We start from the raw sequence: 231,967 nt of genomic DNA, 5'->3' as shown, positions 1-231,967 counted from the left end.
CAGAATCTGAAGCAGACTCCAGGCTCTGAGCTGTCAGCACAGACCCCAATGTGTGGCTTGAACTCACGAACTGTGAGATCATGATCTGAGCTGAAGTCAGACGCTCAACCAACTGAGCCACCCAGGCACCCCTCCCTATAGTTTTTTAAAATCCAAATTGTCATAATAAATAGCTGCGTGGAGCTTACTTCTGCACTTTTTTGCACAAATAATAAGAACATTGCCCATCCCATTACTATATCACTATCATTCTTTGTATTACAGAATACTTCATGAAAATTTCATGTTAAGCTTTATTTTAGGAAATGCAATGTCCCTTAGGAATTATCCTTTCTGATAATCAAAACTATACAACTGATTTTAATTTCTTTTATAGCCTGGGAGGAAGCTCAGTTGAACCACAGCAATTATGTTGATCGAAGTAATTAAAATTTTTGTCTCCGTTTTTTTTTTCTTTCTGTTTTTCTTCTCCTATTCATAACCTGCCACCTTAGTGCATGGAATTTTGGTGCAAGTCACCTCAAATCCCAGTATTTATTTGAAGAATTGGTCCAGGATTGTGGACTAAGGTTCAGTACTTAATTGTGCCTCACATTAAATCAGGTTTTTCTATATTGGCACTTTGAGCTAGATCATTTGGAAGTGGGGGTCTGGTGGGGGGTTGCTCTGTGCATTGTAGGATATTTAGCAGCATCTTTGGCCCTCACCCACTAAATAGCAGCAGCTCTCCAGTTGGACAATCAAAATGTATTGAGACATTGCCAAATGTCCTCTTGGAGGGCAAAATTGCTCTCAACTGAAAACCACTGCCATTAAATCATCATGGGAAAAAACTGACCATGCCCCCCCGCCCCCCGCCCAACTCTTCCCAATAACTCTAAGAAGTACCAGAAATTCATCACTGTAGATGGTAGATGATAGATGGACAGACAGACAGACAGATAGATACATAGATTCATACTTTGCTCACTTACTTGAGATGAATCCAGGACACCTCTCCACTTGGTGTCACTCCCTAAAGCAGATCTGTTTCCATATAGATCTTCTAATTTTACAAGGAAAGAATTATTTTAAGTTTATTCATTTATTTTGAGAGAGAGAGAGAGTGAGAGAGTGTGCAGGAGGGTCAGAGAGAGAGAAAGACAAAATCCTAAGCAGGATCTGCACTGTCAGCATGGACCTTGATGCAGGGCTCAAACTCACAAATCGTGAGATCATGACCTGGCCTGAAACCAAGAATCAGACACTGCTTAACCCACTGAGCCACTCAGGCGCCCCCAAGGAAAGAATTTCCTTATCTATTATTTCATGTGAGCCCAACAATCCATTAAAAAGGAAATTATTATTACTCCAATTTTTAGATGAGGAAATTGAAGAGTGAAAATGATCAACTTCAGAGCTAAACTCTAAATTCAGTCCTACTCCCCTCTGTCCATGTATCTCCACTATCCCACCCTCATGGGAAGACATGAGGGATGGAGTGCCATAAGGCTAACGATGGTCTTACAAAGTGCCAACAATCTAAAATAGCGGTTAATCCAGTCAATACCGAGAAAACAGATTACCGCTTCCCAGATTACATTATACTTTAATTAAAACTCACAAATTTCCATTAGATCTAACATCCTGTTTACAGAGAATGCAGGGGATAGAAGAATGAGTTAGACACTGGTAGAAAATAACCAAATCCAGAAGTGGGAACATTCTATAGGACAACTGGTCTGAACTCTTTCAAAGTCAGTTCTTGAAAATAAACAATCAAAAAACAAAACCATGCAGGGAATGTTTTAGAATAAAACAGACTAACAAAACATAACAATCAAATGCAATGTGTGAACCTTGATTGGAATCCTGGTAATATATAAAAGGAATTCTTAGAATGAAGGGAATTTTGAGTTTGGACTGGATATAAGATTGTGGAATCAATCTTAGTGTTCTTAGATGTGATAACGGTATTGTTCTTAATCTGTTTTTTTTTTTTTTAAGGGTGGTTTTATTAAAACATGGGACAGGACTGGTAGGCAGAAAGAGCGGCCTGATTTTGTTCTTATTCTTTTTTTTTTAATTTTTTAAATGTTTATTTAGTTTTTGAGTGAGGGAGAGACAGAGTGTGAGCGAGGAAGGGGCAGAGAGAGAGGGAGACACAGAATCCGAAACAGGTCCAGGCTCTGAGCTGTCAGCACAGAGCCTGACACGGGGCTCAAACCCACAAACTGAGAGATCATGACCTGAGCCAAAGTCTGATGCTTAACCGACTGAGCCACCCAGGTGCCCCTGTTCTTATTCTTAAGAGATACTTGTGGAAAGTATTTTGGGATAAAGTACCATGATATCTGCAATTTTCGAATGGGTTGACAATAGCAAAACAAGATAGATGATAGATAAAGTAGATATGGTAAAATATTAACATTTAAAACATTTACATGGAAGAGGGGAAGGAATTTGTTGTACTATTCTTTCCATTTCTCTGAACATATGAAATATTTTCATAGTAGAAAGTTTAAAAAAAGGAAGTTGTGGGGCGCCTGGGTGGCTCAGTCGGTTGAGCATCCGACTTCAGCTCAGGTCATGATCTCACCACTTGTGGGTTCAAGTCCCATGTCGGGCTCTGTGCTGACAGCTCAGAGCCTGGAGCCTGCTTCAGATTCTGTATCTGCCTCTCTCTCTGCACCCGCCCCGCCCCCCTCCGCTTGCATATGTTCTCTCTCTCTCACTCAAAAATAAACAAAACCATTTAAAAAAAATTTTTTTTAGAAAGGAAGTTGAAGGGAAATTAACAAGTCTCATTAACGCACTGATTTTATTAATTTTTAATTTTTAATTTTTTTAACGCACTGATTTTAGAGTAGCCCACACATCACTTTGTGGGGGGTGTACATGGTTATGCTTCGAGGACCCCGTGACTCCCCCTATAGCTGTCAACAACATTCTTTGTACAGATGTGGCTCTACCTTTCTCTGGGGAGAAGTTCTGTAGCTCCCATCTGATTTTTTTCAAATGGGCCCCACCACTCCAGAAAGGCTGAGGCCTTGAGGCTTGTCTGGGGATTTGGGGTCCGGTGGCTGAAGATACGTGAGATTCTTGGACTTTGAGACATTTTCTGGCTACTTAAATCACGTGTTGTAAATGGCTGCCTAAAGTCACAGGACCTTAGAACCGAAAAGAGCCTTAGAAATGATCGAAGCTCTGAAATGGGCCTTGCCCAAGGTCAGGAATTAACTTCGTGGTAGAAAGAAAAGCAAAGTCCAGGTCTGATTCCCAGGTTTCCACTCTGCTTATTCAAAGAACCAGACTTTGTTCAATCACCTGACCTCTTCCAGTTTCTGCGTAGACTAGAAAAGCCATCAAACATACTTACGTAGGCCTTCCTGACCGCTTCCCCCCACCTCCTTATCTGATATCCCCTCCTACTATCCTACCCTGGCTCACTCCTTACCTGCCACATGGTCTCCTTGGGGTTCTGCTGACACAGGCAGCACTTGTGGCCTCAGGACCTTTACTCTGGTTGCTCTTTCTTGCAGCTCTTCCTCCAAATGTTTAATTGCCTAACTGCCTCACATTCTCCACGTATGCTCAAGTCTCTCCATGTGGCAAATCACCTGTTTAATAGTCCAGCCCCCACCCCACCACCCCCAACATCACTTGGCCCTACTGCTTATCTTTTTTCCATAGCACCTGTGTCCTAACACCTATTCAATTTTCTTATTTATTATGTTTTTTTGTTTATGGTCAGTTTTCCCCGTTAGAAAATAAGCTCCACAAGAGCAGAGATCTTTGTTTTATCTACTGATAAATCCCAAGTGCTTACAGCAGTGCCTGGTACACAGAAGCTATTCAATACTGGAAATGTTGGTTGAATGAATGAATGTTCTTTTGCTGCAACTCAGGATTTAATTTCAACTTAAAAGGGGCCACAAAAAGGCAAGAAGAAAAAAGGTAGGAAAGATGGAGGAGAGGCATTATACTGAATGTTTTCATTATTTAAAAGATGGGATGTAGGGGCTCCTGGGTGGCTCAGTCGGTTGAGCGCCGACTTCGGCTCGGGTCACGATCTCACGGTCCGTGAGTTCAAGCCCCGCATCGGGCCCCTGTGCTCACAGCCCGGAGCCCGTTTCAATTCTGTGTCTCCCTCTCTCTGACCTTCCCCCACTCATGCTCTGTCTCTCTCTGTCTCAAAAATAAATAAACGTTAAAAAAAAAAAAAAAAAAAAAAAAAGATGGGATGTAGGCTTTGGGGCATATGAACAGTAGCCCAGCACTGTCTTGCACAACGTCAGCCAGCACAGCTCTGTACGCAAAAGAGATTAGCAGCGTCTCTTCCGCCGGAGGGCTTACATGTTGCAATTCTCTTGTAATAAGTTCCTAAATATTTAATACTTGAATGACTTCCTAATAGGGTGTTGATTTACTACATCATAGGCATAATTAAGAGGCTTCAATTCAGGTCTGTTGGGATTAAATTTAAAGCCCGAAAGCTTAGCCTTCAGAGCCAAGCAAATCAGAAAACAGCACATGCATGATGCAGAGGAACATTTACACACAAGCTCAAACTTGCAGCTGTATTTCTAAGATCCCCATCTTTGCTTCGGGCCCAATGGGCTTCACTTCCTTCTGAGTCTGTGGGTGAAACCCAGATGAATCCAGAGTGTTACTCCCATAAGGATCTCGGTGGAGGGCCCCACAAACAGTCCCAGCAGTTTTAAGCCTTGGAAGGAGACCTTGATCTGGTATTTATGTAGACAGGTTCCCTCTCATCTTCCAGTACAGATGGATGTGGGTGTTCATTGCTAAATGAAACTGAGGCTCAACTTCAGAGGAAAAAGTATTTGCTTGTAGCACGTAAATGTTCCATATGTTTCGCTAGTAACTTTTTTTTCAAAATATTTTGAATGTTTATTTATTTTTGAGAGAGAGACAGAGACAGAGCATGGACGGGGGAGGGGCAGAGAGAGAGGGAGACACAGAATTCAAAGCAGGCTCCAAGCTCTGAGCTGTCAGCACAGAGCCCGACGTGGAGCTCAAACTCACGAGCCGTGAAATCACGACCTGAGCTGAAGTCGGATGCTCAACCGACTGAGCCACCCAGGTGCCCCTTGCTAGTAACTTTTCATTGCAAATATGCATGTCTATCTCACCATGACCTCAAGTTATAAGGGAGCAAGTGGACTGATTGGTAAGGGATATTGGAGAGCTCTGACAAAATGTGGACAAAATTGTTTCCCCATCCTCAGCATATTGTACACCAGGGTCTGTCAGACAGTTTTCCTGAATTACAAAATTCTTCTCTTCCCCGAGGATCCACCTCGTCCCTTTTCCTGATGCAAGCTTACCCGAATAGTTATTGGCCTCTTTTCATAGTGACAAACCATTGCCTCTGCTCACTTATTCCTGGCTTGTGAGACATAGGGAAAAGAGGTTTAGTGAGAATTTTCTTAAAAAAAAAAAAAAAAAAAATACCAGGGCACCTGCATGGCTCAGTGGGTTAAGCACCTGACTCTTAACTTCAGTTCAGGTCATGATCTCTCAGTTCGTGAGCTTAAGCCCCGCATTGGTCTCGGTGCTGATCTCACAGAGCCTGCTTGGGATTCTGTCTCTCCCTCTCTCTCTGCGTCTCCCCTGCTCATTCGCTCGCTCTCTCTCAAAATAAACTTAAAAATAATACGTTCTTTTCTGTGGTTGTTGTGGTCACCATTCATTGAAGAAGTATTTTGTGGTGCACCTGGGTGGCTCAGTTGGTTAAGCGACCAACGTCTGATTTTGGCTCGGATCATGATCCTGGGGTCATGGGATCAAGCCCCGAGTCAGGCTCCACGCTGAGTGTGGAGCCCACTTGGGATTCTCTCTCTCTCTCTCTCTCTCTCTCTCTCTCTCTCTCGCCCTCTGCCCCTTCCCCACTTGCACCCTCACTCTCTCTAAAATAAAATAAAATAAAATAAAATAAAATAAAATAAAATATTATTTCATGAGTGACTACTATGCATTTTAGAATGTGCCAAGCACTGAAGAAACAGTAGCACAGAACACCGCTCCCGTTCCTAGGTATTTACAGTTTAAGGTAGTAAAACTGAGAAATAAAAGAAACCAGGAAGTTGAGACACAGAAAGAGAGACGCAGCAAAGAAGGTGAGTACAGATGGTTGTGGAAACTTCCTAGGTACTAAGGAAGACTTTCAGTAAGAAGTAGCATAGCACAAATCTGTGAAATAGGAAGCGAGAACAAAGACAAACATCCATGATGGCACTGCCCAGGCGAGGCACTGTGAGAGCCATACACATGTCCTTTCCGGCACTTTTGAGTCATTTTAATATGGTGGCATTTATCCTAAAGGTAGAATCTGTCACCTGACCTTCTTCCACTTAAAATAAGAATATAAACATTTCCCCGATTTATTAAAAATTGGTCGTAAGCGTTATTTTAGTCGTATCAATATGCCATAGTCTCCTTATCCAGTCCCACATGGCTTATCATTTACGTTGCATGTTGTTTCCATTCATATTAATTCATTCATTCTGCGTCTGTTGAACTCTTGCCTTTCAAGAATGGGGCAATGTGCTGGGTTTGATGATACAAAAATGAGCAAGTCTGGGCCTCCAGGAACTCCAAAGGCAGAAGCAAAGTGACTTGGAAACAGACATCAACAATCAATATATAAGATGAGACAATTTTTTTTTTTAACGTTTATTTATTTTTGAGATAGAGAGAGACAGAGCATGAACAGGGGAGGAGCAGAGAGAGAGGGAGACACAGAATCTGAAACAGGCTCCCGGCTCTGAGCTGTCAGCACAGAGCCCGATGCGGGGCTCGAACCCACGGACCGTGAGATCATGACCTGAGCCGAAGTCGGACGCTTAACCGACCAAGCCACCCAGGCGCCCCAAGAGGAAAGAACTTACAAAGCAGCACAGACTGAGTGGCTCAACGAACAAAGATGTATTTTCTCATTCTTCCAGGGTCTGGAAGATGCAGGTCTGGTTTCTTCGGAGGTCTCTCTCCCTGACTCACAGGTGGTCTGTAACCTCTGACGGTCCTTCCTCTCTGGGCTTGCATCCCCGGTGTCTGTGCGTACAAATTTCTTCTTACAAGGACACCACCCCAGACTGGATTAGGGCCCACCATAACTGTCTCATCTTAACTCCTCTTAAATCACTACTTTAAAGGCCGATCTCCAAACACAGTGACATTCCAAGGCATTGGGGTCAGGGCCTCAACACGTAGATTCAATTCAGCCCAAAACATTTAGTGAGAGAAAAATGCTTCTTGAAGGAGATGACACTTAGCTGATTCTAGAAGGATAGTGAAGAATGGAAAATGAAATACACATATGTATAAAGGCCTAGAGACAAGAGAGAGAGGATGCAGCGCTTTTAGGGGAACCACAAGTATTTCAGCGTGATGAGGGCAAGGGGGAGAGAGACAAGGGGAGAACAGAGGCGTTATAATTCATTCTCAAGTGTAAACCTTTGTCCATACTTCTGATTATGTCACTGAGATCAGCCTCAGTGGAACGACTGGGCCAAAGCAGGGTTCTTCCCACACTCCCCTCGCTCTTTCCCTATGTGCTCCATGTTGACACTTAGCCAATCACGGAAGTCCCTGCAGGTGCTGGTTAAAAGTGGACTCCCAGGCCTCTTACTAGAGATCTGATACTTGTGTCAGGTCTCAGTCACTATCACTCTTCAGCAGCACTCTCTCTCCAGGGACCCAGGGATTTGCTTCCGTATCTAGTCACTTCTCTGCCTGCTTCCCTTTCAGGTTGCTCTCCTGTCTCCCCAGCCTTGCTCAGAAGACTTGGGTTCCCAGTTTGCCCGTTCACCTTCAGAGGAACAAGTCTGCACAATTCAAATGAAGTACAAACGAGGAATTAAACACTAGGGGTTGAATTTCTCCATGTCTTCTTTCTTGAGCTGGATTATCATTTGCTTGTCTTGTCTCCTTGTCTCACGAGAGCCTGGTGCTATCACTTAAAATAGAGAAAGATGATTGGTAATTCTTTTTGCTTCCTAGGCCTCTGTTTCCCTCTCTGTAAGACAGGGACCATTTTTTAGAGTCTGTGAATCCAACAAACATGCTAACATCTTTGCACAGTGCTTTCAAATGTATAAAAGGGGCACCTGGGTGGTGCAGTCAGTTAAGCCTCCAACTCTTGAACTCATCTCAGGTCATGATCTCACAGTTCGTGAGTTTGAGTCCCACGTTGGGCTATGGGCTGACAGTGCAGACCCTGCTTAGAGTTCTCTCTCCCCCACTCTCAGCCCTCCCCCACTCATGCGTGCATGCACCCTCTCACCCTCTCTCTCAAAATAAATAAACTTTTAAAAATTAAAAAAATAAAGTGTACAAAATACTTTTGACAAACAGGATGCTTTAAATACAGAAATACCCAGTAAATATTTACTGACACAAATAGCAGTGATGATTCTGCATGATGTGAAAAAAACCTACTTATTGTTAAAGTTCCCTCTAGTCATTAAGTTTGAGTCACTTCTTTTTGAGTTAGGTTTCTTTCTTTTTTTTTTTTCTATGTTTATTTATTTATTTTGAGAGAGAAAGAGAGCACGAGCTGGGACATGTGCAGAGAGAAAGACAGATAGAATCCCAAGTAGGCTCCAGGCTCAGTGCAGAACCCAATGTGAGGCTCGATCTCACGACCCTCAGATTGTGACTTGAAATGAAATCAAGAGTCAGACGCTCAACCAACTGAGTCACCCAGGCACCCTAAGATTTCTTAAATGACTATCAATCACTATGTGTTAGAATTAATTGTACCTCCTAAGTTTAATTCCTAAATATTGTCACAACCTGAGCAAAAGGTTCTAGGCACAGTTGCTAGTTTAAAAAAAAAAGAAAAAGGAGGAAGGGGCGTCTATGTTGAGTTAAGCGGTACTTTACTAGGGGAAGAATATCTCCCCAGGTGTTTGTTTCTACCTAAGTTGATCGGCATACATTCAACATTTTCATTACCCAGCCCTGTTTTTGTCCTTCTATTTTATTTTATGTGAAACTCCTATTTCAAAATGCAGCTTTTCTCAGAAGAGTGCCTGCCCATTCTCCTGTAGCCATCCTGAACGGAAGTCACTCGCAGGCACCTGCCGGAGGCCATCTGCAGGCGCACACTTGGGCATACAGTGCTCTGACCCCGCAGGTGCGCCCTCTTGTAAATACAAGCTCTCCTGGTCTGCTGCCACTACAAGGGTTCAGTTTCACTGTTGCTGTGAGTCTGACGCCAGTGCTAAGGACAGTGAACTTTTAAAAACAACCTCCTCTTTCTTCTCTAATCTGGGAGAAAAACAAAGCCCAAGTCAGGAACCAATCAAGTGAAAGAGAGTGTGGCTAAATCAAATAAACATTGAACTTCACTTTCTCTGACACCAGTGCCTAAAATCTCTTGAGGGGTGCAAGGATCTACGGGACGAGCTGTTTTGGAGAGCCTGGAGGAGGGCGCTATCACAGGGCACGAGGTATAACACCTAAGGGGGTGTGAAAAAATAAGGGGGGGGGGGGTGGTCCTCTTCGTATATTACTGCCTTCCTCCTGTCACCTAGGCCTGAACCTCATAAAGCCTAAGAGCCAGGCCATCAGCATTTATTCTCCCGTTAGAGCACTCCCAGGTGAGACTGGAAAATATCTGAGTTGGGAGAGATTTTTGAGATCTCAAGGGTAAAAGTTTCACTTCACTGATGGGAAAACAGGCCTGGAGGAGGAAGGAGGCTTTTGCCAAGGTGATAGGCCACTGTAGAACCCAAGGTCCTCCTGACATCACTCCCATGGTTCCCAAATTGTGTCTTGCCCTCGAAGCACTAGTCCCTCTCCTAGTTTTTCTGTTGCTATCAGAAGTCCTTTTTCTCCCAGTTAATGAGAGTGGAAACCTGAAAGTCCTTATTAACTACTCTTCTTTATCCCACATTTCCAGTGAATGACTCCCACTGGATCTTACTTTATTTTTTTTTACATTTATTAATTTTTGAGAGACAGAGACAGAGTGTGAGTGAGGGAGAGGCAGAGAGAGAGAGAGAGAGGGAGACACAGAATCCGAAGCAGGCTCCAGGCTCTGAGGTGTCAGCACAGAGCCCAACGTGGGGCTCGAACCCATGAACTGTGAGATCATGACCTGAGCCGAAGTCAAGTGCTTAACCGACTGAGCCACCCAGGTGCCCCTGGAACTTACTTTAAAATATCTTGCTCTCTCTCTCTCTCTCTCTTTTTTTTTGGTAAGCTCCATGCCAATGTGGGTCTTGAACTCACAACCCTGAGATTGAGAGTCACATGCTACCAACTGAGCCAGCCAGGCACCCCTAAAATACCTTGCTCTCTATTCCAGTTGCCATCAACCTTCTGCTTGCCTCCCTTGCCTCTGACCTCTCTAGTCCATCCAGTGGACAGATAACACATTGATAATAGCTGACACTTGTCATACACATACGTGCCATCATTGTTCTAAGGGCTCTGCATTTCCCTATCTCATTTATTCCTCATAAAATCCTAACAGCTGGATGCTTTTATTACCCCCATTTTATAGATGAGGAGATTGAAGTACAGTGCTGTCAAATAATATCCCTAAGATTAGGCTAGGGGGCACCTGGGTGACTCAGTCGGTTAAGTGACTCTTGATTTCAGCTCACATCATGATCTCCCAGTTTGTGAGTTCGAGCCCCGCCTGGGGCTCTGCCCTGACAGTGTGGGCTGTGCTTGGGATTCACTTTTTCTCCCTCTCTCTGTCTCTGCCCCCCACACACAAAAAACTTTTTTAAGTGTTTTAAGATTACACAGCTAGCAACTGGCAGAACTGGGATTTTTAAAACACCAGATTGGTGTCAAAGTCCAAATTCCTAACTGCTGTGCCTTATTGCTTTTTTCAGAAGCACTTACATTGCCATGTTACTCTTCTGCTCAAGAACCTTCAGGGGCTCCCCTGTGCCACTGTGGAAAGTCAGAGTCCTAATTTAGCATTGAAAGCACTAAATGGTTTGGCTCTCACTAGCCTTCAGGTAAATTAATTAACTTCTCTGGGTCTCAATTACCTGTTCTATAGGTTGAGGATGATCATAATAGTAACTGCATCACTGGGCTGTTCTGAGGATTGAGCAAGGTTACCAAGGTACAGCTCTTACCTCAGTGCCTAGCACAAAGTGACTCTTGATCAATGTTAGCTATCACTGAGTTACCTTTGGACCCTATTTCTCACAACTTCCTTATAGGCCCCGCTGACCAGGATGTTGCTGCAGATAAATTGTGCTTGTTGCTGAGCTGAGTGCTGGCGCAGCGTTTCCCTGGCTAGAAATTTTCCCCATTCCCATAAGCCCATCCTCGTCACCCTTCTTCAGCAGCCCCTCCCCCCATGCTAATCGGAGTTTCTGGAACACTTACTCCTACCATCCCCTTTTTCTCCACATCATTTATTTAATCACCGGTTAAACATTTATTGAGTACCTATCTAATAATAACGATAATTTCACTTGACATTAGCCTTTACAAAGGGCTTCTAGTCCCAACTCTGTCCTGTGAATCTCTACTGAAAGCCTCGGACGGACGCCAGTTCCCACTTCCGAGCGGCTTTTGTTTGAGTGTCAGTCCCAGGGACCGTGGGCAGCAGCGTGCAGATGCAGATCGGAACCCCATGTTCAGGAAGCTCACAGCCCTGTCCTCTCCGCACGTGGTGGCGATCCCGGGCAGCCGGTGGCAAGGCCCAGCAGAGCGCATGCTCAGCTTCAGGCTGGGCAGACATACTCGTCACCATTCGGTGCCTGTCCTGCGGCAGAGGCTCACACACACCATCGCAGAGGGGAGGCTGTCAGAAACAAAAGCAGCTCGCTCTCCAGCTGTCAGGACCTCTGCAGGAGATCCTTGATGTCAGCAGAGGCTGAAAGAGCAACGCTGAGAGAAACGTGGGCTGCTGCTGTCTTCCCAGAGATGGCAGGTGACCAGCCCTGGCCCGGACTGTCTTCTTCAAAGCACAGCTGTAGGCCACCTGGCCCCGTCTTCTGGTCCCCACTTAGTCTTCTGAGAGAGCTGACTGCCTTCTGATAACAAATTGCTACATTTGCTTGAACTTTTCCGTTAAATGAGGCCGATTTTGCTTTAACATGCCCTCTGCCTGCCTGCCACGGAGCAGCCCGAAGCCTTGGGCCGGGAAGGTGGGGTGGCGGGGTGGCGGGATGGTGTCTCCTCTCGGGCCAGGATTTGGGAAGTGCCCCAGGTGCGGCAGCACTGGGCAAACTGTCGGTCAAGGTGCACCCCTGCTGCAGAGAGGGTGGGATCACCGCTGGGTCTCCTCCGTGCCACAGTCCAGTCGCTGTATTGTCACGGCTATAATTCGCTGCAGATGGAAATCAGTTTCCTGGGCAAGCTGGCAATGGCTAACAATTTCACATAGCCGTTTACTCTGGCCCGGAAATATCACTCCTAGGAAACCATCCTAAAGACGCACAGAAATTCAAACATTAAAGTATGTATCTTATATATTTTATTTGGCAGATTTCTCTTGGATGTTCGCGAATATATTAGAATACCACAAAATGAAATTTAGATTTGCCAACTTTGACAAAACAAAACAAGTGAACTTGTGCTATTGGGCTGGTGGCATAAATAAACAGTGAGGAGCTATGTCAATGACGTCGAAACTCAGGAAAAGTATTCTCCCTTCTGAACTGCCAGCACCAAGGACAGGCTACTTTCAGTAACCGTGTGACAAATCCACTCAACTTGGTGGTTTAGTTTCCATTGAGAGGTGCCTTTCCATTGGGCTTGGGGAGTGCCTCCCTGCACCCTGGGGTCTGATGGCTGATCTGGCAATAGCAAGGAAAGTAAATTCATTCTGCAGGATGCAGGGACGCACTTCCCAGAGGCTGCCCCTCCTGAGAAGCTTAGTCTTTTGTTCTTACCCATTTATTCACTGCACAAGTTTTTTTTTAGTTTTTTTTTTAATTTTGATTCCAGCATAGTTAACAATGTTATATTAGTTTCAGGTGTACCTATTGTGATTCAACAATTCTGTACATTACTCAGCAATCATCACGATGAGTTACTCTTTAATCCCCACCATCTGTTTCGCTCATCCTCCACCCTCCCACCCCCTCCCCCTACTCCCCCCACCCTGCCTCTGGTAACCATCAGTTTGTTCTCTGTAGCTACAAGTCTGCTTTCTGGTTTCTATCTCTTTTTTCTTTACTCATTTGTTTCTTAAATTGCACATATAAGCAGGCTCATATGGTATTTGTCTTTTTCTGACTTATTTTGCTTAGCATTATATTCTTTAGCTCCATCCATATGGTTGCAAGGGCAAGATTTCATTCTTTTTGTGGTTAAATAATACTCCATTGTGTCTGTGTGTCTGTGTGTCTGTGTGTATATATATATACGTATATATATATATATATATATACACACACATATATGTATATATACATATACATATGCAGAATGAATATATATATATATATATATATATATAAGATGTGGTGTATATATATATATATATATAGATATAGATATAGATATATAAGATGTGGTATATATATATATATATATATATATATATGATGCGGTATATATATATATACCATTTATCTATTGATGGACACTTGGGCTGCTTCCATAATTTGGCTATTGTAAATAATGCTGCAATAAATACAGGGGTGCATGTATCCCTTTGAATTAGTGTTCTTGTATTTTTGGGGTAAATACCCAGTTCCCTGCACAAGTATTGACTGTTTGCTATGTGTGTGTCTTTTAAGTGTACCACATGACTTCATAAAGACTTAATGCAGGCCCAAAGCAGCCATATGGCATAGAGGAAAGGAAGTAGATTTTGAAGCTAGAAAGGACTCAGCTTCAGTCCTGGCTTAGCCACTTTCTAGCTGTGAACCCAGTTTCCTCAGTAAGATGGAGTCAATGCCACCACCATTTTGTTGTTATGAGAATTAGAAATGACAGCTGGAAGCCTCTTGGCAGAGTCCCTGGCACAGATTAGCCACTTCTACTCATTACTGAAGAGAAGGTTGTATGCATGCACTTTGACCTTTCCTCCTTTGGGAACAGCTGGTATGGAGTCCAGGTGATGAGACTGCTGGAGGCGGGTAAGGGGACCCAGCAAGTCCCTCTTCCTGTGGCTAATGGGGGAAGACAAGAAAAGTGCCTGCACACCCTTCGCATTCTTCAGGGCCCCTTGCAAGTCCCACCTCCCGGCACAATTAATGCCGCCTCCCTTCTCCACATCTTTCCTTCAGGTCTGTTTTAACACATTGTTCATGTCATGTATTACTGCAATTTTAAGTAGGCTTCACACCCAGTGTGGAGCCCAGTGTGGCACTTGAACTCATGACACTGAGATTAAAACCTGAGCTGAGATCGAGAGTTGGATGCTTAATTGACTGAGCCACCCAGGTACCTCAGTGTGATTTTTTTTTAATTTTGTTTAATGCTTATTCATTTTTGAGAGCATGAACAGGGGAGGAGGAGAGAGAGAGGGAGACACAGAATCTGAGGCAGGCTCCAGGTTCTGAGCTGTCAGCACAGAGCCCAATGAAGGGCTGGAACTCATGAACTGTGAGATCATGACCTGAGCCCAAGTCAGACACTTAACGACTGAGCCACCCAGGCCCCCTGTGATTTTTTTTTTTTAATATACATCTGTTTTTCTCCCATCCTCCTCTTTTTTAAGCTATAAACTTCCAACAAGGCAGTCTTTTTTTATCTTTCTTCCCCCACCCCAGGTGCCCAGCTCAGTGTCAGACACATTGTAGGCCCTTCAAAAACCACTTATTGCCTTGAAAGCATGTCCAGCAAGAGACAGTAACACAGCGGGTTCAGGGCTGGTGGTGAGGAGGACCAAAGTTTCCTACAAAAAAAGTGAAATGATGGGTCACACTTTCTTCCCTCTGGCCTCGCATTTCATCTTTATTTCTGCCAACCTTGTTCCAAACTTTGACATAAGCACTAACCTAAATCGTCTCCCTGATTTGGCTCTCTCTTTTATTCCAGATTAATCACCAAACAAGATCACCTTAATCAAGTTGCTCCACTCTGAAAAGGACAGGATGGTCCTTCTTTGCCCATAGAGATTTAAATTCAAATTCCTTACTCTTGCATGTGGGGCTCTTCACGATTTGATGATATGCACCTGTTCTAAGGTTCTTTCATATTCCCTGAACATACCTACCCTTTGGCCAAGGGCTTACTTGGTCTTGTCCAAATATGTCTGATAGATCTATTTATTCATGCTTGGGCTGTCCTATCCAGAAGGCTGTCTCCCTGTCTCCTTCCCAAGTGGTCCATCAAGGCCCCATTCCTTTCCCCACTCCGATTATCCCTGCCTCTCCAGCCAATTGTCTTTCCCTCCCATAAACTCCAACGTTGCATAAGTATTCCTTGTTATATGTGGCCTTTTATCATCAATTAGTTTTCTTATATTCACTCAGGTTTTATTTCTTCAGCTACTCTGTGAGCTCCTTAGAGGCTGTGCACATCACTGTATCTCCCTAGGCCTCTACCACAGGGCCTGCCTGGAGTAGATACTTGATCATTTCTTTTCTATTGATTTTGTAATCACCATGAGGTGTGAACTCCTTAATGTGGCCTACAGATCCTATACCAGTTATCCTTCTTTGGGCTCATTTGTGGCTCCTCTCCCTCCATACTTCATAGCTAACCACCCCCAGTATCGGTCAGTTCCTTAAACACTCCAGCCTAGACATCTCATGCCACTTCCTCTACACAAACACTCAGTTCCTCCTTTGTGTCTGGGTGACACTTACCCAACCTTTGAGTCTGAACCCAGGCATTGCTTCCTAGGCTCTGTTAGAAACTGCATGTTAGTCAGGTGGAGGCAGCCAAATGCAGTGTGTGTGTGTGTGTGTGTGTGTGTGTGTGTGCGTGTTTGGCAAGAGGAAATGAGAAACATCTACATCCATCCATCTGTGATCTCTCTCCAGCTTCTTCTTTTCCCCTAGTCCTTTCTGGGTGCCAGCCATCTGAAATTACTCACAGGACCTCTGAATAGTCCTCACTTTCTTCTGCCTCAGTGCCTTTGTACACACTTTTCATTCTGCCTGGATCCCATTTAATCCACCACTACCTTTCTTCACCTAGTTAACTCATATTCATCCTACAATGTCCAGCCTGGGAGTCTGTGAAATGGGACCAGTAGTAACAGTTTCTACTTCAGAGGGTTGTTGTGATGATTACATAAGTATATATAGTTCTTAGACTACTTCTTGGTATATAGTAAGTGCTTGATAATCACCACAGTTCATGTGATCAAGCCCCACATCGGGCTCTGCACTGATAACACAGAACCTGCTTGAGATTCTCTCTCCCTGCCCCTCCCCTGCTCACGGTCGCTCTCTCTCAAAATAAATAAACTTTTTTTTTTTTTTAAAGGATGTTTGTTCTTGTCTTTACCCATTTTCTAATTAGATTTTTTTTTTTTAAAAAAAGGATGTTTGGTTCTTGTCTTTACCCATTTTCTAATTGGATTTGGTTTTTTTTTTATGTTTTGAGAGTTATTTATATATTCTAGAAACTAGTTCTTTGTCAGATATGTGGCTTGTAAATATTGTCTCCCACTTTTTAGGTTGTGTTTTCATCCTCTTGACAGGGTCTTTTACAGAAGAAATTATTTTAATTTTGAGGAGGTCTAATTTATCCATTTTTTCCTTTTATAGCTTATGTACAGATTTAAAAGAATTTTTTTTAACGTTTACTTATTTTTGAGAGACAGAGAGAGAGAACAAGCGGGGAAGGGGCAAAGAGAGAGGAAGACACAGAATCTGAAGCAGGCTCCAGGCTCTGAGCTGTCAGCATAGAGCCTGATGCGGGGCTCAAACCCATGAACCATGAGATCATGACCCGAGCTGAAGTCAGACACTTAACCGACTGAGCCACCCAGGTGCCCCCAGATTTTTTAAATGTAGACATATGCTTTCATTTATCTTGGATAAAAACCTAGAAGTAATACTGCTGGGTCATATGGTAAATGTATATTTAACACTATTTTTAAAACTCTTGAACTGCTTTCCAAAGTGACTGTACCATTTCCCATTCCTACCAACAAAGTATACCATATGTATATCCTCCTTAGGAGGTCTGTTCATGGAGTGCCTGGGTGGCTCAGTTGGTTAAGCGTCCAACTCTTGATTTTGGCTCAGGTCACGATCTCACAGGCTCGTTAGATTGAGCCCCGCATTGGGCTCTGTGCTGACAGTGCAGAGCCTGCTTGGGATTTTCTCTCCCTCTTTCTCTCCCCCTCCCCTGCTCATGCTTTCTCTCTTGCAACATAAATAAACATTAAAACAAACAAACAATATAGTTCATATACAAAGGCTTAGGCTACATATGCCTGGGTCTATTTCTGGACTCTAGTCTGTTCCATGATCTACTAGATGGAACTATAGAAACATTTCATTTTCTATGGAACATATTTTTGTAGTGGTTAAATTTTTTAAATTATTTTTTTAGTGTTTTTATTTATTTTTGAGAGAGAGAGAGAGAGAGAGGGAGGGAGGGGAAGGGACAGAGAGAGAGGGGGGCAGAGGATCTGAAGCAGGCTCTCTACTAGCAGCACAGAGACTGATGCAAGGCTCAAACTCACAGACCTGAGCCACAGTCAGATGCTTAACTGACTGAGCCACCCAGGAGCCCCTGTAATAGTTAATTTTTAAATAATGTGCATCTAATACTTTTATTGTCAGTAAAAAAACACAAGGAGTTTGAAAGGAATATTATCTGCCTAAGTGTAAATACAAAACTAACATAATGGTTTGAATAATATATTGGGGAAATTTTCCAGCAAATAGAGCAAAAAGACCAAAAGGAAGAAAATAGGAGAGTATAGGTTAAAAATTAGAGTACGAGTTTGGAAGGTCTTGCATCCAAATTGCAGTGTTTCCAGAAAGAGAGAAAAGGAAAAAAGGAAAAAGCATCAGAAGCAATCAATGGTATAATTAAAAAACAGAATGAAGGAAGGCCAGATTGAAGGACTTGTAAGTGGCCAGTACCATTTTAGAGACCAAGAGATTTCACTGTTTCCAGGGAGGATAAAAAGTGGGTTACACACAAAGTTTAGGAACCAGAATGGCTTCTAATTTCTCACTAGAAACCCAAATACAATGAAGTCTTTAAAATTCTGAAGGATGTCATTTCCAATCTAGAATTCTACACCCAGCCACACTACCAATCAAGCATGAGAGTAGAAAACAATATTTTCAAGTAGGCAAAGTCCAATTTCTCCTATTGTGCATGCTTTCTCAAAAACCACTAAAAAATAAAGCAAATCAAGGAGAAAGATCTAAAACATGAGAGAGACAAAGAGGTTTCCCAGGAGGATGGTGAAGGGAAATCCCATAATAGCTGTGTACCAGATGTAGAGAGCAACCACTTCCATTTGGAGAAGTGTGACTCAAGAAACAAATACTATGAGAACTATTACCACCAAAATTCCCACTGACATTATACCCTCACTTAGATGTGAGGACAGGTTTATCTGTGTTGTCATGCCTTCAACATGTATTAAGAAAATTCCTGCTCATCTCTCTCTCTCTGCCTTGCTGCTAGAATTAGCTGAGAACATTAATTTCCCCAAAAAAATCCCATTTCTCAGGTGTTCTGCTTTGACCTACTCTTGAGAGCTGGACATAGGCCATGTAAGCTTGTAAGCAGAAAATACAAGCAACCCTCTCCCTCTGCCCCTATCTCTATAGGGTGTTCAGCACCTGGCCCATACTGTAGATCTCCCAGATGCTTAGACACAGGTGAGCCCTCATCGCTAGAGACTTACTTATAAACTTAAGCTCCTTACTCATATGGGTCCCACCCAATGCCCTGTACCCAACTCAGTATTTCTAATTTTGAACTCATAATCATGTTTTTTTCCTTCATTTTAAGCAGGCTCCACTTGCAATGTGGGGCTTGACCTCACAACCCTGAGATCAAGAGTCCCACGCCCTACCAAGTGAGCTAGCCAGGTGCCCCTAAACTCATAATCTTCTTAAAGAGTTTTCCAAATTACATAATCTTTAGACCCCCACAAATCCTGAATCTTTCTCTACTCATCACTTTGCCTTCCAACTTCTCCAGAAAAGTCTTCTTTTTTTTTTTTTTTACTTTTTTTACATTTTTATTTTATTTTTGAGAGAGAGAGAGAGAGAGTGCGAGCAGTGGAGGGCAGACAGAGAAGGAGACACAGAATCTGAGCTTTGGGCACAGAGCCTGACGTGGGGCTCAAACTCACAGCCTGTGAGATCAGGACATGAGTCTAAGTTGGGGGCTTAACCAACTGAGCCACCCCGGCGACCCCCTCCCCCCAGAAAAGGGTTTTGAAAACTCAGGGAAGGAATTCTTAGCCCAGTGACTCTATTTAGCTTGTTTTTCTGGGAAATCTCATCAAATACTGGCAAGAGTGCTCATTTCTTCCACAGCTGGCTTTGTGTTATTCAAATTCGAGTGATAGATTGTTTAGGGCTGTGTAACTTGGGGAGAAACTGTAAAGAAAAGTGGAAAGATTAACATAAATGTCAGTCCAATGCTTACCGAGGAGGATGGGGGTAGTCAGAAGAGGCAGAGATTGGAGATAGGCCCACATCTGGGCTTCAGATACTAGTGGGTAACAGGTGTTTTGTTTTATTATTTATGTTTAAACTGTGCATATACTTCGGTAAATGTGATGCATTTCATAATTTAAAAGGAGGCAGAGGTGCTTAAAGGACATTGTTTCCTTCCTTAAGGGTGGGAGCTGGAGACAGCAAGTGAATATGGGCAGAGTCACTGTCAATAGCAAGTTAAGTACAAAAGGTAACAATTATTTTCCAACATTCTTATAAATCTGTGACTGGTTAGAGAGGAAAGTGGTTACTTCAATAAAGTCCACTGACTGAGCAGAGACGGGGCAAAATCCAGCTGGCTTTCCAGCCCTTCCTGCCACAACAGCACCTTTCTGGTGTTGAGGGTCTTGTGGACAGGGAAACTGAAGGGACCCCATGAAAGACTGCATATTTTTTTTAAGTTTACTTATTTATCTTGAGAGACAGAAAGAGGGAGGACATGAGCGGGGGTAGCGGGGGGGGGGGGGGGCGGCGGTGGGCAGAGAGACAGGGAGAGAGAATCCCAAGCAGGCTCTGCACTGCCCCCACAATCTTGACACGGGACTTGAACCCACAAACCACAAGATCATAACCTGAGCAGAAGTCAAGAGTCAGAGGCTCAACCAACTGAGCCACCCAGGTGCCCCAGGACTGCATTTTTGCTGCCTCTATTTTTGCTAGGACACACAGCTCTATCTTACACATGTCTTAACGTATGTCCTCCTTGTAAAGGTGAAGGAGTTAATGATCTCTTTGGAGACTTGCAGCCCAATAGATAACATCTAAGGAGTGACTGGGTGGGCGGGTTGTCATGTGCATTTTCCAAACCTCTGACTTCCCAAGATCCCTGGCTCCAGGGCCTAAGTGACTTATGGAGGACACTTAAACACTCGTCTTTGTTTTAACCAGTTCCTGGATGCTTGAGAAGACACATACATGGGACCACAATCCTCAATAAAAACCCCTGACACCAAGCAAAGATGAGACTCACTCTCTTCTCCTTTCCTTTCCAAGTCTCCTGGACACTCTGTATCTGCTCTGTCTGCTTGGCTTCATTAACCTCTGTTCTCACTTCCTCCCTGTTCACATTTGATTTCTATCCTGTGCAAAGCCAAGGACTCTCTTGGCTGGTCCTGCAGGACCCCCTCTGGGTCCTCGGACCCAGCCAGGCTGCATCAGCCTGATCCTCAGTTTTGCATGTCTTGGAACATGTTTTGGATGCTCCCCTGCAGCTTTCTTGGCATGGAGAGAACACTTCTTAATGACCAGCCACTTGTGAACTCCCTGAGGACAGAGATCATCTTTTATCCATCTCCAAATTCTCAGTGCCTAGCAAAGTCCTACCTGCAACAACAGTTAACAGACTTTCCTGGCAACCTGGATACTCATGTGTTCCAAATAAAACATCCATTCCTGCTCTGGAGGAAGAGCTCCTTTCTGAGGACCTGGTGGCCTGTGAGAAATAAGCCCACTGACCCCATCAAAGAGGGACGCAGAGACTCGGAGCACAGTGAAGTGAGGCTTCACGTTCTTGCGAGAGCAGGTGTCTGATGGACAGGAACACTCGGGGCGGTTACAGCAGGCAATTTACCTCTTAGCTTGCAAATCCCTCCCCTGATTCCTCATTGGCTGAGTACGACAGAGGTTACAGCCTTACCCGAAGCCGGCCAAATAAAGAGGGGAAGAGAAATCTGGTAGTGATAAGGATTTGGGACTCCACTGGCAGGGGTGGGGGGAGTGTTGTACATATTTCCAGTAAGTTGTAAACCTATTGTTGACTAGACAGCACAGCTTTTCTTTGGTATTCCTGAAAATGAATCATCTCGCTTCTCACATGGCCTGACCCTCTGCTGAGGACAGAAATCACCCACCATACTACAAGCTCCTCATGCTCTCGTTCCCCCTGCCTGAGCCTGAATACTCAACCCTGGGGCAGTATCTTGCTCATAGTAAGGACTTGGGGTTCCAGAAACAGATGCAGAAACAGAGTAGCTCAGGCCACAGGCACACTTTCCCTACCCCTCACCCCCGGTCAGGTCACTTTGTGGTCTTTACCTTATCTGCACATATATAATCCTCTAGTCAAGCCTGCAGAGAAGTTCAAACCAGAAGTTTCCTAGAAAAAAGTCTTAGAGTGTCAGTCCTGCTCAGCTGTTAAAATGTGATGGGGAGCATTCGATTCCACTAAGCTAAATACACTTGTCAGTGTACCCTGCATTAGAGCGCTCCAGTCAGAGCTTCAGCTACCGGAACAAATCACGAGAACCAGACTCAGCCCTCGCAAGTTCAGGGCGAGTGATTTGACCATCAGGACCCTGCTCCTCACGTGCACTGATAAATGCTGACTGCCCTGGGGACAAGCAACTGGTTGCTGTGCCTGAAGGGACGCGGAAGCTGTGTAAGGCTCGGCCCACAGCCAGAAATAGTTTAGATTCCCAAAAGTTCTTGCCGTGTCCAAGCAGCTAGAACGCTTCCTTTTATCTATAGTCCATCAGAAACAGACTCAGAAGAGTTTAGAAGTGGAGTAACAAGACCAAGCCTAGAACAGAGTTCTCCTAATAGCCACATGTTCATTGTTCTCGCTATCACACTGTGCATCTTTGATCCCATGATCTGAGTATCCCACAGTGAAAGGCCTGCCACCCACCACGGCAAGGTTATGGGTCTTCTGTTGGCATTTATATAGAGTTACATCTTTGTAACTGCGAAAACCATATTAGCTCAGCTAGCCTGTTGAGTGGATAAATAGTGATCACTCCTTCCTGATTCTATCTTTATAATATGGCATGTTTACAGGATGGGAATTCTAATTTGCAATCTATTTCGCATTCATATATGTAAATGAGTTCCCCCAGCCCCGGAGGAAATACCATAAATTAATTAATGGAGCCTATAATAGCCAAATCCAGTTATGTGGAACATTAGTGATGAGGTTTTGGGGTGTTGGTGGGGGTTCAGAGCTGATGACCAGTTACGAATTCTTTGGTGCAAAAAGGTGATTTTATTAAAGCATGGGGACAGGACCCGTGGGCAGGAAGAGCTGCACTGGGGTTGTGCAGAATGATTGCTTATATATTGTGGAGTTGGGGGAGGTAAAGTCAAGAGGGAGTTTCTTAAAGTCATTTCCATATGCTAAAGTGGACTTACAGTTTACTGGAGGCCTAACTGTTGTCAAGTTAAGGTTGTTTTTCCCTCTAGCAAAGCATTATCATTAAGATAGTAGAGAGTTCCTGGAAATTAGGCTATTGATGAGATATGTGTAAACTGATGGAGACTATCAGTTTAACCATTTGTGTTCTGTCCTTTCCTTTGTTCTTAGGCAGCCAGGAGTGCCTGAGGAATGTCACACATATCCCACCTGTTGGGGGCGGGGGGGGGGGGGGGGGGGGGAGGGCGTTGTTCTAGCTCATGCTTGGCCCTCAGCTTGCCTTATGGTCCCTCATCCCTAGGACACCTACCATAAACTGAAGGGAGGGCTTGTTACTTTTTAGCGACTAGACTGACACACACTAGAGGCATGAATTCCTTTCCAGAACCAGGTGGGGTATATATGAATAAATGTTATCCATGTCCCAACTTAGGGAAAGAGATATTATGGGAATCGATGTCTGTTACTATAAATGACAAAGAGACTGCTCGCCCTATTTCTGCTCTACCCTTGGCTTATTCTGAAATACGGGTGTAGGGTTAAGTGGGGAATCACATAAAAGGTGGACTTCCCTTTAAGGGAGAGTGAGACAGAAGAAGAGTGGGCCTGATTGTTCATCTACTGAGAAAATATTGCTTGAATCTCTTCTATATTTTTTGTGAGGTTTTGCGTGAGGAGGTGATGGAACATCTAATAAGATCCAGGAGCCCATCCTTGGAAAAGAGCCTGATATGACTATTCAGCATGAAGAGCAGACACCTGGGAAAATGTCTGCTGCCATGTGATGGAAGTGACCTCATCTGGAAGCCCAGACACCTGCTGCCAGCCAAAGCTTTGCCATTCACTTTGGGCAAATCACTTCCCCTCTCTGGGTCTCAACATCCTTGGCTATGGAACTAGAGGTGGGGAAGAATTACAGGTGGCAAAGAAGGACCCCTCCCACACAGATAAGGACCTGACGGTCCCTCTGGAGTTTTTAGTCTACGGCTGTCCTGCTCTCCATAGAGACCATTTCAAAACTTCTCCACTTTGCTTGGGTCTCCAAATCCCTTCCGATTCTCCCCAGTCTTAGCAAACGCTCTGGCACCCTAGCGCACAAAGAAAAGACAAAAATAAAACAGAATTTTTATTGATGTGCAATATACCCTCACACATATTTATCCCAATTTTTCAGCCTATCCTTTCCAGTGGGCATGTAATTTCGCTCCTATTTCCCCCTTGTTTTTAAATTTTTATCAGCATACATACTTACTCCTCAGGAAAATTCCTAGCAAAATAACTGTTGGGTCAAAGATGTAGATAGAGGGGTGCTCACCTTTCTCAGCCTGTGTTCAGGTAGCTGCCTTGATCAAGTTTCCGGCCACAACCTTCTTGGAACCATAGTTGGAAAGTATTTGATGTGCCCAAGTCCCAGACTATGTGCCAAGTTTTCTTTGTTTTTGAAGATGTCAAGTTTCATCTTTTCCTGGAATCCTCATACAGGAAATTAGCAGAAAGTACAATGGAGCTGCCAGCCTGGTGCCATTTTGAAATAGCAAAGTCTTCTTTCTTCTGACTCTGTAAAAGGGCCTGAGCCCCTGCCATGTGACTGTCACCAGTGCTAATTTGCTCTCAAAGGGCTCAACCTCCTGTGTGCAGGGGCATGAAGTGGTGGGGAGGGCGGACATTGGGACAGGAACCCACACAGTTAGTGAGTGCCATGTAGACTGTGGGGAGTCATATTATAAAGTGCTCTGACAGCCCAGAGAGGAGAACAGGGGTAATTTAGGGTTTAGGAAGGTGGATTTGAGAGCCAAAGGACGGGGGAAAGACTTGGACAAAGGCCCGGAGATGTGGGAAGACATTGGGGTAAAGACCTTGTGGCCGTCGTGGATAGAATGTTAGAATGTGTGTGTGTGTGTGTGCATGCCTGCACAGGAAATGATGAAACGGATATGATTTACTATTGCGAAGGGTCTAAATGGTGTGAGGCTTTGAATGAGAAGCCACCAAGGTTAGTCCCTGTACTACAGGCACCTGGAAACTAAGGAAGGACTTTTAAAAATAATGCTTAGTCTGATCAGGGTGGTAAAGCCAGAAACAAAACCAGACTTTCTGTGAGGTTATACACTGGCCCCAGTGTTCTTCCCCTCCCCTCTTCTCCCTCCACCCTGGTGGTTAGGAGAAGGGAGCTGCCTGCTCTTGCCTCAACCTGACAAGTACGTTTTCAGAAGGCTGAAAAATATTCAACACATCTTCCCTTTTGATTCTGACAATATTTAACTACACTGAGTCTATTGAGTGGTGAGCCTCCAAATTCAACTTGTCTTGCAGGCCAGGGGTAATTATTTCAGGGGTCTGGTGCTCTAAGGGCAAAGGGGGTGAAGAGAGGAGGGTGAAGGCTCAGGGAACAGTTTCTGGAATGCGTCGGGTCCTGGCTTGAGTGCCCAGAGATGTCACAATGGAATCAGAGAATTGGTTTGCTAGAGGGAGGAAAGAGGCCCATCGGGCAGAGGACAATGGTTGGCGGGGGGCAGTTTAGGAAGTTTTCCTGGGGTGCAAAAATTGCTAGTTCCCGTTGTGGCTGCTCCTAATATAGCAATCCTCTCTCCCCTCTAATCTCGGTGTGGCTACCACAGCCTTCCAGCTGCTGTGTCCAAGTGGCCAATAGGAATTGCAGTTGAAATTAAGCACCAACAGAAAGACACGCCCCGCAACCCTGCATGTTTTGCTGAACACCGCAGTTTGGAATCCTTTTTCAGACAAGTTTTAATAAGCTGAGGCTCGTATTCAATCCTCCTCCACTTGAAAATTCTTCTGCTCGCTTGGAGAGCTAGTGCTGAAGCCTGAGGAAACCACTGGAAAGCATGTGCTGAGGGCTTCATCACACGGCTGGGCTGTCTTGCCTTCATGGAATGAAAGGAGCTCAGGACCCCAGAGAGCTCAGGACCTGGTCACTCCAATCATACTTTGAGATGGAGATGATGTGGACTGGAGCAGAGTTGGGGAATCCAGTCTACAGGTGCCCTTAAAGCACGGGGCAGCCCTGGGGGTCAGTTTGTTCTGGTCTGAAAGGGTCGCTGAAAGCCAATAAGCTGCAATTTTACTCCCCCCCCCCTTTTTTTTTCTCACAACACCAAGAAACTAGAAAAAACTGGGAGTCAATCCATATGCATTTCCATTTAACCCGCCAGCAATCTTCTGCCTAGCTTTACACAAGAAGCTATCTTCGTTGTAATCAGGAATGATAATTTTAGCAATGATTGGTAGCAAAGCCATGCTAATTATTTCAAAACAAAACCCACATTTTTCAGATTTTCCTCTTCTTATTCAGCAACCTCTTCTAAAAAGAATCATAAGAGTCGAATGACATTGGTTGGTTCTTTCTCATTTTCCAGGCCTCTGTTGGAGGGGCCCAGGAGGGATCAGCCGCGGGGCCTTTTCTGATCACTGGATAGCCCCTCCCTAGGTCAGCTGATCCAGCACTCTGGCTTTCTGTATCATCCCCTGCTGGTTACTCTTAAATAAATGCCTCTCTCCAGATCCAGACTTCCAAGTGCCATTGACATCCATCACCTCGTGCATGTCCAATAAGTAAGTCTGCCCTCCCCGATCACTTGCCCTCCCTTTCTCAAAGCTTCTCCTCTCTCTCATCTTCTTCATTGCCTCCATAAATCAGAACTCTGTATTTCCAGCTGTTCAGGCCTCAAGCCTTGAATTCATCCCACATTCCTCTTTCTCCTTCACTTCATATATAAACCATCAGTATATCTTACTTGCTCTATTTCCAAAATACATTCAGAATCCTTCTCACCTCCTCTTTCTATCATCCTAGAGCCAGGCATCATTATCCTGCTTCTGGAGTATGCCAAGAGCCTCAGAGCTCACTTCCTAAAGTCTATAGGGATCTTTTTGCAACTTGAGTCAGATCGGGTCAGACCACCTCACTGGTTCCGGCCCTGCCCTTCTCCCTCGGCCCAGCCAGCCTGCCCTTACCCCCTGGTTCTGGCCAGCTGCTCTGGCCTCTTCCTCAAACAAGGCAAACACTTTCCAGACTCAGCAGATATCTTTGGGGCGTGATCCTTTCACTTTCTTAAAGTCTTCACTGAAATATCACCTTACCAGAGAGGCCTCCTAGGGCTGTTCCTTTTAAAACAGCACCCACGCTCTCCAGTGTTCTCTAGTTCCTTATCCTGCTTTGTTTTTTTTTCATCACACGGATCACCCCTCGGCATTTTACCTGTTGGTTTGTTTGTTTATTGTTTGTCAGTTGCTTGCCCCCCCCCACCCCCACCCCTCAGGATATACACTCAGTGAGAGCAAGGTCTTTGCTGCTAAATCCCCAGAGCTTGGCACTTAGTAGGTGCTCAATAAGGGTGTTTTAAAAGGGGGACTGATAGGTTCTCAGGGTTCATTCAGTCCAAACATGTCAGTTGACACACGAAGATACCAAGGCCAGAGGACAACTGTCCAGAGGAGGCCACTTAGAAGATTAACGGCTCTGTTGAAACAAGGACCCAAGTGCCCTGACAACCAGCCAACTCTATTAAACTGAGGCCCGCAGCCAAGAGGCGTTCTTACGTTAACACCAACACACACATTTTGTCCGTGTGTATTATCCACTAGTTAACTTTACTGTGTAATACACTCTGATGTTCATATTCCATTCTAACTCAATTTCATTTTGTGAAAAAAGCTGACCACACTCCATGAAATTCATTAACTTCAGGAGCTATTCATGGGTTGTGACCCAGAGTTTGCAAATAATATGCTATGCTATAGGGGAAGGAAAAAACAAACAAACAAACTTTCTATACCTTTTTCCACTGTTATAGTACTAAAAGACATGGCTGATGCACAGACATATCTGTTTTAAAACGTTTAAAATGCCATAGGAAACAATCTACTGAAAGTAATTCCGTAGTAAAGGTAGCCATGAAAAGAAATAAAAGAAATCCCTAAGGTCTGGTTTCTTGGCTCTCCTATCTCATGTATATTAATCTCAAAATGTCATCTTGTTCCTGATTCCATCCCTGTCTCCCTGTTTACAGTTCTGAATTTCATGCTATGCCGTGTCATATTCATTTTCTTGGTTTTGTGTCTTGCTTTCTGCACCAGCTCATGCTTATAAATTGCTGCTTTGTACTTGCAGTCAGAACAGTGCATTCCAAAAGGAGGCAGGCAGAATGGTGAGGGTTTTCACATAGCTGACTTTGTTTTGACAGTGATGGTATCTGACAGAGTGGGAACTGATTTCAGCCCGACCAAGTCACATTGTACACACCAACTATTTATTCATAGCCACCGGGGGCGGGAGATACACAGGAGTGTGGGGGCAAGAGACTGAGAAGCTGATCAAGCTGAGGACAGGGAATATGCAGTTACGCAAGGCATACAGGTCAAGGTCATGTTAAAAATCAAGTATCTAAAATACTGGCTCCAGAATAATAACCCTCTGGTCTAAATTTATCCCCCCTCCTCCAGCTCTCACCGGACTGACAGCAGCCAGTGTCACTGCTCAGGAAAAAGGCAGAATGGGGTCCAAATGTGTGTCTAAAAGAAATCTCAAATGAAAGATGGAGAAGATTTGACCTGATTCCTTCACATGCTGTGAAAGCTGCTCCATGTCACGGGATATTATTTCAGGAGAACATGGTTAGATACATTTAAGACAAAGTCACCACCTTCATTATTATCACTGTCATCACCCACGTGGCAAGGAATTTTATCGGGAGTGTGCCACCGGGTCCAAGCCATTCAGACTCTTCTCACATTGTTGGGGAGAAAGACTGGGTGGCACCCGAGACCAGTGTCCTGGTTATTCTCCACATATCCCTCCTCCCCTTCTATTCCCTGCCCTGCTCTGTGCCCTCTGTTTCCTATAACTGTAACACTAATCTCCCAGTTCCTCTGGCTTCGTGTTGGGTTCAGCCAATGGGAGGCACTGGCAAACATTCCAGGTTGACGCATTGCTTCCCCACTCCATTCCATCCCACCCACTTGACTACAGTTCCAGCAGTGGTCATGTCCTCTGCGGCTCTGGAAGGGGAGGCCCTTCTCTCATGGCTGAAGCTCTCAAGGCCTCCTGGCACACCATTTGCTCCCCGGGCCCTTCAGGTCTGGTCCTAGTTTCTTGCCATTCTGTGTTGGTTCCTTAACTCTAGCCATACCTTTGTAAACAGTTCCTTCATGAAGCTCTTATTCTTTCCCTCCCTCCAGTTAAACACTTTTGAGTATGCACCTGCTGCCTGACGGGACCCTGAATGATGGACTTGCTCTCACATCCATGGATGCTCTAGGCCTTGCTCATGCCCTGCACCTCACAGAGGTCCAGGAAGGCAGAACAATTTGCTGCCCTGAAATCTGACCTCTAGCCCTGGCACAGGCCCATGGCTTTCCCCCTCTATCCATTTAGATCCCGCTTTTTTTGGATAACTGAATGCCAGCAGCTGGGACGTTGAAGGAATCTCTTGAATTTGTTACATGACGTTGGGCAGGATCGGGTAGGGCTGAAGCTCATGGTGGTAACTCCAGGTTTTTCAGGCCTACTTCCTTTCCAAGGGCTCAGGAGAGGTGGAAACATGCCAGTTCAAGCTAGCCCCCCAAGGGAAGTAGATTCTCAGGTCTGGGAAGAACGTTAAAGGTCATCTGGGCCAATCCACTCCCTCTGCAGCTGGGAAAGTAAGACCCAGGAAGAGGAGACTCCCTTGAGAGAGACAGCGTGAGAATCCAAATCTCCTGAACATGTCATCAAATCTCAGCGCTGGAAGGAGCATTAAAGGTTATACAGCCCTGCCACGATAAACAGCAAAGTTCACGGCTCTGCCATTTATAAGGCGGGGACTGCCAAAGCCACAGTGGCCCCTGGCAACCTCCAAACCTAACCTAACCAAGGATGGTCCAGACAGCGCACCAGGGTGTAATGTGGCGTGAGGAGACACCTGCCACCTCCCCTCTCCTAGCAGGGCAAGCTCCCTGCCAGCCTACGGAGCAGCCGCTCAGGGTGTGGGCAGCACAAACTTCCCTGCTTCGTGTGAGTCGGCCAGTGCTGGCTAGGTTCCCTACCCAGGCTCACTTCCAGGTCTACACCTAAACTAGGTTTCCCAGCCCCTGGGGCTTAGATGGGGTCATGTAACCAATCCTTACCAACAGAAACAAGTGAAAGGTATGGGTCACTGCCAGTCGGTGGTGGCAAAGAAAAAGCTTCACTTTCTCTTCTGTCCATGTGGCTGGAAGCGAAGGACTCCAAGACGGCAAAGTTGCCAGAGGGGTCCAGCCAAGATTGCCGTTGTCTCTGGGAGACAGCTGTGTGAGAGCCCTACCCCACCTGTGCCACCCACATCTTCCTACAATGAGGGGGACGCAATAAGCTTTTGTCGTGCTGAACACTGAGATGAGAGGTGGAGGAGGGTGACCAGCAGCTAGTGCCAACAGTCCCGGCTAATACAGAAATCGAGTAACTTTCCTGGTAACCCACACACCCCTCAGTCCCTCAGGCTTGATCTTTCAGAGACAACTTCGAGCCTCCCTGTCTGCCCCTTCATGGAAGTCTCATTCCACAGTGTCTCCTTCCCACCTCTCCTCTCTTCCCTTCCCCTCTCCCCTGCTGCTACCACCTGGATGGCTCAAATGGCCTTCTAGAGGGTGGCTTGCTTCTCTTGGAAGCACCCTTCCACGCTGCCGGAACCATTTCTTTATGGGGCCCTTGGACCCTCTTCAGTCCTCCAACAACACACCTAGTGTTGCCCTGAGAATTGCCTGGATCCCAACAGTCATCCCTGGGCCGCTTTTCTTAAAGCTGTTGGTGAATAGCAATATTCTCTTTGCAAATGCATGCAGAAATCTCCATTATGTCCTTTATTGTTTTAAAGGGACAATAATTTAAGAGCACTATTTACAAGTTTTTGATAACAACAACAATAATAGCAATGACAGAGATGATAACCCCGCCTTTTTTTTTCCATTGTAGAAACTTCCAGCCATTCACCCTATCAATCCCTTAAAATAGTCCTTCCTATCTCCACTCTTCCCTTTTGGGACATGACCTGGGTTTCTGTGTCTAATCTCTAAGATCCTAGGGTGGTACCCACATAGAGATTTTTTTTTTTTTTTTTCAATTGCTTCAGGCCATAGGGGAATTTTGTGCTGAGAAGACAATGCAATTTGTGCTTTTTCCCACCCTTCTGGAGGAAGAAACATTTCAGGGGGCACCACACCTAAACATCCTGGGCATTTCCAGCAAATCTCAGCAGATGATGAGATGTGGTGGGAAAAATATGGCAGTTGAAACCTATAATGCAGATTTTTTCCCCCAATCATTGTAGGTGTTCAATTAAGGTAGATTAACCTAGTCTTTTATTGGTTCCTCTTCACTTGCTCTTGAGTTGATCAAAGGGTAAAAAATCTTTAGTGAAATGATTGTATATGATTATTGGATGGTGACTTAGTGATGCTGGAGAGAGTGAATTATTGACTGATTGAGTGAATGGATATTATAATCCACTAGCCTCACGGTCATGTGAGGGCCGTGGAAAGCAGGCTTGCCAGAGTCAAGAGACCTGGGCCTCGGCCTTAGCCCTGTTATGAGCTCAACCGTGTGATCATGAGCAAGTCACTAATGCAGACTGATAGTTGGTTTTATCACTTGTAAAATAAGGAAGTCGGACTAGACCAGTGCTTCTCACACTTCTGTGTGGACACAGATCACCCGGGGATCTTGTTTTAAATGCAGGTCCTGACTCAGGAGGTCTGGGGTGAGGTCCAAGTTTCTTCATTTCTAACAAGCTCTTGGTGATGCTAGTTCTTCTGGTCTGGGAGCCACACTTTGAGAAGCAGAGGTTTCAACAGGAAAGGTCCCTTTCCTAATGTTCAATGGCTCTGTTTTTGACACATTAGAATAATCAGTTTATTTGCTATTCAGCAGCTGAACTCCTTATAAAAGATACATTTGTTTGACCCATTGGTTTCTTCCCATATAATTCAGAATGAAATCCAAATTTCGCCATATGGGCCTATACAGCCCAATACGATCTGATTCCCCCCCTCCGTTACTTTCCTAACCCCATTTCCTACCACGTCTTCCCCTTGTTTATAGATATATTCCTGCCAAGGTGGCCTCTTTGCTGTTCCAGGCATGCTCTAGACTCAGAGCCTTTGCATATGCTGTTCCCTCCACCTGAAATACCTGTTCCTTAGATATCTGTGTAATTTGGTCTTTGCTCAAATGTCTTACCAGAAAGAACTTCCCTGATCACCCTATAAAAATTGTTCCCCATGGGGTGCCTGGGTGGCTCAGTTGGTTAAGCATCTGACTTCGGCTCAGGTTATGATCTCATGGTTCATGAGATCAAGCCCCAGATCGGGCTCACTGCTGTCAGTGAGGAGCCTGCTTTGGATCCTCTGCCCCCCCACCCCCCGTCCCTCCCCTGCTTGCACACTCTCTCTCTCTCAAAAATAAGTTAACATTAAAAAAAAATTGTTCTCCACTACCACCCTATCACTCTTTAATTCCTCATTTAATTTTCATTCATAGCAAATATTGCCATCTGGCATCTTGCACATAAGTTTTGCAGTTAGTAATTGTTTTATTTATTGGTGTGTTTGCTTTAATAGTTGTGTGTTTATTAGACTCTATGTCTATTGTTTCTCTCCCCCACCAGAATGTAAGCTCCACAAGAGCAGGAATTTTATCTATTTTGTTCACTGCTTTCCCCTCAAGACCTGAACAGCACCCAACCATCGCTTGTTAAGCGAGTGAGTAAAGGAATAAATGAATAGAGAAAGTGAGATATGGATAGGCTATTAAAATTTTTTTAAGTTTATTTATTATGAGAGAGAGAAGAAGAGAGAGAGAGCATGAGTAGGGTAGGGGCAGAGAGGGAGGGAGAATTCCAAGCAGGCTCCACACTGACACAGTGCAGAGCCCAATGTGGAGCTCAAACTCACAAACTGTGAGATCATGACATGAGCCCAAATCAAGAGTCCAATGTTTAACCGACTGAACCACCCAGGCACCCCTGGATAGACCATTTAAAAAAAAGGGGGGAGGGTCCTGGGGTCCTCGGCACCGACAGCACTGACTGAGCCTGCTTGGGATTCTCTCCTCCCTCTCTCTCTGCCCCTCTCCCACTCATGTCTCAGTCAAAACAAATAAATAAACTTAAACACACACACACACACACACACACACACACACACACACACACACACGGTCCTCTGCTGTCATTTGACCCATCTGTACCCTCTTTGTTTCCAAGAAAACCTGTGAGTGTCCTAACTCCTAGAGACTGCCAGAAAAAAAGAAGTCTGCAGGGAGAATGGCGTGGGGTTCACCCTAGCCACAGAGCAGTTCTGTACTTACGACTCACTTGACTTCCCTTTGCTACCACCGTCACCTGAGAGGTGTATATCTCCCTGGTTGGAGAGTGACCGCATCAGGTCACCATTCAGATCACTGAACTAACTCCCCTCACTCCATTCTAGGGCCATCATTAGCCTCTTGATTATGACTTGGCTTTGCAAGCAACCTCCCACAGTGAGAAAGAACAGGCTGGTCAGGCTGACCCAAATGCCCGCTTCACCAGGCGTTTATACATCTCATTATAAATTAATCATTTGGCATTCTGCTTTATCCCCTCCAGTCTCCTCTGAGTGAGTCAGCTTTCTGAGTCCCATTAACTTTGGGGCCCTGAGGAGATCAAGTTTCTGAACCTTCAAGGCCAGACCCTGGACAGCGGCTACGTCTACAATATGTGACTACCCTCTGAAGGCAGTCAGCAGTTGGCCTGCTGGTCTTTCCTGGGCTCTCCCAGCATTACTGCAAGCTTTGTTTAGCATTTTCCCACAGACCCAGCAATTCCACCTAGAGAAGTTTGTACTAAGGAGAGAATTGGCTAAGTATGTAAAGACATATGCAGAAAGGTGCTCATGATTGAAGTCGTCTGCCCTCTTCCTCAGCTAAAGGTGGTGGTGGTAATTTTGTATCGCATGCAGACACAGATACAGATGCTCTGTATCCCCAGAGTGTGGGTGGGTGCTAGAGCCCCCCAGGCCCTGCCTCATATAGCACCTGGGAGTGGGGGGTGGGGCGGCAAATTAGCTGATGGTGGTGCCTCTTACTATAGTTGTGAGGGGAAACAGAGTAGCAATGGTTTAAGTAATCGGTACCCAAAAACCCAGAAGTGAATGAAGCTTTGGTCGCATTTAGTGACCAAGGAATTAGGGAGCCACATTTATTGCTGGGGCCAGGAGTGGAGTCCTGATCCCAGAGCAATGGCTGGCCTGGGTGGGCTGAGTCCTGGACCAGGAGGTGGCCCAGTCATCTGTTCTGGCGATTGCTCTGGGCATTGCGGGGGCAGGTTTGCAAGTTGACCTAGAAGTCAGCCAAAGTCAGATGGGCTCCAGTCTCCGGCCTCTCCTTGAGGCTTCCATCTGGAGCATGCAGCTTCTCCAGCCAACCAAAGGCCCCTTATACTCCCTTTCTCAGGGAGCCTCCCCCGACCCCCTCATTCTCCAGGGAGCCTTAGCCCCACAATCACTCCCCTCACCACTTGAGAGGAAGCAAGCTACTTTTAGTCTCCAGAGATGATTCATCCTCCCAAGGGTGACCAAGATGACCTCTCTCCCCGAAGCAGGAAATAACCCCCAAGTTAGCAAAAGCCTGGGAACAACTGATCCATCAGTCGGGGTCTGGCTCACTATGTTAAGGTTTATTCATACAGCATATTAAGGTTTATCATAAAGCCATTAAAGTGAAAATACAGATCTATACTAAAAGTGAAAAAAAGAATGTGACAAAACTGCCCATTCTTTTACTCTGGTCCCGATTTTACAAAACTATGGATGTGCAAGTATAAGCACACGTGCATGGAGAAATAACTGAATGATACTCATCAAAATGCTAACAATGGTTATCTTTGGGTGGTGAGATTTCTGGTAAGTCTTTTTTATTCTTCTCTGTATTGCTTGACATTTTACAATGAGCATGTTTATTTTATAATTAGGAAAAAAGGACTTTCAGTTTGAAAGAAAAAGCTTCCATTCAATTTGGCATACTATAATGTTCAAAATGCCGGAGCAGTGGCCGGTATGAGGTACCCTGGAAACACAGAGTTGAGAGTGGCATTCACCCTGCCCGGTGTGTGTAGGACCAACGTGCCCCGGTCAGATGACCTCTATGGTAGGTCTTCCTATTTCAAGAATCTATGGCTTGAAGACGCCAAACAGTATCTCTAGATCAAAACTATTTATAAGAATCATTTCCTTCATAATGAGTTGGAACTTCCACTAACTGCTTGTGTTTAGATGACATCATCTCTGAGATTTATGTGAAATGACTCCTTTTCCTTGATGTTATCAGGGCGCTTCAGCAGTTGAGTTCCTTATATTTCTTTGTGTTTAAATGATATCTGAAGAAGCTGTCATTTGTCAAGGTTTAATTGTCTCCGTTATTTTTTTTCTTGGTAAGTTTCCAGATCATTGCTGGGTAGATTTGATCCTGAGGCCAGCAAAGACATTGAGAGAACGGATCTGCCTCCAAGTTCCAGGTTCTAGTCCAGATCCTCCACTTTTTGGCTATATGACCTTGAGTTAGTCACCTCTCTCTGAGCCTTACCTTTTTTCACTTACATAAAAGGGGAGAAGGAAGGAGGTTAGACGAGATGATTTTAAAGATCCTGTCCATCTCTGCCTCTCTATGATGAGTTTTAACCCTGAGATTATAATAGAATATCTCATGGTTTTGGTCCCAAATATTCTTTTTTTGGAGGGGGGGCAGCAGGCAAAAGTTTATTAGAATATAAGATCAGAAAGGAAGAATAGTATGAAAGTTCTCTTTACAGAGAGGGGGCATTTGAAAGTGAATGCCCCCGGTCCCAAATATTCTTAAAGTTATCTCAGTATAGGGGCACCTGAGTGGCTCAGTCAGTTAAGTGTCCGACTTTGGCTCAGGTCATGATCTCACAGTTCATGAGTTCAAGCCCCACGTTGGGCTCTGTGCTGACAGCTCAAAACCTGGAGCCTGCTTTGGATTCTGTGTCTCTCTCTGCCCCTTCCCCGCTCACACTCTGTCTCTGTCTCTCAAAAATAAACGTTAAAAAACTGTTTTAAGTTATCTCAGTATAACTGGAAAATGTTATTGTTGAATAATACCTCAGAGTCTACCGCCTGAACTAGGCAGTACCTCCTGCACTACCCCCACTAGGTAGTCACCCAGTACCTACTAACACCTCAGAGACAAGAAGCCTCCCAAAGCAGCCCATTTCCCTTTAGCCAAAAAGAGCATTTAAAAGACGTTTCTTCACAGAAGTGAAATCTGTCACCCTGTAACTTCCACCCAGAGTTCCACACTCTGAGTCACTTTGCAAAGGGCATGGAAAAGGCACTACTCTCTTGTTCCCTTCAGTGCCCCCTGGGCAGCCTCAATGAAAGCGCTTCCAATTCCTGACACGGATTTTTTTTGTTGTTTTTTTTTGAAGACACTGCTCTTGGGGGAGGGAGTCTCCCCCTTCCTCTTTGAGACCTCAGAACCTGGAAAAGGGTGAGCACTTCTTTACTCAAAGCTGCAGTGATAAATGCGAACTATATAGAATAAGGAGTGTGGAAAGTCAAATATTGAATCCCTTTGCTTTGTTCTTTTGCCCTGAGTGTAAGTCTGAAGCCTCACTGCCCTGACCTATACCTTGTGGTTGTCCCGTCCTTTTCTAATATTAGCCTTTCTCCCCCTTCTCCTAGTCTCTCTTTCCTTTTCATAGCCCCTGTCCTCGGAGTCCCTGCATCACCCCACCCCATTTTTCTGAGTTACCAACACTCTCACCAGAAATCTCCAGGTCTAAGTCCCTTCTAGTGCTTGTAAATTACTCAGCCTCTGGCATCTCACTCTCCTCTCTCCACTTTCTGCCACTGGGTACAGAGGAGAGTTGGTTCTGAGACCCAACAATGAAAATAAAGGACATCTAGAATAAAGGGGACTTCCACTTCAGAATGCAGCTTGCTTTCCCCCAAAAATGTTAGACTAAAAAATGGATTACAAACTTGCAACTAGTGGATGAATACAACACGGAGAGCTAATAATGCACAGGATAGTGATTATGGTCAATACTGTATTATAGACTTCAAAGTTGCTAAGAGACTAGATCTTCAGGGTTTTCACCACAAAAAAGAAATAATAATTATGTTATGTGCATGCCTGATGGAGATGTTAGCTAAAACTACCATGGTAATCATATTGCAATATATAAATGTATCAAATCAATACCTTATATACCTAAAACTTACATAATGTTCATGTCCATTATATCTCAGTTTAAAAAGAACAAGATAAAGGGGTGCCTGGGTGACTCGGTTCATTGAATGTCTGGTTCTTGTTTTTTAGCTCAGGTCATGATCTTGCAGTTTGTGGGTTTGAGCCCCTCATCGGGCTCTGTGCTGAGAGTGAGGAGCCTGCTTGGGATTCTCTCTCTCTCCCTCTCTCTCTCTGGCCCTCCCCTAGTTGTGTTCTCTCTTTCTCTCAAAATAAACTTAAAAAAAAAAAAGATTAAAAAGGATTAATTAATCCTTCAATGAGTCTATGTTAGTACTTCATGTTCCTTTTGTCAACATAATTTTAATCTTTCATTTTGTAGAGGAACAAAGGTCCCTCTGCTTTCCCAATCCTAGAGTTTCAATACAAGGTACTCTTCCATTTACTTCAGAAAATCATGCCTTCATGCTCCCTAACTCTTGGGTTTCTCTGCTGGATGAGAAGGTGGGAAATAGGAGGGACTTCAGAGACAGGCATTTCTATCAGTCAAGATTCAACTAGAGAAGAACAAGTAGGAGATATATATGAATATATTAAGACATTTATTGCAAAGAATTGGTTTATGTATTTCTGGGGGCTGACTAGATAAGCCTGAAATTATGGGGCAGACCTTCGAGAAAGGTGAGCTGGAACTCTCAAGTGACTTTCTTCTCCAGGCAAGCCTCAGCTACCCTCTTAAGACCTTTGAACTCTTTGAACCAACTGATTATCTAGGATAATGTCTCTTACATAAGTCAATTAAGAACTTTAATCTTATCTACAAATTACCTCCACACCACATTTAGATTAACATTTGGCTGAATAACCGGGGACTGTGATCTAGCCAAGTGGACATGTAAAAGAGACCCAATACATCCCTCAAAGACCTATCTTGGAACTTTGGAAGTGACTTGTTCTATATATGTGCTTATTTCCTTTTTCTATAAGGAAAGGAAGAATTGATAGAAAATGTGCCTGCATGTATCAAGTTTCTTTAAAAATGTTTACCTCCTTTGCTTAGGCCACTCATAAGCCCCTCCTTTGCATGTTAATAAAGAGGCGTATGGAACCCAAAGTGGCTGGGTGTCAGTCTCAAATTCTGGTTCAATGGAATCATTGTGTTTCCCAGTGTAAGCATTCCTCTTTTTGGAACTAAGATTTCTAGACCAGTGGAGCCTAAGAGCACGAGGAAAGAAAGCAGGAATTTTTCTAGTGGATCATTAAGAATAATAGTGAGTGGAGGGACTCCCATTTCCACCCCTTGATTCCTGAACCATGAATCCTGTCTATGGGAGAAATAGCATTAGATATTGAACACTGGTTTAAAGAATATACAGCATTCTAAAGGACATTACCCCAGCCCCACAAGATATTGTCACCTAGCTGGTACTGTAACTGTGTCTTCAAAAGGCCATCCCACCATTCTATCAAGTCAGCTGATTCAGGATGATGGGGGAACATGGTAAGACTAGTGAATTCCACAAGCATAGGCCCATTGCTACATTTCACTGGCAATAAAGTTAAGTCCCTTGATCAGAAGCAGTGCTGTATGGAATAATATGATGACAGATAAGGTATTCTGTAAGTGCACCTATGGTAGTTTTGGCAGAATCATTGTGTGCCGACAAGGCAAATCTATACCCAGACTAAGTGGCTATTCCAATAAGAACAAAGTGCCATGATGGAACAAAGTTTCCATGATGGAAATGGTCCAATGTAATCAATTTGCCACCAGGTAGCTAGCTGATCACCCCAGATGATCTCAGTGTTGGTCTCTGCTGCTGGCACATTGGGCACTCAGCAGTGGCTATAGCCAGGTCAGCACTGATGAGTGGAAGTCCATGTTGCTGAGCCCATAGCATGACCTCCATCTCTGCCACCATTCTCACTTTGTTCATGAACCCAGTAGGCAATGATAGGACTGAGGAAATAAGGTGACGGGTATCCATAAAATAGGGTGTCTTATCCACTTGATTAAATTTTCCCTCTGCTAAGGCTACCCTTTGGTGAACATTCACATGGAATACAAATACATTCACATCTTTTGCCCATTCAGAGAGGTCTATACACTTACCTCCTTCCCAGACCTCCTTGTCACTAACTTTCCAATAATGTTCCTTTCAAGTCCCTGACCATCCAGCCAAACCACTGACCACAGCCCATGAATTAGGATAGAATCTTGCCTATGTATGAGCATAAGAGTTCTGAGTTGAGTGAAAAGTAGTATATCTTGGATCACGAAAAACAGAGTCATGATGGCCCTTCAATCAATTCCTAGACTTGAGCCAGTTTGCAGACCTAGAACCTCTTGAATGAAGTAGAGACCAGGTTCCCTTGAGGAAGAACTCTACTAACATTGTTAATCTTTCTTTCAGTCTTCCCCAAAGGGACCGTGATCTACCAGCTAAACACCATAGGTCTCTATGAATCATAATATTGTGATTATTGCTTGGGCATAATCGTCCATGATGGTAACCACACACAGCTTGTCTTTGGTGATTAAGTGATTATCACTTGGTACCTGCCGCTCCGAGATCCCATTATCCCCTTGCATGAGGGATATAAGTTTGGTGGTTGCAGTTCCTATTATAAAGTTTGACCTACAGACAAGAGTGACCACAAGGAAGCTGAGGCCCCCTTCACAAACTTATTTTCACAGTCAGAGCAAAAGGTTTGTACTCCTGGCCCTGCTGATGTCGGTGAGCAGGTCTTACGTGATAAATTGACTTTAACATACCAGTCTCCCTAAGCTTTTGGCTACCTTCCTCTACAATATGCCAAAGCTGTTCTGGCATTTAACTTCATTTTGTGTAGGCCACCTTTAGATCCATGGTTTAGCCAACGAACCAAACTGTAGAGACCTTTTAACCCCTCAATCTAAAACACTGAATTCAGGGAGCGCCTGGGAGGTTCAGTCGGTTAAGTGTCCGACTTCAGCTCGGGTCATGATCTCGCGGTTTGTGGGCTCAAGCCCTGCGTCGGACTCTTATCAATCTGCTTATTGAGCATTTGCTACATGCAAACGCTGTGCTAAATGCTCTACACACACTATCTCATTTGCTGCTCATGGTAACTCCATGAGGTAGATATTTTTATTCCCATTGTACGTATGAAGGAACTGGAATTCAGATGGTCACAAAACTAGTAAATGACAGGAACAGGATTCAGACCCTGGTCCAGCTCCCCCCTGTCCTTGTCCTTATGTAATCCAGCATGAACGGAATTAATCGTGGAGCGAGACAATGGGAGAAAACATAGGATGAAGACAAATCATGAAACATTTTGTTTATGGATTCTTCAGTGCCATTATTTAACATAGAGGCTGGGGTGGGGGTGGGGGGAAGGAGGAAGAATGGGATTAGAATTATGTCACTTCCCATGGCCATCGGGAGGTAGTTGAGAGTTGGGTTAGGAGGCTATGGCCCTGATCCAGACTTGGAGTAAGAAACCCACTGCAAACCCTCAAGCTTTGCTACTCAAGCATGTGGTTTGTGGACCAGCCGACTCTGAGTCACCTAGAGCTTGTCAGAAATGCACACTCTGAGCCCTGCCCAGACCTACTGAATCATAGTCTACGTTTTAACCTGATACCCGGCCAATTCTAATGCACATTGAAATCTGTCCAGCGTTGCCATAAAGGACAGGAACTCTGCCTGGGTGTCGCACTCCTCCTAGAGGTACACATCTTTTGGGGACGGTGGATCCCTTTGAGAATCAGAGGAAAGTCAAGGACCCTCACCCTGGAAAAAAGTGCTGATGCATACCAACAGTAGCTTACAACTTTAGGGGCATCACGGAGCCCTGAAGAGCATGAAGACCACTGCTTGTCTGTAGGGATCCTCAAATACTTTTTTTTTAATATTTATTTATTTTTTGGAGGGAGGGAGAGAGAGAGAGAGAGAGAGAGAGAGAGAAGGAGACAGGCAGACAGAGCGCAAGCGGGAGGGGAAAGAGAGAGAGACACAGAATCCAAAGCAGGCTCCAGGCTCCCGGAGCTGTCAACAAAGCCCAAAGCAGGGCTCGAACTCACGAACCACCAGATCACGACCTGAACCGAAGTTGGACACTTAACCAACTGAGCCACCCAGGCGCCCCAGGATCCCCAAATCTTAATTCATTACTGATTTAGTTGGGGAGCAGTGGTGAGGAGTTTACAGTTAAAACCCATTTCAAATCTGAAGTTATGGATTGTCATTTTAGAGACCTCTTCAGAGCTGGGACCAGGCTTCCCACACTGCAGCCAGGGCCAGGACTCTGCTCCCCTCCTCCCCACCCTCCTGGCATTGTTCTCCAAATCCCCTGGTGGTCTGAGCAGATACCCTGGAGCAACGAAACAAGGCCCACCCTGGCTTCCTGGAGCTGGATGGGGCTGGCCTGCCTCCTTTCCTTTAGTCCCAGAAAAGCCAAAATTAGCCTCACTTTTGTTCCTTTTCTCAGGAGCCTCTACATTGTATCTCAGGAAAGGATTATTGTGCTCTGGGGACCCTATCTTATCATGGGGTGTGGGGGAGGTGATGAGTGAAAGGAAAACGGTCTTTGACAAATTGGTTCAATTTGGACAATCACATGGCTTTCCAGTAATTGCCCACCACTGCCTCAGTAAGGCTATTGTTTCAGCTCCCAAATATTTAGCTAAGTAGGAGGTGGGGAAGGTTGGGGAGCGGTCAGAGGTTTGAGAGCATGAGAATGTGGGGAAAGGACTTTGGTGAGGCTCTGGCATTATGTTGGGAATGGTGACACCCAGGAGGCTCTGGTCCCCGCACGTTGAGTTCCTTATCACTAACTGAGTTCTTTGGAGCTCAGGAAAGGTCACTTAGGGTCACTGCCTGAATGCAGAGGAGTGGGAGAGACCCCTTCTGAGGTAAGGGCTCTGGAGGCAGTAGCATTTGAGCCTAGTTTGGTTCAGCAATTACCTCCTTCTTGGCTGGATAGCCTGCCTTGCTGACTCCTCTGGAGCCAGATGAAAATACTCTTTCACCTCTCACAGTGAACACTGCTCAGAAAAACAAAACCATGCACGGTAAGCCAAGGAGCAAATGGGACTTGAGCTGTCAGAGCTAAAGGTTTCACACAGAGAATTCAAGGCATGACCAGGCATTTGTCCTTGTACGACTTTTCAAAAAATTCCTGGGTCTCCAGGGAGAGAGTTCCCGCTGACCTCACTCAGGCTTGCTCAGCCTGACATCACAGGACATTCAGGAGATGAGGCCACAGCAGCACATGAGAATGCGTGTTATCGATGGGGAGCACTTTTCCCCTGTGCTCCTGTGGTCATCTGTCTGATATGCCTGTGGGTGGAGGGGGGCAAAGGGAAGGGAGTGTCCAGTCACCGGCGACAGAAAAGAGCCATGAGGTCATCGGAGCCCAAGGCTTTCCTCACTGACCATTGGCAGCAATGGTTTCCTAGCTTGCATTCCCAGGGCTCACCTCCACTCTCGCGGAGGGTTTTGATATTGGGATTCCTGCTTTAGACATACATTTTTCTTCCATCTGAAATTATGCTCCAATAGCCAGACAGGGGATATATTAATTGGCAAGAGATTTAAGATTTAACGTTGAGGGGGCGTCTGGGTGGCTCAGTTGGTTGAGCGACTGACTTCAGCTCAGGTCATGATCTCATGGTTCTTGCGTTCGAGGCCCGCACTCTCTCTCTCTGCCCTTCCCCTCCTCACACTCTCTCTCTCTCAAAAATAAGTAAATGTTAAAAAAAGGTAAAAATACAAATAAATACTTTAAAAAAAAGATTTAATTTTGGGAACTGCATTGTGTTTCCAGCTTCTGATGCCAACTGTCTGATTCTACCTGGGATGCTGCCCTTGCCTCTAACAACTCCCTGCCGGGGCACGACTGTGTGGGCAGCCTTCCATCCACTTTGTCCACACCCTCCTCACAGGTCCCCTCCTTGTTGCATTCTCAGTAGGATTTGGGGTCCCCGCCCTCTTCCACTCCCAGACCCACTGTATCAGCAATACGTGAGAATCTATATGATAAACAGACCAACCTGATGATTCGGCTGTGCACAGAGTCTGGTAATCATCGAGTCAGCTGATCTCAAAGGACGGATTTAGCTCCAATATTTTAGGATCAAAATGTTCTGGGGGATGGCAGCCTCTGGGGAATAAGCGCACAGCCATTTGCACAGGTGGGTATTAATAACCATTAGGTGTCAGTCTTCTTATTTCAGTGATTCTCTGCCTTGGCTGCTTATTAGAATCACACGTGCGGTTTGTAAAAATTGCACATGACGTGATTTCGAAGCAGACAGTAGATGTGTGGGGTTTTGCCCTCTTCTCTAGGAAACAAAAAAGTGCCTGAGGATCCCTGGCCGTGGTTCCACCACAAGGGCACGTGCTGGCACGTGGTATTAATCTCTTGGGGAATCTTCCTAATGAGGGTCAGTCACTTGGCACCACAGAGGACAGACAGCCTTCTTAACAAAATGGGGTGTGGGGCCCCAGGACTCACCCTGGTAACTTCCTTCAAAGAGTAGCCTCACTGGGGAAAGGGATACGCTCAGATCCTTAGACTCCAAGACGGTGACAGAAAAGCTGCGGGCACAGGGTGGGTCTCTGTGGGGAAGAGAGTGAAGATTCAGGTTTCGCCAGCTGGAGGGGCTGGAACCAGTCTGACTCAGCCTTGCTCAGCTAGCTGGTCTCCCGGGGAAGAGGCTGTGTAGGTGAACTGCTATTTTAGGAGACCAAGTCAGGGTACCCTTGGCCATGATTAGGAAAGGGGGAGGCTGCTGTCCCTTCTTCCAAGGGCCCCAGCTGGGCCTGAAAGGCTGTAGGGAGCAGGGGGCACGCACCAGCTGAGAACCGAGGGGATCGGTGTCCAACAGTGACACCATGAGGCAGCGAGAGATCACAGCAGAAGTAATGGTAACTGCTAACCTTTCTTAAGTGTTGTTTGCCCAGCATTGAATTCAGTGCCTTGCACTTATTCATTGATTTAATAACATTCAGTATCAGTTCTGGGAGGGAGTCACGACCACTTCTATTGCGCGGAGAAGGAAACCGAGGCATGGAGGTTATACGGAGAACAGCTGCTAGGCTGTGAACCAGAGAGTCTGGCTCCAGAGCCCACCCCCCTAACAACAGGCTGGCCCAGCTGCCTCTACAGCCACAGCCATCATTTACTGAGTGCTCACTGTGTGCTCTTGTGTGCTCCGTGCTCCCTTAGTCTTCACTGCCATCTTATGAAGTAAGGACTGTTTTTATTCCCATTTCGCAGATGGGGAAAGTGGGGCATGGGGAAGATAGATAAGTAGTGGACCGTTCATCATCCGTCCTCTCTTCTCTGGGAATGGAGGCTGGAAGAATGCCACCTAACCCCATCGCAGCACCTTCACTTTTTGGACTATCTAAGCCTTTCGGGTTCTCAGTGAACTGAAGCAAGAGTTGGAGATCTTTACGAGGGGATGCTGAGCTTCCTGAAGTAAACCATGGGCAGTCTTTAGTGAGAGACTGGAGAAACAAAGTGGGTGTGACAATATCTCTACCTTGGATTTGTGAGAGCAGGCCATACCAATAACGGGGGGGGGGGGGGGAGGGGGGGTACTGTTCCAGATACACTGAATCAGAATATATAAAGGGTGGAGCCAGGAAACCTGAATTAAAACAACGAAAACCAACCACAGGTGATTCTAGGGCACAGCCAGCGTTAAGAATTACTCCCTTTATTTCACAGTGATGTTTTACAGCCCCCAGTGAGCAGGCAGCAGTGATTCCAGGAACTGTGGCTAGCTTTCACATCATCTCGCTTAGAAAGAAGCTGCCTGGGGTGCCTGCGTGGCTCAGTCAGTTAAGTGTCCAACTTTGGCTCAGGTCATGATCTCACAGTTTGTGAGTTCGAGCCCCGCATCACGTCAGGCTCTGTGCTGACAGCTCAGAGCCTGGAGTCTGCTTCAGATTCTGTGTCTCCTTCTCTCTCTCTGCCCCTCCCCCACTCCAGCATGCTCACTCACTCTCTCTCAAAAATAGATAAAAATAAAAAAAAAAAAAGATTCTTCCTCTCCCTCTGCCTACCTCAAAAAAAAAAAAAAAAAAAAGGAAGCTGCTTGTAGAAGCTGACCAGAGGGAAGGAGCTGGTTAAGGACTGGGGCAGAGAACCAAAGGCCATGGGACTCAAGACAGACCCGTATGCTTGTTTATACTCACCCCTCATCTTCTCTGTGTAGAAAGTCATTATCTGTTCTTCAAAGACAGGCTCAAGCATCTTATTCCTAGTGTAAACTTCCCCTGTCTGGCCACCACTCCTCTAGCCTTGCCCCCGCCAAAGGACCGCCCCTCTGTAAGCCCACAGCACAGGCCTCCCTTAGACCATGGCCCTCCTCTTCCGTTCTCTGTCAGCACCAGGCAAGACACTGCTCACATTCTCAACTGCATGTGATTCATGCACTGCCCCAGCCAGCAGGGTATCTGGGACAGAGAACCTCTCAGAAAGTGCTAGCTGAGTGAACACAAGGGAAAGGAAGAAGGGGAGATTAAAGACAGGAGATAGGGAAGACAAAAAGAGCCAAAGGGAACACCCTGGAGGGAGGATGGCTAGTGAAATCTGATTTAGTGCTGATTCCTCAAGCACATGTGACCTTTGCTCTGACCCATGGGACAGCCACTCCAGGCACTCACCTGGTCACCCCAGAACTGGGTAAGGTACAGAGACAGGAGAAGACGTTTATGATTTCACCACGAATCATTCCTTATCTCTGTTGATGCTTATAACAATTTTTTGAGATAATAACCTCATTTTACAGCTGAGAAAATGAAGGCTCGGAAAGCTAATAAACATGTCCAAGGTCATGTGGCTAGTGAGCAGAGGACAGATTCATCCAAATTCTTGGCTAGACAAAAGGAGTTCAGATTCTTAAGTTTGGAAGAGCCGTGGCATATCATCTGATCCAACTCTCTGGGCAATGGTGCATCTTTCCCAAAACCTATTCAAGGAGGGGTGATGGAGTTGGGTTGGAATAACTCTAGTGCCGGGGAGCTCCGTGCAACCACAGCAGCTGGGGCAGGCCCACGTGAATGTTCTCGCTTGCACTAAGTTACACTCTTCTCTGTAGCAGCTCAGTCCTCTCCTCCTGAAGGTCAAAGGCATTGCTCCCATTCCACTCTCCCAGTTCTGCTCTACCTCACATGAGACCCCAAGGTCCACAGCTCGGACTAAGGAGGAGGCCCTGCTTCCCCTCCAGTGCAGCACAATGACCCACACTCCCAGTGTTCGCTCAGCTACTCACTAGCTCGGGACAGCGTGGATGAGTCACCACCTGTCTATGGGGATCTATTTCCTGGGTAAGGTATCCCAAAGCAGTGACATCTTCTGCTACTCTTTCTTTGCCCAGGAGAAAGTGAGCATCTCAAAGTATCTCACTCCTGCCTCCTCAGAGGTTCAAAGGGGCTTTACTCACACAATTTCACAATACAAATGTACTCAAGGCCCAACTCACTTTGGACCCCTAAGGGGGGGGGGGGAGGAGAGAAGCTATAAAACAAACTACTTCATTCCTATAAGGTAATGATGATGACCAACATTTTACTGGCCTTTAGGAGTTGAAAAGGCCTTTCATGGTTTGTTTTCAGGTTTTGTGGCCCACCGATAAGGCAGGTAGGAGAGGAATGAACTTTCTTGTGAACAAGAATAGCAGGAATCAGTCTCACAGCTGGGGAGTGGTGAGACTGGGATTCACCACCAGGCCTTCTGGGTCCAAGATCAATGACTCCCCCCCGAGGCCCTCTGGAGACCATCCAGGTGCCCACAGCGCCAGGCACGCAGTCCTGTGGCTCACAGGCCTGAGTGGCGGCTGCTCTCGCTGGGTTTGATGCAGCACTTCTGAGCCTGGCGCTTATTGTGAACTATCTTATCTCAATAGGAAAAGGCAATTCAGGGGAAGAATTTCCTTGTCACGGTGCTCTGGGCTCTCCATTGTCCAGCTTTCTTAGCCCTGGTTCATCCCCTGGGTCTGACCATTACTCATATCCCTGGAGGCGCCTTATCAGGGCTGTCTAAGATATAGGACCTATTTTTTATTCAGTACCAGACAAACTGGAATCTGTCCATCTTTTGTGTCCTGACATCATCCCACAATTAGCCCGCTCTGAATCCAGCCACACTGGAAAGCTGCTTGAAAAGCAGCCTGCAGTAATCTGGTTGGTTCCTTCGCAAAGCCCTAAGGTTTCAGGGTCCTCCACTGGCGAGTATGATGAAAAGCCGTCTCCTGGTGGAGCTGACTGTGAGGGTCTTTATTCCTGTACCTTCTCCCCAACTTTTTACTCGGGAAAACTTCAAACCTACAGAAAATTTGAAAGAATCATCTAACGAACATACCTACTGTTCACCGAGATTCACTAGCTGTTCATTTCATCTTTCACTTTATCTCTTTCTTTCCATATACATACACACCTGAAAAATATATATTCCTCACCTGCCTCAAGCCACTGAAAAGTTGCTGAGTCATAATGCTTCTCTCCTAAGTAGTGTGGCATGTGTATCCTAAGAATAGGGCATTCTCATTTGCAACTATGTGGATGGAACTGGAGGGTATTATGCTAAGTGAAATTAGTCAGAGAAAGACAAATATCATATGACTTCACTCATATGAGGACAAAACAGATGAACATAATGGAAGGGAAGCAAAAATAATATAAAAACAGGGAGGTGGGACAAAGCATAAGAGACTCATAAATATGGAGAACAAACTGAGGGTTACTCGAGGTGTTGTGGGAGGGGGGATGGGCTATATGGGTAAGGGGCATTAAGGAATCTACTCCTGAAATCATTGTTGCACTATATGCTAACTTGGATATTAATTAAAAAATAAATAATTAAAAAAAAGAATAGGGTGTTCTCCTATACAACCTAACACTATTATCACTCTCAAAAAAAAAAAAAAATGAAACAATGTTAGCTAATATGCTGTACGTATTGAAATTTCCTCAATTGCCCCAATAATGCCTATATAGTGTCCCATCCCTCCCTTCAGACTCCTTTATACCAGTACAGCTTTCTAGTTCTTTTGTTTGGTTGTTTTTTGTTTTGTTTTGTTTTGTTTTTGTCCTTCATGACATCTAAAAAAACCCAAGGTAGTTGTTTTGCAGAATGTCCCACAATTTGGATTTGTCTGATTGTTTCCTCAAAAGTATATACAGGTTCCAATCAAAATACTGGACAAGACTATTTCACAGGTGATGTTGTATCCTGTTCAGGATATTGCACCAGGAGGGAAATGATGCCAAATTGTCTCATTTTGGTGATGTGAATGTGATTACTCGGTCAAGGTAACATCCTCCAGATTTTACCATTGTAAAGAAACCCATTTCTGCTTGTAATTCATAATTTGTGGGGTGATATTTGAGACCCTGTGAATATTCCCAATAACCTTCCACCTGATGCTTTTAGCATTTATTGAGATACTTGCCTATCAATTATTATTATGGCAGATCACTTTGTCTTTACCTAATTAAAAAAAAATACATACTCACTACAGAAAAGGTGTAAAATACCAAAAAGTATAAAGGAAATATAATTTCTACATATACAGAGAGAACAAGATAAAAATGCATGCACAACACACAGTACAGTTACACATGAATTTCCCCTTTTCCTAATGTTTATGCAGATTTTGGGGGGGTAGCATATATTCATTTACAACTTTCTTTAGTTTATTTTGTCTAATTATATAATAGATATATACTAATTGAAAAAGTCTAAAAAGAACAAAAAAGCATTAAAAATTATAAAATTCATAAACATATCCCGGGCAAAGTTGTGCATACATTTTCTTTTCCATATGCCTCTTTTTTTATTTATACTAAGAACTCTGAAAAAGTTCTGTCCTTTTAACTTTCCTGCCCTGCCTTTAAATAGCAACTAGGCTGTCATATTTTCCCAGGGGCTCTCTCCTGCTTACTTTCCTCAGTTTGGGAGTACTTACTATCTGGTCTCCCATTACATTACCTTTATCTGGTCTTGGGGGACATACTTGGCAATGAGCTGGATGGGAACAACAGCATCTGCTTGAGCCACAGGGTTTCTCTTGAAACAAGGATGTTTATGCTGCAAACGTTAAAGGAAAGGGAATTTAGGGGGAGATATTTTTTAGTTGGGGGTGTATTTAACTGCTTCCACAGTGGAGAAGCCACTACTACAAGAATTCACATCATCCCTTTGCAATGGAAAGACTAAGAATGACTGATAAGGCTCTTCTGATCTTACTAGTGAATGATGTTCTTAAAATAATTGCTAAAAAGGGGGGACCTGTGTGGCTTAGTCGGTTAGGCACCTGACTCTTGGTTTTTCACTCAGGTCATGATCTCACGTCATGATCTCACGGTTTGTAAGTTTGAGCCCTATTGGGCTCCATGCTGATGGTGCAGAGCCTGCTTGGGATTCACTCTCTCCCTCTCTCTCTCAAAATAAATAAACCTAAAATTTTTTTTTAATTGCTAAAAAACCCAAAATAGCTCCTAACAGTGGCACACTGTCCTGTGTTCTACTACTTTTGTTACTTGAAATTGTCTTTTGTTAAGTTTTTATGTTAACCGTGTTAGAACTGGGAATTCTTGGGGCACCTGGGTGGCTCAGCTGGTTAAGCATCCAGCTCTTGGTTTTGTCTCAGGTCATGATCTCACTGTGAGACTGAGCCCTGTAGGATTCTCTCTCTCTCCTTTGTCCCTGCCCCTCTCCTTGCTTGCACATAGGCCGCTCTCTCTCTCTCAAAATAAATAAATAAGCATTTAAAAAAAAAAAAAAAAAGGTAAAACTGGTAGGAAGGACGGGAGGGAGGAATTGAAAATGGAAGGAAGAAAGGTGGAGGGGATGAGCAGGGCATTGTTACTTTTCTTCATAAACTTTTTGTTACAACCTGCTTCTTTTTTAAAAAACTGTGTATCTGCACTACCTTTCTTTCAAAAAATATGTGTATTTAAAAACAAAGATGAGAGTGACTTACAGTACACCATAAAGGACGTCGAGTGGCCTCAACTACGCTAGGTACGGTAGAATAATCTTAGAGGCATCCCTTTAAAACGCAAGCCGGGCGACTGGCACACCAGCCGCCGCTCAAGCCGACTCTCCCGACCGCAGCCAGCCCGCGAGGCGGGAACCTGCGCGCCGCGCGGTGGGTGTAGAGTGCGCATGCGCCAGACCGCCCAGTTCCTCTCCTCCCGGAAGTGCCCGGCGGGTGGTTTGAGTGGACCGCTGGACGCCGAGGGGTTGGCGGCTTCCCCGGGAAAGAGGTCCGCCGATAGGAACCGGGGTTAAGTTCTGGCAGGGCCAGCAGCGGTCCCGCACCTCCCCTCGTAGTCCTACGTTGCTTGAAGAGGGGCCAGCGCACCTGAACCCCATAGGGACTAAGCCCTGCTGCAGTCACAGCTGCAGACACTGAGGACCCGGAAAGGAAGAGCAGGGAACCTCTGTCGTCAATGCCGGCAGCTGGTGGAAAATTTCCAACGGAATGGGGGTGGGGGTATGATGAGTTCTCCAAGCAATGGATTAATTTGAAGTGAATCTGAAGGCACTTCAAGTGAACGCGCTGTTGAAGTGTCCAGCCCCAGAGGAGCAGTCCTGGATGCCTGGTGCTTGTTTAGCTTTCAGAGTTTGGTAAGGAAAAAGCAGATCAGATGTTCTCTAAGTCATTTGATTTAGCACCGCTTCTTGAACTTCTTTCTTGTTTAAGGTCGTCCCTCTCACCTGATGGTGACCTTTGGGGTAATATCACACAGGATGTGTAAACTTGAAAAAGATCTTTGTCAACATTGCATTATAGCTTGGCTTGTTTCAAGGCAGAGCGGTCTCTGCTAAAGCATCACCCTGAACTTGGGGAAAGGGGAACAATGAACAGTGTAAAGTCGGAGAGAGTAGAGCAATGCCCTCATGGTTGAAAAATGCGGAGGATGATCAAGTAGGCACTGAAAAAGAAGTGGACAGAATCTTGGAAATATTTAGAAGTCAGTCTTGAGACACTCCTAAGACATCTCTAGCCTTTTCCTCAGTGATTGATACAGATCCCTTTTCTTGCACTGTGGAAAATATTTTTCATATATCCTTCAATATGAGAGATGGTTTAGCAAGAGTGAGCCTTGAGCCTGCCAATAATAGAGGCTCTTAGTATTAATAAACTAAATGAAGTCACCAGAATCCCCAAGTTTGGAAACAAGGTGTTAATAGTTTTTGGTTTTCAGTACTGGAAGGAACCTGCAAATAATAATAATTTTTTCTTTTTTAATTTTTAGAGAGTGCATGAGCGGGGGATAGGAGCAGAGGGGGACACACACACACACACACACACACACACACATAGAATATTAAGCAGTCACCATGCTCAGTGTTGAGCTTGATGTGGGGCTCGATCCCATGACCCTGGGATCATGACTTTAGCCGAAATCAAGGGTCAAGTGCTCAACTGACTGAGCCATCCAGGTACCATGGAATCTGCAAAATTTTTAAATGTCAAATGCTGTGATCTCTTCGTGTTCTAGCATAGACAGATTTTATCTTAATTGGATAGCAAAACTCAAACAAAAGTATATATTATATAATGAAATCTATTTTCACAATAAATCTGAAATTTGTCTTTATGTTTTAATATCTTTTTGAGAGTTTATAAAAATGCCAATCTTCTGTGGGAAACAAACTCACTGGCATATTCATAAAAGGGAATACAGGAAAGAAATCTGGCCTAACTTCCGTTTTACAAATGAGGAAACTGTGACCCAGAAAGGGAAATGACCAGGATCACACTTAATCAGATTTGGGAGCTAGAGCCCAGCCCTGCTACTTGGCTGAGTGCCTCTCCTTACTCTGTAGGAGGAGTTCATACCCCATTGTGACAAACATGATGTGAGTGTGGCATCAGATGTTGTTCAAAGATCTCTTCCTCATGCTAAAGTACTGGCGGAGATAAGGAGACAGTGGTTCTTCAGGGTCTAGACAGGACTTTAAGAAAGTCTTAGTGATCAGAACTCTCCCTAAAGGATACAGACTTCTTTGGAATAGAAAATGGTGAAATCTTTTTTGGAAGGGGAGGAGCTTAAGTAAGGGCTAGCTAGTCAATTCTTAGGATTGTTAAAGGGATTCAAACTGCTGAAGTCCCTTCTATCTGTGGAGCTGCTATTTTGGGTTACTCACTGCCTTTCAGCACATAAATGGCCAGGAAGTATAGGGAGGAAGGGAACCAATCCCTCTTCAAGGTCTTCCTTTGAGTCAGGTATTGTGTTATGCATTTCATATATGTTGATTTACTTAGTGTTCACAACAAGCTTTGTAGATAGGTATTATTCTCAGTCTACCTCAGGTCACAAAGGTTAGGTGACCTGCTCCAAGCCACGCAGATAACAGGCAGCACCACTGAGACCATACTACACCATCTCTCATATCCGGATGAGTGGGCAGTTTGTCCCCTGTGTAGGTTACCCCTTGGCGAGTCTTCAGAGCAAGGAATTCCCATATCCTTCCAGTGTGACTAACAGTGCGGATGAAGCTACAGTGGGGGCCTGGGGCAGGGACACTCCTACTAGGAGAAAGGCATTTTGGCTGGCACCTCTTCACAGAGGCTCCAGGGTTCCAGAGCTTTGCATAACAGGCACGTTCTCGTTGAACAATGAGACCAAACTTTGCTTCCAACATTTTCAGTTTAATAGTTCACTCTGGGTGAAGAGACCTGGGATTCAGCTTTGAGGCAGGATTGGACCACAGCCATAGGAACTGGTTTGTGAAGGAAGCCTGGGATGATGGGATCTAGGGAGACAGACGGCATCTGGGGCTCAAGTAGTTTGTGCTGCTCGATCAGCAAGACTGTTTTGACGTTCTTGGGTAAGTGGCCACTTCCATCAGGATCCAGCCAGTTTCTGATGCTCCAGGGAGCACGGGCCAGCCTCCCCTTGAGAGAGGGAGGCTGTGCTACAGGCAGACTCCAGAGAGGATATCCTGCCCCTGTGCCTTATCTTTCTAAAGTTGAGCCCTCCTCCTGCCCTGCTGTTATCACTCAGATTAAATGTTCTCCATGTTCCTACTGTATCCATGACTACATTTCTGCTTCCTGAAAAGTTGTGGCCATAGGTAGAAAAGCCTCACCAACCAGGTGTGGCCTACCTGAGGCATGTCCATCGCCTTCCTACTCTGGTATCAGTCATGGCTACCAATTAGCCACAGTTTTAAGTGCCAGCTCCCTAGGCTCCACGGTCTGGTTCCTTGCCAGCCTCTTCACCTTTTAGCCACTGTTGCACCACCCATTCTGGCCACATCAGACTCATCCTTCCTTGACGAGATTCCATCCTTCCTGGTGTCCAATCCTCTGTAGGATTTCATCTGGAATGCTCTCCCCACCCCATCCCCCACTCAAATCTTCATCTTCTCTCAAAGAACAGCTTCTGTGGTTAAGTTAACAAAGCAAAACTGGCTTTAGCAAACTCCATTACAAGACACCCAGGGATCAAAGCAGTTGGATAAAGGGGATAGAGTTCACTTCCAGCTTAGAAGGCACTCAGAGGATTAGTATCTCCACAGAGATCTATGGAACCAATCTGCTTCCCTGAGGCACTCTCTTCGTTGTGCTGGGATCTGCACTACTCCTTTGGAGAAAACTGGGCAGCTGTGTGACTGAGTCACACAGGCTGCCAGGGGCCATCCTGGAGCAGAGCTGTGTTTCTCGGCATGTCTCCCAGTTCCCCTTGTGGCTGGCTTTTGTGGCCGTGCTGGGATTCAGACATCTCTGTACTACACAGTGAGATGCCTCAACTCACTCAATCATGATTTATTCACTCCAGTGTTCCTCCCACCTTGGCCCCATTCCCTCCCTCTTTACCCCCTCCCATGATCACAGTATCAAAATAATCCTAAAACGGGATTGCTGTGCTTGAATTTGACACCTCCCACCATGCCTCCCACCCTCCACATGCTTTCATGTTAGCTCCTGAAGCAGACAGTCCCCCTCACCTGCAAACCCTGCCCAGCACACACCTTGCCAAGTTGGAGCAGGGGCTGGTATCTAAGGCAATTTGTTTTGCTTGCCCTTGCAACACCACCAATCTTATAAATTCCTGGTTGACCAAGAAGTCCTACCTCTAGCTTCCAGAAGAAAACCCAAGTGGGTGACTGGAAGGGCAGGAGCCAGGTCCCATTAATACCAGGGATCATGTCTCAGATCTCCAGCACATGTTCCCACCCCTCTCGTCTCCTGGGCTTAGCCAGGTCTTGCAGAATGAGGCTGTACTGAGATCCAAACACATCAGCTATTTGTTAGATGTTCCTGTCACCTAGCAGATATTGAGAGTATGGCTGAATCTGAAGGGAAAGGGAAGAGCAGGTCCAATGCCCTTTAGATGAAGGTTTCTACTTCGAAGCAAGAGTGGTCTGTGAACTTCTGATCTTCAAAACAAACCACATGCCCGGGTCTGTCCACAGGACCCAAGGTCTTAGCTCCATTCTGAGCTGTGATGCAGACCAACCTAGCTCAGTGACAGCTCCTGGTTCTTTGCTTTCACGGGCAGCCTCTGTGGAAGCTTAAATTCCCGCCATGGGTGTCACTGCAGGTTGATCCCTGCTCAGTTCCTGATACAGGCTTGACTAAGGGCTCTGAGCTGATGGGCTTGCTCCAGGTGTTACTCATCAGATGTCAAGACCACTGGCCCCATGGAGCACCTGTGCACCTGGGATCTGAGCATCTCCATGTTGTCTTTGTTCCCTTCAAGATTTACATCTTCAGGGTCCCACTGTGGAGAAAAGACACAAATGGTACCTTGGTGGAACAGACTCTTCCCATCTCTTACAATGCCCCACCCCAAACAATAGCTCCAGTCCTGGTTCTCATGACCCAGGCACAGACAAGGAGAAATAAGGACAGGTTAATCAGGCCTAATGGGACAAGTGTAAGTTTAAATCAAGGAATTAATGGACAGCCACCCTGAACAGACCAGCCCCACTTCCCTTCCTACCCCCCTTTTCTACCTCTACTCTAGTGAGACTGAGTTATGTTCCTTTTATCCTGAGACTTCCCACCTCCATGCCTAACTCATTCCTGGAATAGACCAGGCAAATTCAACCCTTTCTTTACGGCCCAGGTAAGTACCTCCTCTTCCAGGAAGCTTACTCTGACTGCTTTCACCCATTGAGCTCACCCCCTTCTGTGTACTGCCCATACCCTTCATTTGCAGCTGAACATGCACAGCCCTGCCCTTTCTCTGGGCACCACCTTGTCCTTCCAGGGAAATGATGAGCTTCTTAAGAGCAGGGCACCAGTTTGCCCTTGCTACCTGCCCCTCCTCCCACCATGCATTTCCTGTTAACTTGAGGCTCAGCAGACTTGTCCAAAACACTTAAAGCTTGATTCAGAATGGTGGTCACTGGCAGAGAATATTTCATTACTCTGATTCAGACAAGTGTGGCAAAGGTTAGGAATAAAAGGTTAAAAACAGAGAAGCAGTCATAGCATTGAGGACACTGTTTGCAAAGTCCTCCTATTGTTCTCATGTGACAAATGACAGAGAGAACTTTGCACGTGGCCAAGAGCAGGGAATCCTTGGTGAGTCTAGCCATGGGGGCAAGTGGGGGTTGGACTCAAATCCTCTTTCTGCCACTAACTTGCTTTCTCTTTCTTGGGCCTCACAGTTTCTCCAGGGGTAACCTGGCGTGTTGGATCAGTAACTACATATGATCTCTTTAGTTTCTGAGTTTCTATGACTAATGATTCTGAATGACAAGGTTACATTTGACATTATTAAAAGACCCAGGAAATAATATAGGAAAGGATGTGTTAGCCTAGACCTGACTATCTGTTTGGACAAGAAAACATAGCCAGTCGTGGACATGCTCTCCACGAAAAACACTCCACCAGCAGCTCAAACTTAAGCTGAATAAAACAGCCCAGTCCTTAGGGGTCCTGGATAAGGTCTGCAAGGCTCCCTGAGCCACTCTGGGCATCACTGAGAGAAATGCCCCCACCATGCCAGTTGTAAAATACAAAATGTGGCTTTGTTTTGAAAAGAAAGGAAGAGCCCAATTCAATTAGTGATTTACTGATAACTGAGTTCTACTACTTGCTGATTAAAAATAGTATCATGTTGGGGCACCTGGGTGGCTCAGTCAGTTAAGTGTCTAACTTCGGCTCAGGTCATGATCTCATGATTTGTGAGTTCAAACCCGGCATTGGGCTCTGTGCTGACAGCTCAGAGCCTGGAGCCTGTGTCTCCCTCTCTCTGCCCCTCCCCCGCTCACTCTGACTCTTTCCCTCTCAAAAATAAATAAACATTAAAAAATAATAATTTGAAAAATAGCATCATGTTAAAACAGCCACCTCATCCCCAGTGACCCTGCAGGCCAGGGACTAAGCTGATTGGGTTGGTGCTGCTCGACCCCCAGTACCTGTTTGGGGCTCTGCCAGCCCCTCCAGTGTTAACTTCTTATTTACTTGTGGTTGCAGACTTGGGGGAACAGCAAGCAAATCCCAAGTTAAAGAGTCCCCCTGGCCCTTCAGCCTCCGTGGTACAGATGCCCAGCAGTGGAAATAGGGGCCTGTTCCATTCTTTGAGGATGGATAGTATGCTTTTCAATATATGCTGTTTCCAAGCTGAGGCCCATGTTCTAGATCACAGTTCTCTGAGTGTGCTATGGATCAACCTCACCAGAAGCAGCCAGGATGCTCATTAGGAAGGGTGATGCCAGGCATCCTAGACCCTATCTGGTTTGGGAACTAAGGTTTAACATTTTACCAAGCTCCTTGCATGATTTTTAGCTGCCCTGATATTTCAGAACCCTGGCTCCAGCTCCTGAAATGGCGTCTTAAGAGTTGTTCTTGCTACTTACTCCTGACCAATTCAGCTGCGGGAAAACAGAGCCACTTTGATCAAGTGCACTCTTTGAAGTGGGTTAAGCCTTTGAAAGCATCTTAAATCTCTTTCTTCTGAATCCCCAGAATAACGTGTTTCAAAATCTCACTTTAAGCAATAAAAAAACATTGCTGGAATCCAGGCATAAAGAAAATTTGAGCAAAAGATGATCTTACCAGAAATAATCCTGGGAGACGACATGCACAGGTGTTTGTCATAAAACATGTGCTTATCTGTCCCTCGCAGGCAAGGGTGGCGGGGAGACAGCTGCCAGCTGCCCAAGGTGACAGTGTTGGGGAATGGTTATCTCCACCCCTGCAGCCACCCCCAGCACCGCCACCCGTGGTAACCTGCAGCTACTCCACTTGTCCATGGACCTTTGTTCCAAACCATGCTTCTCCTTGGGTTACACATCTTCGGAGTCCCTACCAGATGGTTTGGGCACAGCAGAAAGAACTCTGAACTGAGAGAGCCTGGAAAATCCCCTGATCCTCTGACTCGCCTCCGTTTTCATTCTTTCTTTAACTAAAGGAATGTGGCATGGGCCCGGCCATCCAAGGGGGGGAGATAACAAAAACAGGAAATGGAATCAAGCCACAGGATGTCCCTTCTGGAATAGAGTATGATTGTCCATACCTGCTCCAAGTTTAAGGCTTCCCAATACTTCTGCTGCAGAATAAAAAAAAGAGATGGAAAAAAAAGTGTTGGAAGGATTTTGCCAGCAGAGCAGAGCAGAGCTCAGCTCAGCACCAGCACTGTCTGCTTGGTGAGCGAGGAGGCAGGCCCTTCAGTGATCTGGAGGCAGAGGAAAAGCTGACTTCAGCAAGCAGAAAGGCAGCAGCTATGGTGGCTACAATTTAGCTAAATGATCAACAGGATAATTGTGATAATTATGAAGGGCTGCAGGTCCTTGGAAAAATTATACAGATTTAAAAATTACTATTATTAGGAATTATTATCAGGCATAATAATAAATCTTCCATTTATTAACCACATGGCTGAGATGAGTCAACTCAAACCCATAAAACTAAAAGAGATGCAAATAAAATCCCCACCTCAAAAATACAGGACATTTGCTACCAGCCAAGATTCACTTTTAATCAGCCTTTACTGCATGGGTGGTTCCACCCCAAGGCTCAAACATGTCTGACTTGGGTTCTTGAAGGGTGGTGTGACGGTCCTCTCTGGTTCATCTGGCACCTCACGCAGTGCCTGGGAGACGTGTGTTTCTGACATAGAGCGCTTATGAACCTACAGACGTCTGTCGTACCGATCTCTCAATGTCTGTCAAATTGAATAGCTGCCAACCTGCACAGTCCACAGGACTTGCCATTGTCTCACATTAAGACAAATCCTCCGGCACAAAAACAGACACTCAGATCAATGGAACAGAGGAGAGAACCCAGAAATGGACCCACAAACATGGCGAACTCATCTTTGACAAAGCAGGAAAGAATATCCAATGGAATAGACAGTCTCTTCAGCAAGTGGTGCTGGGAAAACTGGACAGCGACATGCAGAAGAATGAACCTGGACCACCTGCTTACACCAGACACAAAAATAAACTCAAAATGGATGAAAGACCTCAATGTAAGACAGGAAGCCATCAAAATCCTCGAGGAGAAAGCAGGCTAAAACCTCTTTGATCTTGGCGGCAGCAACTTCTTACTCAACACGTCTCCAGAGGCAAGGGAAACAAAAGCAAAAATGAACTACTGGGACCTCATCAAAATAAAAAGCTTCTGCACAGCGAAGGAAATAGCAAAACTAAGAGGCAACTGATGGAATGGGAGAAGATATTTGCAAATGACATATCAGATAAAGGGTTAGTATCCAAAATCTATAAAGAACTTATCAAACTCAACACCCAAAACACAAAAAATCCAGTGAATAAATGGGCAAAAGACATGAATAGACACTTCTCCAAAGAAGACATCTAGACGGCAAACCGACACATGAAAAAATGCTCAACATCACTCATCATCCAGGAAGCACAAATCAAAACCACAATGAGATACCACCTCATACCTGTCAGAATGGCTAACATTAATAACTCAGGCAACAACAGATGTTGGTAAGGATGCGGGGAGAGAGGATCTCTTTTGCACTGCTGGTGGGAATGCAAACCAATGCAGCCACTCTGGAAAACAGTATAGAGGTTCCTCAAAAAAATTAAAAATAGAACTACCCTATGACCCAGCAATTGCACTACTAGGTATTTATCCAAGGGACACAGTTGTGCTATTTTGAAGGGACACATGCACCCCCGTGTTTATAGCAGCACTATCAACAATAGTCAAAGTATGGAAAGAGCCCAATGTCCATCGATGGATGAATGGATAAAGAAGATGTGGTATTTATATACAATGGAGTATTACCTGGCAATCAAAAAGAATGAAATCTTGCCATTTGCTACTATGCGGATGGAACTAGAGGGTATTATGTGAAGCGAAATTAGTTAGAGAAAGACAAATATCATATGACTTCACTCATATGAGGACTTTAAGACACAGAACAGATGAACACAAGGGAAGGGAAGCAAAAATAATATAAAAACTGGGAGGGGGACAAAACATAAGAGACTCTTAAATATGGAGAACAGAGGATTACCAGAGGGGTTGTGGGAGGGAGGATGGGCAAAATGGGTAAGGGGCATTAAGGAATCTACTCCTGAAATCATTGTTGCACTATATGCTAACTAATTTGGATGTAAATTTTAAAAATTTTTTAAAAAGCCTCTACTGTTCAATTATTTTAAATTTCCATTTAAAAGATTTGTTTTAAATGTAAAATATTTTTAATAATTATTTTCTAATTAAAAATCCAACACTTTTTAAAAAATTTTTTTTAACATTTATTCATTTTTGAGAGGGAGACAGAGCATGAATGGGGGAAGGGCAGAGAGTGAGAGAGAGAGAGAGAGAGAGACAGAATCTGAAGCAGAATCCAGGCTCTGAGCTGTCAGCACAGACGTGGGGCTCAAACTCACGAACCATGGGATCATGACCTGAGCCGAAGTCGGACACTTAACTGACTGAGCCACCCAGGTACCCCAAATCCAACACTTTAAAAAAAAGTAACCTGTATGTCCAATGTGGGGCTCAAACTCACAACCCTGAGATCAAGAGTTTGCATGCTTTACCTACTGAGCCAGCCAGGTGCCCCTTAAATCTCCATTTTAAACAAGTTTTTAGGGGCACCTGGGTGGCTCAGTTGGTTGAGCATCGGACTCTTGATTTCAGCTTGGGTCATCATTTCATGGTTCGAGGGATCGAGCCCCTCATATAGCTCTGCACTGACAGCATGGAACCTGCTTGGGATTCTCTCTCCTTCTCTCTCTCTGCCCCCCTTCTGCTCATTCTCTCTCTCTCTTTCTCTCTCTCTCTCTCAGAATAAATAAACATTAAAAGTGCACCTGGGTGGCTCAGTCAGTTGAGCAACCTACTTGGGCTCAGGTCATGATCTCACGGTTTGCGGGTTCGAGCCCTGTGTTGGGCCTTGTGCTAACAGCTCAGAGCCTGGAGCCTGCTTTGGATTCTGTGTCTCCCTTTCTCTCTGCCCTTCCCTGCTCATTCTCTGTCTCTGTCTCTCTCTAAAAGATAAACATTAAAAAAGTATACATACAAATTTTTAATTGTACATTTTTCAGTCGTACATCAACAAAAGAATATCCAATGAACACCCATGGACATACCTTATCTTATTTGCTCTAGCTCCCCAATTTTTTATTTGTTTAAATATTTGTAAATAAATAATTTAATCTGTAAATATTTTAGTATGTCTCTCATAGATAAGGACATTTTTAAAAAGTGTTTATTTATTTATTTATTTATTTAGAGGGAGAGAGAGAGTGCAAGTAGGATAGGGGCAGAGAGAGAGGGAGAGAGAGAGAATCCCAAGCAGGCTCCGCACAGCAGAGCCGGATGCGGGGCTCAAACTCATGAACTGAGATCATGACCTGAGCTGCAATCAAGAGTTGGCAACTCAACTGACTGAGCCACCTATGTGCCCCATGGACATTTTTTAAAAAATCCTAAGAACAGTGCCATTATTAGACTTAACAAAATTAGTGATAATTCCATAGTATTCATCTTTTAATGACATCCTACTGGGGGAGGGAGACACAAACTGAAAAAAAAAAAACAAAACTACAGGACTAATTGGAAAAGATATGAAATCACAAAAAAATTACAGTTCTACACACACTGCAGACAGAAACGTTGGTGAGAACGTAGTGGTTGAAAAGTGAAGTAACTTTTACAAATGTAACCGAACTAAAGAGACAAAAGAAAAGATGCTAACTTTCACCTTTCTTTAGAAAATACAGATGTTCATGTAAAAACAGCGACAGTAATCTGATGTTACCACAGTGAGTAGCTGTTTTGTTTGTTAAAAAAATTATTAAATGCAATGTGCTATACTGAAAGAGAATAAGAATATTAATGGAAAAACTGGTGACATCCAAATAAAGTCTCTAGTTTAGATGATAGTAATGTACTAGTGTTAATTACTCAGTTTTGATATTAACATTATAAGAAAACAGGTGAAGGCACACAGGAACTTTCTGTACTACCTTTGCAACTTTTCTGTAAATATAAAATTATTTCAAAATAAAAAAACTTTATTTAAAGTCAAGCAAATAAATAAGCAAACAACTAAACAGGCTTACGTGTCCCTCAAATGGATTGATAAGAAACCTTGAAACTTCCTTTCCAAATCTTCAGCATCATAATCTAAAATTTAAGAACCCTGCCCTCTAGTGGAAGTAGGAGAAGTTCCTTTTTTAAGCCAACGATGATAATGTGCCTAAGGAGTGCAATTAACCCAAATCTTGGTAACTGAGATCTCTCTCCATGCCCGTAAAAGTAAAAATAAAATAACATTTTTCTAGTCCTTTCTTAATTTCAAGAGCAAAATGTGTTAATTTTTGTACAGATTTTTCTTCAAAAACAAAATGATTCTAGCCCATGAATTTTACCCCAAGAAAAAGCCTCCATGAACAGTTATTGATTAGCCCTCTGAAATACAGACACATACACACACAAACCAAAATGTGCCAATGGCTTTTCTCCCTTGAGTATTACCACAGATCTTTAAATTGTCTTTAGAACCATGATTCTATCACCTCCGTGAACCACACAGCACGTAATATTTCAACTCAGCTCATTTCTAAAGGCACACTTCTTTCTGCTTCTGAAACCAAGAAGCAACCTGTAGCCCCTGTTTACCAAGCACGCAGTATATTTTCCTTTGCTCCTGAAGGCTTTTAGGAAACCATTGAGGAAACAGGGTCACTTTCCAGGATTACATTTTAGACTGTGTCATCTTACATTTAGGGAGAAGCGACTTTTCCCAAGACTGGGGAGGTGACACGGTGTTGGACTCAGGACAGATCATAAAGTTTTTTGCTTCCTCTGACTATACAACGTTAAGACTGGCCAGGCACACACCAGCTACGATTCTCTCCCAGAATTCACTAAGTGGATTTCCTTTTGACCTGGAGCCTTACAGACTTTAAAACAATTACTGTATGCTTCAAAATTGCACCCTTCCTATTTCTCTAGTTCATTAAGCAGTTCCATAGCACTTACCCCAGATCGAGCAGGGATTCACCTCCCCACGTGTTCTTTCCTCCTCTCTACCTGCCCGAACTGCCCTCTCTGCCTGCCCTTCCTTCCCAGCTGTTGTGGGGAAGATGGAATGGGGGATGGGAAAATGCTTCACAGGCCATGAAGTCTGTATGCAAGAGCTGGGCTTCTATAGAAAGTGTCCCCCCCCCCCCAACACCCCCCTTGTTACTGGTGGCTCTGGGTCGTTTAACCGCTCAACCTCTCCTTGTTCGGGGCTGAACGGGCCCATTATAAACTGGATCAGCGAGAGAATTCTGACCTACAGCGGGCTGGTTTCTTTTACAAAGACGACAGACAGCTTCACGTCAGGGACATTCTGAGGCTGGGACAAAGGGGCCGAGACAGAGAAGTCCTGTGTATTAAAACAGTGGGCTGCAGGGTTAGGCAGGTGCACCTCCAAACTCCAGCCACAAAGAGAGACAAACACTGTATTTAGGTCAATTCCCAGTGGGAAGGCCTTGGCAGCCTTGGCTTTTATTCCTGATTTTTTTTTTAACCATTTTTTTCCAGTTTTATTGAGATAGAATTGACACATGTGACAAACAGTGTGTTCCTCACTGCAGTAAATGTTGTTCAGATGCTTCCCTGAAAAACCGAAGTGGTCTAGGGAAGGGCCAGAGTGGGCATGATCAAGTTTGATTCAGGAACACAGGACACTGAGAGGTGCCTGAGTGGCTCAGTTGGTCAAGTGTCTGACTTCAGCTCAGGCCCTGATCTCACAGTGCATGAGTTCAAGCCCCAAATCGGGCTCTCTGTTGTCAGCACTGACCTGACATCAGATCCTCTGTTCCCATCTCTCTCTGCCCCTCCCCCACTTGTTCTCTCTCTCTCTCTCTCTCTCTCTCTCTCTCTCTCTCCCAAAAATAAATAAACATTAAAAACAACAACAACGGGCGACGGTGTGGCTCAGTCGGTTAAGCGTCCGACTTCAGCTCAGGTCATGATCTCACTGCTCATGAGTTCGAGCCCCGCGTCGGGCTCTGTGCTGACAGCTCAGAGCCTGGAGCCTGCTTCTGATCCTATGTCTCCCCCTCTCTGTCTGCCCCTCTCCTGCTCACACTCTGTCTGTTTCTCTCAAAAATAAATAAACGTTAAAAAAATTAAAAATAAAATAATAAAAACAACAACAACAACCCCAAAACACAGGACACCCAGTAAACGTGAATTTCAGATCACAAATAATGTTTTAGAATAAGTGTGTCTATCTGAAATTCAAACTTCACTGTACATCTTGTGTTTTTTGTCTGCTAAATCTAGCAACTGTACTCAGGAATACAGGAAAGGCTTCCTGGAGGGAGCGGGATTTAGCCAGGGCCTTGAAAGGCGGGAGGAAAAGCAGAGGAACGCAGAGAAGAACTTGGGAGCTGGCCCAGGCCAGCAGGTGAAGTGTGCCGGACTTACACTATAAGCAGGAAGAAGCCACAAAGGCCTTAGGGCAGGGCAGGCATGGGGCGGGGGTCCAGTGTTGCAAGGATCCCGGCAGGACAGCAATGGAAGGAGGAGAATGGAGACAGGAGGCAGTTAGGAGTGCCTATGCTGGTCCCGGTGGAAGTGGAAGGCTCTTTCCTGGACTTCGGGGCCAGAGGAAGTTTTCCGTGGGCGGCAGCGAGGCAGACCCAGCAGCCCGAGTGGCTGTGCTATCATGATACTTTTAACAGGTTTGACTCTTGTTTTCCTGATGGAAGCCTTCCTACTTCTAGGAAGTGACTCGGCACTGCTAGCCTCTACTTGCGACCCCTCCACAAAGACACTCTTACACTTAAGGGCATGGTCACTTCAAGACGGCCCGGTCCCAAGCTGGGGTTGCAGGGTGAGCATCTATGGGAACAGTGCTCTTCACATCCCAACCTTGTCGGAGCCTTACCACCCTCCCTGCAGTCATCATCTCCACCTTCAGAGAAGGGCCAGAGGAATGAAGGAGTGCTGCCCAATTCCACAGCCTTAAGAGTGCATATCCGAGCCCACCCCCAGCCTGCTTCCCACGACGCTATGTGGAGCACCTCTGGAAGTCTTGCAAAGCACCAGTTGCACCCATTTGATCTTCCCAATCACCCTGCAACACAGGTAGGGCAAGTCTCAGGATACCTATGCACAGGAGAAGCTAAAACTCAGGAGGTCCAGTGCAGGCCCAAGGCTGCAGGTCAAAAGCCCCCGAGCCTGTGTGGTTCCTGGGTCAGGGCTGGGTCTCCTCCACAGCCTGTCTTCCTTTGGGGGCCTTCCGGGGAACCTCTCTGCTCACCCCGGGGAAACCAGGTAACTGACCACACATTTCAGGAAGTATTGTTTCTCACTGCCTCACTGCAGGTGGCGCCCCCCTCTGGGAAAGAACCAGATGCATGGAGGGTGTAAAACCACATCCTGGACTTGATTTTTTTTTATTATTATTTTTTTAATGTTTATTTATTTTTGAGAGAGAGAGAGAGACAGAGCATGAGCAGGGGAGGGGCAGAGAGAAAGGGAGACACAGAATCCGAAGCAGGCTCCAGGCTCCGAGCTGTCAGCAGAGAGCCCGACGTGGGGCTTGAACTCACAAATCGTGAGATCGTGACCTGGGCCGAAGTCAGAAGCTTAACCGACTGAGCCACCCAGGTGCCCCCTCCTGGACTTGATTTTGACCTTTGGTACCTATTTCTGGCGTCTTTCGTATCTGTATGTATTTTCTTCTAAAGTTAGCACTTTTATAGCCTATATAAATATATATTTATAAAAATATATGTAATAAATGTGTACACAAATATAAATGTATATGTAATAAATATATATTTAAAATATTTTTATTTAAGTATATTCTATTACATATATAATATATAACTATGTCATATATATATGTATATGTGTGTATATATATATATATATATATATATATATATATATATAATTTTTTTCCTTAAAAGAATGACTTGGATTTAAAAATGGCAAACATCCAAAGGAATGTGTTCTCGTTCCTGGTGCAAAGGCAGGGTTTGGAGAGGGAACGAGCAATCTTGGTTGTCAAGAGACTTAGGCACAGAATTAGCAGGAACACACAAGGACCTGACCTTCTTCAGAGACAGCAGTCTGTGTTTGGCCCTCTTCTCATCCTCCACACATGTACACACAACACAGACTTTGTTCCATAGACAGAAACAGCCTTCTTGCAAAATTTCTACAAAGCTTCTTCCACCACGTCTATGGCATTGCTAGGAAGCACAGCAGGGAGAAATGACTAAGCACTCTCGCATCACAAAGCTGGACTCAAATCTTTGCTTGCATCCCAGAGGCAGAAAGAAAAAGAAAAAGCCTTTAAAAAGCATAGGAATGGTTTCAACGCTGGAAGAAAGTCCACCCGGCGCTCAGCACACAGGTGCTGGCTGCCCCGGAAAGTGAGAAGGCCAGGCCACTCTGGAAAGCCCTGAGTGGGGCTGGAGGCCTGTTCTGCGGGCTGAGCTGGGGCAGGTGACTTTATAAACATACATTCCTTTTAGCATGGGCAAAAGCCTTCATTTCCATTTGCCTAATTTATCTTGTTAATGTGTATTTATTTATTTGGGGTGGAGGGAGCAGGGAGAGAGGGAGAGAGAATCCCAAGCAGGCTCTGTGCTGTTGGCACAGAGCCCAGCATAGGGCTCAATCCCACGAACCATGAGACCATGACCTGAGCCAAGATCAAGAGTAAGATGCTCATCTGACTGAGCCACCCAGGAGTCCCCCATTTGCCTAATTTAAAAGCATGACCCTGTCCCCTTGGAACTTATTTAGTTTGAAAAACATGTATGTCTAAAAAGATAGAGATACTAGAAGGGAGAATGACAAGGACCACAAATCACAGAAGGGCATAAACCTGCCGCCAAGACCAACTTCCCAACGGTTCAAGGTCACTGTCTAATCCTTACCTCAGCTTTTGCTGCCCTTGTTTCCACAGAGCAAATACTGCCTCTGGGTCTCCCCAGCCCCTCCCTGACTCACTGACTTAACTGTCCTTTCTTCTCACTGAACACACTTTGCCCTCAGGCTCATTCTTTCCCCTTGAACCTTAGATTTCTGCCAAGGCCGCTGGATCCAGGCTGCCAAGCCACATGCGCTGGGTGTCCTACAGATTCTGAGACTGGATCCAAGAAATAAACAACACCGAGTGATATGGGGATACATGGATCCCAAAGGGTCCTCAGTCTGGTGCAGAATTGCTCCCTCAAAACCCAGCTCTTAATGGCTAGCTGTGTTCTGGAATCAAGGGGCAGAGGAAGGTGAAGGTGGCTCAGGCCCCACTCCTAAAAAGCTCATGCCCAGCCTGGCCGGGGAACAAGCCGTTACAGCTCACCAGATGACACGGCGAACAATGGAAGTTGTGTAAGAGAGTCGTGTGTGCTCTGGCACCCAAGGGAAAGAGCCATTAATCTTGTGTGTGTGTGTGTGTGTGTGTGTGTGTGTGTGTGTGTGTGTGTGGAAGTAACTTCACACAGCAGGTGGCATCTGAGTAGGATTCTGACACATGGAAAGAGAAACTGACACACGGGCCAGGGAAAACCCCAGGAAGAAAGGCCCAGAGGCCTGGGTACAGGGAACAGTCCATGGCCAAGGTGGACAGCTAGGGCAGTGGGGAGGGGTGGGTGGGCAAGGCACATAAGGCTGGGGTAGTTGTGAAAGGTCTAGAACCTCACATTAACAAATCAGGACTTTATCCCACAGATCAGTGGCTCTGAGTCTTTTGGATTTGGGGTTTCACAACGAGTTCAACAAGTTTGGGGGCTTATCCAAGATGGCGAAGTGGCTGTTTTGCAAAATAAGGCCATTAAAACCAACACCAACCACCCCCTTCCTATTATCATCATTTTATAAAAGGGCATTTGAACTCCAAAATAGTAGAAGGCAAACCCAGGATGAAGGACTGTCCTCCTTCCCCCACCCAACCCCTGCCAAAAGACAGCGGACACTCTCCTGTTGACATCATGTGCCCCCTGTCCTTGCTCTCATTTTCCACAACAGGAAACTTCCTCACAGAACAGGGCTGGGAGCCACAGCTGGGGGACAGGCAGTGACCCAAGAGCTCGGACCAGGGAGTTACACCTGTCGCTGGTGTCCAAAATATGACATGTGTCTTGCTCACAGATCCAAAAACTCAAAATGATGACAGTGCCAGGCATGGTGTCCACCACGGGGCTCCTGTGTATGACCCTGAGGACACTGCAGGTGTAGCTGCTGCTCCTCTCTGGAAGGGATGCTCCACGGTCAAGTGGGTTTGGGGAATACCCAGACTCTAATAAACGTTAATTACGCGTGTGTTTATTTCTGTAAGACCTGAACGTGCGGGTGACTCTTTAAGATGGGACCGTGACATGCAGTGCTTCCCTGACTCATTTGACCGTGGAAACCTCTTCTCAACAGACCCCGCGTGGGTGCTGCCCCATGCATGCCCCTTCACTGCTTGGCAGGCGGGAGGCCAGCGTGGGCGGATTAGGGCACAGCAGCGTGAGCACCGTGGAAGCCCCGGCCAGTGTCAGTGAAGGACAAGCCATGCACCTGGCGGGCAGCAGCGTGTGAGTACCTCAAGGTCGGAGTTGATGGAGGAGACTTCGCAGGAGCTGCTGGAAGACACGCGGGCCCGGATGACCTGAACGGGAGGGTAAGAGGGCGGCTCCTGCAGGTTCGCGTCTCCAGGGTTCATCTGTCCATCGCCAGGCAGCCGGGTGGTGCTGCAGCCTGCCTGCAGGGTGTGTGGGCAAAGGGCAGGCAGGGAGACTTAGTCTACTTTATTTCTGAATTGTCGAAGCATTCACATGCGCTGGTGTTCAGAAGGTACCAAAGGGTGGCTGAGTCGGATGAGCTCGGACTCTTGATTTGGGCTCAGGTCACGATCTCCTGGTTCATGGGATCGAGCCCTGCATCTGGCTCTGTGCTGGCAGTGCAGAGCCTGCTTGGGATTCTCTCTCCCCGCCCCCCCCCTCAAAATAAATAAATGAACATTTACATTTTTTAAAAGGTACAAAAGGGTGTAGAATGTGAGGTCCGCTCCCACCTGAATCCCCCAGGCACCCAGTTCTCCCCAGGGGCAACCAGCGCTCAGTTTCTTGTGTATCTGTCCAGATAGTCCATACATAACCTAGCAAATGCAGATATATGACTTCCCTAGTTCTACAAAGGCTGCCAGCACATCTACACTCTCCTATGCACCTTTCTTTTTCTCACTTAACGATGTGTCCTAGAGATAGCTCTAGAGCAGAGGCTTTTGTTTTTCTTTTTGTTTCTTTTGTGGCATCATGTAAGTGTTCACAATCTGCGTAACCTGTCCTCAAACTGATGGACATTGAAGGCATTTCTAGTCTCATGCTTGTTTGCTTGGCTGGTTTTTTTTTTCCGAGAGAGACAGAGTGCAAGTGGGGTAGGGGCAGAGAGAGAGGGAGACACAGAATCCGAAGCAGGCTCCAGGCTCTGAGCTGTCAGCACAGAGCCTGACGCAGGGTTCCAACCCACAGACCGTGAGTTAATGACCTGAGCAGAAGTTGGATGCTTAACCAACTGAGCTACCCAGGAGCCCTCCAATCTCTTGCTTTTACAACACTGACTGCAATAAATTATACCATACACCCAAGGCTTCAGGGTTTTTAAAGGACGAATTTCTAGAAGTGGAATTGCTGGATCAGAGGATATGTGCATTTGTAATTTGGATAGCAACTGCCAAAATGCACTGTATGGGTTCATACCCACCAACAGGTGGGGAGGTTAAAGGGAGGAAGAGCCTTACAAGATTTCTATCTATCACCTATCTATCTGTCTGTCTATCCATCCATCCATCCATCCGTCCATCCATCCATCCATCCATCCATCCATCCATCTCAGAGAGAGCTTCCCCCACAGAGCTCCTGGGGCTGTCAGAGCTCCGGGAAGCTCTGTTGGCTAGGGCAGGATTTGGGTCATTCCACTGACACACCACAGGGCAACAGCCTGCCTTCTGGATCCACATCTTCCGCAATGAAGCACATGCCAAGGTATGTATCTAGCGAAGGGGGTGGTAATCCCTGCCTTGCCTCATTTGAAGGGGTGTCAAAGGGCTCAGATGTAATGCCCTGGACACATGAGAATGGCTACTCGTACTGGGCCCCAAATCACGTGGGGCTCTAGCCCTGGATGGGTTAAGTACACAGTTTCACATGAGAGTTGGCTAGACAGGCTAGGGGGCGGGGGGCACGGGCCTCCCAGGCAACATCAACGATAGATTCTATAAATTCCTCAGGGCCCGACCAGGTCTGAATCAAGAGGGAAAATGGAGTTTTCAGATGCTCCAAGCCATTGATCCCCAGGACCCCAAGGTCCTTAGCCCCTCAGCTCAGCTGAACCCAGCTGCATCTTCTAGAAGACCCTTCCTTAGGACAGTGCCCAGTGCCCAGGGGGGCCTGCTGAGCAGACAATAAGTGCCCCTGTGGTTCTTGTTGTCCACTTCCAGATGGCTGTGCAGATGGGACATACATCAATGCACTTGCCAACAGGGGACCTATTTCACCACAACCTTGCCCACTGGAACATTCTCATGGAAAAAAAAGGAAAATTTTGCCAACTGAGCAGGCATGAAATGAGCACAGAGAACATGTTCTCTTTTTTTTATTATTAAAAAAATTGTTTAATGTTTATTTTATTTGAGAGAGAGAGAGAGAGAGAGAGAGAGAGAGCATGAGCAGGGGAGGGGCAGGGAGAGAGGGAGACACAGAAGCCAAAGCAGGCTCCAGGCTCTGAGCTGGCAGCAAAGCCTGACGCGGGGCTCGAACTCACAAACCACAAGATTGTGACCTGAACTGAAGTCGGATGCTTTACCAGCTGAGCCACCCAGGCGTCCTAAACATGCTCTCTTTATGAATCAGACGGGCTTTATCTGAAACCCATTCCTGTGCTTCTCTAACTATGAGATCTTGGGCAAGTTACTTAACCCTCTCTGTGCCTCAATTTAAAATCCTAATACAATGATTAATTATTAGACAATAAAACAATATAAATAATAATACTTAATTAGAATTTGCATTAATAATAATTTTTAAAGACCCAACCATTTATCAAGTGCTTCCTTGGTGTCAGACATTATGCCAAGTAAGAGGCAGTGTTGCATAGTGGTCAAGGGCATAGACTCTGAATCCTGGTTCTGTCACTGACTAGCTGTGTGACCTTGGGCAACTTGCTTAATGTCTCTGTGCCTCATTTTCCTTATCTGTAAAATGAGGTTAATACCTCAGGGGTTGGCGGTGAGGTTTACGTGAGTATACCTCACGTAGACCAGTACTCTAAGCACTATGCCCAGCACAATAAACATCACAGAAGTGTTGCCTGTTATTATTTTCTCAGAGACTGGCAAATAACCCTCAATAAACAGGCTACTGTAGAAGGGGTGCCCCTAGCCCTGGATGGCCAGGCTGCCGACTCCCTGCTGGGAGCTGTCTCGGGGACACCACTCGCCCTCTGGTGGACACGGAAGGAAGAGGCCAAGTGCGAGTATTTGCTCAAAAAAAACGTGCCAGAGGCCTCAGTGGAAGAGAATGAGAAAGAGAGACACACTCTTCTTTAATGGAGTCTGTTCTGCAGGAAGAATCCACTCAAGCTTCAGGTATTGCGTTAGAGTGAATGCAAGTTTTGCACTATTGTGTTTCTGAGGTTTGAGGATTTAAAAATTTCTAGTGCAAAACACTGGCCAGATGCTGCCGGGGTTCCCTGTGCCTTCCCCAGACTTCCCATCTAAGAGGGGTTTCATGGCCGAAATGGGCTCTCAAACCTGTGGGCATGTGAAAGCAGGCGCTGAATCTCCCTGAACACACTTATGTCACATAGCGTTACTTGTACCCACTTTCCAAGGAACCACAGCAAAGACTGAAACCTATCTCTCAGGCCCAAACTCTCTGAGCACCCGTAGGTCCCACGGGCAGCTGAGCGGCGGCTGCTACCACTGAACTTCATGCTACGCTCCAAACATCCTTTACTGAGGGCCTGTGGCCCGAGGCACCAGGGTCTCGGCAAACAAGACAGAGGCAAAGTTTCTACCCCAGCAGGAGACAGACAACAAACAAAAGTAAAAGACAGCGAGAAGTACTTTGCAGAGCATTTAAAAAGGCACATTTAACATAGAGAAATAGGACAGAGGGGTGCGGGCTACTTTTGAGTGTGCAGTCGGGGGTGGCTTTTGGAGAAGGTGACATTTAGGTTGAAGGAAAGGAAGGAGGCAGCCGTATAAAAAAAATGGGGAGGAAGAGCACTGGAGGCACAGGAACGGAGGGAAATCCCAGGCAGCTAGGAGGAGTGAACGAAGAGAGAAGAGACGAGGACACAGTCAGAGAGAGAGGGAATGCTCGGCTCGTGGGGCCTTGCAAGTCTGTGTAACTTTAGAGTTTCTTCTGTATGAAATGGGAAGCCAGAGGGTTTCAAGCCAAGGAGGAACACAAGGAATCACCCCTCCTGGCTGCAGGGTGCAGGTGGCGGGGGTGGGACAAGATTAACAGTGGAGACGGAAACGAGGTAGGAGGCTGTGGGATCTATTTTACACCAAATAAATAGGAGACTCACACATGGACAGGACGGGCATAGGCATGCACTGAGGGGGGGGGCGGGGAGAGGAATTCATTTCCTAGGATGAGAGCATGGGGGAGGAAGGGGGCATGGAAATCCCACGTTCTGTTTGGACACCGCAAGTGTGAGAATCCACGTGGGGACGGGTGCCCAGACTGAACACTGAGGGGAGGAAAGCATGGGGAGCTGGGAGCGCGAGCGCCCCATAAGCCAGAAGCAGCCGGTGGCCGAGCGTGTTGAATCTCAACAAAGACAGAGCTAACCCAGGATTTAGTGACCCTGAGGCCACTGGAAACCTCCACGAGAAGTCGCAGTGGGTGTGGGACGACGGGGCGGACTTCCTGTCAGCTCTTTCTCTCACTTCTCTAACGTTCTTGCTCCTGGGAAGCCCTGCGTGCAGGCCGGAACCCCGGGAGTCATCGGGAGCCCTCAGCCTCTCTCACCCTACACCCTCACGCCCTCAGCACTCTGCCTGCCAACCCCCCACTTGGTCTCTGCCTCTCCACCTGCCCCAGCCTTGCCCCTGCTTCAGGCCACACCACCTCTCACCTAGACTTATCGGCGCCCCTCACTGACTGCCTTGTTTCTACCTCCTCTCCCCTGGTCTGCCCCCCAACCTTGCCTGAGAGACACCTCTAACAGGCGCATCTGACCCTGAGTCTCTAGTCCTGATGCCTCCTGGACTCCTGTCCCTCAGGATGACAGTCAGGTGGCATGGTACGAGGATCTCTCGCTTGCCTCCTCTCCACCCTTTCATCTGTCCCCCACTGAGGCCTTGGAGACCTCCTGCCTCCTTTTACATGCTTTCTTGTCTCATCCTGCCCATCCTGCAGCTAAAGTATCACCTCCTCCGGGAAGCCTTCCATGGCCACTTCCCACCCCTCTGGACTCCGGCCGCTTACCTGCTGCACGGGCTCGATGGTCAGCTCCATGTAGCGACTGATGGCTGCCATTGTCCTGAGTGATTTGCAGGGTGGTAATGTGGTGAGAGGCACCCAGTCTGAATTCTTTCAAGTGGAGATGGGGAGGTAAAAAGAATTCTCAGTCAGGAGACTTTTTCTAAAAACAAGATCCCGTTCCTTCAAAAGCATCTCTAAAATATTATTTCTGTTTTTTCATGGCCCATCTCCCTTTCTGCTTCCTATAAGCTGTATCTTATCTCTGTCTTTGATGTCACAGTAGGTCAGGGGTTCCCAAACTTTGCTGCACAGTGGAGTCACCTGGGCATCTTAGAAAACAAAACAACTGATGTTTAGCTCTCCCAGCAGACGTTCTGATTAATTGGTATGGACGTGACCTGGAGAGTTTCAAAGGCCCTCACTCCCCTGCAGATGATTCTAAAGTTTGGGCCAAGTTTGGGAACCACTGCAGCAGGTGCTAAATGCTTTTGTAAAGCAATGGTTCTCAAACATTAGTGTGCATCAGAAGCACCCAGTGCACTTATTAAAACACCCTCAGTCTGGGGCGCCTGGATGGCTCAGTCGGTTGAGTGTCTGACTCTTGATTTCGGCTCAGGTCATGATCTCAGTCTTAGGACTGAGCCCCTTGTCAGGATCTGAGCTGAGCCTGCTTGGGATTCTCTCTTTCCCCCTCTCTCTCCCCTCCCTTGCTCTTTCTCTCTCTCTCAAAGTAAATAAAATTAAATTAAAAAAAATAAATAAAACACCCTCAGTTTAAGATTGGGTAGAGCCGATGGAGCCCTAGAATTGCATTTCCTGCAAGTTCCCAGGCGATGCTGGTGTGGGGACCTCACATTGAAAACCATCGCTCGTAAAGAACCGTGGAAGCCATTGCAAAGGCTCTGTGTCATCCCTTCAGAATGTCAAGCCACACAGGGCTCTCTCTCTTTAAATACTTTAGCTCCCTTTGGGGATAGAATTTCGTCAAGTTTCTAGAATGGAATGAAAATAACCTCCCATTAGAGCCTCCACGGGAATGTGGAGCTTTGGTCCAAGCTCTTACATAAACCCCTTTACCTTGGCCGCGCCCACCACTATCTTCTGTTTCGTTAACTCAGTCAGATTACATTGTTAAACCTAGAATATTCGAAGGGATGGACCCAGTTCACTCACTCACCTTCTCTGGAAGAAAAACAAGGACAGTGAGGAGCCTAGGTAACAGGTGAGACTTTTTCCTCAAGAAATTATCTTAGAAAAGAGGGAGCTGCCTTATGTTTAAGTCCTTATAAGCACTCTTGTATTATGAAGCAATTTCTCAGCTTTTTGGAACCAAGGACTTTTGACAAAGACAAACTGAGAGTTAGAGTAAGTTCTGCCTACTTAGGTCACCTGTTAAAATCGGTAAGGAGGCAAACACATTTTCTGGTACGATGTATATGGGGGATGTTACTGTAAACAGCACCTTTAAAGATCAGCTTTTTGGCAAGATCAACTGAAAAAAAAGGGCTGTGTTAGTGATGGTGACGATGTATACGTCAGAGACGCATGTGCAACTAGGAATACGTGTTTTTATGAAATAGGTAAAATCATATTATTTCTAAATTAACCTATTAATTTATGTAGTATGTGAACTTATATATATGAGGAAGTTACTAACTAGCTTAAGCGGACATTTAACTATCTCGTCTACATTGCTCAAAATACATTAAAGTTTATTAAATGATCTCAAAAACCCATTTAAAAATATGTTGTAGTTGGGAAAGTGGAAGATCCTATTTATTCAGGGCATCCTTAGCACTGGGCATAAACAGTAGCGTTTTGGGTTTTTTTTGTTTTTTTTTTTTTCATAAAAAATAGTAGTAGTTTTTTAAAGTGACCAACTGTCCTAGCTCGAGAAACGCCCAGCATTCTGCGCACAGACCCCGGTGGGCCCAGCAGTTTTCCAACCGGCGAGACCTTGCCTCCTGGCTTTCTTCCTCTTTGTCTGTGCAGGTCAAAAGGGCCTGGGTGTCGGGACTCCCTCTGGCTTCAGGGGCAAACCCCAAGGCCCGTCTCATCTTGCTCTTCATCACCCAGGAAAGGAAAATGATCTGAGAGGTAGAGTTAAGGTGCAACAAAGCACAGCATTTCAGCCACCCAGGGCTACCTTCGCCTCTGCACCCCGAGGGCTCTCTCTCTCCAGATGATCCTGCCTGGGTGGGCCCCAAAACAGACATGAGCTCATTTAAGAACAGAGCCAGGTCTGACTTTCTCCACATTTCCCCCACAAGGACTCAGCAGCCAGCAACACCTTGCCCCCCAACAAGCACTCAGTAAATATTTGTTAATCAAAAGCATTTTGAAAAACACCTTCCTTGAAGGGCTTGGCTTGTCCCTTGAAGGGACAGAACATGGAGTGGGTTGAATAGTGTTCCTCCCCTGCCCAAATTCATATCCATCTGGAAACTCCGAAAGTGACTTCATTTAAAAATAGGGTCCGGGGGAGGGGCACCTGGGTGGCTCAGTCAGTTAAGCGTCTGACTCTTGGTTTCAGCTAAGGTCACGGTCTCAGTTTTGTGAGTTCTGGCAGCACAGAGCCTGCTTGGGATCCTCTCTCTCTCCCTCTCTCTGCCCCTCCCCCACTCATTCTGTCTCTCTCTCTCTCAAAATAAATAAATAAACTTTCAAAAAAAAATAGGGTCTTGGGGCAACTGGCTGGCTCAGAAAAGCATGCAACTCTTAGGATTGTGAGTTTGAGCCCCACGCTGGGTGTAGAGATTACTTAAAAATACAATCTTTTAAAGGGCACCCCGGTGGCTCAGTCAGTTGAGCGTCCGACTTCAGCTCAGGTCATGATCTCACAGCTCATGAGTTCAAGCCCTGCTTTGGGCCATCAGCGCAGAGTCTGCTTCAGATCCTCTGTCCCCATCTCTCTGCCACTTGCTGTCACTTGCCCTCAAAAATAAACATTTAAAAGAAAATAGGCATCTCCCCCTTAAAATAAAATAAAATCTTTTAAAAAAAAGGGGGGGGTGTTTGCTGATATAATTAAGATGAGGTCACAGTGGATTAGGGTGGATCCACAGAGCTATGTGAAGGGAAGAAGAACATGTGAAGACTGAGGTAAAAAATGAAATTACACTGCCCCAAGCCCAGGAGCACCAGGAGCCATCAGACGCTGGAACAAACAAGGGAAGATTCTCTCCCAGGGCCTCCGGGAGAGTGTGGCCCTGCCTGGACTTCAGCCTTGTAGCCTCTGGAACCGTGAGAACACATTTCTGTTGTGACAAGCCACCAACGTTGGGTAACTTAATAGGGCAGCCCCAGAAAACTACTACAGCACAGGAGAAAATCAGTTTCTAGCGATTTCTAAACTATTTATGATAAATCCACAGGTGCTTCATACACAAATTACCCGCTGTCCACCTCTCTATCTGCCCAATGTCTGAGCTTAGCTTGCCCTTGAGGTTCTCACGTCAAGGTCACTGGGGTGTCATCACATCAGGTGACAACCCCTGGGGAACCAGAAAGCAGTCATTGACAAAGGGCGGCCCTTGTCAGCTTTGATCTCTGCTTCCCCAACCCAAGGTTCCAGTGCCAAAGACAACAGAATGGGATGATCACCCCTGCGTGGCAGGTCAGCTTGCAAAGCCCCTTCCTAGCCTTGTGAGAAAGACAGGGCAAAGATGAGGAAAACGGGTTCACAGGAGGGTGGGGACCGGCCCACGTGAGGAGCAGCACTGAGACTGGAACCTGGGTCTGCTCCTGGGGCCTGCACACCCCCTCCTTGTGGCTTTTCAGAGCTCCAGCCAAGAGATAATTGCTCCATATAGTATATATATAAAGGGAACAAAATACAAAATTGCAAATGATTGCCATTGCATCTGTCTGCCCCAGGCTTCAAACCTCCTCCCTGGCCCCCCTGGGAGAGAGTGCCATCTAGCCATAGGGAAGGAGGGCACCGCAGGGATAGGGGGAGATGAGACACCAGCAGTCAAGCCCCCTAGGCCCAGCGTGGATACAGAGAGGTCCAGTGCAGCACGGCCGAGGGAGGTCAGGAACCAGGGTGTGGCCCGAAGCAGGTACTCAGGCCGCCGGTCATGGGCCACAATGGCCGAGGCATAGAGGAGGCCCGCCAGGGCCGACAGGAGCCGGGTCCACAGGTGGATGGAGGGAAATGCCTTACCCTGGCACTGGACAGAGAGAGGAGGGAGCTGTGCAAGAACACAGCTGTCCTCCAGCCCCCTCGGAGCAGGATTCTAAGATCTAGGCCTTTGGTCCTGCCCTTGGCAAGTTGGAGCGCAAGCCTTCTGCCCATGGCCAGTCCCCAAAGGTGCTGCTTCTATTAGGTTTCCAGCTTTTGCTCAAGCTGCTTCCTTTACCTGGTGAACTCCTATTCATGCCTCAAAACCTGGCGTAAACTCAACTCTAACAAACCCACCCCCCACCCCCCCACACTTAGGTGGCATAGTCGGCTAAGTGTCCAACTCTTGGTTTCGGTTCAGGTTGTGATCTCAAAGTTGGTGAGTTCGAGCCCCACGTTGGGCTCTGCCCTTCCCCCACTTGTGCTCGCTCTCTCTCTCTCTCTCTCTCTCGAAATAAATAAATAAACTTAAAAAAAAAAAAAAGAAGTCTTCCATACACCTCCACCCTAACAGGGGTGAATAACTCCCATTCTAGGCTCCATTACACATGACACATCTCAACAGACAGAGGGCTCCTGAGAGCAGGGCTGGGGTCCTGCCCATCTTGGCACCCCTAACCCCTGGCACTGGGTAGTGGCTCACGAGTGTCACCTGGGATAACGGGAGGGACTTTTCATGAAGTATGAACAGCTAAGGATTGACTTCTCTTCCTGCGACCGCCAATCCTCAACCTGGCCAGCCGGAGAAAGTCAGGAAAATTAGAGGTGACATTCTGGAAGTTTTGAAGCCAAGGGAATATTTTTGGAGAAAGAGTGATGGTAATATTCGTTAAAAAAAAAAAAAACATATTCAATATTTATATTTTAAATACCCTTTACAGGTATGAAGTCACCTTATGTATACATTTATATGTATATACACAAATACTGTATATTTTCAATTATATATAATAACATAGTATATTTAAATCTATAGAAGTATAAATTACATGTAATTTATTTTACTCATTAAATAACTGTATCTAGAGATATACAGGTATTAGCTACAGACTGAAAAACTTTCAGAGGAAAAAGCAAGGTTTGGCTGATTTTCCCCATTTTTATTTTAACTCAAAAAGATTCCTTGGGAGTGTTACACTTTCCTTTGCATTTCTTCAGGTTTGGTTCCCAGGGTTTCCTGTTTTTGGTTATTTTGTTTTTAGCCTTGCCCTGAAGACTGGTTAACAGAGACAGCAGCCAGGCTGGGGAGGGTGGCCCCTGACTTGCCGGCCCCAGAGGCCCTTCCCACCTGACACAGCCCGGGAAGCAGCCCTGTCCCCTTCCACCTGACTCAGCCCAGGAAGTGGCTCTGTCCCAGACAGCACTGTTGTGGTGAGAAACCCTCAGGGGTCCCCCAGGCTACTGACCCCCATTTACAGAGGACACTGATGGCCAGTGACTTGCAGGGTCAGGGCTGGGAACTGCCTTCTGCCTCTTGACTCACACTTGCTGCTGTTCTGCGTGGGCTCTCTGCCGTCATTCATGTGCCAACCCACGCACAGAGCTCACTGACTTCAAAACTCCATCTCTCTTCCTGGTCAGTCCTGGGGCCTGTTGGGTTCTGTCTGCCTACACGCTGGACACGCTGTAGGTGCTTAGCAGCTGCTGAACACTGGGACTGGCTTGCCGACTGGAGATACGGCAGGTCTTTGTCCAGCACATGTGGGCTTCATCTGGCTGGTCACACAGAACTCAGGGTGGCTACCTGGCGAAACCATTGCGGGGTGCTCGAAGCAGGATGTGTGTCAGCTCCTGCAGCAGCGACGGGTCCCAGTGCTGCCAGCACAACCCCATACTGGTCAGCGGGTGGGTCATGCCCCTTGCTCTGTTCAAGCACTCCTGAAAGAATGGAAACTTCTTCCACCTAAGCCACCCAGCCATTCTACTCCTCAGCACCCCCAGCAGGGATAAATTAGAAGCAGCTTCTGGGGGATCTAGGGTTCAAGGCCATGCTGGCTAGGCTGCCTAGAACACCCCAAACCCTGCTGAGTTTCTCCCTAATAAGGGGACCCTAGCTCTGGGTTCTTCTTTATGGAACCAGAGATACTCAAGGCTGGCAGTGCCTCAGAGATTGCCCAACTTTATCCTTAATACAATTTAACTCTATCTTCCTGCCAAGGGGCCATCAGGCTTGAATGCCTTTAGTGATGGGGAGTCCACTAGCTCCTAAGGCAAGAATAATAATACTAATTGCTCTCAATATGCCAGAAGCCATGCAAAGCATCAAACCCATAAGTGGATGTGGACCCACCATAACCTCTCTCCACTCTTGGTTTTGCTTCTATTTCCCAAGACCACAGAGAACAAAGCTGCTCTTTCTGCCCCCAAACGGCTCTTCTGGTTCCTGCATCCATAAGCTTCTTTTTTTCCAGACCACATTATGTCACTCGCTATCATCATTATTATTATTTAAATGTTCATTTATTTCTTTTGAAAGAGAGGGAACACACATGCATGCGCACACAAGTGGAGGAGGGGCAGAGAGAGAGAGAGAGAGAGAGAGAGAGGGAGAATCCCACGCAGGCTCTATGCCGTCGGCCCAGACTCCGACTCAGGGACCCATCTCACAAACCATGAGCTCATGACCTGAGCCAAAATCAAGAGTCGGTCGCCCAAACGACTGAGCCACCCATCCAGGTACCCCTTAGGTAACTCATTTGAGAGTGTGCTGGCACCTACCATGAGCAGGCTCCCAGCACCTGGAATACAGTGGAAATTAAACAGACAAGACCACTGCTCTCGTGGCGCTGATGTCCTACCTGGGACCAACTTGGTAAATAACTGAAGGAGCTAATTTCAGGTTGTGACCAAGGCCATGAATAAAATGTAGCGGAGTGAAGGTCAGTGGTGGGGCTGGCCTGGGGCTATGTTAGGTGGGTGGTGTCAGGGGTTGAACCGAGTTCCCCTCTCTCAAAAGATGTTGAAGTCCCAACCTCCAGAACCTGTGAATGTGGCCTTCTTTGGAAATAGGATCCCTGCAGATGATCACGTTAAAGATGAGGTCATTAGAGTGCACCCTCATCCAATATGACCGTGTCCTTATGAAAGGGAAGCCTGGGCACAGACACGACCAGAGGGAAGGCCATGTGAGGACACATACAGGGAGAAAGAACGCCATGCGAACACTGGAGTTGTGCAGTTACGCGGCCATCAGCCAAGGAACTTCCAGAAATTTAGAAAGAGGCCTGGAAGAGATCCTTCCCTAGCGCCTTTAGAGGGAGCATGGCCCTGCGGACACCTTGATACTGGACTTCTGGCCTCTAGTACTTTGAGACAATACGTTTCTGCTATTCAAAGTCTGTGATACTTTCTAATGGCAGCCCCAGGAAACTAATACAGCCAGGCACTGTACCAGCCCCTCTGAAGGTCTTCACGTGACGCAGCTTCGAGCCCCACCGTCCCAGGGGCTCCCCACTCTCCCCTCCCTTGATCCGGAGGCAGCGCCTTTGCTGGGAGGCCCCGTCACCCGTGAGGTTTCTGGCCATGACAGCACAGGCATCAGCTTCCTAGCAATGATCAACTAAGCACCTGCCCCCCAGACCCCCCAAATCCTGGAACTGCTGTTAAATGATGCTCTGGGGCAAGTGGTTTCTTTAGACCTAGTGATGGCCCATCACGTCTCCGGTGTTAGGCCTGGCCATTATTCCTGTCAGGGAGGCCCTCCCGGCACAGCAGAGCAGTTCTGCACACCCACGATATCTTGCTCTTCCTGCCTCAGTGGCTTTTCCCCGCATGCTCTCCGCTTTCCCTCCCTCACCTCTGCCTCCTCCAATCTCACCTTCCCTTCGGAGCCAACGGGAAGCGTCTCTGGCCCCGTCCACCAGGCAGTGTGAAGTTTTCACCCTCACTCATAGGAATAGCATAGGAGCCTTCTCTCCCTCTTGCGAACCCCCTAACACCTGATTCTATCTTTCTTCGAGCATTAAAATAACCTGCTTTTGGGGCGACTGGGTGGCTCAGCCGGTTGAGCATCCAACTCCTGATCTCAGCTCAGGTCATGATCTCATGGTTCTTGAGATCAAGCCCTGAGTAGGGCTCTGTGCTGGCAGTGTGGAACCTGCTGGAATTCTCTCTCTCCCTCTCTCTCTCTCTCAAAATGAATAAATAAACATTTAAAATATTCTGCTTTGCATTTCCGTGTCTTCCATGAGACTGGGAGCTTCCCAAGGGTAAGCACAGCATCTCCCGTCACATCTCCAGTCACATCTCCAGTCCCCTACAGAACTGGCCAACACAGGGCTTTCCTCACCCTGGATGCCTGGACAGCATCTGCAGCAAAATGCTCCCAGATGGAACCCAAATACCTGCAGGATTCTCTCCTCTAAAACCTTCTTGTCTCCTAGTGGAATGTTTGTTTATCGAACCCCAATGCCTTCTTCCTGACAGCCTGTTTTTCCTTTGCTCTGGAGAGAACTCAGTGCGCTCCCCTGTGAGAGGCTCTCGCAGACCTCAGGACCTCCCCTGGGTGGGCGCCCCACCCCCTGCACGTGCACACATGCACACACACGACACAACCCCTCCACCCCAGGCAGGACTCAGAGCTCAGAAGACGCTCCCAGATGCCCTAAGACCTGCCATGGTGACCCACAGTCCCAGCCCCGACCCAGCCTCACGATTCTGGAGAGCGGGGGGATTCGGGAAGCCCAGGAGCCGAAGGCAGCGATGGCACCCAGCAGGTAGCCGAAGATTTCGGTGTTGTCCTGAGGGAACAGGTGATACACTCAGCGCCCTGAGGAGACAGCCCATCCTTTCCGGCTTTTAGTACTTTCTGGCTAGGGTTGCCCCTGCCCCTGCCCCTGCCCCTGCCCAGGGCATTTGTTGGGGCCGTGAAGAGGGAAGGGAATGCATATCCCCACGCCCTCCTGGGCAGGCTCGGCCTCACCTGCAGCAGGCTCTCCAGTAGCCTCCGCTGGGGCCCTCGGACAGGGCCTGATGCCTTCCGGACGGTGGCCCAGAGAGCCCAGCCTGGCCCCAGGCTCAGCGGCAGGGCCAGAGCAAAGACACTGGCCCTGAGCCGCTGCCTCCTCTTCCTCTCCCGGGAGCCCCGACCTGCAACAAACACCAAAATCCCACAGGCCCCTGGGGTCTAGAACTCAGCGGAGAGCTGCATCTCCGGTGTGCACCCATCTCCGATGCCAGAGCGGGTTCCCACGTTGCTCAACAGGCCAGATCCTCTCCACCCTTCAAGGCCCCGTAGCTCTGCCACCCCGTTGGAGGAATCTTTCCTCCCCACCACCTCATCCCACCCACTCGCACGACTGGCGCTCTTCTCCTTCCTCGGCCCTCAAAGCATTTTCTTTTCACACGTGTCTGTGCACACAGAGTTGCCTCTGTGAGACTGGAACCCCCCGGGGGCCGGCAGTTTCTGTAATCTCCACAGAGCCTGGCACAGAGCTGAACCGGCGCAGCTTTGGAGAATGCATCACGGTGTTTGTGCCAGGGCCTGAAGCTGTGAGCCAAAAAGGAGCACGGTCTTGGAAGTCTCCTTAAAATATGAGACAGATAGTCCTCCGAGAACTGCAGTAGGAACACGTCTCCTCTGGGCAGCGCTGAGCAGCTCGGGGATTTTACGTTACCCCACTGATGCAAGCACTCCCCTTTTGCACCACGGCGGGGGCACACGGCTGCCCCTTCTCAGAACACCCAGTCCGGCATACTCAGGGCGACCCATCCTACCTCAGTAACTTCCAGCCCCCACTCTGCCTGAGGTGGCCTGCACCCATTCCTGGCATCCATTTCTGGAAGTTACGGGGCTGTGTTTGGCCAACCCGGGTTCACAAACTGAGATATCACTGTTCATCCCCACAGTCATGCACACCCATCCTCCTGGCCTTCGCTCATGCTGTTCTTTTCACCTGGAATACCCTTCCCTGTGGCCCCTGATCTAACGTCACATCCTTCCCTCTGGTTGCCCACGGTGTGCACGCACCTCCTCGCAAGCAGCGTTAATGACCGTTTAGGGCCCCGTCTCTCGGCCCTGGGTGGGGTCTCCGAGCTCATTCACGTGTCCGTGCCTGGCAGGGACCCAGCTGAAGCCTGACAGGGGGTAGGCGCTTGGTGCACTGATGAATGAAGACAGGAACAGATGGCCACACACTCACCCAAATTAGACTTCAACTTGGAGCCGCAGACCGGGAAGAGGATGAACACAAAGTTCACCAAGTCAACAGCTGCTAGGTAGGCACCCGTGAAAACCTGGGGGCAAAGGAAATAGAGTCATGGCGTCCAAACATTCTCCAGCAATCACAGCACCTGTCATCCTGGATCTCCTCTGCCCCTGATGAGGTACTCCCACCGAAGCCGCCTGCCAACCCCAGGAAAGGCTGGTTATCACCTCTATTTGCCTGACGAGGAGAACGGGGCACTGAAACGAGCAATCCCTTACATGGAGGCCCATTGGCAGAACCCGCCCTCCACTTCCCATGCCGCGGTCTTTCCGGTGCATGGTTACTCTTTGCTGTGTGACTCTGGCCCAACCGCTGGACTTCTCTGGGCCTCTGTTTCATCGTCTGTAAAACAGGGGTAGTCATGGTGCCTCTCTCAGTGCTAAGCAGATTACATGAAGCACTACAGGGAAAGTGCTTAGACCAGCACCGGCAAGCAGGAAAGCACAAGGCTCCTACCCACAAACGCACCAGCTACTATGCCAGTGTAACAGTGGTGAGGAGCAAACTCTGGAGTCTGGATCTTGCCACTGCTGCTTACTGGATCCTTCCCAAAGTTGTTCAGCCACTAAGTCTGAGTGTCCACATGTGTAAAACAGGGATAAGGAGAGAGCCTACGTCCTAATATAATTCGAGGATTAAATGAGTGAATGCATGCCAAGCCCTCATTGCCAAGCACATAGTGAAGGATTTTTTTTTTCTCTTTACATTTATTTATTTTTGAGAGAGACAGAGACAGAGCACAAGTTAGGGAGGAGACACAGAATCCGAAGCAGGCTCCAGGTTCTGAGCTGTCAGCACAGAGCCCAACGTGGGGCTCGAACTCACGAACTGTGAGATCATGACCTGAGCCGAAGTCAGACGCACAACCCACTGAGCCACCCAGGCGCCCCCGCAGCAAAGGATTTAATAAACATCAGCTATTATTCTTGGACTCGGGCTGAGCATCATTGGGTTCCAGCAGCCAATGAGAATGGGCACCCAGAATAAAAGGTGGTTTGTTTGTGAGACAATACTGTTTGAAGCAGGGTCTAGAACTCCCAGGTGTGTGTCCCGGCCATGAGGCCGCCTTCCTCCATGTCTACCTGGGTGGGTGCCAGCCCCATGAGGTGCCTCTCCAGGGCATATTCCTTTGGGATATGTGTTTTGGGACAGGCCCCATCTACACAGGTTTGAGGGCCTAGACTTCAGAAGAGCTTGAAACTGTTTCTCACTTGCCCCAAGGCCTGCATTACCACTTGGGAAAGCACTCAGCCACCCCTGTTTGAACTGAGGCTGGGCTCCAGGCTCTAAAAACAATGACCACAACAATCGCTACTTATGGAGCATCTACAATGTGCCAGCTGCTGTTTTAAGGGATGGGGATATGGTAGTGAATACAAAGTTTTGCTCCCGGAGAACTGGCACACTAGTAGTTCAATGAGCAACAGACACACTCAGTAAAATAGATGGTGTATTGGGGGGTGGGGGTCCGCTTTGGGAAAAAACGGAGCAGGACGAAGGAGTCCGGAGCACCTGCGGTAGAGGGAGGGCACAAGTTTACACGAGTGCTCTTGTTAGGCCTCATCGAGAAGGTGACTTTTGAGCAAAGACTTGAAGGAGGTGAGCAGTGAGCCCTGTGGCTATCAGGGCAGGAGCACTGGGCAGGGGCAGACAGACCAACAGGGGCGCGGGCATGAGGTGAGACCGTACCTCAATGGTGAGGGAACTAGACAGAAGCTACTGTCACCCTGTGGGCCCTACGCACCTGGATTGTGAGCTGTCTGGCCAGAATCGCTCCGATGGTGTCACACAGGCTGGTCAGGAGGCAGCATGCCGCGCACAGCGCTGACTGGTCCCGTCCGGATTTCTTTGTACACCTCAGATAGAGAAGCCTGTGGTGACAGACGGGGGTATGGATGGGTATGGACGGAACGCGGGAGCCATGAGTGGGTTCCCAACGCAGGTGTCTGCAAAGGGCAACTGTGATTTTGTGTCCTCGTGAGGCACTCTCTCCCCCAGATATTCAGCAGGTATTTTTGAACTTAGTTTACAGATGGGAAAATAAAGGGTCAAAGACTCCAGAACCAGCCCGTGGCAGGAGCCAGACCTGCCTCTCTAACGAAGAGGCATTTCTTTCCTCCTACAAATCTGGCCAACTCAAGTTCATGACCCACCACTCAGTGCTAACAAACTAGCTATGGGGTTTTATTTTTTGAAAGGAAGCATGTGGATTATAAAAGTAACCCAATCACTGTGGTTAACTGCAGAGTATAGTTAATTGCCTAAATTAAAACAGCAACTTGTTTCTTTTCAATTAAAGTGAAATCCTGCTAAGGAGTTCATGTGTGCAGTGGGGTGGCTGGGCTTTTGCTGGCCCTTGTCAAGTTGAGCATGTTCTTCTTTTTTTTTTTTTTAATTTTTTTAACGTTTATTTATTTTTGAGACAGAGAGAGACAAAGCATGAACGGCGGAGGGTCAGAGAGAGGGAGACACAGAATCTGAAACAGGCTCCAGGCTCTGAGCTGTCAGCACAGAGCCTGACGCGGGGCTTGAACTCACGGACCGCGAGATCATGACCTGAGCTGAAGTCGGCCGCTTAACCGACTGAGCCACCCAGGCGCCCCGAGCATGTTCTTAACATACACGGAGAGCAAAACTCCTCGAAGATGCCATGGCACTTTGGGCTGACCTCTCCCTAGAGTCGCCCACTGCTGGTTTCTCTCCCTTATTCCCCTCTTCCTGCCCCACCCCACTCCCCTAGAACAAGCACAGAAAGGCACAACAGGATGGAAGGAGTCAGAGGTCGCTCAGAAACACCTGATCAGATCTCAGAAACACTTTGTTCTAGATGTTTCCACGTTACATATCTGGGCCGGGATAACTGCAGTTCTTGTTTTATTTCCATCAACCACAGGGTGGTACTCACTCCTCACGGTTAGACTGTTTGCCTGGTTCTGAGGGTTGGCCCTTGGGAGCAGGGGATGGGGATGGAAGGCTGCTGGGTTCCAGAACATTTCCTGATCTGTCAGACGAAGCCCAGAGCTCACAGTGAGAACAGCAACCTTTCATCTAGGCCCTGGGCTCCTGGCACCAATTCAAAGCCTAAGAGTGAAGGCTCTAGAGACTCTCTGAGTTGGATTCAGATTAGAAATAGTTTATTTCAGGGCGCCTGGGTGGCTCCGTCGGTTGAGCGTCTGACTTCGGCTCAGGTCATGCTCTCATGGCTCATGAGTTCGAGCCCCGCGCCGGGCTCTGTGCTGACAGCTCAGAGCCTGGAGCCTGCTTCAGATTCTGTGACTCCCTTTCTCTCTGCCTCTCCCCTGCTCATGCTCTGTCTTTGTCTCTCAAAAAAACAAAGGCTCAAAAAAAAAAAAAAAAAAGAAAAAGAAAGAAAAAGAAAAGAAATAGTTTATTTCAACCTTCCCATTAGAGAGTGGAGAAAAGTGAGGCCGATGGTGACCAGCTGAGTTAATGGCCGACCCTCTGGCTTCACATGTGGAGGCTTTCTCTGTACCCTGCTGTTCTTTAGCCATTTCCCCAGCCCTCAGGTGAGGGATCCAGGCTGACCCTACCCCAGGCCACACACAGCTCCGAGGATACACATTCCCCAAGGACAAGAGGAGGCTCAGGGATGGCAAAGTCCTGACAACAGATGGGTGTGTCCAGACTGAGGCAGGCTGAAAAAGCAGATTTGGCTCTCATCAGACTGACTGGCTGGGCATTCTCAACGGAGTTACCTAACCTCTCCCACCTTTAGTTTCCAGCTCAGGAAATGTCTAATACTGCTGACTTCAGGGCGGCTGTGAGGACCAAATGAGATAACGCACAGAGAGTGGCTTGTTGGTGTCCACCTCTGATCTGGACAGTTTAATCCTCACAAGTCTGCCCCTTTCGAAAAGGGTCTGGCAGTCCGGTTCTTTCCATTCGCTAGGGCAAGTTAGTAAAGCTGTCAGAATCTCCAGCTTCCTCGGGCGGGGGGGGGGGGGGGGTGGTAAATGGGAGTAATAACGGTCCCTCCCTCGTGGGGTTGTGGCAGGGAAGACACGAGCTAATAAATGCAACACTAGGCCCACGTTAAATGTTCTAAGTGTCTTTTTATTTGGTTTCCAATGACTGGGTAGGGGGGTTGCCAGATCTCTGCAACAATATCAAATATCATCTTAAGAGTGCCTAAGATGAGCAGGTGCCAACCTCCCCGGGGTTGCTGATCCTTTCTCCTCTGTCAGGGAATACTTGGGTTGCACCTGCTTGGGACAGGGTACCTGAAGACCTGGAGGCCATCTTTAGCCAGACTTCATAGAACCCAGGTTATGGTGACCACCTGACCAGATGGCTCCAGGTACTGGCCAGAGTCAGATCACAGCCAGTCCCCCTCCCCAGATCAGAGGGCCTGGGGTAAAGGGAGACCAGAAACGCCAAGAGCCTTGTCCAAGGTCCTTGCCCTCTGCCAAAGGTTGGTGGCAGGACAGGAGCAATCATAAGGATGTTTAATGAGCACATACTAAGAGCTTTACGGAAACTAACTCATTTAATCCTGCCATCCGTCCCATCAGTTATTAACCCCGTTTAGGTGAGGAAAATGAGGCTCTGAGGCTTTACAGCTTGCCCAGCTCACACCTCTGGTCGATGGGGAAAGGGTGACAATAGAACCCAGGACTCAGGACAGCTGCCTTCGAGGGCTCCACGCACCGCACGACCCGGCCTCTTCCTACTGGCCCACAGCCCAGCCTCCCCCTCCCTGTGCACGGAATCCGGAAAGAAGTCCTATCCGACTTCAGTCCACAGCGGAAGGGTCCTTTCGATCCTGGCACCGCGCTGCCTCCTACCTCCCCCCTTTATGCCCCCTTCCCTCCAGGTTTCCAGGAGGGAGTTGGCGGGAGGCGTCGCCCCGCGCCCCCCGCCGCAGACCCGGCCCCCTCCCCCGCGCCGCCCGGTCCCAGTCCCCATTACAGCGCGTGGGCGGCGATCCAGCAGGAGGAGGCGCAGATCCACAGGCCGAAGGAGATGCAGACGCGGTGGCGGGCGAAGCAGCGGTCCAGGTAGTCCCAGTCCCAGAGCGCGGGCGCGGGGCTGGCCGCCTCCCCCATGGCTCGGTGGCTCCGCCCGGCCCGGGCCCCAGCCTCCCGCGTGGCCCCGCCGGGGCGCAGCCTCCCCGCGCCCCCTTCCCCCGGCCCGGTGCTCCCGCGGCGGCGGCGGCGGCCCCGGCCCAGCGCACGACCGCGGCCGGGAGACGGGCGCTGGCGGCGGCGGCGGAGGCGCGAGGGAAAAGTTTCCGGGACCGCGCGGCTCCCCACCCGGCGCGCTATTGTCGGGGGTCGGCGGGCGGGAGGCCGCCCCCCAGCGGCGGGAGCTGGGAGCGGCCTCGGCACAAAGGCTGCGGCCCCAGCCCCCGCTCCCCGACAGCGGTGGCGGCGCCGCTCGCAGACCCCTTGCGGTCTTCCGGCGGCCAGGGCCGAATACCGTGACCTGCCCGGCCACGGTAAGGCGCTTTGTCCGCCCATTAGTGCGCCCCCTTTTCTGACCCGAACAATACACATGCTTCGCGCCTGACGCAGCTCTTGGGTGCTGGGGATCCCGGGCGTGAGCGGCTGGTCTGATCCTTCAAAAGGTACAAAAGAAAGGGGTCCTGGGAGGGTGGGGTGGCGGGGAGCGGCAGAAGGATACAGCCCCCTCCCCGCCCCCCAACGCATCTTCTCCCACTCTCTGGTCTGAAGGCGTCAGCGGCACCCTCCACCCCCACTCTAGTCGCCCAAGCCGGACTTCCAGAAGTCACCCTAGAAGATGCCCCAGGAGGCCCGTGGTCTTGGCCGTCATGCTGTCCCATCCAGCCACGTTGCCACACAGTCCTGGCACGCAGAGCTGTTCTTGAAAACAAGCTATTATAATTTTAAAATGTCCTTGTTGATTTTAGTAAGTTTGCTTAAAGAAGGTGACCCCGACATTTCGTTATTTTCGTTGTTAAAAACAGCAGTTTTCTTGAGATCTCATTCATATACCATAAAACTCACCCTGTTAACGTGTACAGTGTTTTAGTGTATCCAGAGTTGTGCTACCACCACCGCTATCTAATTTTACAACATTTTCATCACTTGTTAAAAAAGCAAGTACTCATTAGCGGTTAACTTTCTTCTCCACACTCCCATCCCTAGGCAACCACAAATCTACCTTAGGATTCTACGGACTTGCCTGTTGTGGAAAATTCCTTATTAATGCAATCCCATCCAATAGGTGAACTTTTTTTTTTTTTTAATTTTTTAAATGTTTTTATTTATTTTTGAGACAGAGAGAGACAGAGTATGAACGGGGGGAGGGGCAGAGAGAGAGGGAGACACAGAATCGGAAGCAGGCTCCAGGCTCTGAGCCGTCAGCCCAGAGCCCGACGCGGGGCTCGAACTCATGGACCGCGAGATCATGACCTGAGCCGAAGTCAGCCACTTAACGGACTGAGCCACCCAGGTGCCCCCAGACTGTTCTTCTAAAGGGGCTACATTATTTTACTGTTTCATTTATTTTTAAAGTTATGACCGCTTTTGGTCATGAAACATAATTTGTCAGACATTGTCAGACGAGGAGCTGGGGACACATTTTTGAGAAAAACAGACAAGTCCCTGCCTTCACTGAGCTAACAGTCCAGTAGGAGAGAGAGCGACACTAAACAAGCAAAAGAGCGAGTAAAGGTAAAATTAAAATAGGTTATTCGACAAAAGGGGCCAAAATTAAAATATAAAAATGATGATAAGATAAAGTAATACAAAATGAGTACCAGCGAAGACAAGATTGAAAGGTTAAAATAAAAGGGGAAACATACAGTAGCCAAGCGTCTCATAGATGATAACCAAGTACCCTGAAGTCCCTGCCTGCTGATTCTTTGTGGGTTCTTCTAGCCGACCTGTGGATACTGATCTGTGACTGCCCAGCTTCCCGGTTTCTCTAGTGACGTTGCCTATTTACTATTCTGGAAAGATAATCCATCGCACTAACTATCTTGCTGAAATGAGGACACACCTTCCCCGTCTCATGCCCTAGGCAGGGCTACCTTATGCTCTGTTTGTTGAGACTTGAAGATACCGCTGTTTAATTTGATTCACTTATGATGACTTTCCTCTCCCTCAGGCTCAGTATAAGCCCTTGGAGGCTGGACCCAATTTAAAAATGGCTTCATTCTGGGGCGCCTGGGTGGCTCAGGTGGTTAAGCATCCAACTTCGGCTCAGGTCATGATCTCGTGGTTCGTGAGTTTGAGCCCCGCGTCGGGCTCTGTGCTGTCAGTGTGGAGCCCACTTCGAATCCTCAGTCCCTCTCTCTCTGCCTCTCATGCTCTCTCTTTCCTTCAAAAATAAACACCAAAAAACAAAATAAATGAAAAATTGCTTCATTCCTCCCACCACACCCTGGACCAGGTTTATGCACCTCAACAACTTTTCCTCAGAGTGGTTAGTTCTCAGCCTTTGCGGTGAACTCAGAGAATTTGAGGAAGACCTCGTCCCTGAAAAATCTGAACATCTATGCACCCCCACACAGTGTTCATACAATCTTTAGGAATTTATAGTCTCTGAAATTCAACTGTGGATTTCGTGGAGGGCTAGACCCCAGACTAAACCCCCTAGTTTAAGCGTTTAAATCCTGAGCCCCCTCCCAAAGCAGTTGGAAGGGGTGTGGTCCATAGATCATGGATCATGGTTTCAGGATCACTCTGACTGCCTGTCAAAAACCAGCCCGGCGAAATCCAACTCTCTGGGCGTGTGTCCTTGGAATCTGCATGGATTCATTTCTTGTGGCTGCTCTAACAAATTACCACAAACTTAGCTTAAAATAACAGAAACGTATTCTCTCCCTATTCTGAAATCAGGTCCGCTGGACCACAGTCAAGGTGGCCGCGGGGCTGCCACCCTTCCGGGGACCCTAGAAGGAGAATCTCTTCATTGTCTCTCTTTATCCAGCATCTGGTGGCTTCCAGCACTACCTGCCTGGCAGCCGCGTCACTTAATCTCTTCCTCTCGTGGTCACATTTCCCTCTTGTCTTGTGTGTGTGAAATCTCCCTCTGTCTCTTTCCTATAAAGATGGCCCTTGTGACCTGCTCAGGTAATTTATGTTACGCACCCCATCTCAAGATCCTTAATCACGTCTGTGAAGAGTTTGGATGTCACAGAAGGTGACATTTATAGGTTCCAGGGATTAAGACCTTGTATTTTGGGGGGCCATCATTCAGCCTACTAAACTGCCTTCCCGCAAGCTTCCTGTGAGATTCATACAAGGAACACAGGCTTGTGGAGATGGCCCTCGGTGGCTTGGACAAGTGTGGGGAGCCGTTGCCAGTCATTGGACACACTGGCTCAGAGAAAAATGCAATGGGAAGAATGGGTGCTTCGGAGCCCGCAAGTCGGACTGCAGTTCTCACTCTGCCTCCTCGCAGCTGTGACTTGGGGCAAAGCATGGGTCCTCTGCAACTGTGTATTCTTACCTGTCAAGTGGGGATGATAGTGCCTCCGTCAGGGCAACTGGGATTAGTAGAAACCCTGGAGGTGAAGCATCTGGAAGTTATTATTGCTGTTGTCTTTCCTGGGAAGAACCTCTGATCCACTAAAAAAAAAAAATAATAATAATGGTTCAAAGAAAATATGAATAGCTAATGGTGTGGAGACACAGAGCTTCGGGTCTTGGTTCTCTTCTCTTTACCCGACGCCTGAAGCATCTGAACTTCTAGCTTTAAATACCGCCCCTGTGCCTGTGCCTCCTGAGCATCTATCTCCAGATCAGACCTCCTTCCCAGACTTTAGATTCATATACGCAGCTGCCTATTCGACATCTCCACTCGCATGTCCGATTGAACACGTCTACAACCAGACTTGTGATTTTCCCTCCCGAGGCGCCTCCACCTGCTGTCCTCCCTGCCCAGGCTGCCTCTGTGTCCTGGTCCTATAGGGGACAGGCACAAGCCCCTGGGCCTGTGCTCCTCCTCAACCAGGGCACCCCTTACAGTGTGGCAGGTGTTGTCTTTCAACCCGGCTGTGAGAGTCTTCAGCCGGGGCTGCTGATTTCAGATCTGTACCCCAGCACCTGACTCACTGCCTAGCACGTAATAAGGAACATAATTACCGAATGAAGTGATTTTTAGATAGGCTGTAAAAAGGTAGTGAGAGCATGTTTACAATGCTTTGGTGGCCCCTACCATTGTGTGTGTGTGTGTGTGGGGGGGGGGGTGTTGGGAGGGCTTTCAAGAAACCCACGAGCTGGGCTTTGGAGAACAAGTTTGCTTTTGGCAATTAGTGCGGCAGCAATCTTGGAAAGCTGTCCTGGCGGCAGGAAGACGCTGGCTGGCGGATGCCTGCAAATGGCAGAGGTCCTGCAGCGAGGGCGGATGTGGGGCAAGAGAGGCAGGCTCCCGGCACCCACCAGCTCTTCATCTGGTGGGGAACACTCAGGATTGTATGTGCTAATCTACTCCCCTCCCTCCTGGAGTTAGGACCCCTCCCAAATTCTGCCAGGACCTTCCAAAGGGCTTTTTCCGTGGTCGGCCCTCGGGAAGTGAATCAGTTCCTTTAGCAGGCTCCTCTGAGGCTTGGTGGCTGCCCCACCCCAAAGCTAAAGCTAAAGTTTCTTTGGCCATGGTTCAGAGTTTGCCAAGAAGAAAAGCTAACAGGAGGGCCACAGCTCGTAGGCATTTCCTGTTGGCAGAGGCACTGAGCCCACAGGCATTGTCCTGAAGAAGGAAGGGCTGATCAGCCTGGCCTGTCCTTGTGGGAGCCTGCTGGCCAATCATGGCCCTAGGTCCTGGCCACCTGGGGGCACAGACCAGCAGCTCAACAGCTTTTGCTTCTGAGGACATGCTACCTCCTGCCAATGTTCTTATAAAATGCGTTATTTAGAGGGTTTGTGGCTACTACTCAACTGGTAACATTAAAAAAGGCTCTATGCCAGTTTGATTTACCTGCTGTAAGTATAGAGAAATCAATTCTTTGAGAATGCATTTTGAAATAATGGCATTTCCAAATCTGAATCAATCCCATTGTGGACATGTTGGATTATCATGAGAGAAGCAGGTGGTAGGACTGGTGGGGTCCTGGGTTCGTTCTATCTATCTATCTATCTTCTATCTACCTATCTATCTATCTACCCACCTAGTTAATCATCTATCTATCCATCCATCCACCCACCCATCCATCATCTAAGTTTATTTAGAGAGAGAGAGAAAGAGAGAGAGTGAGCACACACACGAGGGGCAGAGAGAATCCCAAGCAGGCTCCCTGCTGTCAGCACAGAGGTCCTGGGTTCTATTTAAAACTCTATCATCAGCTTACTGTTTGATCTTGTGAGAGTTTCTTTACCTTTTTCACCCTCGAATGCTTCATTAATAACATCCTATTGCTGAAAGCAACTTACTTCACGATGCTAGAAGTTGGGCGAGGGCTAATGGAATGCACAGATGTTGAAATGTTACATCAAGGAAAGCCCTATTTTTTTTTTTTTTCCTACATGATCTTTACCCCCAACGTGGGGCTGGAACTTGGGACACATAGTTGCATGCTCTCCTGACTGAGCCAGCCAGGCGGACCAGGCTACTCACCTTTTAAAAAGCCAATTAAATAGAATTCAGTACTTGAATACTTGCATTGAAATAGTTAAAAGAAATGGGTGTTCTCACCGCAGTTTACAATTCACAAGGAAATCGGCATCCTGCCAAGTTCCATGCGGGCCAGTAAGGGAGCTGGATTAACCTGCTTCCCCAAAGCCAGCCAAGACAGAGTAAAGACAGGAGCTTGTGGTCCCTATTTGATTCTAATTTCCCAGTACAGTTCTGTCTGTTCTCCTGAATGGCTCCTGAGCCCTTCTGGAATTTAACTGTCTACTTCTATGACCTCTCCCCACTCCCCACTGTTTATTTTGAAAATTTTCAAAACTTACAAAAAGGTGAAAACCACCTAGGACCTACCTACCTACCCACCTAACACCAGCTGCAGACATTTTGCCACATTTGTTTTGTCCCTTGCTCCGGTGGAACCATTGGAGGTGGCAGCTGTGACACCTTACCCCCAGTGCCTCAGCATGTATCTCCAGCAGTGTTCGCGACCTCGCCACACTTCTGTTACACTGATACAACGCTATCACCTGTGTAATCCATGGTAAAATTTACTCGGCCGCTCCAAGAATGTCAAATATATAGAGTGTGAATGTGTGTTTCTGGTTCAGGATTCATTCATTTAGCTGTGTCTCTTTAGTCCCGGTCCCTTGTGTTCTGGAATGTTCCAAATCTGGAATTGTCTAATTGGTTTCTTATGATTAGATTGAGCCGAAATGTTTCTGCAAAAGCAGCACAGGGTTATCCTGTGGACTTCCTGTTGCACCACATCAGGAGGTGCAGAACATACTGGCATAGCACTGGTGACAGAGTTGGGTCACTTGTTTAAGGTAGTGTCTGCTGGATCGCTCCATTGTAAAAGGCACTTTCCCTTGGCATTGAATAAAGCAGTGGTGATACTTTAAAAGGGGGCCACTATCCCATCCCCCGGGACCTTTCCGTCAGTGGTCTCAGCACTTTGCTGGAATCCATGATTTTGTTGATGGTTCCAAAATGGTGATTCCGTCATCCCTTCTACGTTGTTTCATTGAGATGCTTTTGTTTCAAAGTTGCCCTGCCTCTCCTTATTTAGAGTACTACTATGGATTCAAGAAGCCTTTAAAAAAAAACAAACTCAGTGCCTTACAATTCACACGAAAGATTGTGTTTTAATACTTTTAGTAACCTGCTTTAGAAGTAGCCAAGATGTAGAAGTTATAAATATGAAATCTACCCTTCTTCCCCCACTCTCCTGAAAAACTCCCACCATTCTGACCTTTGATTGTTGGGTCAGGAAGGAGTTAAAAGTCATTACTGTTAGCAGTGAACTTCTGAAGTTGTCACTAGCCACATTTTAAGTGTTTGGCTGTAGTTAACTATGGGATAGCACAGATTATAGATTTATTTGCATTGTAGTAGTAAGTTCTATTTGACCACACTATTATGGTATCCATGGCAGCGCTATTTTTAAAAATCAAAACCCTCTGGAGAGTAATGTTGTCAGTGTAGGTTCATTGTTTTGTTTTTACATTTTTTTTTTGAAGTTTATTCATTTTGGGGGGGGGGGGAAGGGCAGAGAGAGAGAGGGAGACACAGAATCCGAAGCAGGCTCCAGGCTCTGAGCTGTCAGCACTGAGCCCAGCGCGGGGCTCGAACTCACACACTGTGAGATCGTGACCTGAGCCCAAGTCGGACGCTTGACCCACTGAGCCACCCAGACGCCCCGGTGTAGGTTCATGTTAACAAATGCACCGCTGTGTGGGGGATGCTGAGGGTGAAGGAGGCTGTGCATACGTGGGGACTGAGGAATATGGGAACTCTCTATGCTTTCTGCTCAATTTTGCTGCGAACTTAAAACTATTCTACAAAATACGGTTTGTTAAAAATTTAAGAAACCACAAACCTGCAAAACGTCTACATGTCCATCAATAATAGAACAGATAAATGGTGACATATTCGCACCACAGAATACCCTACAGCGGTGACAATGATTTATTTATCAAATGCAAGACTGTGGACGGACCTCACCATGTTGGATTAAAGAAGCCAGATACACGAGTGCACGCTGTGTAGATTTTTTTAAACAATTTTTTTTAAGATTTTTTTTTTTAGTAATCGCGGCACTCAACGTGGGGCTTGAACTCAAACCCCGAGATCAAGAGTTGTACCCCGACCGACCGAGCCAGCCAGGTACCCCCGTAGATTCTGCTTACGTATCATACAAAACGTGGTGAAAAGGTGAGAACAGCAGTAGCCTTTGGGGTGGTCAGTCTTTGCTGAAAGGAGGTACGAAGTGTTAACCGTGTTCTCAGTCAAGGTGCCGGTTGCATCAGTATGTTGGTGAAAGTCAGCTATCTATACTCTCACAGTTGTGTTCTTTCTGTATACGTATCACACTTCAACAGAACACTTATGTATTCAGTGTTCTGTGCACTGGGCACTCTTCACTTACATAATGCCCTTCACTTTTGGATTGCTCAGAATTGTTGTTTTGCCTTCATATTGGAGCCTTTGATAGCAAGTTCTTTCCTGTGTGGCCCTCTCTTCACCCTCAGTTGGTCTATGGTGTGTTGAACAAAACAGACAACGAACGGTTAGGCGTTTGTTCATTCTGAATGATTTTCCTCACTGCTCCACAAGGACTTTAGAGGGGTGGCATTAGGTCGATTTCTGGCTTGTGGCCACATTTCCCAGTTTGCCTGCCAAGAAAACCTATATTGCTATTGATGTCTTGACAGAAACCTCCACTTCCTCCTAACTTCCTGAAAAGGAAACGGAGGACAGATGTATAGCAGGTTCTACTTTAAAAGGGCGGTATATTCCTTGTAATAAAATGCTGGGGAAAAAATTTCAAAACAATGAAGTGATCATGCTAATGGCTGGAACTTGTAAGTCTACCGTACTCCTCGCTACAAGGGTGAGGATACTTAAAAACAAACACCTTCCGGGGTGTCCTAGTTTGGGTTGTTCAGACTCTAAGCAGAGGACTTAGATTTAGTTAATCTGGGAGGCAACCCCCTGAAGCAGAAGTGAGGGAGTGGACAGTGAGGGAAGGGAGGAGGGCAGCGGGCGAGTTAGTGAGATGATTTCCATGGAGGATCTAGTGTGGAAAATGTACAGTGTATGCACCAAGTGACAGGGAAGCTGGGGCACTTAGCACCCAGCCCCCATTCTTGACTAGTTGGGGGTTGCTCCGGGGGTTGTTAAATCCCCAGGCCGTCTAGATTGCCCTGTGTGTGCAGCGAGCAGGCTCCTGTGGTGCAGGAGAAAGGAACGCAGGAAATACAGGGCTTGCAGAGGAAGGGCTCGCACAGGAACCGTCCACTGGGGCTGCAGGTGAACTCAAAGTGGCTAAGGGATGGAGGGGTGTGGAGCATCTACACAGAGAGACGTCTCTTACCAGGAATACTTGCTAGAAGATGGAGTCGGATGCTCTTCACAACTGTTGCACATTCATGAAGGTTAAATACCAAAGGCATACATCCAGAAATAAGCCCTCACATTTATGTTCAATTCTCAACAAAGGTGCTGAAACAATTCAGTGGTCTTTTCAACAAACTGCTCTGGGGCTACTGGATGCCACATGCAAAAGGTCCATCTTCTACCTCACACCAGATATGAAAACTTAAAATAGACCAGAGACCTAAACGTAAGAGCTAAAACTCTGAAACCCTTGGAAGGAAACACGGGGGTAAATCTTAATAACCTTGGATCTGCCAATAGTTTCTTAAATTTAGCACCAAAAGCACAAGCAACCAAAGAAAAAATGGATTCATTTGGACTTCACCAAAATTAAAACTGTGCTTCAAAGGCACTATCAGAAAATGAAAAGACAACCCACTAAATGGCAGAAAACATTTGCAAATTACACATCTGCTAAGGGACCTGTACCTAGAATGTACAAACAACTTTTATAACTCAGTAACAAAATAAATAACTCCATTAAAGAATGGACAGAGGGGACGCCTGGGTGGCTCAGTTGGTTAAGCGGCCAACTTTGGCTCAGGTCATGATCTCATGGTCCATGAGTTCAAGCCCCGCGTTGGGCTCTGCACTGACAGCTCAGAGCCTGGACCCTGCTTTGGATTCTGTGTCTCCCTCTCTCTCTGCCTCTCCCCTGCTTGTGTTCTGCCTCTCTCGCTCTCAAAAATAAATAAACATTAAAAAAAATTAAAAAATAAAAGAAATCCTCATTTAAAAAAAAAAAAAGAATGGACAAAAGATCTGAATAGACATTTTCCCAAAGATCTACAAGTGGGCAATAAGCACATGAGAAGATACTCAACGTCATTTGGCATCAAGGGAATGTAAATCAAAACCATGACGTATCGCTTTATACCCACTAGGATGGCCAAAACATAAAAAGACAGTAAGACAGTAACATGTGTTGACAGAACTACGGAGAAACTAGAACCTTTGTACACCGTTGATGGAAAATGTAAAATGGTACCCCCATTCTGAAAATCAGTATGGTAGCTACTCAAAGGTTAAATATATTGCAATTCCACTCCCAGATATATACTTAAGAATTAGAAACCACACAAAAACCTGTACACAAACGTTCACAGCAGCACTGTATTCATGATAGACAGCAAGTGGAAACCAAATGCCTTTTAACTGATGAATGAATAAACAAAATGTGGTGTACCTATTCAGTGGAATGTATTATTTGGCAACAAAAAGCAATGAAATACTGAGAGATGTTAGAGCGTGGATGAACCTTGAAGACATCAGGCTAAGTGAAAGCCAGTCACGAAAGGTCACATAGCTTATGATTCCTTTATTATGAACATATAGAATTGGCAAATCCATATATAAAGTAGATTAGGGTTTGCTTACGGCTGGGGGGGATTGGGAGGATTGGGGGCCACTGGCTAAAGGGTCCTGGGTTTTTTGTGGCAGCAATGTAGAACTGGTTGTGGTGATGGTTATATAACTCTTGAATATACTAAAAACCGCTGAATTGTATCCTTTAAAACTGGTGAACTTGCATGGTATGTGAGTATCTCAATAAAACTTACAAAAATAATCAGGAACGTGAAGCGTATGTAATTACTTTTTCTAAGAAGTCTCATGTTTTAGCTATTACACTATCATTAAAGCAAAACTTATTCAAAATCAGTACATGCTCTGTCCATTCGGCATGGAAGTTTCTCCCAGACAACCGTGCCTGTTCTTCAGTGAATGGAACAAAGTAGGCTTTAACATGCTGATGCATGTTCCTTTTCTTTCATGGGCTTTTCAGACTGTCCCTTTCCTCAGATCAAAGGGAAGAACTAGAAGTATATTGTTGCAGATGGATGAACACAACTGCGGAACCTCTCTAGCTCTGCCTCAGGCTTGATCTGGAATAACCTTTCACCCGATATTCAAATGAAGAACTAGAACACTAATTCCTTACCTGTTTATAAACTCTTCCTTGGCTTACCCACCGCTTTTGAGCAAACCTCCAGAATCCCCTCACAGGCTCTAAGGCCATGTGATGGCTCTTGCTAACTTCCTGCATCAGGGCCCTACTCCTGCTGTCCCCGGTTTCCAGTGCCTTTCCTGCCACACAGAAGGTGCTATCTGTTAAATAAACAAGTATATATTTTTTATTCCCCAGGTGGAACACATTTTTCAAATATATCTTAAAATACACTCTGGCCACATCGGGCAAGGCTTAACTGCAAAACTGTGGACGAACCGCGGGTCTGTCATCTTCTGATACATTTCACAAGACTGTTCATGGGCATGTGCATTTTTCTGGAGAAGGCGTCCATAACGTCCGTTAGATTTCCAAAAACATCTACCACACAACACAAGGAAAGGATCTGAGCTAAGGGAATAATGAGGCTCATAGAAAAAGGGAGACAAAAGTAAAGTGAGAGGCTAAAACAGGAATGGTACTATAAAAGGTAAACTGTCCTTGTCTCACTCTTGATGGTCCTAAGTACTAAGGAGATCAGGCAACTATACCTAAAACAAGAACTAGCTGATCATCTGCCCATTTCCTCATGCCTGTGGTGAGCTTTAGAAAAACACACACTACTTTCTATAGTAGTGGCTCATGTTGACAGGGATCTTCAATAGAAGGGTGGGCTCTCTGAGGCTTTTAAAAACTACATCTGCTAGCCCCCTCATTCCAAGACCTGATGTGCCTTCTGCAATACCAGGGGACTGCTGGGTATGCATGTGAGGTTGAGAATCACTAACCTATATAATGTTCTCAAAAGAATCCATCTAAAATCCCAGTCATGCTTTGGCAAATTGCAACTGTTTAAAGAATGCGAAATGTCCAAATGGCAGTGTATCTACATAAACCAATAAAACGCCTGTTAGTGACCATTTAATTTTAGTATTTTTTTTTTTTAAACCCAATTTACAAATTAGTATGCATGTGTATTTGTTTACACATGCAATCATTCATTCCCTCATCTTAAATTCAGCCTTCTACAGGACAAAGTTTCTGGGGCTCCAAGATGACTGTGTTAGACTCGGTGCTCCACGGAGCCCCTGCGTCCTGATACTGGCTGTCTGGTGTGGCTGCGTGCCACAAGAAGCAGGGTCCATTTCACAGCATCACGGCCAAGAGCAGCTTCTGTGTCCTCTTCAGGTGCACAACGCAGATGCCATTTCCACTGCAGCCCAAGTTCACGTATCCAGGTGCTTATAGAGTCTACGAGTTTTCTCTTTTTTATTTCTGTTGCCATGTTTTTTCCAGGCCTTCCCAGCCCTGCCCTCAGAGCTCACAGCAGCTGTAGTCACCAGGCCACTCCCTGGCTTGTAGCCCATCACAGCCTGGACTCCTTTGGTCAAAGCTCTCACGTTTTCCTAGGAAGTGAAGACAGCAGTATGGGAGATGTAAGCACAGTATTATTTATGGAGAACTCCAAGACAGAGGACTTCCACCCCCTTCACTGCTCCTCTCTCTCTCCCCATTCTTAAGTAAGTTTCTCCGCATTCTGTCTTGAGTGCATTCTCTTTGTCCTTCACTTTGCTTAGTCCCATCGCTTCAAATGCCATCTGTAACTAGCCACTGAGCAAGCACTCCCTATGCCTTCCTCATCTACCACATACAGCCAGCCAATAAGTTCTGTGGGCTCCAGGCTCTAGCATTTGGTGTACCTATCCACTGTTCTCCACCACCCTGTTCTAGCCCCGGTATTCATTAGCTTTCACTGGAACACTGCAACACTCCCCAGTTCTACTAGAGTTTAACCATCACATATCTCTCTTTCCTCACAAACCTCTGATGGCTCCCTGTAGCCTGGGGAACCGAGTTCGTATTCCCTCAGAGGGTACACAAGACCACTTACAACATGGGCTTCTTATTGATAGAATCCACACTCCCATCTTTTTATGCCTTTGTTCACGCTACTCCCTCTCTGCCTGGAGAATCGCCCTCACCACTCCTTCCAACCAGTACGTTTATATTTGCCCTTAGAGTCCAGCTTAGATATCACCTCCTCTCTGTGGCGTTCACTCACCTACTCTCCTCCTGGCCCCAAGGGGGAACTGCTCCCCAATCTGGGTTCACAAAGTACCTGACTTATACTTCTGCCCTAGACCTAACGTGTAACGTTACTTGTTAACTTGCCCATCTCCCCTTAGCTAGAATGTGATCTCCCTGAAAACAGTAATTATGTTTTCTTCCTTTTGATATCCTAGGTCCCAGTGTAGTATCCACATGTAATAGTGCTCAAAAAAGTTTCTGTAAACTTGTGATTTTATTTAAGTGGAGCAAAATGAAACAAAAAACTGAACAATTAAGTTTACTTAGTAAAAATAAAATTAATCCCATATGATTCTGCAAGTGCAAAGCAGTATTTCATGATTGTCTTAATAGTAGTGGGTCCAAGGAAGAACCTATGATCTTTCTGCCTATCAGTAAATTTCCTCCTAAATATTGGCAGACTTGGAAATAATTCAAACCAGGAGCCACAATAATCAAGTTCTAGCCCAGCCTTGCCATTTAAGACAAGTATCCTTGAAGAAGTCACTTTGCCTCCTTAAGCCTCAATGGCCCCAGTGGTGGATAGCACTATCTGCTTGGCCTGTGTGAGGCACACAAATAAAGCATCATATAAATACAGAAAGAAATCACTCTGGATACAGATGACACCCCCTCCCCCCACCACCCTTTTATGGCTGTAGTAGTCACAAAAGGATTTAAAAAATATATTAAGTACAGTTATAGGATTTAACTGTTCTGCATATAAGTTTTCTTTATTTTCTTATGTTAAAACATCTTTTTTAAATGTTTATTTTTGAGAGGGAGAGATAGAGAGTGCATGTGAGTGGGGGAGGGGCAGACAGTGAGGGAGACAGAGGATCTGAAGCAGGCTGCTCGCGGACAGCAGAGCTGGATGTAGAGCTTGAACTCATGAACCGTGAGATCATGACCTGAGCCGAAGGTGGACAATTAAATGACCGAGCCGCCCAGGTGCTCCTAAATTTGTTGTTTAAAGTGCAGCATATAAACTGTAGCTGTGATGTAAACAATGAAAGTTACTAAAATGTACTGGCTCAGAAAGACCACTAAACAGTAGAAAATATTTGCAAATTATAAATATGATAAAGGTTTTTATCAGAATTTATAAAGAGCTCTTACAACTCAACGATAGGTAATTCTCCAAAGAAGATCTATCTACATGTGCCAATGAGCACACAAGATTACCAACATCCTTAGGGAAATCAAAATCAAAATCATGAGACACCACTTCATATAGTAAAAAGTAAAAAAGTAAAGTAAAAAAGGACAGAAAATAAATACCAGTAAGGATATAAGGAAATTAGAGCCATCATACCCTGACGGTGGGAATGTAAAATGGCACAGACACTTTGGTAAGTCTGGCAGTACCTCAAATGTTAAACATGTGGTTAACACATGACCCGGCAATCCCACCCCTAATTATATGCCCAAGAGAACTGAAAATCTATGTTCACACAAAAGCTTGTGCATGAATGTTCATAGCATTATTTATAATAGAAAAGGGGGGATGCTCGGGTGGCTCAGTCGGTCAAGAATCTGACTTCAGGTCACGATCTCATGGTTCATGAGTTTGAGCCCTACATCGGGCTCTGTGCCGAGAGCTCAGAGCCTGGGACCTGCTTCAGATTCTAGGTCTCCCCCTCTCTCTCTGCCTCTCCCTGGCTCACACTTTGTCTCTCTCTCTCTCTCAAAAATGAATACACATTAAAAAAAAAAATTAAAAAAAAATCATTTATCTTATAACAGAAAGGGGAAACAACCCAAATTCCATCTATGAGAAATAAACAAAATGGGACATATCCACTCAATGAAATATTATTTGGCAATAAAAAGGAATAAAGTACTGATAAATGGATGAACCTTGAAGTCATTATGCCAAGTTAAAGAAGCCAGTCAGAAAAGACTACATAGTGGGTGATTTCATCTATATGAAATGTCCAGCATAGGCAAATCTATATAGGAGAAAGCTGATCAGTAGTTGGAAAAGGCTGGGGAGAGTGGGAAACGGTGAGTGACTGATAATGGGTACAACGTTTCTTTCTGGAGTGATGAAAACATTCTAAAATTATGTTGATGGCTACACAACTCTGAATATACTATAAACTACTGAACTATACTTGCAAAGGGTGGATTTTACACTATGTGAATGGTTATTTCAATAGAACTGCTATATAATATATGCTGATCAGAAGTTAAAGAAAAACTTTAAAACTTACTTGATGGAAAAAACTTTTGTCAACTACATTTTCAATCTGTTTTGCTTTTTTATTTCCGCCTGGATGCATTTTTAGTTCACCACCATTCGTTTTGTTCTCTAGGAGTCGCTGGTGTTGATGCTGAAAGGTCACAGGGTCTCTTCCAGGAGGAGGATGACAGTACAGAAGTTTACCCTACGAAGACAAGAAGCGTAACAGCACATCACATGTGTTGTCTGTGTTCTCCCAGAAGAAAGAAAAATCCTCAAAGAAGACATCTCCGCCAAGCACCCTCTGACCAGCTTTCTTTTTTCAATTAAAAAAAAAAAAATGTTTATTTATTTAGAGAGAGTAAGAGTGTGAACAGAGGAGGGACACACAGAGAGACACAGAATCCAAAGCAGGCTCTGAGCTGTCAGCAGAGCCTGACGCAGGGCTCAAACCCATGAACCATGAGATCATGACCTGAGCTGAAGTCGGACGCTTAACCAACAGAGCCACCCAGGCACCTCTTCCTGCTTTTCGATTAACCAAGCTGACTTCTGGTCACCTGCAAATGGAGAGTCCTAATGAATACACTGACCTACCTTTAAAGTGTTCTGAAGGCCTAGCCTGCCCACAGCCCGCAGACCAGGAGGAAATCTTTCTCCTCTGTGCTCCTTTTTACCTTGTTTGCATTTCTACTCATGTTCTTCGGTGCACTTATGTGACTATACTTAGGCTAAGCGTTTTCCAAAATGAAAATCAGGACACAACTGCACAGCAGGATTATACTAATGCAGATGTTGGGCGGTCGCTCACTGGATGCAAATTTCCTGCTTCCCACCATAAACACTCTATAAACTATGGTTTGTAACTCATCTTCTCATCTTCCACAGTTTTATAAATGGCAAATGAATAAATAATTTATCCATACAAATTCTCTACTGATTAACTACTTTCTTCCTGAACTGAAGGCAAGACAGTATGGATGTTCAATTTTACTCCTATGCTTCCAAGAGCTCTGCTGATGTGGCATTCAGAAGAGGGAATCCTCACAACCAGTTATTACGGGAGACCCAAGATGCTTGTTTGCAGAAAGAATTAAGCTTAATACATAACAAGTACTGGGGGCTAATTATGCGCCAGGCACTGAGCTTAGTGGTGTGTGTGTCTCCACACACACGTTATTCTCATTTACTTCCCATAATAATCTCGTGAGACAGCTACTGTTCGTTCCTATTTTACTGATGAGGAAAACCCAAAACTTAGCACGTCCTCATCTGTGATGTGGACAGACTCGTTATGTATCTTTAATGAGACGACGCACCGAAAACAGCACTACTCTAGGCAGGGCTGTGAGTACCGTTACCGGGCGAGCGCAGGGAGAACGGCATACGGACGCTCCACTCCCAGGAGGACTGTGACACAGCTGCAAGAGGAGCTGCAGGCGATGGCAAAGCCAGAGGCACGCATTTATCACTTTCGCTGACAACGTGCAGAGAGCTCTCTCTCTCTCGTAATTGTGCTGTTGGTTCCATCTCTGGCTCACATGACGCCAACTCCCCCGGATCAAGAAAGCCACGCCGAGGCTGCCGATCTCCTCCCGCAGAAGACCCGCGCCAACCTTGCCAACACTGGATCTTGCCAATTACAACACACCCTCAATGAGAAAATCCCTCCTTTGTGACGCAACAGGTTGCTGGCGTCTAGGCGCCGTGAGAGAGGAGGCCTGCTCACTCAAGAGCATCGAGGAGCTGGGCTCACTTACACTGACGTAGTCCTTCAGGATATAGCGAGCAGACCGAGGCTGGTCTGGCTGTCCGTGCGCAGTCATGAATCCTCGCATATCTGTGAGGAGAAATGGGTTGTGCAAAACTGAAGTTAGAAGACGGCAAATCACAACGAAGACAACTGAGGTGAAGGAAGTTTAGTCCATTACCACACCAACTACGCATCCTTACTCTCTAGCTTTAAAAAGCAACTGTCATGGTAGAAGACATTCTGGTAGCAATTATTACGACCTCCGACAATCTGGGTGAACAGACCACACTGTTCTGATAGCCTAGCACCAAGGGCTGACACACACATTCAATCTCTCTCCACTCCAGTTATTTCTTTCATCTCTTGATTTTAAACATTTACATACGGAGGCCACCTGTAGAATGCTATGCCGTCACTACAATTAGCAAAACCAAAAGCAATATAGTAAGTCTTCTTGTTTAATAATGTATCTATGCATTTTCCCAACTTCCCAAACATACAACAAAGATCCCTCTAATACTAACTCAACTAGAGGGGGTAGCAGAGCCTAGTGGTTAAGAATATGGCCTTTGGCAGACGGGTTGGGTTAAAAATAGCTCCTTCACTTAGTAGCTGTGTATTGGCTCTTTCAGTTCAGAAGAAAATAGTTAGAACCCTAGATTGCACAATACATAAAAAAACACGTAGGCAGATTAAAAATCTAAAGGTACATAAAAAAAGACATTACAGGAAAATAGTTTTATCCTTTTAAGATAGGGAAGGCCCTCCCAAGTAAAACACCAAACACCATCAAGCCAAAAAGGAAAGTCTGTTAAAATTGTTAACATATATAAGGCTAAAGAAACCACAAAGAAGTCCTACAAATCCTTAAAAGAACACAAGATGCATAGAAAAAGGTGATTCCCAGAAGAAACAGAAATGGCCAGCATATGCACAGATGTTCCATTGCATTAGTAAAGATACGCAAATTAAAGTTATTTAGCAATGTCTTATGAACCATCAGAGACTATTCTTAAAAAAAAAAAAATTTTTTTTTAATGTTTATTTACTTTTGAGAGAGACAGAGACAGAAAGTGAGTGGGTTAGGGGCAGAGGGAGGGGGAGACACACAATTGGAAGCAGGCTCCAGGCTCCGAGCTGTCAGCACAGAGCCTGACGTGGGGCTCGAACTCACGAGCTGTGAGATCATGACCTGAGCCGAAGTCGGACGCTCAACCAACTGAGCCACCCAGGCGCCCCTGTCAGAGACTATTCTTTACAGACCTGCAAAATGATCTTAGAAACTATATGTATGTGGTCACCCATCTTTACAAACTGGCTTTTTCCTTACTCTGATTTTATCAGCATTAGATGAAAAATCTTAAAAAACGATTACTTTTAGTTTTATCTGGAAGTCCAATCAAATGGAAAGTCTGGTGGAAGCCCACTACTGGAAAGAGGCCTGGAATATGAAACTCGGGCTATGCGCCACTGATCAGACACCACTGTAGGCAAGTCATTTCATGCTCTGATTTCAGATTACTCGTCTTAAAAAAAAAAAAGAGGTGAGAGGCGGAATGATCTTTAAGGTCTCTTATGCGGTTTTGTGACTACACTGGTCTCATCACAAATGCTTAATATTTATCCTCTTTAAAGTCTCTCAACTAAGCTAAGTTCAAGTTAATGTCAAACAAGGTTTCCAAGGGACTGATGGAAGGGGAGGGAGGCTGTTTTGTGTCCCTACCCTGACCACATTCAGCAACGTCCCAATCTGAGGGCTTTCCCTTCCAATGCTGCCCTCACAACTCTCCTACCTGCTCTGACAGCATATTCATTTTCTTCCCAACATCCCTTTTCTTCCCCGTTTGGGAGAAGACTCCAGAAAAAGCCAGCACAGCCTCAATCTGAATCGTGTCTACACCTGGTTATCTTCTAAACAGTGAATGCCCTCAGGGCCTTTTCTTAGAGGCATGTGACAACTGCTGGCTCTTGCTGGTGCTCTCTGTGGGAGCTTTCAACAGTCTGCATCTAGGCATTCAACAGGGAGGGGCCTGACTGCTATAGTGAAAGCAAAGGGCAGACCTGAGGAGAGGCAAGGGATTCAAAGCATCTCCTCCTCTAACTCCAGAAAGCACTTACCACACTGAAGTAAAATGCTACTCACGGAGCAGTCAGCTCCCCTCCCTTACTGCTGCACTCTGAACCCACCACCAAAGCAGCTACCTGGAGACCAGGTAGCTGGAGGCAAGGCCAACAGAGACAACGAAAGCACAAACCTTGGAAGATGACATGACAAATGCTAAGGAAAAATGTAAATTTCTATCTCTGCAGGAGTAGTTGCTCTCATTAACTATGTTGTTACTTTTTGTTCATTTAATTGTTCATGTTTTAAAATAAATCACAACTCACATCCGTAAGCTGTCAACAGTTCTTCTGATGTCGGAGGTCGATGGGGATCTTCATCCTCTCTAGGCTTTATGATATTAATGCCATAGGTAGCTTCTAAAACATATCTCGGAATATTCTGGCAAACATAAGCTTGTCAAGGAATCCATTACCTTGAACTGACCCCTTCCCACCACGGCTTCTGACACATGCCTCTAATTCTGAGACCATGGTACTTTAGCACTCCTATGACCAAAGCCTTTTTATGTCTCCAAAAAAGAAGTACAGTTATTCATTAATTTTCAAATGCTTTCTCTTTAAATACCATTCTACCTTGTACCGGCTATTCATGCACATGCCCCATATGCCCCCGAGACCGAATCCAGAAAGGGCAGGATCCATGGCTGATTCATGCTCATAGCTTCCACAGAACCCAACCTTATCTGGCTTGTAATGAATGCTCAATACACATCCGATTATTAATTCAAACAGAAATGGAAAATATACAGAAAAGCATAAATAATGTAACAACTGTGTTCCCAACTATCAAGAAGTGGTAACAATTTCGTCTGTTAAAAATTGTATTACAGGGGCACCTGGGTGGCTCAGTCAGTTAAGCGTCCGACTTTGGCTCAGGTCATGATCTCAATCTGTGAGTTCGAGCCCCGTGTTGGGCTCTGTGCTGGCAGCTCAGAACCTGGAGCCTGTTTCAGATTCTGTGTCTCCCTCTCTGACCCTCCCTTGTTCATGTTCTGTCTCAAAAATAAATAAATGTTAAAAAAACCATTTTTTAAAAAAATTGTATTACAAATGCAAACCTCCACTGGTCTGCTTCTCCCACTTTCACACTCACATGTTATCTATTAATGCAAAGTACTGTTCTGTGAGGTGACAATTTTTACAGAAATGGGTGTCACACCGTATATGTGATCTTTTGAGATCTACCTAGGTTACCACAGGCAGACTTAGTGCAGTATTTTTAACAACTATATACTATTCTATTTTAGCGATATACTATATTTTATCAATCCTGGCAGATGAATTCTCATTATTTCTTACAGGAGGAGAAATCAAATCGGGGTAAATAAAATGCGGTGGCCTTCAGGGCAGTCATGAAGAATCTTGTCAAGAACTGTACAGGGCCAGAAATTTCACGCTACTTATAAATTAACAAATTGGCATGTCAGTTTCATGGAGTCTCCTTCCTATCTTCCTCCGGCATCCACGGAACAGTAACAGACTAACCTGTTGGGTTGTAAGTAGGGTAAGATCTTAAGACACTGTGGTTCTTAACAATATTTTTTTCATGTCACACACTATCCTAGGTGCTTCACATAAGTTAACTCATTATGCTGGGAAGCAGCAGAGTTCCTTTTTTTTTGGTAGGCCTATTTGCATACTTTGAAAGCATGCTGGGATTTTGATTGGGATTGCATTGCATTGCACTGATGTATCGATTTGAGGAGAATTGACATTTTAAGAGTATGAAGTCTTTCAAACCATAAACACGTATATCTCTTCATTCAGGTCTTATCAACCGTGAAGGAGCTGTTATTACTGGCACTTTTCAGAAAAGAGAGTTTCTGGAAGGTTAAGCAAGCTTATCACACAAATAGTCAAATGGCAGTCTCAGGATTCAGGTTTGCAACTCGGGGCTGAGATCCAAGACTGGGCTCTTCCACTGATTCCAGGCGACACTGCTGCACTCAGGACATGAGGTTCTGTAATCCTGATGCTACCTCACATATAAACTTGGGCAGGTTACTGTTAAGTGTTTCAGGTTTTTCAATACATCCAATGCAAAGCCAAGTCCAAAACAAACTCGAAGCCCTAGTGTACACATAACAACCAGTCTTTGCAAAGCAGAAAGGATATTAGTGACACAGGGGGAACGTGGTCTCTCATTTGGTCAATAGGGAGGATTCCATTGCAAGTCATTTCTGCCTTGGTAGAGACGAAGGATGGCATCACCAGGCCCGGGCAGTCACATAAGCAGAGGCCAGGTTCCACATAGAGAGTCTGAAAGACAAGTGAGAGGTTTACGCTGGGCACACAGCAGAGGAAGGGAAAAGACCAACACTCGAGTGGTGAAGAACTCAGAAATACCCAGCCGGAGGAACTGGCTAAGGAGGAAACAGGCTGATGCTGCAGAAATACCTGAAAATGCTTGGTGTGACCAGGTGTGGCAGACACAGACACTTTCTTGTTGCCCATGATGGTGTTGATTGTGGAACTCTTACCAACATTCGGATAGCCCACCTGCAAGAGACACCTAAGTTACTAGCATCTGACAGTACGTGTATCAAACCCAAAAATAATACATAAATAGTCCAACTCCAGCGTGTTTGGTTGCTTCAAAAGATTATTTGAAATAGGTGCTGTTTGTGGACAATTTGTTCCCCTGCAGTGTGGATGTATTTATTCAGACAGGTCTCCAGTGATGAACAGTCAAGCTAAGTACATTTTATTTGTAGAGGTCTTGCTGTAACAGCAGATATTATAAACCTCAGCCCCTTGTTCTCAGCTCCCACGAGCTCTCATTTGGTCAATAGGGAGGTTCCCCCTGTGTCACTCCCACGACCCACGATGTCCCATCTTACAGGCATAGTTTCTGTTATATTTTCCACACTGTGGGTGAAGTCAAGCATCAGACAGGTATTTTAATCATCACAACATACAATCACTTTTAATTTTTAGTAACTTACCAGCAAGCTTCTATCTTATTGGTTAACAATGGTAAATGGCACATGGACTTGCTGTGGGTTAACAAGCTATTAAAACTCTTCAGTGAGTCTTAGCAGGATCATATAAAGATTCTCGAAGATTACAAATACTGATCCCATGGAACATAAAACCCCAAACCTTCCACCTCCAGTACAGGCCTCGTAACACATCACTTCCATTGCTCAGCTTCTCTCTTGCCCCTCTCTATGCTTAGCCATACTGCCACCTGCTGGTCCATGGACATACTTCCATTCCTGGGGCTTGGTTTAAACCTTTATCTTCTGTTTGTCTGAAGGCCCTTCCTTCCATTGTCACATTGTACTTTAAGGTGCAACCTCTTACATAAATATTTCAGACGACTGCTCATTAATTTCAATATTCTCATGTTTTGTGTTTATTTATATCTTGATTACATAACATGTTACCATTTGTTTACATGTCCTTTGTTGGGGGCAGGGGACTTCTGTTGCTGTCATCTCCCCCACCTCCTGCAGACCAGGCTCCTCATTATACAACTCTTATAGGGTGCTGGATGTCTTCTCTACCACTCCCTACACTTGGAATTAGAAGTTCTGGGAGGTTGGAGATACACTGACTGTCATGGCCCAGCAGGACGCCTGGCATGTGGCCAGTGATCAATAAATGTTCACAGAATGAGTAAATTAACCTATTTTCAAGATTTCTAGAGTAAGACATTCAGAAAGTGGCGACGCTGCTTAGCATGCTCGTAAACGTGAGAAATAAACTAGCTTTTAGGGAAGCTGGGCTTTCTGGTGGCATATGGAAAATGAATTTTTAGCAATAATATATAGAAGTGGAGTTGTAAAGCTAAGAGAAATTAGCTACATTTCCCAAAGTTTATAGCAAGTAAATCAGTTCCACTGTAGAACTGGGAATTACACTAGGTCTGCCTGGCTCCAGGGACAATTCCTTTACCTAGTGTTCTAAAATAAAACGTCAATCTGCTATAATCATTTTAAGTACGCTTTGGGAGGGGGACAGTGCTTCAAAACAATTAGGATTGCTCTACTCGGCACGTAACTTAAAAGCTAGAAGATTTTAAGGCTGCCATGATCTACTTTCTTTCACTGTTTTGTTTTCTTGCTTGGATGGAAGATCTATAAAATACCTTCTCTAACATCTTACACTTCCTTAGCTAAAGATATGGCTGTCTGGAGCTCTGCTGTACACCCCTGAGGTTTGGGTACTTCTCACAGCCACCTCTAGAATTAGTGTATATGTAGCTAGGGACGTGATCTCCTTTCCCGTTTTTTGTTTGAGAGAGTGCGCACACATGTGCACGAGCGGGAAAGGGGCAGAGAGAGGGGGACAGAGGATCCGAAGCAGGCTCCACACTGTAAGCAATGAGCCAGATATGGGGCTGGAACTCACGAACTGTGAGATCATGACCTGAGCCGAAGTCGGAGGATCAACCAACTGAGCCACCCAGTCGCCCCTCCTTTCCCCTATTCTTTTTTTTTTTTTTTTTTTTTTTATGAAAGGGTTTCTTTTTTTTTTTTAATTTTTTTTTTTTTTTTTTGGTTAACGTTTATTTATTTTTGAGACAGAGAGAGACAGAGCATGAACAGGGGAGGGTCAGAGAGAGGGAGACACAGAATCCTTTCCCCTATTCTTATGCAACCAAAGCACCAATCTTGTTGTACCTGGCCCAAAGATGTTGGGATTCTCCCTAGAATGCATCTGGAACATTTACAGTACAAATTCGCAAGGATCACATGACACCATAAGCCTCCAGAAGGTAAGAATATTGACCTGGAAGAGTGAAAATGGGCTTAAAAGTGCTCTTTTCCAAGTACTTCTTGGGAAGTCACATGAATGGTAGCGCTGAACTGGAAGGAGGTGGGAGAAGATAATTACTACGAAAAGAGGTATAGCCAATGTAAGCCTTGAAAGAGTACACTTTTGACTTTTCCTGTCACACTGCCTACTCCCACAATGCCAGTGGGCAACAAGAGGGCAATAACGTTCCCAATGATGCCAGAAGCGTGGTTAGTAGTCCCTTGGATTCCAGTGTAGCTACCAATGGATTGGATATAAAGATACCCATAGGGTAACAATCTCAGGACCTATTTCACCTTACCAGTCCAACAGTAAGCTGTCCATCTTTCACTTTCTTCCCGGTATGTAGCTGCTTAAAGATCTCCAATAACTCCTGCCTTGATACCAGGTGGCTGAAATTGCGTGTGTGCCTCTTCTCCAGGGTGTTCCTGTCCTGAGCCTCAGAATCCACAGTACAGCTTTCCTTCCTGTCCCAGCCACAGGGCTCTTCGTCAGGGTTGCTGTCCTCTTCCGAACACGTCTGCCAAACTTCCTCCTCCTCCTCCGGACAGTCCTCGTACTCACTGTTGTCTTCATCGCTACTGGCAACTTCACCAAGTGGCGGGGATCCCCCGTCCAGGAGCTGTTCGGTCTCACTGTGAGGATTTTCAGCCTCATCACAACTGGAGTTTTCAGACTCAGTTGTATTGGCTTCTCCAGCACCCTCGTTCACATGTTCCTGATGAAATAACAGAAACCGCAAAAGTTCAGAAGGGTAGAACAATGGCATCTTTCATTCTAATGAAAGTATTCAGAGTTGGTTATTGAAGAACAGAGGACAAGAAAAGCCATGAAGGAGACCAGAAAAGGTGAAAACAGGGAGACAATGTAAGTCTTTCAGTGCGAGGACACAACCAAACTATCAACAGTGGTGCCCTTTGGGGACGGGAGGAACAGTGGATCGTCACTTTATGCGTTCCTGTATTATTTGAACTCTGTACAAACAACATGCGTTACTTCTGTAATAGATACATCTTTAAAGAAAGCAAGAGCTTAGAAAAGCCCATGTCAAGCTGAATTCTTTGTCAGTATGCCATTTTACAACGGCCTATGGAACAAAGCATTTCTCGTTAACAATAAAACATTTAACATTCTCTTCTCTGCACAAAGCAAGAAGGGCAGAATTTATAATTTGAGTTTTTTACATTTGCATTTTTAAAGACTCTGGTTTGCATATTTAAGGAAACTGCTATTCCTTTATAATTGCCTTTAATAAATCAAAGTGCTGTGCAGCACAGCTCCCTCCGGATGAAATAAACAAAACTCAACTCCACATGCGAAAATTATTCACATATGCAAAAAAGAAAAAAAAGATAAAAATCATTTACTCTTTAGGGATGTGTAAATTCTTCTGAATTCCTACTGATATTAAAGCAAAACGAAGACAATTTATGGTATTACTATATTGATTTGTATCAACAAGAGTGAATTGGTCTGGATTTAGAAGTGATGCAAACCTGGTATCATTTCTAAATTACCTAATGTTAGAATGAGTAATCGTCACAGAAGAGGACACAGGGAGTTAAACAGGTATCCTAAATTTTAGGAAAGTAGTGACATAAACCATCACAGAAAATAGGCATGATTTCACAGTCAAGCCTGGTGAGTCAAAAAGAAACAGCATGAGGGTGCCTATGTGGCTCAGTTGGTTAAGCATTCAACTCTATGATCTCATGATTCGTGGGTTTGAGCCCCACATTGGGCTCTGTGCTGACAGTGCAGGGCCTGCTTGGGATTCTCTCTCTCTCTCTCTCTCTCTCTCTCTCTCTCACACTCTCTTGCTCTTTGGCCCTCCCCTGCTCATGTTCTCTCTCTCAAAAAAAAAAAAAAAACTTAAAAAAAAAAACAACCCACAACAAAACAGTATGGCTTATAACAGAACTACAGAACTGGGAGCAATTTCTATGAGAAATGAACAATGAGTGTAAAGAAGATGGTGTGTCTTCACCGTGAACTCTTCTGGATCATTTCAAAATATGAAAGAAACAGGTAACAATAATGTGAACCAGGGGCACCTCGATGGCTCAGTTGGTTTGTGGGTTTGTATATCGGGCTCTGCGGTGACAGTGCAGAGCCTGCTTGGGAATTTCTCTCTCTGCCCCGCCCAATGCACATGCACTCTCTCTCTCTCTCTCAAAATAAATAAATAAAGACTTTTAAAAAAGACCCCACCTAAAACGAGAAGCAGTTTAGGTTCAGGAAAAATGAGAAGGACAACAGAAGGACTTTGTGGCAGTTATAGTAAAATAAAAATAAGGGGAAAGCCAATTTCTTAGGAAAACAGTGCAATTTAACAGATGGCCAAGAAAAAACTAAGGTACTCGGCTTGAAAACTGTCATGCTCTTTCAAATAAGAAGGGGTTAAACAACTGTAAAGGAAGAACCAAGCTTCAGATAGGCGAGTACAGTGATTATCAAACTATTTCTAGTAAGTTCATGTTTGATACTCAAATGACAGATGTGATTACTGATACATCACAACAGTAGTTAGTTATTGGTCTTGAGAAATCAAGAAAAACATCAGAGACTTCAGAAGACTTGGGAGGAGTAAATGATGGCTAACTTAAGAAGGAAGAAAGAATATCTTCCATAACCACACACTGTTAACTCGGAGTTGGATATGGGAGTAAGTCCACAAGGCAGCTGGTGAGCCCTAAAAAGATAGTCATCAACAGGAGGCAACAAGGGTTTCCTGAGAACAGATTATGTAAAAAAGTGGAACGTACTACTTGGTAACAGTTCAGGGAAGACTACAGATGTAGAAACTAATCCTTTTTTCATTTTTGGTAATTTAAAAATACAACAACAAAAACCTTCAGTAAGATGCTGGCTTCCAGGAAAGAGGTGAAACAGAAATAATGGTTAAGAGGACAAATTAGGAAGCCAGACTACCTGAGGATAATAAGCACTTACATTTACTGTTGAGAAGATTAAATGAATAAAATATACAAAGTGCTTAGGATAGTGGTGCCTGGCACAGAATAAACTTTTTATGGGTTAGTTTTTATTAACAATAGTAACAACAGAATGATCCTTACTGTTCTATCCTTGCAAACACATCTATATTCATCACATCAGAATGCTTATTAGTACCAAGTGCTTAGTAAGTTCACAAAAGGTTACAGAGCTCTCCCCTTGGTTCTGACCTGTTTAACATCAATGACTGGAAAGAATATACAGAAGCACAAACACACAACATCTGCAGATTCAAAGCTAGAAGGAGAGAAAAGCAAATTGCACAACCAAAATGAATTCTCTACCTTAGCCCCAAATACTAACAATATTTCAGAGGAACAATACTGTCCTAAGTTGAGCCTGAGTGGCTCACTTGGTTGAACATCTGAATTCAGCTCAGGTCATGATCTCATGGTTTGTGAGTTTGAGCCCCGCACTGGGCTTGCTGCTGTCAGTGTAGGGCCCAATTTGGATCCTCTGTCCGCCCCCTCTCTCTGCCCCTCCCTCACTTGTGCTCGTGTGCGCTCTCTCTCAAAAACAAACAACCACAAACACAAAAACTTTTTCCATATGTAAATATGGGGCGAGATTTGCATTAAGTCTTCTCATTTCTAAAAGATATTTCAGGGATTTGGTTGTTCACAGGTTAAATTAGCCAAGACCATAATATAGCTCCTTTGAAACGGGTGAATTAACAAAAACTCTGAATTACTAGGAGTATCCTGATTACAAGAAGTTAATAGTCTCTCTGTATACATCCTGGGCAAACCATATCTAGAATAACATATTCAATTAGGTGCCACCAATTTTAATGTTATCCTGACACAGGCAAACAGGCACTTGAGATGAAGAGTGCCCCAGATATTGTGTCCATAATGAATAGAAAGGCAGAAAATACATACAGTTTGCAGAAGAGAGAACTAAGGGGACAAAGGAAGAGTCCTTAGATCAAGGGTTAGGGAGGCCAACTTAGCTTCACTAAACTGAAAAACTTTCTTTCTTTAACATTTTTATTTTTTATTTTTTATTGAGAGAGACTGTGTGTGTGCATGCGCGAGCAAGTGGGGTGTAGGGGTGGATCCCATGACCCTGGGATCATGACCTGAGCTGAAATCAAGAGCTGGACCAACTGAGCCACGTTGACAACCCTGAAGAACGTTCTAAATGAAGTCAGGAACAGTGAGCTACCAGGTCTCTGTCATTTAATGTAGTCACAGAGAGATTATATGACTGTTTGCCATGGAGGTGAGCTAACCTATAAACTCATCAGGAGAGGGTATTATATTCACTGATACCCAGCTCAACACACAAGTCAATACATGGTTGACAGAGATAAAAGGAGAAGGCTAGGAAAAAAAATATTACTTTAGGTCTCTTCCAGATCTAAGATTCTACTACTAATTTCATTTCATAGTTATTATTAGTTATTAGTTATATTTTTTATTAAAAAACAAACCCCAGGGGCACCTGGCTGGCTCAGTTGGTGGAGCATGTGACTCGATCTGTGAGTTCAAGCCCTACGATGGGTGGAGATTGGGTGTAGAGATTACTTAAAACAAGCACACAGGGCGCCTGAAGCTCAGTGAGTTAAGCATCTGCCTTCAGCTCAGGTTATAACCTCGCAGTTTGTGGGTTCGAGTCTCACATCGGGCTCTGTGCTTGGGATCCTCTCTCTCTGCCTCTACCCTGCTTGTGCACGCTCGCTCTCTCTCTCAAAATAAATAAACTTAAAACACACACACATTCACGCCACCACCCCACCCCCAAATTGTTTCTGTAAAATTTGGGTTAAAAGAGAACACGGTATAGCTTTAGGATTACTTCATTTCATTTTGAAAACAATGTCAAAAGAGATTCTAATCAAGTCCTGAGAAGTAGAGGTACAGGCTTTGGTTGTCGCCGCCTCCTGTTAAAAACTATTATTAAAGTCATTATGAAACTTCCTATTCAACTTCCTGCCGAAAATCTAAAAGAATTAAAAATTCTAGCTAGTGTCAGTGTGTAACACAGAGCCCCAGAGATGTCAGACTATTTGACAACCAGAGAAAGCAACCTTGTGACTCATTTTTCTATAGTATAGCTCATCCTACTATCAGAGCATTTAGGGAACCAACAAAAATCCCTGAATTCCCACAAAACTTCAAACAAACAAACAAACAAACAAACCCAAAGCTTACTAACCAGAAACTGAAATCTTCCTCCCAGAAACCCAACCTGAAAAAGCCCTCAGGTTACCTCAGAGTCCCCAATCAGTTGAATGGCTCCAGCCAAAGCCGACCAGAAGATAATCTTCACATTTTCTTTTTCAAAGTATGTGGCCCAGGCACTCCGCTGCTCAGCAGTCAGCAAGTCTGCCTTATTTATCAGAATGACATTTTCCTTACTGTCATCTATTTCTTTCACGTAACATTCCTGGGCAAGACAAAGGTATTTAGAAAGGCCTCTTCAAACAAGTAAATATTGGGCAAATTATACTGAAGACCCCCAAGTACGACTAAAAGTTTTTACTGCCCCTAGTTTTAAGTCAACCCTAATTTAAAGAGTTTTTATCCTGCTACATTCTAATGATCCTTCCAGTAAGCTCTGACAAAGGTAGGTCACATACACTCAGAAGTACCCTCAACATAAAAAATTGGAAAGGGTAAAATGAAATGCTCTCCTGTCCTCCTGAAGGGTAATAGATCTTTCCACTTTAAATATTGTTGTTCCTCTCTCTGATACTGCCGAAGTGTTTCTTTTACACAGTTAAAGAACTGCAGAGCTAGATTTGTCAGCCAGCAGGGACTAAAAGAAAAACAAGACTCGATTAATTGATATTAATTCCCAAACACAGCTCTTCATTAGGGAACACACCAGAGTGTGACTTCACAAGAGTTTCACAAATGAGATTTTTGTCTCTCACCAATGGATTTAAAAATATCCTGTACTATTACTATCATGGTCCTCAAACACAAATAGGAATACTTCACATGTGTACAGTGTTATACTAATTCAAAGCCTGTGTTACATTCTTTCATGTAATCTTCACTCCTTAATTATTACTACCTGTGGTGTTTTACAAACAGTTCACTGTAAAATATCACAGCAGGTAGTAAGGTGTGAGGAGAGAGAACATGACAGGATGGGTAAGATAGGACTAAAAAGTACAATGTTATTTAAACCGATGTCTCTTAAAAAATGAGAAACACTGGCAAATATCTATTAACAAATTGGCCTCTAAACTAAAAGCTAGAGAGTTCATGTGTTTGTCCCTTCCTGCAGATGAAAATAATTGTTTTAGAAGGAAAACACCTGTCTAAGCAGCAGTGTGTAAGCGCCCGACCCTGGGAGGAGAGGGGGCCTACTTGAAGCTAGAGGAGGGAACAGAACGCTTGCCTACAGTTACTGCTGTCAGTGAGGCCGTCCTCCCACCGCGGCTCCGAGGACTGCACATTTGAATTTTGTCACACTTTACTTACCAAGTCCTCACATCTAAACAGGAGTGGGTTTCGAGCATCTACTATTTGGACCACGATATCACTGAAAAAGAAATATGAGATACTCCAATCATTGTGAAGTGAAACATGACCACATAATAATAATAGCAAACACTGTCCATATATTAGCACTTGGCACATTAATCGTTTTAAGGTATAATTATCCCGTTTATATATGAGGAAACTGAAGCTTAGGACAGTTAAGTAACTTGTCTAAGGTCACCAGCTACTCCTGATGGAGCTCGAAGGGAACTTTGTCTGGACCAGAGAACATGCCTGTAATCATAACATTCTCTTGCTATTTTATGTCCGAGAAGACCCTGATGATGTTTCATTGCTAAAACTTCAACTGGATCCTCTAGTAAACTCTCCTGGTGAGGCAAAAGAGTATTCCAAATACTTCAATCCAAGATGAGGTCTACTGCATACTCAGTACCTAATCCACACTGGCGTTAAGACCTCAAAAGAAAACTAATAAATCACTTGCTGACAGCAGCCACTATCAAAGCCTGTAAGTTTTTTAAACCCAGGGCTGACAAGAGAAAGCATACATCCAGCAAATCATCATCCATCAGTTCCAACAATGTGTTTAAATGGCACAAATACAAAACAGGAAAATATCAACTTAAGATGCCACACTGAAGCAGGAATGATGAGTCCAACTTCTGTCACATAGAAGATGTAGTAGTAAGAGAACCTTCTGTAGCTGATACAAGCTCCTTAAAGCCCTCACAAATGTAGTGGGGACTACAGCACCCTAGCACTACAAGAGTAAGTATCTCACTTCCCTGGGAGGATCACCCTTCTATCCTGCCTCTGTGGCTAAGAAAGATGCTCTAAGGGGGAGCCGCAACTGCCACTGGAAGGAAATAAGTCTGGAATTGTGATCCTTCCAGCTTTGATTTTCTTTTTCAACATTACTTTGGCTATTCGGGATCTCTTCTGGTTTCATACAAATTTAAATTTTTTTTTTAAACTTTATTTATTTTTGAGAGAGAGAGACAGAGACAGAGTGCGGGCAGGGGACGAACAGAGAGAGAGGGAGACACAGAATCTGAAGTAGGCTCCAGGCTCCAAGCTGTCAGCACAGAGCCTGACACAGGGCTTGAGCCCACAAACTGTGAGATCATGACCTGAGCCGAAGTTAGATGCTCAACTGACTCAGCCACCCAGGCGCCCCATTTATTTTTAATCTTCATTTATTTTTGAGAGAGAGACAGAGTGCAAGTGGGGGAGGAAGAGAGAGATGGTTCCATACAAATTTTAGAATTGTTTGTTCTAGCTCTGTGAAGAATGCTGGTGGTATTTTGATAGGGATTGCACTGAATGTGTCGATTGCTTTGGTTAGTATAGACATTTTAACATTTGTTCCTCTAATCCATGAGCATATGAAATGTTTTTCCATTTCTTTGTGTCCTCTTCAATTTCTTTCATAAGCTTTCTTTGTTTTCAGCGTACAGATCTTTTACCTCTTTGGCTTATTCCTATGTATTTTATTCCTAGGTCTTTTTGGTGCAACTGTAAATGGGACTGATTCCTTGATTTCACTTTCTGCTGCTTCATTATTAGAGTATAGAAGACATGCAACCAATTTGTGTACATTGAGCTTATATCCTGTGACTTTGCTGAATTTATCAATCAGTTCTAGCAGTTTTTTTGTGGAGTCTTTTGGGTTTTCCAAAAGTGGAGTATCATGTTGTTTGCAAAGAGTTAAAGTTTAACTTCTTTTTTGTCAATACGAATGCCTTTTCTTTTTGTTGTCTGATTGCTGAGGCCAGAACTTCCAGTCCTGTGTTGAACAGCAGTGGTGAGATTGGACATCCCGGTCATGTTCCTGACCTTGGGGGGAAAGCTCTCAGTTTTTCCCATTAAGGATGAGATCAGCTGTGGTCTTTCATATACGGCCTTTATGATGTTGACGTATGTTCCTTCTATACCTACTTTCTTGAAATTTTTTATCAAGAAAGGATGCCGTATTTCGTCAAATTCTTTTTCTGCATCTACTGAGAGGATCATGTGGTTCTTATCCTTTCTTTTATTAATGTGATGTATCACACTGATTGATTTGGGAATACTGAACCACCCCTATAGCCCAGAAATAAATCCCACTTGATCATGGTAATTTTTTTTTTCAACGTATTGTTGGATTTGATTTGCTAGTATCTTGTTGAGTATTTTTGCATCCGTGTTCATCAGGGAAATTGGGTCTGTAGTTCTCCTTTTTAGTGGGGTCTTTGTCTGGTTTTGGAATCAAGGTAATGCTGGTCTCACAGAATGAATTTGGAAGTTTTCCTTCCACTTCTATTTTTTGGAACAGCTTCAAAAGAATAGGTAGTAACTATCCTTTAAATGTTTGGTAGAATTCCCCTGGAAAACCATCTGGCCCTGGACTCTTGTTTGTGGGAGATTTTTTATTACTGATTCAATTTCTTTACTGGTTATGGGTCTGTTCCAATTTTCTATTTCTTCCTGTTCCAGTTTTGGTAGTTTATATGTTTCTAGGAATTTATCCATTTCTTCCAGATTGCCCAACTTGTTGGCGTATAACTGCTCATAATATTCTCTTATTATTGTTTGTATTTCTGCGGTGTTGGTTGTGATCTCTCCTCTTTCAATCGTGATTTTATTTATTTGGCTCCTTTCCTTTTTCTTTTTGATCAATCTGGCTAGAGGTTTATCAATTTTGTTAATTCTTTCAAAGACCCAGCTCCTAGTTTCGTTGATCTGTTTATTTTTTTTTTAATTTCATTATCATTGATTTCTGCTTTAATCTTTATTATTTCCCTTCTTGTGCTGTTTTTGGGCGTTATTTGCTGTTCTTTTTCCACCTCTTTTAGGCGTAAGATTAGGTTGTGTACCAAAACTGCAATCATCAAAGACACTATGGTGCTGTCACAAAACAGACACAAATCAATGGAACAGAATAGAGAACCCAGAAATGGACCCACAAATGTATGTCCAACTAATCTTCTACCAAGCAGGAAAGAATATCCAACAGAATAAAGACAGTCTCTTCAGCAAATGGGGCTGGGAAAACTGGACAGCGACATGCAAAAAAAATGAACCTGGACCACTTTCTTACACCATACACAAAAACAAACTCAAAATGGATGAAAGACCAAAACGTATGACAGGAAGCCATCAAAATCGTAGAGGAGAAAGCAGGCAAAAGCCTCTTTAATCTCGACCACAGCAACTTCTTACTAGACAGGTCTCCAGAGGCAAGGGAAACAAAAGCAAAAATGAAAATGAACTACTGGGAACTTATTAAGATAAAAAGCTTCTGCACAGCAAAGGAAACAATCAACAAAACTAAAAGGCAACTGACAGAAAGGGAGAAGATAGGTGCAAATGACATATCAGATAAAGGATTAGTATCCAAAATCTATAAAGAACTTATCAAACTCAACACCCAAAAAGCAAATAACCTAGGGAAGAAATGGACCAAAGACACAAACAATTTTCCAAAGAAGACATCTGGATGGCTAACAGACACATGAAAAAAATGCTCAACATCACTCATTATCAGGGAAATACAAATCAAAACCACACTGAGATACCACCTCACACCTGTCAGAATGGCTAAAATGAACAACTCAGGAAACAACAGATGTTGGTGAGGCTGTGGAGAAGGGAAACACTTTTGCACTGATGGTGGGAATGCAAACTGGTGCAACCACTCTGGAGAACCGTAGGGAGAGGTTCCTCAAAAAATTAAAAACAGAGCTCCCCTATGACCCAGCAATTGCACTACTAGGTATTTATCCAAAGGATACAAAAATGCATATTCGAAGGGGCACATGCACCCCCTTCCAATGTTTATAACACTGCTATCAACCATAGCCAAATTATGGAAAGAGCCCAAATGTCCATGACTGATGAATGAAAAAAGATGCGGTATACCTATGTGTGTGACACACACTGGAATATTACTCAGTGATCAAAAAGAAAGAAATCTTGCTATTTGCAACAACGTGGACAGAACTAGAATGTATTATGCTAAGCGAACTAAGTCACAGAAAAGATAGCTATCATATGATTTCACTCAGATGTGGAATTTATGAAACAAAACAGATGAACATAGGGGAAGGGAAGGAAAAATAACAGGGAGGCAAACCATATGGGACTCTTAAAATACAGAAAACAAACGGAAGGTTGCTGGAAGGGTGTTGGGCAGAGGGATGGCCTAAATGGGTGATGGGCACTGAGGGGGGCACTGTTTGGGATGAATACTGGGTGTTATAAGTAAGTGATGAATCACTAAATTCTACTCCTGAAACCATTATTACACTATATGTTAACTAACTTGGATTTAAAGGAAGGAAGAAAGGAAGAAAGGAAGGAAGGAAATAAGCTGCAGACATACTTACGGCAGTCTCCTAAAAATCCATGTCTGGTTGGCCTGTTCTGAGGTAATGCTTATGTAACTAGGCTGGACATTGAGGAAATGTATTAAGTCAAGCTTATCATATAAGGCAGGGCTTTGACAATCAAAGTGCGTTTTCTTTCTTTCTTTCTTTCTTTCTAAGTTTATTTGAGAGAGAAAGAGTGTGCACATGCGTGCATGAGGGGGATGAGAAGGGAGGGAGGGAGGGAGGGAGGGAGGGAGAGGGAGGGAGAGGGAGGGAGAGGGAGGGAGAGGGAGGGAGAGGGAGAGGGAGAGGGAGAGGGAGAGGGGGAGAGAGAGAGAGAGAGAGAGAGAGAGAGAGAATCCCAAACAGGCTCTGCACTCATAGCCCAATGCAGGGCTCGAACTCACGAACAGGGAGAAATCATGACCTGAGTCGAAATCAGGAATCAGATGCTTAAAGGACTGAGCCACCCAGGTGTCCCTCACAGTTCATTTTCTTTCAGACTAGTTCCATTTCCAGCTTCATAATGTGATTCAAAGGAACTCACAGACTTGCTAATTTAAGACAAATTGTTGTTAAGTTCTGTAATTAAGTGGGTCCCAGCATTTCTTCTTTAAGGTAATAGCTGCCACTTTCAAACTGGGAGGATTTAACAGTAAATGCAACAATGACTGCAAAACATGGACAAAACCTAATAAACTAAAATTGCAAGGTCCACAAACATTAGGTCTACCCAGCAAACACGGAGAAACAATAATGAGCTCAGAAACGCTAGGAAGAAAAGACAAACTTGAGACTACTTGCTTTGGGGATCTTGGGTGACTCAGTTGGTTAAGTGTCCAACTTTGGCTCAGGTGGATCTCATGGTTCATGGGCTTAAGCCCTGTGTCGGGCTCTGTGCCGACACCTCAGAGCCTGGAGCCTGTTTCAGATTCTGTGTCTCCCTCGCTCTCTGCCCCTCCCCCACTCACACTTGCTCTCAAAAATAAACTAAACATCAAAAAAAAAAAAAAAGGCCAGTTGCTTCATGTGCTGAATTAGCACATGCAAAGTGCTGTATACCAGAAAAGGCTCATGCAGCACAATAATGCCTTATCTTACTGGAATACGGTGTTCTGCCCTCAGTGCCCCAGCAGCTTCCTGCATTTCAATTACAGGGTATACATCAAATCTTTTCCAATAACGACTCTCAAAATTAAAGAGCCAGATGGCTTAGCTAGCCTATTACCAAACAGGAGACATCTGCTATGCAAAACACATCAATAAATATTTCCTGTTAAAAAATGTGGCAGTAGTCCCTTTATTAATATTTCTATGTGGGGCTCCTGGGTGGCTCAGTCGGTTAGGAGGCCGACTTCGGCTGAGGTCATGATCTTGCGGTCCGTTGAGTTCTAGCCCCGCGTCGGGCTCTGTGCTGACAGCTCAGAGCCTGGAGCCTGCTTCATATTCTGTGTCTCCCTCTCTCTGACCCTCCCCTGTTCATGCTCTGTGTCTCCCTGTCTCAAAAATAAATAAACGTTAAAAAAAAAAATTAAAAATAAATATTTCTATGTAATTCAGATCCACTTCCATGTGATCTAAACTATACTGAGCTAGAAATACACTCTCTCTTATAAACAGAAAAATACAACATAATAAAACTAACAGAACAATATTGTAAATCTATTGAAGCTACAGGCTCACTCTGGGGAAACCAGTAGCTTATTTAGGGACATAAAAAGTCTGTCAAATGTGGAAGAAGGAACACATATGGTTACCTCTGTTCCCTCTTAAAACCTACAAAAACGAAAGCAAACTCTGATGCTCGTTAGGATAAAGAGAAAGAAAGAACAGCAGCAACTGAGACATGGTAGCGCAATCAAGAAGCCTGTTCACGCCTCAGAGCCCTGAGGGAGCTCGGGACTACAGGCATCAGATGAAGGCCTTGAGGCAAGGGTGAAGAATGGGACTGACATCAATCTGGTGAGGAGCTCTTAGGTCTTCTCTTCTGTTCCATTCAGTCTGGCAGTTACACCGCCTGATTCTCCTATTCCAATAGCAGATGGCTAGGGTTTCTTAATAGAGAAAATGAACCCAAGAGTCTCCAGAATTGGAACCTCAAGCAACAGGAGAAGATGGGAAAGAGATGCTATACTGAAAAAGGGTGGATTAAACAAGCCTACATACCCAATGGTGAACATGCCCACACACCTTGCATTATACTCCCACCTTTAGCGACGTTCTCAGTAGGAGAGAATTTTTATCTTTAAGAAACTGACTGGATCTAGGGAAAACACCCCTAGAGCCTAACATCTTGGGGTATTCCAACAAAATAAAACTGATCCCTGTTCAGTCCTATACAGTGAAGTCACCAGTTGGCAAATTCCATCCAAACAGGTGGTCTTGTCAATCCCCTTTGTAACGCTTCATTCTTAGATACAAACAGGCAATAAACATCGCTTGACATGTGAGAAAGGCCTCTTACATAAAAGTCAGAAACCAGAATAAATGGAAAAAAAAAAGGAACAGAGAGGAAAGACAGACAATATAATAAATAGAAAATCTAAAATAAAAAAAAACAGAAAAAACAATACTGTAAATGTGCAGATGGGAGTATTCCAAGGTGAGGTTTCATTACTTTAAAGCTTATTATTTCTCTTTGGAAATAATAAAACAGGCATTTCAGCAGTCCACATCTTCAACTGCTAATGAGACACTGAAGGAGAGATCCACTCTGCTCCAAAGAAGTTCCCAGAAGAATCATAGTGGGTCTTCCCAAACCTCACTGAAGCCTAACTGAATCAAAGGGGCCTGCACAGAGCCTGGGAACCAGCAGCAAGCTTCTACTTTTTTTCAGACTTAGAGATTTGCCTTGTTACTGTGACTTCCCCATATTCCAGCCCAATAGCCCTGTCTCTGCCCCTGAGGGAACAGGATGGGGAAGGCATGTAAATGACTTAAAAAAAAAAAAAAATTGAGGTATAATCCACCTCTTACCTATAATTGAGGTAAAATTAACCCTTTCAAAGTATGCAATTCAGTGGTTTTTAGTATATACACAAAGTTGTGCAACCATCACCACTAATTCCAATTAAAATAAACCACTCCTTGATTCTGCCCAATCCTTATCAGCTGCTCCTTCCTCTGTAAGAACACAGCCCACTGCCTTTCTATCTGTAACACAGCAAGAATCATAAGCACTTTGGATTTACTGGGTATTGAATCATCTGACAAGACTGCACTTCATTCCTTTGTGTGCCCCTGATGCCCACTGCCCAACATATTTTCTCTTTGTGGTCAGACACCTACTCCTGTTCACACCCATAGTTTCCATATTTCCAATAGGATTCAACAGACATTTGCTGAAATAACTTGTAGGTACTTTAGAACTCATCTTACAGAAAACATTTACCATTCCTACATGCTCTCAAAGTGTTCACTAAAAAAGAAAAAAAAAAAAATCAGTATTTTAAAAGAAATACAGCATCTTATTTTCAGTTTTTATAATAATTATCAATAGCTTTTTGCATACTTTAAGCCCTGAGCACCCCGCCCCGTGAGCCTATGAGCATTTATCAACATCCAGATATGATTAATATAATACTACTAATGTCTTGGTTACACAAAAAGAAAATGGTAACTTACCTTCTCTCAATCACCCTCCACAGCTGGCGCCAAAAGTCCAAATTTCTTTCAAATGGAGTCAATAGTAACTTTTGTTCCTCTTCTAGCCTGGCTTTAGAATGAAAAGTTTATATCTTTGCCAGATTATAACTGATGGTTTCAAGTAGTATAAACACTCAAATTAATTGCATTAAAAAATAAGCTCACACACACACCCCCACACACGCACACAAATACTATCAAATTGTTTTTATATACTTTCTACTGAGTCAATATGAAAATCAAATTTGAAATTGTATACTTAATCTATTTAAGCCCTGGAAGTGTAGCACACAAAATGACATTTCTCCCACGCACCTCTTTCTGGAGGAATGCTCAAGAGAGCGGTGATCAACTCCAGGATGACTAATGGTTACAGAAGGGTATGAAAAAGAGAGAAGGCCAGGAATGGAGCAGAGTAATCAATTTACCATCTCTGGGCAAAGATGCATGAGCACCCAGCAATGCTGGTTGCACAAAGAAACCACACTTATAAGAAGAAATCTACCATTTCCCTTCTAAAAGAATCAAGCCTTCAAAATGCAAATAGTGCAAACACACCAAAATGTCAGACTCAGAATTTCAAGACAAATCTTCCTATCTTCTAATACTCACCGGACAAGCTGACGTCTCCATTCTAGAAAGTTGTCTTTCTCTGCCTGTTTGAGTTCTTCAGGACTAGTGTTTTTGTCCCACTTTGGCCTGAAACAATTACAGAGGGAAAAAACAATCCACGAGTTACCAAAATAAAACGGGATTTGGATTTAATAATGACAGCTGAGAAAAGGAAACAGGCAAAAAGAGAACACCAAACTAAAAATTTTATACTCAGGGGTCTTGTTATGCCTTATAATGTCCCACATTCTTGTTCAACTCACCTCCGTGGTACACTCAGGAATTGTTTGTTTTTTTCATGGAGTTTCTTAATTCTCTGGCTCTCCTCAAAAGACAGCAGTCCAGTTCTAGCCTCCGGATGCACAAACTTAATATTCAGCTTCTCTGTTTAGAGAAAAGAAAATACTGTTACTGAAGTGACAACATAGATAGTGAATACTGATCACTACCTGCAAAACTAAAAATACAGTACCTAAAACAGAATTTAAGCTTGATTTAAAAAAAAAAAAATGTTTATTTTTGAGAGAGAGAGAGAGCGAGCATATGCAGGGGAGGGGCGGAGACACAGAATCTGAGGCAGGCTCCAGGCTCTGAGCTGCCAGCACAGAGCCTGACTCAGGGTCAGAGCCCACAAACCGTGAGATCATGACCTAAGCTGAAGTCGGACACTTAACCGACTGAACCACCCAGGTGCCCCTTTAAGCTTTCTTGATTTAGATGCCTCCAGCCTTGGATAAATAATTTCCAAAAAAGGAATGAAAGAAAAAATCTTGGGGCACCTGGGTGGCTCAGTCAGTTAAGCATCCGGCTCAGGTCAATCTCACGGTCTTGAAATTGAGCCCCACGTTGGGCATGGTACTAGGCGTGGAGCCTGCTTAAGATCCTTCCCCTCTCCCTCTGCCTGCCTCCTTTGTGTGTGTGCTTGCTTGCTTGATCTCTCTCAAAAATAAATAAATAAATAAATAAAACAAAAAACAAAAAAACAAAAAAACCTTTACTAAAGCTTTCAAAAGGTCAACCATCTTTTCAAGTACTAATTTTATAAAACTCCATATACTGAATGCATTTCAAGGAAGCAAACCGTAAGAGTGGGAAGGGATTACAAAGATTCAGCACAACCAATCTCATTTTACACATAGAGAATAATTAAAGACAATAAGAGTGGGTGGGGAAGCAAAGATTCAGCAAAAAGACTCACTCCAGTTAAAACCAGTCAACTACTACACAGCTACAATTTATGTAAGATATTTATGATGAATGCCCACAATTAATGCTGTATAACAACTGAAAGGAATAAAATAAATGTCAAGTTCATGTATAAACTACGGAGAGCCCTGCTCTAGGGCCCTATCCCCCCAAGTTGCTCTCGGCCTCTCTATTTCACCACACATAGCCACCTAGTCTCCATGGGCAGAGGATTCCATTGAGAGAAGCCAGTTAAACTTCTTACCTAATTGCTAAGGGAAGGTCCTACTCAAACACAACAGAACACCTTTAGGAGTGTTCCTCTTGACCTTCAAGCAGAGTGCTACCTGCTACCCGTCAGACTAACAACACCATCTATGACCTTGGTCTGCACACTCCAGTAACATAGAGTACAGTCCACCCAACCGTTACTGTCATTCATGCCATCTTCAAGTCAAAACACACACCCCTTTAGCCCCATATTTGGTAATTCTTTCTCCTTCCAATGGTGATCCCCCACCTGACGTTCCCACTTTGCTGTGTCTAACCTCTGTCCATGCCTCTACCCTCTTGATTCTTTCCTCTTTTCCCAGTCCCACATCCAGCTCAAAGCTTCATTTCCTTCCTTATTTGGCTAAAACCATATGGTACAACCACCCTCCAACTCAACATTAAAATTCCTTACTCTACTGCACCCGCTACCAAACCTCCTAACCTTAAAAAAGCCAAGTATCCCTTCTGATTTCAGTAGCAATGCTCTCAGGGTTGCTGCAAGTAACACAATACAGCCACTTGTCTCTGAACTGTTTTTACTTACAACACTTCTGACACCAAATGGGTGCATTTTTCCACACCAGCAACCAGCTCTCCAACTCTCTGACAACAACTCGATGTCCTACAATTCCATCATATTCTGACACTATCAAGAGTTAGTGTCACACTCTACAGGTTTAAAGGCTCAGTCCCACAAGACTGTTCCACTTCAGATGCCAAGTCTCTGAATGGGCTTTTATGGAGGTTTTATTGCACAGGTACAATTGATTAAATCACTGGTTACTGGTGTTTAGCCCAATCTCTAGCACCTCTTCTGAGGTCCTGAAAATTGCAACCCATAATCACAGGGTTGGTTCCTACTGCAGCCAGCCCTGCGCAGAACCTACCTAGGGACCCACTAGTTCCTCATTAGCATAAACTCAGGAAGTTAATAAATTGTAAGGGGATTATTATGAGTAACAAAAGACACTCCTCTCACCCCTGACTCAGGAAGTTACCAACAAGGGTTTTAGAAGCTCTTGTATCAGGAATCAGGGAGTGAAGACAAAATATATGTTACCACAACATCACGTTTTCTCCTTATTTGCTGAAAAAAAGGAGTGAGCACTACCTGTGCCATCTTTTAAAAGTAAAGAGTTCCCAAAGAACATTTAGCATTTGTCATTATTCTGCAATCCTCTGTTAGGTCAGGAACTCACATGAAAATGTACTTAAAAATCACTGATCATCAACCAATCCAAAAACATACACGTGCGTGCACACACACACACACAGGTAAATTTAGCATGCAATCTGCAGGGTTCACACACAGGTGAAATATGTAGTTTCCTGGTTAAGAATCCCTATCCCTGTGTGTCCAGCAGTGTCTGCAGGCTACAGAGAATTGAAACAAAATTCTATCACCTCCACATTCATTATTAAAGGAAAGGAAGAAAAAGTATAAAATAAATTATTTTTTTATTGTAGAGAGAGAGAGAGAATGTAAGCAGGGGAGAGGCCCAGAGGGAGAGAGAGAAAAATGTACGAAATAAATTTTAATGAGAAATTTTAATGGAATTTGAAAGGTTTATGGAGGCTCACTATGTAGGCACACTTGATTAAATCACTGGCCTTTATGATTGGCTTCATCTCCAGTCCCTCTCCCCTCCCCCAAAGGTGAGCCCCATGTCGGGCTCTGTGCTGACAGCTCAGAGCCTGCAGCCTGCTTCAGATTCTGTGTCTGTCTCTCTGCCCCTCCCCTGCTTGCTCTCAAAAATAAAACAATAAAAAAAAAAAAATTAAAAATTTTAATTACACAATACATAAACTTTCCTTGTAAAAACATTCAAAAATAAAGTAAGGCAAACATTCTCTATAGCCAACTCCCAACCTTCTGCCCACCCCTACAAACTTGGTTCCCTCCCTTGAGATTATCCATTAAATGGGTGGGCGTCCAAGTTGTTTCCTAATACACACATACACATACAGATTGGTCATATTATTTTCTTAATGTAAATGGTACCACACTATATGCACTATTCCACAACTTCATCTTTTTTTTTTTTTTTTTTTGAGAGGGAGAGGGAGAGACAGAGCTCACGAAAGCAGGGGAGTGGCAGAGAGAGAATCCCAAGCAGGCTTTGCACCATCAGCACAGTGCTCGACGCAGGGCTCGAACTCATGAACTACGAGATCATGACCTGAGTCAAAATCAAGAGTCAGGACGCTTAACTGACTGAGCCACCCAGGTGCCCCAACTTGGGTCTTTTAGTGTAACAGGTCATGGAGATCCTTCACTTTAGTATCCAGAAACTTACCTCATTCTTTTTAACTGCCACAGAGTATTTCAGTGTGTTTATACCACAGTTTAGCCATTTTCCCACCTATTGAACATTTAGGTTGTTTCCAAGTGTTCATTGCTAAAATACAGCATCATCTGGGAACTTTTGAGAAATGCAAATTCTCAGGCTCAACTCACACCTACTGAATCTCCAGAGGAGGGGCCCAGGAATCTGTTTCCTAGGTAACTGTGATGCTCACTAAAATTTGAGAACAACTGCTCTAGGACAAGTATTGAAAAGTGGAAACACCAGGTCATGAAATATGTACTTTAAATTTTTGATCCTGTCAAACCAAATGTATATTCAACCTCTCTCTGCTCACTCTCACCCTATAACCTATGCATAGGTTTATTAACCTTGATAACTTTTACACACACACACACACAACCTCTCTGCCATAGTCAAGTATCTCAAAAGAATACAACACGCTCATTAACTCGATTTCTTTATCCTTTTTTTTTTCAATTTTTAAAATGTTTTTATTTTATTTTTGAGAGTGAGAGAGACAGAGCATGAGTGGGGGAGGGGCAGAGAGAGAGGGAGACAGACAGAAACCGAAGCAGGCTCCAGGTTGTCAGCACAGAGTCTGACGTGGGACTTGAACTCACAGGCCATGAGATCATGACCTGAGCCAAAACTGGATGCTCAACTGACTGAGCCACCCAGGTGCCCCACCCACCTCCCTCTTTTTCTACTCCTTTTTCTCTCTCCTCCAATGATGGCTCTACCTCTCCTCACTCTTCTTCACTCACTCCACTCCCTTCCACAAAGTCTGGTTTATTACATCTCCCTAGTAATCTTGTTCCAATTTTTTGTGCCATTTTTCTACTACTATTTCTGTCTGGCCTGCTTTTCTTGCTGGACAGTCATTCCTCTTCAAAATCCATCAGTGACCTTTCAAAACAATGAAATCTAGAATCATGTTTCATACCTGCTTAAGCCTCTAGAAAGACTCCTTTAAAAGCCCTACTTTTCAATATTTTTAATATTTAAAGCCTTTGCTGGGGCGCCTGGGTCAGTTAAGTGTCTGACTCCTGATTTCAGCTCAGGTCATGATCTCCCGATTCGTTGAGTTAGAACCCTGCATCGGGCTCTCTGTTGACAGTGCAGAGCCCGCTTGGGATTTTCTCTCCTTTCCCCCCACTTGCTCTCTCTCAAGATAAATACACATTAAAAAATAAAATAAAATAAAACCCTTGCCCACCTCCCTTGTGTTTGCTCATCACATCCTGTGTCTGTGTACTTCAAGCACCTGCAAGGCCAACTTCTAGCCATTTTCTGAACAAAGTAAGCTGCTGCTCACATCTTAGCTGGAGTCCTCTGCCTGCTCACGTATACTGTCCTGTGTCATCTCACCTGTGTCACCCTTTGAGACTCAGCCCAAGCATAGAGCTTTTCTTGAGTGGCCCCAGTCCTCTTTCAGACAGAATGAATACTAACTACATCTTTTGTGATCCCATTGTTTGCTACAGACTTCTTTCATAGCACCTAAAACAAAAGTTGGCAGAAATAAAATCATCGTATTCAACATTGTACTCTCAGTAGCCAAGACAATCCCTGATAGTAGCTGAAGCCCAATAAAAGCATCTAAACAAATCAATGAATTTGCTAAACAACACAATAACACTTATCATAATGAAAGAGCAATAGAAATAGTTTATAATGCTACCTCTGTGCTTAGAAGACAGATACCAAAAAAAAAAAAAAAAAAAAGGACAGCAGTGACTAAAACAGATTACGTGCATGGATAATTCACAACCCTGTGTCAACAAGTACTTTAAAACACAATTCAAACTGCCTAAGTAACAGCACCAGGCCCAGGATTTTGCTTCTAACTATGGTATCAGAAAACATTTTCTGGGGGTGCCTGGGTAGCTATCGGTTAAGCACCTGACTTGGGCTCAGGTCATTATCTCGTGGTTTGTGGGTTCGAGTCAGGCTTTGTACTGACAGCTCAGAGCCTGGAGCCTGCCTGGGAACTGCCCCTCTCCCACTCACTCTCGGTCTCTCAAAAACGAATAAACATTAAAAAAAACCCTCGTTCTTTGACTCTCCCCTGCTTGCACTCTGCCTCTCTCTCTCTCTCTCTCTCAAAAATAACCAAACTTTAAAAAAAAAAAAAACAACATTTTCTGGAAAGTGCTGGTATTGTCCACCATGTTGACTGGTCTTTATCCCACAAGAGATTGAGTTTTTTGATATAATGAGGTACATAATCTGAAGGTGTTTTTAGACTTAATTTTATTTTATTTTTTATTATTTATTTTTTAATGTTTATTTATTTTTGAGACAGAGAGAGACAGAGCATTAACGGGGGAGGGTCAGAGAGAGGGAGACACAGAATCTGAAACAGGCTCCAGGCTCTGAGCTGTCAGCACAGAGCCCGATGCGGGGCTTGAACTCATGGACCGCGAGATCATGACCTGAGCCAAAGTCGGTTGTTCAACCTACTGAGCCACCCAGGTGCCCCTAGACTTAATTTTAAAACTGTGGCACATTCTGAACCTCACAGCTTGATTCTACTTGAGTAGACATTCCCACGTTCTTCTGGGATATGGGACTCTGCTTAAAGACAGCTCATTTATGAGTTTATTTTATTTTTAAAGGTTTATTCGAGAGGTGGGGGGCAGGGAGGGAGAACCAGTAGGGGAGGGGCAGAGAGATGGAGACAGAAGAGCTATTAGCACAGAGCCCGATGCAGGGCTTGAACTCACAAACCATGAGATCATGGCCTGAGCCAAAGTCGGACACTTAACCGACTGAGCCACCCAGGCGTCCCTGTTTATGAGTTTACTAGGGTCCACAGAACACTTCCAAGCAGACATATTTGTACCTAGTCAGCAAAGATGGAAAGGTGACCAGTGTCCCATGTACTCAGAAATAAGCCACTTACCAGCTACGAACTCTGTCCCTGCAAGTTCTGCAGTTGCAAGGAAGTCATCGAGGGAACTCTGTTCAGTTACTGACTGAAGATTAAGACGACCCCAATCGTAGCCATCATTGAGCTCACTTGTGTGCAACTATGAATAAAACACAGGGTAAATAAGACAGCTGCTCTCTTCTGCCTCTGACGTTTGAAGAAACTTTACACTCCCAAGGAACTATTCTGTGGTCTTAAGAGTGGTGTCAGGCCCTTTAGAGTCAATATTAATACTGGCTAACACTTAAAAGAGCATCTGTTTACCTCTTAACAGGCACTTTCCATTCAAAACCTTTCCATTTTCAAAACCTTTTGAAATAAATTTTATTAACTCTATTTTACTGATGAGGAAACAGTCTTGAATAAATAAAAATAACTTGCCCAGAGTTGCTGCTAATAAGTGGTAGAGGTAGGATTTGAATCCAGACTGTCTGATCCTGGCAGATGTCGTAGAAAATTTCTGATGGAGACCCACAGTAAAAAATACATGTTTAGGGGTGCCTGGGTGGCTCAGCTGGTTAAGCGTCCGACTTTGGCTCAGGTCATGATCTAGCAGTTTGTGAATTCGAGCTCCATGTCGGGCTCTGTCTGTGCTGACAGCTCAGAGCCTGGAGCCTGCTTCTGATTCTGTGTCTCCCTCTCTCTCTGCCCCTCCCCTGCTCATGCTCTGTCTCTCTTTCTCTCTCTCAAAAATACACAAACATTAAAAAAAAATTTTTTTTTTAACATGTTACAAAGTCCTCCAAATGCTGTGATCCACAGAGTGATACAATTCTGTGCCATTCAGTAGGGCAAAATAGAAACGACAGAATCCTGAAGCAGAGTTACCTCATCACATATAATACACTGATATTTTGAATTCTATCCTGTTGGGTTAAAAAACCAGTAGATGGGACTTACATAACTAATTTCCAGGAGCAATACAGAGTTTGATAAACACTATTCTAGCCACATGCTCAGCACAGGTACAAATAAATTGCAAAGTTGAAGGTTAAAAGATTAGGTGGTCTAAGGCCACAGGCCAGCAAAAAAAAAAAAAAAAAAAAAAAAAAAAAAAAATCAGAGTAAGGATTAGAATCCAGTTTAGAATTCATATTCAATCTTCTTACCACTTCCTAAAGGATATACAACAAATTCCTTCAAAATCAATTAAAAGTTATCAGTAATCTACGGAGTAACTTGGACCTGCTGACTGTTGCAGAGCCCTGTATGCGTTTACTCTGCACAGGGAACGGATGGGAATCGGAGGGTGTGAGAGTGGCTCGCAGGGAGTTAGCACTAGGGATGTTTTTTATTTTAGCGTAGGTTCTTACGGAAAACCAAGTGAATCTCAAATACCTGGGAGTATGAGTTGACCAAACAAGTCAAATTACCTCATCCATTTTTCAAGGATCTTAAAATTATGTTCATCCCCAGGCCCTGGGAAATGTTAGGCCAGCTCGCCACATTTTGGAGATTCATCTTCCAAAGCGAAACCCTTAGGGAATAATAAGGATGTAGCAAGCATCTGCGTTATTTTGTTATTTCTGGTGGCAAGCAGCCGCTCCTGGGGTTGTTGCATTCTTTGAACAACACCAAAATTAGTAGCTTTTCTGTCTTTCCTACTCAGAAACTCTCAACGTCCCTGGCATTCGAGATCCTTCCAAGTTCTCACAATAGCTTCACCATCACACTAGCCCTCCCTTCAAGCCTCTACCTCTGCGCCTTGCTAGAAGGACTGCTTATCGTTCTGACAGTAACTTCCACCAACTCATCTTTCACACTTGATCTTAGCCAAAAGGCCGAGAAGCGATGCACCAACTCATCTTTCAAAACCCTACTTCGGCGTCACTTTCCCTAGAAACTGTTCCTGTGACCTCTGACCCCAGGCGGATCTCCTGACTAGAAAGAAAGGCTTAGAGAGAGGAAAAGCTCTGTGTTACCCAGGAATCGGCGTGACGGTGGTTACGGCTCCGCTGAGTCTTCTGGCGGATAAGGGCCCGGCCGAGAGTCCCAGCATCGGGCGCTCTTCTGCGGCCCATGGTGGCACAGCACTCGCGCCAGGACTCTCCGCCCGGCACGCGCGTTTTCCGGTATTCAAGAGCTCGACCCCCGGAAGTGACGTATAAGCGAGCCCAAGTGGTGGAGGCCCGAGTTGAAGAGACAACGGAATAACTTGCTCCAAACTGCCCTTTGTACATCTCGCGTTGCCACTATTATAAAATATAAATGTGAAAATGGCCTCATAATTGAATTTCTATGACTATATCTGCGAATATCTCAAATTTGGATAAAATGTTTGAATTAAAAGAATGGTACTTTCCAGATTCGTGCGTTGATCTTTAGCGTCCGGCGAGGAACTAGGAGACCTGAAAAAATGGCCGCTCGTATTCTGGGTCCTAACTCCGCCTCCCAGCTGTTTTTTGTCATTGAAGAGGCGGAGACTTACAGCCGCGCGAAGAGGCGCTGTTTCCTGGCGCTGGTTTTCGGCCTGCGTCTGGAGGTATGGTCTGACACCTTCAAGTCCGGAATCTAAGTAGTTTTTGTTTACTTAGTCTTTCCTAGCTGCGAACTGGGGAGAAAAGTCCTTGCCTCGATGGGAGTTCGGAATGGAAGGATGACTGTTTCCAGAATTTGGCAAGGTTGCATGGAGAGCCCACAGGATCTGACTTTAATGAGTTAAAAAAAAAAGGTTCCACTTAGAATTGCATTAAAATTTCCTATAATTAAAGTGAAAACAGTGCCGGCTCCACTCTTTGCGGCCTGGGCTTTTGATCCTCACTTCATCGTTAATTTCCCAAAGCTGGGAATGTAGAATGCTGGGTTAGAGTTGTGTGGGCGCTGGGCGTTTTACCTGCATTTAATTAATTGTGAGAACCACCTCAGTGTTACCATGCTCAGAGAGGAAGCAGCTTGCTCAAGTCATAGGTGGAATTTATATGGTGTCAGGAGCCAAACCCACATGTCATCAACTACCTTATATGTTCTTGGGGAGAGGGAAGAATGAGGGTTGTGAGAGGGCATTGTGAGAAGAACTCAGTGCTTCTCAAACTTGAACATACCTGTGGATCCTCCCAGGAATCTTGTTAGCAAGCAGTTCTAATTAATAAGGTCTGGGACTGGGCCCAGTACTCTGTACTTCTAACAAGCTTAGGGGTGGCACTGATGCTAACGTTCCGGTCCATTGGCCACACCTTGAGTACCAAGAGAAGTCCACTCCCTTCCTGTTCACATGAAGGCGCTGAACCGTCTAAAAAGTCAATCACAGCAAGTTAGGGGCATGCAAAGCTGGGACCATACTGCCCACCCATCTTTGGATTCCCAGCCCACGTGTGCTACACCTCACTGCTGACCCATACTGAATTGAAGTGAACTTTGGGAAACAACCAAAGGATCGCTGAAAAGCCATGTAGTAGTTGACTTCAGGAAGTCAGTGCCCACAGATCAGTGAATGAATGCATCAGAACATGGTTTCTCCCATTTCCTAGCGTAGAAACGGTATATCTTTAAAGAACTTGAACATAATCTCTAGAAGTAAGTTATGGGAAAGATCCATGGAGGAGAATTAGCAGACAGTTCCTGGAATTCTCTTGAAGCTGAGTGGTGAAAGATAAAACTAACTCATAAAGCAGGATTACATGGATTTTACATTCTTTTTTTAAAAATTTTTTTAATGTTTATTTATTTTTAAGAGAGAGACAGAGGGTGAGTGGAGGAGGGGCAGAGAGAGAGGGAGACACAGAATCTGAAGCAGGCTCCAGGGTCCAAGCTGTCAGCATGGAGCCCGACGCGGGGCTCAAATCCATGGACCACGAGATCATGACCTGAACTGAAGTCAGACACTTAACCAACTGAGCCACCCAGGCGCCCTGGATTTTACATTCTAATAACAACAGTAGATGATATGAAGAAACCTGCCATCTCATTACTAGAACTCAATCAGGAACTTGGGATTTCTCCCTCGTCTCCTTTTCCAGATTTTGTCATCTCCAGAGATTCAGTGAAAGCAAACACTTTGGGTTCCTGTTGTCGTTCTTCTCATGTTCTTCTCCAAAATACCTTAACCAAGTAAAGTGATCATTTAATCAAGACTAGTAGAGAGTCAGACACTGGCATTGTAAGATTATCATAGCAGCAGCTATTCTTGGCTGACAAATAAGTAAGGCATACATAATTCTAATATTTCCCTCAAGACATTTCTCAAATCTACCACTGAAAAAGAATGACCCGAGCCTCAGTTTTCTTACGTGTTTAATGGGGATAATAATAATTCCAGTCCTGCAGAGGCAGCAAATGAGATACTGCTGAAAGATCATTGCCTGGTAGTTTGTGGGGTACCACTTTTCACAGCTGAGCAGGTAATAGGTAATAAAGCTGAGCAGGTAATAACCACCCCCCCCCCCCAACAACTGGATGATGCAGGTAATAGTCCACATGTATAATTGACCCATGTTGTGGGATTATGAGGCCAGTTCATTGAGAAGAAGGAGGAGGAAGGGGATTGAGGGTGCTGATGAGATAAGAGTACGGGGTCCAGACTTGGAGGAACAAAGTGAGATCAAGTGGAGAGTGATGATAGTGGTGGTGGAGGGTGGGGCAAGGCGCTGGCTGCAAACCAAGGGAGGGGTGTTGCAAAGATGAATCAGCCCAGGTCTCTGCCGGCCAACTGTAGAAGCCGTTCCTCCCACACACACCAGGGAACCACACGACCCAGCCAAACTCCTCTCATCACTCTGTCACGACAGTGGAAATGCTCATCCACCAGGCCTGTGCCTGAAAACTGGTCAGATTCTCCTGATTCCCCGCATAGCTGAGCTCTTCTGTTGAAGCCAAGATTCTCTGGACAGCTGACCTCTGGAGGAGGTTGCATTGATTTTGATTCATAGCCAGCTTCCAAATAGCAACAGAGAGCGTTCCTCGTTGACGGTGTTGCGTAACACTTGATTTACTGTGGCTAAACAATGTAGTCGTGAGCCCTGAAACCCACACCCAAGGAACAAATTTTGGAGTGACTCTCCACTCTCCATCTCTGCACTGTTGTGCCTCTGGGTGTTACATCTGTCCGGGGAGGGAGAAGGGAGAGTGGGTGGGTTTCTGGTTTTAATTTTCACCCCTTGGCCAAAAACGTGTCAGTGGCAGAAACCCTGTTCCAAGGCAGGCTTGCTGCCCTGCTTCTCCCTCTCGCCCATTCTCTACAGCACCTCATTCCAGAAGGGCATGAAGGCGGTTTGCATGAGGCTGAGAGTTGTGAAAATAGAAGTCTGGCGGTCTCCACAGCCACTGACTCAGTAAGGAAAACTCCCTCCGGTTGTCTGCCATTCTCGATTTATCTCCATTGAAAATGGGCGGATTCTTACACATGAGTGAGTTTCAATAATCTAGCAGCCTTTTATTTGTGGTCATTATCAGTGATTAACTTAAATCACTTCAGTCAAACATTGATTGCCTGCTTGTGCAAGTCATTCCATGCGGAATGAAAAGTATAAAAGACCTTTTGCTTTGGTGATAAATACTGCAAGATTCTACTATATTTGAACCTGTGAATTTTCTACCAAACTGTTTTATGCAGGATATCCAGGGTCTTTTACTCACAGATGACTTTGTAATTATTTTGTTTCCTCACAACAGTCAAGTGAGAAAGGGAACTTTTATTTTTCTGAACTTTCAGTTGTAGAAATTGAGACCCAATAAATTGAAGCAAAGAGCAAAGTGACTCACTCCTCAACATAGGAGAGTAGAAATAGAATTAATAATAGCCAACTCTAAAATCTGCAGATAGAAAGTGCCACGTTTTCCTCATTCATTCATTCATTCATTCATTCATCATGAGGCTCTGGGGAGTCAGCACTGGACAAACACCCTGCCCCCATGAGCTTACATTTTGGTGGTTATCAGACTGCAGAGGGATTCATCCAAAGTTAAGTTGCTCAGGTCAATGGTGGAGCCATGAACCACACCACCAGTTAGACCCTACTCTACCAGGATGGCCTTCTGACCACTGGGATTTTACTTTTGTTTCTAAATGTGACCGCTCCCCTTAAATCACTTGATAAGTACACTAAGAAGTGCTGGCATGTCCACTTGGATGGTGAGGGAATGAGAAAAAGGTGAAGGAAGTGTTACTAGCCTCAGGAAAGGGGCCTCCAAGACTGTGGGGGGGCCATTTCTGTTTATGCGAAGGACTGTCATCGGGAAGGGAGAGAAGATGGCTCTGAGTAGACACAAGGCCAGCAGAACTAGAACAAATGGGTAGAAAATACAAAGTTGCAAATTTAGTTTCAATTTGTTTGAACTTTCTGACAATCGGGGTGATTCAAAGATGGAGTGGACAGCTTTATAAGGCAGTGAGCTCTCTGCTACCAAGGGTATTCGAGCACAGGATGGATAACCAAGTGCCAGGATGTTCTAAAGCAGGTTCATGCTTCAAAATGGGGGTTGGAATAGATGACTACTAAGGTGCTTAACAGAGTTTTTACCCTGAGAGTTTCCCTTCCCCTTCACACTACTCTATGTCACCCTGGTATTTGAAATAACAGGGCAACAGCGATGGCCTCAGAAACTGACTGGGTGGCTCAGTCAATTAAGCATCTGACTTGATTTCGGCTCAGGTCATGGTTTGTGAGTTTGAGCCCTGTGTCGGGCTCTGTGCTAAAGGCATGGAACCTGCTTGGGATTCTCTCTCTCCCTCTCTCTTTCTGCTCCATCCCCATTCTCTCTCACACACACACACACAAAAATGAATACATAAACTTAAAAAAAAAAAAAAAAGAAAGGGTGCCTAGACTGGCAATAGCGGGGCAGTGCCTTCACCACGTAGCTCTGAGAAAAGACTCTGTCCTGCCCTCCTTGTCACGTGAGTGTGAGGGTACTGTGAACCATCAACTAGCAAATTCAGCCATCGTCTGTCAGTTACAAATGCTATTATCACAATGGAAAGTGTTAGGGTCCTAGGTTTCTGTTTTTAAGCTAACCATGCAGGGGTTACCGATTTCTCCTCCCCCCAACTTCAGAGGGGACAAACCCATCTGGTTCCTGTCTCTGGTGGTACCGGTGAGAAAGGCTCAAGGTTTCCCTTCTTTTGACTTCTTTCTCTTGCCTTTGCTTTTCTGCCTGGGTTTTGTCTGGGTGGCGAACATCATAAGCACGCAGTCCATGAAAGGAGGGGCTTCAAGGCAAGCGTGTGCCACAGGGACCTCCAGAGTTCAGAGAAATCTACTTGTCTACTGTTTCTCTCTCACTCCTGAAATGCCCTGCCATGGCCTCTGTTTTCAGTTGAATGGTGTGTCTCAAAAAGATAGATTACAGGGGCGCCTGGGTGGCTCAGTCGGTTAAGCAGCCGACTTGGGCTCAGGTCACGATCTCACGGTCCGTGAGTTTGAGCCCTGCGTTGGGCTCTGTGCTGACCGCTCAGAGCCTGGAGCCTGTTTCGGATTCTGTGTCTCCCTCTCTCTCTGCCCCTCCCCTGTTCACGCTCTGTCTCTCTCTGTCTCAAAAATAAACGTTAAAAAAAATTAAAAAAAAAAAAAGATAGATTACAGTCCTAACCCTAGATACCTGTGGATGTGGCCTTATTTGGAAATAGGGTCTTTACGGATGTAATTAAGTGGAGATGAGGTCATACTGAATTAGGGTGCATCCTAATGCAGTAACATGTGTTTTTATAAGAAGATACAAATTTGGGCACATAGAGAGAAAACACAGAGGGAGGGCGCCATATGAGACGGAGGCAGAGATTCTGTAAGTGAAGGAACGCACGGATTGCGGCTGCCTGAAGCTAAGAAGAGGCAAGGAACGATGCTCCTTTCTTCTGGCCTCCAAAACTGTGAGAGGAAAAGTTTCTGTTGTTTTCACCCCCCTGTATACGGCGATTTGTTATGGCGGCTCTAGGAAACCAATATAGCCTCCTGCAGTCTCAGGACTGGAAGGGAATTTGCTTAGGTTACCTACTGGGAGGCCAGGGCCCAGACAGGGGCAGCATCTGGGACCCTCTGTGACTCAGGGCTAGGATGTGGGTGTCTAAGCTCCGGTTGTCCTCACAGCAAGTCCCTGCTCAGATGCCCCGTGACTCACCACAGCTTGGGAGACAGTGCCATTCACGGCCCTCCAGAGTCCGGCCCTGAGCCAACTTGAACACCAAGAGCACAGGCTTCGGTGATCTTGGGCCAGTTTCTTAACTCCTCCCAGCCTCAGTCCTTCTTCTCTGTATAGTGAAGAGCGTATCATGGACCTCACAACACTCTTATGAGGATGAAACATCTGGATGGATCCAAAGCATTTAGCACAGTGTCTGACACATAGTAGGTGCTCAGTATGCTTGAATTCCCTGCTTTGGGCCCAGTCGTTCAGAGCTCAGCAGTAACCACCCTCTGCATGGGCCATTTTCTCCCTCTGGACTGTCTTCTGTCTTTGCCCAAAGCAACCTGCCTGTCTGTCTTTCAGTGGAGCATGGACCCCATTCCACCCCTCCCCCCTCACTAGAAGTTACGTTTTCCTCTGAGCCCCCAGAACTTTGTGTTAACAAAGCTCAGGTCACACTTATTTGCACCTATGTTTCACCTCCTACAGCATACCAAAAGTACCTTTCTGAATCAGTGGACTCAGAAGCTCCTTAAAGGTGAGACCGTATGCATTTCCACAGCACCTAGTGGGGAGAGGCCTGTGCATTAACATTTGTGACTGAATAGCTGTCACTTTGCCAGCTGATTTGCATAGCCTAGCTAAAGATGTGCCAGGCCCACATGCCCAGAGAGAAGTTCAAAAACAAGAGACAAAAGAAAACACAGGTTGCATAATAACCTTTCTCAGTGTGAAAACCTCCAAGCATTTACATACACGTTTAATTTCATCGGTACTTCTTTATGCTGTTCTCTGTAAAATAAGAACTGCCACATTTCTCATTGTTTTCCAAGTGAAAATCCCAGAGAGATTAAGGGCCACTGGGCAGAGCGGAGGAGCCCAATGGGCCACCAGACTCTCCTGGACCTGGGCGTGATCTTGACCGCTAGAGAGACCAAAGTCTCACTGTGTAGATCCCATGACAGTCTTGCTTGACTTTAACCTCTTTGGTGGCAGTGACAGCCAGTAACAAGGGGACTTTCCATTAAGGGGTCCAGTGAGCAGCAGCTTAGTCAGGTCACAGGGAGAAGCGTTTGGTTGGTGAGAGCTGCCCAGTCTACCAAATGAAGCCATGAGCCCCCAAAACATAGCCCTTCAGAGAAGGGGAGAGTAGCAGGACATGTGTTCTATACACTTGTGTATTTAAAGTCTCCAGCTTTATGGTTAGCCGAAGGAAAGTGCCCTGAATTGAGATTCAGGCCACGTGGGTCCTAATCTTGGCTTCACCGCTAAATAACAGCATAGCCATGTATATGCACTCTCAGGACCTCAGTTTCCTCATCTGTGAACCCAGGGAGGGGGTTGACTAGATCGTCCTGAAGGGCCCTTCCAGCTCTGACAGCCTGTGCATATGATAGTCCGATTGCTGTGAAAATAAACATGCGGTTAATGTTTGTTCATTCTACATACTGACTTGGAGGCAGGCATTGTGCTAGGAACTGAGGACAGGAGGATGAATCAAATACAGTTGCTGCCTTCCCAGAGCTCACGGTCCAGTATAGGAGGCAGAGTTAAAGACAATAAATTACGATAAGGCAAGTGCAAAGGTAGAGATACACATAAGGAGCGTGAAGAAGGAGTTAGGGAGGCCGGGCCCTTCTCCTGGATGAGATGGTAGCTGAGCTGGCTCTTTAGAAATGAGTAGGCATCAGCCAGGGGAGGGGACAGGAGGAGGTCGTTCCTGTTAGAATCACTTAAGCAGTGACACAAAGACAAGAAGCAGTTTTGTCTTCGTGAGCATGGTGAGAAGCACAGGCCCTCCTCCATGGCTGGAGCAGAAATAAGGAGGCCCGGAGAAGTGGCGAATGAGGCGGGCAGGTGCCAGACCTGAAAATACCCATCTTACGCTGCGAAGCTGAGGTCGCAACGTGTGGTTGGTGGGAAGCCACTGAACGGTTATAATGAGAAGGGTCACCAGGTCAGATGTGTGGTTCGGCGTCAGTGTGAAGGGTGGGTTTGAGGGGGACAGGTCTCAAGAGAGACTTTCGAGCCTGGGGGAAAGGGGCGGGAGAAGGTGTGGATGCGCTCAGTGAGCGGGTTAGTTGGGACTGGCGCGTGGTTAACATCGCCCTGACTGCCATGGTTTTCTTGAGGAAGCTACGGGTGCTGTGCTTGGCTCTGGTGGGGAGTGGGCAGCTTTGGAAGAGTGGTGAGGCCAGAGGGTGCCCACTGAGGAGACCGGGGGAGGAAACGGAATCAGGATAAGAGAAGAGATGGCGGGCTGGGAGGTGTATCGCTGCTGTAACAGATTAACCATAAACTTGGTGTAAATCAACATGGACTTCTAATTCTACAGGCTAGAACTCCAGTGCAGGTCTCACCAGGCTGGAACCGAGGTGTCATAGGCTCTCCTTTGTGGAAGCTCTAGGGCAGGATTTGTCCTGGCCTTTTCTAGTTTCTAGAGGCTGCCTGCACTCTTTGGCTTGTGGTCCCTCCCTCCATCTTCAAAGCCAGCAAGGGAGGGGTGGGTCCTTCTCACATCACAACACATCACTCTGATCCTCTCTCTGCTGTAAAAAAAAGAAAAGAAAAATGGAGATGAGATGCATATACCATAAGATTAACCATTTTAAGGTCAACAATTAAGTGATACTTAGGGCGTTCACAACGTTGTGCAACCACTACCTCTATGTAGTTCCAAAACATTTTCATCACCCCAGAAGGAAGCCCCATATCCATTAAACAGTCGTTCCCTATTCTTCTCTCTCCCCAGCCTCTGGCAAACACCAATCTGTGTTCTGTCACTATGGATTCACCTAATTCCCTATAGTTCATATAAATGAACTCCTTCAATATATCACCTCTTCTGTCTGGCTTCTTTCACTTAGCATAAAGGTTTTGAGGCCTCTGCTTTCACTTTGAAAGACCCTTAGAAGGGGGCGAAGGGAGGATAAGAAGCCACGAAGGAGCTGATAGTGGGAGAAATGAAGTGGGCCAGGGCAGGGTTCTCCAAACTTTAGTATGTATTCGATCACAGAGGAGTTTAAGCAGAGATTCTGATTTAAGGGAGCCAGAAATTGGCCCAGGGGATTCTGGTGCAGCTAGTGGGTGAGTCCACTATGTGAGGAATGCTCTTGTAGATACTGGAGGTCTTGAGGAGGTTAAAGAATTGATATAATAATAGTCAGAAATGAGGAGGGCTTAAGAGTCAGAGGCTGTAATCACACAGCAGGATTTTTGAAACTGGAGGATCCTTCAACCTGCTGAGCTCATCCCCGCCTTCAGGCCTGCACATCAGCTTAGCACAATGCCATCCAGATACATAGTTGTAAGTGTTCTAGTACCCACATTAAAGAGGTAAAAGGAAACAGGCAAAATTAATTTAATTTTATTAAAAATTTTTTTGATGTTTTATTTATTTTTGAGAGAGAGAGAGAGAAAGAGAGAGAGACCAAGTACGAGTGGGGGAGGGGCAGAGAGAGAGAGAGAGAGAGGGAGACACAAATCTGAAGCAGGCTCCAGGCTCTGAGCTGTCAGCACAGAGCCCGGCGCAGGGCCCAAACTCACAAACCACGAGATCGTGACCTGAGCTGAAGTCAGACGCTTAACCGACTGAGCCACGCAGGTGCCCCCAAAATTAATTTTAACTATATATTGTATTTAACTCAACCAAGCTAAAATATTAACATTCAATATATAATTACTATAAAATTATTGAGATATTTTATATTATTTTTTCCTAAGTCTTCAAAACCCAGTATGTATTTCATACCTGCATCACATTTCAATTTGGACCAACTACATTTCAAGTGCTCAGTAGCCACATGTGGCTTCGGACTGCCTTACTGGTCAACACAGGCTAGAATGTTCCTGCATAGCTGACTCCATCTAGTTGAGATCTCTGCCCAGAGACACCTTCCCTGGCCATGCTGTCTGAAACCAATCACTGTCTGCTCCTAACACTGCTGGGTTGTTTTTTTTTTTTTTTTTGCACTGAGACTTATCACTGTTTGATATTCTATTATTTGTTTGCTTATTATCTGCCTCCCTGTAGGATATAAATCCCATAAGGGCAAAGACTTGTTTGTCTTCTTTAATGCAATACCCCTAGCAAATACATCACATCCACCATAGACTGTCAACAAATGTTTGTTGAATGACTTGGAGGCTCCCAGATGAGTCATTTGCTGTCTCTGAAGCCAGCATTCATTTAGGGGGATGTTAGGGGAGGAGAACCGAGAGGGCGGATCATTACGTAAGAATTAAGGTGGGAGAAAACCAGCCTGAAAGCTTTCTATGAGCTCAAAGTCTGACTGTCAGATGTCAAATTAGAGGCCAGGTTTCTTTCCAGCTCTGACTTGGCCGTGTGTTGATTCAACCACTGCCTTATCCGGTTCTATGAGAAACCATCCCACCGAGTGGCACTTCTGCCTGGTACCAGTAGATGGGGCAGCATCACACAAAAACAGTACAGTCTGTGGTCTGATGTAGTTTCTGACCTGTTTCCCAACCGACTCTGCTAATGTTTGCTTCTGGAGCTGCCCTGTGTCTCAGAACTGTGGTGTGGGCTCATAAATGGTGCCACCAGCTTTCCCCGCTGAAGAAACCCAGCCCCCAGCCTCTGTTGTGACCTGTGCTTTCTGAGGGGGTAGCCAGCTTCTTCACAAGGTGAGGCGGGCCCCAGAGGCTGGCCCATACCCAGACCGGCAAGAGACAGCCTGGTCCTTCTCCTCCTGGGTCTGTGAGCACCAGCACCGAGTGTGACTCACACCTCAGAGTGTTCACGTTTGCCTAGAACCTTTCTGTCCTCTCGAGGCTGAAAACAAACTTATTAAGAAGGAGGCCCAGGTGTGGCAGAGACCAGTCTGCAGGAGCAGCTCTGCCCAGAACCGATGCTCTAGCTGCCTCTGAAAAGCCTGGCCTGCCAGTGGGATCCTTCCCCTCATTGGGCCCCACTGGTCTCCCTGCTAACATGTGACTCCCAGTGGGCCCCTTGCAGGAGATGAGACAAGCCTTAGACCCCACCGCTGGTCCTTCCTTGTCCTCCCTAAACCCATCTGACCCTTGGACCTCCGAGCAACCTGGAAGCGTTATCTGCTTGAACATGACATCTTCTATTTCAGAGTTTAGGCTTCGAGATTATGGACCAGCTAAAGGTCACTTAACCCATGTTAATTTGGTGTGTTTTTACCGGAATTTTTGGTTTGGAGCACATACAGTGTACTTCATTGCCACTGCAAGATATTCCAGAACTTTGAGCAGAAGAGGAATTAACCTTGGCTTAAATGGCTTATTATAGTCCTAACTGGTTCATTCCAGCACCAGGCCTGGTATCCCTCCCTTAGCCCATTAATATAGCTGAGGAGTAAGGCATCACAGCTCTGGTCTAATGACACCCTGGGGCGAGTCAGCCATGAAAAAGCCATTCCATCCCTCAGAGACTAGGAGGGCCCCAAAAGCAGGATCAGGAAACTTTCTTTACTCACTGTTATAATCATTAAACTCCATCCCAATCTGCCCATGTGCATGCATTTTCATGTTCTGTAATTTCACTGTCCTCTATACCCAGAAAGCCCTTCAACTTTTCCCTGCTTGGAGCAATCCTGTTTATTCTTCAAACACCACCTTCTGTGGAGCCTTTTCTGATTTTTCTACTCATAACAAACCTTCTCTTCTTCCGGCTTCTCATAGTACTTTGAGTCTTTCTCAGGGCATTTAGCCCGCTCTGCCTTCTGGCTCACATGTATGTCTCATTCATTAGGTCAATGATCAAGTAGTGCCTATTTGTACTAGGCACTGGGGGATACAGGGTGCTCTCACAGTTTCAGTGGAAGCCCAGAGCTGGGTGGAATTTTTACATCCTTTATTGGACTGGGAGCTTCTTGGAGACAGGACCTGGGTCTGCTCCCAGCTAAGGGCTTGGCAGCAAAAAGTACTCGGAAAAGTTACATTGAAACTCAGCACCAATGACTCTGAGAAAATTGGGTTAGAATTCAAAGAAAAGTTAAAAGTTAACAAAGGTAGCTCCAGAGTATTTCCAGGAGGGGCTACAGTGGCTCTGAAATCAGCAGTGTTGACATGGAAGCCAGAGACATCTGAGATCCCCAGTGGATTGGGCCTGTGGGGTAAGAGGGTCCACTGTCCTCTTCCAGGACCAACTTGGGAGTTAGATGCAGGACCAGTCTGGACATTTATCACACATTCCAGCCTAAAGGTTTTTTTTGGCTTTGACTGAGCAGACCATGGAGGCAAGCAGGTTTTGTTGAGGGCCCAGAAATGAGTTACAAGCCAAGGGCCAAGCTGGTCAGATGATTAACACTACACTGTTTGGGTGGCACAAGAGAAAAGCATAATAATGTGAATGTCATTCTTTGTGGAGGGTGCCTGGTTATCAGATGCTGAAATAGAAAATGTCATTTGAATTTTTACCAGGAATTCTCATCCAAATTGTGTCAATGATGTAATAAAACTGAATGACCGGCCTACCAAAGTAAAGTGAGTTCTAACCACACACATAAGCATACTTAGAAATTGTATAGAGCTCAGAAAGCTGCTCTCCTCTGAGGCCTGAGAGCAAGAGCGGCCACTGCAAGGGATTGGGGTCAGGAAGCACTTTATTTATGCACTATATACCATATTGTTCATTCCAGCCACCCCATTATGTTCAATCTTGTTTTTCACTATCTGCTTGCCTGTGCAGAAAGAGCTCCAAATAGTAAAAGTCTTAGTGTTTTCTTTGCTTCTATTTCCTTTAACGAAATAAAATTGTGAAAAAAATATAATATTAAACAGCACCCAGTCATTCTCAGAGAGCTACCACACAAGGAAAGAACCACTATTTCCCCAACTTTTTTGCATAGTAAATTACTCTAAATTCCACCTTCCACCACTTCCCCCAGAAGTTTCGATGTAGACATAGGTTTATTTAGTGAGTTGCAATTCAGCCTGGGGGTGGAGTGCCAGAATACAAGTTGCTTTTCCCGAGGGGTAACCCCAGGTCTTGGCGATATCTGCAGATAAATGAGATGTTGGTAAATTTGAGATGTAATTGCGGGATTGGACCGGTTTCCCCTTTCCCTTGGCAAATGGCTGCAGCCAGGTCCCTTTAAGAGACCAGGAACCCGCCGGGCGTCCGAGCCCGAAACGCATCCTCTTCTCTGCTCCTCCCCTGTCCCCGCGCGCCGAATGGTTCGCGCCGGCCTATATTTACCCGAGATCTTCCTCCCAGACCGCAAGGATGTGAGGCTGGCCAGCCGGACACCGCTCGCAGCACGGGACGGGCACGCCGCACGGGCGGACAGCAGTCCGAGGGGACCTCGGGAGCGGAGTCGGACACCCCCGGAGGGAAGAAATGAGGTAGCGACCGTCCCCAGAGCCGACCATGCGCTCGCGCCGCCCTCGGCGCCCCGTGCTGCCCGGGTCGAGCCAGCCGGGACAGTGAGCCGGCCGAGCCCGAGTACCCCGCGTCCGGCCGGAGCGAAGATGCAGTGAGCCACAGCCGGAGTGCTGCGCCGGGCCCACCGCGGCCAGCGGGAGTAGCGTCTGACTGCACTTGGGGCAAGCAGCTGATTCTGGGACCAGCCCAGTCGAGGGACTCTCGGTCTTCCGCACTCCTTGGGGTGGGGGAGCACTGGCCCCTGGGCACACTCGCCATCCAGTTTCCGCAGCTTCTAGTCTCAGCCCAGGGGATTGTGTGTGTGTGTGTGTGTGAGAGAGAGAGAGAGAGAGAGAGAGCGAGCGCGGGGGAGTTCCACGTTCGCCCAGGAGTTCCTGCATATTCTCGCCCCGTCCCGGCTGCTTTGGCCGGGGTCCCCTCTCTTTGCACGCGCGCATCTTTTTCCCGTTCTACTCTCATTCCGTCTTTCCTTTTGCTTGCCTAAGACTCTTAGTCCTGGTCCTTGCCCGAGCTGGGGTAAATCTGTGCGCGCTCCCCCACCCCCCCGCCCCTCGCAGCTGAATATTTTCTTTCCATTAAAAATTTTTACCCATACCCTCTTCGTTGGGGTCCCCGAGCATTCTACTCTCTACCCACTTCTCTACCACTGGGCCACTCTCAGCAGAGTTTTATTTTTCTGTCTTGCCCGGGCCGAGCCCGGCCGGGGCGGGTGGCTCAGCTGGGCTCGCACCCGGCGCTCCGCCGCCGCCGCCCAGCTGCGCGGGGGCGCCCTCCGGAGATGCTGCCGTGGAAGAAGCACAAGTTCGAGCTGCTGGCCGAGGCGCCGCCACGGCAGGCGTCCAAGCCCAAGGGCTACGCGGTGAGCCTGCACTACTCCGCGCTCAGCTCGCTGGCGCGGGCGTGCCCCGAAGGCGCGCTCAGCCGGGTGGGCAGCATGTTCCGCTCCAAGCGCAAGAAGCTGCACATCACCAGCGAGGACCCCACTTACACCGTGCTCTACCTGGGCAATGCCACCACCATCCAGGCGCGCGGCGACGGCTGCACTGACCTAGCGGTGGGCAAGATCTGGAGCAAGAGCGAGGCGGGCCGTCAGGGCACCAAGATGAAGCTGACCGTGAGTGCGCAGGGCATCCGCATGGTGCACGCCGAGGAGCGCGCACTGCGCCGCCCGGGCCACCTCTACCTGCTGCACCGCGTTACCTATTGCGTGGCGGACGCTCGGCTGCCCAAGGTCTTCGCCTGGGTATACCGGCACGAGCTCAAGCACAAGGCGGTAATGCTGCGCTGCCACGCGGTGCTGGTGTCCAAGCCCGAGAAAGCGCAGGCCATGGCCCTGCTGCTCTACCAGACGTCGGCCAACGCACTCGCGGAATTTAAAAGGCTCAAGCGGCGGGACGATGCGCGTCACCAGCAGCAGGAGCTGGTGGGCGCGCACACCATCCCGCTAGTGCCGCTGCGCAAGCTGCTCCTGCATGGACCCTGCTGCTACAAGCCGCCGGTGGAACGCAGCCGCAGCGCGCCCAAGCTGGGCTCCATCACCGAGGACTTGCTCGGCGAACAGCAGGAGCAGGAGCTGCAGGAAGAAGAGGAAGAGGAGCACACCGAGGGCTGCCTGGAGGAGGAGGAGGAGGAGGAAGAGGACCGTGCTGGGGAGGAGGACCCGGCAGCGGAAGAGGCCGAGGCGCAGCGGGCGCTGGTGGTGGCCATGCACTTGGAATGCGGGGACTTGCTGGACACGCTGGAGAGTGGCCGCGAGGAGGCGCTAGGGGGTGGCGGGGACTCGGTGGGCCCCGGGGCTGGGCCGCCGCCTCTGCTGCTGGGCAGCGCCTCTGACGTGAAGGCCGAGCTGTCGCAGCTTATTAACGACCTTGGCGAGCTCAGCTTCGGCAACGACGTGCGCAGCCTGCAGGCCGACTTGCGGGTGACGCGCCTGCTGTCCGGCGAGAGCACCGGCAGCGAGAGCTCCATCGAAGGTGGGGGCCTGGACGCCTCCTCGGCCACCGCCGGGGACCGGTCGGGCACTGACGACAGCGCGGGCCCAGAGGAGCCCCACTAGGGCTGAGATCCCAGCAGCCTCCTGCGCGTGCCCCTAGCGCCCCACCGTGACTCCCCACGGGTCTTTTCGACAACCTCCTTACCCGCAGTTCTCCTCCCCCCCTCCCCCATCCCACCGCCCCCCTCCCCAGAAGCGGGGAAATGGGACACTTGAGGCCCAGAGTTACCCTGCCCCTCTCCTTCGGCACATTTGGCTCTGTTTGAAGAGGTGAAGAGGGCCGAGGTTGTGGGTGGAGTCATGCGAGGGGGCAAACCCTGCACGGAAGGAGAGAGAGGCAGGGGTGAGGGAAGGGCCCGCTTGTTAGCTGGCCCGCTGGTTAGCAGTCCCACAGGCAAGAGGTGCCTGCCGGCCAGTTTCCTGTTTGTGGGGCAGCTGGGGCCTGAGGAGGAGGGGTTAATTTCCTCTCCACCCCACCGACCCGCCGGAATAACAGTAACTGGGAGCCGCCTAGCGCTGTCCTTGACATGTCATTAAAAAAAAAAAAATCTGCTCTCACAATGTTTGAAGCTCTAATGCCACCTCCTTGCCCCAGTCTTTTTGGTGCGAGAGCTTGGGTTGTTTACCTCAGACTCAGACCCTTGAAATTCTGCCAAATTCCTCAAATAACTGTTTAGGGGTGTTGGGGGGGTGGGGATGAAAGAAAGTTGCATTTTGTTTACAGTTAAAGACATCTAATATCTGAAAAAGGAGTTTTCCTTTCAAAACACACACTTTACTCCTGCTCAAAAGATCTCCCTCCATGATACTGTGTAAAATATTTTGCACTGTTGTGAAGTATTTTTGACATTTTTTTTGTACATAACTGTGTTCTCAGAGCTAAATGTTTATATCTTTTGCTGTGCAAAAGGGACATGTAAAATGTTGTTCAGTTGTACATACAGAAATGTGTATAAAACATTTTGTTATTTTTTAAGAGTAGCCCTGCTCTGGTTCTGTTTGCACGTCCAGCGGCGAGAGAATAAAGAGGACAATGTAACAGAACAGGTGAGCGTCTGCTGAAAATGCCTGGGCCCTTGGGCTGATAGAGGGTCTGTCCATCTCTGGGATGGTGTGGTAGGACAGGGTTCGGCCTTTGCAGTGCTTGGAGGTGACTGGAGAAGGGGAACCCACTGTTTGATAGTCTGGGGTCTTTGTGGCCCTCCACTATGGGGGGTGCCATGGCTGGTGACAGCCCTGGCCTTCTCCTTGAGTGTATCCTCCCGTATTCTTCACTCAGTGAGTTGTGGGGGTGTGGGCCTTTTCTGGTCTCTCTGAGTTAATTCTTGGAGATGCAAGGTGAGTTCTGGACCTCGTTCCCAGACTTGTGAAGTTATTTAGGGACGGAGTGACTTTCAGGGTCTTCTGAGGTTTTACCACCTTCTTCTGTGGGTCACCTATTCCTTTACAAACAGCTCAAGGGACTTTAAAGATCGACTGGAGACCTGAAGAAAGTGTCCATGGGGCTCTGTGAGGAGTGGGACCGTCACTGTTTTCCCTGGGAGGAAAATCAAGGACAGAGGGAGGGAGGTTGGTAAGTTCCGATCATGGCGTGAATGAGTCATGGCACAGGTGGGGCTGGTGGGGAGGCCGGCGGAAGAACCTATTTCCTTCCCTTCTACAACCCAGCGTGACCCAGAGGGGGAATGGTGTGGAGGTCAAGGCAGACAAGAACTGTCAGAGCTGTGTGTGTGTTTGTCTCCGGCTTTTCAGGCTTTCTGTGTGCTTGTTTCTGTTGTAAACTCCAAACAGATGTCTCTGGCTTGGCTACACCCGATCAGCTGGAAGTTGTAATAAGAAGCTGCCTAAACTGTGCCTTCCTCAAATTATGTTTTCCCTTCGCCCCTTTGGGCTCTGTTTCCTGTGTTGCAGAAATGGATCCCACTCTTGGCCTTCCCTGCTGTCCTGAGGCCGCTGCTTTGTTTTCATCATAATTATGTCTCTTTTTTTTAATGTTTTATTCATTTTTGAGACAGAGTACGAGCGGGGGAGGGGCAGAGAGAGAGGGAGACACAGAATCCGAAGCAGGCTCCAGGCTCCATGCTGTCAGTGCAGAGCCCGACATGGGGCTTGAACTCATGAACCACAAGATCATGACCTGAACCGAAGTCGGACGCTTAACCGACTGAGCCACCCAGGTGCCCCAAATCATAATTCTGTCTTGAGCAGCTAGACACAGAGATCCTGAGGAGGGTGGAATTTGTTGAAACCATAGAGGAAGGGAGGGTGAAAGACTTTCTTATTAATTGATAGGAGTGGTTCAGGCATAAGATCAGCTTTAGAAATGAAAAGAAAGGGGTGGGTGGGTGGGAAATAACTAAAAGACACTCAGAATCACTTCTTAAGGGCATCAGGATAAGGTCCAGGCCTTTGAATCTGTTATATTTTGGTTCGCTTGAGTCCCTACCCCTCTCCCCACAAACCTCAGATGCACATCACTGCATGACATTTAAAACCCCCAGGTGGAGAGAGGTCAGGAAAGTCAGATCCCACCCTCCCCAGATGCTCACAGTGTGCCTTCCATACAGCTCTCAGCTGACTGGCAGGCAGCTTGTGTGGCCCATCACTATCCTGCATGACTAGATTTCACATTTCAAATTATTTTCACACATTGCCAAGTCCCTCTGCTCTTTGAACCAGATGCAACATTAAACAGGGTGAAGACCATATGGCTAATACTTGGTGGTGGCGCAGGGTCTGTGTGTCTTCATCCTTAACCAATTTATGTGGCTAGTGACAATGCCAGGGTTGGCTTTTGCCTGTGATTGATGGGGGTATGGGGACTGGTCGGAAAGTTCAGAGAAATGACCTTTAAACCAACACCGTCAATAAATATAAGGCAACTGTCTCCTTAAAGTCTAATTTTTCCACTTGTCTGATTTATAAATAGGGAAGGGGGGTTAGGGGCTGAGGAAGGAGGAAGGAGAAAATAAGAAAACTGCAAAAGAACTGGCTCCCTCCCTCCCTCCCTCTGGGTGCCCTCCTCTTCCCTCCTTCCTCCCCTCTACTTTTTGGCTTTTATCCCCACTGCACCCCACAGCACTCTGGCTGATGTAATTCTAGAAGAGATGCGAAGGTGATACATGATTCGCCTCTTCTTACATCTCGGTCTTCCAGGGATGATATCACTAGTGTAAGAAGAGAAGTTTGAATGCAGAAAACAAAAACTGAACACTAATTTGCTCCTGACACTCGGAGAGAAAAGAGGGTTGTGACCAAAGCAAAACCAAGTACTTAGATGAAACGCATGTCCCAGAGAGCACCTGAGGTGTGGTTGACTCGCCACATTTAGCCTCTTTCCTCCTGGCAAGGCGAGGCTCGCCTTTCTCCTTTGCGTCACCTGACGGCACTTTAAATGCAGTGAGACGCTTGGCACATTCTTCCCCAGCCTAAGAAATCCTCGGTGTCCAACAATGCACCATTGACCTGGAGAAAAACGAGGTGACTTCCGGGTGGCAAGAGCCTCCGTTGCAGGATGGCATTGTCCGCAGAGGAGACATTCAATTGCAAAAACATCATCCCCTGTTCATCTGTACGGTTTCTTTTGTGTGTTGATGGGGAGCGAGGGAGAGGTAGGACCCAGCAAAATAAACAATAGTATTACCTACCCTCTCAACGATTAGAGTTTCAGAGAACACCCACTCTGCACACATGCGTCCTCCCCCCTCCTGGAAGAAGACCTCCCCCCCACTGCCCCCACAGTCAGCAGGACAGATTTTAAACAAATTAGAAGGGCCTGTTATACTAAGAAAGCACAGTTCCCTCCCAGGGACAGAGTTGCTTTCAAGGGCCCTGCTCCTGAAAGGAGAGAGGACTGGCTGGTAGAATCCACCCCTGGCACCACTCCGGAGATGGAAAAACCTCACCGGAGTCACCAAGGATCACGAGAAACGTAAAAAATTCTATTAGGAGCAAGTTGCCCTCATTTCTAGGAGGATTTAGTAATCTAATAAGCAGAACTCTTTCCTCCATGTGGTATGCATCAGTGGTCCTCGCATCTGCTGGCGAGCGATGCATGACAGAGCTGGGAGTGTGTGTGGACCGGGCACCTGGGAGCCACATCTGACACGCGGGAGACTACTCAGGGCTCCAGGAGGGCCAGGAGGCCACGCGGGCCAGGGCACTCTGTACTCTGGACACCAGGTTTTCCACACGTGGCCACATCTGGATCTGGCTTTATTGTCCGCTGGGGCCTTTGCTGCTCCTGCTGGCTCATCAGTGTTCACAGGCCACAGTGTGCCTGAGGCCAGCCAGGCCACCCTCCCAACCCCCCCCCCCCCCCATCTGCTCTGAGGTGACCCAATTTGAGCAGCCCTGACTAACCACTGTTTTGGTGGCTTGAATGACTGGGTGGCCCTGGAGCTTGGCACCCATTCCTTCCCTTCTCTAGGTCTGTGTAATGGCACCAGCAATGGTCCGTGTTTTTGACCTGCATGGAGGGTGGCCCTTCTGATGTGTCCTCTGATGCTTCCCCTCTTCATCTCTCCTGTAATGCGTCATTTCCTCCTGTAATGCATCACTTCTCTCTGGCTTCTTCTACTGCCCAGCTCCCCACCTGATCCTGTCTTCATTTCTCCCCCTGCCCGCAAGCCAAGCTCAGACCTTAAATCAAAGCTAAAAGGGAAGAAAGCCCAAACTTTAAGGGACAGACAAATCAAACACATAGTCATCGGTCAGCACCAATCCTGCAGTCCCTGGGCATGCTCTGGCCCTGTCCCCCACTTACAGATGAACAGACTGAGCCATAGAGGGGTGAGGTCATGCCCAAGGTTACACAGGAGGGATGAAGAACCAGGGGTCCAGACTCTGAAACCCGTGCTCTTTTCATGCTCCTCCAGTGTTAATGGCTTATAACCAGAGTTTTGGTTTTGGGATGGCAGAAACTGGCTGTTGAATTTTTCTTTGATTCCCCCTTTCTTTTGTACCTCTACATTCCATCCATGGTAGAGGCTTGAGGATAAGTATTTGCCATGCCACTCATCAACATGCCTCCTTCTGCCACCAAGTGTGAATGAATATCTACTAGCTGCATGATGCTGGAGGTAGAGAGGGCGGGTGATGTCTTCCTGGCAACAATGCTCCTGGTGGGTGGGGTGGTGGCCCCCAGAGGAACCTGGTCTCCTCTTGCTTCTACTCTGAGATCGGGTCTGGCAAGATCTCACCCTAGAAGAGCAGGTCTAGTTTGGTGGGGGCGGGGGGGGGGGTGAGCTCTTTCCATTGCATCACGATTATGAATCATCTGTATCCTTCCTGGTTGGCTGAATACTCCAAGGACAGGCATGTGTTTTTAGGCATCTCTGATTCACCAAACTCAGCACAGAGCCTTGTGCCTAGTTAGTACTCAGGAAATGCTAAGGAGGAAAGGAGTGATTCTACTTCAGGCTAGGAGAATAGGTCTGATAAAGCTCAAGGCTATTACCTGGATAGAGGAGTCAAGCTTTTAAGGACATATGTTTATAAAAAGGGAAGTTTGGGGTTCAACTGACCCAAGATTTTCCTTAGAACTTCCCTGATCTTCCTAGGGAGGGGTGGTTCTGGTTTGGAGAAAGATGGTTTATTTGGAATTGGCTCTGGATGGAATTGGAGTCCCATTCCTGCTCATCTCAGCCCCAAGGTTATGGCCCCAATCCCTCTAATCTGAGTCAAATGAAGGCCCAAATAATGTGGTACAGCAGAAAGCCTGCAGGAAGAGCCTCAGATCCAGGCCTCGAAGTGACTTGGAATCCCTTCTCATTGACCTACTCAAGTCACTTCCCCCCACTAGCCTCAGGATCCTCATGAGTAAAGTGGATAGGTTCGATTATATGATAGCAAGACTTTCAGCATTAATGTCCTGAATTGAAGAAGGAGCAAAGGCTAAGGTCAAGTGTGTTTCTGCCTTCCTCCATTCCCTAGTGAGACAGAATAGAAGAAACCCCTGATCTGGAGCTCTGGGAAACAGGGCTCATCTTTAGGACACATTGTGGCTTGGACCCTCCACTGGAGTTTAACTTGGAGGTCTTCTTGGCTAAAGCAGAGCAGGGATTGCTTGTGAGGCAGCCCTTTCACTACCCCAAAACTTAGAGGCAACAGTGGGTCCTAAAATGGGGACTGACATTGAATCTAAAGGCCAGTAGGGCCAGGTGACGGATCATAAAAGGACTTGCCTGAAATCGATCACTCGGCAAGATGGGGCCAGAATACAGGTCTCCTGAATCCAAGTCCTCTACTCTTTTCCTTGTGTCTTTCGGGTTAAGTTCATTTGGAAGCAACCCGGCCACTGTCAAGAGAAACCTGGCAGAGCCCAGGCATCTGATCAAAGGCCATAAGGGCACCTGGCATCAGTGTTTGCTCTCCTAACAATGGAGAACAGGACCCACTTGCAGCAAGTCTGGGAATAAGAGGGAGTTGATAACCTGGGGCATGCTTCCCCACCTCCCCCTTGTGGTAGGCTACTTCCTGCTCCAGGACCCACCCCAATTCCAGATCCTTCTCCTAGGACAATTTCTTCTTAGCTGCCTTTCGGGGATTCTCCCTCCCCTCTGTTCCAGGACTGGCCAACAATCAACTCAAGGGGTCACCGGCTCACTCCAAGATCTCCTCCCCTCCTTAGCCCTGCAAGTCTGAGAGCCAGACAGAACACCACTCCTCCAGCTGAGTCCCTTCCTTTTGCAGATGAGGAGACTGGGGCCCAGGAAAGGGAAGGGACTTGTCCACGTGTCACAGGGAGCTGATAGTAGAGCCAGGATTAGAACTCAGGCTCCTACTTTCCCCCAGTCTCCTTCCAAGACACCACACTGCCCTCTTTCAGAAACTCTCAACAGTCATACGGGGAGCCCCCTTCCTTGGTACCATGGGCCAGTTGTGTGTCTGTGAAGTGCAGCGTTCCCTTCTTTTCTGCAAGTGGTAAGGTTTGCAATTTTGTCCCCAAGCTATTGTTCCTCAGCCTACAGTGGATGTCTCTTACCTAAATGGCCTTCTGAGGGAATTGACATTTTAATGTGGGACTCTTGAACACTTAAAGACTTCGAGCAGTAAAACGTCAAATAATAAGGGTATTTGGGGCACCATGATGGGAGGAGGCAGGAAGAAATATTGTGGTGCTGGGAGTACCTCTCCTCACATTACAGATGTCCTCCTGACATAAGCCATATTCCTGAAGTTTCCACTCTTGCAGCTGAACTCTTACACAGAGAAAGAGAAAGTGGTATTTCCCAGGTCATGTGAGTTTAAGGAAGGAGGGTGCGTAGGGCCACAGGGTCCCGCATCAGCACACTCTCAGTTCTGTGTTCCAGTTCAAGGCTTGCAAATGATTCCCAGGTACCATTTACAGATCTGCAAGACCATCATTGGTTCCTTATTTATGACTGTTGTCTGTCCTCCCCTCGGCCTCCTCTGTAGAGAAACTTGTCTTTTTAAAAAAATGTTTATTTATTTTTGAGAGAGAGAGAGAGAGAGAGAGAGAGTACAAGTGGGGGGGTGGAGGGGGGAGGAGCGGAGAGGGAGGGACAGAGAGAGAATCCTAAGCAGACTCTGCATTGTCAGCGCGGAACTTGATGCAGGGCTCCAACTCGTGAACTGTAAGATGGTGACCTGAGCCGAGATCAAGAGTTGGCCACTTAACATCCTGAGCCACCCAGGCGCCCCTGCAGAGAAACTTATCTTAGCCTTTGCCTGCCCACCTGCCCCCAGTGCCCCCAAATCCCAGGGAAAACTGTTCACCGCCTGGTTTCCAGTAGAGGAGCACATCTCTTTAAAAGAGCACCACAACATTAGGTGCTCCTGTTTGTGCTTAGACCAAACGACATTGCTTGTTCAAAAGAGATGCGTAGACACGCCAAGGTGTAGAGGCCCTTCCCCTCATATCTACAGCAGTCGTTGCCAATGAGGAAAGCTCCCAGAGTCCGTGGCTGGTCAGACGTGTTTGGACATGTTCACACTGCTGAAGTCAAAAGAGGTTTTAGTCTTACACTGTTATTTTCACCATTCCATTCCTTTGACCCAGGTCTTAGCAAATGTCCAGTATTAACTGATGGATGTGGGACTGGGTGCCTAGGGTGGATGACAGGCAGTATTCCTGTGGGTGAGTCTGTAAGGTATGGCTCAGAGAGAACTGGGCTTGAGATCCAGTTCCAGCGCTGGTTTTCCTGTACGGTAGCTCTATGACCTTGTGCAAATCTCCTTTGGGGCCAGTTCTTTCTGTGAAATGGAGATAGTAATATTTAAACTTTCTCTCCGATTCTTTTGAGGCTGAAAATCTAAAAATTGGATGAGCGAATGCTTTGTCAAGGGTAGTGCAGGAAAGGAGTGGTTGCTGTTGGAATATTCAGATTGAAATAACACAGTTGGGATGAATGAGGCTCAGTGGGGCTCCCTCATAGTGTGAATGTGTCATGGGCAGGAACATTTTCCATGAGGCATATTCCAGGACCCAAGGAGGGAAAACAGGCAAAAACGAGAAGTAATCTATTAAGAATAGGAAACAGTAGGTGGGTATCTAAATGGCATGCTTTATGTGGAAAGACTATGGGCTAACTTTCCGTCTGAAGCTCTAGATATCCCCATGTACTATGTGGCTCTGTCTCCAACCCAATCTCTTCCATCAGGTGTGGCAGGAGAGCATGGCAGCCTCTTGTGTTCTCTGGCGGGATTTGTATTTGTTCTTTGTAATGGGGTTCATTTTGTCAGCATGTGATTATCAGCCCAGATCACTATTTCTACTGTGATTAGTGTTTTATATTCAGGCGCATGCATGTACTCACACACACACACCCTTTCCCAAAACCTTCCCACAAATATTTGCAATCGTAATTTAATTCACCTCTCAGACAGATGTTTCTGAAATGGACACAGTCCTCTTAAAGTAATTCTTTAGACTGTTTTGTAGAAATGTAGAGATTCTAGGTTTTTACTGAACACACTCTATATAGCTAGAGTACACACGGGAATACTTAGGATCCTCTTGTCCTAATAGAACTGTGGTGTGTGTGTGTGTGCGTGTGTGTGTGTGTGTGTGTGTGTGTATGTGTGTGCGTGTGTGTGCGTGTGTGTGTGTGTGTGTGTGTTTGTTCCTGTGGGTATGCCTGGGACTGTGCTCAAGGGTGAATATGAGCTGTACTGTAAACTCGAGTTGTTGTGGTTGGCATAAGTGTGAAATGATCAGTGAAAACTCATAGCGCAATGAGAGAGCTATGCTGATCCTCCCAGATTTCTGCCAAGAAAAACTTCAAATCACATCACCCTTTCCTTTCCATTGTACTCTGAGTTTTGCTTTTTGTTTGTTTTTAATCTTAAAAGGTCCTTAACCTAACAGAAATCACCAATTTCCTTTGAGAATACTCTATATTGCTGGAGACCGTGATCCAAAGAAGCCTACTGCCGGGATGGCCGTCGATTCTGGTTTGCTCAGGATGGTCCCAGTTATGGCTGAGGTCATCACATAATTATAGCAGAGCCACCTTTCACTTTCAAGGTGTCCTAGTTTGGATGATAAATGATATAGTTTCCCAACCTAATACCTAGGTAATTTTGACCTTAACCTTCACATGTCTTCATTAATTCATTCCTGTTCTCACCCTCACTGAAGAAACATTTATAATGTATCTACCGTGTGCATTTATAATGCACCTACTGTGTGCCAAGCACTGTGCTGGTTGTGGGGGTGTGGTGGGGGAATATGAGGTGGGGGGTGGGGGAGGGAAACAAGAAGGAAGTAAGGACTGAAACTAGAGCCGTCCTTGCCCTCATGGAGCTTAGAATCCAGTGGAAAAGACCAAAATATGTGGTATCTATCCATCATAAAAATGTACACAGTTTATGTGTATAGTAAACACAGAGAAGGGGTAGCCAACCCATCTCAATCCATTCAAGGGAGGGAGGTAGTCATAGAGGGCCTCACAAAAGAGATGATCATCCTCTTCAACCATCAAAGTGGTCTCCTCAAAAGCTCTGACTGAATCATAAAACCTTGCCTGATCTAGGTTCTAGAAGAAGCATTGTTTATTAGAATATTTTTTTTGGAGGCGGGAGGTGGTTGGAGGATGTGTTTGAAAATCTCCTACTTGCAACCTCTCCCCAACCCTGTACTTCTATTTTTTTAAATTTTTATTTTAGAGAGAGAAAGGGAGAGTGAGACAGAGAGACAGAGAGAGAGCATGCACGGGAAGAGGGGAAAGGGTCAGAGGGAGAGAGAGAATTTTAAGCAGGCATCGTGCTCAGCATGGAGCCTGACATGGGGCTCGATCCCATGACCCTGGGATCATAACTTGATTGAGCTGAAATCAAGAGACGGACACTCAACTGACTGAGCCACCCAGGCACCCCTAGCCCTGTACTTCAAAGGCCAATTCAGAAGAATATTTGGGTTTTCTTTCTCATTTGTCCATTTCCTGATCCATGAACTTGGCAACCAGAAATAATAGAATATGGTGGGTATAATTGAATAAGGTAAAGAATGCTAGCTGCTTTAACAAATCCCATACTCTCGCTTGCTTCACATCGTAAGAGTTTATCACATGCAATGTTCTGAATGAATAGCCTTGGTTGTTAAACAGTCATTCAGGGGCCTAGACTCTGTCTGCATTGTGGCTCCACCATTTTCTAGAGCAGGAATTGTGGCCCAAATTGGGCCTGCTGACTGTTTTTGTGTATGAAGTTTCATTGGAACACAATCTCGCTCATTCATTTACCTATTGTTTATGGCGTGTTTGTATTACAACACAGTTGAATAGTTGCAACAAAGACCACATAGCCCACAAGCCTAAAATATTTGCTCTCTGGCCCATTACAGAAAACGTTTGCTGACCCTACCCCAGTACCTCAGAATTGTCTCTGGGTCTTCTGCTTCTACTGGACAATATCCTCCATTGGATAGAGAAAGAGCGTGCATGATCTTTTGGAGATTTTAACGGGCGGGCCCAGAAGTGACACACACAACTTCTGACCACGTTCCATTGGCCACAGCTCAGCTCACGGCTCCATGTAACTGCAAAAGCAGCTGGACAATGCAGTCTAGCGGTGTGCTCAGAGGGAAATGGGCTTGGGCAAGACGTGTATACGGTCTCCACAACAGATTCTTCGTCTTATGACCACAGGCCCAGGTTTATTTGAGCTAAGACCTTGGGGGGGATTAAGGGGGTATCATTATTTATAAGGGTTAGTGAAGGCATGCATCATTCAGTTGGCACCTGGTCCTAAGGGCCACTTTGCATAGCTCAGGACCCAGAATTCAAGTAACTTTTTAGAAACAGATGCTGCAAACATTCGCGCAAGACTAAATGAAATGTCTGAGGTGGGCTGCCTCCTCCCTCAGGAGTCTGCAAATTCCTGCTGTCTTTGGGAGCAGACCTTTCTTTCTCCAGAGACAGCCCAGGTGGAGGGGCAGCTCTGGTTCTTGAAAAGTTCTATGATTTGTCTCCCGGCAACACCGCCCTGTGAGGCTGCACAGAGCTCAGTCTTCCCCAGTGTGAAGGGGGCAGATCAGAAGCCCTGCCAGAAGGGTCCTGTTCCGCTTGCTTTTGGCCACTTGCGGGGAGATGTCTGTGTTTTTCTCTCCCACCGAGGGCTCAGCTCTTCCCACAAGCGAGCCCAGACACCAGGGAGAGGGACAGCTCTGATTGTGATCGCTGTGTGTCCTGGGAAGGGCCGAAGTGAATTCGGAGCCCCAGCCAGAGGTCTGATAGAGGTCCCACTGTCTCCTGTCAGAAACGTCTTTACCAGCCAGCCACGTCTGCATACTGGCCCAGAGGGTGGGCAGGATAGGGGAACTTTTACTTTATACTACACTGTACTGGTGGAACTGTTGATTTGGTTTATTAGCATGTTACATTTACAATACCCTAATTTAATTTTAAAATAAAGAACTGTAGGGGCGCCTGGGTGGCTCAGTCGGTTGGGCGTCCGACTTCGGCTCAGGTCATGATCTCACGGTCCGTGAGTTCGAGCCCCGAGTCAGGCTCTGTGCTGATGACTCAGAGCCTGGAGCCTGTTTCAGATTCTGTGTCTCCCTCTCTCTCTGACCTTCCCCCATTCATGCTCTGTCTCTCTCTGTCTCAAAAAAATGAATAAACGTTAAAAAAAATTTTTTTAAATAAAATAAAGAACTGTATAATGCAGTTTAGAAATATTTTAATTCAAAATGGTATTTAAAACTGTTTTTTTTAATGCTTATTTATTTTTGAGAGAGAGAGGGAGAGAGAGTGGAAGCAGGGGATGGGCAGAAAGAGAGGGAGACACAGAATCTGAAGCAGGCTCCAGGTTCTGTGCTGACAGCTCATGGGGCTCGAACTCACGAACCATGAGATAATGACTTGAGCCGAAGTCGGAGGTTTAACTGACCGAGCCACCCAGCTGCCCCTCAAAACAGTACTTTAAAAAAGGCTCCTGGTACCTAACAGGATTTTTACTGTTTTTTTTTTTTTTTTTTTTTTACTGGAAATTTACTGTTACAGGTGTTAATGGAATATGGCATTACTTTCTTTGTTTTTATTCTTTGGTAAGTTTAGGGATAAACCTGCAAACTGTTAAACCTGTTAAACCTGTTAAAATAAATGTGCTATTATCAAGGGAAAAAAGGGAAGAAAGAAAAGAAGGAAGGAAGAAAAGAAAGAGGAAAACAAAGGCAGTAAGTTATGTCTTTTCTGGAGGTAACCACCATGAGGGAGAAGTGCAGGATTCCAACTCGGCGGCCTGGGTTCGCACCCCATTTTGGGGTTTGCACCCTGTTCCTGTGTTTGTGCCCCATTCTGTAAGGCTCCCTGTGTGACACACCACAAAGAAGTTCAATTCTCTGAGGTCCAGTGCCCTCATTTGTAAACAGTGATCATTCTGCTACCTTATGGTATTGTGCAATTCAAAGAACATCGTGACTATAAGCCACTTTTTATGGCAAAGTGTGATACAAGCGTGAGGAATTTTCATTGCTGTCCTCTTGGAGGGACCTGAAGGGCAGGCTTGGGTTGGGTCTCAGGCGAGTTGGGAGTGTGGCTGAGGCAGCTTCGGGCCACATGGCGGCTGAGTCTTCTCAGCCCTTCTCTAGTTCCTTCCAGGGAGGCTGTTTCCCCCTAACTTCTTGAGGATGGAGACCCAGTATTTCCCCAGGATCTGCACTACAGCAGGCCAGACCCTGGCCTGGGGTGGCCCCACCACGAACTGTCCCCGTGGGAGGCGTGTCTGGCCACGATCCAACCCTGTCCCCTGCCCTTGTGTTTCGGTGGTACTTACATAACTTATAGAGGACATTCTCAGCCACTTTCTTTCCTGATGCCCATAACGACTCAGGTAGGCAGGCAGGGAAGCATCGGTAACTCAATTTTTAGATGAGAGATCTGGGGATGAAAGAGTAGAATGGAGTAGAAAGGAAGACTGCTGACAAGTGTTTAGTACCTACTGTATGCAAGGCAAAGTGCTGGGCACTCCAAGTGCAGGCATCTCCTGGTGGCGGAGTAAGTAATGGACAGATCTGGGACCGCAGTCCAGATTCTGAGTGTGCTGTAACACAGAATGTCACAGGACAGAGGGATTAGGGGCAAGGGATACTAGGGGGCTAGTGGGTAGACAGGCAACAGAAGGGCCGCTGGGGGTGGGGAGGGGAGGTGGGCAGCTGGCAAGTAAGAGGTTGTGGGTGGGGTTGGGGCCATAGTTCCCAGTATGTGGCAGTCATCAAAGTGCCCAAATAAATAAAGGTTTGCAATTACAGAGAGACGTGGGTTTGGGAATCACCCAGCAGCAGGGCCCAGATGTTAATTAAGCCTAAGATAGGTTATTATCTCCCTCCATTGGACCGAACAGAGGGAAACTGATGCAGATGGCAGGTTGGGGACTTGCCCATGTGGCAGTTATGTGTTATTATTTCTGGTTTTTAAGAGGCACCCAACCCGGGGCTTTGGGGCACAGCTGAGGGGGAAGGCCACTTTTAAGTGCTAGTCACTGAGGACATTTCCCACTCCTCCCTCACAGTTAAAGAAGGGCCTGGCCAGGCACTCAGCATTTGCCCTATGGCTTTCTGGAGCCACCTGACTTGTGTTCCCACACTGGGGCCACCCCACATCCAGAGAACAGAGTGTGAGGTGCAGAGCGTAGAAACCCTGAAGGCTGTTCCATCCTGAACATCTCAGTGCAGTTAGGCAGGGGAGGTATTAAAATATTTAACAACAGGCGTGGCAAATTCACCCACACATCTGAATGGACATTAGCCATAGCACTGACCTAGCACAAATCCCGGGGGGCGCCTGTTGGGCCAGGTGTTCACTCTTTGATCGCTGGGTCTTGGACAGGTGTGTGTTTCAGGGGGGTGTCCAGAGGAAGAGCCTAGGTGGCCAGGGTGACACGAGAAGGAATGCCGCAGGGAAGCTGGGTTCAGTGACTGCTTACTAACAGATAAGGAAACAATTCAACATTTCACCAATCTGTATGGCTGGATTAGCAGAATGTCAACCATGAGAAGAGCACTTTTTGAAAAATTTGTGAATTGATTTACAAATATCAAAGCTTTTACAATAATAACAATATTTCCTTATTAATAATGATATTTAGTACCTTCACAGAGGCACCATTGGGCTTTGTTGTTATGCCTCTTTTTTTTTAAGTTTACTTATTTATTTTGAGAGAGTAAGCAAGAAACCCTGATGTGGGGCTCGATCTCATGAACCGTGAGATCATGACCTGAGCTGAAATCAAGAGTTGGACACTCTACTGACTGAGCCATCCAGGTGCCCCTATCCTGCCTATTTTCTAACGGGCTGACTTCCTAATACCAAGAAGATGTTTCTGACTTGCTAGTCCATGGACTGGGGACCTCATCTAACTCTTGCTTTTGGGGTGGTGGGAGAAGGGTCACTCTTTTGTACCCAGTATCTTCTACCAGTAGGGGTTTTTACACTGTTGCAAGATAAGACAGTCACCTGTACGTTGGTCATCTGGCCATCTGTTCCTGTCTATCTTTGATGATAAAGCAACTGTACATTGATAAAAAAGTGAGCTGCTTAGAATTCAACTTTTTATTCTGAATGTCAGTTGGAATGACTATAACAGAAACTATACACCCAATATCATGTGCGGAGTGGTGGGGGATTTCAGCGGGAGGGCCTGGGTGGCCAGGTCACTCAAGAAGGGATACCCCAGGGTTGCCTGGGTAGCTCAGTTGGTTAAGTGGCCTGGTCTTGATTTCGGCTCAGGTCATGATCTCATGGTTGGTGAGTTTGAGCCCTGTGCTGACAGTGTAGAGTCTGCTTGGGATTCTCTCCCTCTCTCTCCCCGCCTACCCTGCTCATGCTCTCTCTATCTCTTTCTCAAAGACAAACAAACAAACAAGCAAGCAAACAAATAAATAAATAGATACTTTCAAAAAAAGGAAGGAATATCCCAGGGAGGCTTGGGTCAGTGGCTAGTTACTAACAAGAGCTTCTCTGCCAATCTACAAAGCAAAATTAAAGGGAGTGTCATTCTTTGGTTGGCAGCTTGGGATAGTGGTCAGCAAGAATTTTCAGGCAAAGGCTGGGGAGTGACATGGTGTCATTCATGTTGTCCCTGGCTTCAACCACTCCAGGATTACTAATTCTCAAGGACACTATAAAGATTTCCCAATTAGACTCTTATTGTGCTTGGAGACCTGGGGATGAAGGGCACGTTGCTGGGCAGAGTGTGGCCATGATCTTGAAGATCAAAGTGGGACCTGGCTTACTTCTGAACCTTGACCTTGCTTCCAAAGGGCTGAATCATAACAGCACCACTCATAATAATGATCATGATGGAAAGAGGGTGTTCTGGAATACTAGAGTGACCTCATTATGCTCTACCTGGGAAAGGCAAATAGGCATGAGTTACTTTAATTCTGTTCAGCAGCTCTGTTCAAAGCCTGGCTGAACATTCAGGACAAGCCTTAGAATAAACAGGCATGCCTGGATTCTAATGGCCAGTCCTTTGTGTAGACCTTGGGGAATAAAAATGCAGTAATGAACCAGGCTTGGTCTGCAGCGTCTGTCATAGCTCACCCAGCAGATGTCTCACCTCTGTGTTTGCCCAGCGATGTGAAGAGTCCCCACTTAGGGGACTTTAATGTATTCTTGTGTTTCTCCTACATTAACACCTCCATGATGACTACAATCATGTTGAAATTTAGTTAAATCACCCAGGAATATTTATAGAGGACTTTTAGCACAGGGGTGCCTGAGTGGCTCAGTTGGTTGAGCGTCTGACTCTTCATTTCAGGTCATGATCTCACAGTTCGAGAGTTTGAGCCCCACATTGGGCTCTGTGCTGACATCTCGGGGCCTGCCTGGGATTCTCTCTCGTCTCTCTCTGCCCCTCCTCTGCTCGCACATGCTTTTCCTTTCTCAAGATAGATAAACAAATTAAAAAAAATAATTAAATCTCATAAATAACAACTAATAGTTATAGTTACAATGGTATTTTTATATCTATTATCTCATCTGTTCTTCAACAGCCTTCTGAGATGGGTAGGTATTATTACTCCCATTTTGAAGATAAGAAAATTAAGGCACAGAGAGGGAGAACTGGCTTAGAATCACAGTGTCAGAGGTAATAGGGATCATCTGGTCACTAAATTCCCTTTTTCTTTTTTAATTTTTTTTTAACGTTTATTTATTTTTGAGACAGAGAGAGACAGAGCATGAACGGGGGAGGGTCAGAGAGAGGGAGACACAGAATCCGAAACAGGCTCCAGGCTCTGAGCTGGCAGCACAGAGCCCGACGCGGGGCCCGAACTCACAGACTGTGAGATCATGACCTGAGCCAAAGTCGGCCGCTTAACCGACTGAGCCACCCAGGCGCCCCTAACTTCCCTTTTTCAATGGAAAACCAGCTGTTGTAAAGAGACTGGTCTCTTAGTAATTGGAGCAGAGCTGGCATACCAAGGGTGGGGTTTGTTTTTGTTTTGTTTTTTTTTTGCAATTATTTAAAGGAAACTACCTGAAATCCAAGACATTGTCCATGTGATCCATGACCTAAGTTTGAATGCTTTGGGGGAAAGGGTGATGGCTGCCCTCCACTCTTGGGGTCAGGCATGGACAAGAGCCTTTACTATGTGGTCAAGTGGTTGCTGCAAGCCCATAATTACTCAGTTTAATGCAACAGAAAAGACACAGAAACTAAGAGATGGGGTTTTAACTAGGAAGAGTGGAGCATTCAGTCCACCCAGGAAGACAGAGAGAAAACAGTGGTGGCATCTGGGGAGCCTCAGCCACTACAGAGAGTTCTTGTCTCCTCCCTCTATAATCCCTGGCCTCAGAAACCTGTACCTCTGTCTGCTGGGAGCCTTCCTAGGCTTTGGTAGGAGAGGTCCTTGGCTCTGCCCATTCCCACTGCTTCACCTCATTGACCTCCTAGTGCCACCCCTTTGCAGACCCAGAGAGGCTTTCCCATCAGGCCAGGACACCATGCCAGGCACAAAAGAATAGGAGACTTGCTCTAGGGCCCTGCCCTCCAGGAACCTGTAGCTTTGAGAGGGGAGTGAAAGTCAGAGGTATACAGAATCAGGCCATGATTTCCCATGGTAGGTTCCCCCCATGATTTCTTGATAAAATGCCTGTGGTGACACAGGGTCTGGGGAAAGAGGATGAGTCCAGAGCGGGGAGTGGGATTTGTGACTGGGGAGAAGGCATTTTAGGCTGTAAGAATATCGGGGGCATGAAGAGCACCATGGTTCATCAGAGAAGTGTGTGTGTATATGTGTGTGTGTGTGTGTGTGTGAGAGAGAGAGAGAGAGAGAGAGAGAGAGAGAGAGAGAGAGAGTGTGGTGATGGAGAGGTAGACAGAGGTCAGGTCATAGAGAGCTTGTATATTCAACATCTTTGACCTTTCCATTGAAAACCGTGGGTTTGAAGGACTTTGAGGATAGGAAGCATGGGGCCATGAGGTGACATATAGAAATGCTCACTCAGTAGTGGCAGGTGGGAGGGATGGGAGTGAGAAGGGTCTGCAGGTAGAGAGAACAGGGAGGAGCCTGTCCCAGTAGTCTGGGCAGGAAATGATGAAGGTCTGGGCTCAGGGGTAGATGCTGGGGATGGGGAAGGGGGACAGGTCCCGGGACATTTCAAAATGATCAAGAGGGCAGTCAGGGAAGGTGAGGTGTCCAAAACACAGGGGTGCCCTGGGGCCAGCCGGTACTGGCTGAGTAGACTAACTGTGTCCATCTCTTCCCAACTCTGTGCTCGGGGTGCCATGTTGGGAGCTTTTAGTCAGCTACAGGAGAAGCATCAATACCACAGAAATCAAGAAAGACTGCAAATCAGGACCTTTACTTGGACCTTTTCTCCCCAGAGACTGGTTGCTAAACATCTACCAACCCACCACTGCTGAGACACCTGCAGCTTCTCCTGCTGTGGGTGGTCCAGGGCGCAGTGTCTGAGGCATTTGAGATGCGCCTTGGGCAAGGGATCGGCTTGGGTAGGTGGAGAGTAAGGAAAGGCATTTTCAGTGAACCTCACAGTGTGAGCAAAGGCCCACCTATTTCTGGAATAACACAGCATGGAGCAGGGAACTGAAGAGATTTGTGGACTATTGCTAGCCGAGTCTTGAATCAGATCTTGAATTAGAGTTGATAGATCAGATGCACAAATGAAATGTTCCTTAAAGACAGTATATGATGCAGGTTTATCATGAATTGGCCTACTTGTGCCAGAAGTTCATTTTTACAGTATTCCCTGAACCCAGTTGTAATGGTTGGTTAGTTACCTTAAGAATGACGCAGAAATTTTCCTAGATTATTATTTAGCAGGGGAGGAAACCAAGTCCAAGAGAGTGCTTCAAAGACTTTCTCAAGATCACAGCTGGTTAGTGATCCTTAACAGATAAGAACTCTGGAGTTGGAACTTGTATTAGTTATCTATAACTGCAAAACAAATTTCTCCCAAACTTAAAAAAAAAAAAAGCAGTTAAAAAATGGCTTAAGTATGGCTTGAAACAGTGAAAAACATTTCTTATCTCATAGTTTTTGTGAGTCAGGACTTCAGGCGTGACTTAGCCAGGTGGATTTGGCTTGAGGTCTGTGCTAGTCAGGGTTTTCCAGAGAAACAGGACCATGGCAAACATACACTGTATGAATATAGCACAGAATGAATAGCATAGTATATGAATAAGTGGTATATTATGAGGAATTGTCTCACACAATCATGGAAGCTAAAAAGTCCCACTATCTGCTGTCTATAGGCTGGATTCCCAGGAAGTCTGCTGGTGTAGTTCAGTCTGAGTCCAAAGGCTCGAGAACCAGGGGAGCCAATGGTATAAATCCCGGTCTGAGGACGGGAGATGAGATGTCCCCGTTGAAGCAGTGAGGCAGAGGAAAAAAAGGGATAAACTCCTCCTTCCTCTACCTTTTGTTCTGTTCAGGCCCTTAATGGATTGGATGATGCCCACCCACACTGCGGAGAGCAGTCTATTTTACTGAACTCACCAATCCAAATGCTAATCCCATCCAGAAACACTCTCATAGACATGCCTAGAAATAATGCTTAATCTGGGCATCCCAAGGCTAGTCAAATTGACACTAAAATTCACCATCACGGGTCTCTCATGAAACGTCGGTGAAGGTGTCATCTGGGGCTGCACTCAGCTGGCTGAAGTTGGGGGATCCACTTCCCCAGGGGGGCTCACTCACATGGCTGGCCCATTCATCCTGGTGCAGGCAGGAGGCTCACTTCCTTGCTGGGGCGCCTCTCGGCAGCTGCTGGAGCATCCTCATGACGCAGCAGCCAACTTCCTCCCCAGTGAGTGGTCCAGAGAGATCGAAGCAGAATCTCCAACATCTTTTATGACTTAGCTTCAGAAGTCATCATCATTTTCACAGTATCCTAGTGGTTACACAAGTGAGTCTCATTCAGTGTGGGAGAGGGCAATGCAAGAAGCAGGGATCATTGGCGACCATCTTGGATGTTGGCTACCATAGGACCCAATGCAAGAAATGAGTTAAACCCATGAGACTCTTGAAGTCCAAGGACACGGTTCTGCCATTTGGTAGGTAGGGATCCCAGTAAAGGCTCAGCTTCTTCATCTATAACGGGAACTATAATTTCTGCCTGGGTTGCCATAATGGCTTGTGATGAGGACCAAAGCAAAGAACAATACAGTTATTAGTTGCAGTGATTGGTGATTGTTCCTGCTAATTGATGGCTATTCAGCAAAGCATAGGGGGTGGGGGGGAGGGGGCAGCTGCGGTGTGGTGGGTATCAGTTTGCAGTCTAGAGTGAGGCTTTCTGGGCTCGAAACTCAGCTCCACTGCCCACCAATGGGACAGATACTGACTCCCCGTGGGCCTTGTTGCCTCACCTACTCCCAGGGGAATGACTGAGCGTACCCATTTCACAGGGTTGTTGAGAATTAAATTAGCTAATTCAGGTGAAGCATTTAGAACAGTGCCTTCGGACATTTGGTCACTGCATGATATAAATACTGACTTTGGCTACTTGGCCACAAAGTCTGAAAACATAGATTCTATTTTATCATGCATTATACTGTAGTATCAATCAATAGCATTATAATATACCATCAACCATTGATGATACATTTGCCTGTGTTTCCAGACTTGGGGGCCAACCTATAGTCTGTCCTCTGATGATGATTGCCCAGGCAGCTTACTCTGTCCTTTAGTTGTGCCTGTAATCCAGCTGGATGATCTGGGATAAGATTCTAATCTCTCTTTAAACAGGAGAAGGCCTTCATTATACTTACTAATATGGGCCCCACCTCCAAGCTTCCCCAGACGTGGCGTATTGTTAACGCGGCTCTCAAGTGTGTTGCTCACCCCAGTGGGGCCTTTTATCACAAAGCACGCAGGGAAGAACAGGTGCCCCGTGCTATTAAGTTGGTTTTGCAAACCACAATGGCCAGCCACCTAATGGCATAAAGATACGCCTTACCTCAAAGGAGGCGGGGTACCAGACATCACATGCAAAGGGTTCTGAGGGCCTTGGGAAAGGAAGAGGGCCTTGGGAAAGGAATGTCCCAGAGAGGGAAGGTTTGGAGTTGCAGAGATGTACCCCATGTTCATAAGGCTGAACATATAAAACTCTGAACCTAGAAGCTGGTCTCTTTGATGGTGGTTAACTTGTGTTATAAAATGCCTCTTTGCAAATAATTTGCCAGTTTCTGTAAATACCCGGCTCTCTGGTTTGTTTAAAACTTTTTTGTTTTGTTTTGTTTTGTTTTAATGGTTATTTCTTTATTTTGAGAGACAGAGAAAGAGCGGGGGAAGGGAGAGAGGGAGGGAGGGAGAGAATCCCAAACAGGCTCCATGCTGCCAGTGCAGGGCCTGACTTGGGGCTTGAACTCACAAACCGTGAGATCATGACCTGAACTGAAATCAAGAGTCAGAGGCTCAACCAACTGAGCCACCCAGATGCCCCTATTTTCTTTTTATAAGGATTTGAGTCACATCTTTCTGGGGAACATCTCATCACCTAGAAGGGCTTTCCCAGAACGTGTTCTTGAAACACTAATCTGTGGGATGTTCCTGGATGTTACATTAAACATGGTTTGAGTGATCAAATGAGCTCAGGCAACACTGGATTAAGCACAGTTAAACAGGTTTCCTTCTTGCAGGACTTCTCAGAACCTTTAATATGCTAATATGTCTGTCTTCTGAATTTCTGGGAGGGTGCTGAAACCTGTAGTTTTCCCCACATTTATTTGTTCATAAGCCCTTTTTATGGGAAGGGGAATATATTTCAGAGGAAGACTGCACTAGAATATAGATAAAGGAAAATGTATACCTAATAATTGAAATGTGTACTGTTTTATCTACCTGGCACATTCACTTATTTCGGGTACCGTACCCCTATTCTGAGAACTGCTCCCAGCAACATTCACATGGTTCCCATGGTTCCCATGGTTTCTTACATGTCCTCCCCCCCCTCCTCCCTGCCCCCCCCCCCCCCCCCCCCCCGGCCACAAGTGACACACCTTCTAGCTATGGAAGTGAGCCCCAGACCCCAGCTAGGCCACGAAGCCCCCTCTCTGGAATTTTTGGATTTGGGACCAATAATTCTTTCTCCGGCGTCTGAGGCTGTAAGACATAAGATGAAAGAGCTGTTAGTTGGTGCACGTTCTGCCATCTACAGAAAGCCATTCTGCAGCAAGGTTTCATCGTACTGGCAGGAGGAGAGAAAACTGTAATGGGAGATGGACAGGAGATTGACTTCTTGGGTCTGCTTGTTCTAGATTCCTCATTCCACTCCCACTTTTCTGCATTTGTCTAATCTACATCAGGACTCCTCAAATGTAATCATGCTATGGTTTGTGGACCAGTTCTGTTTCCCAAACTACGTGTTACATGTCTACAGTGAGGTAAATTCGGAAACTGAGCACTTAGGAACTTTTGTAGTAATTGGCACTGTAGAGACATCAAGTGGCATTTCATTTTTCTAGTAATTCATATTAATTTAATTTACCCAAGTATTGATCTACAATGGCTTTTCGTAATAACAACAACAATAATAAACCCAGTCCTTAAGCACAGATACTTTGAGCAATCCTGTTTTATGAGCTATTCCAGCAGGGCTGCTGCATATGGTTGTGTAGGCAGTGCACTGTACAATTCTAGCAAGTGCCATTCACATGGGTGATAAAATGAATGATTCCCCATGGCCTGAGTTGTACAGTGTACAACCTGCCCAACAGTACACACAGCCCCTTGGCTTCAGTCTCCTCCAATAAATTCTTTTTTGTTTTGCTTAAGTTAACCAGAGTCTTTTCATTGTTGTTGTTGCTTTCAAACTAAGGAAATTTAAATAGTACCTCTTCTACTGTCCCAGTGGGCTCTTTCAACTGTCTACTATATATAAGAGACCTGGTTCTGGAGTATAACTTTCCCACAGTATGATTCATCCATTTTGCTGTCTTGTCGGTTCTCATGGAAGGAAGCAGCTTAATACACACCGCTTGGGAGGATGCCCAACGTTCTTTTCCACCAAACCTGCCAGCATTTAAAGGTTCCCTTTCCTTCCACATCTGAGCCCCAGTGTAAGGAGACCTCACAATGAATTGACTGGGTAAAGGCAGGCCAGCTGGGCATTCTGAACACTGTCAGTGGGGCTGTAATATAGTTGTCTTTCTAGAACAGTTTTGTAATATCTATCAAAAGCTTTAAAAATGCCCTTTGGCCTTCTAAGAATTAGATTTCTAAGATTCTTAGAATCTTAAGGATCCAAAAGTCCATCAAATATTTATCTCTGAAGATGCCCATTGTGTTTTAATTGTGAAAACGGAAATTAGGAATAACCTGAGTATCCAATATAAAGGAGTGACTAGGTAGATAATAAAACGCTATGTAAAATATCAAATAACCTGAATACATTAAAATTATGTTTATAATGTATTAACGATATAGAAATTTATATTAGGTGAAAAATCAGAGTACAATAGAATATACAGGCAAGGGGACAATACTTAGAAAAAAACAAGACACATAGGCTAAAATGTTAATAGTGAATGTGTCTGATGAGTGAAATTTTACGATTAGTGTAAAAATATTTTTCTAAAAATTGTAAAGTTTATGTCAAGAGTATATATTACTTTGACAGTCGGGGAAAATGAAGTTAAATATTTAAAAGGGAAAAAGTGGGGTGCCTGGGTGGTTCAGTCGGTTGGGAGTCCGACTTCGGCTCAGGTCACGATCTCACAGTCTGTGAGTTCGAGCCCTGCGTCGGACTCTGTGCTGACAGCTCGGAGCCTGGAGCTTGCTTCGGATTCTGTGTCTCCCTCTCTCTCTGCCCCTCCCCTGCTCATGCTCTGTCTCTTTCTGTCTCAAAAATAAATAAAAACAATAAAAAAGAAAAAATAAATAAAAGGGAAAAAGTAAAAATAATGCAGCTGAAAGAGTATCTGGGTGGCTCAGTCAGTTAAGTGTCCAACTCCGGCTCAGGTCATGATCTCACAGTCTGTGAGTTCGAGCCTCGCATTGGGCTCTGTGCTGACAGCTTGGAGCCTGGAGCCTGCTTCGGATTCTGTGTCTCCCTCTCTCTCTACACCTCCCCCATTCGTGCTCTGTCTCTCTGTCTCTGTCTCTCTCTTTCTCAAATATAAATAAACATTAAAAAAAAATAGGGGAGCTGTTTTAGGTTGGGCCCCAAAACACAGATGGGGGTGCTGCAGGCTTCAATCTGAGTTGAGCAGCTTGACTTCCTCAGCTCCTCAAGATCATCTGGGCTGGAGGCCCTGGCCCAGATGACCTGTACACACAGCCCACCTAGCTTAGAGTGGACACTCCAATGTACTGAGTGCTTATGTCCAGCAGTTTCTGCTGGAGTAGGTAGTATTTCTGGATCCCAGCCTCGGTTCCAGGAGTTCCAGAGTGGCCCTTGGTTCCTGATCTTATCCTGTCTGGGAAAATACCGGTGACAGCAAGGAACAGGCAAAAGAGGCTGAAAAGAAGTGAAGGATGTACATTCCCCTGCCGCATCCACTCCTAGGACAAACCCACACAGATGCACGAATACTCATTCTGCCATTGTTTGCAACAGTAACCAATTGGAACAAATTGGGGGAAAAGGTGGAAAAATTGCCTGTCCATCAAAGGGATACATAAATTATAGTATTTTCATACAACGAGATACTGTATAGCATCAAAATAAATGAATTAACATGAACATAGAGGAATCCCTAGTGTTAGCAAAAAATAAAGCAAGTAGCAGTTTGATTTAATCTCTATTAATATTTATTTTAAAACCATATTTCATATAGTATTTATCTATCTAGCTTTTATTTTCTTTAAAATTTATTATCACAATCTATTAATATTATTTAGGTTTTATTAAGTTTATAGCATGATTCCAGTAAGATTAAGTTAAAAGTATGTGAAAACACCACTGATTATTTATGGATGTCTACATGTGATAAAAGGAAAAGTCACGCATGTGAATAATCAACATCAAATTCCCAAGAGTGGTTTCCCTTGGGATCAACAGAAGGGAAAAGAAATCAGGGAGTGGTACATGGAGGCTTCAAAGGTATTTTCGACGTTTTGTTTAAAAAAAAAAAAAAAAAAAAAACATCCAGGGGCGCCTGGGTGGCTCAGTCAGCTCAGCTCAGCTCAAGTCATGACCTCACAAGTTTGTGAGTTCCAGCCCCAGGTCTGGCTCTGCACAGACAGTGAGGAGCCTGCTTGGAATTCTCTCTCCCTCTCTCTCTGCCCCTACCCCACTCGTGCTCTAAATAAAAAATACATCTGAAGTAAGTATGGAAAAGAATGTTAGGATTTGACAAAGCCTGGTGGTGGGCACAAGTTATATTCTTCACTATACTCTTGTGCCTTTTGGGAAGAGTTCATTTAAAAAATAATAAAGTAACAAATAGAAAGTAGGTCACTGACGCAGGATGCTCCGAGTGAGGCAGGGGGAGGTGACCATGGAGAGACGGGCTGGGGTGCCCTGGGTTGCGATGTGGTCACACCCGCTGTGTGCCCGCGGCGGGGGGGGGGGGGGGGTGCCTGGACGCCACCCTGCGTGGTGCACACTCCCTGCCCCGCCCACCAACCCGTGTGGCACCTATTTCTCCTTCTTGTTTCCAAGTCCTATCTGGCAGCTTCGCCGCCGCGCTGCTTGCTGGGAATTGCAGGTCTCGCCAGCGAGATTCAGCTCCTGACGACCTTCGCACAGGTGTATTTCTGGCCGTGTGCACCTCCTTGGGTGGCTCCAGCCTTTGTAGTTCTGGGTCTTGTGCAAGAACAGAACAAGTTCACGCCCACCTCCTGCCAAGGGGCAAGGGAATCTCGGAGGCCTGGAGATCCTGATTATTTTATCTAACTGAGGCATTCCCAGGTATTTGGGTCTTCAGTGTTTTGGTTTCGTGTACTTATTGATCTGTCTGTCTCATCTTCTTTATTCCTCGGGACATGAGTCCAGTCCGGGTCGGTGCCAACATTCCAAGAAAATCCAAACTGGGTCTTCTCACCAGTGTTCCTGTCAGGTCTTGGAATCGGGACACCTGCTCTGGGATCCCAGCTCAGCCAGCCAGCCGCCAGATGCCTTTAGGCAAACCTTGTCACCTCTCTGGGCCTCCCTTTCTTCCTCTGGTAAATGGGGCAGGGATGCCTGCCTCACAGGGTTGGCATGATGTCACGATTGCATAATGTCTCGCTTGTCAAGGTTCCAAGCACAGCGTCTGCACAAGACACAACACATTAATTTAACTTTTCCTAAGGTCAAATTTAGCAATTAACGTTGGCGGGCCTTTCAGATTCAGATCCTTTCTTCCTTTCCACCAAGCTACTTCCCTTCTTCCTTCCTCTGTTCGCTTCTTCCCCAAACTCCCTTCCCCCAGGTTAGCTCTGGCCACTCAGGCTCGGACAAAACAGCCTAAGCCCCAGCGTCCAGCTCTGCCTAAGACTTTCCAACAGCGACTCTTGACCTTGTAGAACCTTTGAACCCCCTAGGGAGCTAAAGAAAAAAACCACCCAAGTCCCCCAAACACTCCCCCACCCCTCTTTGCCCCAGACAACAGCCTACCCCCACAGAATGTGATTCAGTTGGTCTGGGGTGGGAGCCGGTGCACCAGGCACTGTATTTTCTTTACCTCACCACACCCACCCCAGGCAGTGGATCCTAAGGTCCATTTTAAGACTAATCCCTGTAAGCACCACAACCTTCTCTTGAGCTCCTTCCCTCCTTGGGATGTTTCCCTGTCATCATAACAGTGGGAAGCAATGACCATGTGTTCATTTTTTCCATTTACCAGGTTCTTTCTTGGAAAACATCTAATAATTTACAGGTCCTTCACAGAGTACTTCCTTAACTTCGTTCGACTCGTGTGGTAGGCAGAACAGAAAACACCCCCAAGGTGCCCGGGGGAGGGGGGCAAACTGAAGTTCCCTCCGAGACCTGATACGTGCTTCTGTTCTGTCTTTCGTGGGGCCCAGCTACCGTTCTGCCCATAGGGCTCACTTTTCCTTTGCCACAGATCTGAAATAAACATCTGACGGCAGAGCCAGCTGAGTAAAGCCAACAGTGAAGAATCTGTGTTTAGGGAATGTTTCTACTTAATTTTGGCTCACGTACTCTTAAGACACTGGTGGCGTTTGCTCAGTGCTCGCTATGTGCTGGGCACTTTGCTATGTTCACTATCACATTATTTCCGCACAACTCTATGAAGCAGGCACTGTCATCCTCCTTTTACAGATGAGCAAATAGGCTTCGAGGAGTTACGTGTCTCCCTGCTTCCCCAAAATGGATCTAAGATTTGAACTCAGGCAGTCTAACTCCAGAGCCCGCATCCTTGTTTTTGATTCTTCACTGCTGTCCATCTTCCATCCCTGATCTGCCGGCTGCCTTTCTGAGCATGGAACTGGTGCGACTTGGGGGTGAGAATAAGTTAACGTCTCCGGGCTGCTCTTCCCGCTCCCCTGATGTTCCAGAGCCAATGATCATGGGCCTCATTTCACAGAAGGAAGCACATATGGGCTGTGACATCTCCAAGGCGACAGCTCAAATGACAGGAAGAAATGGGGGTGGGAGTAGTGAATTCCCAAACCCAGACCTCTAGGTCAGCACAGGGACCTCGGGGACTGTTGGCATTTTATAAATGCCTTTCATTCCTCAAAGCCTAACACAGTTTAATTTTGCAAATACACCTGGGGCGGGTGGCTGAAGAGCAATATAGACAATAGACCTGGCCTACCTCAGATTTTGCAGAAGAAGGTTGCTTGTAGTAGAAGCAAATAGTGTTAAATGATTATCTCACAGGAATTCCTACCAAGTCTGACCATCCGCCTGTGCTCCTTTCCAGCTTCCTGGGGCCACCTAAATGAATAGTTACAATGTTATATTTGAACAATAAAAGGACTTTGCAGTTCAGTTCCTCTGTGCCTGTGCGGGAGAGATATACTCTGTCAAGCTTCATTAGGAGAAAAAAAATGAGTTGGTTACACTGTAAATATTACGTTTGCTCTTTCTAAACAGGCCCGTAACTAGCAAAATGGCTAAAAATTGGAACAAAACGTGAAAAAAACACAAGCATAATCCTTGCCTTTTTTGTCTGTCTTAAAAACATTTAAAAGGCCAACCTAATTAACCAAATTGTTTTCTTTTGCTATGCACAGATGGTTTCCTTTCCAATATTCTAGAGACAGATTAATTACCTAACTAGATTTACAGGTAGACTGGGATAACACGTTTCTCCTGCCTGCCTCCTAGGGATGAAAATACCCACAAGTAGTTAATGAGGTGTACTAGGTTCAGCAGTGGGTCCCCCAAATCCATGTCTTCCTGGAACCTGGGAATGTGACCTCATTTGCAAATAGAGTCGGGGTGCCTGGGTGGCTCAGTCAGTTAGGCTTCTGACTTCAGCGTAGGTCATGATCTCACAGTTTGTGGGTTCGAGCCTCTTGTTGGGCTCTGTGCTGACAGCTCAGAGCCTGGAGCCGCTTCAGATTCTGTGTCTCCCTCTCTCTCTGCCCCTTCCCTGCTCATGCTCAGTTTGTCTCAAAAATAAATAAACACTGAAAAAAAAAAAAAAGAAAATAGTGTCTTTGCAGATGTAGTTAGTTAAGATGAGGTCACACTGGATGAGGGTGGGCCCCAAATCCAAGGACTGCTGTCCTTACAAGAAGGCCATGTGAAGACACAGCCCCACAGAGAGAAAAGGGCCCCTGATGGGGGTGCGGGTGCATGGCTGTGAGCCAGAGAGCCTGGACTCAGCAACCTCAGAAGCTGGGGGAGACAAGCGTTCTCCCCTAGAGACTTTGGGTCAGTGTGGCCCTGCTGACACCTTGTTCTTAGACTTCTAGCATATGAGAGAAAAACTATGAGAGAATCAATTTGTTGGCTTATGCCGCCCAGTTTATGGTACTTTGTTACAGCAGCCCAGCCAAAGTAAAATAAGGGAATTTGCGGTGGAATCTGGACGGACACTCCTTCTACCTTCTTCAGAGCCCCCTTGCACTGAGGACTTGATGTGGGTGGAGTGAGCTCCACACAGTCTCCCCTGTCATCACGTGGTGAGAAAAAGGAACCCAAACAGAATGTGACCGTTCTTGGAAGTCAGAATAGGCAACATCCACGAAGGCTTTTCTCTTGTTGCCTGATTACCGTATTCCCTGCTAACTCTAGGCCGAAAAAATACCACTTTTATTGGGGAAAAATGAGGCTCTTCCTAGAGAACAGAGCTGACTGAATCCAGCAGCAGTAGGAGGTCTGCTTCAGGCATGGTCAGGTATTTATGGAGTGGGAAGAAAGGACACCTGCCTGCTTCCGTGTAGGGACCCGGGCACATGAGAAGCACCCGGGGGCTTTTAAAATCCTGATGCCTTGCTCCCACCCCAGAGATTCTCATTTAGGTAGTATGGGGTGCTGCCAGGCATTAGGATTTTTTAAAGCTTCCCTGGGTGATTCTGATGTGCAGTTTGGGTTGAGAAGCACTAGTAAAAGTTACCTGGAGATTCCAGATGATTGTTTTACTGTGTGATTACTTTAAATTAAGGAAAATTAGTAAAAACATTATATATTAAAGAGAGAAAGGGGCTCCTGGGTGGCTTAGTTGGTTAAAGCATCCGACTTCGGCTCAGGTCATGACCTCACGGTTCGTGAGTTCGAGCCCCGCCTCGGGCTCTGTGCTGACAGCTCAGAGCCTGGAGCCTGCTTCGGATTCTGTGTCTCCCTCTCTCTCAGCCCCTCCCCACTTGCCCTCTCTCTCCCTCTCTCAAAAATAAATTCAAAAAAACTTTCTTAATTTAAAAAAAGAGAGAAAATAAGTGAAACAAAAAGGTGACACTTAGGATGCCATCAAACTCTGTAGTAAAGTCTTCAAATACGTGGAGAATACAACAGCTATTTTGGAAAGAATGGTCCTACAGGTGCAGCTCTGAGGTCAGTGGAGTGAGTTTGAGGCATTTTGTTTGCGGGAGCCCCCTGCACAATGCCTGGCGCAAAGACGCCTTCAAGAAACATTGGCCAATGAGGTCTGTTTAGGAAAATGAGAAAACCGTGGTTCAGACTTCCCCTGGAAGCTTCTTTTCTTCTCCAAAGAAATCTGGATCACCCAACTCATCCCCTAAAGCCTTCTTAATTCCTAAGAAGGCAAACACAGTTCTTTAAATTAAAAAGTTAATTACCATTTATTGAAGTTCCTGTCTTCATTTTAGGTGGGTTAACTGGTGATTCGGGAGAGTTGGATGCTCTCACGTGGTATGTGAGCACATCATAAACACTGACTAATCCATATATATGGTATATGGAGGCCCATTTTAAGGGACTTTAAAGTTTCAGAACTTAATTAATTATAGGAGGCTATTGTTGGATCATCTTTGTGATTTATTTGCTGCCGACTTCTTAATCAGACACACAACCTCCAGTTATTCTATTGTTATTATAAGAAAATATAACCCACTTACCATATGATTATCAGAGGGGCGCCTGGGTGGCTCAGTCGGTTAAGCGGCCGACTTCGGCTCAGGTCATGATCTCGAGGTCCGTGAGTTCAAGCCCCGCGTCGGGCTCTGTGCTGACAGCTCAGAGCCCGGAGCCTGTTTCAGATTCTGTGTCTCCCGCTCTCTGACCCTCCCCCGTTCATGCTCTGTCTCTCTCTGTCTCAAAAATAAATAAACGTTAAAAAAATAAAAAAAAAAACCAATATGATTATCAGAAATATACCTTGGTAGAGGGCAGGGATTGTTCATCGTCACATGAGCTATTAGATGCTATGTGGATAGTTTTGAGGGAGGGATGAGTGGAGGGTGGAAATACCCCCTATCCCGGAGGTGGCTGGGTTTTGAGCCTAACTTTCATGGCATAACATTACTGCTCTCATTTCTTTTTTTGTTTTTGAGTATGTATATGTGATTACACAAATACTTGTCAAGGACCAGACAAGAGAGGATCATTAGGTTTCGACTTGTCTGCCAAAGGTGATAGATCAATTGGTAGTGACTCCTTGGGCTACTGGGTTGAAAGTAATTCGGAAATCAAATCCACGTTGAAAGGGAAAGGGTAGCAAGATGGATTAGTAATTTCTTAGAGCACATGAGAGGAGGGAATGGACGCACGATGCCAGGCATTTGCTAAGATCCCCTTAGACCCGTTAAAAGTTTTTCCAAAAATTTGTTTGAGTATAGTTGACACACAGTGTTACATTAGTTTTAGGTGTAAAATGTAGTCATTCAACTTCTCTGTACATTATGCTATGCTCACCACAAGCGTGGCTACCATCTGTCACCATGGACCCTTATTACAATGTCATTGACGACATTCCCTATGCTGGACCTTTCATCCCTGTGACTTATGCATTCCATAACTGGAAGCCTGTATCTCCTACTCCCCTTCACCCATTTGCTCATCCCTCCACTCCCCTCTCCTTTGACAACGATCAGTTTGTTTTCCACAGCTTTGGGTCTATTTCTGCTTTTTGTGTGTTTCTTTGTTTTGTTTTTTAGATTCCATTATGAGCATATGAGTAAAATCATCTGGTTTTTGTTAGACTCTTTTTTTGACAGACAAGCACTCTGGGTTAGCCAGTAGGCTTTATACTAGTCATAGGAAGTGCTGTTTCTTTTCTAAACAGCTGTGTGCCCATGTTGGAAATTCAGTGTGTGGTACAGAGCCTGGGGACCTTGGGCTAGGAGTCCCAATGGAGAGATTCCCTAATAAAATGAAGCATTTAATTTCACTAAGGTCTGCACAATCCTTTCCATCTAAGGCTGAATGATTGGTATCCATTACCAATTATTCTATTTTTTTCATTCATATTAAAGAGGTTTTTTTTTTGTATGTGTGAGGTATTTGAGTACGTAGTGCAAGAGGCCACACTCTGTTTCAGAGAACAATGGTCGAGGTCCAACCTTCATGTTTAGGCTTGTGCTCAGCCGTCCTTTAGAATGCTGCACAGGACATGACCATTCTCTGTCCTGTTATTTCCCACCATTCAGCAGTGTGACGCTAATAGATTGGATGTATTCTGTGAGAAAAGAGTCAGGATGACCATCTGACTGGGGGACCTGGGAGGACGGAGATGCCATTTTGAGATGAGGGTGACTTGTACGAGGAGGGACAGATCATGAGCTCAGTTTCAGATGCCTACTAACTGTCCAAGTGGAGATGTCAGCAGCAATTGGATTTATGTGTCTGGAAATCAGAGGGGAAACATAGATCACATGTATAAATCTGGGAGTCATCAGCTTGTGGACAGAATTTAAAAGCATGGGAATGAATGAGATCACCAGGATAATAAGTGTAGATAGAGAAGGGATCCAAAGACTGAGCTTTGGGGCAACTTCAAGATAAAGAACTCCAGAAAAGAGGAGGAAGCAGCAAGGGTTGGGAAAGAGCAGGGTGTAAGGTAAGAGGAAAGCCAGCAGAGTGCCCTGGTAGCCAAGTAAAGAGCGTTGCTTTGAGGAGGAGTCATTGACTAGGTCACTACTGTGTAAAGGTCAAGCAAGGTGGAGACTGGAGAACTGGCTACTGGGTGGGGCTGTGTGGAGGTCATTTCTTTGATGGAATTCTGGGGAGGGGTGAAAGCTCAGCTGAAACGTGTTTAATAGAGAATGGGAGGGTGGGAAGTAGAAGTGTCCAGCATTACAATGTTGTTAGGAATTTTGCCATACAGAGGAAGTGATGGGGGAAAATGAGGTTGAGCACACCTTTATTTTTCAGACGGGAGAAATAATTGCACATTTGTGTGCTAGGGTCAAAGGCCCAATCAGGAGAAGGTGTTGATGATGCAGGAGAGAGAAGAAGCATGGCTGGGGTCATGTTCTTGGGTAGGCGAGAGGGAACGGGGTTGCGTGTAGGTGTGTAGGAGCTGGTCTGTGCCTGGAGAGCACGGTTCATCCGTAAGACTGGAAGATAAAAGAAAGCATGTTGATATGATGGGAAGTGCTTTTGGAAGATCTCAGCAGCTTACAGACCCTTCAGTGGCTCCCTGTTGTGCCTTATGTCAAAGAGTCCATAAAGCTCAGCCTAGGATACAAGGACTTAAAATATAAACACTCTGGCCCCAGGTTATATCTCCTTCCTCATCCACTCTTGATCCTTGTGTTTTAAGTTTATTTATTCATATTACTCATATTCATGAGAAAGAGAGAGAGAAGGGGGAGAGACAGAGAGAGAAGGGAAGAGAGAGAATCCCAAGCAGGCTCTGTGCCGATAGCTTATCAGCTGATAGCTATCGGCACAGAGCCCCATGCGGGGCTCGATCTCACAAACCATGAGGTCATGACCCAAGCTGAAATCAAGAGTCAGACACTTAGCCATCTGAACCACCCAGACGCCCCCAAATGTGGTTCTGTGCATACTCTACATACACTTCTTATTGAACTATAACATGTATACATATGCGCACACCCACAAATCACAAAGTGTATGTGTAGCTCTTTGTGTTTTCAAAGTGAACACACCTGTGCCAATAAATGGTGCCTCACTGGCCCCCTGAAACTCCGCTCCTCTCCGCTGCGATTGTCATGCAAAGGTAACCGCGATCCGGGCTTCTAACATCATGGATTACTTTTGCCTGTTTCTGAACTTCATGTAAATGGAATCAAACAGTGTGTACTCTTTCACGTCCCACTTCTTTCACCCCCCACTTCTTTCACCCGCTTTGGATTTCTGTGCCGCGTTCCCTTTGTTAGCATGTAGCAATACTTTGCTCTGCGTTCCCTTTGTTAGCATGTAGCAATACTTCGCTCGTTCCCCGTTGCTGTGTTGTATTCCGCTGTGTTGTATTCCACTTTGTGAAGAATAGCCCACAGTTACTTCCCCATCATGTTGTGGCTCGACGTTTGGTTTGTTGTTGGCTCCTGGCTCTGACAAATAGCCCCATAGTGAAGGTTCCTGCATACACTGTTGAACCCGTATACGCTTTTCTGCTGGACATGTACCCGAGAGTGAGATGCTGGGTCATAGATTGAAGTGCTACGTGTATTTTGATCCTGTTACTGTTATGAAGCACGCCCAGGAGTATAATCCTAGACACTGGAACCCCACGGTCCAAGTCTCTGAGCTCCAAGGCGTCTGAGATGATTTGTCCGGCCCCTTCATTTTCATACGAGAAGCCTGACCCTCAGGCTGGGGAAGCGACGTTTGCTAAGTCACACCGCGAGGAAGTGGGTCCGTGCTCCAGGTCTCCTCATTTGGGGGCTAACGCTGGCCAAATACCTGTTAGTGTTCACACGAGGAAACTGTCCTCTCTGACCCAGGAATGGTCACACGCCGCTCCAATTTGTATAATGAGCACTACTGTTTACGAAGTACGTGCTCACTGCCATATACCTTGTGTCATATGTTTGCACGTGTCATGTGCTTACCTTGTATTATTACCTCTAGTCCCTTTTGCACATTTATGTATTTATTTGTTTTTTCCTCTCCCTATTTTTCAGATGGAAAATGAGCTCAGAGCGGATGAGCGGCCTGCTCAGGTTTCCACAGAAGGTGGCAGAGCTAGGATTTGAACCCTGCTTGTGACTACTTGAGAGGAAAAGGGGCAAACTCCTTAGAAAGTTCTCACTGCTCCGGCACAGGTAGACCTTTCTTTACCTCACTCCCCGGGGCTCCTCCCAAGTATGGAGAGTCCAGTTTTCTATCACAGACCACGTGACTAAAAGAAGGCAATCACATTGCCATTTTTTGTCTACGGTGTGGCGCCTGGGTGGCTCAGTCGGTTAAGCATCAGACTCTTGATTTCGGCTCAGGTCATGATCTCCCAGTTTGTGGGATTGAGCCCCGTGTCAGACTCTGCACTGACGGCATGGAGCCTGCTTTGGCTTCTCTCTCTGCCCCTCCCCTGTGTACTCTCTCTCTTTCTCTAGCTCAAAAATAAATAAATAAATAAATAAACATTAAAAAAAAAAAAACCAGAAAGAAAGCAAGAAAGCAATTCAACAAGGCAAGCACGGAAAACACCTGCAGCTTTCCCTGTAGGGGCTGATACAGAATACTTCTGCTCAGAGGCATCATGATGATACTCATTTCTATTCAAAAGTTGTGGACTCTGTGAACACTTGCTCCTCAAGCTCTTCCCAGAAGTCCCTAGGACAGTGACGCTTGATGTTCGGAAATTAATTGAGCCCTGAAATTTCAGGGGAGCCAGGATGAGCTTCATTATTCTGTGAATCTTAGAGATATCCATCATCCATGGGCCCCCATCCCATATCCTGTATGCTATCTCAAAGAAGATAATAAAAGATAAGTGATCAGCATTAACATGCATTAGGCACTCACCCTGGGCTACGTGTGACTAGCTGCGCTCACGTGAATGACCTCATTCAGTCCTCCCGACAACGTTTCCAAGGAGGTGCTGTTACTATCCCCATTTTACTGATGAGGAATCGGATGCTTCCAAAGATGAGAAAACCTGCCACAGGGCGCACAGTAAGTGAATGAGCGGGGGCTTCACCTAGGGCCCCCATGGCGGCCAAGCTCTATTCTTGTTCGTGGCCCTGACGCGCAGGTGCACAAAAAGTGCTTGTTTACTGACTGACGCCTCCCCTTGATTAGGGTTTTGTTTTTTTTTTTTTAAGTCATTCATTTGGGGGTGTTCACAGTTTATCACAACCACCACAAGCTAACCCAGTGAAGCCTGTGTTCTCGAGGACAATTGTCCCCTACCTTCCACCTTGGAAAGAAGAGGGATTTTTCTTCTTATTGAGATCTCTTTAAATAATCTGCTTAAAAAAGAGATGGGTGGGGGAGGGAGAGAATCGGAGAGAGTCTGGGTGTCAGAGGGTCCTGGACATGGCGAAGTGGGCAGTACAACGCGCCTGTGGGGTTGCCTTGGCTTTTAACTGGCACATCTTCTTCGACAGACCCTCCTTCAGCTTCCTCTCCACCATCGGTGCGGTTTCGTGAAAGCAGGTGGGAGGGGTTGGTGTGTCTGTGGACTATTACTTTTAGGGATTTTGAAAAACATTGAATGATTTGCACTATTTTGGCATCACTTAGGCTGTTAGGGCTTAGCTCTTTGTTTTTCTGTTTCAATGTTATTTTATAAAAAGAACACTTAAAGTTTTAAGTGTTCCTCTCCTCCATGCCACAGATGGAAACTCAGTGCATCACCAAGTGATCCATCTCTGCGGGAATACAAATTACCTGTGCGTTTCAGCCTCTTTGCACTTTGCCTTAGCTAAAGAGCCCCTGCTAGATACATAGTATTAGCAGGTGACTCTCTGGGCCATATGCCGAAAAAGACAGATGTTTTACTTAAGTTCATTGAAAGGGAAATGTGAAAGGCACTAAAAGTCTGCTGGCCTATCTGTCTTCTCCCCAAACTCCCTCTGGCTGAGTGATCTTGTGTATGTATGGGGAAGAGAGAGAGAGAAGGAAAGAGAGAGAGATGGAGAGAGGGAGATGGGGAGAGAGAGGGGGCGGGAGTGGGAGGAGAGAGAGAGAGGTAGAACAGAGAGAAGGAGGAGGGAGGGAGAGAGAGGGAAAGAGAGAGAGAGAGGGAGAATGAGAGGGAGGGAGAAAGAGGAAGAGAGAGAGAGAGGGAGAGAAAGAAAGAAGGAGAGAGAGGTGGGGAGAGAAAGAGAGAGAGGGAGAGAGAAAAAGAGAGGGAGAGAAGGAGAGAGAGGGAGAGGAGATGGGGGAAACTTGGGCTGTACTGGGACTTTCTGTTCCAAGGTGGGCTATAACACCAGCCAAGAACTTCCAGTCTTCTAAAATTCCCTCTGACTCTCACCTGAAATGTTAGAGGTGGGAGAAGTAGGAAAGATGCTGACTAAACCATTTTCCAAAGCCATGTTCAAAGAGAATAAGCTTGGGAACAGACACCGGACTCTTTGTTGTTGTTGTTCGTCTTAATTGTCTTGTGCTTCTTTTCCCTCTAAAAGCCTCACTTTACCACAAGGGACATGAATATCAATCAACCTGGTAACGGAGTAAGTACCCTCAGATGGCAACTAGGAACCAGCTCACCGATTAACTGTGTCACCTGTCTGTGTGTTGGTGTTCACCCACGTCAAAGCTATCTGTACAGTGCCAAGAACGATTCGGATTTGAGAGATGAATATTGTCAGCGTTTGGTGTGTGTTGGGAGGAGACTAGCTGTTGCAACATCACGGATGATTGTCATCCCCACCGTGATCCTGTAGAAATTTTGCGACAGAGATGTTCAACCGAGAAACTGTTCTCCATTTTCCTGAGTGCACAGTGGAGATGTTAAGTACTTCAGTTACTGCTCTGATTAAAATCTAAACGGCTATCACTTTCAGAGAAATGTCCAAATTTCTTTACCCTGTTCAACAAGGGATGGAGAACACCACCACTTTGGGACATATTTTAATTTTCTTTTGTGTTCAGGCTTTCTATACAAGTTACCTGGAGCAAATTAATTAAGCTGGAAGGGCTTTTATGAGCCCGATTAGATGGAACTCATCTTAAAATGCCTGAGGATCCTCCAGAGAGGGGACTGGTCCTTTGAAGATGAATTACCATGAATCAGGAAAGCATTCTGTTGTTGTTGACCTCACTGTGTGCTCGCAATCTAGGGCTGGGCCAGGGGGCTATGATCTTGCCCTCAAGCTTCTTTGATGTGCACAAACGCAAAGAAGGTGCCCTTGGAGTGACAGTGGGGTGACTTCACGGGAAGTGAAGAGCTCATTGTCCTCTGTACGTTGTGATGACTTCTCGGGTAGCTTACAGCAAAGAGAACCTTTAAGCAAGAACACTGTGTGAATGTCCGGCTCTCAGATTCTGAGTCACTAAGAAGTCCCGAACTTGGGTGTCAGTCCCAGGGGCCGGGGTCCCTGGAAGTCTGCCAGGCTTCTTAGAGGGTAGTTTCAACAGGAGTGAAGGCACATACAATTAATTCTCAACAAAGAGACTGTGCCACTGACACACAAAACACGTTGTATAGTTAAGTGCACATTTCAAGGGCCTCTGAATTGTTGAGAGAAAATGTCTTGTCCAGAGAGTGACTGGAATCAGGTTCCTATCTGCTGCTCCTGAATTACTCTATTTTCTCGCTGTTGCATTTAAATGATGTTTAGAAATCAAGTGTGCAAATAGGAGACACGGGCTGCTTCTGTGGAAACAAAGTGGCAATAATTATTACTTTGTGTTCTGAGCAAAAGAAGGCTAGACATTCTAATTCTGGAGATCTAACAATGGAAGTCAGAAGGAATAAAAGTTCACGGGGGGAAGGAATATATCCTAGGACAGAAAGGAGATCCGAAAGCTGATTTGTGGGACGTGTCCTTATTTATTCTTGAACATGACATCGACAATGGTAAACGCTTTATTTTAAAGACTGCCTATGTTGAGTCGTCCACCTATAGGTTGTGCATTTTGCCTTAGGAACATGCTGTGGTGAGCTATGGCTACTTTCTGGCTGTTTCAAGAGGAAATGGAAAGTTTCAGTCACTGTTTAAGTAATGGAACCAACAATTAAACTGCAGGTGACCAAGTATTCCCTTGGCTCTGGTTGTGAAAGTCGCTGTCAAGCACAAGAGGGAACAGGAGGGTTTGTTTCATTAGGGGTATTCATGTCCCCTCCACTCCTACCATGTCACTGCTGGGTCCAATGTGACCCAGGGGAGGAGGAGTCCAAAATCCATGCACTCAGCAACAGGAAACTGTGAGCTGAGCTGGGAGGGCCCTGAGAGACCCCTTGGTCTCCTTGGTATCACACAAAGTCCCCAAATGGGAAGAGCCTTGCCTAATGTCATAGTGCTGACCGGAACGGAGTGGGGCTGAAATGCAGATCTCTGGACACCCATTCCTGTGCTCTTTTCATTTTGCAATGGGGTTTTTTACCCCCCTGGAAACCTAGAAAATGAAATTCATTCACTTAATAGACATTTATTGCTAGGCTCCTGCTAGATATTGGGAGATGTGATATGAAGGGAAACATAGGGCGTCATGAGCACTTAGGGCCTGGAGACTTGATCCAGTCTAGGGGGTTAGGGGAGACTTCTCCCAAGAAGTGTTTGAATTGTGATTGGAAGAGAAGAATGGGGGGGGGGCTGAATGAAAAGCAGGGGCAGGTGAGGGTGAAGGGGGGAATGGTGCGGGGTGGTGGGGGGAATGTTCCTAACAGAGGGAGTAACTGTGCAAAGGCCCTGAGACCACGAGGAGTTTGATGTACTTAAGAACTGAAGGAGAGCCGCTATGGCTGGAATGCAGGGGCTTGGGCAAGAGGGGGTGGGCAACACCAGACCACATGGACCTGCCTGTGTGAGCATAGGAAGACATTTGGCTTTTATTTTAAGGCCAGTGGGAATCTCAAGCAGGGATCTGCCATGATCAGATTTTCATTTTAACATCATGAGGGTTTCAAGGTCATTGGGCTCGAGAAGAGCCAAAGCAGCAGCTTAGGCCAGGGTGGTGGGGGTGGAGATGGGGAAGAACGGGCAGATTCGAGAGAATCCAGGGACATGCCTTCTCTGTCCAGCATGGCCAGCTGGTATTTCAATGTCCATAGAAAATGCTGGATTGGCTACCTAGCCTGGAAAGGCGAGTCAAGGGACCTCTGAATCATGGCAACCAGGTGGCTGGGCCGCCTTCCTTTCTTGCTCACAGAAGCCTTGGAGCCTTGATCCTCCTACACCACAACCATTTCTTTCATCTGTAGCTCTCCAAGTATTTTCCCAAGACGCTCCAGCATGGGAGGGGCAGGGCAGACAGCTTGGCCTGCCATTAAGTGACTTGAAAAGTCCCCGAATTTTACCGTAATTGCAAACTTTGAGACAGCTGAGGTGGATCGGTGGTGGTCATTTACCGCAAAGTGAATGGAACTCAGAGAGAAGACTGGTTTAGGAAAGTGGTCACGGCTCCTCTTATTCCTGGCACGTTGAAGGAGAACAGCCCCTCCTCCCTGAGTACCTTCACCTTTGACCCCTTCAGAATATAAATTTTTACTGCCCATTCAGGCTTTAACATACTTTTTCTAATCAGTCAATTTGTAGGTGTTTATACATGCTTCCTATAGCAATATAATAACTAGGAGTTATGGAGCACCTCCCGTCTGCCAGGACTGCTCTAAGCCATTCATGAGTAACTTTACAGGTGATGAGCCTGAAGTTCAGAGAGGCGCTCTGTTTGCTTAACCAGTGCTCCAAGCCACCACAGTGTGCTGCCCTGCTCATACCTTCTCGTGGGTACACGGAGGTGCAGGTGCTGTGGAGAGAAACGCGTCACCAGCCATTTTCCAAAGAGTATTCACCAGACTTAGGAAGCTTTTCACATTAGCGGGGCCGAGGGTTTTCCTTCTGTCCTTTCCTCGCACCTCTGATTTCCCCATTTGACTCCAATGTTCTCCATCTCTTGAAATTTCCCCTGTGACCGATCCAGTCACTTCTTGGAACTCCCCAACTTTCCCCAACGCATCTTTCTCCCCCTCCTGCGCTCACACACGTGTGCACGCCCACACGCACATGCACGTGAGAGACCCTTCTTCTGATCTCACCCCAGTGGTGGGGTTTGTGGTGGCCTGGAGGGAAGGGATTGGGATGCCCTAAGCCCATGCAGGTTTTGCCTCATCAGACGATGGTCCCCTTGTGTTGGCCTCACTGTAACGTAGGCGTGGCTTCTCAGGAGGGGGCAGTGCTTATGAAATAAGTGCTGGGGTCTTTGGGGGACATGCGGGAGGACTGAGGGCCCCTTGCTCTCTCTTATATTCTCACAGGGCCTGAGATTCTCTGCTCAGAGCTGGACTCTCGCTTTCTCTGGGCCGCTCCATGGTGGAAGGCCGAGGCAGCTCTGTGGAATGTTTCTTTTTTTCTTTTCTTTCCTTTTTTTAAATTTCCTTTTTAAAAAATTTATTTTTAAATGTTTATTTATTTTTTGAGAGAGAGAGAGAGAGAGAGAGAGAGAAAGCACAAGCAGGGGAGGGGCAGAGAGAGAGAGAGAGAGAGAGAGGAAACACAGAATCTGAAGCAGGCTCCAGGCTCTGAGCTGTCAGAGCAGAGCCCAATGCGGGGCTCAAACCCATGAACTGTAAGATCATGACTTGAGACGATATCAAGAGTCAGATGCTTGCCTGACTGCGCATTCCTGCAGAATCTATTCCTTGAGCGGAATCGGGGAAGTGTCTGTTCTGGGGACAGGCTGGATATCCTTGTTAGATTCGGGGGCCACCCTCAAGGCAGCTGGCTTCCCAGAAGGAGCAACCCCTCAGAGGACTGGGGACACTAGAGGGTTATTGGCCAGCCCAGCTCTCTCTCCTCCCTGGAAGCTTGTACTCCAGTATCTGGAGGTGTCTGTTCTTCAGCACCCTGGGTGCCTTCTGGTCACCTCACAGGCACGTCTAGTTGGCAAAGTGGGACGCAGCCCAGTGGCCATCTCTCCCCAGCAGGACAGGCCTGACCTCCATGTCGTCGACCTCTTGCCTGGGAGAGGAGCTGTTTCATGGGCAGGGGCTTGTCAGAATCTCCGAGTCTGATGCTTTTTATCCTCAGCCCTGGGCATATGAGGCTGGTGTCCCATGCAGGCCCCCAGCCTGGCTAAAGCGGACAGCCTCGATCGTCCTTCTTTCCGAGGAGGAGAGCCCTTCTTGCCCACCCTAACTCTGTCAATTAAATTCCACTTCTACCCGTTGACTCTGAACTCAAACCTCTCCTCTTTCTAAAGCCTCTCTGATGGTTCCTCATTTCGCTGATTCTGGGCCTTGCCATCTGTACCCCTGTTCTGACCCTTAGCGTGGCCCGGCCTCAGACGATGGGCTCAGGAAAAGCAGGGCCTGAGTCTCCTCTTCCTGTGCGCGGCCCCTCGAGGGTGCTTGATCAAAGTTCATTCCTTCATTCTCCCTTTCATCTGGGGAACATTTCCTGCCTACCCCCAGCCTCATCCTCATGATCCAAGCCACTAGAATCGCGGCAACATCTCACTGGGTCACCAGCCCCTTTGTTTCAAGGGGGAAACAGGGGTTCGGACAGCAGACAGCTCACAGCGGCCAGCTCTGTGTCCTCTCTTCATAGCCCTCCGCGGACGCACCTTCTGCTCCTGCTTCTGCTTCTGCTGTGTGGGCTTTGGTTTCTCCTTCAGGCCTGTTGGCTTCTGCTCTCCCTGCTGCTGCTTTCTTCCCAGTTACTTATTCTGCTTCTGTTTCTCTTTCCACTTCGACTACTTGAAATCCTCTCCCCACTCTGCTTCCCCCTCCTTCCTCCTCTCTCTCCCCCCTGCTTCCCCTTCCTTCCTCCTCTCTCCCCTCTGCTTCCCCCTCCTTCCTCTCCTCTACCCCCTTTGCCTCCTCCTCCTTCCTCCTCTCTCCCCTCTGCCTCCCCCTCCTTCCTCTCCCCTCTCCCCGCTGCTTCTTTTACTTTGCCTTTTGCTTTTCCTGCTTGTGCTTCTTCCACATGTGCAGCTACTTCGGCTTCTGCTTTTTCTTCATTCTCCTCCTCCTTGTTTCCCTGCTTTTGGTTCAGCTTCCGTTTCTACTTTCTTGGCTGTGGTTTTGGCTTTTTTTCTGCTTCTGCTTCTACCGCTGCTGCTTCTTTTCCTCCCACTTTTGCTGCTTCCACCCCTCCTCTCCCTCTCTGCCTCCTGCTCCCCTCTCTTCTTTATTTTCCTCTGCTTCTTTCACTTCTCTCTTTCCACGTTCCCTTCCTCTGCGTTCTTCAGCTGTTTCTTCTACTTCTGCTTCCTTTCCTCCTAGTTTGCTCTTTCTTCCTCCTCCTCCTTCTTCCCCTTCTGCTTCTCCTAATTTTATTCTGATTCCCTTCCTCTCCTCTTCCTCCTCTGTCTCCTCCTCTTCCTCCTGCTCAGTTTTAACATGCTGAGTTTTCAGTGCTTAGAAGACACCTGTTCATACCTTCTCTAGGGCTTTCCAATATTCTTTTTTTTCCCCAATATTCTTTCAGAGTTGCAAAATTTCCGCCAGCTTGGGACTGACTGGTCAACCTTCAGTGCAGTCTCTTTGGTAAACAACAAATATTAACGAGAAGGCTTCACAGAGGGGCAGTGCTCTATAATTAACTCAATATTTTAAGCCCATTAGTTCAATTCTCATAGCCATTACAGTGTCTGGCAGAGGTGAAGTGAGGCTCAGAGAGGTTTCCACACTTCCCACAGCCACACAGAAAGGAGCAGAGCTTTTATTAGAATTTAGGATTCTACTCCCTGCCCAGGGTTCACCATAAGTCCTGGCATTTTTGTTTGTTTTTTAAGTTTATTTTGAGAGAGATAGAGTGCCCATGGGGAGGGGCAGAGAAAGAGAGAAAGAGAGAGAGAGAGAGAGAGGGAGGGAGAGAGAGAGAGAATCCTAGGCAGGTTCTGCCCTGTCAACATAGAGCCTGACGTGGGGCTTGGTGGCACAAACCATGAGATCATGACCTGAGCCGAGATCCAGAGTCAGACCCTTAATTGACAGAGCCACTCAGGTGTCCCTGTTTATTTGTTTTTCAATAGGCTATTTTTAAAAGATCCGTTTTAGTTTCATAGCAAAATCGAGTGGGAGGCATAGAGTGTTCCCACGGGAACTTGCATTTTTTCACACTAAAAAGCCCTTTTGCGTCTGTGATTTCTTCTGTTCAAGAAACAGATAAGACAGCAGCCCAGAGAAGGAAGGGGTTCGGCTGTGGACACACAGCAATGTAGTGATATGTTACTGGGATGAGGGCCCCCAGCCTCTTGTGCAAGTGCCATTTCGGAAAGCCGATGGGCAGTGAGTGGGTGGGCCCTGGGCCAGCGTGTCCTCAGCACCCCCTTTGCAGGTTCTGGCATGTAAGAGACCTCCAGGTCCAATTCTTTGAGCTCTTCCATCCTTGAGGAAAATTCTAGTGACCCAAATCCAGGGCAGGAAACCGATAAACACAGGCGTAGCTTTTTCAGAAAGACTCAATTGATAGGCTGTAAGTGCCACAAGGCCACAGGACAATTAGAGTATGCTGGGCTCCAAACTCTGAGCAGATGCCATCCTGGTTGGGAGCCAGGCCTTTCTCCAACAGGCCTGGCAGGGGCTCGCTGAGCAGCTGGTCTCCAGCCAGTCACCCCCCTCTGCTGCCAGCGCTGCACAGGCCCCAGGAGAATGGAAATAGAATTTGATAAAATTCCCATCTCGTCTTTGGAGAGTGGGCCGGAGCGGCACCCTCGGGTACGGAGTAGTAGATTATCCATCAGGCCCTGAGGGCAGGCCTAGCCTGCTCTTATTTAACCATCACATCCTATTAAAGAAAAAAAAAAGTATTCAATGGCCTCTGTTAAAGAATGACAGGGCAGACCTTATTCGGAGGGAACGTTGCGGCAAGTGTAGGGACCATTGCAATGGGATTTTGCAGTGGGGGAGAGAGATTGGGCCCAACTCCAAATACAGCCTGGGCAAGAAGGAATTTATAGCCAAGGAGCAGGGAAGGGGTCAATGGATAGAGAAGTTACTCAGAGGAAACATCAGGGATAATGGGGGTTCTGGCTAAACTGACCTAAGAGCGTGCTGGCTGAAGGCAGACCAGGGCGATCAGATATCACCTGAGGGCTGGTGAGGGATGAGTAGAATTCTGATCACCAACTCCAGATTGTGGGGATCCCCCAACACCACCACGTAATTCTCCGGCACCAGCTGGGTGTCCTACAATTGGACTCAGTTCTAACCCTCTCTACCCAGAGAGAGCATCAGATTCCACAGGGTAGGGGCTCAGTCCCCCAGGACTGCCCTCCGCTCCACTCCAGATGCCAATTATAAGCCTGAGTTGTCACCCGTGCTTGTGACCGACTGGCTACAAATCATAGAAGGACCCTCTCTTTTGTCAGAGCAGCTCACAGAACTCAAGGAGACATTTTACTTACTACAATGGCAGTTTATTATAAAAAGATATGACTCAGGAACAGCCAGATGGAAGAGGTACATAGGGCAAGGTATGGGGACAGGGAGGGGAGGTTCCATGCCCTCTCCAGGTGGGACACTCTCCCAGAACCTCCAGTTGTTCACCAACTTAGAAGGTCTCTGAAAGCTGTCCTTTCGGGGTTTTATGGAGGAGGTTTCATTACATAGTCATGATTTATTAAACATTGGTCATTAGTGATTGATTCAACCTCCAACCCTTCTCCCCTCCCTGGAGATGGGGAGGGAGGGAGTAGTGGGGACTGAAAGATCCAGCCCTCCAAACACACGGGTGGTTTCCCTGGCAACCAGTCCCCATCCTTAGGTGCTTTCTGAAAGGTACGGCGCTGACTGACGTAAACTCAGGTGTGGCTGGAAAAGGTTTGTTAATGAATACTAAGGCACCTTTACAACTCTTACCACTTAGGAAATTCCAAGAGTTTTAGGTACACTATGCCAGCAACAGGAATGAAGACCATGTACACATTTCTTATTATAAATCACAGTATCACAACGAGGACTCTGATTAGATATCAAGAGTGACCAGATATGGAGGAGGGGGAGTGTAGCTAAGCTGACTTGGCAGGATTCTTGCTAAAATTGGACGATGCAGAGAAAAACAAGGAGGTCAGAGGGGGAATCTTTGTCAGTCCTCAAAGCTGGACCCAGCACTGAGCACCTAACAGATACTTAGAAACATTTGTTTACTGACTGTGTACACACTGAAGCCAAAGAAGGGAGCCTTCACTCCTTCCTAAAATTACCAACTCAGCATCTTTATGTTGTAGGACTGTCAGTGGGTTCTGATTAAATGCCTGGCATCTGGGGTGGGGCGGGATGTCAGGAATAACAAGGGAATGGCTTCCACAGTCAGGCTGGACTTTAGAGGCAGCCCAAAGGATAGAGAGATGGAGATAGTTTTGTTTTAATTTAACTTATTTAATTTGATTTAATTTTTGGCACAAGAACAGACACTCAGATCAATGGAACAGAATAGAGAACCCCGAAATGGACCCACAAACGTATGGCCAACTAATCTTTGACAGAGCAGGAAAGAGTATCCAATGGAATTTGATTTGATTTAATTAAATTAAATTAATTTATTTACTTATCTGTTTTGACAGAGAGAGAATCCCAAGTAGGTTCCACACCGTCAGTGCAGAGCCTGACATGGGGCTTGATTCCACGAACCGTGAGATCATGACCAGAGCCAAAATCAAGAGTCAGACGCTTAACCGACTGAGCCACCCAGGCGGCCCAGGAATGAAGGTAGTTTTAAAGGGGAGAGGCAAGCTGGCCATGCCTTGGCTTGCAGGAAGGAAAGGGGACCCCCGAGAGCTGTCTTGGGCATGGGAAGAAGGCTTAGGGCCTAACTGCAGAAGGACTTGTGGAAATAGTTTTGTCACTTAGCCAGTCACCTAACATCTGTGTGCCTCTCCTTTGTGATGTGTTTCCTGGAAAAGTATTGCATCTCTGTGGAGAGAAAGGTTTCCTCCTGGCTAGGTCCTCTCAAGAGAGTCCTTAGAAGGCATGACTTACAATCCAGGAGTACAGATGGCCAAAGGCACAGAGTGTCATGGCGGCACTGCCCTCCTAAAAAGAGCCACCCTACCCTTGGGGCTCCACTGGGAGCGCTTCTGCGTACTGATGAGTACACGCTTCCAGGCACATGATCACGCCTGCAGGGTGACGCAGAGAACGTGCAGGGCCACCAGAGAGGCGGGACACCCTGGGGAGGGGGCATGAGAGTTGGACTTTGGGGGGAGGCGGCAGCACAATCAGAGGCTAGGGGTCAGCAGTGTCGTGTGCACAGCAAAGCATCCTGTTTGACTTGAATGGGAAGTGGCAGCTGAGGCTGGAAATCTCAACCGGGAGAAGCTCAGAGGTTTCTGTGACGTTCCTTTCGATTAAAAAAAATTTTTTTTTAACATTATTCATTTTTGAGAGTGAGAGAGACACAGCAACTTCCAGTGGAGGATAGAGTTTATCACATTCTCTATCTAGTTCATGACTCATTGTCATCAGTGGTCCCTACAAACTCCTCCCTGTACTCCCATTTCCCTACCCATAGAAAATGCATCCTAATATGCTTGACGTCTAGCTCTTGATTTGTACATATTCTTGGATAAGGTGTATTGTTGTTAGCTGCTTCGGATGGATGTGGTTTTAACGTATGCAAGTGATTTTGGTTTTTTTCCATCTCGTTCTGCTTTTGACTTTTTAATTGGCACTATGGTTTTAAGATTCATCCACGCTTCTGTGTGTGCATCTGGACAATGACTTCTAACTGGTTAGAATCGTACAGCATATGCTACATGAGCCCTTCCCTTCCCCAGGGGTGGATGTCCACATTGCTCACAAGTGGCTTCTCAGCAGAGGAGTGCCATGTTGAGCAGTGCCGCGGCCTCACAGGGCTGACACATGCTCATCAGTCGACAAGAAACACGTGAGCTCAGCTTGGAGGTGTCCAGCCAGAGCAGAAGTGGCTTCAGATCCCTGAGGGACCTGCGAGGCTGCCGACAGGCCATCCACCTTTGTGGTAGTCCTACAATGTAGCCACGCGTGGCACAAATATTAGGTCTCAGTCCCGGCTTTGAAAGGGCAATGTGTTCGTTATGCATAATAGGAAGTCTAGGAAGCAAATCCAGGAGATCTGTTCTCCCAAAGGTCGGCCTGTGAATAAACATGGTCCTTGGTTTGATGTAGGTACAGGGTTTGGGGAGGGGCAGCACATGCCCATAGCAATCTAGAGGGAATGGAATGAAAGTGTGCGTGGGCATGCGCACGTGTGTGTGTGTGTGTGTGTGTGTGTGTGTGTGTGTGTAAGGGAGAGAGAGACACACAGAGAGAGGGAGGGCATTCGTGACTAGGCCACCATGGAGGTTAGAAGACAGAAAGGGCAGTTAGGAAAGACTCTTATTTCCTTCTTACCTATCCATCCTTGCCGTGACTTGGGGAAACTGTTGCTGGGTCCCAGTTAAAGCTTCTAACTGAAGAGCACACAGAGTGAGCTGTTATTCTCGGTTTATCAGGGTTGACTCCTGTGCGTGAGTCTTGTATTTCAGGAGAATTTGTTTTTCATGCAACAAGTCTGCTCCTCATCAGCGTGTCTGTCCATCCGATGCCACAAAAAGACTTAGGCAGCCAGGGATGCTGTTTTGCTTCTCGGTACCCTCCCTTCAGGCTGGCCCTGCATTGGAAGTGGGAGGTTGGGGTGGGCGAACCATGTGAGGGTGCTGTGGAGTTACAACCATTTCCTCCTCCAATTCCAGGATCCACAGGCGAAAGGTAGAAGGGATGGGCAGGTGGCAGATCGAATCCAATAGAGATTCTGGGAATCCCAAATTTCACTCTCTGAACTCTTTTCATGTATGTCACATCCCTCAGACAATCCTGCCAGCAAAAGAATTAGAGTGGTTCCACGGTTGCCTTGATGCAGAGGGCAGGGGCAATATTGACATCAAGCACAAGAGGTTCACGGAAGCTTGGGGCTGGCCATTCTCGGAAGGGTGGCACCCGTACCCATCTTGTTCACCACTGTGCCTCAGTGGCTAGTCCGGTAGCTGCTTACACTGTATGATGGCCTGCAAAGCCCTACACCTTCTGGTCCCTTCCATTCTCTCCATGCACAAGATGCTCCACTCTAACTGGCCTTTCTGTCACTCTAACATGACTGTTTCTAATTCTGCCTCAGGGCCTTTGCACTCTCTGCAGTGTCTTCCTGGGACTCATTTCCCCAGATCTTTAAATGGCTGGTGCCCTGTCAGCATTAAGGTCATAGCTCTAGCATCACCTTCTCAGGGAAGCCTTTCCTGACAATCCTAGCTAACGGGCCCCCTCTTTACCTCCCTGCCCCAACAATCCTAGCTTTTCTCTATCCCGTTACTCTGTTCCATTTTCTTTACAGCACTTGCCATTATGTCAAGTTCTTTTAATTGTGTAATTGTTCAGATGTTTATTGCCATCTCTCCCTCTGGACTACATGGCCGATGGAAGCAGGGACTTTGCCTTGCTCACCATTGTTTCCCCGGTGCCTACGTCATGCTGTGTATAAAGTATGTGCTTACTAAGCATTTGGCAAATCCATCAATGAGTGAATAATGAAATGAGAGAATAAGCCAGTGGAACTGGAGGCAGTGCAATAGAAAAGAATCTAGACCGGGGAATGAAAACACTTAGCTTAGAGTCCTTGCACCCTGCATGGGAGCCATTGATTCTGCAAAAGCCCCTTAACCTCTTTGAGCCTCAGCTTCCTCATCATTAAAATGGGGACAACACTACCTTTACTCTGTGCCTCACCAGAGCAAGGAATGGATGCAAAAACTCCTTGTTAAGGTCGGAAGCTCTGCCGAATGTTAGCTGCTTCCGTTGCGTTCAGTGGGGAACCACTGCAGAGTTTGGCTGCCTCCTTTCTGCTTTTCTATCAAGCAGCCACTGAGTGTTTCCTGAGCACTACTAGATGCCCAGAGCTCCTAGGGACTGGAGCATACATAGGAGGCAGGGGCCTGGCCTCTGATTTAATTGGAGAGCAATTAGCGAGGAATGCTGGCCAGCCCTTTATTAGTGGAAAGTCTAATGAGCTGAAATGGAGCAAAGCTGAAAAAAAAATCCCTTAACCATAATCATATTTACACTTTTATTGTCAGCCACACTCTTTGTTGGTTGAAAACAAGCTGACTTTAATTTATTGCACTCATCATTTCTGTCTGGGAGAGATAAAGAACCTGAGTTTCATGAGAAGGCATGCAATGGTAACTGTTGAAGGGGACCCATGCCCACGTTCGGTAGATGCTTTTCAGAACAAGTGACTCTCAGCATGGTAGAAGTTTTACTAATTCTCAGAAAGAAGCAGCCCTTACTCTAGAGCAGTAAAGAAGACCCTGGGAACTATGTTTCCTAAGAGACTTCCTTTTTTATCTTAACTGTTACTCAAACACACCAGGAACCTGAATCCTTTGGGAGACAGGACTTGAATAGTCAAGAAGTGAGTAGAACAGGGCTCAAGGTCTCAGGCCGGGATGAGTATGGTATATTCTGGGCACAGCGGGGAGGCGGGCCTTTCTGGAGCAGGGGGAGGTTTGTGCTGAGAGGGAGCAGGAGATGCTGCTGGGAGCGTATGGTAGAGGCTTTGAGTGCCAAGGTAAGGAATGTTGTGGTAGAGTGCATTTTTCAAAGATTACTGCATGTTCTTCTTAAAACGTGACCTTGGCGCCTATCCCATTCAGTGGTGGAGTCTATATCCCCTCCCTTTGAAACTGAACAGAGCTTTGTGACTGCTTTGACCAGTAGAGCATGCGGGAAGGGGTGTCATGTGCATTCTGAGGCTAGATCATACAAATTCCATGCATTTCCATTTTTCTCTCTTGGGATACTTTCTCTTAGAACCCAGACACTATGCTCTGAAGAGATCTGAACTATCCCAGGTTGAGAGATCACACAAAGAGGCCATGTATCGGTGTTCCAGCAATTGCCCAGCCAAAGACCCCACTGCTGGCCAGAACTTCACATCCAAGTGAAGACAACCCCAGATCCTCTGGCCGCCAGCTGCTGAGTTACCTCCCCATCCTCATGTGCTGTCAAGTAAGGCCCTAGATTCAGCAATCCTCTTTGTTCCTCCAGTCGTGGTGTTTCTCAAAGAGTTTTCATCAATAACCATGAAATTGCCATCCTTCTCTACAGATGAGAAGATGCTCAGTGAGACGAGCTAGGCCAAGGCCCTATGGCAAGTTAAGTGGCAGCAGACCCAGCCAGTGCCTCCCAAGCCCCTGCAGAGCACCATCTAGCCCCTCCTGGTGCACTTTCCTCCGTGCCCTCCCCACCTTCCACCCTTCCCTCAGAGATGAGGAAGCTGGCCAGTCTCTTGCCTTCTCCCAAGTCCTTGGAGCAAGTAAACAACATCCAGTGACTGAGAGCTCCTCCCCCGCCACCACCCTGCTGGGCACCCCGGGGCTTCCAGGAGCATGGACCTCTCTCTGGTTGACAACAGTTAGCCTGGTGTGCTAGGTCCAACATGACCATGCTCATGTCATAGCTTGTCTAAACTAATTCTGCCTTACACCCATGGGCAAGGCCAGAGCCTAGCCATTCTTTAAGGCCTATCCCACTTGCCACCTCTTTGATAAAGCCTTCCCTGATATCCCCACCACTACTAACTGCTCTCTCCTGCAGCTCTAATAATATTTTGGTCATAACTCTAGCATGGTATATTATACGGAGGTATCTCCACTTACGTGGCTGGTGATTAATGCTGGCTGACGGAGGGGTCTTTAGCTGGGCTGTGGCTAGAGCACCTGCACGTGGCCTCTTCATGTCGTTTCTCTGCATTAACAACATCAAATAAAGAAATGTTTCTGAGCCAGAGATGTACCCGCAGACCCAGCCAATCAGTGGGAGAAAGTGTGTGCGCCTGAGGGGAGAGAAGCAGGGTGTGTGTGTGTGTGTGTGTCTGTGTCTGCGTTTGGGGAGGGAGGGAGGAGAACGAGCAGTAAAACTGGATGACCTTTAATTTCCCTCTCAGCCCTGCGATTCTGGATTTTCTTCTGGAATGCTTCATGAGACCCACCCCAGTTGCAGGCTCTCTGCCAATACATCTGGATGGAAAGCTGACAATTAGGGCCAGAGTAAGCACGAACAGAGCTGTAAGGATGGTCCGGTGAACGTTGGCTGAGCACCAGCTGTGTGTGCCCAGCATGATGCTAGGTCAAGGCTGTGTGGAGACCTGGCCAGGGCCAGGTGTACCCTGTATGGCCTTCAGAGGCTGAGCATGCCTGTGCTTGTGATCCCAGTGTCGGGCTGGAAGTCAGAAGGCTGGGGGCAGATCTCAGCTCGGCCACTCCCTTCGGTGAGCTTTTCACGAGCATCTCCTCTATGCTGTTGCTGGTCTGGGCCCCAGCGGGGCACAAATGAGTAAGACCCAATCCCCTTATAGGAGTTTGCACATAACTTGGAAGTTTATGTAACCTCCCTTGGGCCTACTTTTCTTGCCTGTAAACATTGAGCAAATGTGAAAACCTTTCACACATGGACACCTGACACTCCATGTATTCTGGTGGAAACCAAACGTTTTCAGTCATCCCCTTTCATACCATCACTCCACGGACTTCTCTTCCTCAGTAGGGTGGCCAAACACATCTTCACAGCTTCAGGAAATCAAGAGTGGTTAGGAGAATCTACCGAGCCTGGCTGGCAACACTAACAGAACTAAAAACAAATGAGCTTCCAGAATTAAGGGCTTAGGGAGGAAAAAAACCCAAATCCAGAGCATGATAGGCAGTTTTCAGTGAAGGAAAACATTTCCCTGAGAAAGGGAAAGGAATGAACAAGAACTCATCAGATTCCTATCTAAACTTTTCTTTATTTTTTCTCAAGAAGCTCAAATCACTTGCCAGCTCCTTCTGGGGTGGCCTCCCCCCTGCTTCTGTGATGGCATTGGTGAGACAGCAGGAGGATGAGGGGGCCTCGGCAGTAGCTGGGGCTCCACGGGACAGTGGGAAGAGAGCTGGGAAGACCAAGGGAGTTGGGGCACTTGTGTTGGAGACCCATCTCTGGGTAGGTCACTTTCTCTCGGTGTCAGGGTTCTCCTTCATCTGTAACATGTGGGGGTCAGCTGCAGGGGTCACGCTGGGGCTGTCCCCTACCACTGTGCCTCAGGCCCTGTGTTTACCTCAACACCCCCTTCTGAAACAGCGCCTCATTTCAAGTCACTTCAACCGACACTTCCTCTCCAAAACACTTCTTTCTCTTCTCCAGGCAAGCCCTCCCTTCCTGAGTACCCCCATGCCAGAGCCCAAAGGCACGGGTGGGATACTCCAGGGCTGTCTTCTCATCCCAGCTGTTCCTCAGACCCACGAGGCTCTTTATCAGCATGGAAGCCTGGGCTCACCCCAAGCAACTAAGGCACGTATCCAGTATCTTCTAAAAGCTCTCCTGGTGGTTCAAAGGTGCATCCAGGGCCCAAACTCCTCTGTCTCATGTAGACGCCAGTGATCTCCTCCCTTTATAAAAATAAACTCATGGCTCTTCCAAAGCCGTTCTGACCGACATCTCCTGGGTCTGGTTTGTTTTCTCTTCCCTTTCATTTTAAAATTTTGGACCTTAGGTCCAGAGGACTGAGTTGATGATATTTCTCAGTTCATGGCCATTCTCAAAACTGGCCGCTGGAAGGCCTCTCTTTTTCACGGATGAAAGGTGATTGTTTCCATGCTCCAATCCATTCCCTTTCTTTGCCCGTAGACCGCTCTATTAATGCCTTTCTGTTTATCTTTTTATTTGAACATGTTCTTGCAAAAAGTGTGTTCTTTTGTGTACATGAGCTTTTAATTATGTAAATGACATGTTATATGGCTCGTTCTGAGTCAGCAGAATGATTTCCTGACACTTCACATGCGTGTTTTCACACGGATTATCCAGTCTCCTGCTGGGTTTCTTCCCTGAACACACCATTCCCCTTTCTGAGAGAGATGGGACAGATCTTCCGCCAGTGGGGCAAACATTTTTTCGTGCTCAAAAGTGTTGTGGAATCTATATCCTCCGGTCTGTTCCCCTGGCGCTGGAAATGAGACAGGGATGTAGACTTAGGAATGCCCAGTTTCCCACAGATTTCGGGACTTGACCCTCCACGCATAACGGAGGCACTCACGCCTGGGTCCCGGGAAGTGGCGGTCTGGACATCAGCAACTGACAAACAGCAGCCCCACCCACCGCGTCCCACAGGCCCTGGTTTCACAGTTGCTGATGTGGCATCCCGAATTCCTGGTCACTTGGGAAAAGAAACTAGCACACCATTCCCCATGCTCTGAGGACCCTGGGCGGCTGCCCTTCAGCACATTTGTGCAGGGACAGACAGTAGCCTGGCCTACTGGTGCTGATGCCCTCCGTCCCAGGGACCAGAACTGAGGGGAATGTCTTTACAGTGCCGATGACGGAGCCTGGTGCTGAGATACAGCGCTAAGCTGTGTTTCAGGCCATCTGACTTGATCTTGAAAGGACTGCATTCTCCTGCCACTCGCCGGCAGATTCCGGCTTGGGGCATGTTTTCTGGAGTTCACTGTCTCATTAACCCCAACCTGCTGGCCTTGGGATGCAGCCGGATCCGTTTTGTGGCCAACAGAGCAGTTACATGGAGTGGGAGCAAATGTATTACTTTTGGTCTTTTTATGTGAAATCAAAACCAAAATGTTTCTGTTTTTGTTTTGGTAATGAGGTATCTGGACAGAAGGGCAGCGTGTTAGATCCAGACTGGAGGCTGACGTTGAGGCCCAAGGGACTTGCTTTGCTCAGGGTGATGGAGTTGGCGGGGGAGCCCCCAGTAGAACCCAGGTGTCCTGCGCCCAGGTGCGTCAGCCTTTGCTCCATGTTTGATCCCCCACGGGGCTGTTTGTCCTCTTTAGTGCAAATTATCAGATGCTCTGTCGGCAGTAGCAGCCTTCTCTCCTGGGCCGTGTTGAGCACAGACCACAGAACGTGGAGTCTCTTGCCCTGCGTTTTGTCCTGGACTTGTTGAGGATTAGCTGTGTGAACTAGGACAAATTATTTCAACTTCTGCGTTTCAGTTCCCAACTCCAGGAAAAAGGGGATATAACAATAGCTTGCAACACATGCAACAAGAGTCTTGACACAGTCATACCTTTTAATCCAGTGATCGGATTTCCGGGCACTCATCCTGTAAAAGCAATCCAAAATGCATAAAAAACTTTCTGCTCAAAAATTGCCTCGTCCAGTAGTTATTACATATTGTGTTTAAGAAGACTTTTTAATAACATGGGAAAGTGCTCATACTATGTTGAATAAGAAAAAGCAATACCTTAAAACAGCATTCAAAATCACAAATAGAGATCGTACTCTATTGGTTTTGTTAAACCAATCTTTAACAAAAGATTGGTTAAAAAAAAGAAGAAGAAAAGGAATCAAAATGACCAGAACTGCTTAGGTGGTGGGCCTATAGACAATTTTTTTTCTTATTCTGTTCTGTACTTTCCAAAATGATATATATGTATATGTGTGTGTGTGTGTGTGTGTATATATATGTGTGTGTGTGTGTGTGTGTGTGTATATATATGTGTGTGTGTGTGTGTGTGTGTGTGTATATCCCAGAACATATATATATATATATATATATATATATATATATATACATGTATGACTTTTATAAACGACTTTTATAAATAGGAAAAGAAATCCTTAAATCTTTAAGCATCAAAAATGAAAGACACAGGGGCGCCTGGGTGGCTCAGTCGGTTAAGTGTCCGACTTCAGCTCAGGTCATGATCTCATGATTCGTGAGTTCAAACCCTGCATTGGGCTCTGTGCTGACAGCTCAGAGCCTGGAGCCTGCTTCGGATTCTGTGTCTCCCTCTCTCTCTGCCCCTCCCCTGCTCACACTCTGTCTCTCTCTGTCAAAAATAAACTCTAAAAATTTTTTTAATTAAAAAAAAAAAGAAACATTTAAAAACCTAGTCTGCTTTATAGCCTTCTAAGCATTTTCTTCAACACCTATTGCCAGATTTTCTAACAGCCCCAAGAATTAGGTATGGATTGGATTCTACTTACAGATTAGGATGCTGGGGCAAAGGAGGGGAATGTATGGCTGTTCCACCTTGTGAGGGGAAGGGCCAGCAAGGGGACTGAGCTTCTGGCTAAGGTGACAGAGCTTCTGCCATCCGCATGCCCCGCCCCTCGGAGCCACAATGGCAAGACTAACCAAGGATAGGGTAGGATGAATTGGTACACAACCTGACATGTTCCTTGGTGGGACTGATGGCTCCCACTGTGGCAGAGGGGGGACCTGAGGTTCTTGAGCCCCTTTTCCTCCAGCTGAGGTAGACACAGGGAGCACCCACAGAGAGACTGCCTGGTGCCTGGGTGACATGGCCTGGGACTTCTTAAAGTAGGGCTGGGTCCCTGAGCTCATGTGGGAACGGAGCAGTATGAACTGGGGGGGGCAGGGTGGGTGGGGAAGAGGGTCACGGGCGCCAAGACAGGTAGCACACTTCACATTCCACCTTGGCACCACTGAGCTACCCTAGGTGGGAACATAACAGCGGTGCTTTCGTCTGGGCGGCCTTTTTCCCCAGGGGGTGAGGGGGAGAAAGTCCACCAATGGTCACTGGTGTTTCCAGGTGCCTTAACAGCTGCTTCCTGCTGATTCTACCCTTTCTTGGAACCTCATTTGCTCCCGAAGACAGGAATGCAGTCTGGTGACTCTGAGTTAGGGGAGCTCAGCCAGAAGGTCAATGCTCTCCCCGAGGCTCCCACAGAGGCTGGCAGGACGCGAGAGGGCAGGTGAGCTGGGCCCACAGGGTCATCTGTAGCAAGACCTGAGGACCGGATGTTGGGGAAGTGTCTATCTCTTCCTCCAGAGCCAGGGAAGAGGAGACAGCTGGAGTTTTGAACACAGCTGGAGCAGTGTCCCAGCACCTCGCCCTAAGAGGCGGTGTTTTGCAAGAGCCCTTCCTGTGTTACTCACAGTGGATAAGGTTCATAATCTCATGAGCCCTTTGTCAGAGCCCCTCTGATATGTGGGCGGTGGTGGCTGTCTATACTTGTCGGTACCTCAAAGGATAAAATGTCACCATGTGATGAGGGTGGGAAGGGACTCCCTGGCAAGAGAGGGGAAGATATAGGGCAAAATGTCTTCACATGGTCCTTTTGGCACAAGCTGTGGGGAAGAAGGCCTCACAGAGCAGATGGTCGAGGTGTGGAAGGTCTGAGGCCTTCCCTGGCTCTGCCACTCTCTGCCACCTCCCTGAGCTTGTGAGAGCAGAGTGGAAAATGTGGGAAACACTGAGGCAGGATGCGACACAGAAAGGGACTGTGGTGGTGAAGCAGCTGTTTACTGATGGACTGTCTTCATTCACAAACCGGCCCCACCCTCAACGCTTGACAGTGTGGAGTATATGACACTGGCTCTTCAGAGGGACATTCGTTCGAATTACTTGGGAACTTGTCTCGAATGCAGATTGCAGGGGTGCCTGGGTGGGTCAGTGGGCTCAGGTCACGATCTCATGGGTCTGTGAGTTCAAGCCCTATGTCAGGCTCTGTGCTGACAGCTCAGAGCCTGGAGCCTGCTTCGATTCTGTGTCTCCCTGTCTCTCTGCCCCTCCCCCACTCATGCTGTCTCTCTCTCTCTCTCTCAACATAAACAAATAAACCTTATTTTTTTTAGTTATTACAAAAATTTTAACTGTTTATTATTTTTGAGAGAGAGAGACAGAGAGAGAGGGTAGGGAAGGGCAAAAAGAGAGGGAGACACAGCATCCAAAGCAGGCTTCAGTCTCTGAGCTGTCAGCACAGAGCCTGATGTGGGGCTCGAACTCATGAACTGGGAGATCATGACCTTAGCTGGTTGGACGCTTAACTGACTGAGCCACCCAGGCGCCCCTAAATAAATAAACCTTAAAAGATAAATAAATAAAATGCAGATGGCAGAGCCTTCTCTGAGATTCTGCTTCAAGTCTGGGGTAGTGCCTAGGAATCAGTATTTTAATAAGTTCCCAGGTGATTCTTTTTTTTTTTTAATTTTTTTTTAACGTTTATTTATTATTGAGAGAGAGAGAGAGAGACCATGAGCAGGGAAGGGGCAGAGAGAGGGGGAGACACAGAATCCGAAGCAGGTTCCAGGCTCTGAGCTGTCAGCACAGAGCCGGATGCGGGGCTCGAACTCACAAACCGCAAGATCATGACCTAAGCTGAAGTCGGACACGTAACTGACTGAGCCACCCAGGTGTCTCCATTCCCCAGGTGATTCTAATCCACTCTTGGGGATCAGCTAACAGGTTACCTCAACTTGCCTGCAGCCAAATATAACTATGTGTGCCCCCAAATATGTCCTTGGGCCAATGCCATCTTGTTTCTGGTCCAGAAACCCAAACGAGGCATCCCATTGTCTGTACTAAGCAGGCATTCCCCTCTCTGCTGGTACAACTGACATGTCTTGCTGGGCCTGCCTGTAAGTCCCTGTAGGAAGAAGTTTATACCCTGTCAGGGCTCAGTTTGGGGGTCAAAGTCTATATAAGAACTTCTTGCTGTGGGTTTCCTGGAACCCTAGTGTTCCACGATACTACAAATAAATCCTTGAGCTATTTCCAAAACCCCTTCACTGGAACAAAGCTATAAAAGTAGCCAAAATATCCATTTTCTTTGCCTTTGGTGGAAAGTAGATCTACCTGGTAGTATGGTGACATTGAGTTGAATTCATTGCAGCAAACATTTATTGAGTACCCGCGGTATTAAGCAAGGCTGACCTAAAGTTTCTATGTTTACATGTCATTGATTCATTAGTACACGGACAAATAAGTTACTACTTAACGAATGCACTCAAGCAAGCAATATTGTTTAAGACCACATACTCCATAAAGGGAATGAAATAATGACGTTTAAAAGAGTTTTGAAACCCTGGTCTGCATATGGAGTTGCTTATACGATGGCAAGAGAAGCTTGTTTAAAAGATGAAAAACATCTTACTCACGTTTTCCCCTTCTTTGCTAGGAGAGACAGCTCGTAGCCTCCCAGAGAACAGTCTGTCTCCTGGACGTGTTTCAGAAATGTTCACTTCATCCGGTCTTGGGGTGCAAGGCAAAGGGATTGTTTCTAGGAGACAGCATCCATTGTCCACAGCGACATCTAGGAAGGGCTGGGGTTTGTCACTTATTGCCTTCCAGCTCTTTCTCTGTTTTATCGCCAGGCTATGTGAGGCTTCTGGGATCCCTAACTATGCCTGATAGATGGGAAGCTCAAGTGGCTACGTTTAGGGCTCCAAACATTAGCGGAGGACTCTTGCACTGCATAAGGACAAGTGATTCATGTATTCCGTGGGCCGGAGTGCGGCCAGTAGTGGAAAGCTCATTAGAGTTCAATTAAGCGCATTCTTTACTGACAGGAAGTACACACTTCTGGTGCTCAATAGTAAGATGCTTTGGGGTTCGGGACTGTGTTTTGCACTCACTCTTTCTCTCTTTCCTGGGAGATCCCACTGTCTCCTTGGCCTTCATGAACCCTCTGTGGTGTGCATCAGAATCACCCCTGCAGACTCTGATTCAGTTGGTCTGCGATGGGCAGGATTCCCAAGATTCCTTCTTGTCGTCCTCCATGGTGATTCCGGATTGCTACAAGGCCTGAGAACCGCTGATCTATGTGGACCTGTGGTTCTCAAGGTGGTGTGCTCACTCCAGAATTCCAGAACCTCAGCCTCTGGAAGCTTCTGCCTTCTGTTCTGGGCCTCTCTGTCTGGGATGTCTCATAGGCATCTCAGACGCCAAGTAGAAGTTTGGGAGCCACTTTAGCAGCTGTATTCAGCCACTTCCATTCCTTCTTTACTCCAAAATATACCTCAGGTCAGTCAATTCCTGTAGGGAAAATTCTGCCTTTTGTAAACAAAGTCTAGCTGTCACTGGACGGAGAAGCCATGTCTCTGATTCGTGAGTTCCCCCTTTTTCTTGAGAGTTTCTCTCTAACCATTACCCCAGCCCACAGTAACCTGGATGAGGGCCTGCTATTTTCCCTGCATCAATCAACTCATGCCTCTTTCTTCGCTTTCCTCCAGCAGAGACAAAGCCGCGCTCTTTGACAAGATTTGTTTCACTGGAGACTCAATGATAACAAAAAAGAAGTAAACGCGGGTCATGCTGTGACACAAGATACCGGGTGGGCTTTTCTCTTTGAGGCCTGCGGACCCCGCCTGGTCCCGGCCTCCGCTTCTGTATCCCCCTCATAGGCATTATCTCAGCACTTGCCAAGCAGAGTATGTGCCCAGTCTCCTTGCTTCCTCAAGTCTCCACCCAGACAGCTGGAGTAAGTTTGTCCTATTTATATGCTCTGTTTCTGCTTCTTGTTAGGACACCCATCCCCCCCTCAAATAACCGGCATTGGAAATGACCCTCGGAGGAGACCAAGTCCACTTCAGAGCCATGGTCTTGTAGCATTGGAATGAAACCAAAGTGTGACATAGTGACCTTGGTTTGCACAGTGAATGGGCACCACACCTCTGGCCGGCCTCGTTGCCACCTTAAGAACTGTTGTGGGGATGCCTGGGTGCCTCCGTCAGTTGAGCGTCTGACTTTGGCTCAGGTCATGATCTCATAGTCCGTGAGTTTGAGCCCCGCGTCAGGCTCTGTGCTGACAGCTCAGAGCCTGGAGCCTGCTTCCGATTCTGTGTCTCCCTCTCTCTCTGCCCCTCCCCTGCTCATGCTCTGTCTCTCTGTCTTAAAAATAAATAAAAACATTAAAAAAAAATTTTTTTAAAGAAACACAGAAAAGTGCCCACCATACTTGAATGTGCATACCAATCACCTAGGGATCTTATTAAAATACAAATTCTAGGGACGCCTGGGTGGCTCAGTCGGTTAAGTATCCAACTTCAGTTCAGGTCATGATCTCACAGTTCGTGAGTTCGAGCCCCACGTCAGGCTCTGTGCTGACAGCTTGGAGCCTGGAGCCTGCTTCCGATTCTGTGTCTCCCTCTCTCTCTGCCCCTCCCCTGCTCATGCTCTGTCTCTCTCTCTCTCTCTCTCTCTCTCTCTCTCTCTTTCAAAAATAAGCAAACATGAAAAAAAAAAAAAAAAAACAAAACTGTTCTGGCCCTTATCAGCCCTTGTCAGCATGTAGCAGAAGGCTCCCATACAATCCTTGACCACAAGCCTCCCCACTGTTGTGAATCCACAATCCTAATACTATAGAATATTGAAACTTAGGCATTCTCAAACGATTTGGTCTCGAGACTCTTTTCCACTGTTAAGAATTACTGAGGACCTCAAGAGATTTTGTTTGAGTTATAGCTGTCAAAATTTACGGTGTTAAAAATGAACACAGAGGGATTTAAAAAAATATTTATTTACTAATCACTTTAAAATTACAATAATAAACATGTCAATACAAGGAACTTTTTATTTTATAAAAAGTAATTTTTTATTTTTTATTTTTATATTATTTTATTAAATTTTTATTTAATTTTATTTTTATTTTATAAAAAGTAATTCTACTTCCCAAAACAAAAGTCTTACAGAGAAATGTGGCCTTGTTTTATATTTTGCAAGTTGCTTTAATGTTTAGCTTCAGAGTTGACCCTGGAGTCTCATAGCTTCTCCCGCATTCAGTCTGTTGTGCTATGTTGTTTGATGTGTATGTGGAAAATCTGACCTTATGCATATATGTAGTTGAAAAAGGGAGGAATATTTTAATAGTTTTCTTAGATAATTCTGGGTGTTCTTTTTTCATACTACATCTCAACTCAAGAGGTGGTAGTTTTTTTTAAAGTTTCCTTACAATGTAGAATATGAAACCACATCAATGAACTTTTTGCCTTCTTACATTAAAATCTATTCCTTTATCTTGCACTTTGACTTTATCTTTTTCTAACATCATACATGGGCCATTTAAAACAAATTGATTCACTGAGTTATATACATTTGTTCGTTTAATTAGTTAGTTAATTAATTTTTATTTTATTTGAGAGAGAGAGAGTGTGTGAGAGGGGAAGAGGGGCAGACAGAGAGAGAGAATCTTGCAGTCTCTACACTCAGTGCAGAGACCAATCTGTGGCTCGATCCCATGACCCTGGGTCATGACCTGAGCCAAAATCAAGAGTTGGATGCTCAACTGACTGAGCCACCCAGGCGCCCCAAGTTACAAACATTTTCTAAATATCAACACACTTCATTATCCAGCATTTAAAAATCACACTTGTTAATATCACCATTGGCATATCATTGGACAAGCCATTAAACCCTGGAAAGCTGTCAAGCTCGCAGTGGCAGGTGCAATTTTTCCAAGATCCTGATTCTCACGTGAAAGCTCGGATTTTGTCATGGGCAACAAATACTGTCTGTTGTTTTCCTTGAAGTGACAGCCTCATGAGATTCATTTTTGAAAAAATACCTGCCAAAACCCAAGTCTGAATAACCATCGTTTATCTGTTAGTTGCTTCCTTCACATAAAAACATGTTTTCTGAAAGGGTGATTAGTACAGCTCGCTATACTCAGCCACACAACTGATTCTTCTGGAGACAGCATGGTACTTCTGAAGGAGGCAGAAGTTATGTGCGCTCACCGGTTCAACACACACAGCATGAAAACAACCGTGCTACGCAACGGTTGAGGTTTCATAAAGTTGGTAACTTTATTGTTTTATCCCAGACTGTCTTAAAAAAAATTTTTTTTATGGCAAGTACACGATAGTGACGAATATACCGATTACCATACAGTCTAGGGTCGCTGTCTTGATTTGTGTTAAGGGACCAGCAGTTTTACTCACTGCTGCTTTTATACTATCACTGCGAATGTCAAAGGAGGGAGGAAAGGCAATGAACATCTTTGTACCGTTATGAAAATAGTTCTGACCTCATGGCATCCCTGAAACTATCTTGGTGACCCCAGGGATCCATAGTACACAGTTCGAGAACAGCTGAACTAACTCACAGACTCTCAGTGGTTTCCACTTTGTACAGGCTAAAGACTGGCTGACCAGAAGGAGCATTTTATGAACTTCGACCTTCCACCTATTCTTCTGCAGGAAGATAAATAAAGAGGACTTCTCAGGAGGAGCAGCAGAGAGCCCGGGTGCTGTCTGTGGGGAGAACTTTGTGAGTTGCCAGCAAGCCTCGTTGTGGTGGATACATCTTGAGGGAGACTGCTGGTGGGAAGGTTGACATCAGCTGGGCAGCAGTCACCCCAGGGTACCAGAGGCTTATGCAGCTCTTGGGGGAAAGTCTGCTGTGCTTTGCTTGAATTCCAAAGCCGTGCGAGCTGCCAGTTCCAACGATGACCTCATTACAACTGACTGATTGAGCGAGGCAGACATCCTCCAAGGAGATCAAGTTCAGAGTGACTTTCTAATCAAACTGCACAGCGGCACGCTGCAGCTGCGGGCAGGAAGTGTGATTTGGGTTTTGCAGATGGGGCAATGGCATTTAGAGAGGGCAAGTGAATGGACAACAGTTGTGGAGTTGTGAACTAGCTTCATAGATTCAGAGACTTCTAGGGCTAGAGGAGAAGTCAGAGATCGACCAGACAAACTGAGTTAGAAGGAGTGGAAAGGTGGCTCAGGATTCATGGGCTACTAATGCTCATGAGTTCCCTAGGCAGCCAAGCCGCTCCTTTGCCCACCCCACCAAGGTGGCTCCGTGCCCCTGCGTCACGTGGCTCAGCGGGACCGCCTCCCCAAAAGGAAGCCAGCTATTCAGTGTATCTTTGGTCTATTGACAATATTTTCAGAGAGGTCAGCAGGAAGGCTCCAAGTCACAGAGTGTTAGGTGACCCGGCAGGTGGTCTTAGCTCAGCAGCTGGAGGAGGTCCAAGATTAGGTTCTTGCAAACGGTTGGTCACTTTCCCAGGGTCAGCCAAAGACCCTGGAATGGGAAAGATTCCGAATGGCTGGGAATTGACCCCTGGCACATATCTCCCTTCCTCAGGGGACAAATATGCTTCTCTGATGTCCATTATCTCATCTGCTTCCTGCAACATCCCTGTCAGACGGATAGGACTCAGGGTTTTATCCCCATTTTACAGATGAAGAAGGTAAGTCCCACAGAAGGGACATGACTTGTTGCAGTCACATTAGTAAGTACCAGAGCAGGTGCTTGAACTCGGGCCTCAAGTCTCACGGTCCAAGGCTCTGTCCAGGAGTCTGTGCTATTTCCCCTCAGCGCTGCCCATCTGACTGTAGTACGCACAGAAGTGCCGGCAGTCATGGTCATCCCAAAAGGCATGGCTTATATTTTAGCGGTGTACATAACACACCTCTCTCAGCCTCCTTGGCCCATCTGGAATGATTCCTTCCTAAACACAAGGCACACTGACCCACTGAGGGTTGCTCTAGGACTGCCGCCCAATGGCAGTGATAGAACTTTTTTGTCTGGCTGTTCATCACTTGTGATTAAAAACCAGAGTTGCTACTGACTTTTTGTTTCGCATCGGGATGCTCTGGTGTAAAGGGAAGAGTGCCAGATTTGAGGACAGAAGGGTGGGGTTTTAGTTCCCCCGATATTTGGCAGCGGGTTACCTTTCACTCCAGCCATTTAATCTCTCTCAGCCTTAGTGTCCTCATTGACAAAAATGAGCATTAAGTATCATGTAGCCTAAGCTAGCTCGCAGGGTTTTTTTCTGAGCATCAAACGGCATCACTTTTATACAGATGCCTCGCATACTGTGAATCCCTATATAAAGGTGGGGGCCACACTCCCAGATAATTAACCATGTTTGAGCACCAAGTGGGATCTATTTTTACCTGGAAGGATGGTAGAGGTCCTCCAGATGGGCATTGCCTTCTTTAACTGGGGCCCTAGGAATTCCAACATTTGGGACATGTGAAACATGAGATGCCAGCAGCTGGAAGCAGGGCTTTGGTGGAAGGGGAGTGAACATGATTCATGCCAAATCAGCTCACCTTCCGGCAGCTCCAGTGGGATGGGTGCAGGTCCGGGGGTGGCATTTCCTGTGTGACCAGCGCAAGACCCCACAGTCCCTGTCTACAGGCTCCCACCACTCATGCGGCCAACCTCTGACCATTGTTCAAGCAGCACTGTGTACGATCTTTCGCCTGTTGGAGTGGTCCAGGCCCTGGGAGGAAGGACACGCACCGCTGGCCTTCAAGCTAGGCTCTCAGGCACTTGCAAAGAGGCGTATTCTCATGGCTTCCCCAGGGCAGCGCTGTGTTGCCGTGTTGTATGCAATGGCCGCACGTATGGCTAGAAGCAGGACTCCAAAGCCACCCTGCTTGGGTTACCTCTTCTTCTTACGTCTATGTTCCCCCCTTTTCTTGTCTTCAGTTAGCCTGGGCTGCCGTAACAAAATGTCATAACCTGAGTGGCATCTAACCAACGGGAACTTACTTCTCATGGTTCTGGAGACTGGCAAGTCCAAAATCATGGTGTCGTCAGATTCAGTGTCCAGGGAGAACCCATTCCTTATTCACAGAGGGCCATCTTCTCTCTGCGTCCTCACATGGCGCAAGGGGTGTGCTAGCACTCTGGAGTTTCTTTCAGGAGGGCGCTAATCCCATTCATGAGGGCTCCACCCTTAAGTCCTACTCACCTCCCAAAGGCCCCGCCTCCTAATACCATCATATCTTGGGTTAGGATTTCAACCTGAGGCTTTTAGGGGAACACAAACATTCAGCCAATACCAAGTACCTACCTCGAAGCATTGTTGTGAGATATAAACGAGTTTCCACGTGTACAAAAGGAGTCAGGACAGCGTCTGGATCATAAACAGACACAGGCCTCTGCAGAAGCCATGCTATTTGCAGAATCATCATGTGTAAGGGTTAGAACGGGCCTTGGATGGTCCCGTTTTACAAGTGGAGACATTAAGGTCCCGAGAGGAAAAGCAGTTTACCTACGGTCACCCAGCTGCTAGGCTGGACTACAAGCTCAGTCTTCTGATTTCAGTTCCAGGTACTTCTGTGTGATTCCCCTTTCCTGGCCTATCCACTACTTGAGTCAATCCCATAAGCCATTAAACCAGGTCTGCTGCTGATGCTATTGACCCCCAAGACATTGGTAAATGGAAGCAGATGTCTTACCACAAAGCGGACTGAGGACTTCTTATTTCTCTATCATCATGGCATTGTTTTCTGCCAGCCTGGATTCACAATTTCAAAAAGATGCCTGTGCATATTTCAATTCTGTCCTGCGATACCTCCCACTGCCCTGCTGCCTCATCGGTTCAGGCCCTCAATATCTGTCCCCTGGTTATTTGCCCTAGCTCCATATAATTGCCTGAGCAGTCTGCCAAAAACGCAGCTCAAGCATATCCCCATCTCTAAAATCTTCAGTGGCTTCCGTTCCCCACGGATCCCCTTCTGCTGGCACCATAGCTCTCTGCGCTCGTTGCCAACAGGTTTCTGGCTATGAGTTAGTTCACAGCGTCATCCTTTAGGCACCTTTTATCCCCACCCAGCCAGCCTCTTGCTGTTTTCTGCACAAATCTTGAACTTCCTTAAGGCACTGTGTTTCCTTAGACTGTTCCCTTGGCTTAGAATGTCCTCTTGTCTCTTCCAGGACTGCAGACATGCTACCCATTCCCCTACCTCAAATGTCATCTTCTCCACGAAGCCTTCTTCGTCAACCCACACGAGGCCTCAAAGTTCTTTGTGGTGTCTCTCTTGTCGCACTTACTGTGTTCTGTATTGTTTTAATAACTCCTGGGTCCCATGTCCCATGTCTCAAAGACCTATGGACAGGGGTGGGGGTGGGGGGTAGGGACCTCGTCTTTCCCAACTTGGTAATTGCTGCTGCCCATGCAGCAGTCTATATAATAAGCCTTTGTCAAATGAATACATTCTTCACAGTCTGTTATTGTAAGGGCGTCTCTGAATGATTAAGGTTAATATGAATAATTGAGGCTAATTATTAACCTCTGTATTATTAAGGCCAGTTCAGTCTCTGACTGCCTGTCCACAAACCAGTGACCTAGCCCTAGCAGCTCTATATCCACTGGAAGAATTTCCTTCTGGAACTTAAGACTGGTTGTTAGAGAAAGCACCCTGGGGGGGCAGAACCTAGATGGGTCTTTCACATTTGCAGTTGGCTTGAAGAAGGCTCTGAGGGGGAGTTGTATGGAGGCAGGTAAGGGTTGCCCCCAAACTGGCCTACGTTGTTGCAGATACTAAAGAAGCTGATTCATTCTCTAAACACAGCAAGTGTTTTATAAGTGGGCAGGCATTCATTCCCAACCAGCCTTTCACTTTTCCTGTGCTCTGTGAGTCTGGAATAACCAGCCAGTTGGCCATGGATTCCTAGGATGCTGTCTGGAAGTGAATGCTGTTGATTCTCACAGTTTGGACTTGAAAAAACTGTAATCAACTAGTCCTTTCACCATCCTGGGTAGACTTTGCCCTTCCCACCACAAGTGGCACATAGGGCTGGATCATCCTGCATCTTTCCATCTGAGTCAATAAGGGCTCTTTGAGCTCACCCTGGGCTGGACCTCATAGGGATGCCAAGACACGATTCTCATCCTCTCAGAGCAAACAGTGTCAGAAGGGCAGGCTGTAGGAGGAGAAAGCACCTGGCCTGACTCCTTTCATAGACCTGGCATCTGGCCAGAGCAAGACACACAATATACAGAGAACGTTGCATAACTGTGCGTGAGCAGGGGACAGATGGACAGTCACTGTTAGTCTTAGAAGTAGGATTGTAGGGGGCAGGCTCCCGATTCCAGAGCCTTTGCCCATTTGGCCTGGGTAAAGGCACCAACTGAATGGGGCGAGCAGGGGCTGAAGTCTAGCCCACACTCCATTTACCAAGGCCTGCTCCCTGCCATGGAACTACATCTGCCCTCCATAGGAAGGGCCATCTTTTCCATTTTACATAAGGATGCCTTCTGCCTGACCAATCTAGTGCCAAGAGGGCTGCAGGTGCCCAAGGCATGTCTTTTTCTAATTGGTCCTGTCACAGAAGCCTGGTTTTCAGATTCACACAAAGGTGTGCTAGAGGACAGTGATGCCCAACCGACCTTTCCCTAACTCTTCGACGACCTCTCACCTTCCCCTTGTAAAGATCCTCCATTAGACTTAAACTTCTTATCCAGAACTGTAGCGGTCACTCCTTTTTCTGGGTCTGAAGGCCTCTGGTGCATTCTCCTCCTCTGCAAGGCACATACTTGTAAGTACTGTGTTTCCCTGTAAGTTGATGGACCTATTGACCTTGGTTTCCACAGCTCCTAGGAGTAGCCTAAAATACATGAATGGATGAAGGAAACCTAGGAGTAGCCTGAAATACGTGAATGGATGAAGGAAACAGTTGGTTAGTTGCCATATAAATCCGACCTCTGTACTGCCCCCGGTAGTATCTCATCCACACTCCCATTCTCCCACCTTCACGCCATCTTCTTGCTGATTATTGAAGTCCTCCTCTTCTTTCCTTTTTTAAATGTTTATTTTTGAGAGAGGGAGAGAGGGCGAGCGGGGGAGGAGCAGAGAGAGAGGGTGACGGAGGATCCGAAGCAGGCTCTGCACTGACATCAGAGAGCCCGACGTGGGGCTCGAATTCACAAACTGAGATCACAACCTGAACAATGTCGGACGCTTAACTGACTGCATCACCCAAGCACCCCTGAAGTCCTATGTTTCTTTACTACTTACCTCAAGTTCTGCTTTCTCAGGAGGCCTTCCCCAAAGGAAGGCCACAGATTAACCCTCTTGGTCTTTGGTACCACAAAAGGTGTGATAGAGATACTAGTAATAGCCAAAACTACCGTGGCCCTAATATGTGTCAGACTCTGAGCAGGATTCCGTTTAGTTTCGTGCTTGGGGGGGCACTTGGGTGGCTCAGTGGGTTGAGTGTCAGACTCTTGATTTCAGTTCGTGACCCCAGGTCATGGGATCAAGCCCTGGGTTGGGCTGTGTGCTGAGCAGAGCCTACATGGGATTCTCTCTCTCTCCCTCGGCTCCTCTTCCCTGCTGAGACGTGCGTATTCTCACTCTCTCTCAAATGATTAAAAAAAAAAGCATCAGCCAGGCTGTGTGCTAGTCTGGAGGCTTGACTGGGGAAGAATCCATCTCCGCTCCAAGCTCACTCTGGTTGGTGGAATTCATTTCCTTGCAGTTTGTAGGACCGAGGGTCCTGACTTCCTGCTGTCTGTCAGCTGGAAGCCTCCCTCAACTCCCCGAGACTGGCATGGCTTCTGTCCTTAGTCTAAGCTGCCTCTTAAGGTTCGATGCTTCTGACAGCCAGCTCTGTTTTTCTTTCCCTGAAGCAAGCCTGTCTTGATGAATCGATGCCCATTAAAGGCTGGGTGAGCCCTTTGGCAAAGTAACTCTGAAGGGCTGTGAGTTGCTGTTGTCATGCTGCCACTCATTCACCTGTGCATCTTCTGCTTCTCACAGAATCCATGCCAGTCAATGTTGTTGACCATGACTGTGACAATGGCAGATGAGGGAAGCCCTTCAGCCGAGGAATGGGGGGGAAGCCCAGCCGGCAGGGGGAGGGCTCTGGCTGGGTGCTGGCTCTTTGGGGCAGGAGGGGAGCAAAGGGTGACCATGGGATAGGGGCGCAGGAAGCATGGAAGTTCTTCAGTTCCTTTTGGGATCCCAGTGACAAAAGCTCTTCCTCCCTCCCTGAGGCAGAGTGAGGCAGCAGGGCCGGCTGTGGACCCCTGGCCGTCCTGGATGCCGTCTGCCGGTGTTGCCCACTGTCCCCTCATTCCCTCCCTGTTCCCTAAGACAATGATGTGCCATCTGATTTCCCTTTTCCTTCAGTATTGGGCTGGTGAGACTTTTCTTTTTTTCCAAATGTTTATTTATTTTGAGAGAGAGAGGGAAAGAGGGAGCATGAATGGGGGAGGAGCAGAGAAAGAGAGAGGGAGAGAGAATCCCAAGCAGACTCTGTGCTGTCAGCACAGAGCCCGGCACGGGGCTCGAACTCACCAACTGTAAGATCGTGACCTGAGCTGAAATCAAGAGTTGGACGCTTAACTGACTGAGCCAGCTGGGCTCCCCACAGCGAGGCTTTCTTACCCAGGTTCTGCTGATGACAGGTCTTCTCTCGAGCATTCAATTCCCGTGAAGGCTTTTGTCTCTGAGATCACCTTTCCATTTTCCTCTCCTGTTATGATTCTTTCTTTCTGGCTTGAGGCTCCCATTGTGTAAGTTTAGTTCTTTACCTGACCAATTCACCCTCTCCCATTACTTGGGCTCCCAAATTTCATTATGCGATGATCTTTCCCCTGAGATACCTGGTAGGCAGAAAATCGTAGTTTAAAATAATAATCCATCTCATTTAATCATTATCCACTCAGTACATGATCCGTTTTCCTGAGCTATCGTTCCATTTTATTTACTTTATCAGTGCCGTGACCAGAAAGGCAGGACCGTAATCCCAGCCACCTGGAAAGGATGGGAAACACTCAGGCCTTGTGAAACCTTTTCTTACCTGCTGCAGGGCTGGGCACAGAATTAGCATTTACTCAATTAATGCTTGTTCCGGTGGTTCTATATTCTCCATTTTCCCCAAGTTTGACATCGTGTCCCTCTTCTTCCTGATTTGAACAAATAAAGAAACATTTGCCCAGGTGAAGTGCACGAATCACCTTTGATCTTGTCCTCTCCCCAACCTGTATGTCCAAGCAATCCCAGTCATGCCCATTTTAGCTTCAAAATATCTCCCTGGTCTACGTGCATGCAGGCCCCTCCCTGTCCTCTCCCCTGTGAACCACTGTACCGATCTCCCTGTTCTCGTTCCCTCCGTTCTTGCCTCTTCCAATCCATTCCTCACAGAGCGGCCAGATACTAAACCTAAACCTCATGATGACTGTGACTTCCCAGTGCCCTCAGAATTAATCCAAGCTGTTTTCTGCGGTCCACAGGCCCTGTGCCCTCTGGCCCCTCTTCCTTCTCTCTTTCGTCTCATGTTTGTCCTTCCTCCATGCCCTTGGCACACTGTCCTCTCCCTTCGATTCCTCCCAATGCCAAGTTCTTCTCTGCTTTAGGTCACTGCAGATGCTATTCCCTCTGCCTGCACGCCCTTCCCCAAGCTTTTTGCATGACTGGACCCTTTTTGCATGACTGGACCCTCCTCAAGAGGAAGCCCAATCCAAAGTAAGCCTTTCCTGTTATTCTCTCTTATGCCTGTTGATCTTTTTTTTTATGGCACTTGCTGTTTTATTCACTTGAAGTCTCTCCTTTCCTTTCCAGACTATAAGCTCCATGAGAGCAAGGACCGTACAGGTTTTGTCCACGACTATACAACTAGCTCTCAGCTTAGTACCTGACACATGGCAGACATTACAGTCTATTAAATAGAGTTTTGACAAAGGATGAATGAATGCATGATGAATGAGGCTTCCTTGAATTTTTTCCACCTGTTCCCTTTCAGCCAAAATGCTATGCGTTTTAAATACTGTGTGGACTCCCTCCCTCCTTCCCTAACTTCATTCCCTCCATTTGTGCTTGTTTGTTGGGAACTTTTCATGTACATCTAATGATGTAGATGTTCACTTCCCCGCCACGGTAACATCTTCTTTATCCAAAAGTTAGCAATTCACACCCTCTTTTCTATTCAGCACTCAACTGACAAGCCAGAAAGAAGCAAAAAGTCCTCTGCAATAAACCCCAAATTGTTATATTCCAGCCTTTGAGGTTCCCATTCAGGTTAGTTTTTAATATTTTCTCACACTTCTAATAGGCAGCAGGACCTGTTCTCCAAATCTGCTGCTAATTAGATGTTATTTCTTTTGTTGGTGGGAAACAGTGCTGAACTCCATTAAGTGCTGGGGCTTTTCTAACACATCTCAAGAAGGGAATTTAAATCACACCTCAAGTAGACATAGAATTCTTATTTTTAATACATTCATTAATTGCAGAGTGTCAACCCTGTGAGACGTGTGTGTGTGTGCGTGTGTGCATGTGCGCACACACACACACACACACACACACAGACATCCTGCTTCCTGTGGGCTCACTCACCCACAGCCACCATCAGATATAATGTGTCTCCTTCCAGGGGAGGCATGAAGTACACTTTCCTTGGTGTCTTGCTAAGGATGCCCAAAGGGGTCCATTTCAGCGGATCTTCTTTACAAGATCCAGAAACTCTGGGAGCCTGGGATTCCTTCAGCTCTTCTTGGATTGGTTGTCTAGAGTCCTAGCCCCCAGAAACTCAGATGAGACGCCAGTAGCTCATAGATGACTCCCTTCAGCATCAAGGGACTCTGTTCAACATACTTGGTCCTGACAGATCATATACCTACATGCGCCCCTCTAAGGACCCTTCCACAAATTCCAGAAGGCCAAAGCCAGTATTGACCTTAGCTAACTTGTGAGTATGGAATATTTGCTCTACTAAGTAATTATTCATTGTTTACTCATTCATGTTCAGTGTCACCTGTGGGCCAGGCAGGCAATATGCTGGGAGTGCAGACATCGGCAAGACGGTTGGTTGCAGTACTGGTCACGTGCTGTTTCTAAGACCTGCCCTTTCTCTCTTACACAGCTTGTGAACTGAGTGCCCTTAAGGATCCTTAACCTCAGCTCTGTCATGTCCTTATCATTTGTTTACAATACATTCACCTATCTCAAAAACACGCTGCCCTGATTTACAGATATCGTGCTACCTTATTTGTTGTTGTTGTTGTTGTTTTCTGGCTCAACTGGAACTGCCTTCCAGGCTCTTCCTTTTTAGTCTCAGGCACCCCACATCTGATGGAGGGTTGAAGTGCAGATTTAGCCTTAGGCTTATCCTTGAGGACACAGGAGTTTTTTGGGGATGAGATGCAGAGAATTGTTAGTGACTCAATCTCATTTTCCTAGGAGTTGTCCTATGAAAGGCTCATAGTTGTATACATATGATATATGATATATAATATATATACAAGATACATATGTAAAATTTGTATATACGTATGGCTCTTTCGCTATATCTGGGAGCTCTCACCCATTTGTTGCAATCTCATTACTAGTTATTTCCATGAAAGACTCCCTGATGAGTGCTCTGGGAGCTGAACTAATGATGCAGATGTTCAGGCACGCAAAATCCCAAGGGTTCAAGACCCGAAGGGAGTGGGATCAGGCCATCGGGGTGGCCAGAGCCATGTCCGCGAGGTGGCTTATGCATTTTTCTGTGTTAGGTTTCTAGGCAAACCAATAAACCTATCTTACTAATTGAAGGATTTTAAATTTCATGGGCAAGGAATTATGGGGCTTCTCTCATGAATATGGACTTCCAGTCATTCACAAAGGCATTTTGGCTCTTCCTCTTAAAAATCTGTTTGTTACATCTACTCTCCACCCTTTGCCACCGTCACCGTTGCCTGGAGACCACATGGCTCCCCAGCCAGCTTGCCTGGCTTTCTTTCCTCTGATTGCCTCTAATTCATTCTCCACACATGCAAAGCCATCTTTTTTTTTTTTTTTTTTAATGTTTATTTATTTTTGAGAGAGTGCAAGCAGGGGAGGGGCAGAGAGAGGAGGACAGAGGATCCAAAGCTGGCTCTGCACTGACAGCAGTGAGCCTTATGTTGGGCTTGAACTCATGAACCATGAGATCTCATGGCCTGAGGTGAAGCTGGACCCTCAACAGACTGAGGCACCCGAGTGCGTCCCCCTACTTTTTAAATGTTTATTTAAAAAAAATTTTTTTTACATCGATTTATTTATTTTTGAGAGACAGAGACAGAGCACAAGTGGGGGATGGGCAGAGAGAGAAGGAGACACAGAATCCGAAGCAGGCTCCAGGCTCCGAGCTGTCAGCACAGAGCCCAACGCGGGGCTCGAACTCACGGACCATGAGATCATGACCTGAGCCGAAGTCAGACGCTCAACCGACCGAGCCACCCAGGTGCCCCAAATGTTTATTTTTGAGAGAGAGAGAGAGAGAGATAGAAAGAGAGAGAGAGAGAGAGAGAGAGAGAAAATGCATATGAGGGAGGGGCAGAGAGAGAGGGAGACAGAGGATCCGAAGCAGGGTCCATGCTGTGCGTGCAGAGCCCGATGTGGGGCTCAAACTCATGAACTGCATCTGAGCTGAAGTCAGACACTTAGCGGACTGAGCAACCCAGGTGCTGCAAAGCCATCTTTTAAACTACAGATTTAATGGGTCACCATTGCCCCTCCATGGCTTCCCTAGACCTCAGGATAAAAAATTCCAAGCCTCTTTTTATTTATTTAAAAAAAGTTTTTTAATGTTTATTTATTATTGAGAAATAGAGAGAGACAGAGCATGAGCATGGAAGGGGCAGACACAGAATCTGAGGCAGGCTTCAAGCTCTGAGCTGTCAGCACAGAGCCCAACGCAGGGCTCGAACTCACAAACCGTGAGATTGTGACCTGAGCCAAAATTGGACGCTTAACTGACTGAGCCACCCAGGCACCCCAAAATTCCAAGCTTCTTTAGCCTAGTCCACAGAATCCCTCCAACTTGACACCTGTTGACCTGTAGCTACATCCATATTCCTTCTCATTCTCTTATACTAATGCTCCAACTACTCATATCCCATGCTTGCTTTTGCTTCAGGATTTTTAACATGCTGCATGTTAAAAATGACCTTCCTGACCTCCCCTCCCTAATTCCTAGTCAATCCTGAAGACCCTGTTCAGGCACTACCTAAGGGTGCTGGGACAGAGCCCTCAACGCCTTTCTCCACTATCACCTCCTTTCCCAGCAATCTTTCCCAGAGCTTCTGGGTATCCCTCTGTTGGGCCATTGCCAGAGTCTAGGCTAATTGCCTGCTTAATCTTCTGTTCCCCTTACTGGAATGTAAGACCCTTGAGACTCCGATTCCCTCCTATTCATTATTGTGTCTCCAGTTGCTTAGCACAGTTCCCAGCTTAGAGTACCTAAGTACTGAATTAATTCATTCATGAATAAATTTGTTGGGATAGATAGATACATCCTAGGTCTTGATGTCAGGGATGGTCTTGATGAAGCAGGTGACACGGTAAGAAAAACCTAGGCAGGAAGTTACGAGTACTGAGTTCCTTATAAACTCAGGCAAGCCACTTCTCCTCTCTGTACCTGAACTCCAGTTTTCCCATATACAAAATACTGGAATCGAAAGCCCAGAGGTCCTTTTCAACCTTTTGTGGTCCATGGTGCTACATCGAACATGTTCTCTTTGAGAATTACTCTTATTCCTCTGTGTTGCCTATAAGAGCCATCCAAAGACTATCATGCCCAGAAGGATCCTCTTAAAATCCATAAATAGCATTAAGGACAAAATTAGCAACAAAGGCTGCTTTGGTCACAAGGGGACTTAGTCCTCAAAGTCGCATTGCCACTGCCTCTCGCTGACTTCTCCCAGGGACTGAGGAGCTCCTGCCTTTAGCTCCTCCTAATTGGTATCCTGAGGCTTTTCTATGGAGACTCCCCCATCTTTTCCCTACAGAGCTGATAAATTTGCTGAATTCCAAAGATTGGGGTGAAGTTATGGCTTGAATCCGGGCCTAAAAAGAGTTCAAACAGGTGTCAAATTCCATGCATGAGCAGGAAGTGTCTAGAACCTTAGTATAACCCTCCAGAGCCCAAGGCCTGGGGCCACAGAATTCTGGGCTGCGGTGGAGGGCTGGGGGGTGGAAGGCTCCACATTATTGCAAGGGGTCTGCAAATCCATTTATGAATCAAGCATTGTCTCTGACTAAATGAGTGCTATGTTTTGCAAACATACATAGTTTTTCAAGTGTACCACAGAGCTGACTGTAACTAACAAAGTAAACATTCATTTAAAAATAGCTCTAAATTCACACCAGGCTCATGCACTTTCCTTGCCCAGGGGGATACTACAAGGGACACTACTATGCAATGACTCTCAGCTCCAGGAAAGAGGAATCGGTGGCTGTCGCTGTACTCCTAGCACCTCGTTCAAGGCCGGCACTGACTAGGTGCCTAATAGATGTTTGCCAGGACTCCGTGGAATCTTTTTACTTTGAAAAGGCAGGCTTATATTTGAAAAAGGTTAGCAACCACTGGCTACCCCCTGTAGTTAATAAAACAATCTTTCTGTGGTTTATATAGCCTTTAAAAAAGAATTGCTTTCACATACATCACTGCATTTGGCCCTAAAGAATAACCTCACAAGGGAAGTGAACTCAGAGGCTAGGAGGCTACTAGTGGGGGGCTGCAAGCAACAGGTGGTAGAACCGGGCTTCAGCAGCACATCGAGGGATTACAGCATCTCTCTCCTGTCCCTCTGGTAGCTGGAATGGCTCAGATGAGTGACATCTAGGTAAGCTAAGGCCCTAAAATTAGACTGGCCTTTCATCAAGTCAACTTAGTTACGGTAAGAATTACGAAGATAGTGCAGAGTTCCTTGCATTTAAAAAGAGAAGCTGGGAAGTTGCCTGAGACATTGCAGGCTAGAGACTCTCGTATCACTATCATTTTTCCCTTTTCTGCCATTAAATAGTAATATAATGGTGGGGCAAAATGAAGGTTAATCTCTGTTAAGTAATTCAAAGTGTGTACTTTGGGTTATTTTGACCCAAAGGTTTAAGGATGGTGAAAGATGATCAAGATATGAAACCTAATGCAAACTGCAATCAGAAGAATACTGATTAAGGGCGCCTGGGTGGCTCAGTCGGTTAAGCGTCTGACTTCAGCTTAGGTCATGAATTTGTAGTTCATGAGTTCAAGCCCCGCATCAGGCTCTGTGCTGACAGCTCAGAGCCTGGAGCTCACTTTGGATTCTGTGTCTCCCTCTCTCTCTGCTCCTCCCCAGCATATGCTCTGTCTCTCTCTCTCTCAAAAATAAATAAACATTAAGGAAAAGAAGAATACTGATTAAAATAAGGTGCATTTGTCCAATGGAATTGGGCACAGTAGTTACAATTATACAGACTTGTATTTGTGGGTATGATTGACTACTTAAAGCAAATGAAAAGTTTTCATATCCTGTACAGTGTTTTCCCATTTATGTAAAATTGTATACATTCTTACACATGCAAGGACATGCCTGGGCTAAGTGACGGTCACCCAACATCAAACAGCTCTGCACTGCGGGATTTCACATGGCTTTGACTCTCCTACTTCTGCATGTTATGAGCGTGCATGATGAGGTGCAACCGATGGCATGTTCTCTGAGTCCACCTGCATTGCTGATCCTACAGAGGATGATGTAGCTCCACGGGGCACGAGTTTTATTAGCTATTCCTCGCACAACATCCAAAGTTGATTGGACATCCCATTTCCCTGGATAACCAGGGACTGAGCCTTGATGCACCATGTGGGGAGCTGAGGTGGGAGCAGAAGTGACCGGGCCACCACATGGCTCAGGTTACAGTGCTCACTGCTTCCCGGGTGCTGCCCAGCAGGCTCTCCCAGGAGCAGCAGGACACCAGCCAGTGGGGGAGCCCATAGTCTGCCCTGCCCGCCTTTTCCACGGAGGCCCCGCTTTGTTCTCTCTGCATTTGCTTCCCAGTCCCTGGGAGGTATCTGCGAGGGTGGGAGGATGGACACATTTGTCCCCTCCCAGCCTGCCAGGTGTCACGGGGTCTGTGTCCATGGCCTCCCTCCTCACAAGGAGAGCCTCCCGTGAAGGCTTACCCTGAGCAGGTGAGGGATTTGGAGTCTGAGGGCCCTGCTGTGTCCTGAGGGCTTACCAGGCATGAGAAGGTGCTTTCTGAGCTTCAGTTTCTTCACGTGTAAAATTAGAATCATAATGTTGCCTTGGATGAGGAGCAAGTGAGAGGCTGTCTATGGAAGCACTTTGCAAGTTTCACAATGGTCATGTAGTCAGGAGATCAGCAAAACCACAAGGCCTTTAGAATTAGACGTGGATCCAAAGTTGCCTGGCCACGTACAGCTTGGGGACTCGGGGTGACTTGGGGAGCTCTCACAGCCTCCCCTTCTGACCTGAAAAATGGGTTACTCTGATCTTTGTCCTGCCCTCTGGCCGGAGGCCGAGGCCCTCCAGGTAGAGCTGTGATTTTTGCACTCTCTAGAGAACCAAGGCTCAAATTAAACTTTCTCATGAGAATTATTCAGATGTTGTGGGGGTGGGGGATGCCCTGTGGCTGGAACCCAGCCTCCCCCACTTTGTTTTTATTTTTACACCCCTGAAGTCCCAAACCAGCTGTCTGAATCACTTGCAAACAGCGCCAAAACAATTTTCATGCGTCACAGGAGGCCACGGGCTCCAGCCACGCCTCAGGATGGTGCGCTAAAAATATCTTCCCAGAGCTATTTTTAAGGCCCTGCGGGCTGTCAGCCACAGGTCGAGAGAGCAGAACTCCTCCGTGGCGCGCACCAAAGGGCGTCACGCTTATTACTCGGTGGGCCTTCGGGCCAGTTAAGGAGCTGGACTTCAAACCCTGCATCCTCCTCTCCGACCACAGGGATTTGTCACAGTGCGAAGGCGCACGCTCCAAGTGCAGATTTGACCTCCCTGGGGACCGGCAGACAGGGCCACCATGACATCATTTGTGTGCAACCTTTCCACACTGGGCATTCTGTGAGCCACTGGCATGGAGACTTCTGCCAAGCGACGACACTGGATACCCATCACTCGTGTTCGAACAGTCATTTATAATTTTCAAAGCACATTCACCTCCGTTACCTTCTCCGATCCTCATGGCACTCCTGCTAAATGGATATTATTGTCCCCATTTTATATATCAGGACAGTAAAGCACTATTTGTGCTTTTATAACACTCCAGTTAGGCTACAGAGCACAAAGCAAATTGTCTAGCAGGTTTGAAGGTGGGATGATCTTGGACATCTCACCGTGGGCTTAGCATCTTCCTTCTTAGTCTCCTACACGGTGGCCACACCCACTCCACTGTTGTCTGACTGCTCTCCATTCATTCGTTCATTCATTCATTTATTCCTTTGACAAACATTTCCTGAGCTCCCACTCCGGTCAAGGCCCCACTTTACTTTGCTCAGAGATAAATGATGTCTTCTCTGCCCTGGGGAGGTGGCAGTGATAGGACACAACTCCACAGGGTGGTGGGAGAAGTCATGAAAGGCTTTAGGAAGAGGTCATCCCTATGTGGGTCTGAAGGCTGAATAGGAAATAGAAGGGGAGCAATCCAGACAGAGGGAGCAGCCTGGGACAGGCAGGAGACGCAGGAGAGCAGGGAACACGGGGGATCGCAAAGCAGGTCAGAGCAGGTGCAGGCAAGAGGCAGGAACCAGGAGGCTGGACCATGAGCAGGGTTAGAGCAGGAGCGCAGGGGCTGCCTGCAGGGCATGGATGGCACTGGAAGTTTTCAGCAGAGAATAGCACGATCCCATGTGTGGGTACAAGCATCCCTATGTTAGCTGTGCAGGGGACTGAAGGGGAAAGAGGCTGGGGAGAAGGAGGCCAGGTTGGAGGTTGTTTAATAGCTCAGGTGAGACAGGCTAGGGGCCTGGACTGAGGTAGGTAGGGTCAGAGAGGATGAAAAAGAAAGATCCACGGGGTGCCTGGGTGGCTCAGTCGGTTAGGTGTCCAACTCTCGATTTCGGTTCAGGTCACGATCTCACGGTTTGTGAGTTCGAGCCCCTCATCCGGCTCTGTGATGGCGGTGCGGAGCCTGCTTGGGATTCTGTCTCCCTCTCTCTCTGTCCCTCCCCTGCTTGCTCTGTATCTCTCTCTCAAAAATAAATAAAAATAAACTCAGAAAAAAAAAAGAAGGATCCAATTCGAGAAGTACTTAAAAAGTAATTAAAAGGCAGGCTAAAAATGAGTCACAGGGCTGAGTGGCCAGTTGGATGTGTGGGGGCAGGAGGAGAGTCTGAGGCAAGCCCAGGGTTCAGCCCTGGGTGACTGAGAACAGGTTGATGCCATTCAGCAAGCAGGGGAACATGGAGGAGGGGCAGGCCGAGGGAAAGGAAAGGCTTGTTTTGAGTCTTTTGTGATGAGGAGCCAGTTGGAGATCCCAGTGGCTGTAATAAGCAGGAAGGAAGTCAGATACACAATTGGGAGATCAGAGGAGAAATCAGGCTTGGAGTTAAGAGTTTGGAAGGGAGCGGGGAGCTGAGGAAGCCTGTAGGGCAGTGGGTCTCAGCCTTTCACTCCCATCCAAATCAGCTGGGCAGCTTTAAAAAAAAAAGGGATCTGAACCCCATCCCCAGAAATTCTGTATCAATTGCTGTGCAGTGGGTCCTCATTTCAGGATATTTTACAAGTTCCCAGGTGCTCCTTCTGACAAGAAGCCAGTGTTGGGAAACAGCCATAGGGAGGTGAGGATAGACTGGAGGTGGCCTAGACGGATGGCAGATGGACAGACACCAACACGAGAGGCCCAGGGAGGATGGAGAGCCCCAAATCCGACTGGTCTCCAGAGAGGAGGCCGCCAGGAGACAGCATTATCTCCAGAGCCAAAGGAGGGACAGGGGGAGGGTTGCTGAGCAGGAGGCCCTGTGAACTCTGTCAGATGCTCAGGAGGGGCCGGGCAGCTCGAGGGTGGAGGGTGTCTAGGGGCTGACCTAGGCCAGAGCAGACGTGGGGTGGGGGTGGGGATTGCAGAGGCTGGTTGGCTCAGACTCAGTGAAGGTATGCAAGGGGGGAAATAAAGACCACAGAAGGTAAGCAAGTGTGTTAGGAAACGCGGCTGCGAATGGAAGCAGAGGGAATACACAGAGGGAAACAGCGTGGGGAGGCAGGATCGGACAGCCTTGAGCAGTCTGTCCCAGGGGGAAGGAGGCAAGGAGGACAAGCTGACACCATTCTGGATGACGGGAGCGTTAATAGAGGGTGGTCCCAGGTCCCTGAGAGACTGGGCTTCAGAGCCCAGTGGAGAGATCAGCCCTAGGAGAAGGGATGCTCCCCCGTCTGGGGCAGCAAGGACCGGAGACACTGTCACCTGCCTCCCTAGAGCCCAGCACCTGTCCCCGCCCCAGAAAGGTGTATGGATGGCCGGCAGACACTGCTGCTTCCCTCCTCCCCACAGGCCCTCCTCTAGCCCTTCTTTCTCGTGCTTGCCTCCCATGTTTTCCTCCCTCTGCTCTAGCAGGAGATGCCAGGCGGGGCCTTGGTGCAGCCGGCTCCCACACGTTCCTGCCCACTCCTCTTGCCCAGAATGTTCTTACCAACTGTTAAGTAGACTATGAATGCCTTGAAAGCAGTGACTCAAAGTTTGCTAAAACAGTTGGTTCTGAACATATGGTAGGTTCCTAATAGACATATGGTGTGCAAATTCATGTCTATACACATACGTAAACATAAAGCCTTGACACAGATGTATTTATAAATATATATGTGTGCCTAATTGTGCGTGCTCACCACAGGGTAGACACATATGCCCACGCGGGGCACCTGTGCATTCACCAAGCTATCCCTGCAGGACCCTGCCTGTCGTTCTCTATGACATGCTCCCACATCCCAGGAAGAAGCCCCGTGGACACAGGCCTGGCCCAGGCACACTTCCTGGATACAGTTGCTCTAGTTTAGGAAACACCGCGGGTCACTTGAATTTTGGAAGGCAAACACTTCTGACATGTGGCTAAAGGGAAGGAAATTTACCTCACATCATGGGATTTATGCTTCATGAGGCTCATTTTTTTAAGAGGAAACAGCTTCTAGGAAGGTAACAGGAAAGGGCATCTTTTTATCACTTGTCTTCATTTTCTATTTGCTCGAGAAACATATGGCAGAATCAGTGACTCACATGTAACTTTCAGTCTTTATTTCCTAGTTTATAAGAGACATTAAAAAAGGCCCAGTGTG

At 46.4% G+C, this 231,967-nt stretch overlaps 3 protein-coding genes and 4 long non-coding RNA genes across 15 annotated transcripts; 4 read left to right on the top strand and 3 right to left on the bottom strand.

Moving 5' to 3' along the window:
• Positions 1 to 52,354: 52,354 nt before the first annotated feature.
• Positions 52,355 to 88,752, bottom strand: TMEM44 (transmembrane protein 44). Of its 7 annotated transcripts, none has more exons than XM_060639570.3 (11): positions 88,097 to 88,748; positions 84,912 to 85,038; positions 83,102 to 83,195; positions 81,883 to 82,049; positions 81,614 to 81,700; positions 76,840 to 77,010; positions 74,800 to 74,928; positions 72,842 to 72,946; positions 67,945 to 68,103; positions 57,430 to 57,462; positions 52,355 to 54,681 (listed from the first exon to the last, which is right to left on the bottom strand). In XM_060639570.3, the coding sequence occupies exons 1-11, from the start codon at positions 88,681 to 88,683 to the stop codon at positions 54,571 to 54,573; spliced, it is 1,770 nt and encodes a 589-aa protein (XP_060495553.2). In that variant the 5' UTR covers positions 88,684 to 88,748; the 3' UTR covers positions 52,355 to 54,570. The 7 variants fall into 7 exon arrangements, with proteins under 7 accessions (XP_060495553.2, XP_060495554.2, XP_060495558.2 ...); XM_060639573.3 differs by having other exon boundaries at positions 54,601 to 54,681; positions 74,760 to 74,928; positions 88,097 to 88,750; XM_060639571.3 differs by lacking the exon at positions 57,430 to 57,462 and having other exon boundaries at positions 88,097 to 88,747.
• On the top strand, positions 88,107 to 104,289 carry LOC132683543 (uncharacterized). 2 transcript variants are annotated; one of them, XR_009612283.3, is made up of 2 exons: positions 88,107 to 88,185; positions 103,493 to 104,289. It is a non-coding gene; the product is annotated as an uncharacterized LOC132683543 (long non-coding RNA). The 2 variants fall into 2 exon arrangements; XR_009612282.3 differs by lacking the exon at positions 88,107 to 88,185 and adding an exon at positions 100,373 to 100,543.
• Positions 98,466 to 135,862, bottom strand: LSG1 (large 60S subunit nuclear export GTPase 1). Its single transcript, XM_060639569.2, has 14 exons — positions 135,701 to 135,862; positions 133,752 to 133,878; positions 127,343 to 127,463; positions 127,080 to 127,166; positions 126,447 to 126,533; positions 118,453 to 118,513; positions 117,230 to 117,406; positions 112,302 to 112,718; positions 109,634 to 109,735; positions 109,352 to 109,495; positions 107,501 to 107,624; positions 105,120 to 105,199; positions 103,391 to 103,564; positions 98,466 to 100,513 (listed from the first exon to the last, which is right to left on the bottom strand). The coding sequence occupies exons 1-14, from the start codon at positions 135,797 to 135,799 to the stop codon at positions 100,334 to 100,336; spliced, it is 1,980 nt and encodes a 659-aa protein (XP_060495552.1). The 5' UTR covers positions 135,800 to 135,862; the 3' UTR covers positions 98,466 to 100,333.
• Positions 135,863 to 136,144: 282 nt separating this feature from the next.
• Positions 136,145 to 188,346, top strand: LOC132683546 (uncharacterized). The gene is made up of 3 exons (XR_009612286.3): positions 136,145 to 136,260; positions 185,526 to 185,666; positions 187,974 to 188,346. It is a non-coding gene; the product is annotated as an uncharacterized LOC132683546 (long non-coding RNA).
• FAM43A (family with sequence similarity 43 member A) lies at positions 148,781 to 152,238 on the top strand. Its single transcript, XM_060639577.3, has one exon. It carries the CDS (start codon positions 149,987 to 149,989, stop codon positions 151,262 to 151,264), a length of 1,278 nt encoding a protein of 425 aa, XP_060495560.1. The 5' UTR covers positions 148,781 to 149,986; the 3' UTR covers positions 151,265 to 152,238.
• Positions 188,347 to 188,410: 64 nt separating the features above from the next.
• LOC132683545 (uncharacterized) lies at positions 188,411 to 210,003 on the bottom strand. Of its 2 annotated transcripts, none has more exons than XR_009612284.3 (5): positions 209,361 to 210,003; positions 205,521 to 205,556; positions 202,126 to 202,213; positions 198,827 to 199,288; positions 188,411 to 189,166 (listed from the first exon to the last, which is right to left on the bottom strand). It is a non-coding gene; the product is annotated as an uncharacterized LOC132683545 (long non-coding RNA). The 2 variants fall into 2 exon arrangements; XR_009612285.3 differs by having other exon boundaries at positions 198,827 to 199,085.
• Positions 210,004 to 210,114: 111 nt separating this feature from the next.
• On the top strand, positions 210,115 to 217,049 carry LOC132682750 (uncharacterized). Its single transcript, XR_009611845.3, has 5 exons — positions 210,115 to 210,225; positions 210,435 to 210,682; positions 213,334 to 213,468; positions 214,297 to 214,402; positions 216,886 to 217,049. It is a non-coding gene; the product is annotated as an uncharacterized LOC132682750 (long non-coding RNA).
• The last annotated feature ends 14,918 nt before the right edge of the window (positions 217,050 to 231,967 follow it).

This window comes from Panthera onca, chromosome C2, assembly GCF_046562875.1.
Source record: "Panthera onca isolate mPanOnc1 chromosome C2, mPanOnc1 haplotype 2, whole genome shotgun sequence".
NCBI classification, from domain to species: Eukaryota; Metazoa; Chordata; class Mammalia; order Carnivora; family Felidae; genus Panthera; species Panthera onca.
This window is presented reverse-complemented; position numbering and strand designations above follow the sequence as displayed.

Coding starts and splice junctions, on each gene's coding strand:
- LSG1 (XM_060639569.2), bottom strand. CDS start 135,799: ATGGGCCGCAGAAGAGCGCCCGATGCTGGGACTCTCGGCCGGGCCCTT. Junction 127,464..133,751: donor AGGGACAGAGTTCGTAGCTG/GTAAGTGGCTTA, acceptor TTCTCTAAACAG/AGAAGCTGAATATTAAGTTT. Junction 126,534..127,079: donor TGGAGACGTCAGCTTGTCCG/GTGAGTATTAGA, acceptor TTCTAAAGCCAG/GCTAGAAGAGGAACAAAAGT.
- TMEM44 (XM_060639576.3), bottom strand. CDS start 88,683: ATGTGTATTGTTCGGGTCAGAAAAGGGGGCGCACTAATGGGCGGACAA. Junction 85,039..88,096: donor TGGATCGCCGCCCACGCGCT/GTAATGGGGACT, acceptor CTGTCACCACAG/GCTTCTCTATCTGAGGTGTA. Junction 72,947..74,799: donor AAGAGGAAGAAAGCCAGGAG/GCAAGGTCTCGC, acceptor TCCACTTGAAAG/AATTCAGACTGGGTGCCTCT.
- FAM43A (XM_060639577.3), top strand. CDS start 149,987: ATGCTGCCGTGGAAGAAGCACAAGTTCGAGCTGCTGGCCGAGGCGCCG.